This window comes from Oryx dammah, unplaced genomic scaffold (genome assembly GCF_014754425.2).
Source record: "Oryx dammah isolate SB20612 unplaced genomic scaffold, SCBI_Odam_1.1 HiC_scaffold_28, whole genome shotgun sequence".
Taxonomy (NCBI): Eukaryota; Metazoa; Chordata; class Mammalia; order Artiodactyla; family Bovidae; genus Oryx; species Oryx dammah.
In genome coordinates this window covers 32,645,208-32,930,187 of record NW_024070212.1, presented here as the reverse complement: position 1 = coordinate 32,930,187, position 284,980 = coordinate 32,645,208, and the positions used below count along the sequence as shown (strand labels likewise).

The 284,980-nt window shown below is 45.8% G+C and overlaps 9 protein-coding genes, 1 long non-coding RNA gene and 1 other non-coding gene across 22 annotated transcripts in view; 6 read left to right on the top strand and 5 right to left on the bottom strand.

Moving 5' to 3' along the window:
• The window catches only part of TMEM167B (transmembrane protein 167B), a 5,798-nt gene extending 3,776 nt beyond the window's left edge, over window positions 1–2,022 (top strand). The window contains exon 3 of the mRNA XM_040232180.1: window positions 1–2,022. This exon is cut by the window's left edge and continues 479 nt beyond it. The gene's annotated coding sequence lies outside the window, so the exon portion shown is untranslated.
• A 5,068-nt stretch (window positions 2,023–7,090) lies between these two features.
• Window positions 7,091–7,502, top strand: LOC120857149. The gene has a single exon (XR_005719616.1).
• Window positions 7,503–9,333: 1,831 nt separating this feature from the next.
• On the bottom strand, window positions 9,334–13,616 carry CUNH1orf194 (chromosome unknown C1orf194 homolog). Of its 2 annotated transcripts, XM_040232176.1 has the most exons (6): window positions 13,422–13,597; window positions 13,094–13,250; window positions 10,960–11,076; window positions 10,341–10,456; window positions 9,882–10,009; window positions 9,334–9,482 (listed from the first exon to the last, which is right to left on the bottom strand). In XM_040232176.1, exons 2-6 carry the CDS (start codon window positions 13,181–13,183, stop codon window positions 9,412–9,414), a joined length of 522 nt encoding a protein of 173 aa, XP_040088110.1. In that variant the 5' UTR covers window positions 13,184–13,250; window positions 13,422–13,597; the 3' UTR covers window positions 9,334–9,411. The 2 variants fall into 2 exon arrangements, with proteins under 2 accessions (XP_040088110.1, XP_040088109.1); XM_040232175.1 differs by lacking the exon at window positions 13,094–13,250 and having other exon boundaries at window positions 13,422–13,616.
• Window positions 13,617–14,593: 977 nt separating this feature from the next.
• Window positions 14,594–91,965, top strand: ELAPOR1 (endosome-lysosome associated apoptosis and autophagy regulator 1). The gene is made up of 22 exons (XM_040232152.1): window positions 14,594–14,823; window positions 48,116–48,236; window positions 50,746–50,938; window positions 56,237–56,384; window positions 56,845–56,925; window positions 57,537–57,642; window positions 57,774–57,923; window positions 64,951–65,039; window positions 68,845–69,022; window positions 69,718–69,846; window positions 70,520–70,610; window positions 73,297–73,402; window positions 73,659–73,796; window positions 75,448–75,711; window positions 78,777–78,950; window positions 81,218–81,398; window positions 81,704–81,800; window positions 82,484–82,585; window positions 86,517–86,643; window positions 86,721–86,899; window positions 87,824–87,989; window positions 89,107–91,965. The coding sequence occupies exons 1-22, from the start codon at window positions 14,671–14,673 to the stop codon at window positions 89,173–89,175; spliced, it is 3,042 nt and encodes a 1,013-aa protein (XP_040088086.1). The 5' UTR covers window positions 14,594–14,670; the 3' UTR covers window positions 89,176–91,965.
• A 7,202-nt stretch (window positions 91,966–99,167) lies between these two features.
• On the top strand, window positions 99,168–119,704 carry SARS1 (seryl-tRNA synthetase 1). The gene is made up of 11 exons (XM_040232151.1): window positions 99,168–99,435; window positions 107,781–107,851; window positions 110,848–110,928; window positions 111,999–112,157; window positions 113,362–113,505; window positions 114,227–114,382; window positions 117,009–117,230; window positions 117,810–117,939; window positions 118,208–118,365; window positions 118,862–118,991; window positions 119,291–119,704. Exons 1-11 carry the CDS (start codon window positions 99,300–99,302, stop codon window positions 119,446–119,448), a joined length of 1,545 nt encoding a protein of 514 aa, XP_040088085.1. The 5' UTR covers window positions 99,168–99,299; the 3' UTR covers window positions 119,449–119,704.
• Window positions 119,705–133,636: 13,932 nt separating this feature from the next.
• Window positions 133,637–158,566, top strand: CELSR2 (cadherin EGF LAG seven-pass G-type receptor 2). Its single transcript, XM_040232150.1, has 34 exons — window positions 133,637–136,937; window positions 141,702–142,349; window positions 144,257–144,479; window positions 144,903–145,018; window positions 145,193–145,281; window positions 145,681–145,838; window positions 146,185–146,348; window positions 146,501–146,626; window positions 146,995–147,161; window positions 147,428–147,715; window positions 147,801–147,975; window positions 148,220–148,361; window positions 148,521–148,641; window positions 149,062–149,245; window positions 149,422–149,523; window positions 150,218–150,312; window positions 150,546–150,755; window positions 151,218–151,401; window positions 151,495–151,623; window positions 151,710–151,890; window positions 152,273–152,440; window positions 152,519–152,645; window positions 152,772–152,972; window positions 153,289–153,463; window positions 153,786–153,898; window positions 154,050–154,129; window positions 154,217–154,343; window positions 154,454–154,576; window positions 155,167–155,294; window positions 155,538–155,626; window positions 155,740–155,934; window positions 156,069–156,239; window positions 156,361–156,595; window positions 156,891–158,566. Exons 1-34 carry the CDS (start codon window positions 133,637–133,639, stop codon window positions 156,916–156,918), a joined length of 8,763 nt encoding a protein of 2,920 aa, XP_040088084.1. The 3' UTR covers window positions 156,919–158,566.
• Window positions 158,567–160,872: 2,306 nt separating this feature from the next.
• Window positions 160,873–164,458, bottom strand: PSRC1 (proline and serine rich coiled-coil 1). 6 transcript variants are annotated; one of them, XM_040232149.1, is made up of 8 exons: window positions 164,371–164,458; window positions 163,926–163,983; window positions 163,792–163,849; window positions 162,922–163,363; window positions 162,426–162,569; window positions 162,109–162,227; window positions 161,698–161,791; window positions 160,873–161,480 (listed from the first exon to the last, which is right to left on the bottom strand). In XM_040232149.1, the coding sequence occupies exons 2-8, from the start codon at window positions 163,942–163,944 to the stop codon at window positions 161,445–161,447; spliced, it is 912 nt and encodes a 303-aa protein (XP_040088083.1). In that variant the 5' UTR covers window positions 163,945–163,983; window positions 164,371–164,458; the 3' UTR covers window positions 160,873–161,444. The 6 variants fall into 6 exon arrangements, with proteins under 6 accessions (XP_040088083.1, XP_040088078.1, XP_040088080.1 ...); XM_040232144.1 differs by having other exon boundaries at window positions 162,109–162,357; window positions 162,455–162,569; XM_040232146.1 differs by having other exon boundaries at window positions 162,109–162,357; window positions 162,455–162,569; window positions 163,926–163,978; window positions 164,371–164,415.
• LOC120856743 lies at window positions 163,998–166,595 on the top strand. The gene is made up of 3 exons (XR_005719470.1): window positions 163,998–164,078; window positions 166,255–166,292; window positions 166,432–166,595. It is a non-coding gene; the product is annotated as an uncharacterized LOC120856743 (long non-coding RNA).
• A 1,688-nt stretch (window positions 166,596–168,283) lies between these two features.
• MYBPHL (myosin binding protein H like) lies at window positions 168,284–182,903 on the bottom strand. Of its 3 annotated transcripts, none has more exons than XM_040232142.1 (9): window positions 182,756–182,903; window positions 174,435–174,523; window positions 173,452–173,647; window positions 173,110–173,249; window positions 172,810–172,969; window positions 172,582–172,718; window positions 171,954–172,125; window positions 170,900–170,945; window positions 168,284–168,377 (listed from the first exon to the last, which is right to left on the bottom strand). In XM_040232142.1, exons 1-8 carry the CDS (start codon window positions 182,898–182,900, stop codon window positions 170,935–170,937), a joined length of 1,050 nt encoding a protein of 349 aa, XP_040088076.1. In that variant the 5' UTR covers window positions 182,901–182,903; the 3' UTR covers window positions 168,284–168,377; window positions 170,900–170,934. The 3 variants fall into 3 exon arrangements, with proteins under 3 accessions (XP_040088076.1, XP_040088074.1, XP_040088075.1); XM_040232140.1 differs by lacking the exon at window positions 182,756–182,903 and adding an exon at window positions 175,567–175,706; XM_040232141.1 differs by lacking the exons at window positions 168,284–168,377; window positions 170,900–170,945; window positions 171,954–172,125; window positions 182,756–182,903 and adding exons at window positions 172,307–172,410; window positions 175,567–175,706.
• Window positions 182,904–189,385: 6,482 nt separating this feature from the next.
• Window positions 189,386–253,675, bottom strand: SORT1 (sortilin 1). 4 transcript variants are annotated; one of them, XM_040232136.1, is made up of 21 exons: window positions 253,328–253,675; window positions 232,272–232,331; window positions 230,904–230,977; window positions 220,799–220,901; window positions 220,101–220,265; window positions 217,009–217,082; window positions 213,867–213,916; window positions 212,873–213,003; window positions 208,444–208,588; window positions 207,239–207,394; window positions 205,562–205,668; window positions 201,990–202,092; window positions 201,483–201,651; window positions 200,714–200,904; window positions 197,603–197,792; window positions 193,441–193,557; window positions 192,762–192,870; window positions 191,868–191,966; window positions 191,223–191,329; window positions 190,845–190,968; window positions 189,386–190,619 (listed from the first exon to the last, which is right to left on the bottom strand). In XM_040232136.1, the coding sequence occupies exons 1-21, from the start codon at window positions 253,634–253,636 to the stop codon at window positions 190,605–190,607; spliced, it is 2,598 nt and encodes an 865-aa protein (XP_040088070.1). In that variant the 5' UTR covers window positions 253,637–253,675; the 3' UTR covers window positions 189,386–190,604. The 4 variants fall into 4 exon arrangements, with proteins under 4 accessions (XP_040088070.1, XP_040088071.1, XP_040088072.1 ...); XM_040232137.1 differs by having other exon boundaries at window positions 212,873–213,000; XM_040232138.1 differs by lacking the exon at window positions 191,868–191,966.
• Window positions 253,676–257,338: 3,663 nt separating this feature from the next.
• Window positions 257,339–278,163, bottom strand: PSMA5 (proteasome 20S subunit alpha 5). The gene is made up of 9 exons (XM_040232135.1): window positions 277,993–278,163; window positions 273,547–273,613; window positions 269,363–269,489; window positions 266,810–266,877; window positions 265,775–265,882; window positions 265,575–265,633; window positions 264,883–264,985; window positions 263,772–263,858; window positions 257,339–257,581 (listed from the first exon to the last, which is right to left on the bottom strand). Exons 1-9 carry the CDS (start codon window positions 278,019–278,021, stop codon window positions 257,504–257,506), a joined length of 726 nt encoding a protein of 241 aa, XP_040088069.1. The 5' UTR covers window positions 278,022–278,163; the 3' UTR covers window positions 257,339–257,503.
• Window positions 278,164–284,980: the final 6,817 nt, after the last annotated feature.

Below are 284,980 nucleotides of genomic sequence, written 5' to 3'. Positions count from 1 at the left end.
TGGTAAGAGAGATAATTTTTAAGACTTGACTTTTATTTTTACTGTTTTATTTGGATGTGATAAATTGTAGGAGGGCTGGGAGGGTGGGGTTGGGAGGCTGAGTGGGAAATAGTAGTTAAACAATGCCAAGACATTTTTTGGCTTTGGAAATTTATCTTTCATATACCCACCTGGGAACTTAGGAGAGAGGCAAGATCCTCACTGCGAAAAGAAATGGTGAAAATAGCTCTGCTGTGTGCTGGTAGCTCAGGAGTTTTGCCAAAACAATCTGGGCATAGGTAAGATTTGGAAATTATCTGTCTGTGGTGAGACCTGAAAGGAGTGATTTAGACAAGAAACAATGTTCCATTCAGCAATATTCCCAAAAGGAAACTTCACCCCTTCAAATGGTATATGGAAACTGTTGCTATTTTCCTAAAACTTTTAAAATTTTTTCTAAATGACTGAGTGCTAAATACTGTTGCTCAGTTTTAAATGCCACCACCAAGGGAAAGAGAAACTATTGAAGAAATAATTATTTAATATATTTGCAGTTGGGGTAGAATAAATAAATACATCTAGTATATTAATTCATATACTAGTAAAGTCATCTAGAATTTATTGTGATGTTAGATGGAAGTTTTTTCATGTTACCCAAGATACAAACTTATTTTTTGTTTAAATCTGGGTTATTATGGCAGTTTTCAATTACTTGTGTTTTTTGGCTCATTTAAAATTTTGTTCATGTTGCAGTACTCTTTAGCTGTCTCTTAGAAATTATAAGAACATTAGAAATTTTAATGAGAAATTGATGGCACTCATGCATGTTTGTACAGTTCACACAATCCATGAATAAAATGAGAGTGTCTTCTAAAGTAAAGGAAAAGCCAGGTTTCCAATTGAGATTGACGGATGAACTTTTCCATGGAGTATGGGAACTCCTGAGCAAATAGTTTTAGATGATCTTACATTTGAAGGGAAGACTTCTCCATTCCCTCCTTCTTATATCTACAAAAGGATTAACTGTTGCGTTTATGAAGCCTAGAATTTCTCTTAAAAAAAAATTGGTCTAAAATTAAATTATTGTAAAGAGCAAGCATAGACATAGGTCTACCAGTTGAATTGCTCATTAAAGTAAAACTTGACTATGGACAAGTTGGCTGTGGTTGATCCCTTTGTGGTAGTAAATTGTCTTTTGTCTTATTCCAAAAGAACAAACGCTGCTAGGAAGTTTAGATTCTGAAACACTCAGTTTAGTGCTTTGAGAGTTCCTAGAAGTATTGAAAGTCATCAAGTAAACACTACATGTCAAATCATCTCAGTGTTGTGGCTGTTATCTCCAGAATTGGTCTACAGGGTAAATTTCAATGATTCCTATATTTTCATTGTCATTTCTGAGACTTTTTCACACGAGAAAAGAAAGCTAGTGGAACAGAAAGAAGAGTTACACCTTGTGGGTGTCAGTTTGGAACCTGTTGGCCAATAGGAATGTCACTCCCTGGAAATACAGGTTCAGCATGTTTTGCACTTGTTATTTTGTAGCTTTAATGACTTTTGTTTTCCTAATAGGGCTAATAACTTAGAGCTTCTTCATATTTTAAACTAGTTCCATTTCACAGTTCACATCAAATTTTACAGCTTCCTGGGTGGGTCATCTTGACCTAAACTCTTGAATTGTTATATTTTGAGATGTTTTCATACCAGAATATACCAAAAAGTACACGGAGTGAAGGTAATTTACAGCAAGAAACAAATACACAGCTTGTTTCATTTCTTTATATAAGCAGATAAGCAGAAACTTGTTTTATTCATTACTTTGATTGATGTATCATAAATTTTTGACTGAAAATTGTAGGAAGTTGTTCCTCTAAGAGAGTCTTCTAGGGGTGGAAGAATGGGGATAGCAGTATTGCCTCAGATTCAAACGGGCATCACCATAAATGTTGTATGCCAGGGTGGAATGAAGTCAGCTTTTTATAGTTGAAATAAAATTTTTTATTCATCATTGTCTGCAGAGTCCTTGAAAATAAAATTTTTCCCTACCGTTTTTGTCCATTTTTGTCACATGCATACTGAATTGTTGAACTTTGTTTAATACTCTCCTGGGTTCTGCCCATAGTATACCTTGTTAGTTTGCATTAGTGAATACTATCAGTCCTGTTAACCCCATGTGATGGTCACTGAATGTATGGTGTAGGTATGATATAGTTCAGAATCAGTGAAGGTATAGCTTTCTCCTTTGAGGACATGTGTGTGTACGTGCATATATATTTACATGTGTTCATATATACATATGTGTGTATATTTGTATACACATATATATGTGTATATAAATATACATGTGTGTATATAAATATAAGATGATACAACCTCAGGATCCCTGAGGTTATACACACATATGTGTGTATAATAATATAATATATATAATAATATATACACATGTGTGTATATTTGCTCAGTCATGTCCAACTTTGTGACTCCATGGACTATAGCCTGCCAGCCTCCTCTGTCCGTGGAATTTTCCAGGCAAGATTACTGGAGCAGGTTGCCATTTCCTACTCCAGGGGATCTTTCCATCTCAGGGATTGAACCTGAGTCTCTTGCTTTGAATTGGCAGGCAGATTCTTTACTACTGTGCCACCTGGGAAGCCTATAAATATATATATACACATGTGTGTATATATATACTATATATATGTTTATACCAGCTATATATTACATATATATATATATATAAGCAAATATAGTAATACATTTTGAGTGATATTAAGTAATGTAGATAACATTTCCCAATATATTTTACCTACTACCACTATTAAAATACAAGTGTCAACTGCCATTACCAGTCATTAAATTTCTTCTGTGAAATTAGGTTTTCAGGTTACCCAGCCACATACCTAGAAATTTTGGGGGCTTCTGACACATACAGTGGATACTTTTCCCCTATTTGTTTATTCCAAGTGCATGATGGGACTGTCACAAATGATAACTTCACAAAATTCTGATTTGTCTTCCCCCTTCACATACATGTCACTGAAAAAGGAGAAAGAAGTAACTGAGATATTATACTCTGATGTGAAAGGAACTAATTGTAATTTACATAATCATTCCTTTTTTTCATTGATGCTAGAGGATGAAAGATTTTAGTGGGTATGAAAGTAAGAAAAAGCAAGTGAAGGGTAGCAGAGGGCTTTGTGTGGACAGGGATATGCCTTCCTTCCTTTACTCATTAGATATTCTAACCACTTATTCCTTGAACTTAAGTCATCTATTCTCACCCTTTTAGTAAAATGATGTGTGCCTTCTCCCTTGGGAGGAGATCCTGGGAAAGCTGGTGTTGGAATGATCAGAACTCATTCACCTAGAAGGATCCTGAGGTCATATCATCTTATATCCAGAACTTGGATCAAAGAAAAACTATAGATATGGTTATAAATATGTCACACAAAGATTCAAAGGCAATTATAATTCAGCATTCTGGCAATTTGTCCTGCCTTAGCAGGGCTCAAAGGAGAAAAGGAAAGATATACCCATTTGAATGCAGAGTTCCAAAGGATAGCAAGGAGAGAGAAGAAAGCCTTCCTCAGCGATCAATGCAAAGAAATAGAGGAAAACAACAGAATGGGAAAGAACAGAGATCTCTTCAAGAAAATTAGAGATGCCAAGGGAACACTTCATGCAAAAATAGGCTCGATAAAGGACAGAAATGGTATGGACCTAACAGAAGCAGAAGATATTAAGAAGAGGTGGCAAGAATACACAGAAGAACTGTACAAAAAAGAGCTTCATGACCCAGATAATCACAATGGTGTGATCACTCACCTAGAGCCAGACATCCTGGAATGTGAAGTCAAGTGGGCCTTAGGAAGCATCACTATGAACAAAGCTAGTGGAGGTGATGGAATTCCAGTGGAGCTATCTCAAATCATGGAAGATGATGCTGTGAAAGTGCTGCACTCAATATGCCAGCAAATTTGGAAAACTCAGCAGTGGCCACAGGACTGGAAAAGGTCAGTTTTCATTCCAATCCCCCAAAAAGGCAAAGTCAAAGAATGCTCAAACTACCACACTATTGCACTCATCTCATATGCTATTAAAATAATGCTCGAAATTCTCCAAGCCAGGCTTCAGCAATATGTGAACCATGAACTTCCAGGTGTTCAAGCTGGTTTTAGAAAAGGCAGAGGAACCAGAGATCAAATTGCCAACATCCGCTGGATCATGGAAAAAGCAAGAGAGTGCCAGAAAAACATCTATTTCTGCTTTCTTGACTATGCCAAAGCCTTTGACTGTGTGGATCACAATAAACTGTGGAAAATTCTGAAAGAGATGGGAATACCAGACCACCTGACCTGCCTCTTGAGAAACCTGTATGCAGGTCAGGAAGCAACAGTTAGAACTGGACATGGAACAACAGACTGGTTCCAAATAGGAAAAGGAGTACATCAAGGCTGTATATTGTCATCCTGCTTATTTAACTTTTATGCAGAGTACATCATGAGAAACGCTGGACTGGAAGAAGCACAAGCTGGAATCAAGATTGCCGGATAAATATCACTAACCTCAGATATGCAGATGACCACCCTTATGGCAGAAAGTGAAGTGGAACTAAAAAGCCTCTTGATGAAAGTGAAAGAGGAGAGTGAAAAAGTTGGCTTAAAGCGCAACATTCAGAAAATGAAGATCATGGCATCTGGTCCCATCACTTCATGGGAAATAGATGAGGAAACAGTGGCTAACTTTGTTTTTGGGGGCTCCAAAATCACTGCAGATGGTGATTGCAGCCATGAAATTAGAAGATGCTTACTCCTTGGAAGGAAAGTTACGACCAGCCTAGATAGCATATTCAAAAGCAGAGACATTACTTTGCCAACAAAGGTCCATCTAGTCAAGGCTATGGTTTTTCCAGTAGTCATGTATGGATGTGAGAGTTGGACTGAGAAGAAAGCTGAGTGCCGAAGAATTGATGCTTTTGAACTGTGGTGTTGGAGAAGACTCTTGAGAGTCCCCTGGACTGCAAGGAGATCCAACCAGTCCACTCTAAAGGAGATCATTCCTGGGTGTACTTTGGAAGGACTGATGCTAAAGCTGAAACTCCAGTACTTTGGCCACCCCATGCAAAGAGTTGACTCATTGGAAAAGACTCTGATGCTGGGAGGGATTGGGGGCAAGAGGAGAAGAGGACAACAGAGGATGAGATGGCTGGATGGCATCACTGACTCAATGGACATGAGTGTGGGTGAACTCCGGGAGTTGGTGATGGACAGGGAGGCCTGGCATGCTGCAATTCATGGGGTCACAAAGAGTAGGACACAACTGAGTGAACTGAAGGGAACATTTCATGCAAAGATGGGCACAATAAAGGACAGAGATGGTATGGACCTAACAACAGGAGAAGATATTAAGAAGAGGTGGCAAGAATACACAGAACTACACAAAAAAGATTATCACGATGGTGTGATCACTCAATCTAGAGCCAGACATCCTGGAATGCAAAGTCAAATGGGCCTTAGGAAGCATCAGTATGAACAAAGCTAGTGGAGGTGATGGAATTCAGTTGAGCTATTTGAAATCCTAAAAGATGATTCTGTGAAGGTGCTGCACTCAATATGCCAGCAAATTTGGAAAACTCGGCAATGGCCACAGGACTGGAAAAGGACAGTTTTCATTCCAATCCCAAAGAAAGGCAATGCCAAAGAATGTTCAAACTACCTTACAATTGCACTCATCTCATATGCTAGCAAAGTAATGCTCAAAATTCTCCAAGCCAGGCTTCAGCAATATGTGAACCATGAACTTCCAGATATTCAAGCTGAATTTTAGAAAAAGCAGAGGAATCAGAGATCAAATTGCCAACATCTGTTGGATCATGGAAAAAGCAAGAGAGTTCCAGAAAAACATCTATTTCTGCTTTATTGACTATGCCAAAGCCTTTGACTGTGTGGATCACAACAAACTGTGAAAATTTCTGAAAGAGATCCGCACACCTTACTGCCTCCTGAGAAATCTGTAGGCAGGTCAAGAAGCAACAGTTAGAACTGGTCATGGAAGAACAGACTGGTTCCAAATCGGGGAAGGAGTACTGTTAAGGCTGTATATTGTCACAGTGCTTATTTAACTTATATGCAGAGTACATCATGAGAAATGCTGGACTAGATGAAGCACAACCTGGAATCAAGATTGCCGGGAGAAATACCAATAACCTCGGACATGCAGATGACACCACCTTTATGGCAGAAAGTGAAGAGAAACTAAAAAGCCTCTTGATGAAAGTGAAAGAGGAGAGTGAAAAAGTTGGCTTAAAACTCAACATTCAGAAAACGAAGATCATTGCATCTAGATCCATCACTTCATGGGAAATAGATGGGGAAACAGTGGAAACAGTGGTGGACTATTTTGGAGGGGCTCCAAAATCACTGTCGATGGTGATTGCAGCCATGAAATTAAAAGATGCTTGCTTCTTGGAAGAAAAATTATGACCAACCTAGACAGCATATTAAAAAGCAGGGGAAAAAAATAAAAAGAGACATTACTTTGCCAACAAAGGTCTGTCTAGTCAAAGCTATGGCTTTTCCAGTCATGTATGGATGTGAGAGTTGGACTATAAAGAAAGCTGAGCGCCAAAGAATTGATGCTTTTGAACTATGGCTCTCGAGAGTCCCTTGGACAGCAAGGAGATCCAACCAATCAATCCTAAAGGAAATCAATCCCGAATATTCATTGGAAGGACTGATGCTGAAGCTGAAACTCCAATATTTTGGCCACCTGACCCGAAGAACTGACTCATTTGAAAAAAACCCTGATGCTGAGAAAGATTGAAGACTAGAGGAGAAGGGGACAACAGAGGACGAGATAGTTGTATGGCTTCACCGACTCAATGGACATGAGTTTGAGTAAGCTCCGGGAGTTGGTGATGGACAGGGAAGTCTGGCGTACTGCAATGGGGTCGGACACGACTGAGCGACTGAACTGAACTGAACCAGGGCCCTTGGTTCCCCTCCGAACCACATGAGGGCAGCAAAGTGCACACTCGGAGAGGGCCGGTGCTTAGTGGTTTCTCCCAGAAGGCTCAGGGGCCGGGGGCTATAAAAGAGGGTGCGAACTTCCGCTCCTTCACCGGAGGGAGAGCGGGCTGGAAGTGAGCTTGCTGTGAATTGCTATGTGGTGGTGTGTGTGTGGGGAGGGGGGGGGGTGCGCGTGTAGGCCGAGTGTGTGAGTGGATGCGTGAATGTGTGAGTGCCTGCGCCCGCCCCTGTACCCCTCCCCCGGCCTACACGTTGATCTTATTTGATCGGGTTGGGACTCCAGCCCCGCCGGGCCGACCCGAAATGAAAAGCTTCCCTCCTGCGAAGCCCTTCCTCGGGGCGCTGTGCAGCGAGGCCCCTTGGGCGGTGGCAACGCCGTGGCCCCGGAGGTTCCGGAGCCGGTCCTGTGGGGCCCGGCGCTCAGAAGTGATGAATTGATCAGATAGACGAGGCCGGGCTTGTCCCGCGCCATTGATTATCGAGGCGATTCTGATCTGAGCCCGGCCCCAGGGCATGCGAGCCCGTGGCGTTGGGGATAACGTGTAAACAGTTGACAGCGGGCTGGGGTCTTTGGCGGGCCTTCGAACTAGCCGTCGCCCCGCCCACAGGCGCCGAAGCTGAAAGGGGACAGAGACCTTGTTCTCTGCTGCAGTTTTACTTTTCTAGGTGCCTTTTTTTTTTTTTCCTTATTTCTTTAAGCCCGCCTTGTCATCATGACTCGCGTGTGATACCAACACTGGTGCCTTCGGTCTAAAGACACTATACAGCGCCTGCCCGTGAAGGCATGTAGATGTATACGCATGTCTGAAAGTGAAGTGAAGTCGCTCAGTGGTGTCCGACTCTTTGCTATCCCATGGAATGTAGTCTACCAGCTTCTCTGTTCATGGGATTTTCCAGGCAAGAGTACTGGAATGGGTTGCCATTTCCTTCTCCAGGGGATATTCCTGACCCAGGGATCGAACCCAGATCTCCTGCATTGCAGGCAGACGCCTTACCTTCTGAGCCTGTGTATATAAGGGCTTCCCAGGTGGCTCAGTGGTAAAGAATTCGTCTGCAGTGCAGGAGCCTCTGATTCAATCCCTGGGTTGGGAAGATCCCCTGGAGAAGGAAATGGCAACCCACCCCAGTATTTTTCCCTGAAGAATCCCATGGACAGAGGTGACTGGGCTACAGTACATGGGGTAGGAAAGAGTAGGACATAATTTATTGAGTAAACAACAATATGTGTGTATATATCCATAAGAGAACTTGGAAAGCTTGTAAGAATTCAGATTCCAGGGACCCACACCAGATTTACTGAATTATAATTATCAGAGAGGTCTAGAAATCAGGATTATTTAAAGCCTCCATGCATGGATTACAGTAATAAATTTTTTGATGTTCAATATCAACTCGCATGAGGTGATTATCCAGAGTCACCCCTCTCTGCTACTTTCAGCCCTTCTAAATAATGAGAACTGAAAATATTGCCACTTAGCAGTAAACACTATGAATAAATTGGAGTATCTCTGTAGAAGAGGGACTGTTAGTTTGGTGGAATTTAAGGACCCTGCATTTGAGTACCAAATGGAAGCCTTTCATGTCTGATTTATTCAACAGTGCATATGCTGTCCAAGTTTAGAAATGGGAACTTAATTGTACAATATTCTAAAGGGTCTGTCATTTCTTGCTCATTCTGACAGCAGGTTCCTGTGAGTGGCTTGTAATTTTAGAAACCACATTAATGCATTAGTTTTTAGGTACATTCAGACCCTAGGATCAGATTGTTAAGCTCTGTTTCTAAGAATCAGGGGCTATAAATCTAGGCAACGAAAAAAGAATTGACTCCCAGGCAAGGAGACAGCAAAGTTAAGAGAATGAACAATGGAAAGGAAGAAGGACCAGGGAGACTGAGCTCTCATGGAGAAGGAAAGCCCAGAAAATGACTAAATCCAGAAGGTCTGAAATCTGTTGAGTGTGACCTCTGCATAAATATTAATGCTACAAAGAGCTACTAAAGTTAGTGTCTCTAACTTCATTGAGAGAATGGACAATGCCCATTCTTGTCTCCCTAACAATTAGCTCAGCATGTGACACATGAAACGTTTTCAAGAAAGGTTGAATGGCTATATATCTGTATCGGTGGAATGACTCCAGTTTACAAAATGTGAATACCTGTCTCCTGCCAAAAGCAGTGCTACTCTGTCCTAAATCCTTATCTTTTCAACAGGATGACTCCGAATTGCAAATATTGCCCAATAGGATTAGTTTCTAGAAATTGAGAAACTTCCATATTTTAAGAGTAGTCAAGTGGCAACTTGTTTGTCCGCGGGTAACAGATACTCCAGGCTTCAACTTACACAAATCTATTTAATGGAGGTGGTCGGCGGGATGTTCCACAATGATTAGTCCAGGGGCCTGTCAACACTTAGGTGGAGAAGAAGCCACCATCATTCTTTCGGGAGTACCCTCCATTGGTGGCTGCAGTGTGAGGGGACACTGTGGAGAAAAGAAGGAGGAATGGGCTGTGAATTTAAGATCTGTTGCCTCTTCTGGGAATTTGTCACCCATACTTTCATGGGGACCGTGGAGAAGGTTCTAACAGCTGGGGAAGCACAGAAGACTGATGGGAGATAGCTATAGGTCTTTTCCCAGGTTTCTGTCCTTTGCTGAAAATTCTTGTCCATTAGACCTAAGGCTAAGGCAGAGGCTCTGAAACTGAATTCATTTCCTGGCCCTATAGTCAGCATGTCCCCTGGATTAGTCTGATATGTGCCAGACTCAGTTATCCCTCATGTTCCCTAAGAGCCAGCCACCTCAGCTCCCTGACTCCTGTGTCCATTGAGAAAAACTTGCACCACGCATCTGCCTCCCATTCCTCAGTCTTCTAACCCTTACCTATGGATCCCTGTATGCTGTGAATAGACTCCTTCTTAGGGTTGATCCAGTGTCGGATGTTAGCTCTGGAAGTGATGGGGGATGGTTGGGGAGGGGACAAAAATTCTCCAGGGAATTGGGTCTTGATTCTGGAAGATGATGTGGGAAGAACAGGGGAGAATGAAATCAATCAAGAGAAGAAGGTAAGGAGGGAAGGAGTTGCATGCAACCTCAAAAATATAGCAATCAAAGGCCCTTTCTAGCCTCTCGAATTAACCAAATGTTGTATTATACAGATAAGCATAATTTTGGAAGATCTTCATTTTAGAAAAAAGAAACCCACAGAAACTGTATTACAGAAGTAAAAAAATGCAAACATCTATACAAATAGGAACGTATCGATTATTTCCCAGGTGACAGTTTACCTTACTTAATTGGATGGCATTGTTCTTAGGGAGAGGCTCTGCCTCCACCACTTACCCGTGGGTATCCTGGATGGTCTCCTGGTGTGTGAGTATCTCACTCTTGTTCTTGAATGTCCCTGTGTGGTGGTTGTACAAGGCCGCTAAGCGGAAATCCAGGTCATCCTTCGGTATCTACAGAGGAAGCCAACCTCCTCAGGGTTAACTTGCCACTGTGCACCCATTCTAGTTGGGTTCTATTGGGTTCTACTCTTCTCCCAAAGCACAGTGAACCCTTTTGGGGCCTGAGACCCACCAGCTCTTTACACACCAAATTACTGTACATGCTGATTTCTTAAATCTTGTCCATACAGAATTGTCTTGTGCTTAAGTCTAAGGAGTGGGAAGCTCTCCTGGAGACATGGGAACCTCTTGAGCTTAATGGGCCTTACCTCATTCATGGTTATAATGAGAAGTCTAGTGAGAGAATGATTTGCTCCAAATAATTAACTGCAGCAAAACTCAAGCCTTTTGCCTTCTCAGAGGCCTGATAAGTTGGTATTTGGTTTTAGATTTGATAGGATCTTGGATTGGGGGCAAGATAAAGCTGCTAAAGCAGTCAGGGACAGACTGCCTTTCAAAAAGAATAGTCAGTCCTAAGTGGATATAATGAGAAATATTATTTCAATGCTAGGTACCTCTGAATAAAAAAAACAAACATCCCGTTTCATGGAGGTAATTGTGGGAGTTGAGCTGAGTCGACACCAGGGCTCCTGTTGCTGAGCAAGGTGAGTTGGATTCTTATATGGCAGTTTCTGCAAAAGAAACCACACCCACACCCGGTTACCAAAGGCCTTGCTGATGTGGTAGCATCAGTGACATCCATCCCCTCCTGCCATTCCATTTTAATTGAATCGAGACATCTAAACGAGAAGGATGATGTGGGGCAAGCCTCCCAGCCTTTTGACCCCCCTAAGTTTTCTCTTAGAACTGACAGAAATGGGCTGGGAAGACAGAGAATGGGGTGAAGTGGGACATGAAGTGAAGGGAGGGGAGCAGACAGGCAAGAGGAGCTCAGGTTCAGAAGTCCTGAGTTTGAAGAAGAGGTAAGATATTCTAACACAATATGCAGTTGTTGGCGTAACAGCTGAAGCCTCCCCAAAAGAATCTGACTAAAAAGGAAGAGGTGGTTCATGAGGACTGCACAATATTATAATGGGGTTGGCTGGGGGCAGTCAGAGACAAGAGAATCGGGAGAGGAGAATCAGGAGAGAACAGTGTCTAGACAGGTGAGAAAAAATTTTCGGTAAGCAAGGAAGGGTCATTGTTTCTGTGGGAATGTCAAAAAATTCACTGAATGTTCGGTTCTCTCACTAAAACCCCACAAGTATGAATATGAAAAGCACATAGCTGATTTCATTACATGTAAAATGCCATGTTGCTCACCACTGTGTCCCCAGTACCCAGCACAGTGACCTAAAACATGGTGTTCTAAAATGAGATGCTAATTGAATCAATGACTGAATTCCAGTGAGTACAACTACAACCTAGTAGAACTCTGATTCATCCTATCTGATGTTGGAACCTTCTTCATCCCCAGTATATGACACAGTGCTGTGTGACTCAGCTCAATCAGGCATTAATTGAATGGTATGGACCAGGCACTATGTTATCACCAAGAAAGATGAAAAGGAGATGGGAATATTACATATGATGCAAGCACAGGTAGCTCTTCCAGTCCTCCAAGGCTGCATAAGCCTCATCATCTCTATAAGCAGAAGGGTGAGATGGTCTTTCACTGAGAAAATCAGGCCTGTCAAGCATGAGCTGCCATCTTCACTATCCATTTTCCTTTCATTTCAGAGAAAGGGAAGTCCCTTTTATTCAAGAATAACTCTTCCTTCCTGAACCCAGCCCTTCCTGGTACTGTAGGGACCTGTGCTATCCTGGCATCTCCTGTACCCAGCTTCCCATCCTTTCGTCACTGTCTGGCTACCTCCTTAAAAGTCAACACATACTACTCTCCACTTTCTCTCCCACCCCCTTGCCGTCCCCTTTCCATTCCAATACAGTCTGACCTCTGCCTCAAGCATCCACTGAAACTACTCTTGCTAATGACCTTTGTGGTTAGGTCAAATGGATCATTTCCAGACCTGATCTTATCTGACCTCGGTGGTTTCTGGCGCCATAACTCTGATTCTACGAAATGTTCTCTCCATCCTGCATGGGTCTAGCTCCTCCTGGTTTTTCTTCTGCATCTGGCTATCATTTCTCAGCTTCCTTCTCAGCTCTGTTTTCTCTCTCTGCCCCTAAGTGGGATTCTCCAGGGGTTTCATTTCTGCCTTTCTGACTCTCACATTCACTGGATGAGCTCATTCCCTCCTATGGCTTCAAGTACCACTATATGAATACTGTGGCTTCCACACATCGTCAACCCACACCCCTAACCGTGTTGTCTACTCTTCCTCTCCACAGAAGTGTCCCACAGGCACCAAAAACCAACAGCAACATCATTGATCTCAACGTCATTCTCCCCAAACCTGCTTTTCCCGGACACCTCATTCAGTAAATGGTATCAGCTAAGCCCTCAGAAACCTAGGAGCCCTCCTAGACTGCCCACTCTCTTGGGCCCATATCCAGCCAGCCACAAAGACCCATCGGTCCTGCCCTTTGCGTCCTACCGCCATCCCCTGCATCACTGCTTCAGGGTCCATTACTCCTCCTGGACCATCATGAAGCACGCATATATACACAAACACATTCCAACATGAATCAAAGACAGATGTATAAAGCATGACCTGGTGTTTGATACCTCTTTCCCACTCTATATACCTCACGTCTCTTCATAGACGAGTTTCCCAAATAGGGCAAAGCGTTGCTTGGTGGAATCTGGGCCCGTGCAAGCCCCGCCATACCAACCATTGCTTAGGTCCGCAAGTGCCCCTTGTTCCTCTGGACTAGAGCGCCACTTCCCTCTGCTCAAAAGCACCTGTGAAAGGTGGGGAGACCTAAATATGGGATCATGGAGGTAGGCAGAAAACAGACCTCTCCCGTACCTGACTCAGTGTCCTCACCAGGGTTAAGTTACCACTTCTTCCGGTCAGGCCGACAGAAGAGTGAGGTCGACCTTACTGGGTACCTGCGTAAGAAACCTCAGTACCTTGGAAGCCCGCGACTTTCCCAAGTAGGAATCATCTTTATCCAACGCAGGGTTCTGGAAAGGGTCTCGGGTGAGAGGCATGATAAAACCCCGAGCGAGGCGCTTTTAAGAGGGATGAGAGACCCGCGCAGCCGCACACAACCTAGCATGCGGAGGAGCCCGGGTCCCAATTGTTTGGAACGCCCAATTTCAGTTGCCAGGCAACTGCTCGGCCTTCTGTGACTAAGGCGAATTCCCTCCGAGAAGGGCGCCACCTGGCGGTCTAACGCGGGAGGCCCCCTCGGGAAGAAGCTACTGGGAACACAGAGGGGAAAGAGCCGCCGAGTGTACTCGGGAGCCCTGGATTTGCACTCCTGAGCCGTCGGTGAAAAACGCTAGCTTCCCATCTTAGATCTTCTGCAAAAGACTTCAGTTTAGGAAAGAATTCGTAAAAGATAGCCAGCCCTGAAATGTCCTTCTTGGAATCTTACGAAAGGATTTCTCAGAGCGATGACAGAAGAGTCCAGGTGTGTTTGGAAAATTGCCCAGCTAAGGCCAAACTCTCCTTGCTTAAACTCGGCTTGACTATGTGAGTCCCAGGGTTTGGCATAGGACTGGTTGTAAATTCACAAATGGGTTTGGTGTGGTGGAAATAAGACCTCCAGAAGCAGCTGTTACAGTAGGTAACACCTACCCGGGCCAGTCTTCCAGGCTATAATCCCGGGAGGAGAGACATCATCGCGGTCATTTTTCTATTGCTTTTAACAAGATGCTTAATAAGTATACGTAGAACGCCACGTCTGCAAAATTAGTGATGCTCGTAGGTAGCCGATGGCCCGAAATAATGAATTTGGTGGTGATGGCTTGGAGGTTGTTTCCACCGCGTTCTTTGCACGAGCCTTGTGCGCGCCTGCTGGGCCGGTTGCGGACCCTGGGCGCGTGCATTTTTGCGCCGCGCACGCTAGCGGCGGCGGCTGCCATGGCGACCGGCAGGTGAGCGGCAGAGGAGCTCGTGGTCCCTGCCCCACCCGCGCGAAGGGAAAGAGGAGGCGGTTGCCAAGGCGACGTGGGTAGGAGGAGGATAAGAGAAAGGAGGGAGGAGGAAGGATGGGCGGCCTTGGCGTAGCCGCAGGGAGGTGACTGAAGCGAGCCCAGCCCCTTACATCCTGCCCCCCCTGTGAATCTCCCTCCCCTTTTTTTCCGCCTTCTGCCAGCAGTAGCTGCAGCCGCAGCACCTGAGCCGCTGCTGCCGCTCGCTCGGAACAACACTATGGCTGAGCCTGGCCACAGCCTCCATCCCTCTGCCAGAGGCAGGGGAAGAACTGAGCCGCGCACACTCCGGCTTCTGCGGCTGCTGCTCTGGGTTGGGACCGCCTTCCAGGTGACTCAGGGAGCGGGACCGGAGCTTCACTCCTGCAAAGAGGTACTGTCCTCCCCGACCCGACCCCACTTAGGTAAAAAAAATCTTGGATCCTGGCGGAGATCTTGGGGACTTAGACACAGACAGTTTCAGAGGGCACGGAGTTTAGGTTCTTTGGGGATAGGGGGAAGAAGGAAGAGGAGCAGACTGGCGTCATGGAGGGGCCACCCCGTTGGAGGACTCACAGAATAGATCACCCTCACAGCTTGGACTGCTGAGCTCGGGAAAGGTCCCAGCTCCAAGGAGCTCAGGAGGGACTCGAGTCCCTGGGCTCGGAACGAGGGAAGAAGACAGGAGTTGTTTCCCAGCTGAAATGAAATTACCTTAAAAGTGGTTGAAAACAAAAGATTATGTACAGAGGGGCAAAATAGAAAGTGGGAAAGGGGACAAGTGGGGTAAGAAAGGAGTTTGGAAGGCTAGAGGAAAGTAATGGATGGAAGTGGGCATACTTGTGATCGTATCATGGCTTCAGGGAAGGCCGGTAAAGGTGGGAGGTCTGCGAGAGGGACCCTTGGACAGTCAACATCTGGTTGCCTTGTGGGCTGCTCAGTCTGGATCCTGTTTGTAGCTTGCCTCCCCCAGTATGCTTTCTTCAGTGTGCCTGGCAGAGCATGACCCACCTTTGGTCAGACTGTTGAGTTCCTTAATATCTTGCTTCCTGCCAATCTCTGCTTTCCTTCTCTGGACTTTTGCTAACATATGTCGCAAGTCTTTTTCAAGTGTTTCTAAAATGTTGCCAACATAATTCAGAGAATAAGTAGTGAATGTCTCCCAACCAAAAATGCCTTTGAACATTCTTTTGGAGGGATACAAAAAGGTATGGAGGGGTAATGAAACTCAGTAGTTTCTATAGTATTGAAATAACAGTAATTTGTTGTGTTTTGAGTAACTTTTTTTAACCATATGGCAGAGGCAGCAACAACATATTTACAAGAACTACATGAAGGGCATGGGGGGAGGCAAAATAAAAATTACTTTTAACTATGAAATGTGAAAAACTTCATTATACATTAAGAGTCTAGCCCTGTTTAATTAATTTGAGGTGTCATACTTGGCTAAGATTTTGAAAGGTTGAAATATTTATAAGTTGTCAGTATTAACTACTGATTAGCAACAACAACCCCTTTCCATATGGAAATGTATTATTATGAAGGTATTCTAACCATTTAGCTTCCAGCATAGCTCAGTGGTAAAGAATCTGCCTGCCAAGCAGGAGACACAGGTTCAATCCCTGGGTCAGGGAGATCCCCTGGAGAAAGAAATAGCAACCCACTCCAGTATTCTTGCCTGGGAAAGCCTATGGACAGAGGAGTCTGGTGGGCTACAGTCCATGGGGTTGCAAAGAGCTGGACACAACTTAGTGACTAAACAACAACATTCTAACCATTAGACTATCTCCAACACAACAGATCATGAAGAAATGAGAGGGTGGGAAAAGAGATTTTTTTGTGTGAATAAATATACTTGACTTTACTCATGAATGCGAATGAGTGATTGAGTGACTCCAGTCACTCCAAAACTTACCAATGGAAATTTTGGTAACTTGTGTCAGTCCTGGCAATGTCCTGCCCTGGATCATCCATATTTTCACTCAGCCACTTCATGACCTGTTTTAAAGATGGCTGGGAACAGGATGATTTTGTCAGTGAATGTGGCTTACTGGCCTTGGTGATCTGTGGTCTAACCAATCAAGATAACCAGTTCCACCGACAAAGTCACTTGCCTAAGAATCCAACATTGGAGTCCCCTGAGAGGAAGGTAAGAATCTTACAGTTCAACTACCACTTCTTGTTGAGATCTTTGGAAAATATGAGACATTTAGGAAATTAAACACATTGTATCATCTTGCTTCCTAGGGAAGGGAAGAATACAGATATTTGAGAGCTATAACTTGTGTACAAATTTTGCCTTTAGTCCTTTAAAATGATTGACATTTGCCTAAGCAAAAGGCCTTGCCGAGAGCATAAATTGAGGGCAGTGGAAAGCTATGGAGCTCAACATACTCAACAGGCAGGTTCCAGTTCCTGCCTGTTACTTACTACCCAGTTTTTAGATCTGTAGAATGGGTATTTCAGTAACGCCCAACTCAAAAAAGATTGCTTTGAGGACTGAAAGAGAAAATACAGTTAAAACACAAATTCGAGTTACCTAACCCCCTTTCCCATTCAGCTTCTTTACCTAATGGCCGGAGTGAAAGTGGCTTATGAGTCCTGTTCATTGGCCACAGGCGTCAGCAAGTCTTGTTTACACTCTTCTTGAGCAAACAGTGGCTGCTGAACACCCTCAACTCCAAAACCATAAGGAAGAGAATAAACCCATTATTATAATATTCTTTGTTTGACAGTATGAACTGACCCAACAAGTTTTGGGGGCTTCCAATCCTAAATGGTGAAAAACCAATTCAGGGTAAACTAACTCTTCCCTGTTCTTAATCTTCGTGTGAATTTATTGTGAGTCAAGTACTCTTACCAGCCAAGGCCAAGTCTAATGACAACAATGCTGTTTCTGAAATTCGAGGCATCCATCTGGACTGAATCAGGGAACAAAGAGGTTGAGGGTAAAGCCTCAACTGAGGCAGTAGAGAGCTGGGAGTTCTAGATTGCTATACATATGCTGGGGCTTGGCGTTCCTTTCACAATTTTAAAATAATCAGGGTCACCAGTGGAACTAAACATCCTGGGTGCTGTTTGTCCTCATGAATCATTTTTCAGCCCTGTGCTAGCCTGGGCTCAGTGCTGAGAGCCAAAAGAGCATTTCCTATAGCACAGTGAATCTAAATCAAATGAGAGAGGAGGAGAAAGCTGCCTTTCCCAGATCGGTCTTGTCCTGAGGCTTCAGTGCTAATTGCCCCCAAAGGGATTTCCCATTCTGTGTTGAGGAGCCCATAGGGCTTCGGAATCTGGCAGACACAGATTGAAACAAACTTTGGTAAATGGATGGTGATGAGTCTGCCACTTAGTGAGGATGCTACTTCAAGCAAGTTAATTAACTTCTGACAGCTTCAGATTCCTGATCTCTAAAATCAAGATGGTAGCAGGTGTCTCACAAGGCTGTTGTGAGAATTAAATAGGACAACACATATAAAATGCCTAGTGTATACCCTTGACGTGTCATAGGTACTTCAGAAATATTGATTGGCAGGAAAGGTAAGCCCACAAGTAATGACATATAAATGATGACATGGGGTCAACATGTGGTAAGCAATGCGGGAGTGGCAATCTAGAGTTTTACGGGAAAAGAAAAAAAACATATTTGAACAGTTGGCACTTGACCTGCTTCTGGAATAATCAGTAGAATTTCAGCGGGCAGAGATGGAGAGAGAGAGGGAGAGAGTGCTTTTTAGATAGAAGGGTCGGAGAAAAGATCCTGAGAATTGCAAGTAAACCACGTGGCTGAAAGGTGGAGTAGGTACGGGGTACAATAGAAATCAAAGCTGGAAAATGAGAAACTAAGTGAAGAATTGATTTCTAGCAGAGATAGTGGATTAGCTTGAGTATAAAGCAAATAAGGTTGGGGCTTCCCTGGTGGTGCAGTGGTTAAGACTTCACCTTCCATTGCAGGGGTGTGGATTTGATCTCTGATCAGGGAGCTAAGATCCCACTTGCCTTGTGGCTAAAAAGCCAAAACATAAAACAGAAGCACTATTGTAACAAGTTCAATAAAGACTTTTTAAAATGGTCCATAAATCTTAAAAAAATAAATTAAATAAAGTAAGGTTGAGGTAAGCCAAAAAGTGAGAGCAGAGAGATATGAGCAAGGAGACTAATTCAAAAACTCTTGCAAAGGTCAAGGAGGAGCTAACAAAGGAACTGAACTAGGATGGTGGCAATGGGATAAATAGAAAGACATAGATGTTCATTGTAGTACTATTTACAATAGTCAAGACATGGAAGCATCTAAAAGTCCATCAGCAGAGGAATGGATAAAGAAGATGTATATATGTACAATGGAATATTACTCACCCATCAAAAAGAATGGAATAATACCATTTTCAGCAACTTGAATGGACCTAGAGATTGTCATGCTGAGTGGAGTAAGTTAGAGATGCAGAAACATCCTATGAGATCCCTTATATGCAGAATCTAAAAAGATATGATACAAATGAACTTACTTACAAAACAGAAATAGATTCATAGACTTAGAGAACAGATGTATGGTTGAGGGAGAGGAAGGACAGGGAGAAGGGACAGCTAGGGAATTTGAGATCAACATGTACACACTGCTATATTTAAAATGGATAACCAACAAGGACCTATTGTAAAGCACAGGGAACTCTGCTCAGTTATGTGGCAGCCTGGATGGGAGGGGAGTTTGGGGAAGAATGGATACATGTATATGAATGGCTGAATCCCTTCATTATCCACATGAAACTCTCACAACATTGTTAATCGGCTATACCCCAATACAAAATAAAAAGTTTAAAATAATAATTAAAAAAAAGAAAGATAGATATGAAGAACATGCTGAAGGTAAATGTTAGAGAATTTGGCAACTGATCAAAGGAGTTGAGTGGGTTGGTGGGAGGATTAGGCAAGATAATGCTTAAAGTGCTTTACAAAATGCATAGCATAGAGTAAGTGCTTAGTAAATGTTGTGCTTCTGAAACCGTTCGGCATTTTTTCAGGGGCTCTAAAGAACTTCCATACCACAATTTGTGTCTCAGTGCAGAAAATAATTCAATGAGAGGCAAAGTGATAGATAAGAAGTGATTTATTAGAATAGGATGCTCGTGAAGCTTACAAGCAGGTAGGCAAGAGATGCCATACCCCAGGAACTTACTGGGCTACAGTTTTATAATCAAAGGAAAAGTGGGGAGGGGGAGAAGAACTTCTTTGCCTTTCTTGAGTAGATGTCATGCTTCCATCACCAGCTCTTCCTCCAGATTGACCAGGGGAGTTTTCTTGTCCCTCGTGGTCAAGCTAGGTCCACAGGTTACTGTTTTCCATGTGTGCAGAGAGCATGTCCTCGGGACCGTGAAGTTAGTGAGCTCCCTGGGCAGATGTGGCTCTCATGCTGCCATCGTCTTATTGTTTCCAGCACGCCGCCTGCTTCTATTGCATGGTTTTGTTACTAAGCCTGCCTGGTTTTGTGGTTAATCTCTTGAGTAATCATTAACTAACAGGGGTCTCCCATGTTTTCTCCACTGACAATCCCCTAGTGGGATTAACTGTATAATCACCTATTTTATCCCTTTACTCTGTCCCTATGGCTTGTTACTGTTTTATGATCTGCTTTTAAAAAAGATAATGGGAACATTATTCTAAATCATTAGATGGTCTTGAATGGCATCATTTTAATGAGGAATTGGGTGAACTACCTACCTTGGCTAATCCCTATTGTCAACACTTTCACTTTTACAAGTTAAAGTAATATATGCTCGTAACAATAATACCAATTCACACTTATTGAGTGTTGTAAGTGACCGACATTCATTAACTCACTGAGTCTCTATGAGATAGGTCATACTAACACTCTACCCCTTCCCCCTCCCCCACACCACTATTTATCTCCTCTTTCCTGCTTTATTTTTCTCCAGAGCACTCTTTACTATCTCTCATATATTTTACTTATATCTGTACGTGTGCATATACATGTGTACATGCCTGCTCAGTCATGTCTGACTCTTTGCAACCCTGTGGGCTGTAGCCCACCAGGCTCCTTTGTCCATGGAATTCTCCAAGCAGGAAAGCTGGAGTGGGTTGCCATTTCCTCCTCCAATGGATCTTACTGACCCAGGGGTAGAACCTGCATCTCTTGCATCTCCTGCATTGGCAAGAGGATTCTTTACTGCTGCGCCACCTGGGAAGCTGTGCACATGCATACATATATGTATTTTAATTGTCCATTTCTTTTGACAAGATGTGAAGTCTATGAGGGCTGATATTCTTGTATGTCTTGTTTATTTTATTCTTGGTATTATTTGGGGTTTATTTTTGGTTGTATGCAGGCTTTCTCTAGTTGTGCAGAGTAGAGGTTCCCCTTCACTGTGGTGAGTGGGCTTCACATTGCGGTGGGTTCTCTTGTTGTGGAGCTCGGGCTCTGGTGCACTGGCCCCAGTAGTTCTGGCACAAGGGGCTTAGGTGTGGTGCAGGGGCTTAGGTGTGGTGCAGGGGCTTTAGTTGCCTGCAGCACGTGGGATCTTCCCAGACCAGGGATCAAACCCGTGACCCCTGCACTGACAGGTGAGTTCTTAACCACTAGACTACTAGGGAAGTTCCTCCTGTATATTTTATTCACTTCTATATTTCCAGTGCCTGCCATGTAGTAAATACTCAAAAAGTTTCCTGAATGAATCCCCATTTTACAGATGATGAAACTAAGGCACAGAGAGGGTAGCCTGCCCAAGGTGACTTGGCTGCTGTCATAAAAGAGCAGGAATTCGGCAGCTGAGCTCTTAATCACCATTGCTATTCCCTGCCTGTCCTAGCTAACAATCCAAATTGTGCTGTGGCTATAAGCTAAGAAGTCCAAGCTTCCCCTCCCACCTGCAAATCCCCAAAGGCTCACCTCTGTCAACACTTGCTTAAATATATTCTTCTCAAAATGTTTTTCGCCTATTCAAGCACATCTGGCTTCTCTTTTGCCCTTTCTGTACAAATCAGATCAAAATATTTGTCTTATTCTTTATTTTACTGTTTTCATCACTATAGTTCTACTGTGATTCATTGTATGTGTGTATCATGATTTATTGAAACAGAAACTTGGTGAATAGGTTGATTCCAGCTGCGTCTGTGGCAAGAGTGCTGCGGTGAACATCCTCCTGATGCACACTTGTTTGAGTCTGTTGGTAGATAAATTCTTAAAAGTAGAAACCATAGTTCAAATAGTCCAAGTGTTTTAACACTTCGATTGATGGGTGTCAAGTTGGCAGCATGGATTTTCTAAGAGTATGAGGCTCCTCCATCTGCAGCTGATGGAGGAGGAGGGAGGCTTTGGCTGTGAGGAGGGCAGTCAGAGTTCATTCTCACCCGGAAATCACAGACACCTGGAGGGCCCTGCTGGAGAGCCTGTCGGCCTTACCAAGCTGGCAGCTGGTCCTGGGCAGCACAGCTGGGCCTGATGCTAATTTTACCAAATCTCCTGAAAATAAGTTGATCCAACTCATAGCTTTTTCTCAGTCTGTATTGTACCTGCAGTAAGTGATAAAAGTTGTGCCATTTGTCACATTTCTTCTTAAGCTTTCCTTCTATGTGACAGCAGATAAAGCACAGAACAGATAATTATACTTAGCGCTTGACAGCCACTGAAAGAAAATATATTTTTCATACTTCCTAGGCTCTCCACTGTTCAAATTCCTTTATCACCTATTTTTCTTCTTCAATTTGCCATGTACCATTAAAGGCACTTTTTAAAAGACCCATAGAACTATGCAGCAGGAAAAATAAATGAATAAATTGCATTTCATAGGCCTGATTAACTGATTGTGATTATCTGATTCTTACTGATGATACAAAATAAAATACAAAAAAATGATCAGACTTTAATATAGTAAGCCTACATGCTAACTGGAGCATCCCTCTTCTTACCCTGTGTTGAACAATAAAGGAAAGCTGTTTCGGAGTTCAAAAGAAAACTGAAATTGGCTAATTTTATGCTTGAAATTGATTCCCTCACCCTCCAGCTCCAATCATCTGACAATAAGAGTGGCTAGTTAGCCGCTAAGAGAAAAGATAAAGGGAGAGTGAGTTGTATCTGTTCATCTGACTTTGTTCAAATTCTCGTAAGGATGGCTCTGGCTCAGGACAGGCATTGTTTAGCCGCTGTCGTGTCCGACTCTTTGTGACCCCATGGACTGTAGCCCACCAGTCTCCTCTGTCCTGGGATTTTCCAGGCAAGCATACTGGAGTAGGTTACCATTTATTTTCTCCAGGGGATCTTCTCAACCCAGGGATCAAACGTCTCCAGCATTGCAGGCAGATTCTTTACCACCAAGCCACCAGGGAAGCCCTTGGCTCAGGATAGCACTTGGGAAAAGTCAGCATGTTAAGCCCTGTGCTACCCACAGACTAGATGCTCAGTGCATTTATTTATTTTTAATTGAAGGATAATCGCCTTACAATATTGTGCTGGTTTCTGTCATACATCAACATGTATCATCTATAGCTATACATGTGTCCCCTCCCTCTTGAACCTTCCTCCCACCTTCCACCGCATACTCCTTACATTTTCAGTTAATGGATCAACTTATTTTCCTTGTAAAGAAATTTTAAAAGATTAGGGCCAGAGCCTCATTTACAAATATTAATTCAGCTGTGTAAATCATCTGTAAAAAGGAGGAGCTCTGCCCAAACAGAAAATAAATAACAGGTTAGCAGAACAGAAGAAGAAAACCAAGAACTGTGGGAGGAAAAGTCATATTTTAAAAAGAACATATAGGGTTTTAGACCTGGATTATCTAAAAGATTATTCCTGATTCTTGTATTCACCAGCTCATTTTTCCCATGTAGAGACATATTTATGTATGATTATCTCTTTAATACAGAAATTGCTTATACATTCTCATGTTGGTGAGATGAGTAACTGAAGGACAGGGACATGAATGAGCATGAGCAGATAAAGGAGACACCCTTCAGTTCAGTTCATTTGCTCAGTCGTGTCTGACTCTTTGCGACCCCATGAATCTCAGCACACCAGGCCTCCCTGTCTATCACCAACTCCCGGAGTTCACTCAAACTCACGTCCATTGAGTCAGTGATGCCATCCAGCCATCTCATCCTCTGTTGTCCCCTTCTCCTCCTGCCCCCAATCCCTCCCAGCATCTGAATCTTTTCCAATGAGGCAACTCTTCACATGAGGTGGCCAAAGTACTTGAGTTTCAGCTTTAGCATCAGTCCTTCCAAAGAACGTCCAGTACTGATCTCCTTTAGAATGGACAGATTGGATCTCCTTGCAGTCCAAGGGACTCTCAAGAGTCTTCTCCAACACCACAGTTCAAAAGCATCAATTCTTCAGTGTTCAGCTTTCTTCACAGTCCAACTCTCACATCCACACATGACCATTCAGTATCACGGTAATCCAAGCCTATGCCCCAACTAGTAACGCTGAAGAAGCTGAAGTTGAACGGTTCTATGAAGACCTACAAGACCTTTTAGAACTAACACCCAAAAAAGATGTCTGTTTCATTATACAGGACTGGAATGCAAAAGTAGGAAGTCAAGAAACACCTGGAGTAACAGGCAGATTTGGCCTTGGAGTATGGAATGAAGCAGGGCAAAGGCTAATAGAGTTTTGCCAAGAGAACGCACTGGTCATAGCAAACACCCTCTTCCAACAACACAAGAGAAGACTCTACACATGGACATCACCAGATGGTCAACACCGAAATCAGACTGATTATAGTCTTTGCAGCCAAAGATGGAGAAGCTCTATACAGTCAGCAAAAACAAGACTGGGAGCTGACTGTGGCTTAGATCATGAACTCCTTATTACCAAATTCAGACTTAAATTGAGGAAACTAGGGAAAACCACTAGACCATTCAGGTATGACCTAAATCAAATCCCTTATGATTATACAGTGGAAGTGAAAAATAGATTTAAGGGACTAGATCTGATAGACAGAGTGCCTGATTAACTATGGACGGAGGTTCGTGACATTGTACAGGAGACAGGGATCAAGACCATGCCCAAGAAAAAGAAATGCAAAAAAGCAAAATGGCTGTCTGAGGAGGCCTTACAAATAGCTGTGAAAAGAAGAGAAGCAAAAAGCAAAGGAGAAAAGGAAAGATATAAGGATCTGAATGCAGAGTTCCAAAGAATAGCAAGGAGAGATAAGAAAGCCTTCTTCAGCAATCAATGCAAAGAAATAGAGGAAAACAACAGAATGGGAAAGACTAGAGATCTCTTCAAGAAAATTAGAGATTTCAAGGGAACATTTCATGCAAAGCTGGGCTCGATAAAGGACAGAAATGGTATGGACCTAACAGAAGCACAAGATATTAAGAAGAGGTGGCAAGAATACACAGAAGAACTGTACAAAAAAGAGCTTCATGACCCAGATAATCACGATGGTGTGATCACTCACCTAGAGCCAGACATCCTGGAATGTGAAGTCAAGTGGGCCTTAGGAAGCATCACTATGAACAAAGCTAGTGGAGGGGATGGAATGCCAGTGGAGCTATTTCAAATCCTGAAAGATGATGCTGTGAAAGTGCTGCACTCAATATGCCAGAAAATTTGGAAAACTCAGCAGTGGCCACAGGACTGGAAAAGGTCAGTTTTCATTCCAATCCCAAAGAAAGGCAAAGCCAAAGAATGCTCCAACTACTGCACAATTGCACTCATCTCACATGCTAGTAAAGTAAGGCTCAAAATTCTCCAAGCCAGGCTTCAGCAATATGTGAACCATGAACTTCCAGGTGTTCAAGCTGGTTTTAGAAAAGGCAGAGGAACCAGAGATCAAATTGCCAACATCTGTTGGATCATGGAAAAAGCAAGAGAGTTCCAGAAAAACATCTCTTTCTCCTTTATTGACTATGCCAAAGCCTTTGACTGTGTGGATCACAATAAACGGTGGAAAATTCTGAAAGAAATGGGAATACCAGACCACCTGACCTGCCTCTTGAGAAACCTATATGCGGGTCAGGAAGCAACAGTTAGAACTGGACATGGAACAACAGACTGGTTCCAAATAGGAAAAGGAGTACGTCAAGGCTGTATATTGTCATCTTGCTTATTTAACTTTTATGCAGAGTACATCATGAGAAACACTGGGCTGGAAGAAGCACAAGCTGGAATCAAGACTGCCGGGATAAATATCACTAACCTCAAATATGCAGATGACACCACCCTTATGTCAGAAAGTGAAGTGGAACTAAAAAGCCTCTTGATGAAAGTGAAAGAGGAGTTCGTTGTCATGCTTTCCACACCAAACACTTATTCTTTTCTCTTGTATTTAAAATTTCAATCCACTGAAATCTAAAATAATGTGTTCATCAAATTTATTGGATATAATGGACTAAAAAAGAGATGTAGACGTATTATATGATATGAGGCTCACGTTGACACACATACAACCTTTAAAGTAACAAGCGATTACATATAGATATCTAGTGCATGATGGAGGGAGGCCACATAAGAAGGAACAGTGGGCAGAGCACAGGTTCATAGCCCAGGTGAAATTTTCATGGCTATGGGACTCATTCATTAAAGAAGCTAATCGTATTTAACATGAAGGATTGTTGTGAAAATGAGAAAAGAAGATTTGAACATTAACTAGCTGTGTTAATTTGCTAGGGCTGCAGTAACAAAGTACCACATGCTGAATGTTTTATTTTAAAAAACATATTTATTTATTTGACTGTTCCAGGTCTTAGTTGCATGCAGTATCTAGTTCCCTGACCAGGGATCAAACCTGGACCCCCTGCATTGGGAGCATGGAGTCTTAACCACCTGGGAAGTCTCACGCTGGGTGCTTTAAACCAGCTGAAATTTATTTCCTCACAATTCTGGAGGTTTGAAGTCTGAAATCAGAGAGTCAGCTGCACCATGCTCTCTTGGACAGCTCTAGGGCACAGTTTTGCCTTGCCCCTTCCCAGCTCGTGGTGGTTTCCAGAAATCCTTGGCGGGCCATGACTTTGCAGCTGCATCCCACCAGTCTTTGCCTGAATCATCATATGACCTTCTCCCTGTGTGACTCGCTCTGTTTTCACAAGGCCTTCTTATAAGGACATCAGTCATTGAATTGACAGAGAAGGCACTGGCGACCCACTCTAGTACTCTTGCCTGGAAAATCCCATGGACAGAGCAGCCTGGTAGGCTGCAGTCATAAGGCGGATGCTGGCTGCCCTGTCATAAGGCACTCAAGCAGCCCTATGGAGGGATCCATGTGCAAGGAACTGACTCCTGCCAATAGGCACTTGAGTGACTCATCTTGGAAGCTTATCTTTAAGTTCCAAACTAGCTTCCAAACTTCCAAACTTATCTTTAAGTTCCAAACAAGTCATATACCATCCCTTTTGCCATCTTCTGTTTATTAGAAGCAAGTCACCGAGTCCAGCCTGTACCCAGGGGAGGAGAATTAAGCTCTGCCTTCCTCTTGAAGGGAGAAACATCAGAGAATATGTGGACATATTTTAAAACTGCCACATCACAGTATATCATGAAATCATTCATTCCATTAGCTGTTCCTAAGTTTAATGTTCCAAAATCTACATGTTATTATTATTATTACTTATTAATACAGTAATCATTTTGAGCACTCCCAATGTGTCAGGCAGTGTGCTTGCAGCTAGGAATGTGGAATGAAGTGGCCGGTGCTTGCCCTCATGGAGTTTACAGTTTAGTGGGAAAGAGAGAATATGTCCGTAAATAGGATGCACATATATAAGAGATAGAACTGAATATAAACAAAGAGCTTTGTGTTTGCACTATCAGAAGGAAATAGAAGAAATCAGAAAAGGCTTTAAGGGAATACTGGTGGCATCTGAGGGACCATCTCAAAGCTTAGCCCACGCCCACCCTCCCAGTGATCTTTGGCAGATCATGGGGAAGAACACCTGAGGCCAGGAGATGGGAACGTGCAGGGCTTGTATGGGGGGACTTCAGGTTATCTAGGGTGGCTTTCGTGGGAGGAAGAGGAAAGGGAATAGGAAGGCAGATTGAGGCCAGTCTTGAAGGCTTTTATAGGTTAGATTGTGTTAAGGAAAAAGATTGAACTTGATTCTGAACACACTGGAGAAATCTTTGGAGCAGCGTGGTAATATGCTTAGATATATGTTTTGGAAAACAGAAAAGAAAAACTGAACCAGAGAAAAGAGTTGTATGTATGTATGAACTCATTCATTCAGTGCATTCAGCCCTTCAACAAATTTTATCACAGATTCACTATGTGGCAGGTATTGTTTATATATATATAGGCTTCCCTGATGGCTCAGCAGGTGAAGAACTCACCTGCAGTGCAGGAGACATAGGGTACTTGGGTTCAATCCTTGGGTCAGGAAGATCCCCTGGAGAAGGAAATGGCAACCTACTCAGTATTCTTGCCTGGAGAATACTCTGGACAGAGGAGCCTGGTGGGCTACAGTCCGTGGGGTCGCAAGGAATCAGACATGACTGAGCATATGGTGCAACACAAAGCATGGATATATGAAATAGAAATCACTTACATTATACATATTTATAAATATATGAAATCATCACAGAGATAAAATTACAGGTGGTACAAAGGAAAGGTACGTGTTGCAATGACAGCACGTATTAGGGGGTTTGACTTGAGCAGGAAGAGAGAAAGAATGAGAATCTTAGCTTTTAAGCCAGAATAATTTCTTTTGGTCTTAAATTGAAATAGCAGGGAACTTGATGTTTAATTACTATCTATTAACCATTAGAGAAGTTGGCATAGCTCAGAGTGGAAGAAAAAATGAGAGAGTTTGTTTATCAGTAGGTCTAAAAATAAAGAAGTTGGAAGATTTGTCCTATTTCCTCCTGTGACTGCTAAAAATGCAGAAGGATCATCTGAGGTCTTCCTGAAAATGAGAGAGTATGCCTTAATTTCTTCCACCAAATTTCACTCTTGGACTCGGGCCATTTCTGCTTTGGCAAAGCAAGAGGTGGTGACGTGGACTTGTTCCGAGTGGTGGTGCCCCAGGCTGGCCCAGGGGAGCCTTTGGAAATGACTGTGTAACAGAGCCTCTGGCTTGTCAGATGCCTGGCCCTGGTGTGGGGGCACCGTGGGAGGGGCCAGAGGAATGCCCCTCAATCTTAGTAGCACGTCAAGGAGCATTTCATTTTCTACCTTGTAGCAGAAGCCACCCAAGAAAGTGAACTTAGGCAAAAGGCTTGAAGTTGAGCCTTCTGCTTTAGATCCTGTCCTTTCTTCCAGCTCCCCTCCCCCCGGCCCCACCTCCCATTTTCATGGTGGATAGAATTACATTTTCCCAAAGGAGAACAGAACTGGTGAGGCAGGAGCGCTGTTCCCTCCTCTTGCTTTAGCCGCAAAGCCCCCAAACCTTCTCCAAGCACAGCCCAGTGCCAGAACCCTGGTGTGATCTTTACACAGGCCTTCACCTCACAGGGCCCCGGACCTTTCCCCTCCCATTGCCATCTGGCTGCCACCTTCTTCTGCCATCAAGCCCCTCAAGAAGAAAAATGCCATTCTTTGAGAACGAGGTCATTCTTGCAAAGCGTTCCTGAGTCCCGACCCTCTGCCCAGTGAACACCTGGCTTTTATGACCCTCTCCTGTTAGTTTACTGATAAGAAATGGATGTCTGCTCAGCCAGAAACCGCACCTGCTGCTCTGGTCTCTTCTTTCATGACTGTGCGGATGAATTCTACAAAGCTGAGTTGATTCCACCTTCATCATTACTTCATTCAAACTTGGAAGTCCTTTGGCAGCTTTCAAAGCATCTTACCAGCTTTATGCTCGAGAAGATGTCAGGGCTCTTTTCTGGGTGGGAGAGCTGAAATGAACTTGAGAGTTCTCCTGGTGTTTTCATCTGAACTTCTCCCAGGGTGTCTCATTATTTCCAGCAGAGGAAAGAAATTGGAAGAAAGAGTTCAGATTTGAATACTTACCTCTGGGCATTCTTCTCTCTCTCCTCCTTCCTTTCTAAAAATAGTGGCATAAAGTAATTTTTCAGCATCAAAAAATAACAATGGTTGGAATTGAAGGCCAGGTTTCTGGAAATCCTGGAACTGCATCGGTGACTCAAAAAAAAAAAAAAAAAAAAAAAGACCAAGTCAATCTCTAAGTCCACACCCACTCTTGACTTCTCTAAGCCATTTCCTGGTTTAGTGCAGAGGCTGCCAAACTGCAATGGGTCACCTGGAGGGCTTGCTAAAACACAGGTTGCTGGCCCCATCCATGAGGTTGTGATTCTGTGATAAGGCCTAAGAATTAGCATTTCTAGCAAGTTCCCTTGTGGCTCAGCTAGTAAAGAATCCGCCTGCAGTGCAGGAGACCTGGGTTCAATCCCTGGGTTGGGAAGATCCCCTGGAGAAGGGAATGTCTACCCATTCCAGTATTCTGGCCTGGAGAATTCCATGGACTATATAGGCCATGGGATCACAAGGAGTCAGACACAACTGAGCGACTTTCAAAAAAAAAAGTTCCCAGGTGCTGCTGGGGCTGCCAATCCTACAAACATACTTTAAGAACTATTGGCTTAAGTTTAATGGAAGTGACAAGGGCTTCAAAGAAAGGCTGGCTTGGGCTTGAGTCTAAACCTTCAGCTTCCTTATCAGCTGTGTGACTTTGGGGGATGTACGTGAGTATCTAAGGCTCTTCATCCTTAAAATGGAAGCAGTAACATCTACCCCACAGAGTACACTGACTCAACAAGTATTTGTTTACGACTGCTGCAGCACCAGATTCTAAGCTGCACAGTGGGGACATGACTTCAGATGGGACAGTCTTTGATGTCAAGGAATTTTGGGTGATTGTGAAGATTAAAGAGAGAAATTCACAAAGTCTGAGGACCATGAAAGAAGCATAGTAAGCATTAATTTTATATCCCTCGCAAGGGGCAACATAATTCTGCTTTTACTTTTTTTTGTCCAAAAACGGAAATTTCTCAAATTTCATAACATGGAACCTAGAGCTGTGAGTTTTTCCTTGTCTAGATGGAAAATCTGAAGTGTGGGCACTGTTGTGAGTTGACTGGTGTCCTCCAAAAATCCACATGTACCTCAGAGCCCCTCCTGAGTACTCTGAAAGTGAAAAGTGAAAGTATTAGTTGCTCAGTTGTGCTGAGCTCTTTGCAACCCCCGGACTCTTTGCGGCCCCATGGGCTGTAGCGTGCTAGGTTCCTCTGTCCATGGCAAGAATACTGGAGTGGGTTGCCATTTCCTCCTCCAGGGAATCTTTCCAACCCAGGGATCGAACCCAGCTCTCCTTCATTGCAGGCAGATTCTTTACCATCTGAGCCACCAGGGAAGCCTTATCACCTCACAATATGACTTATTTGAAAATAGGGTCTTTGCAGATGTAAAGCACAGATGAGGTCATTTAGGTTGGGCCCTAATCCAATATGACTGATGTCCTTATGAAAAGAGGAAATTTGGACTCAGACGCACACACGGAGAATACCGTATGAAGACTGGGGTTATGCTGCCAGGAACCGAAGAACTCTGACGACTGCTGGCGGGAGAGGCTCAGAACAGGGTCTCCCTCACAGCTTGGAAGGAATCAACCCTGCTGACACCTTGATTTCCGGCTTCTAGCCTCTAGAGCTGTGAGAGAATGGATTTCTGTGGTTTCAGCCACACCACTAGGGGTGCCTTGTTACAGCAGCCCTGGCAGACCGACACAGGTCCTGTGAAGGACAAACGGCGTCATTCATGGGTGCAGTGAGAAAAGATGAGGAGGACGTTTACTTTTTATCCCACACATCTTTACTTGAATTCTTATTTTTTTTAAAGTGTTTATTGATGGGCTGCACCGGATCTGAGTTTCAGCATACTGGATCTTCTTTGGCACACAGGATCTTTGTTGCCACGCACAGGTTTTCTCTGGCTGTGGCACGTGGGCTTAGCTGTCCTGAGGCATGTGGGAGTCTTAGTTCCCCGACAAGGCAGTGAACTTGAGTCCCCTGCGTTGGAAGTCGGGTTATTAACCACTGGACCACCAGAGAAGCTCCTCGTTTGAATTTTTAAATGCACATGCTAATAATGAAAAGATTTTAAACTAAATTAAATAAAATAATGATTTTCATATAGATATAATTATTGCTAAATAATTTGAAGAGTACATACCTCTGCCTCTAGATCTTTTGAATCTCTGTTAACCAACTGCTCTAACCATCTCTCAGGTCAATCAGAGATGTCCCCACCAGCTTGGAGTTTGGATTAGCAGACTTTGCTTCAATTTACAACAATATGACATTTTCCAAAATACCTGTGGAGTGTCTGTTGCAGGCAAAACATGGTTATTTAGGGATTGTCGCACAGAAATGAGTCAGAGAATTTACCTTCCAATTGGGACTGGAGAACTGAGAAGTAACAACAGAACAAGGCAACTGACGATCATTGCCCCATTAGGGGTATGAAGAGTGGAGGTCTCACCTCTTAGAGGGATGGAGATCGTCTCCTGAAGTCCTGGGAAAGGGTGCTTCCTGGACTGGAGGGATGGGTGGGGTGAAGAAGGTGAGGCAGGGCATTCTGTGGGATCAGAGGAGACAGTACAAGGCTCTCTTCTGACCCTTTCACTTGGGGATCAATTATAAACCCAGGCCACTCTGAAGGAGTAAGTGACAATGGCAGGGTGATACATTAAAAAAATTTTTTAATTTATTTTTCTGAACAGGTAATACAGCCACATAGTAAGCAATTCAAAAGCTCTTAAGGACACCCAAGAAAGATCTGCATTCTCTTCCTTCACATGTGAACAGACTTTTATGATTTCTCAGTTATTTCTAGAATGAAGATTAAGTTAACAGAGGCCTGGGGTGACTTGATTCCAGCTTAATGTGACAGGGACTGAAGTCTGTGGGGGCAGAAACTTGGTCAACTGCTGGCAGTCTTTTCTAAAACCACCTGCCCAAGGGCTTCCCTTGTGGTCCAGTGCTTAATTTTAAGACTTCACCAGCCTCTCTGGTTCTCAGCACTCACAGTGCCCATAGCTGCTAAGACCCTTGGGTGAGACACACCAAACACGTCAAACATAATAAGAGAAACTGCTTCTGTCACCCTCCCTCCACCTGCGGGCTGAGACTTCCTGATTTCCTAATTTTACCTCTAAAGAACATTTTCCCATGGGTCAGAGTCACCTGAGAAACACAATGACAGCGTCAGCCCCTGCCCAGGTGGGAAAATGTGGCCTCAGCCTCCCCTGCCAAGTCCTCCCTACATCTCCATTCTAAGAATCCTGTCAAAAACCAAAACAACAACAAAAAACCCAACGTTTCTCAAAGGGAGGCGTTAACATAAAAACAAACCAACAAAAAACTGGATTTAATTTTTTGAGCAGGTAATTCATCCACATGGTAGTCCACTCAAAAAGTTAGAAAGGGATACAGAATAAAGAGTAAATGTCCCTTGGCCCGCTGACTCCCACCACCTAGTTCTCCTGCCAGGAAGTGATCCCTGCTCCCTTCAGACTTGCTGCTGAAGTTAATTTGCACTCCTGGGGTAGCCTGTAGCACCGGGGCACACAGAGGACACAATGGCAAACCTGAGTCTAAGAGAATAAAATCAGAAGCAGGAGAAGGCTCATGGCACATGCTGGTCACAAAATTAGAGTATCACATGCAAGTTATGATGGGGTTCCTTTCATTTTAATTATTCAGATTGGGACTGAATGCCAGATATTATAAACCAGATTATAGACATGGATTGGAGGTAAAAAGAAAGCTAGGAAGCACTGAAGAAAGCACTTCTTTTTTAGATTCTTAAAGCATGTTATTTCTCAGCTGTCGCTTTCTCCCTGATACTATATGTCTGTATATATTTATAGTATTCTTACTTTGTTGTACGTATTTTATACTCTAGTTCCTTAGCAGACTATCATGTGAATAGCATTCCCTGGGATTGTGCAGTGCACAACTCACTCAGCTGGATGCAGCAGTCCCTGTAAATGCCAGGACTGCCTTGATGATTTTTGTATCCCTTCACCATATTCTTAGTGAATATTTTTAATTGAATTACTTTCAGGTAAGGAAGGCTCCATCTCAAGTGTTATGGAAGTATAAGGAGAGAGATGGTTGGAGAAGTAAGCAGGGGCCTGGAAGTGAAAGCCCTTGTAAACTTGGCAAAGAATCTGGTGCCAACTCTGAGGGCAACACTGGGGCAATGATTCAATCTGATTTGCATTTCAGGTGGGTCACTCTGGCTGTAGTCTAGACGGTGGCTTGAAGAAGGGGAGGGAGCCAAGCCTGGGAGAGCAATGAGGAGGCTCCTTTAGGCAAGAAGTTCACTTCCCTGAGCAGCAGTGTGGGTGGAGACAGGGAGACTGATTCAAGAGATATTTTGGAAGCAGAAAATAGATAGGGTGTCAGTGATTATACACAGGACCTGAGAGAAAAGGTGTCAAGGACATGGTTCCTGGCTTGAAGAGATGCTGAATGTAACAGCGTCAATATCAGAGCAAAAGGATCGTGCCAAGACGGGTATTTTATTTTTTAAAGAAATATTTGTTCAAATATTTTAAAGAAATAAGCAAAACTAAATATTTAAGCAGTTCAAGTATACTTTCTATAACACATCAGGTAAAATGTCTATTTATAAAAATATAAACATTACTTATCTATCTAATATAAATTGCTAGCTAGATAAAATGAATGAAGAGAAAGTGTTATTCAAAAAAATCCTGAAGAGTCCAGAGATAAACCTATGCACCTAGAGTCACCTAATCTGTGGCAAAGGAGGCAAGAATATACAATGGATAAAAGACAATCTCTTCAATAGGTAGTGCTGGGAAAACTGGACAACTACATGCAAAAGAATCAAATTAGGACATTTTCTAACATCATACACAAAAATAAACTCAAAATAGATTAGAGATCTAAATGTAAGACTGGACATTCTGAAACTCTTAGAGGAAAACATAGGCAGAACACTCTCTGACATAAATCGCAGCAAGATCTTTTTTGACCCAACTCCTAGAGTATTAAAAATAACCAAAATAAACAAATGGGAGCTAATTAAGCTAAAAAGGTTTTGCACAGCAAAGGAAACCATAAACAAGATGAAAAGACAACATATAGAATGGGAGAAAATATTTGCAAATGAAGTTACCAACCTAGGATTAATCTTCAAAATATACAACAGTTTATGCAGCTCAATATAAAAAAAAACAACCCAATCAATATCAAACAACCCAATCAAAAAAATGGCATTTCTAAATAGACATTTTTCCAAAGAAGATATACAGATGGCCAACAAGCACATGAAGAGATGCCCAGCATCACTAATCATTAGAGAAATGCAAATATAACAGCAATGAGATGTCACCCCATACCGGTCAGAATGGCCATCATCAAAAAATCTACAAACAATGAATGCTGGAGAGGGTGTGGAAAAAAAGAGAACCCTCCTACATTGTTGGTGGGAATGTAAATTGGTACAGTGACTATGGAGAACAGTATAGTTCTTAAAAAACAGTATGGTTCCTTAAAAAACTAAAAATAGAGCTTCCTAATGATCCAGCAATCCCACTCCTTGGCATATATCTGGAGAAAATCATAATTTGAAAAGATACATGCACCCCAATGTTCATTGCAGCAGTTTACAATAGCCAGAACATGGAATCAACCTAAATGCCCATTGACAGAAGTTTGGATAAAGATGTGGTACATAAATATACTATGAAATATTACACAGTGATAAAAACAAACAAAATAATGCAATTTGCAGCAACATGGATGGACCTAGAGTTTGTCACACTGAACGAAGCAAGTCAGCCAGAGAAAGACAAGCATCATATGCTATTGCTTATACGTGGGACCTGAGGTACAAATGGACATATTTACAAAAAGACATAGAGTCACAGATGTAGAAAACAAATTTATGGTTACCAAGGGGAAAGGGGAGAGGGATAAATTGGGAGATTGGGATTGATATATACACACTACCATATATAAAATAGATAATAAGCAACTGGACATGGAACAACAGACTGGTTCCAAATAAGAAAAGGAGTATGTCAAGGCTGTATATTGTCACCCTGCTTATTTAACTTATATGCAGAGTACATCATGAGAAACGCTGGACTGGGAGAAACACAAGCTGGAATCAAGATTGCCGGGAGAAATACCAATAACCTCAGATATGCAGATGACACCACCCTTATGGCAGAAAGTGAAGAGGAGCTAAAAAGCCTCTTGATGAAAGTGAAAGAGGAGAGTGAAAAAGTTGGCTTAAAGCTCAACATTCAGAAAATGAAGATCATGGCATCTGGTCCCATCACTTCATGGGAAATAGATGGGGAAACAGTAGAAACAGTGTCAGACTTTTTGGGGGGCTCCAAAATCACTGCAGATGGTGACTGCTGCCATGAAATTAAAAGACGCTTACTCCTTGGAAGAAAAGTTATGACCAACCTAGATAGTATATTCAAAAGCAGAGACATTACTTTGCCGACTAAGGTCCGTCTAGTCAAGGCTATGGTTTTTCCTGTGGTCATGTATGGATGTGAGAGTTGGACTGTGAAGAAGGCTGAGCGCCGAAGAATTGATACGTTTGAACTGTGGTGTTGGAGAAGACTCTTGAGAGTCCCTTGGACTGCAAGGAGATCCAACCAGTGCATTCTGAAGATCAACCCTGGGATTTCTTTGGAAGGAATGATGCTAAAGCTGAAGCCCCAGTACTTTGGCCACCTCATGCGAAGAGCTGACTCACTGGAAAAGACTCTGATGCTGGGAGAGATTGGGGGCAGGAGGAGAAGGGGACGACAGAGGATGAGATGGCTGGATGGCATCATGGACTCGATGGACATGAGTCTGAGTGAACTCTGGGAGATGGTGATGGACAGGGAGGCCTGGCGTGCTGCGATTCATGGGGTGGCAAAGAGTCGGACACAACTGAGCGACTGAACTGAACTGAAGCACTCTATAGCACAGGGAATTCTACTCAGTACTCTGTAATGATCTACACGGGAAAAGAATCTAAAAAAGAGTAGATGTATATAACTGATTCACTTGCTGTACAGAAGAAACATAACTGTAAATCAACCATACTCCAATAAAAATTAATTTAAAAAACAACAACAACAAAATGCTGAAGATCAGTATTGCCACCACGAAGCAGATGATAGTATAATTCAGTTAGATACAGAACAGCAGTGGGGAGAGCGTCTGAGAACTGTTTTTAAAAGTTGGATCTCTATGACCCAGCAATCCCACTGCTGGGCATACACACCGAGGAAACCAGAATTGAAAGAGACACGTGTACCTCAGTGTTCATCGCAGCACTGTTTATAATAGCCAGGACATGGAAGCAACCTAGATGTCCATCAGCAGATGAATGGATAAGAAAGCTGTGGTACATATACACAATGGAGTATTACTCAGTCATTAAAAAAATACATGTGAATCAGTTCTAATGAGGTGGATGAAACTGGAGCCTGTTATCCAGAGTGAAGTAAGCCAGAAAGAAAAACACCAATACAGTATACTAACACATATATACGGAATTTAGAAAGATGGTAACGATAACCCTGTATGCAAGACAGCAAAAGAAACACAGATGTATAGAACAGTCTTTTGGACTCTGAGGGAGAGGGCGAGGGTGGGATGATTTGGGAGAATGGCATTGAAACATGTATAATATCATATATGAAACGAGTCGCCAGTCCAGGTTCGATGCATGATATTGGATGCTTGGGGCTGGTGCACTGAGACTACCCAGAGGGATGGTACGGGGAGGGAGGAAGGAGGGGGGTTCAGGATGGGGAACACGTGTATACGTGTGGCGGATTCATGTTGATGTATGGCAAAACCAATACAATATTGTAAAGTAACTAACCTTCAATTAAAATAAATAAATTTATATTTTAAAAATTTTAAATAAATAAATAAATAAAAATAAAAAATAAAAATAACAGCTGGGAAAAAAAAAAACTTGGATCTCGCCAGTTCAGTTTCAGTGCATGAGACAGGGTGCTCAGGGCTGGTGCACTGGGATGACCCAGAGGGATGGGATGGGGTGGGAGGTAGGAGCGGGGTTCAGGATGGGGAACACATGTACACCCATGGCTGATTCAGGTCAATGTATGGCAAAAACCACTATAATATTGTAAAGTAATTAGCCTCCAATTAAAATAAATTAATTAATTAAAAAAATAAAAGTTGGATCTGATGTCCCTGAGGAATCCTACATAAGCAGTTACAAATAAGGATTGGGAGCTCAAGCGTAAGAGCTGAGCTCTAGATAAAGACTTGGAGTCATCAGTCCATGAAGGCAACTGAAACTACATAAATAGCTTTATGTAAGAGAGTTGAACTGAACCTTAGAAAAGGCTAGGATTTTAATTGAAGTAGAGGATGTGTAGGGTGAGGGGTGGATTTACAAACTGAAGATAAGAGCAAGTCAGAGAAAGCTATGGAGTTTGGAATAAGTGGATGCTGTTAGTGGTGTGCTGGTAAATATTTAACAACTGACTCTCTAGGGAGGGGAAGGGCAGTCCTACTTTTTAGTGTTTGCTGACTACAGTGGTATGAATACTCTCATCATAGACAGTTTCAAGTTACCAGTGTCATTGGGCATGGAGTTGGGAAGAGTGGAGTTGGGAAGAGATGAGCCTAGTCAGTTCTTGTGAGCTCAGATGAACTCTAGCACACAGCTGGATGTGGTCCAGATGGAAACAGGATTGTCAGGCGGTAGTGGAGGGTCCACCTAAAAGAGAAAGAGAGCCACTGATGTGGCCATGAAGCTTCTGGTGTGGCCACAGTGCCACTGCTGTGGCTATGAACCTTCGTACACCTCTGCTGCTGCTGCTGCTAAGTCGCTTCAGGCGTGTCCGACTCTGTGTGACCCCATAGACGGCAGCCCACCAGGCTCCCCCGTCCCTGGGGTTCTCCAGGCAAGAACACTGGAGTGGGTTGCCATTTCCTTCTCCAATGCATGAAAGTGAAAAATGAAAGGGAAGTTGCTCAGTCGTGTCCGACTCCCAGCGACCCCATGGACTGCAGCCTACCAGGCTCCTCCGCCCTTGGGATTTTCCAGGCAAGAGTACTGGAGTGGGGTGCCATTGCCTTCTCCATCATACACTTCTAGGGGGACTATTAAATGATGCAACCACTGTGGAAGACAGTTTGGTAATTCATCAAAAAGTTAGGCATGAAAAAAAAAAAAAAAAGTTAGGCATGGAGTTACCATTTGACCCAGCAACTCCACTGCTAAGTATGTTCCCAAGTGATTGAAAACATATGTTCACACAAAAACTTATTCATGAATATTCCTAACAGCATTGTTGTTGTTAAGTTGCCCAGTTGTGTCCAGTTCTTTTGCAGCCTCATGGATTGGGATTTTCTAGACAGGAATGCTGGAGTGGGTTACCATCTACTTTTGCCAGGATATCTTCCTGACCCAGGGATCGAACTCACATCTGCCCACATCTCCTGCATTGCAGGCAGATTCTTTATCACCTAGCCACCAAAAGTAGAAACAATACAAATATTCATCAACTGATGAATGGATAAATAAAATGTGGCATATCCATATAATGGAACATTATTGAACATATTAAGTACTGATACATCCTACAACATGGATGAATCTTGGAAACATTATGCTAAGTAGAAGAAGCCAGATAGAAAAGGCCACATATTGTATGATTCCATTTGTAGGAAATGTCCAGAATAGGTAAATCCAGAAAGATAGAAAGTAGATTTGTGGTTACCAGGGCCTGGGGATAAGGAAGATGATGACTAATGGCTAATGCATAAGAGTTTGAAAAACAGTGTACTAGGAGATTGTGCTGTTGCTCACATATATTTCTTCCACTGGAGTTACAGAAGCCTTGTCTGTTGGCCTTGTTCTCTAGGCTAGAGGTCTGTCCTCCAGGTTCAAGCTCTCCATCATAACCAGCTAGCACATCCAAACACCAAGCTGTCCTTGGAGAGTTTTGCATAGCCCAGGACCTAGCTGACCTGATTTTTTCATGTGTGATTAAAAGCTCAGGTGAAAACATTTAATGGAACATTTTGACCTCATTAAAAACCAAGAAAGGCACATCTTTGAAAATACAATCTCATAAAGCCCTACTTTGTAGACGGATGTGTGAACCAAACTCTCACTTACCGAAAGGGATTAGAATTTATAAAGGGACATTTTGTTTCCTGGCTACAAAGTCATTTCAATCCTAGGGATATTCACCAGCCATATGAAAAGCCTACTGCAGCTGATGGACTGGCCACAGTTACTAAGTGTCATAAATGTCAACGGCCAGCCTTTCTCTTGGAGATTAGCTTCGGGGCAGTTTCTGGGGAGAAAAAGTGGAAAAAGGACAGATGTTGTTTCATATGTACGAGTAGACTGGGATCAGAGAAGAGGGTGAGTCAGGGCAGGTGGTAAACATCAGCAGAACAGAGGAGAATCTAACTGCTGCTGTCACATAGCTGTTAGGCTAGAAATGTGACCTGACTCCTTTCTCCCTGTCCTGTTGCCAGAAAGAGCAGAGAAGGGCCTGGGTGCCCCTTCCATATGCCCCCTCCAAGCTAGGTCATAGCAATAGCTGGCTGCTGCTTCTTTTTTAACCAGTTTACAAAACGTGTTCCTGAACCTGATCTCCTGGTTGTCTTGACAGTTTGATGTTACTCAGTTTAGGGGGATTCTGTTAGTCATCTAAGCAGAGTGTTGGCATCCCCTTTCTATTTTGGGAGGGACCTGTGGTATGTGGAGACTTAATAACTAGTCATAATTGTTTAGTGTGGGGTGGCAAGAAGAGAGTCTAGATCTTTTGACTGTGATCTTGAGTGCCTGCATAGCTCCACAGCTGCTCTCAAGGCATGCTTTTTGCCCTCAATTCAATCGCTCAACAAATACTTATTGGTAGCTACTATGCATCAGGAACTCTTCTGGGCTCTTGGGCTACATCAGTGAACAAAAACAGAGATCCTGGTTCTTCCGGAGCTTACATCTGATCTGGAGTGAGGGCAGGGGCAGAAATGACAATGAACATAATGAATAACTATAAGTTATAACGTGTCTTTGAAGGTGATATGTACTATGGAAAGCACAAGTCATTCAGGCTTTGAGGATCAGTGGGACTGAATTACAATTGTGACCAGGGAGGTTGAGGCAGTAGGGGTAGTACCGGGGGCTTGTGGGGACTAAAAGGAAGATGAGTGTAAAGTGCTCAGCCCAGAGCCTGGTGCGTGGGTGCTCATACCTGTGGCAGCTGTTAGCATCATACCAGTCCTGTCTCCCAAGAGCTCCAGACCAAGGCTGTGCCCAAAGTGGACAAGCAGCTTAGTAACAGACAGGTTAGATGGTGAAGTCAGGGGCCTGTCTGGCCCAGAGCATGGTGTCACAAAGTGCCCCAGCTGGGTGTAGAGACCCCGTGTATGCTTTCTGTGATGTGTCCATGGCTAAACCAGCAAGGCAGGTCGTATTGGAGAGATCAAGCACCATCTCTGCTGTTTTTGATCAAAATGGACTCTATAAATCCAGAGTTGAATAGAAAGTGCTGAAAGAAGGGGCAGCGTAAGGCCAGGGCTACCCCATACTCCTGGGAGTCCCGGGGCTCCTGGCATTATGTTGCTAGGCAACAGCACATGGATTGAGGACAGTGGGCAGGGGTCTGCCTGCTTGGGGTCTGTCAGCTGGTGCCTGCTCAGGGAGAGAGAGGGTATTGCTTGTAGGTAAGAGGAAACCACTGACTTATTACTTAGGAATAAGTTTAACAAAATAGTTGCAAGATCAATAAATGGAAAACTATAAAATACTGCTGAGAAAAATTAAAGAAATGAATAGATATACTGTGTTCATGGTCTGGAAAACTCAATATTGTTAAGATATCAAACCTCCCAAATTTTACCTATAGGTTCAATGCAATTCTGCTCAAAATTCTAGCAGAATTTCTTTTAATAAAAATTGATAGTCTAACTTAAAAAACTTAACTGAGAAGAATAAACATGTAAAAGAGATTTTAAATAAAACTTTGTTCTCTTAAAGTGAGGAATCCTCACTTACTTCTGAAGGGGCTGGCTCTCTACACCCCTAGATTCTGGAGCAGAATTTGAAAGTCCATGGGTTAAGGTATTTAAAAAGTGAACAGCTTGTTTTGGGAGTAAAATATCAAGCCATTTAAAAGCTATGAATGCATTATTACAGATTTTAATGATTTTTCCTGTGTGTGCAAGGATGAATAACAGACTCCTTAGAGGATCTGATGAAAACTATGTCCAGAAAAATGCATATATCTAAAATTCTGGATCTGGTTGTATAGGGAAAATGGTCTAGGATCCTAGATTAAGGAACCTCCCCCATCTTGTATGAGATGTACTTATATGATTTGCTTCCTGATGAGATAATTTTTTAAGTCTCCATAGAAGAGTGAGTTGAAAGGAGAAAAGGATTTAGCGGAGAATCAGAATCTTTAGAGTAGAGCCCAGGAATCTTTTTTTGTTTGTTTTTATTTTTTTAGGAATCTGTATTTTTAACATAATCTTCAGGTGGTTGTGATGATTGGACAGATTTAGCCACCAGAGGTTGAGGGCTGGGTATGTCTAGACCTTTAGGCTCAGATGATAAAGAATCTGCCTGAGATGTGGGAGACCCATCGATCTTTGGGTTGGGAAGATCCCCTGGAGAAGGAAATGGCAACCCACTCCAAAGTGGATCCATGGACAGAGGAGCCTGGTGGGATACAGTACAGTCCATGTGGTCGAAAAGAGTCAGCCATGACTGAGCGACTAACACTTTCACTTTTTTTTTAGGATCCAGGGCTTTCTTGGTGGTTCAGAAGGTAAAGAATTTGCTTGCAATGCAGGAGACCCAGGGAGACCCAAATTCAATCCCCTGGAGAAGGGAACGGCTACCCACTCCAGTATTCTTGCCTGAAGAATCCCATGGACGGAGGCTACAGTCCATGGGGTCTCAAAGAGTCAGACACAACTGAGCGACTATCACTTTCACATTTTAGGACCCAGGAGACACTGCTACTGAGCCAGCAGTCTTAAGAGGGTGGGAAGGAGGGAGAAAAAGGAGCAAAGAGGGAGTCTCTCCAGTCTGACAGAGAACAATCGAAAAGGTCCTACAAGGTCAAGGTCGCTGAGTCCCTGTGTTAGCAGACCTTCCACCCAGAACCTGAATGAGAGCACTCCAGAGCAGAAAGAACAAACAGTTCTGGAAGCCATTCAGCTGGGGCTGGGCCACAGAGAAAGTCTCTCTGGGGGCACTGAGGTTCAATTCTGACATTTCACCATGATCTCCTTGTGCTGTGCTAAGCAGAGCTCACTCCTCCCTTCCAGGGAAGGGCTGGTCTCTCCTTGGCAGTCAAGATTGTTTAATGGGATCTGCTCCTGTCCGCATCACATGCTTTCTCAGCAAAAAGGCATTTGCACTGTACCAACAAATACCTATTAACCCCACCGTACCAGCTCAGGTGTTTGCCTGGGGCACCCAGCCCCCATCTTGACGTTCTCCCCCAAAGTATCTGCCTTTCAGGGATGCTGAGAAGAGAAGGGGCTGAACCTGCAGCTGGCAGAAGAATGGGCGGGGCCTCTTCCAGACCCCAAGGCCCTAGTCAGAATCCAGGTTTACTTAAGAACCTGTTTCTTGACTCAGGCCCTGTCCCCCAGCCAAGACAAACCCAAGTCATGTTGATCCCCTGCTTCCTTGGTGGCTGTGACTTTGTGTAGCACTGGCTCAGTGACCTTAAGACTCAGGATCTGAGACTCCGCTTGGCTCTGGCTGTCCTGTCTCTGGGCAGTGAGGGGGTTGGGGAGTAAGGCAGGGGCAATGGCCAAGTGGTTACCTTTCTGGCCAGCAGTCTCTGGGCAGTGATTCTTAGCTTGTCATTATTTTACTCAAGTGGATCCATTTATCCAAACTGAACAAGATTTGTGCACTTCAATGTATATAATTTTTCCCTAAAAATAAATAAACCTAGAAAAACTAACAACTTTCAGTGGGGAAGAGTGGGTGAAAGTAAATAAGCAGGAATGGCAGAAACTGTAAGTATAGAAGCTGGGTGAAAGGTACCTGGGGGTCATCATATTCTGTCTTTTTAAAATATACATTTGAATTTTATTATAATAAGAAGTGAAGAAATTAAAAAAGACTTAGAAATCTCCCTCCCTGGTCAAGAACCTCAAAGAAACTCATACTCTTTACCCTAGTAATTCCACTTCTGGGAATCTCTCCAAAGGAAATAATCAAAGATACACATAAAGCTTCATTGTAGTGCTATCTAAAGTAAGGAAAAATTGGACAAAACTCAATGACCCACAACAGGAGAATGGTTAGAGCAACTGTGGTGCAACCTTAAAGACACAGGAGAATGCTCGTGACCTAAAATGTAAAAAAAAAAAAAAAGTCAGAAGAAGAAACTACATATCATGGGATCTTCATTTTGTTTTAAAAATGCATATGCATGGACTTCCCTGGTGTCTCAGTGGATAAGAATCCGCCTGTCAATGCAGGGCATACAGGTTCAGTCCTTGTTCTGGGAAGATTCCATACGCTGCAGAGCAACTAACCTGTGTGCAGCAACTGCTGAAGCCCATAGGTCCTCAAGCCCTTGTGCCACAGCAAGAGAAACCCTCGTGCCGCAATTAGGAGCAGTTCCTGCTCGCCACAACTGGAGAAAGCCTGTGCAAAGCAACAAAGACTCAGCACAGCCCAAAGCAGACAAATCAGTAAATGCATATGTTGTATGATTTCAGCTATGGTGGTTTAATTGCTAAGTCATGCCCAACTCTTGGGACCGCATGGACTGTAGCCTACCAGGCTGTCAGTCCATGGGATTCTCCAGGCAAGAATACTGGAGTGGGTTGCCATTTCCTTCTCCAGGGGATCTTCCTGACCCAGGGATCGAACCCGTGTCTGTTACATCTACCCGCACTGGCGGGTTCTTTACCACGGGCTCCACCTGGGAAGCCCCAATAAATGCATGTGCATATATTAAAAAAGATCTGTAAAGAAATGTAATAAAATATTAGAAGTATTGATCTCTGCTTGGTAGGCTTATGGAAGATTTTAATTTTCTTTTTAATTCTAGCCTGTATTTTCATAGTTTCTACAATTAACATTTCTTACTTTGATAATTACTTTAAAAACTGAGACGTGCCATTTTGAAGGAAGAGGAGGAAAGATGGAAAGAAAAACAGATTTTCATACATATAGCAACTGTGAAATAATAAGGTATTGGAACTGGAAGGAATCTTAGAAGTTTGAAATCACCTAAGTCCAACTTCCTCATTTTACAAATGAGAAGACTGAGGCCCAGAGCATCGAATGTCCAGCTAAGCCATTTGTTCTTAGTCTCTCTGACTGCTTGTTTTAGCAGCTCACTGAGCTCTCATGGCCCCAGGACCTTAACAGCCTGGGCTGTACCCCCGATGTTAACCCCTGGAGGCCTGTTTGGGGAGCAGTCTTTGGATTCTCCAGTTAGTCTGGGCCAGCTGTTGCCAGTGTCCTCAGCCAGTCCGGATGGAGAAATTCCCTGTCAGAAAGAAGGCCAGTGAAACACTAGACCTCACTACCCCCTAATCACCTAGAGCTTGTTCCTCAGACACTTATAGCGGGCCATCTCTGTCTTTTCAGCTCTGCTTTGGCAAAGGTTACTTCTAGGCAGCTAGGTCATATGTTCCTCCTGTGTCCCATTTAAAATTGTGACTTGGGGACATGTCATGTCATTGTGCCTGGGGAGAGCAAGGAATTATATGCTGGATGTACGAATGAGATCTATTTGAGTGTCTCCTGGGAACTCCCTGGTGGTCCAGAGGTTAAGACTCAGTGCTTCCACTGCAGGGAGCGTGGATTTGCTCCCTGGTCGAGGAACTAAGATCCCACATGCTGTGCAGTGCTGCCAAATATAAAATAAAATTTTTAAATTTTTAATGATTTTTTTCTAAAAAGCCAAATTAAAAAAAGAAAGATTAAAGTCTATGTTTTAAAAAACATATGCATGTGTCTCCTTTGTGAATCTGCATATTATGTAGACCATATGCTCTCCAAGTCAGGTCACTAGGTAAACTGAAGTTGTGCTGGGGAATTGATTTGTTCATAAAACTCTGAATATAATTGAGGAGTCCTGGCAATTATACCTCCGTCTAAGCCGACGTCTTGGATGGTGAGATCAACTGTAGCTCAGATCTGAAACAGCTGCAGCAGAGCCACCTGCGTTGGATGGTGTGAATATCCCCAAGGGACATGAAGTAAATTAGCACATATTGAAGGGAAATTTTCTAAGGCCCAGAACCACCATTTTCCTAGCAAACCTCCCACCCGAGTGGGACACAAGGGACACCAAATGAAAGACGACGCAGAGGCAGACGTGGCTCTCGAGTCTCCAACAGGCCAAATGCAGTCAGAGCGACTGAAATGATCTGCTCGAACAGATTCGATGTTTTAACACTAATTATCAGGCCTCAGAAGAGAGCCTGGCTGCTGGCAGACAACCAATACTGTCTTATTTAATTTTTAGATTTGGCTGTTAAATTTGGCCCAGCGCGAGACTGTGTTTGATAGGACCCCAAGAGTGAAGGATTCCTGGTAGGAAGGCCTGGATTCTAGCTCTGTGTGACCTTGGACAAGCCATTTCACCCCATGGGGAGTGTTTTGTCATCTGTGCAATGGAGGAAACACCCCCTGCTCGGCTTGCCTTCTGGGGAGTTTGAAGATCAAATGAAATGGTGTAAAAGCACGATGCAAATGACAGGCATAATTACGTTCACAGGCAGAACATCGAATCTCTTCTGCCTGGTTCACTCAATTCTATGTAATTTACATACTGTGGATCTTACCCCTCTTCTTGCAGCAAAATCCTTTGGAGAATATCATTTTTAGACCCGAAATTGAAAATGTGTAGTTTCCTTATTCATCCTCAGAGTCCTCTGGGATAAAGAAAAGAGTGGAATTAAAAGAAAAAAGAGACTCAGAATGATGGTAGCCCAAGGGCAAAAAGAATTCCCACCCAGGTGTTCTTTCTTTCCTAGAGGACACAGACATCTAATCTAAAGCCAAAGCTTCTCATCCTAAATTAGACTGGCAATTCCCCCAGCTCCTCCTCCTCCTTTACATCTTCTCCCTCTGGATAAAAATGCCCGGTTTACACTTTGCTGTCCTGAGCCATGCTGGGCACATCCTCTAGTACCTCTAAGTGCTGGGCAGACAATAGATATTTGGTAAATATTTATAATAGAAGACAATAGAAATGGAGCTCTAGAATTTTTCTCTCATTATCCTAAGTTTCTTAAAGTACAGATCAAATGCAATGTTTACCACATATCCACAAGTCTGAAGGAATATAGCTTGTAAGGCACACCAGTTTTTATGTACCCAAAAGAAAGGAAAACCCCAACAATTAAAACATGACACAGTTCTTTCTTATTGTGTTGGGTATAAGCCACAACTTGATATCATAGGTGTTAAAATGTGAAAGAAATATGCATCTCAGAAGAGATAAAATGCAGTCTATTTACCCCTTCCAAAAACTACAGATTTCTCTTTTTGATTCTGATGAATTCTTAGGTTGGCTCACTTCAGACTGTCTCAGTTTTAGCCCCAGCTCCACTCCCTACATTGCATTTATGTGCAATCATCCTTCCATATGGGTAGAAGGGGGACATTGATTCTATTTTTCTTATGGATACAACAATACAAAGTACTTTAGGGCTTGAATATAGTTTTTGGTTAAGTGAGGATTGTGAAATGCTTGTCAAAGCCAAAATCACATTAATTCTGTGGCCTGTTGTTTGTGACAAGATTTAAAAGAGTAAGAAATGTTTTGAGTATTTGCCACAGCTATTGTGCTTTCTTTTTCCCAAGTAGTGCTTTCTGTGATTTTTGTTGCGGTGCTTCTTGTTTTATTTAATATGTTTGATTTGGCTGTTTTGTTGTTGTTATTCAGTTTATTCTTAGATCAGGTGAACTATGAGTTTTCACTGCACAGAGAAATTAGGTGTGAATACAGTCCATGGGGTCGCGAAGAGTCAGACATGACTGAGCGACTTCACTTTCACTTTTCACTTTCATGCATTGGAGAAGGAAATGGCAACTCACTCCAGTGTTCTTGCCTGGAGAATCCCAGGGACGGGGGAGCCTGGTGGGCTGCCGTCTATGGTGTCGCACAGAGTCGGACACGACTGAAGCGACTTAGCAGCAGCAGCAGCAGGCTGATGTGATGAGAACCCATCATCTACCTGGGCTAAATATGATGTTTTCATAAAATTCGAGGCAGAAATTCATAGTGTTTTCAGGGCAGAAGAGAGCATGAAGAATGTAGGGAAATCAGGGGAAATAGAAATACAGCTTTTGTAACAATCCTTTGTAATTTTTCATGGGCCAGTCCCTGTTTGTAAATTCTGCAGCTTGGGACAAGGAAAAATCCACCTATTTCTAGCCTGTTCCTTAGTCACCTTCTCACATTGCTCTGGCCTAACAGGACATTATTTATACACAGCAGCAGAGAGACATGGAAAAGCGGGGCTCGGGGGGCGCAGTTCTAGGGACTAGACCATGGCCGGTGGAGAGGAAGGATCCAAATGGCCATATAGGTCCTGTCTGTTCTTGATAAGGATCATTTCAGCTCCACAATGCCTTGCCCCTCTCTGTTGCAATCCCCTCCCCTGGGGCCCAGGGCCCATTACAGTGATGGTGAGTGTCAGTAGCCTTTGTGCTGGGCAGGAAGCAGGTGGGAAGCTGTTAATGTCTGACAGATGCTAACGCATACTTTGCCCCTTCTCTCCCCTGCAGTCTGAGTACCACTATGAATACACGGCGTGTGACAGCACAGGTTCCAGGTGGAGGGTCGCCGTGCCGCACACCCCAGGCCTGTGTACCAGCCTCCCCGACCCCGTCAAGGGCACCGAGTGCTGTAAGCAGTCCTGCCTCTCAGCTTTGGCCTCTGCCCCAAGCCTCCTACCATCCGAGTTAGGCCCTTCCTGACAGTGCGGCTGCCGTGAGGAATCAGATCTCCCCACCCCTGCCTCTCCATCCACCAAATCCCGAGATTTGGTGCAGGAGTGCTATTTCATGGATGGGAATCTCAATTTATTTTTCTTTTCAAATTTAAATCCCATCACAGTATAAAGTAAAAATCATGCTGGCTGTGTGTCACGTAGATATTTTTCTCTGTTTGCATACATTTTCTTTTCTGGTCTGTACATTTCTCTCCAGTCTACACTCTCCAGCCACAGTCACTCATTAGGAAAGATTGTGATTTGCAGTTGTTCTTGAAAAGGAAGCCAGAGAAGATAAATTTCTGCAGAGACAGATCTTTAAAATGCACTGGGCATCACTTCAGGGAACAAGAATGTTCCCTGATTGGGGAGCTGACCATGCAACCGGAAAGGCAGTGACTTGCCTGCAGCTCCCATTCCCTCCTCTAGGACTCTGTAGCTACAACTTTCCCATCACTAGCAGCTATTTCCCCTGTGCTGTTCCTTTTAGAAAAGGCAAAAACAAAATATTTTTTATTTTTAACAATAAAGAATCAAGAAATCTTTGACTAGAATCAAGGAATCTTTGAAGATTTGGAAAGGAGATTGAGGGCATTTAAAATCTAAAATATGCTTAGCCTAGTGCCTGGTTCAGTGGGTAAGCGAATAAATACTTGTTAAATCAGTGAATGGATATTGCTAAGATCTGAGTAGAACAGAGGTGTGACTAACAGAAACAAATGAGCCATCTTCAGTAAACTTGGCCAGTGTTCTTAATATGTGCACCTGCGATGTGAATCGCAAAGATAAATAAGGCACAGCCTCTGCCTTCAGAAGCGTACAGTCTGCTGGGAGGAGCAGACAGCCATTTATCCATTCATTTTTTCAGCAAACCTTAGTGGAGGTCCTGCTGTGGCTGTGCCGGTTGCTGAGCCACCATGCCTGGAGGAGCTCAGAGCCTGGTAGGAGGCACACATCAATATGATGTGTTATATGAGGTGAAAAGAATGGGCCTTATGGATGCTTAGGGATCAGAAACAGCTGGGAGAACCACTCAAGCAAAAGCTTGGAGGTGGGAGAACATCAGACACATTCAGAGAAGAGCATGTGGCCTGAGGTGGAGACAACACAGGGAGGGGATGGATGGGAGTCAGGGGGAGAAGGGTCTGGGGTGCGAGATTAAGCCGGTTAGGGTTAGGTTGGGGGAAAATTGTAAAAGACTTTGAATGCCAGGTTGAGAGCTTAAGTCTATAACCAGAAGTTGGTGGGTGGTGCCTGATTATCTTTTAAATAACAGAAATAATAGTATGGGCTTCTCTGGTGGTTCAGTGGTTAGGAATCCACCTGCCAATGCTGGGGTCATGGGTTCAGTCCCTGGACTGGGAAGATCCCACATGCTGCAAGGCAACTAAGCCTGTACACCCCAAGTACTGAGCCCTTGCACTTCAACTACTGAAGTCTGCTTGCCTGGACCCCATGCTCTGCAACAAGAGAAGCCACTGTAATGAGAATCCATGCACCACAACCAGAAGAGATGCCCCGGCTCGTGGCCGCCCAGTGCAGCCAAACATAAATAAATTTAAAAAAGAAATAAGTATGTATCAGTATTTTAGAAAGATACTTCAGACCACAGAATGAGCAAAAACAAGAAATAGGCAGTTAGGAGGACATTGCAATGGTTGAGCTCACCTAACAGATCACAATAATCCCAACTAGCATGGTGGCAGTGGGACCAGAAAGGAGAAGACAGAGGCCAGAGACAACAGGAAATCCAAGGCCGAAAGGCCAGGCACCCTTCAGAGGGGTCAGAACGAGAGACCCTGGTACCCTCTTTTACTGGAGAGCTCTCAAAATGGCAGAGGGTACCCCTCAGGAAATGGGAATAACGGCCCACAGTCCTGCAACAAGGTCCTACATCTTTTCTGTTGTTGTTAATAACGGCTTTGGGAATTCCTTGGCAGTCCAGTGGTTAGGACTCCATGCCTTCATTGCCAGGCCCCAGGTTCAATCCCTGGTGGAGAAACTAAGATCCCACAAGCCATATAGCACAGCCAGTAGATAAATCAATGATGATTCACCCCCATAAGTTCTAAAATTCAGTGGTTTTTAAAGTATTCACAGAATTACATAATTATCACCACTGTCTAATCTCAGAATATTTTTATCACCCCAGAAAGAAACTTCATATCCATTAGCCATCTCTCCCCCTGCCCCTCCCCCAAGTCTCTGGTGCCCCAGATCTACTTTCTGTCTCCGTGGGTTTGCCTGTTCTGGACAGTCTATACACGTGGGGTCATAGAAGATGCACCATGGCTCTAAGTCTTAGTGCGTGAGACCCTTCGGTCTCCATCCTCTGCCCCTCCCTCTAGGATGCCCGCACCCGCGCACTTCTCCTAGGTGGCGACAGCCTCCCCACCTGCCCTTGTCCCTGCTGTTGTGTTCCAGCCTTCTCTTGCAAAGCCGGGGAGTTTCTGGACATGAAGGACCAGTCGTGTAAGCCGTGTGCTGAGGGCCGCTACTCCCTTGGCACGGGCATCCGGTTCGATGAGTGGGATGAGCTGCCCCATGGCTTTGCCAGCCTGTCAACCAACATGGAGATCGAGGACAGCACCTTGGAGTCCACCGAAAACTGTACTTCGTGAGTTGCCCCCCTCCCCCTGCCCCTCCCCCTTAGCCCCTCACCTCCCTTACCTCCCTGCTCCCCATGCTGGGGAAGGGGCTGCAGAGAGCACTCCACAGCCTCCTCTCCTTCTCCTTGGGGTGAGGGCTGGAGCAGGACTGGACTGCTGGATGTGATGCCCACCTCAGCCCTGCCTTACTGCCCTAAGCTTACCAGCGACTGATAAGCATTTGTGACAGGTGAAAACCACCAGGAAACAGACATTGATAAGATGGACAAGGGTCATATGGCCCAGTCTGTTTAGGACAAAATTCAATTCTACCATGGAATTTTGGATCAGCCAAAACACTTCCTTAATTTGATTGCAACACTATGTGCAAAGCCTCAAGTATCTTCCTGGCTTTGGTGTCAACTTCTAAATCTGGTCTCCTAATCCTGAGTTTATGAGTTTGGGGGGATAAAGTAGGATCAGAGCTTTGGTCAGTCATGGCTGAGATGTTCCAAACCCCTTGAGACCCTGGTGACCAGAGAATTCTCCAACTCAGAAGAGGATCTTTTCAGTAATTGAAAAACTCAACCCAAGGTTCTTACAGAATGTGTGAGCTGCCCTTATCCTTATTCTTTACATATTTAATTCTAAGGATAAGAATTAAATGATGTACCTTGGTTCAGGCACTATTCTAGATGCTTTGCATACATTATTTTTTCTAATCCTTACGCGAACACTTGTGAGGGTGAAACAGGTTTTGTTGTTCCCATTACACAGATTTGGAACTGGAGGCTCAGAGAAGTTAAATGACTTGTCCTTTGTTATCCAGCTTACAACTGGGGAGACTAGAATTCATCCTCAGTCCCAAGGTTTCCCCTGCCCCATGCTGCTGCTTTCAAATAACATTTAGTGTGTTCAAGACAATACTTAGGTCTTAGAGAGGAAAAGTGGGGGGTGGGTGTTGCATGGATGTAAAAGACAATCGTCTGCTACTCTTTGTTAAATATTGACAAAGAATATAGGAGAAAAGTACATGAAAGTTTCTCTTATACCCAAACAATCAAAAGGATAAAAAAAATTAATTGTATTACACCTGAATTTTTAAAGGTTAGAGCAATGTCTCCCATTCCTATACTTAAATACCCTAGAAACACCATTGTCTGAGCCAGGCAGCAGGTCTTTTAACAGTCCAATGTCTATGTTATTTTAGAGTTCAGTATTACGAGTCAGAGAGCTTCCCCAATGGCTCAATGGTAAAGAATAAGTCTACAGTGCAGGAGACACAAGAAGACACGTTGTTCAGTCTCTTGGTCGGGAAAATCCCCTGGAGGAGGAGTTGGCAACCTACTCCAGTATTCTTGCCTGGAAAGTCCCATGGACAGAGGAGCCTGGTGGGCTATAGTCCATAGCATCACAGAGTCAGACCCGACTGAAGTGACTTAGCACGTATGCATGCAAGGTGGAAATGAGATGATACTTGGAAAGATTTGGAGCAATTCCTGGCATTAGAAATCAATCAAGACAGATTGTTATTATTAAACATGAAATGATCTTCACTAGGAACAGCTCTGACAAAAGTCAGAATTGTAATGCATTTTGCAAATGTAACCCATTTATGGCATCCTTTTAATTATTCATCCACCTTCAGGAGTTATTTATAGCTGATGCCATGGAGCACATCAGCTTTAAGTGCTGTCTCTTCTAACAAGGAGAAATCAATACCGTTAGGTTAGCTGGGTATCTTGAATGAGCTCAGCTGAGGCATTTTGGATATGTTTTCACTTGAAATAACACTAACTGTTGAAGAGCTGAAAGTACCATATTATTCTGACAAACACAGGGGGAAAACAGTGAACTAATCTGAGGTTCCCTTGTCATTGTTCAGTCACTCAGTCATGTCCGACTCTTTGCGACCCCATGGACTGCAGCCTGCCAGGCTTCCCCTGTCCTTCACCATCTCCTGGAGCTTGCTCAGACTCATGCCCATTGAGTCAGTGAAGAGGACTGGGAACCTTAACTGGTCATTATTAGTCATTGGCGACCAGGCCTGGTCTCAGGCAGAGTGGTGAAACAGCACAATTGTCTTTGATCACCGTCTCTTACATTCATCTGTGTAATGCCCTGAGTCCCTCTCTCGTGGCTTGGTGCTGATGACACAGAAGTGAGCAAATTAAGTTTGGTCTCTGCCCTCACAGCATCAACAAGCCAGGCAGGAAGATAAGCAATTCAAGAAGAATTAAAGTGTGATCAGAAGAGATGAGATAAGATGTTCAACCTCATTAACAATCAAGGAAATAAGATTTAACGCCCAGGGAGACACCATGTTCTATCATATCATACTAGCAACAATGTAAAATCTGACCATTCTAAACGTGGGGAGGTTGCAGGAGTTTTCTGTAGGGGGGTGTAGTTGATAACAGCTACTCTGGGGCATAACATTGCTGTAGCTAGTAAAGTTGGAGGTTCACAAACCCTGTGACCCAGTGGTTCTACCCCCGACCTTCCCCTCCACCAGGCTTTCTACTCAGACACCTGTAGGAGGAGACCAGCCAGAATGTTCCTAAAAGAGTATGCACAAAGCAAAAACTTGGAAACAACCTAAATGCCCATCAACAAGTAGCACATAAATAAATGTGGGTGAACCATAGAAAGCAATCTTATATACTAGTGAAACTGAAGGAAGAGCTTTTATTCATGTGTGAATATTGATGAATCCCATGATCACTATACATGTTGAAGAAAGAAAAGCAAGTTTCAAAAAAAAAAAAAGAAAAGCAAGTTTCAGAATCCATGAGTATGATACCATTTACACAAGTTTAAAAATATGAAAAGCAATATCATACCGTATATTGTCGAGAGATACATACATGATTAGTAAAGGGCAGAGAACTACATGGGGCTATTAAGCACCAAATTCCAGAAAGTGGTTACTTTGCATTGGAAAAAGCTTGTGTGACATAGATGGGGTTGACACTACCTAGGGGAACATGAAGGCTTCTGCTGTGTTGCATTTATTTCTTTTTTAAAATACTTGTTTGTTTATTTGGCTGCATTGGGTCTTAGATGTGGCACACAGAATCTTCACTGGGTCATGTGGGATCTTTCATTTGCCCCACCGACTCTCTAGTTGTGGCGCATGGGCTCCAGAGCTCATGGGCTCAGTAGTTGTGGAGTATGGGCTTAGTTGCTCTGCAGCATGTGGGATCTTAGTTCCCTGACCAGGGGTCCAACCCACATCACCTGCATTGGGAGGTGAATTCTTAACCACTGGACCACCAGAGAAATCCCTGTGTTGCATCTCTAAAGCAAGGTGGCAGGTCTTGGATATTTCACATATTTAAATAAAATACAATAGGATTTTACTCCTTGGAAGGAAAGTTATGACCAACCTAGACAGCATATTAAAAAGCAGAGACATTACTTTGTCAACAAAGGTCCGTCTAGTCAAGGCTATGGTTTTTCCAGTGGTCATGTATGGATATAAGAGTTGGACTGTGAAGAAAGCTGAGCGCTGAAGAATTGATGCTTTTGAACTGTGGTGCTGGAGAAGACTCTTGAGAGTCCCTTGGACTGCAAGGAGATCCAACCAGTCCATCCTAAAGGAGATCAGTCCTGGGTGTTCATTGGAAGGACTGATGTTGAAGCTGAAACTCCAATACTTTGGCCACCTGATGCGAAGAGTTGACTCATTGGAAAAGACCCTGATGCTGGGAAAGATTGAAGACAGGAAGAGAAGAGGACAACAGAAGATGAGATGGCTGGATGGCATCACCGACTCAATGGACATGGGTTTGGGTGGACTCCGGGAGTTGGTGATGGACAGGGAGGCCTGGCATGCTGTGGTTCATGGGGTGGCAAAGAGTCAGACACGACTGAGCAACTGAACTGAACTGAACTGTGATCGTGAGAGGGAAGCAGTAAGAGCTGAGTGCACACGTAGCACAGGCAGGTCAAGGAAGAATCCTCAGATTAGGTGACATTTATTCTGAGACATGAGCAGGAATTCAATAGGTGGAAGGAGGAAGTTCGTTGAAGGAGAGAACAGTGCATGGGAAGACCCAGAGGTGAGAGAAAATTTCACAGAACAATTGAAAGAAATTCTGTAGGGTGAGTATAGCGAGTGGGAGATAGTTTATAAACTATCCTGAGGGCAACAGGGAGCCACAGACTGAGTGCGACCGGGGGCAACACAGCCACAGTGTCAGGCAGGGGAGCGATATGGGCTGATTTTCATTCTGGACGCTCCCTCCAGCCACATTGTGGAGAAGGGATTGGAGGAGGCAAGACGATGCTGGGAGGTGGGTTGGGATTGATTCATAGCTGAAGGGTATATGGGGAGGAAAACGAAGAGCCCTTGGGTAGGGTAGACAGAATAGAGATGCTTAGAAAATAAAAACAACATGCCTTCTCCCTTCCCATAAAACCAGTTCCTGCTGCTGCTGCTACTGCTAAGTCGCCTCAGTCGTGTCCGACTCTGTGCGACCCCACAGACGGCAGCCCACCAGGCTCCCCCGTCCCTGGGATTCTCCAGGCAAGAACACTGGCGTGGGTTGCCATTTCCTTCTCCAATGCATGAAAGTGAAAAGTGAAAGGGAAGTCGCTCAGTCGTGCCCGACCCTCAGCGACCCCATGGACTGCAGCCCACCAGGCTCCTCCGTCCATGGGGTTTTCCAGGCAAGAGTACTGGAGTGGGGTGCCATCGCCTTCTCCTAGTAGCATCTAAAAGTGGACATTAAAAACAAACAAACAACCCAAACAAACAAAAAACAGATGGATTAGACTGGATAGATTTCTGAGTTCTACAAAACAGCTTTATCTACTTTCTTTGACAGCTTTGAATTAGGCAGACCTGGGTTTGAATCTCAGCCCTGTCACTTGCTGGCTGTGTTATATTGGGCAAGACACTCAACAAGCCTCAGATTTATATCCATTAAATGGGGACAAAATTGCACTTCCTCTTACTCATAAAAAGAAATCATGAACACAAAATATGTAGTTCATTATCTGGGAGATAATAAGCAACCAATAAATGTTATCTACCCCCCCACCCCCCACTCCTCACCTGAACAATATTGCCTGCCGTCTATCTTCTGGGTAGTTCTGTATAATGCAGGAGTGCACCTACCTGACTTCCTCTTGGCTGTACCTCCAGGCTCCTTGACCTAGAGGTCATTCTTCACTGAGCATTTTCAGGTGTATGTAAGCTTCTGCTTATGAATCACCAGTCTGAAATTCTGCAGAGACCTAGCAGGACATGAGATCTGAGATCGCGCAAGCCCTGGTGGGCTGGCCTCCTGACTGTGACCTTGGCTCCTATTTCCTCACAGGTCCAAGTGGGTTCCACTGGGAGACTATATCGCCTCCAACACAGACGAGTGCACGGCCACGCTGATGTATGCCGTCAACCTGAAGCAGTCTGGCACTGTTAACTTTGAATACTACTACCCAGACTCCAGCATCATCTTCGAGTTTTTTGTAAGCCCCTGACTGGGGGGCAGGGAGGCGGGGGGAGGTGGGAAGGTGGGAGGTAAAGACCCAGATGCATTTACAGAAATCACACACAGTCCTGCTTGGGAAATTTTCACAGTCATTTTTCCCTCTGGAGAGAACTGTGGTCAAATGAGCTGAAGCTTCAAGAGTTAAAGAAAAGATGGAAGTCAGAGGACCCTGGTGTGGAACAGTACAGTCTGGGAGAGTCCTAGGTGCTTTCCCGTGTTCCGACATGAAAATAGCTCTGAGTTCTGCAAAATTTCTTTAGTGTCAATGTACTGACAGCCTGTGTGTGTAACTAGCTCCTGCCCTACTTCAAGGCTCATGAGTTCTGAGCTGTCTTTCTCCCATAAGAGGGGCCCTGTGGAAGGCTGGTGCTTTGTGGGGTAAGACACTTGTTTCCTTAGAAAGCTAAGACTCTGATCTCAAATTCCTGCTGCCTCAGGTTCAGAATGACCAGTGCCAGCCCAATGCAGATGACTCTAGGTGGATGAAAACCACAGAGAAAGGATGGGAATTTCACAGTGTGAGTATCAGAGCAGCCTTCTCCCTAGAGACCCCCAGGGACCAAGGGCCTCTCCCTAGAGACCCCAGAAAAAGGACCAAGGACAAAGGCCTCTTCCTCCCAGTCTGGGCCTCCACCCTTCTCTCCTTGGAGGGCAGGAGCCTGACAACATAAGGATGCTGTAGCTTCTCTCCTCGTGAGTTGGCATAATATGGGTGTGAACTGACTTGCTCCTCTGGCTTGACCCCAAGGACCAGAGCTCTGCAGGTTTAAAGGGCCCAGTTTCCTGGGGCTGGGCATGGATAAACAGAACCAGAGAAGAAAAAGGAGGGAGATTCCGCCTTGCTGTTGTCAGTATCTTGAGGTCCCTTCATTGGTCTCACCGCAGAAATGCTCATGATATATGTGATTGAGGGAGACAAGGGAGAGGACATTGAGAGAGTTGGAGGCTTCAAAGGAGAGAGGAACTGAGCCAAGAGGGCAGAAGGGCAATGCTGAGGAGGCAGAGGGAGAGGAGCAGAACAGGAGTTGCCATGCAGGCTGCGACAGGAGGGGTCCCCCCAGGAGGCTGATGCAATGGACCAGCAGCATCTGTCTCTGTGAGTGAACTCTTTCCTGTTTGTGGTTTTTAGGTCGAGCTAAATCGAGGCAACAACGTCCTCTACTGGAGAACCACAGCCTTCTCAGTGTGGTCCAAAGTCTCCAAGCCCGTGCTGGTGAGAAACATTGCCATAACAGGTATGGACTGTAGACAGTGGGGGTGGGTCTGGGGTCTGATGCTGACTTCTGCAGGGAGGGTGGGGTTAGTCTCCACGGCCCTCAGTCTCCAGGCTCAGTCCTTGCCTTTCTGTGTTGTTCTTCCTCCCCAGGGGTGGCCTACACTTCAGAATGCTTCCCCTGCAAACCTGGCACGTACGCAGACCAGCAGGGCTCCTCTTCCTGCAAACTATGCCCAGCCAACTTTTATTCCAATAAGGGAGAAACTTCCTGCCACCAGTGTGACCCTGACAAATATTCAGGTGAGGGCAGGAAGAGTTTGGTGTTTCGGGAGCGTTGGGGGGTTGGAGTGGGGGGAGGTACCAACATATATACAGAGGTGAACAGGAAGTGGAGCCATCCTTTCGGCCAAGCTGAAGATGATTCTTCTAGAGCCCTTGCTTTCTGGGCCCTGGAAGAGCCTGGCTAATCTACCAATCACTCTTGAAATGAAATCATTCAATAAGTATTTATCAAGCTACTACTATCTGCCAGGCCTTATTCTGGGTGTTTGGAATACATCAGTAAACAAATTAGACAAGGATCCCTATCTTCATGCCCTTCCCTGGTAGCTCAGTTAGTAAAGTATCTGCTTGCAATGCAGGAGACCTGGGTTCGATTCCTGGGTCAGGAAGAGCCTCTGGAGAAGGGAATGGCAGCCCACTCCAGTATTCTTGCGGAGAATTACATGGACAAGGAGCCTGGCAGGCTGTAGTCTATGGGGTTGCAAAGAGTCGGACACAAATGAGCGACTAACATTTTCACTTTCTGTCTTCATAGAATTTACATCCTGGAATGTAAATGGAATAAGTAATAACTATAATAACTAAATAATAAATATGTAATAAAGTATATTGTATATTAGACAGCAAAAAGTGCTGGGTACCACAGGAAAAAGAAAAAGCAGCTCAGAATTAGAGGAATTAGCTAGGGAAAGGGGTTGCAATTGTTTTTTGTTTTTTAATATAAAACCTTAAATAAGATTATAAATATTATATACAGTAGATAAAGAGGTATAAATTTATGTTTTTAAATTTATAACAATTATTATCAGTTAATTTAGAAGAGCCATGAGGTTGTATTGATGTGTAAAACATTTTGATAGCAAGAAGCTATAATCTTTTATCCACTGAACTCAAAGCATCCATTGAATTTAAAGCAGCCCTTGTCAAAAAATCCAGGGTTCCTTGGAACATAGTTTGAAAACCACTCCTCTTAAGGAAGATAAGATGACAGCGAATAGCAGCCTATTTCTGCAGTCCCTGGATAACTTCCTGAAGCAGCCCAACTTGAGAAATGGAACCTGGCTACTTGAGAGGATCTTGGGAGCAGCAGGGATCTGGTATAAGATGGGCAGTGTCCCCAGAGGGCCCTGTGCTCAGACAATAGCCCAGGGACCAATCTCCAAGGCAGGTTCTGAAATAAACAGATAGGGAGAGAGAAAGAGTCCTCTCCCTTCCCCTGCAAATGCTCATAACTATTCCAGTTTTCCTTTTTCACACAGAACTAAATACAAATCCAGGCTCCCCTGATGGCTCAGTGGTAAAGAACCTGTCTGCCAAGGCAGGAGATGGAGGTTTGATCCCTGGCTTGGGCAGACCCCCTGGAGAAGGAAATGGCAACCCACTCCAGTCTTCTTGCCTGGAGAATCCCATGCACAGAGGAGCCTGGTGGGCTATTGTCCATGGGGTGGCAAAAGAGTCAGACACATCTTAGGAACTAAACAATATACATAAACTGAGCTCAAGGCCCTCTCGTAAGCAGACCTCCCCTCATCTTTACACAGACACACCCGCCCTTCACACATGCATTACAGTACATGTTTGCTCAGCCAAGACCAGCCAATGACCTTGTGAACTGCTTATTTCTACACCAATCCTAAAACAAAAGTCCTATTTATCTACTCAGATCTTGCCCAATGAGTGTAGGTTTCAGCAACAACAGAGATATTTAGCTCTTAGGGGAAGTTTTTATCTTTAAGTCTAAATTCCTGTTTTTTCACTTGAATTTCTTATTTCTCTTCCCTGATCTGACAATAGCAGCCTTTGTTAGTCATTTTTTCCAGCTCCCTTTCCAGCCCCACTGTGGTACAGGATTTGAAGGGCAAGGTGGTTCTAGAAAAAATGCCTATGGGTGTTTCGATCAATGCTATGTAAATGGATGTGTATCCACAGAGCTGTTATGAAAGTATTACTTTGGGAGTTTATATTCATGCCATCTAGTCTTCTTTTGCCATTGATTTCCTTTGACTGAAAAGTGAGTTTTTACTATGAAGAATATGTCCAACTCAGGGGTACAAAGAGCATTGAATTTCTTGGGGACTTGATTCTTCCAGAATACAGAGTCAGTGGGCGATTTCAAAAATGTGAGTATGATGAGAGCCTATGGTGGAATGTGCATGAAGGGGGTGACAGGAGGCCCCGTGACCAGCTCATCTTTCATTTGTAAATATGTTCCGAGTGCTCAGCAGGCTGAGTGCCAGGGCTTGGGCTGGGGTTAGAGCTGGAACCTGCCCTCCAGCTTATGTCAAAAGTGGAAACGTGGTTTATTCCTCAGTACAGGAGGTGCTGAAATAGGAGTGTTGAGTGTCACGTGTGGTGGAAGCAAAAGAGGGGAGAAGTCAGTCCTCTCTGGGGAGGGAGGAAAGGTGCGTTAGGTGTGGCCTTGAAAGATAACTGTTTTGAAAGATGAGTTGGTGATTTGATGGAGGCAGGATGTTCTGGAAGGAGCCATGGCCAGAAGGCTCAGGGATCCAGGAGTAACTCAGTATCACTGGAGCTTACGGGAGAGAATTAGCATCGAAGGCTAATAGGTAGGCAGGGAACAGGTTATGGATGAACCCTGCTGTACCACTGCCACAGAACTGGGATTTGATCCTATCGGCAGTGAACTTAAAACTGGAGAATGACATAATCTGGCTTGTACTTTTGAAGTCCACTCTGGTTGCCATTTGGAAAAGGTATGAGGAAAGGAAGAGCTGGAGACAGAGACCACAATAAGATTTCTTTCAGCAAATATGGCGCCATTGGCCACATCCAGGAGCTAGAGTGAGGAGGAGTGGATGGGGGTGGAGATGTCAAGGTCAAAGCCATGATGAAAAGTGTCTTTGTTACTGATAACTTAAATTTCATAACTAGGGTTAATTCCTTTGTGTTATGTTCAATACTAGGGACTCATTTCCTAGTAGAATAGCCTAGTGTTTCAGAGCATGGGCTCTAAGAACGAAATCATTACAGGCCAAATCCCTGCTCTACCACTTACTAGCTGTGCCACCTTGGGCAAGTCACTTGCCTGAGCCTCAGTTTTCTCACCTCTAGAATGGGAATGATAATAATTGTATCTGCCTCATAGTGTCATTGTGTGGATTGATGAAAGCAAAGAATTTAGAACACTGTCTGGCATGTAGTAAGAACTAGTTTTATTTATTCATTTGCATTAAGGCCTGTCCCAGCAGTCTTCTACTGTGACAACACTCTGGGTATAGGTAACAATAATAAGTCACTGGTACAGCGCTTTACAGTTTACAAAACTATCTCATTTATTACTCATAGCACAGTGCAGGAATGACTTCCTCATTTACAAATGAATAAACAGAAGCTCAGAAAGTTTCCCTAGTGGCTCAGTGGTAAAGAAAAGAAAAGAAAGTGAAAGTGAAGTCGTGTCCGACTCTTTGTGACCCCATGGGCTGTAGCCTACCAGGCTCCTCTGTCCATGGGATTTTCCAGGCAATAGTCCTGGAGTGGATTGCCATTTCCTTCTCCAGGGGATCTTCCCAACCCAGGGATCGAACCCTGGTCTGCTGCACTGTAGACAGATGCTTTACCGTCTGAGCCACCAGGGAAGTCCAGTGGTAAAGAAACTGCCTGCCAATTCAGGAAACTCAGGTTTGATCCCTGGGTCAGAAGATCCCCTGGAGAAGGAAATGGCAACCTATTCCACTATTCTTGCCTAGAAAATCCCATGGACAGAGGAGCCTGGCAGGCTACAGTACATGGGGTCGCAAAGAGTCAAACATGACTTAGCAACTAAACAACAATAGAGAGGTTAGGGATTTGCCCAGAGTCTGTGCTGGAGTCAGAGCTGAGTTTTGTGTTCATTAGGTACTTAAACGGTCAGGGGAAATGTTTTCTTTGGATAAAAAGGATCAGAATGAGAAGGTTATACTTCTGGAGGAGGGAAGATGACTCAAAAAGAGCAGGTGGAGCCCCCCAAAATAAACTTTATCTTCATACAGTTTTGCCCAGGGCCAATCCTACGGGAACCCACTCCAGTGTTCTTGCCTGGAGAATCCCAGGGACGGGGGGAGCCTGGTGGGCTGCCATCTATGGGGTCGCGCAGAGTCGGACACGACTGAAGTGACTTAGCAGTAGCAATCCTACAGGAATCACTTTTCATTTTCTCACCAAACATCTAGGCCAGTCTTCCAAACTTGACCAGTCCCCAGTTTTAACACCTTGATGAAACCTGAGCTAGGAAAGTGAGGTCTGGCTCAGCATTTGGGTTAATCATTTATTAAAACCAGTCTAGCAGTTGTCAGTGTGTAAACAGCTGGACCATTTTTGCTGAAACCTGAAGCTGGGGTATCAGTTTGAATAAATATTTGACAAGCAGAGAAAGGTGCTTATGTGGAACACACTTTCTAACATGTAACTTGCAATTTGCTAAATCTAATATGCAAGGTCCTGGGAACTGATTTGTTTTCAGCACCTCCCCCCAAATTTCTCCTGGCCGGGTCTGTCAAAACCAGGAGTCCCTGGATCCCCTTATGTTGAAATAGGCCCTTGCTTATTAACCGAGTAAATGAGCTCAGAAGACCCCAGCTGCTTCTCAGTCAGTAGCTTCCTCTCACCCAGGATAACAAGATGGGGACAGAAGAGGCCCCAGTGCAGACCAATGACATGGTAATAGGAGCTTCTCAGATCCAGCAACTCATTTGTTGCCTTGGGAAGAAAGGGCCAGTTGAGAAATAAGCCTTAACTGGAAAAAAGGGAAACTTTAATCCTTATTAAAAGTCCCATGATGGTTACCAAATAAAAAGATTTCTTATAAATCCAGGTGATAATAGTTACGAGCATTTAGCAAGTTCCTACTTACAATGTGTCAGGCATGTGCTGATTCCAGCAAGACAGATGTTACTCTTCTTGCTGTACAGGTTGAGAGCACAAAGGTTCAGAGAGGTTAAGTAACTTGCCAGAAGTGACAGCTACTAAGTGATTACGCAGGATCCAAATCCAGATCTGTCTGACTTAAAAATCTCATTCCATTCTACTAAAATCCTCGTCAAGCAATATACAGAGGGAAGGTGTCACCGTCGTCACCTGCTTACCTGCAGGCGACACAGCAGTCATACCAGGGACAGTAGCAGTCGGAGCAGTATTGTCCCGGCACTCTATAAAGCAGTGGTTTTCACTCTGGAGAAAGTGAACTCCCTGGAAATTTTTTAAAAATTGTATGAATTAGAGGATGCGGAGAAAAGGGAACCTTCTTACACTGTTGGTAGGAATGCAAACTAGTACAGCCACTAGGGAGAACAGTGTCGAGATTCCTTGAAAAACTGGAAATAGAGCTGCCATACAGCCCAGCAATCCCACTGCTGGGCAAACACACCGAGGAAACCAGAATTGAAAGAGACACGTGTACCCCAATGTTCATCGCAGCACTGTTTGTAATAGCCAGGACACGGAAGCAACCTAGATGTCCATCAGCAGATGAATGGATAAGAAAGCTGTGGTACATATACACAATGGAGTATTACTCAGCTGTTAAAAAGAATGCATTTGAATCAGTTCTAATGAGGTGGATGAAACTGGAGCCTATTATACAGAGTGAAGTAAGTCAGAAAGAAAAACATCAATACAGTATACTAACACATATATATGGAATTTAGAAAGGTGGTAACAGTGACCCTGTATGTGAGACAGCAAAAGAGACACAGATGTAAAGAACAGACTTTGGGGCTCTGTGGGAAAAGGTGAGGGTGGGATGATTTGAGAGAATAGTATTGAAACACGTATATTATCATATGTGAAATGGATCGTCAGTCCAGGTTTGATGCGTGAGACAGGGTGCTCAGGGCCGGTGCACTGGGATGACCCTGAGGGATGGGTTGGGGAGGGAGGAGGGAGGGGGGTTCAGGATGGGGAACACATGTACACCCATGGCTGATTCATGTGAATGTATGGCACAAACCACTACAATATTGTAAAGTAATTAGCCTCCAATTAAAATTAATTAATTTTAAAAATTATATGAATTAGGTATATTTTTCAGGATACAGGAAAGCAGTTCTTTTTTTTTTCAAACTCTGAAAAGTATTTGTAATTCAAAAAAAGGTAAAATCCATTGATTTAAAGAGGGATTCAGGGACTTCTCTGGTGGTTGAGTGTCTAAGACTCTGTGCTCAAAATGCAGGGGGCCCAGGTTCGATCCCTGGTCAGGGAACTAGATCCCACATGCTGCAACTAATGATCCTGCATGCCACAGCTAAGACCTGGCACAACCAAATAAATAATATTTTAAAATAAAGTTTACCATCACCATTTAAAAAATAAAGAGGGATTCAATGAAACAGTTGTTTCTATCCAGGGGTTCATAGGGTTAAAGCAAAACCAACCTAGATATAAGAACACACAGAAAGTAAAGTAAATAAAATGATAGTTCATAACATTTTTCATTAAATCTAGGTCAAGGCTTAAAGAGAGCACTATAAATACTGTGGGTGGAGACAGCGGAAAGAGTGGGATTAAACCATCACTTTATTTGTGTAGGATGGTTGAATGGAGAAGAGGAAATGCAGCAGTGGGAGGCCTTCATTCTAGGCACATATTAAGAGAAAATTCAGAGACACTGTCCTAAGCTTTCCTATGTTTTGCTTCAACACTTTAGGAGTAGAAAAACCACCCACACAGTCAGGGTTCTGGGGTACCTGGAAGATGACAGGTTCCAGGGAACTGGGCTGGTGGTAAGAAATCTGCAGATGCTCCTTCTGGCCACCTTCCTCCTTAATGGTCCTCTGGCCAGCCCGCCTCCCCTGCCCTGCTCCACAGTGCAGGCCCAGTGGTTTCTCATCAGCATCAGGGAGGGCAGCAAAGCGGATATCTGAACAGGTCTTCAGGGACTGGAAATGAAGCCACTCAGGCAAAGGGAAGGTGTGTGTGCAGCACTGTCTACTTTCTGCAAGATCTGTGCTGTGCTTCACCCCAGGGTCTGGGGTGTTATAGCATCGTGTGCAAGTGGTCAAGAGCTCTGCTTTCTTCACTTCAAATATTTGTCCTTGCTTCTGCCATTTAGAGAAAGGATCCTCCACCTGCAAAGCACGGCCAGCCTGCACAGATAAAGATTACTTCTACACTCACACGCCCTGTGATGCCAATGGAGAGGTGGGTAGCACGGTCTTGGGACCCCTTTGCCTGCCCCTTGTGCTTTGCCAGATTTGCAGCTCTACAGTCAGTGAAGCTGTCACCTGAGAAAACCCCCAAGACCTCTGCAGTGACCCTGGGGCCAGTGGGGAGACAAAATGAGATGACCTCACTCATTTTCTGATCAGAGACTGTTTTTGCTATATTTGTTCCACTGCTCACTCACATATGTTCTGCTTTTAAAAAATGCTTTCATTTTGCCTGGTTTCTTCCATTTGCTTCATTCCCTGGGCAATGACTGCCTGTCCATACATACTTATTTCTTCTTTCTCGTCAGACTTGTCCCCTCGGCACTGCTCTTGTACGCTGGTATAGGGGGTGATTCCTGTTTCCTGGCTCACCGGAGAACCGCCTGATTTATTCTGTCTCTGCCCGTTTCCTCTCCCCTGCAGGCTTTCTGCCTCAGAAAGACTTTCCTTTGTACTCTGCTCCACCAGTGAGTCAGCGGGCATTTTTGAGTATCAGCTGTTGCCCTGTACTCCAGTCAGGGAACCCGAGATGAATAAGATGGGCTTCTGCCCTGAGGAGGAGAGGAGAAAGATGGTGGGGAGGAGAAAGCTGATGGGGAAAAGAAAGATGGTGGAGAGGAGAAAGATGGGCCTGACTGTATGCAGGGCACTGGGGGAACCCGGAAGAGGAGTGACCAGGTTGGAGGGTGGGGCCAAGGCAGGTCTTTCAGAGGAGGTCATTAGTTCCTGGGTACAGCCAGGTCCTGTGCTGGGCACTAGGTAGGCAGCAGTTCACAGAGCCAAGGAAACATCCACTCTCATGGCACTTACTTTCTGTCGGGGAGCGAGTGAAGGGAGAAACAACAGATAAACCAGAAACAGATCAAGAATCCCTCTTTTTTGGATTACCTTCCCATTTAGGTCATCACAGAGCACTGAGTGGAGTTCCTTGAGCTATACAGTATGTTCTCATTAGTGATCTATTGTATACATGGTATCAATAGTATGCATATATAAATCCCACACTTTCAATTCTTCCCCCCTTCTCTTTCCCCCTTGGTATGCATACACTTGCTCTCTGCTTCTCTATATCTCGGTCTCTATTTCTGCTTAGAGAGGGTAAGGATGACCTCTCTTAGCAGAGACCTGAGTCAGGTGGAGAAGAGCCAGAGTGCTCCCCAGGCAGGGAATGCAGCAGGTGTGGAGGAGGCAGGCAAGTGCCTGGAAACTTTGAGGAAGTGAGCAGGGATGGCTCAAGGGCACAAGTGGTGGGGTCTGCCTTAGATCAGCAATTCTGGATGAACTGTCCTGTCTGTATCCCTGAACTAGAACCTCCCAAGAAGACAGGAGTAGGGAATTCTGCGTCATTAAGCACTAAGCATGTGGTTGGCTATTAGGGTGCGTACATGTTTGCTGGCTGGACAGCTGGCTGAATTCTCTTTCTGCTAATTAAGTGTGGGATGAAGTCTGGTCCTTAACGGCGATTGTTCTTATAGTTATCTCTTACCGCCTGTGTACTGGCTGGCCCCATTCTCATTTTTTGAGCAAAATCCCCTTCCCCAGCAGCCAAGCAAAATGATTAATCCTATCAGGTGTACCTTAGCCCCAGTTCTGAAGTGTCTGGTGTTCTTCATGACCTTGTAAGGAATTACTGTCATTTTCTTGGTCTCAGTTGACCCACTAATTAAGAGGACAATCTGCTCCTCTTCTCCCTCCAGGATATGTGGTTGATTGTGGCTGTCTTTGCTTCTTCTGCCCCATTCTTTCCCCTCCTGGTACAGGCAAGGGACTTCTAGATCCATAGTGTGCTCTGATGCTTGCAAGCCTGGGTGTCTGCCATTCCCTGATCACCTTGGGGGCCTATAGATGAGTGGGACCAGAGCCGGTGCTCACACCTTGCAGCCCAGCCACAGCACAGCTCAGGGAGGAACGCTGCAGTAGACATGGTCACCAGGAGTGTCTTATGGGAGTGTCAGCCCTCAGGCCCGCGCTGGTTCTGCTCAGTCCGGAATTCCACTTTGTTTCTTAAGCTGTATTTTAAAATCAAAGGACTCCTGCGATCGCCTTTACGGCCTTTGCTGTGCCTCAGTGGTTTCTCAGGGACTGGGATCGCTGATCCACTGGGGCTGCTGAGTGTGCTGCTCCAGGAGGTGGCCCAAATCATCCAGCTCCCCAGACCCTTCTCTATATAAGACTCAAGGAGATGAGCTGGGTGAAATAAACTTAGGTCACTAGTCTGGATCTCCGGTCACTGACTGCTCTTTGCACAGAGAAAGGCTGAGCTGAGCAGGGGCACAAGGACAGCCCAGGGCTCGTCTTCAATGAAGGCAACATGAGGCCCTTTCAAGACATTGTCAAGACCTAATCCTGAGTAAAATGGACTGATGCCTTGTTCACCCAACTTCTTACATATATGGTATTATACATAACGCATTTGCATCATCACCTCGGTGCAATCCTTTTGTCTCTTGCCCAAGGACTACACAGGAAGCCTGACATTGCCCAACCTCACCCCTGACTCACCAGGGGCCTGCTGCAGTTCATCTGCTCTTCTCTAGCTAATGCCTCCATCGAAAGACTAGGGATGGTCCTAGTAAGTGACAGATACAGTGCTTCTCTTGTTCACTGACTTGGAGGCTGATCAGTTCTCTTGCCTTTTTCCCTCAGGTTTTTTGAGATATAATTGACACATATCATTGTGGAAATTTAAGGTGTACCAGTTGATTTGATACACTTAAGTACTGCAAGATGATAACCTACATAGAACTAGCTAACTACCATCAGGGCACATAATTACTGTTTCTTTTTTGTGGTGAGAATGTTTAATGTCTACTCTCTTAATAGCTCTCAAGTATATAATACAGGATTATTAACTCTAATCACCATGCTAACTCTAATCACCTGTACCTTAGATCCCCAGAATTTTTTGATCTTATAACTGGAAGTTTGTACTCTTTAACCAGCCTCATTGCTCTTGCCTTTATGTCCCAGAGAACACAGGGTTCATACCCCCTTGGGGGATTGTTACTATGGTGCCCTTGCTAGGGTACTTCCCCACTGGCTCAAGCGGTAAAGAATCTGCCTCAATGCAGATTCTTGACTTGGGTTCAATCCCTGGGTCAGGAAAATCCCCTCGAGAAGGAAATGGCAACCCACTGCAGTACTCTTGCCTGGCAAATCCCATGGACAGAGGAGCCTGGTGGGCTACAGGCCATGGTGTCACAAAGAGCTGGACATGACTGAGCATGCACGCAGTGCAGTGCAATGCCCTTGCTAGACGGTGAGCTAGCTCCCTGAGGGCACAGGCCACATCCTTCATCTCTGAGTCACATGTTTTATTAGACTTTCTATAGATGTCTACTGAATAAGTGAAAAAGCAAAGAAAGTACTTCGAAGACAAATTGGGACACCTGAGCCGTCCTCTATTCCCCCGGGGGTTACCTAAGCCACTTCTACTCCATGCCTTTTTGTGTTCTGGGATTTTCACCAGCTGCTTTTCCTGTGACATTTTAGTATTAATAATGAGATTCTACACTGGAATTAGGGCTTTCTCTGGAGGAAACTGGTCTCCTCTTCCCATCCAACACACAGGCCTATCTATCCCTCTTCATCCCAGTCCATTTGTTCAGCAGATATTCACCGAGCATGACCATGTGCCAGGCACTAAGCAATGTGCCTGGGATACACTGGTGACCCAAACCAAGTTCCCCACCCTGCTGGAGCTTTCATTAGTGCCCAGAATCCCCCCATCCTCAAGGCAACTTCCTAAAGATGTGCTAATGCCACACAGCAGGCTGAGACGGGCTCTGTTTCTGCAGACACAGCTCATGTACAAATGGGCCCAGCCAAAAATCTGCGGCGAGGATCTGGAGGGCGCAGTGAAGCTGCCTGCCTCTGGCATGAAGACCAGCTGCCCACCCTGCAACCCAGGCTTCTTCAAGACCAACAGTAGCACCTGCGAGCCCTGTCCTTATGGCTCTTACTCCAATGGCTCCGGTAACCCCTCTCCCATCCCACTCCCTGCCTCACTCCATTCCCATGCCACACATATGGGTGGGCCACATGGGCACTCAGCATGTCAGCTGAACTCACACCATGTCCTTCCGAGGGAGGCAGTAAGGGCCAGGCCACCTCTGAGGACCACATTCAGAAGAGAGGTCAGCACAGGCCCTGCCTGTGGGCCCACTTGAGAACTGCCTGTCTCCCCCCTCATTCCAACTGCGAATGTGACTCAGGCCTGAAGGGGCACACTCCTCACAGCAGAGGCTTCCAGCATGTGGCAGGGATGATAGCCAGAAAGTTTGGGGAGCTGGGATGGCCACCTTGACACAATCAGAATTTGCGGGAGAGGAGCTGGGGGGATCTGGATACCTATTAATGTGAAGGCATTTGCTGATGACAATGTGGCAAATAATATGAACTATCTGTATGAGACTTGGAGATACACTTAAGCTTTGAAATTAATAACTTGATGGGCAAGTACTGGGATATGGAATGAAGGGTCAGCCTTTACACCCCAAGTTGGCTAAACACATTGTCAGAATGGTTTTGAGTCAGCTTGCTGTTAACTGTGCTCAGCAACACCTCTGTGGGGCTGCCCACCACTGTTGCCACTTGTCTGGGCAACCACAGCTCCAGTCAGGGTGGCAGCAGCCTTCCTGCTGAATGCATGGATCTTGTGGCTCCCCCAGATTGTAGCCACTGCCCAGCAGGGACCGAACCTGCCGTGGGATTTGAATACAAATGGTGGAACACGCTGCCCACGAACATGGAGACGACCGTCCTCAGCGGGATCAACTTTGAGTACAAGGGCATGACAGGTAACTACCTCCCCCCACCATGAGCTCTCGGCTAGCTGCCCTGCCAAAGGCGTTCTTCCTAGCTCACAGTTCTTCATAACAGTGGTGTCTAGAGAAAAATGAGCTGATCGTGCTCACACTCCTTTGAATGCTCCACTCTCCATGAACAAAGAACATATATTCTGCAAACTTTAGCTTTAGAGACAGAACTAGAAACAATACACACGCTGCAGAGGTCTTGCTCTGAGAGTTTCAGAGTTTTTGACCAAAGTAGCCTGAGAAGTCGGAGAAGGCAATGGCACCCCCCTCCAGTACTCTTGCCTGGAAAATCCCATGGACGGTGGAGCCTGGTGGGCTGCGGTCCATGGGGTCACTAAGAGTCGCGCATGACTGAGCGACTTCACTTTTGCTTTTCACTTTCCTGCATTGGACAAGGAAATGGCAACCCACTCCAGTGTTCTTGCCTGGAGAATCCCAGAGACAGAGGAGCCTAGTGGGCTGCCGTCTATGGGGTCGCACAGAGTCGGACTCGACTGAAGCGACTTAGCAGCAGCAGCAGCAGCCTGATAAGTAACATAGTTTGTGTTGGGTGATGGTTCTGGATGCCTCAAAGGATGGTGTTATTTTTCTTCCAGAGTGTCATCTGGGTGCACATTTGCCCTGGACACTAACTCATATCCTTCTCCTTTTCCAGGCTGGGAGGTGGCCAGTGATCATATTTATTCAGCTGTTGGAGCTTCAGACAATGACTTCATGATTCTCACCCTGGTTGTGCCAGGATTCAGGTGAGGAGCACAAACTTAAGGGGAAACCACACCACCCTTGGCCACATCCAAGTCCCACATAGCTTGGAGTGTTGTAGATGAGAGGGCTTCTGGTGTGCAGAAGTGTCAGTCCAGAACAGAAAACGGAACAAGACTTCCTGGGGGTCCAGTGGTTAAGACTCTGCATTTCCAATGCAGGGGATACAGGTTCAATTCCCTGTTTAGGGAACTAAGATCCCACATGCTGTGAGGTCCAGCCAAAATTAATAAACAAATAAAAAGAAACAGTCTAAAGAACAAGAAAAGAACAGAGGAGACCACAGTAATGGTCTGATCAAGTTAACCTGAATGCTGACACGTTCTTAGTTGTTGCTGCCCACACTGATTACCTACTGCTCTCCCATACCTTCTAGCTTTTCCTACCATTTGGCCACATTCTACTCAAATTCTTCTTCCTCAAAGCATCAAATAAGATTTTAAAACCTGTAAAAAAAAAAATAGGGCCAGAAATGCCCATAGATAGTTCATCTTTCAGTGGGACAAGAAGATTGGTTTTATTGATTGATTGGTTTGGCTGCACTGGGTCTTAGTTGCGGCACGTGGGATCCCTCATTCTGGCGCACAGACTCTCTGGCTGAGGCGCCTGGGCTCCAGTCACAGCAGCGTGTGGGCTCAGTGGCTCCACAACACGTGGGATCTTAGTTCCCAAAGACCTAACTGTGTCCCCTGTATTGCAAGGTGGATTCTTAACCCCTGGACCACCAGTGAAGTCCCTGGGAGGGATTGCTTTTATTGTTATCAGTCAGTCAGTTCAGTCACTCAGTCGTGTCCGACTCTTTGTGACCCCATGAATCGCAGCACGCCAGGCCTCCCTGTCCATCACCAACTCCCGGAGTTCACTCAAACTCACATCCATCGAGTCAGTGATGCCATCCAGCCATCTGATCCTCGGTCGTCCCCTTCTCCTCCTGCCCCAAATCCATCCCAGCATCAGAACCTTTTCCAATGAGTCAACTCTTCGCATGAGGTGGCCAAAGTACTGGAGTTTCAGCTTTAGCATCATTCCTTTGAAAGAAATCCCAGGGCTGATCTCCTTCAGAATGGACTGGTTGGATCTCCTTGCAGTCCAAGGGACTCTCAAGAGTCTTCTCCAACACCACAGGTCAAAAGCATCAATTCTTCCGCACTCAGCTTTCTTCACAGTCCAACTCTCACATCCGTACATGACCACTGGAAAAACCATAGCCTTTATCCCCATCTCCCAAGAACACTTAGGATAATAAGCAATTTGTTTGCCATGAAAAAAGCCACTACAGGCAGAGTGGTACAGTATAAGGAAAACTGGACTAAAAGACAGGGCACTTGAATTTTGCCACTTACTGGCTTGGTGAACTTGGGAAGGCCACTGTGCCCCTTTAGGCTTTGGGCTCCTTGTCTGTAAAACAAAGGGATTGACAGTCTGTGATTCTGGCCTAACTCCAGCCCATCAGTTCACACCACTGAGAGGCCAGTAGCTGGGAACTAGAGGTCCTCAGAAGTCAATCACATGCCCAAAGCCAAAAAGAAAGCTACAAATGGGTTTTCAAAGCCCAAGTGAACTCTTCTGCCTGTATGTGCTTTAAAGATGAGGGGGAACCACTGAATCAGCATCCCTATCGCCAATCTGGCTTCTCCATTCCCTCCTTCAAGCTCCCTCCTATCCTGGGCACAGTGCTCAGCCACAGTACTTGCTCGAAAGGTAATAGGTTCCCTTCCCTTCCTTTACATTTCTCAGAGCTGAACAGCTATATCTTATGTTTCTGAGGGAAGCAAACTTTAGATTTTTGGGAGATAACACTCACCAAAATACTTTCCAATTTGCAAATATGATTATAGCAGTAAAGCACTTTCTAACCCCACTCGCCCCACCCTGCCATCCCCACCTATCAGACCTGGCTCTCTCTTTCCCCAAAGAAGGACCAGGCTGAGAACTTTGCTTAAAAAGCTATGAATCGAAGTACCTGCTCATTTGACCAGGGCAAAACCCCCACAGTTCAGGTGGGGATGGGGAGGGGGTTTGAACTGCTGAGTGAGTGTAGACAATTGATGTCTTATGCTAGTGGTCCTTCTTCAACCCTAACATGCACATGGATCACGTGGGGGTCACATTAAGCTGCAGATTCTAATTCAGTGGGTCTGGAGCCCACACTCTGCTAGGGAGGCTATTCAGCATTTTAGAAAGTACTTCCACATCTGTTATGCCTTTGGATCACACCACAGTGATGGGCTTCCCAATGGCGCTAGTGGTAAAGAACCCACCTGCCAACGCAGGAAATGCGAGACCTTCAATCCCTGGGTTGGGAAGATCCCCTGAAGGAGGGCATGGCAACCCACTCCAGTATCTTGCCTAGAGAATCCCATGGACAGAGGAGCCTGGCAGGCTACAGTCCATAGTGTCACAAAGAGTCGAACATGACTGAAGCGACTTGGCACGCATAACGATGGGAGGTAAATAAGAAAGATATTATCACCTTTTTACAGATAAGAAAGATAACAGTTTGGCTAGATCAAGGTCAGACAGCTAGGATGATAGAATTGGATTTAGTTCATGTTCTTTCCAACATACTCAGAACTTAGTCTTGTCCCCCAGCAGACCCTTTGCTGCCATCTGCTCTCTTCACTAAGCACTGTCTGGCCCCTGGAACCGACTTTTGATTTCTGCCCACAGACCTCCACAGTCAGTGATGGCAGACACAGAGAACAAAGAGGTGGCCAGGATCACGTTTGTCTTTGAGACCATCTGTTCTGTGAACTGCGAGCTCTACTTCATGGTGGTATGTTTTCCTTCCTTCGTCTGCTTTGGGGCTTCCAGGAAGCATGGCCCCTCTGCCCTGTTGGTGCATCAACATAACTGACACCCCTGCTTACAGTGGTTTTGCAGACAAGGAGCCCAACTATTTGTCAGCGACTGCACCATTTAATATGGGTCTAGTCCACTGTGATGGCCCCCAGGATGGCAGCGGTATGGGCACCCTCTCCCCACAGTTACCCAGCCATCATGCCTTCTTCATTTGTCTGTCTTGGGTTCAGGGTGTGAATTCTAGGACCAACAGTCCCGTGGAGACATGGAAAGGTTCTAAAGGCAAACAGTCCTATACCTACATCATCGAGGAGAATGCTACCATGAGCTTCACCTGGGCCTTCCAGAGGACAACTTTCCATGAGACAGTAAGCTCCTCCCCTTCCTCAGTGCTCAGCGCCCAGAGAGACCTCCTAACCTGGAACAATTCCTACCTTAGCTTAAGCATGCGGTCGAGTTTCAGAATCCAGTGATTAGAAGACTTGTAAGGAGTCAAGCAGAGGACTGCCTATGCCAGCCCCTGAGGAGCATCCAGCCTTGTCCAAATGACCCTGGAAACTCCTAAAACCACCTGTCCCTCCTCAGGAGACCTGTCCTGAGGATAGGATATATGTGGTACCTGACCTGGTGTACCCTGTTCAGTCCTGTTCTTGCTTTAATAATAATAACTCTGGTTTTATCTTAACTCAAAGTAATGTAAGTTCACTGGAAGAAAACTTAGAAATAAGCAAAAAAAAAAAGCAACAAGAAGAAAACCACCCATAATCCTACTACCCAGAGATAACCTAGTTAGCATATGGAGTATCTTCTATACAGTCTTTATTTCACTATAAATACTTTTTTTCTTTTATAAGGGGAAAAAAAATCTGCTTTTTTAAAAAAATATAAATACCTACTACATATTTCCCCATGGTACTGAATATTCTTATACATCATCTAAATTGTTCAGTCCTTACTTTAAAATGGCAAAAAATGCACATTAAAAGATACTGTTCAGTTCAGTTCAGTTCAGTTCAGTCACTCAGTCGTGTCCAACTCTTTGCAACCCCATGAATCGCAGCACGCCAGGCCTCCCTGTCCATCACCAACTCCCAGAGTTCACTCAAACTCACGTCCATCAAGTCAGTGATGCCATCCAGCCATCTCATCCTCTGTCGTCCCCTTCTCTTCCTGCCCCCAATCCCTCCCAGCATCAAAGTCTTTTCCAATGAGTCAACTCTTCTCATGAGGTGGCCAAAGTACTGGAGTTTCAGCTTCAGCATCATTCCTTCCAAAGAAATCCCAGGACTGATCTCCTTCAGAATGGACTGGTTGGATCTCCTTGCAGTCCAAGGGACTCTCAACAGTCTTTTCCAACACCACAGTTCAAAAGCATCAATTCTCCGGGGCTCAGCCTTCTTCACAGTCCAACTCTCACATCCATACATGACTACTGGAAAAACCATAGCCTTGACTAGACAGACCTTAGTCAGCAAAGTAATGTCTCTGCTTTTGAATATGCTATCTAGGTTGGTCATAACTTTTCTTCCAAGGAGTAAGCGTCTTTTAATTTCATGGCTGCAGTCACCATCTGCAGTGATTTTGGAGCCCCCCAAAATAAACTCTGACACTGTTTCCACTGTTTCCCCATCTACTTCCCATGAAGTGATGGGACCGGATGCCATGATCTTCGTTTTCTGAATGTTGAGCTTTAAGCCAACTTTTTCACTCTCCTCTTTCACTTTCATCAAGAGGCTTTTTAGTTCCTCTTGACTTTCTGCCATAAGGGTGGTGTCATCTGCATATCTGAGGTGATTGATATTTCTCCCAGCAATCTTGATTCCAGCTTGTGTTTCTTCCAGTCCAGCGTTTCTCATGATGTTAGGTGAGTAAAAAGAACAGGGTGCTTCTAAAGATTTTTCTCAAGTATCACAGGATAAAAAAGATTAAGTCATAGTCTGTTATTTCCAGAGCACTCAATTGCTCCTTCTCAGGCCAAGGCAGGCCAAGCTCACTCTCCTCTTGTGTCTTTGTTTCCAGGGAAGAAAGTATACCAGTGATGTCGCCAAGATCTACTCCATCAACGTCACCAATGTCATGGACGGGGTGGCTTCCTACTGCCGTCCGTGTGCCCTGGAAGCCTCTGATATAGGCTCCTCCTGCACCTCTTGTCCTGCTGGCTACTATATTGATCGGGATTCAGGAACCTGCCACTCCTGTCCTCCTAACACGATCCTGAAAGCCCACCAGCCTTATGGCGCCCAGGCCTGCATGCCCTGTGGTCCAGGGACCAGAAGCAACAAGGTGCCAGTAGCTGGCTACGCAGCCTAACTTTGCGTCTCTGAATGGGCCAGCGCAGATGGTGCCAGGTCCTGGGTGGCGTTCTTAAGGGGCTGGTATCCAAACTCCCCCTAGCACACTCCCAGGTTAGAGTCCTAGAGGAACCCATCCAGTTTGTGACCACACGTGGAGAGTTCTCAGCTTGTACTGGATGGGTTTCAGGGTCTGGGTCTCAGTCACTGACAAGTCTCATCTTCAGGTGATGGGTAATGGAAATGTGTGGCCCTCTGGTGCAGAGGGTTACTTAGCATCTGTGCAGAGACCGAAAGGGAAGCTGTCTTGGGACTTGTGGCTCAAATTCAGCCTACTTCATTCCAGCTTGTTATTGAGGGAATTTGCTCCCCCCTTCTTGGAATGGTAACCCACCTTTGCTGGAACATGTAGTTAACTGTCATTGCTGCCTCCTCTCCCAGGGCTTTCTTCTAAAGTGAAACAGCAGTGCTGTTGTCCCATGCATTTTCTGAATCTGAGAAAGTGAATCCTATGACCAGAAGTTCTTAGTTATACATTAATGCTTTTCAATGAGCTTGTATTTTACTGATCACAACCCTGTGGCTACACATTTGTAAGACACTACGCAGTCTGCAGACATTGCTCAGTTTAGCTGTGCAGTAAGTGCAGCAGTTCTGCAGATCTCTGGCAATCTTACTGGGACACCCTGGACTCTTGCCACAAACTTCCTCCCCACAGCCTCTTCTGCTGTAAAGGGAGGGATTGACCTTACAATGACCAAGAAAGGGGTTTATGTTTCAGTTTCCTATAAAGAGACTTGGAAAAAGGAATCTGGAGGTCAGTGAATTTTAAGTGGGGGAGGGTGGACAGACTTGTAGTTTCTCTTCTGCTATCCTGGGCACCCTTCTTCCACTTCAGTTCAGTTCAGTTCAGTTACTCAGTCATATCCGACTCTTTGCTACCCCAGGGACTGCAGCACTCTGGGCCTCCCTGTCCATCACCAACTCCTGGAAAGTGAAGTCGCTCAGTTGTGTCTGACTCTTTGCGACCCCATGGACTGCAGCCTACCAGGCTCCTCTGTCCATGGGATTTTCCAGGCAATAGTACTGGAGTGGATTGCCATTTCCTTCTCCAGGGGATCTTCCCAACCCAGGAATCGAACCCAGGTCTCCCGCATTGCAGGCAGATGCTTTACTGTCTGAGCCACCAGGGAAGGAGTTCACCAACTCTTGGAGTTTATTCAAGCTCATGTCCATTGATTCAGCAATGCCATCCAACCACCTCATCCTCTCTCGTCCCCTTCTCCTCCCATCTTCAATCTTTCCCAGCATCAAGGTCTTTTCAAATGAGTTAGCTCTTTGCATCAGGTGGCCAAAGTATTGGAGTTTCAGCTTCAACATCAGTCCTTCCAATGAATATTCAGGACTGATTTCCTTTAAGATGGACTGGTTGGATCTCCTTGCAGTCCAAGGGACTCTCAAGAGTCTTCTCCAACACCAGAGTTCAGAAGCATTAATTCTTCGGTGTTCAGCTTTCTTTATAGTCCAACTGTCACATCCATACATGACTACTGGAAAAACCATAGCCTTGACTAGACAGACCTTTGTTGGCAAAGTACTGTCTCTGCTTTTTAATATGCTGTCTAGGTTGGTCATAACTTTTCTCCCAAGGAGTAAGTGTCTTTTAATTTCATGGCTGCAGTCACTGACTGCAGTGATTTTGGAAACCAAAAAATTAAAGTCTGACACTGTTTCCACTGTTTCTCCATCTATTTGCCATGCAGTGATAGGACTGGATGCCATGATCTTTGTTTTCTGAATGTTGAGCTTTAAGCCAACTTTTTCACTCTCCTCTTTCACTTTCATCAAGAGGCTCTTTAGTTCCTTTTGACTTTCTGCCATAAGGGTGGTGTCATCTGCATATCTGAGGTTAGTGATATTTCTCCCAGCAATCTTGATTCCAGCTTGTGCTTCATCCAGTCCAGCGTTTCTCATGATGTACTCTGCATGTAAGTTAAATAAGCAGGGTGACAATATACAGCCTTGACATACTCTTTTTCTTATTTGGAACCCGTCTATTGTTCCATGTCCAGTTCTTTTTTTTTTTTTTCTGTTTTGTGCTGGGACTTGCCTGGTGGTCCAGTGGTTCCATGTCCAGTTCTAACTGTTGCTTCCTGAACTGCATACAGATTTCTCAAGAGGCAGGTCAGGTGGTCTGGTATTCCCATCTCTTTCAGAATTTTCCACAGTTTATTGTGATCCACATAGTCAAAGGCTTTGGCATAGTCAATAAAACAGAAATGGATGTTTTTCTGAAATTTTCTTGCTTTTTTGATGATCCAGCAGATGTTGGCAATTTGATCTCTGGTTTCTCTGCCTTTTCTAAATCCAGTTTGAATATCTGGAAGTTCACAGTTCACGTATTGCTGAAGCCTGGCTTGGAGAATTTTGAGCATTACTTTGCTAGTGTGTGAAATGAGTGCAATTGTGCAGTAGTTTGAGCATTCTTTGGCTTTGCCTTTCTTTGGGATTGGAATGAAAACTGACCTTTTCCAGTCCTGTGGCCACTGCTCAGTTTTCTAAATTTGCTGGCATATTGAGTGCAGCACTTTCACAGCATCATCTTTTAGGATTTGAAATAGCTCCACTGGAATGCCATCACCTCCACTAGCTTTGTTCGTAGTGATGCTTTCTAAGGCCCACTTGACTTCACATCCCAGGATCTCTGGCTCTAGGTGAGTGTCTAGTGCTGTTTTCTGCTTGAACGTAAGCAGGGCTATCTTGTTTCTTGAGGGAGTTTTATAATCTAGGTATAGGAACAAGGTACAGAATCTGATCCAACTACCTACGGGAAAATGAGAGGTTTATACATCATATATGTACTAATACTGGAATGGCAAGATGTACACAGCCTCCCTAGCTCCTGTTTCACATCTTTTAATGCCCACCCCTAATCCACACTTCCTCTTCTCTCACCCTGCCTGGGCTGGACCAGGCTGGGGTGACTGATGCCACTCTCCACGGGCCCCCTTGAGGCCCTGCCTGTGAAGCCAGCCTGATGGACCCCTCTCCCCTCAGATCCACTCCCTGTGCTACAATGACTGTACCTTCTCAGTCAGCACTTCGACCAGGACCTTTGAGTACAACTTCTTGGCTTTGGAAAAAACCATCTCTCTGGCTGGAGGGCCAAGCTTCACTTCCAAAGGACTGAAATACTTCCACCACTTTACCCTCAGTCTCTGCGGAAATCAGGTAAGCTGTATAGGTGCTGACAGCGTGAGAACAGAAAGGGGGGCGCCAGCGAATCAGAGGCCAGAGGACATAGGAGGTTCAGATAGCAGTGGATGGGGCAGATTCAGAGATTTTCAAATGGTTATTCTTCCTGAGGACTTTCTCCTCTAAAATCAGATCATTTAGGAAAATGAACGTGTTTGAAATCAGATGAGGGGAATTAAAAAATAAATTAAATAAAATAACGTGTGGGGAATTCCCTGGTGGTCCAGTGGGTAAGACTTGGTGTGTTTCCTGCTGGGGCCTGGGTTTGGTCCCTGGTCAGGCAACTAAGATCCCACAAGCCGCACAGCACAGCCAAAATAAGTTAATTACTTAAATAAAGTAGAATAAGGTGTACATTAACTCCTCCCTGACCTTATTCCCTTATATAAAATGATATATAAAATATATATAACATGATATATAAAATATATATAAAATGACCTTTATTCCATTATATAAAATGATTATATAAAAAATATACTCATACATCAACTATACTTCAATTTAAAAAAAACTATGCAGGAGAAAGATTTTTTTCCTTAAAAAAGTAGTCTTCAGAAATCATGACACCTGTCTTTTGTTTTCTAGAAGCTGGATAAAATAAACTACTCATAATTTCATCTACATGTATCTTTGCTGACACTACATGTTACCATTAATTAGCATTTCAGGATGCTGCAAATATTCTGGATACAAATCTAAAAGGTGGTAAAATATTTGTAAAGGGTAATCACACCACCACTGCACTTGACTAAATTACTAACAAGCCATGTTCAGAGGTTGGAAAGTTAGTTTCGAATGTTGCAAAATAAATAGCATCTTGAACATTTAATCTGTGATTCTATGTAGAGGTAAGGCCTTTACACCACACAGCTTCTACCCATCTTCTGCAGCATGCAAAATAGCTGGTTTGTGTTTATAGAGAGAACATGCCAAGAAATAAACTATCTGTGAAAGATTAGAGACAAATGTCTCTTTCCTGTTTTTAAAAAGTCTTTGAAGAAGTTAAAAGAAAGCCTCTGAAGTGACAGTTAGTGATAACTTGGGAACTGGAGACTAATTAAAGCAAGCCCCATGTAGCAAAAGTTTAGTTTGGTGAGTTGGGAGAGAAAAGATGGAAATTTGGAGAGTATGTGAGTTTTATTTCTTTGCTTATTCTTATATAATGTAAAGATACCTTTCTGTTCTCATGTTCCTTTTCTGTTTCTTACAATCTTGAAAAGGAAGTAAGACACCAGATTTAGCAACTTGGGTCTATTTCTAATTAAATTTATCATTTTGAAAATCCTGCATTATAAATGCTTAGTCTGCTTCAACTTAAAATATTGAACAAGTGACCTTATATTAGCAAACAAATTATAATTCATTTTCTATAAAGGATTTTGAAGGAAAAATATCTCAATATTTCTTCTATTACAAACACTCGAAGAAGGAGTCCAGTTCCCACTGTTTTCCTGAGTTCTACTCTATAGAGTTTGCGTTGTTACAGACTGGAGGAGAAGCAGTCTTTCTTCTGCTGATAAATATTTTTAAATAGACTAGGTTCCAATTGGTCCTAAGATGTTCTACCTCAAGGCAGGAAGAGGGCTGGTTATGGGGTTTGTTTTAACCCCCAGGACACTCTGGAAAGTCCTCCCAAAATAAGAAAAGAAAGTGTTAGCCACTCAGTCTTGTCTGACTCTTTGTGACCCCAATGGACTGTAGCCCACCAGGCTCCTCTGTCCATGGAATTTTCCAGGCAACAATGCTGGAGTGGGTTCCCGTTTCCACTCCCAAGATAAGTATGGTAGAATCACAGCCCCATGGAAGACACAGAGAGTGAATGGGAAGCAGGCCAGATGCCTAAATCAATTTCATGAGATCAGTTACACATTTCAGGATCTGCCTAGAAATCTGACTAGGATAAGGAAGGCCCTTAACTAGTAGGCTGCTAGATTAGATCTGCCAATCAGTTTGCCACCATCCCAACACTGCTCATAAGGGGCTCCAGGTGATTCCAAGGAAATAAAAGACTGGGGATCTCTGGGCCAGAGTTCCAGAAACGAGGACACCGAGGCCTTATTCTTAGCTTTTTTTATCTTTTAAAATCTGTCTTGTAATTAGCACGGGGATGAATCATTGCACTGCAGCGTGCTCTCAGAAGGCTACAGTTTTAAATGTGGAGAAACTGTTCCCTGTTCCCTTTGGGGATTTCTTCTGTGATCACACATTCCCTCCCACTTCCTCCCGCACCCCCTGCCCAGGGTAAGAAGATGTCCGTGTGCACTGACAACGTCACCGACCTCCGGATCCCCGAGGGTGAGTCCGGTTTCTCCAAACCCATCACAGCCTACGTGTGCCAGGCCGTCATCATTCCCCCAGAGGTGACAGGCTACAAGGCCGGGGTGTCCTCGCAGCCTGTCAGCCTCGCAGACCGGCTTATCGGTGAGTACCTCCGTCTTTCTCACCTGTTTGAGTGTGTGTCTGTGTGAAGAGTGAGTGAGGTTCCCAGACTCTAAGCTAAAAGGCCCCAGGTGAGGGGCCCAACCTCCTGACCTCTGTTTCCTACTCCATCCGGGGGTCCCAAGGGCCCCTGGGGCCACTGATAAACCTTTGGTTTGCCCTCTCCTGAGCCACTCAGGGATGTGATGAGATGAAGGAAGTGGGATGTGAACAGGTATTGGAAGAACTAAAGTGGTTGCCAGCTAAGTGCTACTAGTGAGAACTAATTAGGAGCTCTAATTTGGCAGGGGTGACAACAGATATGACTCTGGATGGCATCACCTCCCCAGCTGAACTTTTCCACCCGGAGTCCCTGGGAATACCGGACGTGATCTTCTTTTATAGGTGAAAATGAGAGGCCAGGCTAACGCAAGTGAAACCCAGGGCTTCTCCGCAATCTCTGTGCCGTCCCTCCCTCTTTAGACACCTACTGCTTATCAAGCCAGAACAAGGTCTAGCAGACCCGCCCAGCAGAGAGCTCTAAAGGCTGAGTGTTCCCCAGCCCAGCTACTTGGGTATTACTGGGGCAGGTGTGCCCCTGGTGGCAGTGAGGAATATTGGATGACCTGGGGTGGACAACCCCTCCCACCTAAGGAGATTCCAATCTTAATGCATCTGCTAGCCTTTCCTAGCGCTTCCCCAGTGGCTCAGTGGCAAATAGTCCACCTTCAATGCAGGAGACACAGAAGACAACAGGTTTGATCCCCGGGTTGGGAAGATGCCCTGGAGGAGGGCATGGCAACCCACTCCAGTCTTCTTGCCTGGGAAATCCCATGGACAGAGGAGCCTGGTGGGCAATAGTCCATGAGGTCGCTAAAGAGTCAGACATGACTGAGCAACTGAGCACAGCACAGCCTTTCCTAGACCAGTGCATTTCCCCTTGACCAGATCTACCTGACCCCCCATCCTCTCCTATGTGTCACACCAGACCCCCAGCCAGGTATCTGTTCCATGCTGACTTCACTTAGCAGCTTTCCAAAGGCACCAATGAGTGACTCCCTCCCCCATGGGGGCTCTTTGCTCTGCAGGTCCAATGATGTGACCCAGTCTTGCAGCTCTGGGAGATCAACCACCATCCGAGTCAGATGCAGTCCACTCAAGCCTGCTCCTGGAAGTCTGTCACTGCCAAGGTAAAAGGATGTGATACAACCTTCCTTCCTTGGCATCATTCCATCCCAAGAACCAAACAGAGATTACTGAAGACGAGCAAAAGAGAAAATCGTCTGAGCTCCATTAATGGGCTCTTGGGGACACAGTCATGGTTCCAAACCCTAGATGTTTAGATGTCAAGGATGGAGCAGAAGAGTAGAAGCTATCCTCACTCTCTAGAGTGGTGGGCAGCTGTGTAGCAGAGTGACTAACGGCTAGGGCTGAGGGCCAGATTCAATTCCCCTCCTATAATTGCCAGCTCTGTTATGGATATAGTTCTTATCTTCTCTAGGCCTCTTCTTTATTTGCAAAATGAGGATGATAATAAATTCCTTCAGGGGGTTGTTATGAGGATTAAATGAGATCATGAGACTGGAGATAATGAGATAATGTGCTTAGTTGCTCAGTCACTCTTCGTGACCCCATGGACTGTAGCCCACCAGGCTCTTCTGTCCATGGAGACTCTCCAGGCAAGAATACTTGAGTGGGTTGGCATACCCTCCTCCAAAGGATCTTCCCACCCCAGGGATGGACCCTGGCAGGGTCTCCCACACTGCAGGTGGGTGCTTTACCATCTGAGCCACCAGGGAAGCTCAATGAGATAATCAGTTCAGTTCAGTTCAGTCACTCAGTCGTGTCCGACTCTTTGCGACCCCATGAATTGCAGCATGCCAGGCCTCCCTGTCCATCACCAGCTCCCAGAGTTCACTCAAACTCATGTCCATCGAGTCGGTGATGCCATCCAGCCATCTCATCCTCTGTCGTCCCCTTCTCCTCCTGCCCCCAATCCCTCCCAGCATCAGAGTCTTTTCCAATGAGTCAGCTCTTTGCATGAGGTGGCCAAAGTATTGGAGTTTCAGCCTCAGCATCAGTCCTTCCAATGAACACCCAGGACTGATCTCCTTTAGAATGGACTGGTTGGATCTTCTTGCAGTCCAAGGGACTCTAAGAGTCTTCTCCAACACCACAGTTCAAAAGCATCAGTTCTTCACCACTCAGCTTTCTTCACAGTCCAACTCTCACATCCATACATCCATACCACTGGAAAAACCATAGCCTTGACTAGACAGACCTTTGTTGGCAAAGTAATGTCTCTGCTTTTGAATATGCTATCTAGGTTGGTCATAACTTTCCTTCCAAGGAGTAAGCATCTTTTAATTTCATGGCTGCAATCACCATCTGCAGTGATTTTGGAGCCCCAAAAAATAAAGTCTGACACTGTTTCCACTGTTTCCCCTCCATTTCCCATGAAGTGATAGGACCAGATGCCATGATCTTCGTTTTCTGAATGTTGAGCTTTAAGCCAACTTTTTCACTCTCCTCTTTCACTTTCATCAAGAGGCTCTTTAGTTCCTCTTGACTTTCTGCCATAAGGGTGGTGTCATCTGCATATCTGAGGTTAGTGATATTTCTCCCAGCAATCTTGATTCCAGCTTGTGCTTCATCCAGTCCAGCGTTTCTCATGATGTACTCTGCATGTAAGTTAAATAAGCAGGGTGACAATATACAGCCTTGACATACTCTTTTTCTTATTTGGAACCCGTCTATTGTTCCATGTCCAGTTCTAACTGTTGCTTCCTGAACTGCATACAGATTTCTCAAGAGGCAGGTCAGGTGGTCTGGTATTCCCAACTCTTTCAGAATTTTCCACAGTTTATTGTGATCCACACAGTCAAAGGCTTTGGCATAGTCAATAAAGGAGAAAGAGATGTTTTTCTGGAACTCTCTTGCTTTTTCCATGATCCAACAGATGTTGGCAATTTGATCTCTGGTTCCTCTGCCTTTTCTAAAACCACCTTGAACATCTGAAAGTTCATGGTTCATGTATTGCTGAAGCCTGGCTTGGAGAATTTTGAGCCTTACTTTACTAGTGTGTGAGATGAGTGCAATTGTGCGGTAGTTTGCTCATTCTTTGGCATTGCCTTTCTTTGGGATTGGAATGAAAACTGACCTTTTCCAGTCCTGTGGCCACTGCTGAGTTTTCCAAATTTGCTGCCATATTGAGTGTAGCACTTTCACAGCATCGTCTTTCAGGATTTGAAATAGCTCTACTGGAATTCCATCCCCTCCACTAGCTTTGTTCATAGTGATGCTTTCTAAGGCCCACTTGACTTCACATCCCAGGATGTCTGGCTCTAGGTGAGTGATCACACCATCGTGATTATCTGGGTCATAAAGCTCTTTTTTGTACAGTTCTTCTGTGTATTCTTGCCACCTCTTCTTAATATCTTCTGCTTCTATTAGGTCCAGACCATTTCTGTCCTTTATTGAGCCCAGCTTTGCATGAAATGTTCCCTTGGAATCTCTAATTTTCTTGAAGAGATCTCTAGTCTTTCCCATTCTGTTGTTTTCCTCTATTTCTTAGCATGGATTGCTGAGGAAGGCTTTCTTATCTCTCCTTGCTATTCTTTGGAACTCTGCATTCAGATGCTTATATTTTTCCTTTTCTCCTTTGCTTTTCACTTCTCTTCTTTTCACAGCTACTTGTAAGGCCTCCCCAGACAGCCATTTTGCTTTTTTGCATTTCTTTTCCATGGGGATGGTCTTGATCCCTGTCTCCTGTACAATGTCACAAACCTCCATCCATGTTTATCAGACACCCTATCTATCAGATCTAGTCCCTTAAATCTATTTCTCACTTCCACTGTTTAATCATAAGGAATTTGATTTAGGTCATACCTGAATGGTCTAGTGGTTTTCCCTACTTTCTTCAATGAGTTAAGAGATCCTTCTTATTATCAAATTAGTAAAGTTTAGGGAATCCTAAGACTCTACAGCTGAAAGACCCAATTTTGAATTTAATAGCCAAGGGCACTAAATCAAGGACTCTTGAACTAATTTGATTACAGGAAGCCCAGGCTTCCCTGGTGGCTCAGGGGTAAAGAATCTGCCTGCCAATGAAGGAGATGAGGGTTCGATTCTCCAGGAAGATCCCCTGGAGAAGGAAATGGCAACACACTGCAGTACTCTTGCCTGGGATACCCCATGGAGAGAGGAGACTAGTGGGCCACAGTCCATGGGGTTGTGATAGAATCAGACATGACTTATCAACTAAACAACAACAACAACCTTTCCCCCTGCCTTCCTCTTTTCACTTAACACTAACACCTTGAGGGTACCCATGTCTTAAGGAAGATGGTTTGGAAAATGCTGCTGCTAGGCAATGCTGCTCAGGGAGATGGGGAGCCAAGGGGCACACTGTGACCCAGCAGTGGTGTTAAAATATATGGTCACTACTCTTGTTGCAAACATTACAGTAAAGTACACTGCAGGCAGCAGTGACCTGAAGTTCATTCCCAAACACTGGCCCCTCACACCCATCCCTCCACAGGAAGCTCTACACATGCTGTATTTAAAATGGGTAAACAACAAGGTCCTACTGCACAGCACAGGGAACTCTGCTCAATGTTATGTGGCAGCCTGGATGGAGTTTGGAGGAGAATGGATACATGTACGTGTATGGCTGAGTCCCTTCACTGCTCACCGGAAACTCTCACAACATTGTTTGTTAATCAGCTATACCCCAGTAGAAAATAAAAACTTTAAAATGAAAGAAAAAAGTGACTTTTGCAAAATGTCCCATGTCCATGGGGAGAACAGGAGCTTCTGAGGGGTTAGCTGGGCAGCTGTGCTAGAGCTCAGACAGCTTACATGAGTTCTCATCTGATGTCGGGAGAAACATATGGGCAGAGGGTGGGGGCCCCAATGAAGGCTGGAAAGGCCTCTTATCATCAGGGAAATCAGAGAGCAAAACGAAGGCGAAGAATTAGTTGGAAGGGTCACGATGGAACTGACAGTTTGACAAGGAGACGGATCAGGCAATTTATGAAATGAAAGGACTCCAGCCAGATCTTCCTGTTGTTAGACTGTTGGTCCAGCACGCGCGCTCAAGTCTCCTTTCTGCTCTGTTAGCAAGTGCTCCGATGGGACCTGTGATGGCTGTAACTTCCACTTCCTGTGGGAGAGCGTGGCCGCTTGCCCCCTGTGCTCAACTGCCGACTACCATGCTATTGTCAGCAGCTGCGTGGCTGGCATCCAGGTAGGCGTCTCTGCTTGGGGACTTCCCAGGAGACAGGCGAGTGTGATATCTGAGTTCCTTGTTTTTCCCCCCAACAGAAGACTACTTACGTGTGGCGAGAACCAAAGCTGTGCTCCGGTGGCATCTCCCTGCCTGAGCAGAGAGTCACCATCTGCAAAACAATAGACTTCTGGCTGAAAGTGGGCATCTCTGCAGGCACCTGCACCGCCATCCTGCTCACTGTCTTGACCTGTTACTTTTGGAAAAAGAATCAAAAGTACGTGCTGGGTTTGGGGATGGCCAGGGCTGGATTGTTGAGCTGGGAGGAGAGTATCTGAGAGTATAAATTCACAGGGCTGCTCTTTGGTCCCTGGTGGCTCAGAGGTTAAAGCGTCTGCCTGCAATGTGGGAGACCCGGGTTCGATCCCTGGGTCGGGAAGATCCCCTGGAGAAGGAAATGGCAACCCACTCCAGTATTCTTGCCTGGAGAATCCCATGGACGGAGGAGCCTAGTAGGTTACAGTCCACGGGGTCGCAAAGAGTCGGACACGAATGAGCGACTTCACCTCACCTTACAGTCCCTGTGACTCTGGCCAGAGGCTTGTTGAGCCACTCATCCAGTATATGCCTTGGTTATGCTGACTCCTAGGGGCTTCCCCAGTGGTTCAGCAGTAAAGAATCTGCCTGCTATGCAGGAGACATGGGTTCAATTCCTCCAGGAAGATCCCCTGGAGGAGGGCATGGCAACCCACTCCAGTATTCTTGCCTGGAGAATCCCATGGACAAGGGAGCCTGGCGGTCTACAGTCCATGGGGTCACAAAGAGTCAGACACAACTGAAGTGACTCAGCGCACACGTATGCATCTTAACTCCTAAACAGGGATGGTAGCACATGGCAGTCTATGAAAAGCTGTTAGATCTCAAAAGAAATGCAAAGAAAATTCTTAATTTGCTATTATTAATGATAAAAATGGTTTTACAGTTTCATGGTTTCTGTTCAGCTTTGAAATCACAGAAACACCTAGACTTAAGGGAAAAGATCCCTGACTTGGGAATCAGATTCCCTAGCCAAATCCCCAGCCTAACACCATTTTGCTGTTTCAGTTCCATCACCCATGGCAAGGAAATATCTCCTTTTAGCCCAACCTTTCTCTTTTTCCTTAGTTTGGTGTTTTGTCTTCCCCATTCCCTTGTTTCATAGGCTAGAGTACAAGTACTCCAAGCTGGTGATGAATGCTACCCTCAAGGACTGTGACCTGCCAGCCGCTGACAGCTGTGCCATCATGGAAGGCGAGGACGTGGAGGATGACCTCATCTTTACCAGCAAAAAGTCACTCTTTGGGAAGATCAAATCATTTACCTCCAAGGTAGGGAGGGTGGCCAGTGCACTGAGGTCATCCTGGAGGCCAGGAGAAGACATCAGTCATAGGACACTGAGACCCCCGACTGTTTAGGGACCACTGTTCTGCTCCCTACCCTCCATACTCTTCTATCCTCCTGCCTTGAGAATCCTGGCTTATGTCTTCTGTATTTTCACACAAATACTTTTTCCCCTGAGGCCCAGGACTGCTCTGCACAAGGCTTCTTCTCTGCCAACATGCACTCCAGTGGATGGGCTGTTTGGGCCTTTTAACTTCCAGGAGTACTGAACCACCCATGTGGTTCAGAATCACCCTCCATCCCAAAAAAACAAAACAAAACAATAAACCAAAAACCTTTTTGTATTTTGGAGGGAGGGGAAGGGATGACCTCTAGGATCAACTTCTGGTAGAAGTGAGGCTCTCCTTTGGCCAGTGGAGGGTCCTGTCCCCTGGGTGTCAGGCCCCTGTCCTTTGGGGGCTGAGTCACAGCTTCATCTAAGTTGTTCACTCTTGAACAGTTCTGAACTGGGAGAGCTGACTCTGTATGGGTGGGTGAATGAGTCTGAAGCTCATAAACATAAAACAGACCACACTGTCGCTGGGCCTGGGGCAAGCAGAGAGCATTTGAGTGATTCCTCCAGGGTCCATCGCCCTCTGCAGCCCCACTCTGCCAGCACCCACAGTTCACTGCTGCCCTGACCAATTTATCTAACCTGGGTGGAAAGGGTGACAACAGAAAAGAAAAGGAAGGTGGGTGTTTACTTGGCCGAATCTCACTCCCTTTGTGCTGACCTTCCAGGGTAACTCCCTTGGCCTCCTTAGACCTTGAATGCTTTTTGTTTAACCAATGGGAGAATAGTTTACCCTGGGACACTTAGGTCTTTCTGGAACTTCTAGAATTCAACAAAGATGCAAAACAAGGTATTTAAAGATATTTCTCATCCTCTGACTGACTGAAGGGAGCAAGAAGAATAGAGGCTATCTTATGTTCCTGTTTCCACGAAGCCACTGAAAGCAGGAATTTCAGGAGGGTTCTTTCTGTCACCTCTTTTCCATTTCTCTCCTTTGTTCCCCAAACTTGCCCATGTGCAGCAGCCAGCTCCTGTCACCATCTCTCTTTCAGAGGACTCCTGATGGGTTTGACTCGGTGCCACTGAAGACATCCTCAGGAGGCCCAGACATGGACCTGTGAGGGACACTGCCCTGCCTCACCTGCCTCCTCACCTGGGCACGTCACCTTGCAAGCCTGTGGCAATGTGGGTGCCACCTTCCTGCAGCACCCACTGCTGGAAATCTCTTCATCGTGGCCTTATCAGAAGAAGTTTGAATTCCAGATCTTTGTTTTCTTTTTATAGAGTATCCAAACCTTCCTTTCTGCTTGCCTCAAACCTGCCAAATATACCCACACTTTGTTTATATATTACTCCCTCGCTTGCATCTTGTTTCCCAAAATGGACCAGCCGCCAGAGCCATAGCTTCATCTCCTCATATTTCTTATTGCTCTGGGACAAAAGTATTCCTCTCTTTTTAAGTATAGAAATGACTCCCCCTGTCCTCTTATTTCAGGGCAGAAGCAGCCAGGAGTTTCTCCTGATCATTGCCCTCAGCTCATGATCTCTTTGGGAGAGAGGCTGGGTGAGGAGGGTATTGGCATCCCCTGATGGACCATCTATCTTCCTGGTTGCCTGGATTCATCTCTCCTGGATAACTGGCTCCAACTGGTATAATGGACAGGCTGGGGGCCAGATGAGTAAGCCCTGGGTAAGAAAAGGCTTTATAAGCACAAAGAGGCAATAAAGGAAGGTTTTATTTTGTTTTTTAAACTGGGTACTTCATTCCCTTTTCTTGAGTAAGCTCTAACTATTCTCACTGGAACCAAAGGAAAAAGTTTGTCGAGAAAATACCCAAAGCCCTGATGGATCTCTTCTACCCCTAGCATCGCCTTTTTGTTTTTCATATTTTAAACCTCCCACCGTCTCCCTATGACACTAAAGGGAACCAGGTAAGCCCCAACCTCAGATGTTCTAGCTTTATTCTCTATTTGCTTTTACCCAAAAATGACAAAACATTGCCAGTGGGGAAAATTCCTCATCCTTGAGCACCCCATACCTAAAGGCTTGGACCATATTAGGGAACACGCATATTATATTTTGGAAGAACACAAGCAGGTCAAGGTTTTAATGGGGCCACACTGGAAAACCAGCCCACAACGGGCTGGACCTGGGGCGGCCATGGTGCCTGCTTCTAAGCTTAGTTCATCTGCTCGGCCACAGAACAAACAACCTGTAGGCTGGCCAAGAAGGCATGGACTTCTAGCCCATGCCCCAGCAGTAAGTAAATCCGGATCAGTTTTCAAGGAGGAAACGCTGGGGGAGTTAGACAAGGTGTTCGCCAAACTGGGAACCCTCGCACTTTCAAGCCCCTGTCTTTCCTGCTTGTGTTCTCCTTTGCTTTGTGTGCTAAAAAATGAAAATGACTTCTGGCCCCACCTTCTGCTAGCATCATTCTTACAGGTAAGTAAAGTGAATGGCCTCTTTGCCCCTTTTCTCGACTTTCACAACAAGTGTTAAGAGATGAACTTTAACTAGAATGGTAAAACAAGAGCAAGAGTTTCAGTTCTCTCTTTCTTTCGACCAATGGCAATTCTCCTCCCCTCACTATTTGGCCAGAATGACGTCCTGGTTCAAGGGCCCAGTTGCCCATGGTTTGTGCCTGTCTCCTTTCTCAAATGGCCGTTTGGTGACCAGCTGGTAGGTCAAGCTTGGAGATGACACTTGTAAATGGTTTGTCTGCTGCACAATGATCCGCCCCTGCTGCCCTGGCAATGGTCTCTTATAGAAGGGTCTGTGAGAACTGGAACCCTGCTGTGACTTCTGGCCAGAAACAGCATCACTGAAGGCAGGCAGTCCCTTTGATTCAATAAATCTAGAAGCTTTTCTCTGGTATCTAATTTCTTCCTCCTCCTGTGGGACTCAGGCTCTCAGAACCTGTGGCCATGGTGGAATTTCTCTCAATGGAGGCAGATAGTCAGCTCCTGAGTGCCAGCCTGAAGTTTTCCATAGTCTCAACAATGCCCCGGGCATCTGCTTTTCCACCAAATAACTTTATTTTGTGACAAAGGCCACAGAAGGTACACAGACTGTGCTAGAATCAATCAGAAAAAAATACCTACCCTGTTGATGTTTTTATTCTGAAATCTTGAAACCAAGTGATCCTAGAGCAACCTCAAACTCCACTGACTTAATCATAATACTTCAAAAATCTCCTCTCTATATCCCTTAGTGTACTGATTTCTGCAAATATTCCCTGCATCCTGCCAGGAACTCCTGAGATATGCTATAATGGTCATCTGTTGCTCCCCTAGCAACTTAGAAATGATAAATATTTTTTAATAGCTCTATTGCGGCATAATTCAAATTCCATGCAATTCACTCATTTAAAACATACAATGCAACAGATTTTAGTATACTCACAGAATTGTATACCTATTACCATAGTCAAATTTAGAACACACACATGTTATTATACACAGGAAAAATCTTTAGTAAACTAAGACTATAGTGTTTTGCACAAGCTTTTAGGGGAGGGAGAGTGAGCTCAGGAGGTAAAATATTAAATTCCATTTAGTTACCTAGAGTCCAAGAATACACATGTAACTCTTATCATGTAGATGTCACTTGTATTTGGCTGAGAGTACAAATGAAGAGTGGTGTATTAAAGGACCAGGGGATTTCTTATGCCAACAAAACTTTTTTTTTTTTTGGTCTCACTCTACGTTGAAGACAAGACAGACTATATTTATACAACAGAGACTTTGTAATGGATTTTTCAACTTTGTGAAACCAAATTTTTATCTCATCAAGACTGATCAGATCTCCTTTTTACTCTGTATTCCAAAAGTTTGTAGTTTGTTAGAGGATGGGTATCGTGTGTCACACTTTTTTTGTGAAATAAAAATATACCTTTCAGTTGTTTTTCTTAAACAGGTTTGATGGCTGGATGAGTGAGTGAGAAATGGTAAATGCCCTTAAAACTTAAGCTGAGGAGGAGGACTCTGGAACCCCAGAGTGACAGAGAAGAAAGCACACTTGGGAGCAAGAGGGACCTCTGCTACAGCATCTCACCACCTGCTGAGGAATCAGCCATCCATCAAAGCCTCAGTTTCCACAACAATAAAACACACCTGAGGATGCCTTACCTCCCAAGACTGGGTGAGGATCGAAAAGAGAGCACATGGAACGCTGAGCGTGTCAGTTCCTTTCCCCTCCAGTTCGGTTTTCTCTTGGGTGGCACTGAGGCCAGCCACATAGCAATGTGCCTACAAAGACAGGTGAAATTAGCTTATTTGGGTATGATATTGATTATCATGGACTAGATGTGGATAAAATCCTAGAGGACATCAAGGACCCACCGTTTCCCAGTGCAGCTGGATTTTCCTGCTTCCGTGCTTTCCTTTACTTCAGTTGAGGGCACATAGTCCCTAGAAAGAATTCCCTCAGTTGGTTGGTTGTGACCCACATTTGTTTTGACTGGGTGGTACCTGGGTATTGTTGTTATTGTTTAGTCACTAAGTCATGCCTGACTCTTTGTGACCCCATGGGCTGTATATAGCCCTACAGGCTCCTCCCTCCATGGGATTTTCCAGGCAAGAATACTGGAGTGGGTTGCCATGTCCTACTGCAGGGGGTCTTCCTGACCCAGGGATCAAACCCTTGTCCTCCGGCATTGCTGCTCCTGCTGCTGCTAAGCCGCTTCAGTCGTGTCCGACTCTGTGCGACCCCATAGATGGCAGCCCACCAGGCTCCCCTGTCCCTGGGATTCTCCAGGCAAGAACACTGGAGTGGGCTGCCATTTCCTTCTCCAATGCATGAAAGTGAAAAGTGAGAGTGAAGTCACTCAGTCGTGACCCCATGGACTATAGCCCACCAGGCTCCTCCGTCCATGGGATTTTCCAGGCAAGAGTACTGGAGTGGGGTGCCATTGTCTTCTCCGTCTGGCATTGCAGGTGGATTCTTTACCACTGAGCTACCAGGGAAACCTGGGTTATACAGGTGGCTAGCTAGTTAATTAAATTTTGCTACACCATGCAGCCTGTGGGATCTTAGTTCCCCAATCAGGGATCAGACCCAGGCCCTTGGCAGTGAGAGTAAGGAAGTCTTAATCACTGGACTGCCAGGGAATTCCCTAAATATTTAAATATTTTAAATGTTACCCCTGCTTATGGGATAATATCTAAACTCTTAAATTGTATTCATTTTTGGCTGCCCTGGGTCTTCACTGCTGCACGCAGGCCTTCTCTAGTTGCAGGGAGCAGGGACTACTCTCCAGCTGGCGTACTCAGGCTTCTTCCTGCAGTGGCTGCTCTTGTTGCAGAGCACAGGGTCTAGGGTGCATGGGCTCAGCCGTCGTGGCTCACAGCCTTACTTGCTCTGCGGCATGTGGACTCTTCCTGGATTGAACCCATGTCCACTACATTGGCGGGGAAATTCTTAACCACTGAATCACAAGGGAAGTCCAAAATCTAAACTAAGAAGGAAAACAGGAAAGGAAACTCGCATAAATTAGACATCTCTACGTATCAAGCCTGAACTAAGTTCTTTCATAACATTGCCCACCTGGTTCTCAGAACAGGCCTAGAGGCAGGTATTAGCCCCATTATAATAGGTGAGGAACATTTTAGTAATATGGTATACATGGTCCCTAACTGTACACACTTATACTCTGGGTGTGCTTGTGCTAAGTCCCTTAAGTCGTGTCTGACTCTCTGTGACCCTATGGACTATAGCCTGCCAGGCTCCTCTATCCATGGGATTCTCTCGGCAAGGATATTGGAGTGGGTTGCCATGCCCTGCTCCAGGGGATCTTCCCAACCCAGAGATACAACCTGTAGTCTCACATCTCCTGCACTGGCAGGCGGGTTCTTTACCACTAGCGCCACCTATTCTACACCATACACTCTAACCACATTGAAATTTTCACTGTTCCTCAGTTACAAGCTCTGTCATACCTCCCGGCCTTGACATATGCCTCTCTAACCACACTGCATTTTTCACTGTTCCTCAGTCATAAGCTCTGGCCTACTTCCTTGCCTTGACATATGCCTCTGCTTTTGCTTTCCTTTTCACCTGATAGACCCCCGTCCAGTTTTCAGAGTCACTGCACCGTGAAACCCTCCGAGTCACCTACTAGGGATGCAGCAGTGAATAAATAATGACCCGGGAGCGCTGCAGCTCACTGACATGAACTCAGCTGTATACTGTGCTGGGTCCCAGGGTGTCAGATAAGCAGGAACATGACCCAGCTTGAAACTGGGACTGCAGGAGTGGAAGAGGTGAATGTGGGAAGTGAAACACATTGTCCGGTAACCAGGCAAGAAGATACTAAGGACTTGGCCTAATACTTAAAGAAGACATTTAATTAAGAACCACAGAGCCTCAATGGGTATTGGAGAAACAGAGAAATTGAGGCTTTCTCAATTTGATACGGGGGCTTCCCAGGTGGTGCAGTGATAAAGAATCTGCCTGCAAATGAAAGAGACACAAGAGACCTGGGTTTAATCCCTGGGTTGGGAAGATCCCCTGGAGGAGGAAATGGCAACCGTCTCCAGTATTGTTGCCTGGAAAATCCCATGATAGAGGAGCCCGGCAGGCTACAGTCCATGGGGTCGCAAGGAGTCAGACATGACTGAGCGACTGAGCACAGGGATGATAGAGGGTGACAGGAGAATTGACACCTCGCTCCAATTTGAAGAGAGGGACGGGCAGGATCAAAGTTCCCCATGTCCAGGCAGCCCTCCCTGACCATTTTTAAATGGTTCCTCCTTGTTGCCCAAGTATAGCAACAGCAACTTCCTGTTCAGTTCAGTGGAAAATTCTGAAAGAGTGCAATACCAGACCACGTGACCTGCTTCTTGATAAATCTGTATGCAGGTCAGGGAGCAACAGTTAGAACTAGACATTGAACAACAGACTGGTTCTAAATAGGAAAAGGAGTTCATCAAGGCTGTATCTTGTCACTCTGCTTATTTAACTTCTATGCAGAGTACATCATGAGAAACGCTGGGCTGGAAGAAGCACAGGCTGGAATCGAGACTGCCAGGAGAAATATCAGTAACTTCCTGTTACTGTGTGTCTAACAGGAGGCAGTGGGCAGTAGAACTGGAGGTGGTGCTGTCAGTTCCTGCTGAAACAATATGATCACGGTTTCTGGACAATGAGAGCCTAGAAGGTGCGGAACCAATCTGAGGGGAGAGGTGAGAGTAGCAGAGAAGGATCCAGGAGGAAAGAGGAATTAGCCAGTTTGGAGAACAGGAGCTGGAATTGAGAGTTCAAGGCAGAAGGAACTTGTACAAAAGTTCAAGGCCAGGAAGGGGAGCCACAAAGAGCTCAGGATACAGAGCTTAAGGGGGAAATGCCAAGAGAGAAAGAGGGACCATACTGGAGAAGTTGGTAGGGGGCAGATCACGAAAGGCTTCGCAAGCTCTGTTTGAACATCTCCTGAGGCCAACAGGTAGGCACTGAAGTCTTCCTTCCAGCAGAGGAGTGAGAGGACAGGCCTTGCTTATCAAATCCTGAGCTCTAGTTCAAACCCAAAAGAGCAACAGAAGAGCAACGAGCTGCTAAGGCAAGGCCCAGGAGAGCCCTGCCACATTAGCCAGCTCCGAACCGGTGAAAACCATGGATGGCATCTCTGCCTGGGTGCCCACCCTCTTTTCCAGCTCCCTCCCTGCAGGTACTTGTTCTCCCTGGGCTGCCCACAAGCTGCCCAGGACCCCCATGGTACTGCCTCACCTCGGATTCTGTTTCCTGAACTTGTAACAAGCTTCTAGCCCCTCACTCTACTCCCTACAACTCATTCACTCAACAGGGATTTAGTAAGTACCCACCAGTGTAAGATGTGGGGCTTCCCAGGTGGTGCTAGTTGTAAAGAATCCATCTGCCAGTGCAGGAAACTGGATCCCTGGGTTGGGAAGATCCCCTGGAGGAGGGCATGGCAACCAATTCCAGTATTCTTGCCTGAAGAATCCCCATGAACAGAGGAGCCTGGTGGGCTATAGTCCATGGGATCACAAAGAGTCAGACACGACTGAAGCGACTGAGCATTTGAGTGTAAGGTGCTGGGCTAGGTCCTGTGGAGATAAAGAAGCATATATCCAATGGTTTCTGCCATGTAAGATGGTGTCACTTTTTTTTTTTTTTTAGCCAGATTCCTCAAGGCCCTGTTTGCTGCTAAGGAATGCTAACAAAGGGACAAGCCCAAACATTGGACTATCTTAGATACTTATCAGGCTTCTCTAGTAGCTCAGGTGGTAAAGCATCTGCCTGCAATGCATGACACCCAGGTTCGATACCTGGGTCCGGAAGATCTCCTGGAGAAGGAAATGGCAACCCACTCCAGTATTCTTGCCTGGAGAATTCCATGGACAGAGGAGCCTGGCAGGCTATAGTCCATGGGGTTGCAAAGAGTTGGACACGACTGCAAGATATTTACCACACAAGCAAGATACTTACCAGTAATCAGGCTTTGGTTCCATTACTTAACTTCCCTGGGCCTCAGTTTCTTCATACAAAAAGTAAAGGAGTTGGGCTAACTATTTTCCAGAAGGGGTTCCTTGAACTCTGGAGTCCTCAGATGCAGCACCCAAGAACTATTCTCAGTATTAAAGTCTAATAGAAATCAGTCCATTTGAAAGCGGTATGGCTTCACACCATCAGTCTGTAACAAAAGTATTTATGTTGATCTGTGTTAGCTTCTGACAGGAACTATTCAGTGTAATAACATAGGTATTTCCTGCTGCTAAGAAAATCCTAATTGGCAGGCATACACGGCTGATTATCAAGGGAAAAGGAATCATTTTTTAAAAAATCATGTTAGACAAAAATACTTGCAAACATGGGGGAGAAGGGGATGAAAAGATTACAACTAGGCTAGTAAATCAGTGAAAGTGAAAGTGAAGTCGCTCTGTCGTGTCCGATTCTTTGCAACCCTATGGACTGTAGCCCACCAAGCACCTCTGTTCACGGGATTCTCCAGGCAAGAATACTGGAGTAGGGTGTCATTTCCTTCTCCAGGGGATCTTCCTGACCCAGGGATCGAACCCGCATCTCCTGCATTGCAGGAAGATGCTTTACCCTCTGAGCCACCAGGGAAGCCTGTAAATAAAGTCACCTCCAGCTCTAAAAATCCTGTGATTCGAAGCTGATAAATGAAATATCCTATTACTTTATTACACTTACCAGGTAGGGTGAGCATTTTAAAGGGAGTGTCTGTAAGGATTTGGAAATAGACATACTGTTCCTCATCCTTCCACTTTAGATGTCTGTAATCTAAAGATAAAACTAAAGGTGAAAATTCCTAAGGAAATTCGGAGAGATCAGAATTTTAAGGCCAGCCTTCCCATTACATTGACGACCTCCTTAAAGTGTTAGCTCAGTGACTTTCACCCCCTCAGCCTGGGCCCCTGAAGCCTCAGGAACACCCATCACTGTTTTGAAGCTTAGCAAACAATACACTTTGGCACTGCCTTCACTGACAGGAAAGCAGTCAGCTCCCATCAAAGACTTGCCCTCAGAAGATTTCAGGGAGCCCAACCCTTTGAGGACAGTCTTCTTGCACACTTTCTTCAGTGACTGTACCTCCCAACACTTCCTTTACCCTGGTCTTAAATCTAACATCCTGGGGCCAAACCCAGACAAAGGCGTTTCTCTAAGTCTCCCCCTGAGTCGCTACTAGTCAGCTCCACCACTGGTATTAGCCATGTCCCACTCCTCAGAGTTGGCTGGGCAGAGCTTTGCTGGGGAGTAGAACAGCAACGCCATACCCTCCTGACAGATGCACAAGCAAATGGCCTAAGACCAAGGTCTTAGCACAGTTAGCTTTGGGGCACTGAGGGTGGGGCTCTCAACTCTTGGTAAAGTGGGAAGGATGTGGGAAAGTATGTGAGTTCATGCTAAGTCTTCAGGCATGTCTGACTCTTTGAGAGCCTATGGACCATAGCCTGCAAGGCTCCTCTGCCCATGGGATTCTCCAGGCAAGTGGGTTGCCATACCCTCCTCCAGGGGATTGTCCAGACCCAGGGGTGGAACCAGCATCTCTCACATCTCCTGCATTGGCAGGTGGGTTCTTTACCACTAGCGCCACCTGGGAAGCCCAGGTCAGAGTATGCCCATTCCCAAATCCTTCAAACAAAGCTCTTGTTATCAGGGAAATTTTTGGATAACTTTGGCTCCAATCATCAACCAGAATACTTCACTGTAAAGGCCTGAATGTTATAAAAGTAAAATATGATGAACTCTGTGTTCTAGAAATTTTCACATAGATGCAAGACATGACTTCAATATCTTAAACTGCCTTCAAATCTCCTATTTTCCCCTTGGAAAAGTCTCTTCAAGTGTCTCTCTGAAACACTTCAATCCCACTCCTCCTACCCCAAGATCTGAAGGGTTGCAAAAGAGACAGTTTGGTGTACTCAATAATCAGATTAAGAAAGGTATCCTAACTCATGTAGGAGAGGAGGAATTTTGAATTGAAGTAATTTGGGGATTAAAACGTTTTGCCACTCTCTTGACTCAAAATGGAGAAAAGAGTAGAGGTTCAGAGACAGGGTCCAGTCTTAGGACTTGTAAGTCTTAGAAGCTTGTAAGGTGGAAACTGTAATCTACTGGAGGCCCCAGCTTCCAAGCCAGTGATTATACTGACAGGCCTTGTCTTAGATATGCCCTTTAATACGAGGAGGAAACAGGCACTCATTTCTCTTCCATTGGACAATGAGAACCCCTAAAGAAGCAGGCAGGGCTGGAAAGAATGTACTGCTGCTGCTGCTAGGTCGCTTCAGTCGTGTCCGACTCTGTGCGACCCCCTAGGCAGCCGCCCACCAGGCTCCCCAGTCCCTGGGATTCTCCAGGCAAGAAAACTGGAGTGGGTTGCCATTTCCTTCTCCAATGCATGAAAGTGAAAGTGAAATCGCTCAGTCCTGTCCGACTCTTAGCGACCCCATGGACTGCAGCCTACCAGGCTCCTCTGTAAGGGATCTTCCAGGCAAGAGTACTGGAGTGGGGTGCCATTGAAAGAACGCACAGGAGCAGGGAAAACCCGCTCAAGAGCCGGACTTACACACACCCCAGGAAGCCCACGCCCCAACAACCGCGGACCCGCTTCCGCTACAGCCGCTTCCGGTCCAGAGGTGGGGCGTCCCCACGCTTCCGCCGCGCCTACGCAGGAAGGGCGGATAAGTGCGCGGGTGCAGTGCGGCGGTCACAGGCTGACTGCTGTGGGACGAACCTCACTTCCCTTAGTGTTGACCCGGGAGAAGAAACGATGGTGCTGGATCTGGATTTGTTTCGGGTGGATAAAGGGGGGGACCCAGCGCTCATCCGAGAGTCGCAAGAGAAGCGCTTCAAGGACCCGGCACTGGTGGACCAGCTGGTGAGGGCAGACAGCGAGTGGCGACGATGTAAGTACCGGCACGTGCGGAGTATCCCCGGACCCTATCCCCAGCTTCATCGCTCGGATCTCCTGAACTTCCACCCTTCGTTAAGACTCTCTCCCAGGTTGCGATGGCTCCGAAGCGCTCTCTGTCCCTCTCAAAACGCATCCGGCACCTTAAAGTCGGATTATCCCTCCTTCCCCCTCCGCCGGGCTGTGCCACCTCCCTTCTCGGTGGGCTGAGTGCCGATCGCTACTTCTGAGTCTAGGAAAGAAAGGAGCGTGGCGCAGGCGCGTCAAGAGCTGTCAAGTCTTCCGGCTGCAGGGGTAGCCAGAGGAAAGCCCGGGTGGGAGGTTTGGAGAGTTCTCCTTTCCGAACACGTGTCTTTGGTCGCCTTCTGTCTTTTTCTCATCTTCAGCGAGGTCATAGTGATCTTTTTCTCTCTCGACAGAATCAAAGGTTTCAACCTGAGTCATATCTACAGCGCAGTAGGTTCACTCCGTCCATATTGAAAGCATTTTGGGACTGAGGAGGCCGCTCCTGGCTAAAAACAGTGATCCGGAGCCTTGGGGAACTGAGCCTCCCCCTGAACTGTGGGCAAACCTTTAAGAACCGAGAATAATCTTCCTTGGTAGATCAGACATGGGCATAGGGATGTGGTGAAGCAAGGAAACGCTTTTAATTATTGAGGCTGTTTAGTTGTGATTTGTGGAAGTTTTCCGGGAACCTGGAACTGGACCGGGCATCCTTCATGATGCTAAAGAAAACCGTAGAACCCTCTGCCTATCAATCTGCCTAGACTAGGCTGAGTAGTCACCAGTTGGCCGGATACTGTCAAACACGTGATTTACTCTGTCTGATGCAATAGGTCTGCAAACAGCTAGAGAGCCCAGTTTGTGACAGCTCACTGCATAGGCGGTCGCTGTCCAAAAATATGTTGGATTTCTGTTAGGAGAGTTGATTTTCCTACATTTTAGTGTCACCCGTGTAGGAAAGGAGTTGAAGGAAGAGTTGGTAATATAAGGGTATTGGGTACCAGGAGAATATTAGTTTAACTCAGGTATTCTACTGATTCTGGTGGTTTGTTTGACTGTGAAATCCCACCACCTGAATCCATATGTGAAGTTTTGAGTTGCAATTGAATTAATGGGAGGGGGAAAAAACTAGTTTGGACACTATTTACTGAGTCAGATGTCAGAAGTATCAGATTTTATATCAGTCTAGCCATTGTAGCTCAGACTGTAAAGAATCTGCCTGCAATACAGGACACCCAAGTTGGATCCCTGGAGAAGGGAATGGCAACCCACTCCAGTATTCTTGCCTGGAGAATCCCATGGACAGAGAACCCTGGCAGGCTACAGTCCATAGGGTCGCAAAGAGTTGGACATGACTGAACTACTAACACTACCACTAGCCATTGTCCAGTTGGGAATGACTTCAAATGTGTTACCTAATCTCTTGGGTGTAATGTACAGGTCTGTTGAAGTTCTGTCTTGTACCTGAGGAGTGGGTATGTGGTGAGGGGATGGATTCTTCAGGGACAAGGTTGTGTTTTGATCATCTGTGTGTCAGTACCCAGGATGTACGTAGACATATGTGTGTGCTAAGTCGCTTCTGCTGTGTCTGACCCTTTGGGACCCCATGAACTGTAGCCCACCAGGCTCCTCTGTCTGTGGGATTCTCCAGGCAAGAGTACTGGAGTGAGTTGCCGTGCCCTTCTCCGGAGGATCTTCCTGACCCAGGGATCCATCTGGGCTCTCTTATGTCTCCGGCATTGGCAGGCAGGTTCTTTACCACTAGTGTCACCTGGGAAGCCCCTGCATATACATATAAGATATACATATACACATGTTAACCTATAATCCCAGTACCCCTCACTGTACCTGGTCCTTAGTAAGGACTTGACAAAGGTTTGTTGAAGTCTGTGTTTGGGGCACTTATCCATATGAAAAGTAGTTCATGTAGTTTATTTTCTACATATCTATTGATTTGATTCTTTTCTATTTGACATCCCTAGAAATATCAATAACCTCAGATATGCAGATGACACCACCCTTAAAGCAGAAAGTGAAGAGGAGCTGAAAAGCCTCTTGATGAAAGTGAAAGAGGAGAGTGAAAAAGTTGGCTTAAAGCTCAACATTCAGAAAACTAAGATCATGGCATCTGGTCCCATCACTTCTTGGGAAATAGATGGGGAAACTGTGGAAACAGTGTCAGACTTTATTTTGGGGGGCTCCAAAATCACTGCAGATGGTGATTGCAGCCATGAAATTAAAAGATGCTTACTCCTTGGAAGGAAAGTTGTGATCAACCTAGATAGCATATTCAAAAGCAGAGACATTACTTTGCCAACAAAAGTCCATCTAGTCAAGGCTATGGTTTTTCCAGTAGTCATGTATGGATGTGAGAGTTGGACGGTGAAGAAAGCTGAGCACTGAAAAATTGATGCTTTTGAACTGTGGTGTTGGAGAAGACTCTTGAGAGTCCCTTGGACTGCAAGGAGATCCAACCAGTCCATTCTAAAGGAGGTCAGTCCTGGGTGTTCTTTGGAAAGAATGATGCTAAAGCTGAAACTCCAGTACTTTGGCCACCTCATGCAAAGAGTTGACTCATTGGAAAAGACTCTGATGCTGGGAGGGATTGAGGGCAGGAGAAAAATGAGACGACAGAGGATGAACAGGCTGTATGGCATCACTGACTTAATGGACTTGGGTTTGGGTGAACTCCGGGAGTTGGTGATGGACAGGGAGGCCTGGCGTGCTGCAATTCATGGGTTCACAAAGAGTCGGACACAACTGAGCAACTGAACTGAACTGAACTGAACCAATAGTCTCTATAGCTAAGGGGAGTTAATGATTTTTCTCATTTCTGGCTGCTTGAGGTGGACATTGAGGGATCTTGTTTCAAGATTCTTTTAGATCTGAACCTCTGATCAGAAATTAGGGTTCTATCATTAACTGCAACAAGGAGTTGCAACCCAGAGCCACATTAAGAACTCAGATCATGTTCCCTGACTGAGGACACAGCAAACTTCATAAGGCCCTCCATTATGACTATACCTTATGTCTGCCTGTAGACCTCTGAGGTCGAGGGCTCTGTGTAGAACATAAAGCTGCTATGACTTGGAGTCAGAGCACCATATTGGAGTTTACTACATCTCTTCTAACTTCAAGGATTTGAACTGTGATTTCTGCTTTTATTTCAGAGTAATATAATGAGGACACATTTGAGCATATATAATAGGCATTTGTCTCGACTACTTCCAAAGTCACTAAATTTCCATGTATCTTGAAATTATCTGTCATTAACTGCAGGAATTATCAGTTGAAGTTGTTATTTCTTCTCAACCCTGTTGCACTGCCTTAAACCAGGCCCTTACCACTGGAATAGCTTTCTGTCTCCCTTTCACCCTAGTCTCAGTTTGTTCAGGCCCGCACCTGGGACATGTGACCCATATACGATATTTCTGTTGTGGCGTTTATGTTATTTTTTATATACAGCCCTTTAAAACTGGGAATGGAATTGCTAGGTTGTAGGGTAGGCACTCTACAATCTTGCCCTTGATATTGGCAGTCCTTTTAATTTTAGCCATTCTGGTGGATATATAATGGTATTTTGTGGTTTTAATTTACCTTTTCTTGATAACTAAAAATATTGAGAACCTTTTCATATAGTAAATGTTAGCATTTGGACAGCCTGTTTTGGGAGGTATCTGTTCAAGCCAGTGGACTAGTTTTTCTTTGAGTGTCTTTATTGTGTTCAGTTCAGTTCAGTTCAGTCGCTCAGTCGTGTCCAACTCTTTGCGACCCCATGAATCGCAGCACACCAGGCCTCCCTGTCCATCACCATCTCCCGGAGTTCACTCAGACTCATGTCCGTCGAGTCCGTGATGCCATCCAGCCATCTCATCCTCTGTCATCCCCTTCTCCTCCTGCCCTCAATCCCTCCCAGCATCAGAGTCTTTTCCAATGAGTCAACTCTTCGTATGAGGTGGCCAAAGTACTGGAGTTTCAGCTTTAACATCATTTTTTTTTTTACTTTATTTATTTTTTTTATCATTTTTTACTTTATTGTGTAGGAATTCTTTATACAAGATCTTGTAGATTAGATTCAATGCAGATATTGTCTCCCAATCTATGACTTGTCTTTTCACTTTCTTTTAATGACTAGAAATTCTTGATTTTAATAATGTCTAATTTATTGATTTTTTTCTTTTATAATTTGTGCTGCTTATGCTCTATTTAGGAAATCTTTCCATATCCCAAAGTACTGAAAAGATTCTCCTTTTTTTTTCTTCTCTAGAAGTTTTATCAGTTTCCATTTCACATTTAGGTAGATTTATCTCATTGATTTTAGTATATAATGTGAGATAGGGGTCAAAGCTCATTTTTTTATGTGGAAATCTAATTGCTCATGATAAAATGCAGCCAGGTAGGAAAAGAAGGGCACGTCCTTAATCTGATAGTAAATATTTATCAAAAATCCATAACTAACATTATTCTTAATTATGAAGTATTGAATACTTTACTTCTGAGGTTGGGAACAAGATGAGGATGTCTGTTGTCCTCACTTTTCATCAACATCATGTTAGAGGTTCTGAACAGTATGAAATACGGCAAGAAAAAGAAAGAAAAGATTGGAACAGAAGTAAAACTGCCATCTGTCCTTATTTGCGGATGACTTGTTTGTATATGCAAAACTTGAACTACTAATATTAAATAAATTTAGCGAGATCACTGTATACAATATATAGAATGAATAATGCTGTTTATATATACAAGGAACAATTAAAAAGCATCTGATACCTACAAGTATATTTAATTAATGACATTCAAGATCCCTACACTGAAAACTACAGAACATTTCTAGGAGAGATTAAAGATAATGCAGGAACATGCTATATTCATTGATTGAAACATTCTGTATTGTTACTGTTTTTTAATTGTCATATTTTTCTTTTATTTCCCAGCGTCTCGTACAGTGTTTTCTTTTGTATTCCCAACACTTAGCACAGGGCCTTGCCAATAAGTGGGATTAAATCATTAAAAAAAAATTATAAGTAGATATAGATTTACAGAAAGTTACAAAAATAGCTGAAGAAATCCTTCACCGTTTGCTGCATTGTTAACATCTAATGTAACTGATACAATATCAAAACCAAGAACTTGACATTGCTACCATCCATAGACCTTATTCAGATTTCACCAGTTCTACATGTATTTGTTTGTGTGTGCCTGTAGTTCTGTGTGAATTTATTGTATGTGTAGATCTGCATAACCACTGACACACTCAAGATACACAACTGTTCCATCATCACAGAGATCCCTTTTGTTAGCATCCCTCTGTATCCCATTCCCTTCCCCTGCCCTGTCTAACCCCTGACAACCCTTAATCTGTTCTCCATCTCTGTAATCAATGTGAATAAGTGGATGAGAAAGTAGTTATATAGTTTGTACTGAAGTTAAGTTTAAATTTAGGTAAAGTTTGGCACAACTTTAAAAGAATAGCCATGTCTAGGTGCTGTCTCATCTCTTTGTTGTTCAGTCACTCAAGTCATGTCCAACTCTTTGCAACCCCATGGACTGCAGCACACCAGGCTTCCCTGTCCTTCACCATCTCCCGGAGCTTGCTCAAATTCATGTCCGTTGAATCAGAGATGCCATTCAACCATTGCATCCTCTGTCGTCCCCTTCTCCTCTTGCCTTCAGTCTTTCCCGTCATCAAGGTCTTTTCTAATGAGTTGGCTCTTCACATCAGGTGGCCAAAGTATTGGAGCTTCAATTTCAGCATCAGTCCTTCTAATGAATATTCAGAATTGATTTCCTTTAGGATTGACTGGTGTGATCTTCTTGTAGTCCAAGGCACTCTAAAGAGTCTTCTCCAGCACAGTTCAGAAGCATCAATTCTTCAGCGTTCAACCTTGTTTATGGTCCAACTTTCACATCCATACATGACTGCTGAAAAAAACATAGCTTTGACTATACGGACCTTTGTCAGCAAAGTAGTGTCTCTGCTTGTTAATATACTGTCTAGGTTGATTATAGCTTTTCTTCCAAGGGGCAGGCGTCTTTTAACTTCATGGCTGCAGTCACCATCTGAGGTGATTTTGAAGCCCAAGAAAATAGTCTGTCACTGTTTCCACTGTTTCCCCATCTATTTGCCATGAAGTGGTGGGACCAGATGCCATGAGCTTTGTTTTTTGAATGTTGAGCTTTAAGCCAGCTTTTTCATTCTCTTTCACTTTCATCAAGAGGCTCTTTAGTTCCTCTTCGCCTTCTGCCATAAGGGTGGTGTCATCTGCCTATCTGAGGTTATTGATATTTCTCCTGGCAATCTTGATTCCAGCTTGTGCTTCATCCAGCCCGGCATTTCACTTGATGTACTCTGCATATAAGTTAAATAAGCAGGGTGACAATATACAGCCTTGATGTACTTCTTTCCCAATTTGGAACCAGTCCATTGTCCCATGTCTAACTGGCTTCTTGACCTGCACACAGGTTCCTCAGGAGGCAGGTAAGGTGGTCTGGTATTCCCATCTCTTTAAGAATTTTCCAGTTTGTTGTGATCCACAGAGTCAAAGGTTTTGGCATAGTCAATAAAGCAGAAGTAGATGTTTTTCTGGAACTCTCTTGCTTTTTTGATAATCCAACGGTTGTTGGTAATTTGATCTCTAGTTCCTCTGCCTTTTCTAGATCCAGCTTGACCATCTGGGAGCTGTCGGTTCACATACTGTTGCAGCCTGGCTTGGAGAATTTTGAGCATTACTTTGTTAGCATGTGAGATGAGTGCAATTGTGCGGTAGTTTGAATGTTCTTTGGCATTGCTCTTCTTTGGGATTGGAATGAAAACTGATCTTTTCCAGTCCTGTGGCCACTGCTAAGTTTTCCAAATTTGCTGGCATATTGAATGCAGCACTTTAGCAGCAGCATCTTTTAGGATTTGAAATAGCTCAGCTGGAATTCCATCACCATCACTTTGTTCATAGTGATATATACTACGTTATACTACGTAGTGATGTATACTACTAAGGCCCACTTGTCTTTGCACTTCAACATGTCTGGCTCTAGGTGAGTGATCACACCATCATGATTATCTGGGTCATGAAGATCTTTTCTGTATAGTCTTCTGTGTATTCGTGCCACCTCTTCTTAATATCTCCTGCTTCTGTTAGGTCCATACCTTTTCTGTCCTTTATTGAGTCCATCTTTGCAAGAAATGTTCCCTTGATATCTCTAGTTTTCTTGAAGAGATCTCTAGTCTTTCCCATTCTATTGTTTTCCTCTATTTCTTTGCATTGTTCACTTAGGAAGGCTTTCTTATTGATATTGTTGGAACTCTGCATTCAGATAGATATATCCTTCCTTTTCTCCTTTCCCTTTCACTTCTCTTCTCATCTCAGCTCTGTGTAAGGCCTTCTCAATCAGCCAGTTTGCCTTTTTTGCATTTCTTTTTCTAGGGGATGATCTTGATCACTTCCTCCTAAACAATGTCACAAACCTCTGTCCATAGTTCTTCAGACATTCTATCAGATCTAATTCCTTGAATCTATTTGTCACTTTCTCTGTATAATCGTAAAGTGTTTGATTTAGGTCATACCTGAATGGTCTAGTGGTTTTCCGTACTGTCTTCAATTTAAGTCTGAATTTGGCAACAAGGAGTTCATGATCTCATCTCTGGCCATCATTTTACCTGTCCAAAGCTAAAGGACATATTGTTGCTAAAACTTAGATTTAGGAGGTCCAACTTCTGCTAATCAGAGTTAGACTGATGAATTGCAATACCATGATGTTAATTTGGGCCAGAGTACCTATGCAGGCTGATTAATGCACAAAAGAAAACAAAATGTAAGAAACTGCATTCTTCTCAAGGCTGCCAGATGAGCATTGCATCAAAGCAAAGGAAGTTAACCATTTTTGGCATAGAGATGTAGCATCCAAGTTCTTGGGAATAGAAACTTGACTGCCTTTTTTCTAGATCCTGTTGCATACCACATAGTTTTCCTTAAATGAATTTAAGATGATTGAACAGGTTACAGTTACATAAGTAATTTCCAGTTTTCTCAGATTTGTTACTTTATTTACAGTGGTATCATCCAAGTTATGATACTTTTTAATTTTAGTCCCAGAATGGCCTTTTCATTGTCACCAAATGCTGGGGAATCCTATTGTAATCACCAATATAAGCTGTCTATATTTGGGGCTCTAAAGCTCTGAGATTTCACAGCTTCATAAGGCACATCATTTAGTTCTGCCTGCAGTTTGACCTTGGGCTGAGATCAGTCCAAAGGAACCATGATTAGGAGTGAGGTGCATTAATTATGTGCCTGTCTTTAGTTCACATATGTCTTTAGTCTTGGGTTCTTTATTCTTCAGGCAGATTTCGGGCGGACAACTTGAACAAGCTGAAGAACCTATGCAGCAAGACAATTGGAGAGAAAATGAAGGTAAGAGAACTCAGTAAGGAACTGGAGAAGAGGCATTTTCAAGAATCAGTGACTCCATCTTCTGTCTGCAAGTATGTTTTAGTCCGTTCTGGCTGCTGTAACAGAGTTCCACAGACTGGATGGCTTATAAACAACAGAAATTTATTTCTTACAGTTCTGGGGGCTGGAAATGCAAGATTAAGGCACCAGCAGATTGGCAAGGGCTCACTTCCGGGTTCATTGACAGTCTTCTTGCCGTGTCCTCATGGCGGAAGGAGCAATGGAGCTGTCTGGAGTGTCTTTCATAAAGGCACTGATCCCATGACCTAATCACCTCTGAAGGACCCCACTTCCAAATACCGTCACATTAGGTATTGGGTTTCAACATGTGAATTTTGGAGGATACAGATATTCAGTCTTGTAAAACAAGATTCTTGCCACACAAGTCATTCATTGTCTCTTCTGTTCTTAATAATGTGAATTCCGCCAGTAATCCCTTCCAGTTATTTCTTGAGCTCAACCTACACTGCCAGAAAGGTTTTCCTGTGGTAGATTTCAGAGTTAGCCCAGTGTCGTCATACTCTAAAAAGAACACACTGATATTGAGTCTAAATCCTAGACTTTGGTTTATGTGACTTCAGGCACGTTAACTTCTGAGCCTCAGTGTTCTTGTCTGTGAAATGGCAATTCTAACACTAACCTTTAGAAAACAGTTGTGAGAACTAAAACTTTTTAATACAGAAAACCTGGCACAGTGCCTAGACCATGGTAGTTATTTAGCAATTGAGAGTAGCAGTGGTTGGCAACTAGTTACTGGCCTTCATCCAAGAAGACATTCTTCCTGTCCTGAAGAATGTTAAATTTCAGCTCAACTTTGTTTTGGCAACCAGATCAGTTCATGTTTTTAATCTTTCTTCAAAAATGCCCTGTTAGCTCTTTAATCATTTTTCAAAAAACATGTTAAATGTAAGCCACAATCTTTCTTGGTTTTAAGTTGTAAACCTCTAAAATAAACCAAAAAATTGTGAAATTTAGGAACCTGAACCAAGAAAGATCATAACAAAAAGATTCCCTTGGAATCCAACACCTTATCCTTCATGATATTCTGCAGCCTTCTCTTTAACACTGTTTTGTTATACTTTCAGCATGTGACAGGCTGTAGAAATTGACATGGATGATAATGGTACAGTTTTCTTCCTGTGGTGAAACCCTTGACACTAAATCAGTTGCATGTCAGGGACACCATTACTAATGTTAATTTTCATATATACTTCTGCCTGAATGTTTTTGGGGGCATATATACAAATAGTGCCAACCAAGTATTTTTCTTAGCAAGAAGATGGGAGTATTTTCATTTGCATTAACATTCTTAGATCCCTAGCTGCTGGTCCTACAAGGAGTGTTCTCTCTCGCTGTCCTTTGAAACAATACTAGCGGTGCTTTAATTTGTATAGCACCTGAAAGCAGTCAGAATCCTTTCACATACATCTCATTTTGGTTTTGATCTTTGCTGTAAACCAGGAGTATAGGTAGTACATTTGTTAGCCCTATTGAAAGGGTAGGAAATGCCTAAAATAGGTATTTCCTAAATAGGCTTAGGAAATATAGGAGCTTGTCTAAAATCATGCCATAAGTTAGCTGCAGAGCCAGAACTTGAATTTGCTCCCCTGATTATCAGAGAGCAAGAGAGCCTCAGCTATCTTAGCTACCAAACGGAACATCTTGAATATCTTGAGGTTTAGGCCATTTTTTGTTTATTACCTTGGTAGTCTATGCTTGTTGTTATCAAGACTCATATTCTGACTGTCAGACTTTTCCAAATTTAAAGATGATTTTTCTTGAATCACTGAAGGGTGTGAGTTGGGTTTTGATAGAATCCTGACTTCTCACTTTGGTGTATGGAATGTCTAATGAAAGTGAAAAGTAAAAACTGCTCAGTTCAGTTCAGTCGCTCAGTCGTGTCTGACTCTTTGCGACCCCGTGGACCCCATGGACACCACGCTTCCCTGTCCATCACCAACTCCCAGAGCCTACTCAAACCATAGCCCATCAGGCTCCTCTGTCCATGTAATTCTCCAGGCAAGAATGGGTTGCCATTCCCTTCTCCAGAGGATATTTCTGACCCAGGAGTCAAACCTGGGTCTCCTGTATTCTTTACTGTCTGAGCCACCACAGAACCCTAAATCTTTAGAAAAACATGATTTCTGTATATTATTTTATTTTTACTTACAAAGCAGACACTAATTCTTCTCAACTTATTTTTACATGTGTTTTCCTGAGGTCTTACATGTCTTGTTATAATGGGCTTTGATAATATTCTTTATCTCCGTTTAATTTAGGAAGAATTTGACTCTTCAAATGATCTTCTCCTTAGCTCTGGGTAAAGTTTAAAAATGATGATTTGATAGAATATTGTGAGGAAGGGTGAAGAGAGAAATCAGAAGGGAAAAATATCTAGTCATGGGTACACCCTTGCCATTTTGCTACAGCACATTGATTACTCTAAACTTAGTTTTGAATTCTGTGGCTTTTTTCCTCAAAAATTGTGTTTCTTTGGCTTCCTGATACTTCATCATCCCATCCATTTTTATCCTGAGCCTCAGGCCTAAGAGCTGGGTTTGTTCTCAGCAGGTAGACGGGGATTCACAAATTGATACAGAGGCATCTGCCCACCGTTGGCTCCTGACCAGCACTGAGCATTTTCACATGATCCTGGGACCATAACATTCTGTGTCTACATCAGACATTTTCTTCTTGAGTTCCTGGTACTGTCAACACTCTGACTCCGATAGGTTAATCCATCTGTCCAGGATCAGAAAGCTAGGAAGTGGTGGCATGAGGACTTGAAATCTTGACTTCTTACTTCTAATTTACTGATGTTTCTCCCATCTGTTGCCTCTTTTAGAGACTCTAGGTTATGTAGAATTCTGTGATTAGTTTATATGATGCATGAGTGTGGTGTGCACTTATAAAACTATGTCAGAAATGTTCTAATTAATTTTTTTCCTTTTCCATAGAAAAAAGAGCCAGTGGAAGATGATGAGTCCATTCCAGAAGATGTATTAAATCTTGATGATCTCACTGCAGACACTTTAACTGTAAGTTATTGTCCTTTCCTGGACTGGGATTGTATTCTTTTATCTTAACTTTGTTCCTGGATGAGCAAGTCCTGACACTATGCTTCATCCAGCATTGCTGCATTTTTTAATTTCTGCAGCTGGGATGTAGCCTCATCTACCTTGTTAATCTTGATACTTGAGTATTAGAGATGAGACAGGTGGAGTGGAAAAGTCAAGATTAGGAAGACAAAAAAAAAGAGTAGGAAGAGAAGAAAACAGGAGCTGAGTTATGTTTGATTTATATAACTCCGTTGCCACAGAGTCAGGAATTTTTCCATTTATTATAATTTAGTAAATATTCAATACACTGGGCCTAAAGCAGTAATTTTCAAGGTTTTAGTCACTGAACACAAAACCTGCAACGCAGAAGCGTGACAAGAGCATAAACACACACAAAAAAGTTGCTGTGCTTAAAGGGCTTACTTGGGGGTGGTATTCCCGACCTGCCCTACCTGCTAAGGGTCTCCCCAAGAAATCAGAGGACACTTTGAAACCCCTGCAGTAAGGAATACAAAATAAGGTTAAGAGAAGTTCTCTTTCTTCTAATAAATTTGCACTTTTTCTAGAGAGCAATTAAATGTGTAGTATGTTGGTTTAATCAGGACACTGAGAGGTGCCCTCAGAAAATGCATGGCTGCTTCTTGTTGTGTGGCAGAAACTAACAATGATATAAAGCAGTCATCCTCCAATTAAAAATAATAAAATTTAAAGAAAGAAAAAGGAAAGTACAAGTTAAGAGAAGGAGCTCTTAAAGAGTTATGGTATTAACACTCCTGAGATACATGGGAATAAGAGGAGTGGCTGGAATTTATCCATCTCTGCCTTAGGCACCCTGAAAGAAAATGCCAGTGGATTTGCCAGGCAAGACTATATATATATCCCTGTGTGAAATGACCCTCAGTTCTTTGAAAGCCTCCAGTGTCAGTTTTGAAAATGCTATCACAAGAGTTGTCACCAGAGCGCAGCAGGGTTGAGGCAACAGAATTTGTTCCCCACCCGGTCCTTGACTTACTGTGGCCTGGGGCGGGCGTGGCCTTGTTCACCTACAGAACCTGAAAGTCTCACAGATCAAAAAAGTCCGCCTCCTCATCGACGAAGCCATCCTGAAGTGTGATGCCGAGCGGATAAAACTGGAAGCTGAGCGGTTTGAGAACCTTCGGGAGATCGGGAACCTCCTGCACCCGTCGGTGCCCATCAGCAATGACGAGGTAGGTGTCAGCGCCACAGCTAGCGGCTGCCTTGTGTTGCCCCTCTCCGCTGGGAAAGGGGGCGGGGTGGGAGGGGGACGGTGAAAGCTGGCACTCTCGGTCTAAGAAAAGCAGGCTCTTTGTGTGTTTGCCCTGCCCACCAATTGAGAACTGTGAAAGAGTCAGATCCCTGCCTGATTGGGAAATGGCAGAGACAGCAGGTAGGTGGAGACTCCTGGCACAGAAACCTCTCCTAAATGAGGCTGCTGCCCCATCCACTGCGTGTTGCCCCTGGTAGCAGCTCGCCTTGTGGGAGGGATCTGCAGAATCAACCTCACCCCTCACCCACACCCTGCTGGGAAGCCGCAGGTTGAAGGGAAATCTGCATGATAAAAGTTTCCTGCTGAGTGGGAGCTTCCCCAGCACAAAGCGGCTCAGAGCCCAGCCTTTGTTCCCTGACACCCCAGCCGTGGCAGGGCCCATCTGTGCCTCTCTCATTCATTCCCTGGAGAACTGAACATTAAACTCATTGAGGGCTGGGGTGGCAGACTCAGGAGGTCAGAGCCCCGAGCCCGCCCTCATGTGGCCCCAGGACCAAGGAGAGCCTGGAAAAAAAGAACTCTGCATTCTCCTCTGTACCCCAGGCAATGAGGATTGTCCAGGAGAGGGTTTTCCCTATAGAGGATTTTCCAGGGAAATCCCATGGACGGAGGAGCCTGGTAGGCTACAGTCCATGGGGCCGCTAAGAGTCGGACACGACTGAGCAACTTCACTTTCACTTTTCACTCTCATGCTTTGGAGAAGGAACTGGCAACCCACTCCAGTGTTCTTGCCTGGAGAATCCCAGGGACAGAGGAGCCTGGTGGGCTTCCATCTATGGGGTCGCACAGAGTCGGACATGACTGAAGCAACTTAGCAGCAGCAGCAGTCATTTGAAAGGATTAAAAAAAGAGAGGGAATACTACAGATCTTTTGGAAAATCATGATTTCAGTTCCATGGCTAGAATTGCTTCTAGGAATTTATAAATTATTATTTTTCTGTTGAAGGCAAATTTTGTACCGAATTCCCTTCTCTAGTCCCTGTACACAAGGGCCAAAACCTAGTGTTTGAGTTAAGCGGAGACATCACAGAGCCCTGGGTTGTTCTTGGAAATTAAGGTTTGGAAAAATGGAGGCTTATAGACTTAAGAACTCATGCATCTCTCTCCTGCTCTTACTTCCTTAGGATGCCGACAACAAAGTAGAGAGGATTTGGGGTGATTGTACGGTCAGGAAGAAGTACTCTCACGTGGACCTGGTGGTGATGGTAGATGGCTTTGAAGGCGAAAAGGGGGCCGTGGTGGCTGGGAGTCGAGGGTACTTCCTGAAGGTAAGAGTGCGAGGTTGGTTATAACCAGTGAGGTTGGTTATAAAGAAAGAACTGCAAAAAAGAAGTGCAGAAAACATAACCCACTTAAAGAGGCCAAACATCTGCCTTTCTATCACAAACTTACTGGCAATTAGATGCAGTTCTCTTTCTAAAGCAGGAGAGTGCTTATCGGGATTCCCTGGAACAAAAGCCACTAAGTGATCCTCCACAATGAATATATGTTTTGTTGACTGAATTAGAACAGTCTCTGCCTTTAAGGAGCTCAGTGTAATTGGACAGTCAGACAAGTAGCATAAGTGCTGTGGTGTGAGAAGCCCAGGGTGCGGTGGGAATGGATGGGCAGAGGCAGCAAACCCAGATCAGCTGGGACAGAGGGAGGAAAGCCTTCCAAAAAGCACATGGTAAAGTCATTTCGAAAATACTGTCCTTATAGGTTTATTGTGCATTTACAAATAAGTCCAGTGTTTTAAGACTTCGCACAAGGAAACTCCCCCATGTACCTTGGGTGCATAATCCTTTTCCTTTGCTTTGTATCTTAGAGGGAATGCTTTTCAGATGACAAGCTGAGCTCTGGCGTTAAGAAAGAGTCTAGAGTCAGTTGTTGGGTCTGCAGTCTTTGCGGCCTCCCATGTGCCCCCAGCTGCCTCTGGGTGTAAACACCAGCAGATGAGCACGATGGTGGCGGCCCCCAGTCACAGATGCTCTCTCTCTGCTCCCTCAGGGGGCCCTGGTATTCCTGGAACAAGCACTCATCCAGTTGGCCCTTCGGACCTTGGAAAGTCGGGGCTACACTCCCATTTATACCCCCTTCTTCATGAGGAAGGAAGTCATGCAGGAAGTGGCACAGCTCAGCCAGTTTGATGAAGAACTTTATAAGGTGAGTAGCCTGTGGCAGTGTAGCAGAATCTCCTTAAGGTAAGAAGTTTCATTTCGAAGACACAGCACTGCTCTCCAGCAAGACTTCCTTGGAGGACGGAAATGTTATATACAGCGGCTGTTGAGCACTTTGGTGGCTAGTGCAACTGAGGAAGTAAAATTTTAATCTTAATGTAAATGACCACGTGTGACTCGTGGCTACCATTTGGACAGTCCAGATGTAAGGCCTATTTTTTCTTTTCCTACATGGTTTATGTGATGCACTGAAATTGATCTTTAGCACCGTGAGCTTAGAAAAGAAGCTCGTAGATTATTATTAAGTTTGGACAGAGGGAAATTGCCAAAGTGGCTGATCTTCCCACTCCTGACCCCAGACAGGAAGCTTCCACAGAGGAGATATACTTTCCTTTGGATGGATGTAGCTTCCAGTTTATGGCACTTTCTCAACCATGAGGCATCTCAGGGTGAACCAGAGGATTTGAGTTGAGATACAGAAGGTCATTCTGAATCAGTCAGCTTTAACATCCACCATCGCTCCCGTCTGTGCCAGAATTTCTGGTGTCTCTACTAACAGCTGCCCGTCACAGCTGAGTTCACTGCTCACTTGTCCCTCTCCTTCAACACCGTTCCATCAGGGGTGGAGGGTTGGGAGAGGGACTGTGTTCCTATTGGCTATTTCCTTCTTAAATCCGTGTAGGAAGTAGTTAGACAAGTGCTCCTGGCCTCATCTGATTTATCTATTTAGAGAGAGAAGTTTACTATCCAGAACCTTCTTCCCACTAGGTCCTGTTGGTGAGTTCAGAGTTATGTTTTATTTCAAGATGCTGTGGGAAACAAAATGCTCTCTCCAAACATTAATACAACCTTGGGACCCTCCTATTCTTCCTTTTAATGAGAGGAACATGTGTATTATCAGATGGGACCTCTTTTTATCTTTTCTCTCTTTTTTTTCCTCCCATCTCAACCCCCAAGATTGGATAAGTGATCACTGACAGAACTTTAGAAGTAGACGCCCTGCAGGTAACACCAGGGAGAAGCTTATATGAAGGATTATGAGAAACACTACGTAGCAGGTGCTCCCTGCGTCCCCTGCATTCTCTGTCTCTTATCCGGATGCTTCTTGGATCCATAGGCAGGGAGAATCACAGATCTCCATATGGAGGAATTTGGGCTGGCACTTCTTAGCTCATAACCTCAGTTCATTAATTCTCTAGAGCAGTCCTGTCCAACAGAACACTCTGTAGTAGTAGAAATGTTCTCCGTGTCTGTCCTATCCAGTGTGGCAGCCACCAGCCACAAGTGGCTGTTGAACACTTGAAATGGGGTTCATGCAAACCCAGGAATTAATTTTTAATTTAAATAGCCATATGTGGCTACTGGCTGTACCATATTAGACCACAAGCTGTATTGTTTTTATGTTGCCTACGAATAGCCTCACATGGGGCTAAGTTCCCACTGTTAGTTAGCAAGGTAGTTTCCCAGATTTCCAAACGCTGGCCCAGGAGAAGTTGGCTCTCCTTTTTAAAAAAATTTTAATTAAATACCGCATGACAAAATTTGTAAGCAGTGGTGGGAAATCATCTTCTTTCCCATTACCTAATGCAGTTGTCACTTTTAATATTCTTTCGGTGCCTTTTTTCATACATATATTATTTTCTCATACTTCTAATCACACTGTATAGATTGTCTTTTTACTTCACATTGTTTCAGAAGCATTTTTCAGTGTAACTGCATGGTCTTCATAGCCATCACTTCTTAATGGTTACATAATATTACGTGGCATGGATATAGGCTACCAGACTCTTCCCCTGTTGAATATTTAGGGAGCTTCTGGGCTTCCCTGGTGGCTCAGTGGTAAAGAACCCTCCTGCCAACACAGGGGACAAGGGTTCAATGCTTGGGTTGGAAAGATCCCCTGGAGTAGGAAATGCATATTTATGGGGCTTCCTTTTTTCTGCTATCAGTAAGTTACAGTAAACTCTGTTCTGTATAGCTTTTTTTTCTCTTTTGCATTACTTTCTTCCGCTAAGTACCAAAGTGATTCTTCAAGGATTATAACCCTAGATTAACCCACAAGTATCACGAGAGCAGAGACTATCTACTTTGGCCCAGCACTGGCAAAAAGAATTTGGCTTTTACTAAATGCCTCACAAACATTTGTCAAGTGGACTAATTCATGTTGCTACCAGCTCAGGTTTTATTGGATACCTGCCATCATTGGCCATTATACATCATTTGTAAGTGTTTCATTTATTAGGTGAAGTAAAAACAGTATCACAGGGAATTCCCTGGCAGTCCATTGATTAGGGCTGCCTGCTTCCACTGCAGGGGGGCATGGGTATGATCCCTGGTTGGGGACATGAGATTTCACATGTCACATGTTACACCCAAGAGAAAAAACATAGTGTCAGAATATTTTATCTTTTGCATTACTTGATCTCTAGTAGGGACTACACTTTGGACTGACCCATTCACTCCCTTATCTTTTTAGCATCTCCTGCTCACTCTCGGGCAGGGATTGAGGAAAATTCATCCTCCCATCACACAGATCTTCTCTGTGGCTTCTTGCCGGAGCTGAGGTTCTCCTCCCTGAGTCTTAACTAGTAAACATTACCCTCCTCCCACAGGTGATTGGCAAAGGCAGTGAAAGGTCTGATGATAACTCCTTTGAGGAGAAATATCTGATCGCTACCTCTGAACAACCCATTGCTGCTCTCCACCGGGACGAGTGGCTTCGGCCAGAGGACTTGCCAATCAAGTATGCCGGCCTGTCCACCTGCTTTCGCCAGGAGGTGGGCTCCCATGGCCGTGACACCCGTGGCATCTTTAGAGTCCATCAGTTTGAGAAGGTGAGTAGACAGGTCCGGGCGAGGAGTGCGACTCTTCTATCTCTCCAGGGTGGTTAGTGGAGAGACAGAATCTGTGCCGTTCAGCCCCGTCCCAGCTCCAGTCTTTTCTCTCGTCACCCCCATCTGTGTTTGTAGGGAAGAGGCTGAGAACCACATAGTGGAGAGGCTGGAGGACAGACTCAGAAAGCAGGCAGCCTGAGTCCAAAGGCACACTCCACCACCTGCTGCTGTATAACCTTGAACTAGCTGCTTAAACTCTGTGCTGTATCCTCCTCTGTAAAAGGAGGACAATAGTAGTTCCTGCCTCATTAGGCTACTGTGAAGACAAAACCAGTTATCACATGGCAAGTACTTAGCACAGTACCCGGCACATCTGTGGGGCACTGTTGATACCAGCAGTCGTTCTTGCTGCAGCCCCAGCCAGCCCAGTGCACCCCATATCGCTCACCAGGGGCCCCAGCCCTGCCTGACTCCCAGTGGAGTAGGAATAGGTCTTTGTTGCAAGGATAGCTCCCACCTCAGCATTCGGTTTATTCACCCCACCCCGTCGTCCCCGTCTCCTCGGGTCTGTCCTTGCAGATAGAGCAGTTTGTCTACTCCTCGCCACACGACAACAAGTCCTGGGAGATGTTTGAGGAGATGATCACCACGGCGGAGGAGTTCTACCAGTCTCTGGGGATCCCTTACCACATCGTGAATATCGTCTCAGGTATCCGCCTCCCTCTCCTGCATCCCACAGACACCACCCGGGCCAGTGGGGCTGCCCTACAAAGAAATAGCCCGCAATCCAGTTAATTGCCCACGTTAATTAAAATATCACACTCTTCTCCCTTGGGAGCTTTTGGTGATAAGAATATCTGGGCATGATTTTTCTTCTGGGGATAGGATGTGAATTAAAGAATTCTTCGGGCTTGCTAAAGGTTAGCCTTCTGAAATAGCATCCCTCCTTCATGAATTCTAGGGGTTTTTCCTTGCAGGTTCTTTGAATCATGCTGCCAGTAAGAAGCTTGACCTGGAGGCCTGGTTTCCGGGCTCGGGGGCCTTCCGTGAGTTAGTCTCCTGTTCTAACTGCACAGACTATCAGGCTCGCCGGCTTCGAATCCGATACGGGCAGACCAAGAAGATGATGGACAAGGTTAGATGGTCCCTGAGGAGGCAGGCGGCGGGGCCTTTTAGCACAGAGTGGAGCCACCTTATTTTGGCCTTTGGGGGACGTCATGTCCCAGCGTCATGGGGAAACCTGAGCTGCTCACTCTAGGCCAAAGAGGGAATCTGAAAATGACTTTCACTGAATCAGGACTGAGTCCTTCTAGATGGAAACCTGAACCTAGCTCTGCTCTACAAAATAATTCTAGTGTTTTCTCCTCTTGGTTTTGTTCTCTGTAACTCTAGATAAAGAGATATCCCCATTTGTCCACACAGAACAAGGTGGAGGCAAGGTCTTCCTTCTCGTGCAAGAAGGTCTGGGTTGTAGGCTTATCTTTCCAAACCAGTTTGCAGGCCCTCATCTTTTCCAGATCGGGCTTGAAAGGGGTTGAAAGAAGGAGGCCGTTGGGTAGTCTGTCCCTTCCCTCAGAGGGCCAGCAAGGGCTTGAGTATAACTGCTCCGTCTGGGGACCATCTCCTCGCAGGTGGAGTTTGTCCACATGCTCAATGCCACCATGTGCGCCACAACCCGCACCATCTGTGCCATCCTGGAGAACTACCAGACAGAGAAGGGCATCCTCGTGCCTGAGAAATTGAAGGAATTCATGCCGCCAGGTGAGGCTCCTTGCCTTCCTCCTCTTGTGCATCTTCCCACTCCGCACCACGTTTTCCTGTTGGTTCATGGGCCCCCAAACTCTGCCTTGTCCTCTGGTGCCAGGCACTGCAAGGGGCACGGTTGAAAGTAGCCAGTACAGGTATGTTAGTCTGTTTAAATGCAGCTAAAATTCAGGCTGCGAAAGGAAAGGAACAGAGGAAAGCGGTGCCCACCGTTGTCTCGTGGAACTTTGCCCAGAGGTCCCTGGGCTTTGACCCTTGAGGAGCGGCAGGTTATCTGGTCGATGCTTCCCTTTCAGATCTCCAAGAACTGATCCCCTTTGTGAAGGCTGCGCCCATCGACCAAGAGCCCTCCAAGAAGCAGAAGAGGCAGCATGAGGGCAGCAAGAAGAAAGGGGCAGAGAGAGATGTTGCCCTGGAGAGCCAGCTGCAGAACATGGAGGTCACCGACGCCTGAACATTCCTTTGTCCCCTCTACCAGGCTTCCGCTGCCTTCCTCCGCAATCTCAGAGCCTGCCCACAAGCAGGCCCGCATGCCTCGCCCACCCCGTCTGACTGCATTACTCAAAGGGGAACCATCTGCCATACACAGTGCGACTTTCTCTTTTCTCATTTGGGCATAGGGTTCATCACCAGTGACTGATGAAACCAAGTAATAAAGCATCTCTGAGGGAGGCCAGGACTCTTCCTCAGTCTTCTGCCCGGGGCTTGAACCCTGTCTCTGGCAGTTCTCCCTGGAACCATATTCATCCCTGCTTGTCCTGCTATGTATAAGGTTGTCTATGTAGCAAAGAGAGCCTTTGAGGAGGTAGGGGAAGGCAGGAATAGCTTTCGTAAAGGCTCAAGGGGAAAATGAAAGCTTTGAGTCTTAGACACACAGGCTTGCAGGGCAAGGGCAGGATCCTCCTTTGTAAATGCACTCCTGCTTTGTTAAAGCAGTTAGGTAGGACCAGCTTAGAGACCTGAGTTGATATAAAAAGCTGCATAGCACATCTGTTCCCTGGGAAGGGCTTCACAGAGAGGGAGGGAGGCGGCGAGACATCACAATGGATGAGACTATATTTAATCTCAAAAAAGCCCTTAGATTCAAGACACACAGAACAGGGAGGGCCTTATTCACAGCTGCATCTCTCCAGTCATCCCCAAATGGGAGACTAACTGCCTGGCAGCTTGTTGCTACAGCTCTAGAGAATGGATAGAGCACAGGATGGGGCTAGGGGGAATGACGTCTTCCTTTCTCTGGAGCTTCCACCATTGGCCTGATGGCCAGTTCACCCTCTCCCTTGGGGAGGATGCTATTTAGGCTCTTAATTTACCTGCTGCCTTTCATTGCAATCTGCAAACACTTCACTTTAATAACACCTTCTGTTAGTTTACTGCTTCTCCCCAGGAGCCTCAAATACCTCCTGTAGGTGATCTCTTTTATCTCTGTGGCAGTCCCAGACAGGAGGGCGGGGACATGATTATATCTTTCCTATCACAGGGAACACAGTACAAAACACAGCCTCCTGGAAGCCAGGAGTTCTGACTCCTCAGCAGGGCTTGATGCTTGCTGTGTTTCTTCGGCAGGATGAGAACAGGACTCTGGCCTGCCACGTGGGAGCTTTATTTCATTTTCCCTAGTCCCTAAGCAGCAACTTCCCTGGGCCTGCTGGAGCTTGCTTAGCACCCAGGAAAGAGGCCATGTGCTTGCTTTTCCACTGGGGGCTTGGGCTGATCCTGTGGATCTTGCTGCTGGGAAACCCCATCAAGCCTGGGGCACCTGAAAGGGTAACTGCACGGGCCCTCTTGCCACAGGCAGGCTCACAGCCTGCCTCTACTCTAACCAGTGCCCCCACTTGGACGAAGCCAGGGCAAGAGAACAAAAGAGCAAGCCAGTCCCATGTACTTGGAAGGACGAGGTATTCACGTTCCTGTAGCCTCAACTATTTGATTTGAAGAAAGGCAGTTTACACAGTGAGCAGAAGGCCGGTTTTGGTCACCACCACACACCGCTCTTGCGTGTTTGAAAAGCTCATTGTACTTTGGGGTTAGAGGCTCCAGTGGCCCTGAACACCCCCGCCTGGCCTTAGAGGTCACTGTAGCTTCCTCCTCTTCTCCCCACTCCCACCTTCCTGGCTGCTGGTGCCAGAAACCTTCCACCAGGAGGCACCACTTCTCTCTGTGACCCTGAAAGCACTGGGAGGGCCGAAGCTGGGGCTCTGAGCCCCTGGGCACCCAGGCCCAGCTCCTGCATCACACCCCCTGGCCCTTAGCCGACCTACTTCCTTACCTGACTAGTTTTTTGGACTTGGTTGCCCGTGGGGCCTAGACCCCCTGCCCAGCCTTCCCTACCTGCCCTGCGGCTGAGCAGTGTGTGGGCTGTTCTGGGAGCCTGCCTAGTGAGTGGAGGTCTGGAAAACAGATGCTGTGTGGACCAACTGCTCTGTTAGCTGAAAGTGTAAACCCTCTTCTTCCTGAAGCCGCGGGACAGAAAAGTAGTCATTGTGAAGGAAAGGACGATCCCGTGGCTGAGGTCCCTCCCCAAGGGGTTGAGAACACACAAGCAGGAGACATACATAAGCACACATACCCATGTGCTGCCCTGTGGCAGGTGCAGTAAGGAGCAAGGGTTACAGAAAGAATGGGACACAGCCCTTGCTCTCAAGGAACTCCCAGTCCTTGGGAAAGGTGTGGCTTACCTTCTTCCAGCAAGCTGAAGACCAAGCTCTTTCCCTCCCCGGAGCAGTGGGATGGGGCTGATGTAAGTCTTGTTTAGGACAGGCCAGCCAGCCTGCAAGCTGAGGGCTGGGAGTGGGCCCAGATAACCTCGACTCCACCCTGACTGTTGCCTCTGCAACCCACGGCTGATGCCCTCATCCCTGGCACCTTGACCTGCCCCATCTCCAACCTAAGCTATCCAGGTTACCTCAGCAAACCGCCACAGGCATAGGGGAGTGAGTCAGAGCTCTCGGTCTCTCATCAACCCTTGGTTCCCACACCCAGGGACCACGATGCAGGTTGGGTGCTTCAGTTGAAAGAGGAGCCACCAGGCCTCTCTAGCAAGAGAAAGACAGCTAGAAGCCAGACCTCCAGAGGGAAAATTTCATCTAAAGAGTTAGGCAATTGTGAGGCCAACAGACCAGGCTGCTTGCCCTGAACTCAGTCTGCTGGGAAAGTCACTTTATCGGCCAAACAGGGTCAGTGAAGAAACCGCTCCTGCGAACTGACACTTTCCTTGTGACGGGTCCTGCTTTTCCTTTCCTGAAGCGGTTCATTTTACCCAGGGTCTTGAGAACGGCCCTCCCTGCCACCTCCCCATACCTCCCACTGGGGGCCTGGGGCGGCCCTGGCTGCACTCCCAGGGTGAGTCTGGCAGAGCTGGGACAGGCCCCAGAGAAATGTACTGCAAGTCAGAGCCTGTGCCAGGATGAGGGGGCCTGCCCACTCCCCCAGTCACCTCCCAGCAAGGGGTTCCCCCAAAGCTCCTCCCAGATATGCACAAAAGGGGCCGCTACCCTGGGTCTCCAGTGGGGGCCGTCCTAGTGGTGCCGAGACGGCCGCCTCTGACGTTGCCCTTTTAAGAGCTCACACACCCCCCCACCAACGGGGCGGGGGTGCGGCAGGCAGGTTCCTGTTGCAGAACCCCAGCAAGTGCGACTCCCCATCTGCGGAAAGGAGACGGAAAGCCAACCGTGCCAGTTCTCAATCTCTAAGTCCCCGGACCTGCGGGCAGAGGTAGGGGGTCCCAGCGACCTCTGATTCTGAGAAAACCCCGTTTTTTTCTAGAGGGGAAGTTCCTCATTTGCGCTGCTCTCATTGGTTGGCTGGTGAGCCCTGCATTTTGGAGAGCGATAGGGCCCCTCCACAACAGAACCACGTCCCTCCCCTGCGCAAACCTGCTGTTAGAAATGGTCTGGAAAATTATTTTCATTGAGGTGTAGGTTACTGATAAGGTGGTGTGACCCTTCTGGGAGACTTCTTTTGTTTTTTTAACCCTAAAAAAGGGAAGAATTGAGCTCCCATTTAGAATATCTTCTTTTCCTTCCATCTTGTCTTAGAGAGGGAAAAAAAGAATTTTTTCCTGCTCCTCCAAAACCAGTGATTGTGTACTTATGCCCCGGATTTGGCCCCTGTTCAGAATGCCTGAGCCCCTCTTCTACAGCCAGCTCTCTCTTCAACCTGCCTCTCCTGAGCCTCCCCTTCCCACCCATTCCCCTCAACCACCAACCTGCTCACACTTCCCATCCAGGCTTTGCTATCGAATTATGATCCCAGTCGGCTCCTTTCCCTCAAAGAAAAATAAGCCCTGGACACTTGTAGGATCTGTGACCTCATCAACCTCCTAGTACCCACCTCCTCAAAAGGAAGGTGGAATGTTCCATACAGTGGGAACAGCATAAAGGAGTAGGAGGAAGGCCTGAATAGTTGGAGTAGAGGGTGAGGAGGGTTGGGTTGGGGCTAGACAAGTGGTCTGGATAAGGAGACAAGGCTGCCCCCAAAGGCTGGGTCCATGAGGCTCTTGCCTCTCACCTGCATGCTCTCTCTGTGTGTGCTCTCCTGCTGTACATCCCAAATCTGTGATCTCTCATCACACATCTCTGGCTCTGACCCACCTACCCCTAATACACAGTGAGCATCTCCACCACGACCCAAACTGTTAAGTCTAACCCTCTATCCGATCCTCTGCCTCCACCCTCCTCTGGATAGTCAGGCACCCAAAACACATACCTGGAAGTCTCGCCCTGGACCACTCCCTCCTCTTCTCCAGCAGCCAAATTCTCACAGTCCCACTCTCTTCATCACCCAGATCTGGCTGCTTGGCAGCCTGCTCCTCAGCTGCACTGCAGACTCCCCTCCTCCTGGACTGTTAAAGCCACCTCCTGCCGGTCTGCTTGACCCCAGCCCCTCTTTCAGATACAGCCTTCCCACTGTGACAGATGGTGCAGACACTCCTGCTCCCACTCCACCCCCAACCCCGCCCAACACTTCAGATGTCTCCCTCCACCTATGAAATAAAGGCCAGACTTCTCAGCCAGATCCAGATTCCTCAAACTGTGGCCACAGTTCAGAATAGCAGGCTCCTCTGCCCACTCCAGTACTCCTGCCTGGAAAATCCCATGGATGGAGGAGGCTGGTGAGCTGCCGTCTGTGGGGTCGCACAGAATCAGACACGACTGAAACAACTTAGCAGCAGCAGCAGCTGCTCTTCTTGTCTCTTGCTCTGGCCCCAGGGAACTTCTCACCTTTCCCAGGACTGACATGCATTACACCCTCCTTATCTGCTCTTGCTGTTCCCACTGCACCATGCCTTTCCTCTGGCCTGTCCCTGGAACTCTTCCTTCTCCTTCAGTTCAGTTCAGTTCAATCACTCAGTCGTGTCCAACTCTTTGTGACCCCATGAATCGCAGCACGCCAGGCCTCCCTGTCCATCACCAACTCCTGGAGTCCACCCAAACTCATGTTCATTGAGTTGGTGATGCCATCCAGCCATCTCATCCTCTGTTGTCCCCTTCTCCTCCTGTCTTCAATATTTCCCAGCATCAGGGTCTTTTCCAATGAGTCAGTTCTTCGCATCAGGTGGCCACAGTACTGGAGTTTCAGCTTCAACATCAGTCCTTTCAAGGAACACCCAGGACTGATCTCCTTTAGGATGGACTGGTTGGATCTCCTTGCAGTCCAAGGGACTCTCAAGAGTCTTCTCCTACACCACAGTTCAAAAGCATCAATTCTTCGGCACTCAGCTTTCTTTATAGTCCAACTCATATCCATACATGACCACTGAAAAAACCATAGCCTTGAATACACAGACTTTTGTTGGCAAAGTAATGTTTCTGCTTTTTAATATGCTATCTAGGTTGGTCATAACTTTCCTTCCAAGGAGCAAGCATCTTTTAATTTCATGGCTGCAGTCACCATCTGCAGTGATTTTGGAGCCCAGAAAAATAGTCAGCCACTGTTTCTACTGTTTCCCCATCTATTTGCCATGAAGTGATGGGACCAGATGCCATGATCTTAAGTTTTCTGAATGTTGAGCTTTAAGCCAACTTTTTCACTCTCCTCTTTCACTTTCATCAAGAGGCTCTTTAGTTCTTCACTTTCTGCCATAAGGGTGGTGTCATCTGCATATCTGAGGTTATTGATATTTCTCCTGGCAATCTTGATTCCAGCTTGTGCTTCCTCCAGCCCAGCGTTTCTCATGATGTACTCTGCCTATAAGTTAAATAAGTAGGGTGACAATATACAGCCTTGACACACTCCTTTTCCTATTTGGAACCAGTCTGTTGTCCCTTGTCCTTCCCCTTCAAGGTGGTTCAAGCGCTGCCTTCTCTACAAAGCCTTCCCTAACTTCTTGCACCCTCACGCAGATATTAATGAATAGGGCACTTGTCTCTATTTGGTCCATCTGTGTACTTCTCAGACTTAGCCCAGTGCCTGGAGCATGGCTAGGGCTGGAGAGGGCCCTCTCTTCAGCCTACTCCAATTTATTAATAACTAAGTGATTGCAGATGTTGCTTTGGGACTTGCTGGGCACAGCTCAGCCCCAGGCTCCATCTCTTCCCTTCTGTGCTCAGGAGCTAAACGTGATCTCAACTGGATCTTAGATGGACTATACATCTGTATGGAATCTGCAAACAGCACCAGCACTGTTGGCTGAAGCTATCATGGGTTAAGGCATCCAGTGCCATTTTGGAGTCCCCAAGAAAATCTATCTAACTTGTCTGGGATATCAGGCTTGCAGCTCCTTACTGCAGCTAGCATTGGGAATACATTTTTGTGATTAACGTGAATGGGTTCAGGGCTATGCGAAAGGAAACCTAGAGACTCAACTGGCTTCCCAGATGATGGCTCCAGGAATGACACCTGGTCACCCCTCTGTTCCATTCATCAGTTCCTCCATCCACCCATCCATTCACTCATTTGACTAATATTTACTGAATGCCTGCTACATATCAGCAGACATGCTAGATCCTAATTAGGTGTTTAAGGCAAACATGTTCTCCTTGCTCCTGGAGCTCACAGCTAGTAGGTAAGACAGATGTTAACCAAGTAAATTAATAAATAAATACGTACTTGTACTACAAATTTCAATACATGCCATAAAGGAGGGGACATTCAATACCACCATATTCAATAGCTAGAAGGAAGCCAGGGTACCCAGAACAGAGTGAAGGGGAAGGAATAAGAAGAGCCTGGGGTATTCCATCCCAAGCTTTGTGGACCCCTATGAAGTTGGGTTTTATTCAAGGCACAACCAAAAGGTCGTGCCAGGTGGTGTTTAGGAAGGGAGCAACACGCTCAGATTCAGACTTTGCAGTATTACTCTGAGAAGGACACCACGAGGAGTCCTTTCATCAAAACAGTCCAGAAAGTGGCACACTCAACAAGAAAACTAGCCTGAACTTTTCAAACAGTCAATACCACAAAAAAAAGAAGGAAGGAAGGAAGCTAGCGAGGAAGGATAGAAGGAAGGAAACTAAAGCAATGTATGGCCAAACGTAATGCATAAACTTCTGGTTTAAAAGCACAGCCATCAAAGATCTGTGAGGGAATCTGAATTGGACTGGACACGAGATGACACAGGAATCATCCTGTTCCTGGGCGTGGCAGCAGTCCCAGTCCCACAGGGCTTTCTGACTCAGGCACTGGAGGGTGGGAGTCCATGATGTTTGCACCTCACTTTCACTTCGTTCTCCAAACACTGAGAGAAAGCACAGTGTTGATGATCACTGAAACTGAGTGGAGAGTGTCTAGGGGTATGTTGTACCATTTCAGCCATTTTTCTGAATGCTAGACATTTGCCAAGACAAAAAATTGGGGGAGATGTTTTTCAATCTAAAAAAAAAATTGTATTAATTAAAAAATTTTAAAGATTACTTAGGCGACTGAGTGGTGACTGGTTTGGAGGGGAAACAACCTCAGGAAGATTCCATACAACCTGAGCCGAGCGCCCCCTGAGTGCCAGGCATGCAGTGGGGATGCTCAGAAATAGCCCACCCTGGGGGGCACAGTTCTTGAGGCGCTAGCCTATTGTGTTCCCTCTTTGCCTGGCAAAGAAATAAAGCCACTCTTTGCTTCTCCTCTTAAAAAAAAAATAAAGAGCCCACCCTCAAGGCACACATCCTCTAGTTTTGAAGAAAAGTACAGGGCAGCCAGCTGGGCACACGGGCAAGTGTGGACAGGAGAACACACAGATCCCAGCCCGCTGGAGGCTGCCGGCCCATGGTCCCTGAGCAGCAGCGTCTGGAGCTCCCTGAGGCCAGGGTCTCCCCTCCCCATTTCTGTGCACTTTGCAGAGCAACAGCCAGGGCTTCTCCCCACCTCTCTCCTGTCAGAGCAACTGTCCTGCCCACCCACTGCTGCCATCAGCAGCCTCCCTCCCACCCCTCCTCCCAAGCAGGCCATTGCGCCCAGATTTGAGCCCACGAGTTCACCAGGTTCTTCCCAGTCTGGCCCTGTCTGCCCTATTATGCTGGGCCACAACACCCACCCCAATCTTATTAAACTTTTTGGCCATGCAGTGTGGCTAGCAGGTGGGATCATTGAACCCAGCCTAGTAGTGAAAGCACAGAATCCTAACCACAAGACCACCAGGCAGTTCCCACACCCACCCCAGTCTTGGCTTCAGCCAAGGTGACCCTCACATTTCATTCATTCATGGCTTATACTGCTCAATCTGGAGCCATATTGCCTGGGTTCCAGTCCCAGGTCTGCCCAGGTCTAGCTGGGTCACCTCAGAGAAGACCCTTAACCTGTAGGTTAAAGGAGGTTGCTGATGAATTTCTCTGGCCAGGAATGCAATTACTGATTCTTTAAGAGGCAACCAAGTCCTACCTCCTCCAAGAGGCCGTCTGAGATTTCTTCAACCCTCCCTGCTCTCTCTTCTGAATTCCTTTAGCCTTTTCTGTCTCATCTGCTCCTGGACCACTTCACTCATGCTACTGGACCACTTCACCGATGCTACCTTGTTCAGTTGAGAACCACATCCTATGGACGTGTGTATTTTCCAGGCTCTCCCCACAGGTTAATTTCCCTCCTGAGGGCTGGCCTAGATGAGCAGTAATTTCCCTTTGAACTAACTCCAAGATCTTGCTGCACCTTAGATTTCTCCCATGTGGGAGGGAGATCTAAAGGTTCCTTAAGCTGGAAAGATCTATGAAATAGGCAGGCCTTCCCTTAGGGGTCAAGGAGGACACCACCAGGACAAGCCCTAGTTTGAGACTCCATAATGCTTAGACAAGGCCTCCCAGGTGGCTCAGTGGTAAAGTACCTGCTTGCCAATGCAGGAGACATGGGTTCGATCCCTGGGTCAGGATGATCTCCTGGAGAAGGAAATGGCTAACCCACTCCAGTATTCTTTCCTGGAGAATCCCATGGACAGAAGAGCCTGGTGGGCTGCAGTCCATGGGATCGCACAACCACAAGGCTGCGCAGAAGACACTGAAGTTTCCTTCCTGCTTTGGGGAGGAGGAAGCTGCTGAGGGCATAAGAGCAGGTTGGGGGGACAGCTCTGTCCTGTGTCGCTGGGAGCAGGGTGGGGAGACTATTGGCCAAACTTGCCTGGAGATGAAGGAAGGGGTTCCTCACATCCCCAACCGGTCTGTCCTTGGGCAGAAAGGCTGTTCGCAATGAAGGGGGCTTCCTAAGCCCATGTTGCCTCAGCTCTAGGCTCCAGAATCAAGTTCCTCAGCCAAGGCTGCCACGCTCTCCCATCCGGCAAGCTTATTTTAGTACAAAGGGAGAGAGATGAATGGAGGGCTGCAGTTTCTCCATGTGTTGGCTTGGGCCTTCAGCAGAAATGAGTCTCATTACCCAACCCCAATTCAGGGGATAATTAACAGATGGTATAATTTCCGAGCATTCTCCGCGCCACATGGCTATTAGGTGAAGAGCAAGATGCCCACGCAGCCCCTAGATCCTCCCAAACCACAGAGTCAAAGGGAGCCTGGAGAGGCGGAGCCCCGCAGAGGCCACTTAAGCCACCTTTTCTCTCTGGAGCCTTCCTTGGACTTGTTCATCTTCTGTCAGAGAAGAGGGCACTTCCCTGAGCTGGGGGTTCCCCTGCCACTTCCCTCTCCTCCTCCCATCCACCACCATGGCCAGGAGTGTAGGCTCACCCTATTGCCTCTTGCTGTCACCAAAGCTCATCGCCTTTCCTTTTCCCCAGGGAGAAAGAAGAAAGCTGATTTCTCGCTCTTGGCCTTACCCTGTGGTCACACGGAGGCTCCTTGGGCCTAGAGGCCCTGAGAGGCGATACACAGGTCTCCTGCCGTGATGCACTGAGTGACTGATGCGGGCAGAGTGCCTTGTCGGAAAAGAGCGAGCGCCTGACCCAGTGCTTTCCAGCTGGGTTCCTCCAGACCCTCAAGCTCCACAGGCGGCCTAGTGGGGATGGGCAAGATCCTGACTCCTACTTCAACCCCACAGCACATATTTTTTTTCAGATTTCTATTTTCGAAATTTATTCTTAGTTGGAGGATAATTGCTTTACAACGTTGTGTTGCTGTACAACCATGTGAATCAGCTATAAGTGTGCACACATCCCCTCCATCGTGACCCTCCTTCCCAGCCCTGCCATCCCACCCTCTAGGTCATCACAGAGCGTGAAGCTGAGCTCTGCGCTATGCATCTGTTTCCTGCTAGCTATCCATTTTACACATGGGTATATGTGATAGATGTCTATGCTGCTTCCTCCGGCTTCAGCACCCCCCTTTTCTTACTGTGTCCAGAAGTCTGTTCTCTATGTCTGAGTCTCTATTCTGGCCCTGGAAAAAGGTTCATCAGTACCATCTTTCTAGAGTCCTTTTATATGTGTTAATATACGGTATTTGTTTTTCTCTTTCTGACTTACTTCACTCTGTATAACAGGCTCTAGGTTCATCTACTTCACTAGAACTGACTCAAATGTGTTCCTTTTTATGGCTGAGTAATATTCCATTTTATATGTGTACCACAACTTCTTTATCCGTTCATCTGTCATCTAGGTTGCTTTCATGTCCTAGCTATTGTAAATAGTAGCAGGACTACTTTTATCTTGCTTATCATCTGGGCTTCTACTTTATATTTCAGTGAAAAAGGGATTCTACTGTTAAATAAAAATTTGAAGTTATTGAGCTTATTCTATCCCATCATTTTACAAAAGGGAATTGGCACAAGCATTTGACCAAAGTCACACAGCTAGACGGTGGTGGGCTGGACCTCCTCCCCAGGCCAGCCTTCATACCACTGGCCCCAGCCCCTTGCTGCTCACACAGTTGGCCCTGGGCCTCTGGATGGGGTATGAGAGAGGGAAGTCCCTTTGGATCACCCTCCACCTCCCAGTGCCTGGCCCTACTTCAAGGTCCGGCTTCCATGCCTGGCCAGGAGTCCTGGAATCTCCCACGCCCCTTCAAGTGGCAGGTCCAGTCTAAAGCCTGCGAGTGGAGAGGTTCCAGAGCCCTGTGCCCTGGGCAGGATTGATTGCTATCACAAAGCTGAGAGTGGAAGGAGGGGAGTGGCAGCTGGATGTGGATGGGGAAGTGGAGAGGGGGCAAGAGGTCATCTCTCTGGACAAGAGGCCCTATGGGGCAGTGAAAACCACTGGTCTAGGACCCAGGAAGCTTGAATTAAAACTTGGTCCCACCCGTCTCCAGCCTTCTGACCCTGTACAAGTGTCACCCTCTGAGAGGCTCAGAACCTGCTAATATTAGCATGTTTATACCCACTGGCTTTTGCTCTGACATTTTCAGCCTACCTCCCCCTGACAAGCCTGGGTGGCATCCAGGTGGAGGTTGGGGTCATTCTGCAGTGCATTCTGCAGCTGGACTCCAAGGGGCAGCCTGATTAGATCACAACTTTGCTGAGGGGCAAGAAGAGATAAGAAAGCCTTCCTCAGCAATCAATGCAAAGAAATAGAGGAAAACAACAGAATGGGAAAGACTAGAGATCTCTTTAAGAAAATTAGAGATTCCAAGGGAACATTTCATGCAAAGAAATTTCTGTCCTCGATAAAGGACAGAAATGGTATGGACCTAACAGAAGCAGAAGATATTAAGAAGAGGTGACAAGAATACACAGAAGAACTGTACAAAAAAGATCTTCATGACCCAGATAGTCATGATGGTGTGATCACTCACCTAGAGCCAGACATCCTGGAATGTAAAGTGAAGTGGGCCTTAGAAAGCATCACTACGAACAAAGCTAGTGGAGGTGATGGAATTCCAGTGGAGCTATTTCAAATCCTAAAAGATGATGCTGTGAAAGTGCTGCACTCAGTATGGCAGCAAATTTGGAAAACTCAGCAGTGGCCACAGGACTGGAAAAGGTCAGTTTTCATTCCAATCCCAAAGAAAGGCAAAGCCAAAGAATGCTCAAACTACTGCACAATTGCACTCATCTCACACGCTAGTAAAGTAATGCTCAAAATTCTCCAAGCCAGGCTTCAGCCATACATGAACCATGAACTTCCAGATGTTCAAGGTGGTTTTAGAAAAGGCAGAGGAACCAGAGATCAAATTGCCAATATCCGCTGGATCATGGGAAAAGCAAGAGAGTTCCAGAAAAACATCTCTTTCTCCTTTATTGACTATGCCAAAGCCTTTGACTGTGTGGATCACAATAAACTGTGGAAAACTCTGAAAGAAATGGGACTACCAGACCACCTGACCTGCCTCTTGAGAAACCTGTATGCAGGTTGGAACAACAGACTGTTTCCAAACTGGAAAAGGAGTACGTCAAGGCTGTATATTGTCACCTGCTTATTTAACTTATATGCAGAGTACATCATGAGAAACGCTGGGCTGGAAGAAGCACAAGCTGGAATCAAGATTGCCGGGAGAAATATCAATAACTTCAGATATGCAGATGACACCACCCTTATGGCAGAAAGTGAAGAGGAACTAAAAAGCCTCTTGATGAAAGTGAAAGAGGAGAGTGAAAAAGTTGGATTAAAGTTCAACATTCAGAAAACGAAGATCATGGCACCTGGTCCCATCACTTCATGGGAAATAGATGGGGAAACAGTGGAAACAGTGTCAGACTTTATTTTTTTGGGCTCCAAAATCACTGCAGATGGTGACTGTAGCCATAAAATTAAAAGACGCTTACTCCTTGGAAGGAAAGTCATGACCAACCTAGACAGCATATTGCAAAGCAGAGACATTACTTTGTCAACAAAGGTCTGTCCAGTCAAGGCTATGGTTTTTCCAGTGATCATGTATGGATGCGAGAGTTGGACTGTGAAGAAGGCTGAGCACCAAAGAATTGATGCTTTTGAACTGTGGTGTTGGAGAAGACTCTTGAGAGTCCCTTGGACTGCAAGGAGATCCAACCAGTCCATTCTGAAGGAGATCAGCCCTGGGATTTCTTTGGAAGGAATGATGCTAAAGCTGAAACTCCAATACTTTGGCCACCTCATGGGAAGAGTTGACTCACTGGAAAAGACTCTGATGCTGGGAGGGATTGGGGGCAGAAGGAGAAGGGGACGACAGAGGATGAGATGGCTGGATGGCATCACGGACTCGATGGACATGGGTCTGAGTGAACTCTGGGAGTTGGTGATGGGCAGGGAGGCCTGGCTTGCTGCAATTCATGGGGTCGCAAAGAGTTGGACACGACTGAGCGACTGAACTGAACTGAACGGGGGTGGGGGCTCAGGATGGTCACTGTGTGTTCCTGAGGAAGTGGAGTGTCTCTCTGGCACAAGGGGGAAGATTTATACTATTGAGCAGGCCCATTTTAGTTCAGTCTGACCCAGACCAGTGGAGGGGAAGCAACAAGCACTCTTATCAGCATCCAGCCTTTTGGAGGGAGGTGCGTCAGGGTGGGCACTTGTCCTCTGAAAGTCCTTCAAAAGGTTTTGAAAACCTCTAAACATACTTAGGATTTGCCACCATTATTATCATTTGCTGTCTGGCTTCTGATTATTAATTCCTTTGTAGACTGTCGTAGGAATCTGGCCCAGGGGCAGGCCTGGCGTGGTACTGGGATGGGGGAATAAGGTCAGTAATGCGCGAATTCTGTATCACTGGTGCGGAGGAGGGCGCTAGGTGGGGCCCACCTCCTTCGGTGCGGCTGGCGTCGCCACTTTAAGGCAGTGGCGGCGCGAGCAGGTCTATGGTAATGAGGCGCCGCCGCCGCCGCGGCCGCTCTGCAGAGCTCGCCCGCCCGCCAGGGAAGCGAGGGAGCGTGGGGCTGGGCTCGGGGCCGCGGCGATAGCAGCAGCGGCGGCGGGGACGCGGGGCACGAGCGGCCGGCGGGGGGCCGTCGGAGGCTCCCGGGGCCGGGCCGGGGTCCGGGTGCTCAGCTCCGGGAGAGCAGGTGGGCTATCCCGCGGGGGCGAGGGGCACTCAGAGGATCTCGGAGCGGCAGGGCCAAGGGCGCGCGGGCCCCGCGGGCGCCGCGGGCGCAGGTGGCGAGAGCCGGGTGTGCTAGTGGAAGCGCGGCGCCAGCCCGTGGTGGTCTGGGTGACCCGGCGTGGGCCCGACTTAGGGATCGGTGGGAGCCGGGGCGCGTGGGAGCGAGCAGCGCCGGGCTCCGGTGAGGCATCAAGGAGCAGGCCCCGCGGGGCGCAAAAGTAGCCCCCGGGGACTGGTGCCCCAGCCCGGGCATGAGGCGCGGCGGGGTCCGCAAGAGCGGGAGGAGGAGCCGCGGCCGCCGTTGACCCGGCCGGCCGGGAAGGGGGCGAGATGCGGAGCCCGGCGGCCCGTGCCCCACTTCCAACACCGCTGCCGCCGCTGCTGCTGCTGCTGCTGCTGCCGCCACTACTGGGAGATCAAGTGGGGCCCTGTCGCTCCCTGGGGCCCGGCGGACGCGGCTCCTCGGGGGCCTGCTCTCCCGTGGGCTGGCTCTGTCCAGCTTCATCCTCGAACCTCTGGCTCTACACCAGCCGCTGCAGGGATGCGGGGACGGAACTGACTGGCCACCTGGTGCCTCACCATGATGGTCTGAGGGTCTGGTGTCCAGAATCCGGGGCCCACATCCCCCTGCCACCAGCGCCGGAAGGCTGCCCCTGGAGCTGTCGTCTTCTGGGCATAGGAGGCCACCTTTCCCCGCAGGGCAAGCTCACCCTGCCCCATGAGCACCTGTGCTTAAAAGCCCCACGGCTGAGATGCCAGTCCTGTAAGCTGGTGCAGACCCCAGGTTTCAGGGCAGGGGACAGCTTAGCAGAAGAGTCCATGGGTGGACGTCGGAAGAGGAACGTGAATACCGCCCCCCAGTTTCAGCCCCCCAGCTACCAGGCCACAGTGCCCGAGAACCAGCCAGCAGGTACTCCTGTGGCATCTCTGCGGGCCATCGACCCAGATGAGGGCGAGGCAGGTCGACTGGAGTACACTATGGATGCCCTCTTCGATAGCCGCTCCAACCACTTCTTCTCTCTGGATCCGATCACTGGTGCAGTCACCACAGCTGAGGAGCTGGATCGTGAGACCAAGAGCACGCACGTCTTCAGGGTCACGGCGCAGGACCACGGCATGCCCCGACGCAGTGCCCTGGCCACGCTCACCATCTTGGTGACTGACACCAATGATCACGACCCTGTGTTTGAGCAGCAGGAGTACAAGGAGAGCCTCAGGGAAAACCTGGAAGTCGGCTATGAGGTGCTTACCGTCAGAGCCACAGATGGTGACGCCCCTCCCAATGCCAATATTCTATACCGCCTGCTGGAAGGGTCTGGGGGCAGCCCCTCTGAAGTCTTTGAGATTGACCCTCGCTCTGGTGTCATCCGAACCCGAGGCCCCGTGGATCGGGAAGAGGTGGAATCCTACCAGTTGACGGTGGAAGCGAGTGACCAGGGTCGGGACCCCGGTCCACGGACTGCCACAGCTGCCATTTTCCTGTCGGTGGAGGATGATAATGACAATGCCCCCCAGTTTAGTGAGAAGCGCTACGTGGTCCAGGTGCGGGAGGATGTGGCCCCAGGAGCCCCGGTCCTCCGGGTCACAGCCTCAGATAGAGACAAGGGCAGCAATGCTCTGGTGCACTACAGCATCATGAGTGGCAACGCTCGGGGACAGTTTTACTTAGATGCCCAGACTGGGGCTCTGGACGTGGTGAGCCCTCTTGACTATGAGACGACCAAGGAATACACCCTACGGGTTCGGGCACAGGACGGTGGCCGGCCCCCTCTCTCCAACGTCTCCGGCTTGGTGACAGTGCAGGTCTTGGATATCAATGACAATGCTCCCATCTTCGTCAGCACCCCCTTCCAGGCTACTGTTCTGGAGAGTGTCCCCTTAGGCTACCTGGTCCTCCATGTCCAGGCCATTGATGCTGATGCGGGTGACAATGCCCGCCTAGAATACCGCCTTGCAGGCGTTGGACACGACTTTCCCTTCACCATCAACAATGGCACAGGCTGGATCTCTGTGGCAGCTGAGCTGGACCGGGAAGAGGTTGATTTCTACAGCTTTGGAGTAGAAGCCCGCGACCATGGCACCCCAGCGCTCACTGCCTCGGCCAGTGTCAGCGTGACCATCCTGGATGTCAATGACAACAACCCAACCTTCACCCAACCCGAGTACACGGTGCGGCTCAACGAGGATGCAGCTGTGGGCACCAGCGTGGTGACGGTGTCGGCCGTGGACCGAGATGCCCACAGTGTCATCACCTACCAGATCACCAGTGGCAATACCCGAAACCGCTTCTCCATCACCAGCCAGAGCGGTGGGGGGCTGGTGTCCCTCGCCCTGCCATTGGACTACAAACTTGAGCGGCAGTATGTGCTGGCTGTTACTGCCTCCGATGGCACGAGGCAGGACACAGCACAAGTTGTCGTGAACGTCACTGATGCCAATACCCACCGCCCTGTCTTTCAGAGCTCCCACTACACGGTGAATATTAATGAGGACCGGCCAGCAGGCACCACAGTGGTGCTCATCAGTGCCACAGATGAGGACACGGGTGAGAATGCCCGCATCACCTACTTTATGGAGGACAGCATCCCCCAGTTCCGCATCGATGCAGACACAGGGGCCGTCACCACCCAGGCTGAGCTGGACTATGAGGACCAGGTGTCCTACACCCTGGCCATCACTGCCCGGGACAATGGCATTCCCCAGAAGTCCGACACCACCTACCTGGAGATCCTGGTGAATGATGTGAATGACAACGCCCCTCAGTTTCTGCGGGACTCCTACCAGGGCAGTGTCTACGAGGACGTGCCCCCCTTCACCAGCGTTCTGCAGATCTCAGCCACTGATCGTGACTCTGGCCTTAACGGCAGGGTCTTCTACACCTTCCAAGGGGGCGATGATGGAGACGGGGACTTTATCGTAGAGTCCACATCAGGCATTGTGCGAACACTGCGGAGGCTGGATCGTGAGAATGTGGCCCAGTACGTCTTGCGGGCATACGCAGTGGACAAGGGCATGCCTCCAGCCCGCACACCCATGGACGTGACAGTCACAGTGTTGGATGTAAATGATAACCCACCTGTTTTTGAGCAGGATGAGTTTGATGTGTTTGTGGAAGAGAACAGTCCCATTGGGCTGGCGGTGGCCCGGGTCACAGCCACTGACCCTGATGAAGGCACCAATGCTCAGATCATGTACCAGATCGTGGAGGGCAACATCCCTGAGGTCTTCCAACTGGACATCTTCTCCGGAGAGTTGACTGCTCTGGTGGACTTGGATTATGAGGACCGGCCTGAATATGTCCTGGTCATCCAGGCCACATCAGCTCCGCTGGTGAGCCGAGCTACAGTGCACGTCCGCCTGCTTGACCGCAACGACAACCCACCAGTGCTGGGCAACTTCGAGATCCTTTTCAACAACTATGTCACCAACCGATCAAGCAGCTTCCCAGGGGGTGCCATTGGCCGGGTGCCTGCCCACGACCCTGACATCTCAGACAGCCTGACTTACAGCTTCGAGCGGGGGAATGAACTCAGCCTGGTCCTCCTCAACGCGTCCACGGGCGAGCTGAAGCTGAGTCGGGCACTGGACAACAACCGACCTCTGGAGGCTGTCATGAGCGTGCTGGTGTCGGGTAAGGAAGGGCCCAGGCAACACTGGGATGGAGTTGGCCCTTGGGGGAGGGCCTGGGCGGCCTTCTGAGGACGAACTGCTGACCCATCTCTCTACCTGGGACTGGCCTAGCGTTTGAGGGGTGCAAAGCAGCTGGGGACAGAGCCCGAGGAATCCTGCCAGCTGTGTGGGCCCTGCCTGCCACCCCAGGCTGGGCCGGGCTGCTTCAGTCAGCTGCCCTCTGCTTACCAGCCTGTGACGTGGTGGGGAAATGTCGTGAGGCTGTCTTCTCTGTGGCTGCTGAGAATTGTGGAAAAAGGCTCTGGGGTCTAAGAGAGCTGGGGCGGGATGGAGGGGACTGTGGCCCAGAGCAGCGAGCCACCCCTTCACACCCGCCAGCCGCCCGCCCGCCGGCACGTCCCTGTGATCTCACACAGCCTCGGACAGAGCTGAGGCTGTCGGGGCACAGAGTTGCCCCCACGGGGTCAGGACCCTGCGGTTGGGCCCCTTCTGGCTCCCAGCTGAGCCACAGACCGGCTGAGGGGGACTTTGTCTAGGACATTCTTTTCCCTCCAGGCAGAAAGAGCCTGGCCTGGCTTCCCCGTTCAGAGCTCCCACAGGAAGTGAGGCCGGAGCTCATTGTCTCTGTCCAAACAGACCCCACTGTCAGAGGTGGTGGTTCAGGGTCCGGCTTGGGGGAGGGGCCGCAGTGGAGCCGGGGGCAGGCCATGGCACTCCTGGGCCCCCTGCCTCCCCGCGGCTGTTCTTAGATGCCAGGCCTTGCCACGGCCCGTGAGAGCCTGGGCTCAGGGGATGGGCTGTGGGGACCATGATGAGCCAGGGCGCTAGTGGCCTCTGAGGGCAGAGCCCCCAGATCCAGTGGCAAGAGAACAGAATCCTGGGGCGTGGGAGCCTGGCCGGGACCCAGGCCGGGCATTCCAGCTGCTTGGCCAAGCGCTCAGCCTGCAGACTCCCGGACAGAAGGGCTGGGGGAGGAGAGTCGGGGGATTGGGGGGAGGGTGGGCAGCATTCTGTCTCTTCTGTCGGGAGCAGGGAGTGGACAACAGCGGCAGCAAGGAGCTGAGCCCCTTCCCTGAGCCTGGGAACAGCTGCGACCCTTGTGAGCACTAACTGTTAGCTGGGGATGGGTGGGTCAGGGCACCCTCACTTAGACACATCAGAGAGGGGAGAAAGAGCTGCCTGGCGAGCCTCACTTCCACCCCAAGGAGTCCGGGGCAGGAGAGGAGTGAGACCTGCAAGACACAGAGCGTGGCTTCAGCCCCCTCCTCATTCATAGTCCTTTGGGGACAGACAACCCCCCTCCCCAATCCTCAGGTGGCCATTGGAGCCAGGGCACGTGAGCTTTTAGAGGTCATGGACAGGCTCCGTGCCTCTGGAAGCTTCAGTTCCTCTCTAGGGGGAGGTGGTGGGGGCTGGAGCTCTGCTATCTCGTGTCCTTCTCTGTGCTGGGAAGCAGTGGGGAGGGCCGGAGGGGAAGGGCCTCTCCCTCCTGCCTCCCCCAGTCCACCCTAGGTGACCGAGGGATATGGGCAGAGGAGGCCCCACCCAGCCTTCACGCTCCTACCTATGCAGAGCCCCAGACTTCGGCTCCCCTAGAATAGATGGGGAGGCCTCGGCTGGCCCTCCAGCCCAGCCCCACCCTTTCCCCTCGGCCCTGACCCTTGGAGGCAGTCACCACGGCAACCCCAAAGTCCTGGGCAGCTGGGGCGAGGGGGATCAGCTCCTGCTGCCCTTTGTTTCCCTCTCTTGCTCTTTGTCTCTTCTTTCTTTCCCGCGTCTGCCCTTGGGGCCCTTTCTGCACTGTCTCCTCTGTGGTCCTCTCCCCATCTCCTGTGTGACTCTCCTCCTTCCCCACTTTCTCCACTGCTGGCTCTTTTCCTGGGCCTTTGTCTTCCCCTGTTTGGTCTCTGTGTTTTTGCCTCTCCGATTTCCCCCTCTCTTGTTCCCTGGGACTTCAGCTGCCTTAGCATGGGCCGGGTGGCTCTCCTGAGGCCCAAATTCTCCTAACTCTGCCTCTTCCGAACTCTGCTTGGACACACAGGAGTGCCCGTTCATGGCCCACAGCTCCCACTAGCGCATCTGCCAGGGGAAGGGAGGCTTGGCATCTAATTCTGCCCCAGTCTGGGACTTGGCACTTTTCTAGGTGTGGCAGGCGAGGTTCTTGTCACAGAGGGTGTTTCCTGGGGTCAGGGCCCATCCCCACCCTCTTCTGCCCAGGAGGATGGCTCAGGCTATGCACCCCCCACCCCGGTTCCCACTGTTGCCTTTGCACCTGAAGGGTGACCCAGGTCAAGGCAGGAGAAAGGAACAAAGAGGAAGGAGAGAGCGGTCCATTGACTGCTGGGATGGGGACAATAGCAGAAGGGGCAGGTGGCCACAGATGGTGGGCCAGATGGGAAGCAGCAGACACACTGGGTGAGGGGTGCAGGCGGGGCCTGGGCCGGCAGGGGGGCAACACAGGGAGGGGTGCGCGTTCCCAGGGCTGACGGTGGAGAGGTTTCTCTTGCCTGCCCTGCCCCTCCCTGGTCAGTTAGGAGGACTCTGTGGACTCTGGGCTCCTTCCTGCCCAGAGGGACTCTCACACCAAGGAATCACTGGGCACCAGGTACACAAGGGCCCTGGGCTGGCTCCAGAACTAAGTGCAGGGGGCTCTGAAAGAGGCTCTGAAAGTAGAGCCTGAGGTCATAAATCTGGGCAGGCTCCCTGGAAAAGGTGAGTTTAGGGCGGGCTAGGAAACTAGGAGGAGTGTGGGCTGGTGGGTGGATAGTCCAGGTAGGAAGGAACAGCTTGTTCAGCAGCAGTCAAGAAAACGAGGAGCAGAGGTGAGTGATGACAACAGGCTTGCTGGTGAGAGCAGGCGGGCCTCACATTCTCAAGCAGTGCGGCTGGAGGGCAGGTGGGCAGGGGGCTGAGGACACGGCTCAGATGTATGTCTGGCTTCAGCCTTCCTAGCTGCTGGCGCAGTCAGCCACCTCAGGGTTATGATATAGAAGCAGAGAATCTATTCCCAGATCCCTTTCCTACACCCAGGAGTGTGTGCGTGCGTGCTTAGTTGCTAATCATGTCCAAATCTTTTCGACACTGTGGACTGTAGACTGCCAGGCTCATCTGTCCATGGGATTCTCCAGGCAAGAATCCTGGAGTGGGTTCACATGCTCTTCTCCAGAGGATCTTCCCAACCCAGGGATCAAACCCTCATTTTGTGCATTACAGGTGGATTCTTCACCAACTGAGCCACCGTGGAAGCCCTCTCCTACCTCTGTCCCACCCGAGAAACACTAACTCCTGCCTCATTCCTGCTAGGATGTCCTTTTAAATAACTACTTGGGCCTCCCTGCTGTGTTTTAAAGACCATTTCTTCATTATGGAGATCAAATAGATTCTCATGACCATCTGACTGAACACTTACTATGCGTAGAACATTGTAGTAAATTATAAGAATATCGCTTATAGCCCAACCAAGCCGTCCCCCTCACCGCTTGGCCTCCAGCTTTCACTGTGAGCTGGATACAATCCATTGCCATGTGTTTGTGCATTCAGGTGTGCCCGGTATTTCTGGGCTTAGTGTGTGTGGGTGGGGTGAGACACCAGAGTGTTAGTACTTAGCTGTTTATAAGTGAGTGTGTGGCCCGGAGGGTGTGGCACTGGATTTAATGCCATGAGCCAAGTGGGTGATGAGTAGCTGGAGGTCTAGGCCGGAAGGAGACGTCAGCTCAGTGGGGCTCTGTCTGGGGCTCAGGGTGGAGAGCTACCCAGGCCTTTCTATCTCTGGCCCCCAGAACCCCACAACATCAGGGCAGTGGGTGGTGCTGCCACTGGTAAGGTGGCTCAGCTAGATTTCCTGGGGTAGGGCCCCCCAGGCTACCCTCAGCAACTCAGAGAGTTGGGCGGGAAGAATGCTTTGTGTGGGGCGTTGCCATGGGGATAGCGGGCCTGCGCCCAAGCAGCCACAGGGCTCAGTGGGAGGGGGACTGGGTGGCCCACTGACCCAGTTCATCCTCCATTCTCTACTGCAATGGGGGAGGGGGAACAGAGCCAGGGTCAGGTTTGTAGAGGTGTTGAGATATAGAGGCTGAGGGGGCAGGAGGATTATATCTGTGGGTCTCTCATGGTGCTCTGGGCCCTCTAGGGAGGTAAGAAAAAGGCAAAGTAAGATTCTCGTGCAGGGAAGCACCTGGTCTGGTATTGATATAAGGGAGCAGACCCGTCGTGGCTTGGGGCAGTGAAAGATGCACAAACATTAAAAGATGTGTCCATGCTTTCCAACGGGCTTCCCTGGTGGCTCAGACCACCAAGAATCCACCTGCAATGCAGTAGTCCTGGGTTCGATCCCTGGGTGGGGAAGATCCTCTGGAGAAGAGAAGGGCAACCCACTCCAGTATTCTTGCCTAGGAAATCCCACGGACAGGGGAGCCTGGTGGGCTACAGTCTATGGAGTTGCAAAGAGTTGACAGGACCCACATGCTTTGCAGCAGAGGGTTTCTGGAAAGTATGCAAACAGAACTTCTGGAAATCAATCCCCCTGAGTGCTGCTGGGGGCTGAGCCCTCCTGGAGTGACTCTCTCTCAGGTGAGGCACACATTGTCCTAAGGGCTCCTTTATGCCAGTTAGAAAAGAGCCTTTCTTGGCAACTGGGCAGTGCAGGAGTGTGCGAGCAGGGTTCCAGCCCACACTCATGCCGTCCTCTGGGTGCTCGTACCCGGAGCCAGGTTTATGGCTTGGGACCCCTGCCTTCCTGGGTGCTGACCATCTGGCCTCCCCACAGATGGCGTGCACAGCGTGACCGCTCAGTGCTCCCTGCGCGTCACCATCATCACCGACGAGATGCTCACTCACAGCATCACGCTGCGACTGGAAGACATGTCGCCCGAGCGCTTCCTGTCGCCCCTACTGGGTCTTTTCATCCAGGCTGTGGCCGCCACGCTGGCCACACCCCCAGACCACGTGGTGATCTTCAACGTGCAGCGGGACACCGATGCCCCCGGCAGCCACATCCTCAACGTGAGCCTGTCGGTGGGCCAGCCGCCGGGGCCCGGGGGCGGGCCACCCTTCCTGCCCTCCGAGGATCTGCAGGAACGCCTGTATCTCAACCGCAGCCTGCTCACGGCCATCTCGGCACAGCGCGTGCTGCCCTTCGACGACAATATCTGCCTGCGTGAGCCCTGCGAGAACTACATGCGCTGCGTGTCTGTGCTCCGCTTTGACTCCTCCGCGCCCTTCATCGCCTCCTCCTCCGTGCTCTTCCGGCCCATCCACCCGGTGGGGGGACTGCGCTGCCGCTGCCCGCCTGGCTTCACCGGCGACTACTGCGAGACCGAGGTGGACCTCTGCTACTCACGGCCCTGCGGCCCCCACGGACGCTGCCGCAGCCGCGAGGGCGGCTACACCTGCCTCTGCCGCGACGGCTACACCGGTGAGCCCTCGCGGAGGGAGAAGGCTTGAGGGCGGTCCTGGGGGTGGTGAAGCCTGCGGCGCCAGCACAGTCAAGGGAAGAACCGGGTAACCTCTTTCTCCTGAGGGAATGTACAGGGTGCAGTGGCCATTCACAAGTGCCACTTGCTCTTTCACAATCACCTGTTGAGGAAGGAAGAGGGGACCCTTGTTTCTCTGTCCCCAGCCCGCCCCCACCCCCAGATGGTGTAACTGAGGTCAGGGCTGGCACTGGGGCCAGTCGGCTTGCATTTGTATCCCAGCTTTGACAAGAACGACTGGGTGACCTTGGGCAAGTTACTTAACCGCTCTGTGGGGTAGAATTTTTAAATGGGTGATGAATCTACTCCCATGACAAGGTGGTTGTGAGGATTAATTAAATTTAATACGGGTAAGAGAGCTGGCCTGTGGGAAGTGCTGGCTGTGATTTAGGGAAATACTGAGTGAGATCAGGTGCCTTGCCCCAGGTCTCACCTGGATTAGAGGTGAGGCTGGGCCTAGTACATGCACTCTCCGAACTGATGAGTGAGTTGCCTTTCAGAGACGCAGCGGGTGCTTTTCTCCCCAGGTGTTGAGGGGAGGCACAGAAGAGCTGGGGAGACTGGTGGGGTTCAGGTGTGGGGATGGGGACTTTCAGATCATCTGCGTGACCTGGAGTTCACCCTTGCTCAGGTGTGTAAAGCAGGGCCTGACCAAGAGGCCTCTTGGCCTTACCTCCAGGGGTCTTTACACATCCTGTCCCCAGACTCTCCCTGGGATCTCGCTGCCTCTGCTTCATGCTCCGGATCCCTCCCTGCAGCCTCCTGCTTTCCCTCAGGAGATCCCCTGCTCTCCATGCCTTTCCTTCCCAGGGGCCGTAGGCCTTGCTCCCTCTCCCCCAGAGCCATGCCCATGCGCTTCGCCAGCCGTGGTAGGCCAGCCTTGCTGCCTCCCCTGCTGCATCTTCCTGCCCAGAACTTGCCAGACTTGACTCCTCTCAGCTGCTGCTGTGGGTAGGGGGGAGCAGAGGGGTGGGCTTGGGGGAGGGGAGGGAAGTCTTTGTCCAAGAGGATGGGGTAGGGGGGTGCTTAGAGTAGGCGAACAACAGTTTCCATGGAAACTAGAGCCAGTCACTAGGCACTGGAGCTGAGAACCTATCTCTAGAATCTGGGAATGGGGAGGGAGAGAAAAGGGTGGATTTTGCCATCTGATGTTGGAATTTTCAGCTCCTCCGTTTCAGCTCCCAGGGCTCAGTTCCCTACTGTCTCAGCATCTCTCAAGTGCACAGAGGTCCTCAGTGTGAACACGAGGGCTCGGGGTGGGAGTCCCTTGGCTCGTTTCTGGAGAGTCCTCAGCTTCCCACCCACACCATCCCATAACTCCGACAAATCCAAGTGAAAGCCTGGTCTCATCCCCAGGGAGGGAAGCTGATCTTGGTGCCTGTGAGGGACAAAAGTGCCAGTGTGGGGTGGGGGTTGGCACTACCCCTTGTGCTGTCCTGCAGGCCCTCTCCTCCACAGGCATGCCCCTTGATGGGGCCAGAACACCCCCATACTTGCTGGGTAACCCTCACACCAAAGGCCACTAGGACTCAGACCTTGTGATCAGGGACCTCACAGGCCTGTGCTCTTAAGGCCCCAAACAGTGGCATGGAAGGGACTGGGAGCCTCTGGGAACTTGCAGGACAGTGATATATGGGACTGTGGTGAGGATGCCCAGTGCGCCAAGCAGGGCATCAGAGGAGCCAGGGTTTCACAGAGCTCAGAGGGATGAGCACGTGAGAGGAGGTGGGGATGCCGGAGGGATTCGGAGTGTCAGAGGAGTCACGGGAGACCACAGAGGGATCACTGGGCGCGAAGGAGTCCCAGTTTCCCAGGCACCTGGTGCTCACCTGCCTGACTGCTTGTCTAGGTGAGCACTGCGAAGTGAGTGCCCGCTCGGGCCGCTGCACCCCAGGCGTCTGCAAGAACGGGGGCACCTGTGTCAACCTGCTGGTGGGCGGCTTCAAGTGCGACTGCCCATCCGGAGACTTCGAGAAGCCCTTCTGCCAGGTGACCACGCGCAGCTTCCCTGCCCGCTCCTTCATCACCTTCCGGGGCCTGCGCCAGCGCTTCCACTTCACCCTGGCCCTCTCGTGAGTGCCTGGGCACTTGGAATAGGGGCCAGAGACAGCCTGGGGGGCCTCCTATTCTGTGGACGAGGTGGGAAGTCAGGCGGTGATGCTATGTGGCGGGGCGGAGGAGGGGGAGGGAGTTGTTGGCAGAGCCAAGCCTGTACTTTGAGTTGCCCTGTACCCTTGGCTGGCAGGCCCCTCACCCACCAGGGCCACCTACACTCCTCCCAACCCACTCTCAAGGGTGGGAGCCAGGATGCCAGGGTCGTGCCTCCAGTCCTGGTTTGTGCTCATCTTCCACGCTCTAGCCATGTGGCCCACAGCCTCCGCCCAGGAGTCAGCCCTCAGGAGATTTCTGAGTAGGACCAGGGTTGGTTAGGTGGCTGGGGTGCTGGCATCCAGGTGGGTGCCCCATTCCCTGCCCCCTCCCCTACTCCCACTCAGGTTTGCCACCAAGGAGCGTGACGGGCTGCTGCTGTACAACGGGCGCTTCAATGAGAAGCATGACTTCGTGGCCCTCGAGGTGATCCAGGAGCAGGTCCAGCTCACCTTCTCTGCAGGTGATCCCCTGGCCCCGCGGCCTCGCCCATCTTCCGGAGTCCCTGTGCCTCTCTGCCCTTGACCCCGAGTCGCACACTCTCCCAGCCAAACCTGGGCGCAGCCCAACCACGAGTGCCCTGTCCCCATTCCCAGCCCGCAGCTGGTGTCTCAGCTCACCTGGGTCCTTTCCTCAGGGGAGTCGACCACCACCGTGTCCCCCTTTGTGCCCGGAGGAGTCAGCGACGGCCAATGGCACACGGTGCAGCTGAAGTACTACAATAAGGTGGGTGTGGGAGGGGTCATGGGGGGGGGAAGGCCCTGTCCTGGGCTCAGACGCTCTCCCAGACCTGGGTGGCACTGCCTTGCTGGGGGCTGGTCGTGGTATGTCTGGCTGAACGGGGAGGAAGGGAGGGGTGGAACTTACTGCCTCGCTGGGCATTCCCATCCTGCTAGGAGGTACAGACACTTCCTATTCCGCTAGGTACAAACACAAGTGGACACTGAGGAAGGTAAATGGTCATGTGAGCACACATCTGGGTGCATGTGTACATGTGTATACCACACGTGTATGCGTGTGCAGCAGTACACAAAGGGAGTGTGTATGTGCTGGGGTTTTCCTGCCTGCTGGGCCATGAGTGGCCCTGGCCCACTCTTCTCCCTCTCTGCCCTTCCCTGTCCACAGCCACTCTTGGGTCAGACGGGGCTCCCGCAGGGCCCATCCGAGCAGAAGGTGGCTGTGGTGACCGTGGATGGCTGTGACACAGGGGTAGCCCTGCGCTTTGGAGCTCTGCTGGGCAACTACTCCTGCGCTGCCCAGGGCACTCAGGGTGGCAGCAAGAAGTAAGGAGGGGAGAGGGCTGGGGGTGCAGCGAGGTGTGGGGCCACACAGGGAGGGAGGGTTGTGAGGGGGGACTTTGGGGGCCCTGAAATGGGAACCAATTCCTTTCCCTCATCTGGCTTCCCTTTGCCCCTGCTCAGCCTTCTGCAGGGGGGCTGGGTGGGGGCAGAGCCGGCAAGTCTGGGGGATTCTAGCTAGCCTCGGGCAGCAGCCTGATAGAGCAGCTCCAGGGTGGGGCTCCCCTTCCCCTGGCTGCTCAGCAGGGCCCCTAGGAGAAGGAAGGGCTGGGAGCACCCCACTCCCGCTCACGTCTTGGCCGTTTCCCCGCCCCCTGCCCCCACCTGCCAGGTCTCTGGACCTGACTGGGCCCCTGCTGCTGGGCGGGGTGCCTGACCTGCCCGAGAGCTTCCCCGTCCGCACCCGGCAGTTCGTGGGCTGCATGAGGGACCTGCAGGTGGACAGCCGCCACGTCGACATGGCCGACTTCATTGCGAACAACGGCACCGTGCCTGGTACGGGAGGCGGGGCAGGCTGAATGCAGAGAGGTGGGATGGGCCTGGTGTGGGGGCCCCTGGGGGTGGGGGGGTGCTCAGAGGCCCCTCTAGCCACTGCCACAGGTCTTCTGTCGGGAGCCTCTGCCTGAGCACCCTTCTCTCCACTCTAGGGTGCCCCGCCAAGAAGAACGTGTGTGACAGCAACACTTGCCACAACGGGGGCACCTGTGTGAACCAGTGGGACGCGTTCAGCTGCGAGTGCCCTCTGGGCTTCGGGGGCAAGAGCTGTGCCCAGGGTAGCTATGGGGGCAGCTGTCAGAGGTTGGGGCCTGGGAGCTGTCAGCAGTGCTCGGAACCCCAGCAGGGTTGGGCCAGGCCCTGGGCAGGGCCCAGCTGAGCTTGGCTGTGGGTGGAAAAGCGTGTCTGGGCAGCGCCCTGAGAGGGTTAGCACCGGAGACAAAGGGCCCAGTCAGAGGCAGGCCTGGGCACAGAGTGGGGTGGACCCAGAGCAGGTAGATGCTCTGGAGGGCGGGGCAGCTGGGGAGCCTGGGCACTAGGAGGGGCAGTACCCTGCCTCCCACGGTGCTACCCCCGCTGAACATCATACCCCCTGGGGTACTCGGCCACTCCGCCCCTCAGAGTCTGCCTCTATCTGCCTGCCCAGAGATGGCCAACCCGCAGCGCTTCCTGGGCAGCAGCCTGCTGGCCTGGCATGGCCTCTCACTGCCCATCTCTCAGCCCTGGCACCTCAGCCTCATGTTCCGCACACGCCAGGCCGACGGCGTCCTGCTCCAGGCTGTCACCAGGGGGCGCAGCACCATCACTCTGCAGGTGATGCAGGGAAGGGTGGGGCCGGCGGGCCCTGGCACGGGTTATTGGTCAGATCTGGCTGGGCGAGGTCTTTCCCAGGCGAGAAAAGGCAGCTGGGTTCCTTTGGTGGATCACTGCTGCCATCTCTTGGGCCCACAGAAAATAATGCCTTTTCCTCCCTGGCCTCAGCTGGGCAGCAGGATGGGTTTGGTGGTCCAGGAAGGACAGTGGGCTGGAAGATGAGCTGATCAAGGCAGTCTGCTGACCCTCTTTTCTTCTGGTGCCAGCTTCGGGAGGGCCGCGTGGTGCTGAGCGTGGAGGGCACGGGGCTCCAGGCCTCGTCTCTCCAGCTGGAGCCAGGCCGGGCCAATGATGGTGACTGGCACCATGCACAGCTGGCGTTGGGAGCCAGTGGAGGCCCTGGCCACGCCATCCTGTCCTTCGACTATGGGCAGCAGCTGGCAGAGGGCAACCTGGGCCCCCGGCTGCACGGGCTACACCTGAGCAACATTACCGTCGGGGGTGTTCCAGGGCCGGCCAGTGGTGTGGCCCGAGGCTTCCGGGGCTGTTTGCAGGTAAGCCTCCTGCTCTGCTTTCTCACCACCAATACTGAGAAGCCCATTCCACAAAGGGCCAACACCACTATCCTCTCCCTCCCAGGGCGTTCGGGTCAGTGAGACGCCTGAGGGCGTCAGCAGTCTGGATCCCAGCCGTGGGGAGAGCATCAACGTGGAGCCAGGCTGCAGCCTGCCAGACCCCTGTGACTCGAACCCATGTCCTGCCAACAGCTACTGCAGTGACGACTGGGACAGCTATTCCTGCAGCTGTGATCCAGGTAGGCCAGGGGTCCAGGGAAATGGGACAGGTCAGCAGGTGTGGAGCGGGGGCGGGGCTCATTCTGGCTTTGCCATGTGACCTTGGGCTAGTCACCTCACCCCTCTGAGCCTCTCATCCTGCACTGCAGAGCCACAGCCAACTGGTATAGCTGCTCAGAATAGGAGGTGAATGAAGGCAGGTTGGAAGAAAATGCCAGGGGAAGGTGGGGACTGAGCCTCTCTTGTCCTTCTGGTTGGTCCCAGGTTACTATGGTGACAACTGCACTAATGTGTGTGACCTGAACCCATGCGAGCATCAGTCCATGTGTACCCGAAAGCCCAGTGCTCCCCATGGCTATACCTGCGAGTGTCCCCCCAGTTACCTTGGGCCATACTGTGAGACCAGGTAATGTGGATCCGTGCAGGCAGCTGGGGCCACTGCCGATGTCCACTGTGTCCCTCAGAGCCCTGGGCGCCTGGCTGGGCCACGGCTGGGGTAGGAAGGGCCACACATGGCTACAGGGTGGCTGAAGGAGCTCATTCCTCCCTGGTCCCTTCTCTGCAGGATTGACCAACCTTGTCCCCGAGGCTGGTGGGGACACCCCACATGCGGCCCGTGCAACTGCGATGTCAGCAAAGGCTTCGATCCAGACTGCAACAAGACGAGTGGCGAGTGCCACTGCAAGGTGACTGCCCTGACCCCAGCCTGCACGGCGACTGCCTCGGCTGCTGTTCTGCACTTCCTGGGCCCTTGTGGGGGTGGGCGGTGGAAGAAGCCTCCCCACAGAGTGCTGAGGGCTACGTGCCTTTGATCCACTGGGGCAGGCCAGTGGTTATTTGTCCTTGTGTGTCTTGGGGTGTGGAGGGGACCAGGACTTAATCAGTGAGCTTCGGGCCAGCTGTACTGGTTGTTTGCACCCCATTCTAATTGATTGGTATCTCACTGGTGGGTTAAACTCCAAATCATGACCAGTTAATAAATACTTTGAATGTACCATTCTTGGGGGTCAGGGAACCTCTCTCCAGAGGGGCCAAAGTGAGAGGATCCGTGAGCACCCAGGGAAGAGAGCTTGAGCCAGCAACCCTGTGTCCCTTCTCCCTCTCAGGAGAACCACTACCGGCCCCCTGGCAGCCCCACCTGCCTCCTGTGTGACTGCTACCCCACGGGCTCTCTGTCCCGAGTCTGTGACCCTGAGGAGGGCCAGTGTCCATGCAAGCCAGGCGTCATTGGGCGCCAGTGTGATCGCTGTGACAACCCTTTTGCTGAGGTTACCACCAACGGCTGTGAAGGTAGGGCTCTCGAGATGGGTGGGTGGCCCTCCCCGCTGTGTGCCAGGCCCCAGTGTCCCAGGGAGGCCAGGACCCGGGACGGCTTGCAGACCTGAGGCTGCCTTGGGAGGGCTGGGGAGCCTGGCCATCACTGTAGGGGGACAACTGCTCCTGAGTAATGGTGCACTTCCTTGCAGTGAATTACGACAGCTGCCCGAGGGCCATCGAGGCTGGGATCTGGTGGCCCCGTACCCGCTTTGGGCTGCCTGCCGCTGCCCCCTGTCCCAAAGGCTCCTTCGGTAGGTGCTGGAGGCCCGGAACATGAAACAGAGAACTTGGCCTTTATCAGTAGGGTAGGGTGGGGAGCCCCTGGCTGCAGGTCCTGCGACCCCCAACTTCTGGCCTCCAGGTCTGGGGGATTCCATGTCCCATGCTTCTTGGCTCAATGCTCCCCTGCTTCCATGTTTGCCTAGATGAAAGGTGTCTACATTTTGGACTCGTAACAAAAGTGCTGAAAACCTGCAGCATGCCTGGCACAGGACTGGGTACTAGAGGTTCAGAGATGAGTCACACAGGTTGCTATCCTCAACTCACCACCTCGTACTGGAGTTATGCCACTAGAGAGACGGCCTGGGGAGCAGGGCACATGGGGTGCTGTCCCAGGGGAGCTGCAGGATGCAGGCTGGCTCTGGCCCTTGGATTGACCATGAGCAGAGATCAGAAACAGAGTGTGTGGCAGAAAGTTCAAGGTGGTGGCTGGAGTAGGGCAGCCGAGTCCGGGGGCTCAGGGAGGCCACATGCCCCGCACTCCTGTAGCACTTCTGTGGGTTGATCTCGCGGAGGTTTTGGCTCTGGTGTTCCACACACACTGAGGTACCGGACAGCAGGGCCCTTGTCTGCTGGTCTCCTGTCTCTGGTCCACGGGGGCTGGCCCCTGGCAGAACTCAGCGAGGTCTCTCCCTGAGGCCTGCCCTCCTGGCTGCCTTCCCCCAGGGACTGCTGTGCGCCACTGTGACGAGCACAGAGGGTGGCTTCCCCCAAACCTCTTCAACTGCACATCGGTCACCTTCTCAGAGCTGAAGGGATTTGTAAGTGAACCGTCTCCTCTCCATCTCCTTGCCCCTCACCCTGTCTTCACCCAGGATGACTGGCCCGCCTCCCCAATTTTGAGAAAGGGGACTCTGACAACTTCAGCTCCTGCCTCCGGGGGCCCCTGCCCAGAGGCTGCCTCTCCCCTTCCTTCTCTGGAGTTCCAGTTCTGCCCTCTGGGAACATTGCTGTCCCCTTCCTGTGCTGACCCCCCTGCCTGTCTTGGTCCCAGGCTGAGCGGCTGCAGAGAAATGAGTCAGGCTTGGACTCTGGGCGCTCCCAGCGGCTGGCCCTGCTCCTGCGCAATGCTACCCAACACACGGCTGGCTACTTTGGCAGTGATGTCAAGGTGGCCTACCAGCTGGCCACGCGGCTGCTGGCCCACGAGAGTGCCCAGCGAGGCTTTGGGCTGTCCGCCACACAGGACGTGCACTTCACCGAGGTGGGGCTCAGAGTGGGCAGGGAAGGTGGGGTGGGAGGAGGTCATGGTGAGTGAGCTGGCTCCTGGTGACCTTGAGGCAGAGTCGGGGGCACTCCTCTCTCTGCTTTTAGGGAGCTCCCAGCCGGCATGAGGCCTCCATGAGACCCCCTGAGGCATGGCCCAGCCCATGGGTCATTTAGAGCACCTCTTCCCGACCCTTCTCAAAGCAGGGTACCCACAGAGAATAATGTTAGTACGAGGACCCAGTCTGACCAGGCTCGCCAGAGGAGGGCCCCTCCCCACTGGCCCAGGACAGGGAGGAACCCGCATCAAATAATCTGTGTGGGCATAGGCACAGGCCCTGGGAAGCTGTTAGAGACAGAGGAGGAAGGATTAGTGGGCAGGGCATGGTTGCGGGGGCAGGGCTGGTCTAGGATGGGCTGGTGGGGATGAGGAGTGAGGCTGTGAACGTGCCCACCCTAGAATTTGCTGCGCGTGGGCAGCGCCCTCCTGGATGCGGCCAACAAGCGGCACTGGGAGCTGATCCAGCAGACGGAGGGCGGCACCGCCTGGCTGCTGCAGCACTATGAGGCCTATGCCAGCGCTCTGGCCCAGAACATGCGGCACACCTACCTGAGCCCCTTCACCATCGTCACGCCCAACATTGGTGAGGCTGCCGGCAGGCCCGAGAGGGTGTGTGCAGGGCCGTGCCAGGGGCCTGCCCTCCTCACCTAGGGTCTGACCTGTGCCCTCTCCCTAGTCATCTCTGTCGTTCGCTTGGACAAGGGGAACTTCGCTGGGGCCAAGCTGCCCCGCTATGAGGCACTGCGGGGGGAGCGGCCCCCAGACCTGGAGACAACGGTCATCCTGCCTGAGTCTGTCTTCAGAGGTCAGTGGGGGCCGAGGGGTGGGTCAGGGGGCCAGGCTGGGGTGTCTGTGAAGGACCCAGCTGAGTAGACAATGTCCCGATCCCAGAAACACCCACTGTGGTCAGACCCGCGGGCCCCGGAGAGCCCCAGGAGCCAGAGGAGCTGGCTCGGCGGCAGCGGCGGCACCCGGAGCTGAGCCAGGGTGAGGCGGTGGCCAGCGTCATCATCTACCGCACCCTGGCCGGGCTGCTGCCCCATAACTACGACCCAGACAAGCGCAGCCTGAGGTGAGCGGCCAGGGAGACAAGTGGGTGGGGGTGCCAGTCAGTGGGTGAGCCACAGAGAGGGACCAGGGGTGGCAGCATCTCAGAGTGATAAGAAGGGTCCTCCAGTCACGCAGGGCTTCCCAGGTGGCGCTAGTGGTAAAGAACCCACCTGCTGATGCAGGAGACATAAGAGATGTGGGTTCCATCCCTGGGTTGAGAAGGTCCCCTGGAGGAGGGCATGGCAACCCACTCCGGTAGTCTTGCCTGGAGAATCCCATGGACAGAGGAGCCTGGCGGGCTACAGTCCATAGCGTTGTACAGAGTCGGGCATGACTAAAGCGACTTAGTATGTGTGCATGCCGCTCACGCGAATACTGTGGTGACTGTGTGCCTGCCTGGCCAGAGTTCCCAAACGCCCCATCATCAACACGCCCGTGGTGAGCATCAGTGTCCATGACGACGAGGAGCTCCTGCCCCGTGCTTTGGACAAGCCCGTCACGGTGCAGTTCCGGCTGCTGGAGACTGAGGAGCGCACCAAACCCATCTGTGTCTTCTGGAACCACTCGATCCTGTGAGCCTGCACTGCCCTGTGCCCCAGGCCCCATTGCACCCCACCCTCCTGTCTCCTGACCCTGCCTCCCTCACACAGGGTCAGTGGCACTGGTGGCTGGTCAGCCCGAGGCTGTGAAGTCGTCTTCCGCAACGAGAGCCACGTCAGCTGCCAGTGCAACCACATGACGAGCTTCGCCGTGCTCATGGACGTGTCTCGGCGCGAGGTTGGGCCCGCAGGGCTGGGGGTGGGCAGCCGCAGGGCTCGGGGTGGGAGCCCAGGGCTCTGGACTGGGTGCTTAGACCCTGCCCTTCCTAATCTCCCTGTTTCTCTGCCACTCACCCCCCTGCAGAATGGGGAGATCCTGCCACTGAAGACGCTGACATATGTGGCCCTCGGGGTCACCCTGGCCGCCCTCCTGCTCACTTTCCTCTTCCTTGCTGCCCTGCGTGCCCTGCGCTCCAACCAGCACGGCATCCGGCGGAACCTGACAGCCGCCTTGGGCCTGGCTCAGCTGGTCTTCCTCCTGGGAATCAACCAGGCTGACCTCCCTGTAAGATGTTCCTCCTCACCAGAAACCCCCAATGTCCCCCGCTCTCATGGTCCCATGTCAGTCCTCCCCAGCGTTCCCCTCAATCCCTGCTTCTGCAGCCATGAGGGGTAAAGAGCTAGCCTGGGGCCCGGCGCATGGCTTCTGCCGCTCCAGCTCCCCCTGGTTCCCCAGCGCACCCTAGAGGTACCTTCCTGTGGCCCAGACTCCCCCCTGGAGCAGCGTCCAGCACCCAGGCCCTCCTCTCCAGTCTGGTGAGAGCAGAGCCCACAACCTGGGTGTGGCCTGGGCACTGACCGGGCGCGGCCTGGGCCCTCAGTTTGCCTGCACAGTCATTGCCATCCTGCTGCACTTCCTGTACCTCTGCGCCTTCTCCTGGGCTCTGCTGGAGGCCTTGCACCTGTACCGCGCACTCACCGAGGTGCGCGATGTCAACGCCGGCCCCATGCGATTCTACTACATGCTGGGCTGGGGCGTGCCCGCCTTCATCACAGGTACCCCCCGCCCCCAGCCCGGGTCTTGAGGTCTACATCCCTAGGGTCTCAGTGTACCTTTATGCCACCTTCTCCCACGTACATCCCAGGCCCGGAGGCCCAACATCCCTATGCCCCGGGCCAAGTTCTCCACAAGCGTCCCTCTCATTTAACTTGGTCCCTGGGAGCCCCACCCAGGGAGAGGGTCCTCTAGGCTGGAGAGGATGGCATGGACAGAGGGTGGACAGAACCCTTCCTCCCCTGCACCTGGCCTTTGGAGACCGCTTGACTGATTCCCAAGTCCCTTGACCACCCCTCCCCGCCGCTGTCACTGCCCTCCCAGGTCTAGCTGTGGGCCTGGACCCGGAGGGCTATGGGAACCCCGACTTCTGCTGGCTCTCCATCTACGACACACTCATATGGAGTTTCACCGGCCCCGTGGCCTTTGCGGTCTCGGTAAGTGCTAGAGAGTGCCTGGGGGTGGGGCAGAGCAGGCTAAGCATGACCTCATGCTCCCCTTGAGGAATGGTGGAGGTGTCCCTGGGGGTGGGACGGAAGCCGTCTGTGTCCTGACGATCCCCCCTCACACCCACTTCTCCGCTGCCAGATGAGTGTCTTCCTGTACATCCTGGCAGCCCGGGCTTCCTGTGCTGCCCAGCGGCAGGGCTTTGAGAAGAAAGGCCCTGTGTGAGTATGGGCTGGGGGTGCCTGGGTAGTGGGCGGGCACCAGCGTGGGAGGCCTTGCAGCCAGACTCACAGCGCCCCCGTCCCCAGCTCGGGGCTGCGGCCCTCCTTCGCCGTCCTGCTGCTGCTGAGCGCCACATGGCTGCTGGCACTGCTGTCTGTCAACAGCGACACCCTCCTCTTCCACTACCTCTTCGCTGCTTCCAATTGTGTCCAGGTACCGGCCCAGCCCCTGCCCCATGGGAGGCCGCTGGAGTTCTGTGTGGCGGGGAGTGTGACTAGGAGGTACGTTAATCAGCACTTACAGCTGCTGCTTCCTGCTGTCAGGGACCCTTCATCTTCCTCTCCTACGTGGTGCTTAGCAAGGAGGTCCGGAAAGCACTCAAGTTTGCCTGCAGCCGCAAGCCCAGCCCTGACCCTGCTCTGACCACCAAGTCCACCCTGACCTCGGTGAGGGAGCCAGGGGTCCAGCAGGGGGAGGGGTCATGGGGAGTATGAGACAGGGGAGAGGCAGGAGGCCCAAGGAGACCATTCTCTGTGCTTTTTGTCCCACTTTTTCTCCATCCTTACATCCTTTCCTGAAAGGAAGAAGGGGTGGTGAGATGGTATGTGTGGCCTGGGAAGAAGGGGCATGGTTGGGGGTGGGGGAGGGAGATGCTGAGTTGAGAGAGATGGGAGTGGAGCATGGGAGAATGTGGCCAAGACAGGTTATCAGTCATAAACGCCCCACACCTGAGAGTCCCTTGTGTGTCTTGGTAAATCTCTGTCTCCCAGGATGCTGTCAGGAGAGCCATCTTTTGCTAACAACCCCTATTAGACAGCCAAGTCCAGGGTATTTGGGATACATAGAACTAGCACAGCTACAGCAGAGCTATAACTGCTACCAGGCCCTGAAATGGGGGGCAGCAGGGATGTAGTGCCTCTCTCTCCAGTCCTTGGTACATGGTGGGGAGAATTTAGGGCAAGCTCCCTTAGCCCTTCCACTTCCCAGCCTGGGGCCACCCTGTCCCACTCAACGTACTGACCTGTTTCCCACTTAGTCCTACAACTGCCCCAGCCCCTACGGGGATGGAAGGCTGTACCAGCCCTATGGAGACTCAGCCGGCTCCCTGCACAGTGCCAGCCGCTCGGGCAAGAGTCAGCCCAGCTACATCCCCTTCTTGCTGAGGTGAGGCCTGGCGAGGTGGGGTGGGGGGTGGCGGGCTGGGGAGCGAGGAAGGGCACCAGGCCTGCTAGACCCAGGCCAGGTGGCTAGGAGTTGGGTAGCACACACCGTGGCTGACACGGTGGCAGCTTGAACCTAGAAGTGGTGAGGGACATGGGACAGGAACGGGAAAACCCAGGACAGACAAGAGAATGAGACACTGGTGAGGAGCCAGGCAGATGCCACCAGTGTGTCTTGTCTTCTTAGGGAGGAGTCCACGCTGAACCCTGGCCAAGGGCCCCCTGGCCTGGGGGACCCTGGTGGCCTGTTCCTGGAAGGTCAAAACCAGCAGCATGGTGAGGACGGAATCTCCTGATGGCCAGTGGCGGGTGGAGACCCAGCCACCCAGCTTTTACTGAGGGTGGGTGGTGGCGGATGGGCTGTCTGTGATCTCTCCCCCACTTGCTAGATCCAGACACAGACTCCGACAGTGACCTGTCCCTGGAGGATGACCAGAGCGGCTCCTATGCATCTACCCACTCATCAGACAGCGAGGAGGAGGAAGAGGAAGAGGAGAGGGAGGCAGCCTTCCCTGGAGAACCGGGCTGGGACAGCCTGCTGGGGCCTGGGGCCGAGAGACTGCCCCTGCACAGTACCCCTAAGGGTGGGCCAGTGCAGGGCTGTGGCCTCTGGGGGCAGTGGGAGGGCAGAGGGGCTGGGATTTCTGGGAGGTGAGACTAGGGTGGTGATTCTCCTGACTGCCTTCTCTGGGCCTTATCTACTTCCTCTGTCCACCAGATGGGGGCCTAGGGCCCGGGAAGGTCCCCTGGCCAGGAGACTTTGGGACCACAGCAAAGGAAGGCTGTGGCAACGGGGCCTCTGAGGAGCGGCCACGAGAGAATGGAGATGCCCTGACTTGGGAGAGCTCCCTGGGCCCCCTTCCAGGCCCTTCTGCCCAGCCTCACAAAGGTGGGTGGGGTATGCGCAGCTGCATGCTCCCCATCAGCAGCCCCCCACCTCACACCAGCCTGTGGCCAGCGGGCATGCTCCTTCCACCTGCCCTTCATGGACCCCACCCTCTGGCCCACAGGTATCCTCAAGAAGAAGTGTCTGCCCACCATCAGTGAGAAGAGCAGTCTCCTCCGGCTACCCCCCGAGCAAGGCACCATGTCTTCCCGGGGCTCCTCAGCCAGTGAGGGCAGCCGGGGTGGGCCCCCTCCCCGCCCTCCCCCCCGGCAGAGCCTCCAGGAGCAGCTGAATGGGGTCATGCCCATTGCCATGAGCATCAAGGCGGGCACAGTGGATGAGGACTCGTCAGGCTCCGAGTGAGTGTGGCTGGGTGGGCGGATCAGGGTGCAGCCCGCCGAGGCCCTGCCTGCAGACCTCCCCCAGGCCACCCTGGTTGGCAGCAGACTGTGGTCCGGGGCCCTCCAGGCCACATGCCCGCAGACATGGTGCCCCACAGGGTCGGCCCAGCCCGGCATCGGGTATAGTGGGGGAGGGCAGGGAGCTGGGGTTGCTTTTCTGCTTCCTTCTTTGGGGAAAGCTTCTCCCTGTCTCCTCTGCTCTGACTAACCCTCTGTCTGCCTTGTCTGTCACTTTGCTTTCCTGCCTCTCCAGATTTCTCTTCTTTAACTTCCTGCATTAACCCTGGGCCGTGGTTCCTACACCCTGAGGCTCCCTTACCTTCCCCAGCTGCACTCATGCCCCCACTCCTGTCTTGTGCTTTATCCTGCCCCTGCTCCCCCGCCTGCCTGCCTGCAGCAGCGACGAAACGTCCATCTGAGGAGCCTGGGCCTTGCCGGGAGGGGCACCCACCCCACCCCAGGCCATCTAGTGCCAACTCCCTTCCCCATCATCCCCCTCACTGCACTTTGGACCCCTGGGGCCAACATCTCCAAGACAAAGTTTTTCAGAAAAGAGGAAAAAAAAGATTTAAAAAAGGATCTCCACTCTTCATGACTTCAGGGATTAATTTTTTTTATACGCTGGAAACTGACTCCCCTCTCCCTCCCCTAAGAGGCTAGGACCCCCCAGGATGCTCTCCCAGCCTCTCCTCAGTTTCCCATCTGCCGTGCCTCTGGGAGGAGAGGGACTCTGGGGGGCCTGCCCCTCGTCTGCCGTCACCAAAAGGAAAGGACGAAGCCACATGCACCCAGGGTGTCGTGCCCCGTGGGCTGCACCGGGTGGGCCTCAGCGCGGCAAGGGCGGCAGGACGGAGGGCGCTCCTCACCCTGCCTGTGCTGCCACCTCCAGGAGCTGCAGAAAGCCCTGTCCGGAGAGGGGGCAGAAGGACTCGGAGCCCCCGGACCCCCAAATGCTGCATGAACACATTCTGAGGGGAACCCGCGCCCCTGGGCGGCGGCCGGGCCACCCCTGCCCCTCTCCTTTTCCTGGACTCTGGCCGCGTGCTGCAGCCCGGGTGTTTGCTCAGTTCGCTGACCCAAAAGTGCTTCATTTCCCTGCCTGCCCCGTGCTGGGGAAGGCCAGTCACGTGTTAAGTTGCGCTTCTTTGCTATTGTGTGGGTGGGACAGGGAGGAGGAAGACTGACGGGAGTTGGGTCGCCCCTGTCCACTCTCCCTCCTCCGGGACCAGACAAATCCCACTGACCTGCTGTGGCCTCTGAGACATGTTCTATTTTTATCTCCTTCTTAGAATTGGCTCTCTTCTTCAAAAGACCAAGTCCTGTTCCTTTTTCTCCCCCTCACCACCCAGCTCCCTGTGAAGAGAGAGTTAATATATATTTTTAATTTATTTGCTTGTTTTGTTGGGATGGGTCCAGTCCCAGGGGGTCTGACATGGCCATCACAGGTTGGGTGTGTACCCAGCAGTCCTGGCAAGGGGCCCTAAGGCCCTCGCCCTTGCTCCAGGCTGTCATCTCCCCACCTCTCCTCTTCCTCCTTGGTTTTGCCAGCTGCTATTCATTGGAGTCACCATTTACACTAAACATGCATTCCAGACTTGTCACCAACTTTCCTCTGGAGCAGGTGGCTAGAAAAAGAGGCTCTGAATAGAGGAAATATTTCTATTTCTCATTTGTAAGGCTGGTCTCTGGTTTTTCTGCCATGGATTCTACCCCTGGCCTCTCCCCTCGGCAATTCCTGCAAAAGGTTAAAAACTTAACTGGTTTTTACTACTGATGACTTGACTTAAAAAAATACAAAGATGCTGGATGCTAACTTGATACTAACCATCTGATTGTACAGTTTGATTGTTACTGTAAATATGGTAGCATTTTGTGTTTTGTTTTTTCATTTCGCCATACTACTGAATAAACTAGTTCCGTGCGGGCTGAGCACCGTCACTGTGTCCTTCCGTGTGTGGCCCTGTCCTTCCAGAAGGGATAGGCCTGGTCTCTGGAAAACAAGAGCAGGCAGGGCCCTGGGAGGGCCCAGGTCAGAGGACTCAGATATCCTCTACCAACACTTGTAGCAGCGGGCTGCCCCCGAGTAGCCTCATCAGTACTGAGCCCATGTCCTGGCATTTCCAAGGAAGATGCAACCAGTAGCAGGGCAAGTATGGTCTTCACCAGGACAGGAGGGACTTGTATGTTTGGAGAGGCTGCACAGAGCAGGCAGGATTCCAGCTGAGTCCTGTTCTGGGAGCAGAATTCAGGAGGTAGGGAGGGCTGAGTTAAGAGGCTGGTGGGAATTGAAAGGTGCTCAGTGACTAGGTACCTCCTGACTTCACTCCTCTGGGCCGTCTTGTGTTTCTCCGCATCGGAAATAGAGCAACTATTCATACTCTAGCCAGCTGTATACTCTGCCACATCACTCGTGTTCCCAAGTTTTGTGTTTCTTCGATCTCTTCAACAAACTAGATAGGGAGTTCACATGGGGGCCACAGAGGGGAGCTGTTTAGAACACAAACACTGGAACCAGAACTGAGTGACTTAATCTCTCTCAGCCTTAGTTTCCCTGCCTGCAAAATGAGGATAATGGCTTCTGCCTAAGTGAGCTTTTATGAGAATTAAATGAATTAACACATGTAAGTGCTTTGAACAGTTCACAGTGCATAGTAAGAGGCCAACAAACCTTGGCTTCCCTCCTTGGTGCTACCGGGTTGGGGTGGAGGTAGAGTGCAGAAAGAAAAAACAAAGCCTGACCAAAAGGGAAGGAAGTAAGCAGGTAGCAAAGGAGAAGGGCAGCTGCTGGGGGGCATGGGGGGGCTCCTCCCCAGCTGACGCTGCCTCCTTAACACTGCAATGTTGCTTAAGCAGATTTGCAGTGGGATTGGAAGAGCCGTCGACCTTTAACCAAACCCCAGACTGACCTAAAGGGCGAAAGGAACGTGTCTTGTCCTCTTTGGCCACCAGGTGGCAACAACACATGGGTCTACTGCTTATTTTGCCTCTGAGGATCCGCAGGACCCGGCCTACACCCAGGCCACACAGACATGCCATCTGCTGGCCACACCTAAGTGTGTGCCTGGACTTGCTTCTGTCAGACACCAGTGCAGGACGCAGTTGGGATGCACACCTGATGTTTTCTTGCCTCTGCCAAATTTCTCCAGAGCTGAATACTCAGTGTCTATCTCCACACCCTGTCCCTGAACTCAATGTTCAGAAAGCCCAGAGGCTGCAGGAGTTGCTGCAAGAGGCTCAGGAAGGGTGACGTGTAGACAGCTATTATGGTGATACAGGTGAATGAACCTGTCGATCAGCTGTAAGAAGGAAGAAGCCATGGTGGGGGGCGGGCGGTGGCTGGCCCTGGAAACAAGGGGAAGGGCCTGTTAGTGCCTCAGAAGGGGGCCTACGGATGTGTAAACCTGGGGCAGGGCACCAGCTGGAACGCACTCCCTTTCTCCAGCTGCCTGCAGGCTTCCTTAAGTCAGAGCCTGGCCTCCAAGGAGGAAAGTCCTCTCAAAGCGCACAAGGAATTGATTTGGTTCCGGTTCCAAGAATCAAGGGCTGTGAGAAAAGGGAGACCCGTAGTTTAATCTGTTAAAACTTTTTGTCATTCATTTAACAAACACCCCCATCTTGCACTCAATCATTTTTTCAATAAATGAATGAAATCCTCCACCTCGCGTCCACTCACGACGCGAGGCCCAACACAAGTTTATAAACCCTGGTGCCAGCCGTCTAGTAGGGGAAAGAAAAGAACACCAACGATTCCAAAGATGTGAGGCACAACATGATGAGGTGATCAGTATCTTCTACCTGAGACAACCAGCAAACCTGAACACCAGAGTACCCACCCACGGGCACCCTCATCCTTGGAGTACAGCGACAAGATGCTCAACTCCTAGGCAGCTCTATTCTCTTACCAGGAAAAGACACCCACATTTAGGATATAAATAATTTACCAAGACCCTGGTTTGATAGCCTCACATACTGTGAATTAAACTATACTTAAGTTGATCTGGACCCACTAATAACGTAAGAAGCCTGGAAATGCCTGGGAAGAGGCAGCCTGTTCCCAGTGAATGTCAGCAAGGGGGCTACTCATTGCCTGATGAGCTGGAATCTCAAGGCCCTTGGGCCTATTCAGCCCCCAGCCTGGGAAACCCATCCCGGCTCCCTCATTGAAAGTACATAGGAGTTTACTCCAAATCTGTTAGAAACTGGAGGAGTATTTACTTCCACATGTACACAGAATATAAAAATATATGCATTTTATTTTAGAAAAAAATGCAGACCGATGGAGTAAGCTTATTATAAACTGGCCCATTAGGAGTCACAGAATCCACAGGAAACAAGTTCTGGAGACCAGATGCCTGCCTCTGCCTCTCCAAACAGGCCTGAGTCCAGGAGAGGATGTGATTCTGGAGGCCTGCTCCTCGGAGAGCAGGGAGGTTGGCCACAGAGGCCATTCACATGTAAATATCCAGTGAACCGAAGCCCAGAAGAAAATCAAACTTTGGACCAGGATGCAAGAGTGGGGGTGAATGAGGACAAACACTCTCCAGCATTTCTTATTTTCTCTGTGCGAACTTCACCACTGGGGGGCAAACTCTTTTCCCTATCTAGTTTCAACTCAAGAGTTTTGATTCCCCTCCAGCTCAACCCTAATCCACTCCATCTCCCACAGTCTCTAGTCCTGAAGCACCAGCTGGGGTGGCAGCTCTTTCTTCTATCCCTGGGCCAGATCTGCTAGAAGCAGGCCTGCCTCCAAGGAGAAGGCTTGGGAAACCAAACAGAGGTGAGTCCAGGCAGTGGCTGTAGTGGTTTGCTACTGAATTCTTGCTTGCGGTCCTGATCTCTTTACCTGAGGAGACAGGAGGAACTGCTTTAAATTGCCCTTCTTTCACAAGCCCATCTGTCACCAGCTGAATTCCAAGTTCCTCAGGGTAGGAAGCAATGGGACTCCGTGCCCCTCGAGGCTCCCTCCTCCTGCCCATCTTGCCTCAAGGGATTTGAGGCTGATGGGCAAAACAGCTCGGAAGCCCAGATGATAAGGAAGAGACAGCATCTCAGTGTCTTACCTGGTAGGTCCTGGGACAGCAACTTTCCTGGGAGGCTGCAGATTGCTGCGACCAGCACCAGAGATGGGAAGATTTGGTCGTTGAGAAACAGGAACTTGATGGGAGTCAACAAAAGACATGAGTTAGCAGAGAGTTCAACTGACCTTCTCAAAAAGAAATAGTGTAGTCAAGGCAGAGTGAGTCTGGGATAGTGCCTTTCTTCCCCAAGGTAAAAACATAAGGTATTCAAAAACCAAGGCTTGAACGCTTTGCTCAAGCCCACATCCTCTCCTTAACTCAGTCTCCCCATCTCCAGATATAGCTATAATGAGGGTGGAAGAGTCGCTGTGACCAACTGGGAGAGTGCGTGCATGCTGGGCAAAGGCAAATATTATTCCTCCTGATTTCTTATTCTTGTCTGTTCTTCCTTACCTCTGTGCCCTGCCGCACTTGGTCTTGGAAGTCCTTTCCGAGCTGACAGGGAATCTGAAGGAGGGGCGCCTTTGCTGGATGGGACACTCCGGCTGGCGAGTGGCATCCTGTTGCCAGGCCTGGGAACGGCCGAGGGAACAGGCAGTCGACTGGAAGGTTTAGCAGCTGCTCCCTGGGGCCGAGACAGGCGCTGAGAGTTGCCCGCAGGAGGCTGTTGGGCCAGGACTGGTCTGACAGGGGTAGGTGGACCTGGTGAGAGGGGTGGAGGAATTTCAGGGTTTGTACCACATCCTTCCCACTCCCTACACCCCACCCACCCACAGCTTCACTCCCCAGGTCTTCTCACTTGCTGTCGCTCTCCCACTGGGCCCGGCTTTTCCCCGGACGGGAGGAGTTGATCGGGCAAGAGGGGAAGACGCTGGGCTTTTGGAGGCAGGGAACAGATTGCATGTGGGCGACTCCTGAAACACACAGAGGGAGAAAAAGGACTAAAGTGGAAAAAGAATCTGTTCTGCTGGCTGACTCAGGGACAGAGGTGGAGAGAGTTTCGTAGATCCCAGGAAGAAGAGCAGAAGTTAGCTGCCAACAACAGCAGCGTCACCACCAACGCCATTTATTGAGAGCTTATTACAGACATTACAGGGCTTATACACAGATGCTGTGGTACGTGCCTTGCTTATGGCACCTCGTTTAATTCCAACAATTCTACAAGGTAGAATTTGACTATCTTCATCTTACCAACAAGGAAAATGCCTGTATTGGGTCATGCACAGTGTCGGAGGCACACATCTAAGCCAAACCCTCTCAACTCACCCTCTTCACGCTGGAAGGCTTCTTTCCAGATGTTGCTCGAAGAGCCCTGACGGACCCCTTCCTATCGCTGCTCCGGAGTCGGGGTGTCAGGCTGCTTGGAGACGGGGTGCTCCGAACCAAAGAGCTCACGGTGGGCAGCAGGTCTCGGACAGGACTGTCCTTGAGCACAAAGGTCTCCCGCCGAGGGCTGGGCTTCACCCTTCGAGGCCCTGAGCCCTCACCTGTGTTCTCCCGCTCCTGCAGGGCACACTGCTCCAGCTGAGCTGCCAGCCGGTTGGCTTCATGGAGGATTTCTTCCAGCTTCTCTGGACTGAGGGGGCCTAAGCTGAGCCTCAGACCCTGGGGGGTGGGGGCCACTGCATTTGGGTCACTTCGATGGGAGAGGCCTCGTCGGAGGGGTTTCTCCGGAGTCACCGACACTGCTACATCTTCTTCCTCTCGACTGAGACAGAAAACAAAGCAGGCATCACGCCCACAGGAGAAGACTGCAAGGGGGGCTGGGCAAAACCCCCACAGCAGAGCCAAGGACACAAACGCAAAGCCTGAAGCCCATACTGGCCGTGAGATCTAAGTGATGAAACATCTGGTTCTACGAGGCCTTCCATGCTTACCCACACTGGAAATTACGCCGGGGTGAAGATGCCACAAATCCACTTACCCTTCTTCTTTAACACCCTGAACTCTCATTCCAGCTTATCACTCCCCCATCCACAGCACTGTCACAGGGCCCTAGTCACCCAGCCACCCAGAAGCCCCAGTGCACCCAACCTTGCTAAATTACCAATCCAGACCTGAGGCCAGTAATTCAGCAGTAAGGGGTCAGAAACAATCATTGCGAGAAAAAAGTAAACAGGATCAAGAGTCTACTACCTGTCCGATGGTGACAGCCCCCCAAAGTCCAAGGTCTCGTCTGCTATAAACTTTACGTCTGTAGGGGAGGAAAGAAGGAATGCCAGCTTTGGGTCCCCAACATGGTCCCATTCTTCCCTCCAGCGTTTCCTTACCTTCTTCTAAATCTTCCATGTTCCAGAAAGCAGGAAAGAGTCAGCTTAGACACCTGAGCTGGAGAGAAAACACCTTTCCTCACGTCTCCATCCTGCCCAAGGCCTCCCAGCTAGACTCCGGGCGCAAGCCAAGGGTTGGGAATAATCGTGAAGGTAAAGCAAGCGTCCCCGCAGTAGGACTTGCCCCTGTAAACTTCCTCGGCTACCACTCGGGCATGTACGGGCAGACTGTCCCGCACTCCCATCTCCCTCCACACATTGGCCCCCGCCCCTCTGCAACCCAACCTCCTCTCGCTGGAGCGGTCTCTGCTCCCCATCTTCCTTCCCGCCACCATCCTCCGGATTCTTCCTCTCCCCAAGCCACCTTTCTACTCTCCGCAGCACCGCATCCACACCACTTCTACAGGCCACCCTCAGTTTTCAGCTTCCGAGCCGCCTCACCTACCGTGGAAGGTGCTTTCCTTCCACAACCTAGTCCCGGGAATCAGCTCCGAGGGGGCGGGGCTCCTTTCGAATCTCTCTGGTCCCACCCACTCCCCCCACACGCGCTCAATGATTGGTGGAGGCCAGCATCCCCACGCCCTCCTAAGGCGGGGCGGCGGAGGGGCAGTCGGCCGGAAGTCTGCAGGTGGGGCAGAGAGGAAAGCTGTTCTGTGAAAGACTCCATCCGGAGGGCCAAGGCGGGGAGGCCGCGAGCGCGCGCTCGGGCCCGGGAAATTTTCCTTGGATTCCCTCCAGCAGTCTGGACCTCGCGGCGGCGCGCGAGGGAACTGCCCAATGAGCGAGGGCCTCGTGCCCTGCACTCTGTTCTCCGCCCCCTCCTTCTCCATCCGCTCAGAGCTGAGCTTTTAAGCAGTGAAATTAATGCTCTGCTTGGGGAAATTCGTTTTCTTAGGCTCACTCCGTTCGGAAGCGCCATGTGAGAGCCCGATCCCTCAGTTGACATTTTTCCAAATTTACAGAAGCAACTAAACATTTATATTTTAAATATATTGAGGTTCTCTAAGAAGTGCATCTCCACGGGCTTTTTGGGCAAAAACATTCGGATCCTGAGTCATTCACGGTGTGAAGAAAACAATGAAATTTTCAGACAGGGAGATTTCGGTTCAGATTCAACCGTGGCTCCCCTGTTGATAAGAATATTGAGTACATTTGACCTCTCTGAGCTTATATCTGCCATCTCGCTTATCTAAGAGGATTGTGATCGTCAAAGTACATGGTTGCTGCTGCTGCTAAGTCGCTTCTATCGTGTCCGACTCTGTGCGACCCCACAGACGGCAGCCCATCAGGCTCTCCCGTCCCTGGGATTCTCCAGGCAAGAACACTGGAGTAGGTTGCCATTTCCTTCTCCAACGCATGAAAGGAAATGTGAAAGTCAAGTCGCTTTCAGTACTTGGTTGCTGCTACTGCTAAGTCACTTCAGTCGTGTCCGACTCTGTGCGACGCCATAGACGGCAGCCCACTGGGCTCCCCCGTCCCTGGAATTCTCCAGGCAAGAACACTGGAGTGGGTTGCCGTTTCCTTCTCCAATGCATGAAAGTGAAAAGTGAAAGTGAAGTCGCTCAGTTGTGTCCAACTCTTAGCGACCCCATGGACTGCAGCCTACGAGGCTCCTCTGTCCATGGGATTTGCCAGGCAAGAGTACTGGAGTGGGCTGCCATTGCGAGAATAATTATGAATATCGAGATTTATACCGTGTGCCTTAAGAGCTTTTGAGGGTAATATTTGTAACTGGCTTCCTCTAAATTAAAAGCTGTGTTGTAAAAAGTTTAAGCCTACTTGTTAGGGATTTTCTTTGTTGCTTCCAAGGGTTGCTTGTGAATAGACTGGGCCATCTGTTAATAGAGCTTCTCAGAAATATTAAAAATTTTTGAAATTAAAAGTCCCCAAAAAATGGTTAAAGAGTTCTCCCATTAACAAAGAGCCTGGAAGTCCAGTCTCCAGAGTTTATGACCACTATTTTGGCTACTTTTTGTTTACTTCTCAGTTTTTAGCTGTAAAGTTCAGGTGGTGAGATTTGCAAAAGTGAGATGTTATTGTAATAAATGCCACAGGAAGGAAGGAGCCTTGGAGTTTAGTAGTGTGATAAAGGGAAAGGATGCAGAGACCCAGAACTTGCAAGTTTATGTGAGGAAGAGCTGAGACAAGAGGACTGCCTCTTTTGCCTTGGGTTCCTGGTGAAGGTGGAATTTTAGTTGCTTGCAGGGTTCAGACTCTTTGGAGGTAAGAAAACCAAAGCCAGTAGCTTCCTTCTCTCCAGGCAGGTTGTGGCAAAGTGGAGATCAGAGGGAAAGAAGCTGTTAATTAACTGCCTTTCTTCTTTCCCTAGGAGCAGCCTGAGTAAGGAAATTCTTCACCCACCTTCAGGTAAGTGAAGGAAGCAGTTTTAGAAAGTTGGGAGTTAATTCCTCCTAAAGAAACTCATCTCCAATTTTCTATCACCAAATAATGATTTTGAAAGCTGTTCTAGAGAAATAAGCAATGTATCTACTTTCTTTTCCATCAGAATGACAACGAAAGCAGAAAATGTAGATTCCAGGCACAAGAATTCTTCACTCAGCATAAAGGCCTCTAATCTGGGAAATATGTGACCCTCTCAGATCAGCCCCAAAACGATATGTATGAATAGGTATTAAAGATTTTGGATAAATAATGAAGAGATCAATTAATGAAGAAATCATACTCCCTCCCAGGCACATGGTAAGCCTTAGTTCAGAAGTGACTTTGAGCATAGTGTTGAGTGCATAAATGAAAAATTTAGGATTCCAGTGCAGTTCTCCTTGGATGCAGGCAAGCCTCTTGGTCATTGTGTACATGACTGGTTGGCTTTGGACTCTGGCCCCTGCTCCTTAACGGTCCTCCCAAATTCTCAGCAAGTGCATTAGACCCTACATATGATTAGTGTGACTGTTTTCTCAGTTGTCCCAAGGATGCTAGATAACTAGTGACATTCTGGATGCATAGGAAGAAGTTAATTTATCACATGCAAGGAATGCCTTGGGACATTGGAACTTAATTCTCATAGAACTGCAGTTGAGAAAGGCTGGAATAGATACTTGGTCTCAACTGAAAATAAGCGTTTAGTCTGAACAGAAAAGCTCTTCATACTTAGCCGAAATAGATCCCTTCCTTTCTCAAAACTTTGCCTTATATTTACTGTCTTCTAGGAAAGTTTTCTTTCTTAAACCCGTGATTCCAACCCAGACCCAAACAGTGGGGGTCCCTGGGTGAAAGAGATGAGAAGAAATATGGAAAGCTTGAAGTCAAACAGACCTGGTTCAAATCCTAGAGCTTCTACTTTCCAGCTGCATAACTTAGAGCAATTTATAAGCTTCAACTCACTCATCTGTAAAATGATTAAAAGAGATAAAGCCTTCAGAGCTTCATGCATAGAAGGCTGTTTTAATCATGTATTAATGTGTATATTTAGTGGTTTTAAACAGCAGCAACTATTCTTCTGCTCATGTATTACTGGACTGTTCAAGGACAGCCTGTCTTTACACAAGGAGTAGATTGGGTTTGTCTACAGCTGCCGGCTCCAAGGTGGCCCCACATGTCTAGGGCGCTGGTGCTGTCTGTCAGCTGGAATTCTTGGTTGTCCCTCATGGGCCTCCCATAATTCATCAATCTATGATGAGATTCTTTAATTGGGAACATGACAATTCTTTAATTGTGCACATGACTGGCTGGGAAGCCAGTCAGTTATGTACATAATGACTTCCAAAAGCAAAACCAGAAACTAGTAGACCTCTCAACTGGCATAGCATCACCTCCACTATGTTCTTTTGGTCAAAACAGGTCACCTGGTAAGCCAGATTCAAGTGGGAAAGAAACAGACTCCAATTCTGGATGGGAAGAGCACCATGCCCATACCAGGATGGGAGGAATTATTGCATCACAGAATGCCTTTAGTATGTTATTTGTTATAGAAATGAAAACATGTAAGCAAGAGCACATCACCTTTATTCTTTCTCTAGGGCTTATTGAGACTCTGCTCCACTTTCTTCACTGTCTCCCAGCCCTCAGGTTTTAGAGCGCTGTCTTTAAGTAGCTATGCATGTACTTGTATCCTGTTGTCTGTTTCTCTATGATAGAATTGCATCCAGTTTTCCAGCTTATACTGGAAAGTGCAGAGAGGAAGAGGGCAGGTCATCTTTAACATCCCTTTGAGCACCTGATACTGTATAGCATTGTCATGACTGTCTAGAGAAAAAGACAGTGTCAGGGGTCTCTGTGGAAGAGAACATGGCTATAGGAAGAGAAAGAGGAGGCTTGGGGGTCCAGAGAGTCCATAAGTCTGGCTAAAGGATTGCAATTTTCTCAGCGGTTTTCTATATAGAAAGCCTCAAACAGATGGACACTTTTGCACTGAGGATCCACACTTTTATTTAGATTAGTCCAAGCAGACACTGTGCTGGAGCTTCTTAAGAACACAGTCTCGCCACAGGCTTCCTGGAGGCACAGAAAAGAGAGGGTATGTTGTGGCCATAACAGCCAACAGCCAGAGTGCATCAAGGCTGCTGAGGCAACCCGTTCACATTCTCTGTGTCCTGTGCTCTGAATTCTCCATTTACCCTGCTTCGTTGCTGCCACTGAGTGGGAGAGATGGGAAAGGGCAACTAACAGTAACAAGGATAACACCAACACAATGTCATTAACCTCAACCTTAACGCAGAGAGGGAACTGAGGGATGGCAAGAGAACTGACTCTGCAAGCCAACTGGCAGAGAGAGCTCTCCTGAGAAGTTTGCATTTTAATGCATCCCTCAGGGTTTTCATTTGCAATAGAGCAGTGAGAGGCTTAAATAAATGGCTTCTGGGATGGAATTCACTCTTGGGTTTCATCAGCCAGGAGCTGCAAGTCAGAGGAGACGTTGGGAACCAGTTCTCTTTAATTTTCTCATGAGCTTCCTTTCCACCCCACTCATCAGCTTGTACACAACATTTCTACTGTGAATGATGTAGAGTCTTGAAGGAGCTGTCAAGTTCTACACGACAATCTAAGTTGCTCTTTGTCAATAATGTGCTGCTTGGGACCGCATAACCCACATGTTCAATTATTATTGACATATAAGGATAACAGTGGTTTTCTTCTCTTGGAAGGGAAGGAATCCCAAAGCTTCAAAGTAAAAAGCAAGCAAACTAATATTTTTTTCATCATGCTTAACATACTGTGGTAGAAACATTGACAGAAACATCTTCTTCTGTCTTTTTCTACCGTATGGTGGCCGTGACCTCCACCATCCTCCACTCCTGACTGTTTCCTTGATGCCTTTCCTTACAGCACCTGTTCACTCCTTCCCCACAGACCCCCCACCTCCACCCCACCCTTACAATTAGGTAGATGCTATCACTCTTCTTCAGAAGACCATTAAGTTTAATTCCTAACATCAGCTTGAGGATTAAAGATAGATGGAGACTGAGACAAAAGTAGACCTCATCTATGGTAAATTTCCTCCACATGGATGATAGTATTTATTCACTTACAAAAAAAGTGGTTAAAAGAAAAGAATTGTGTACATAGTTGCAGCTGCTCCACCATCTCTCTCAAATGCTAGCACTGCCTCTAGCTCAAAGAGCTCCAGCCAAGGAGAAGGGGGAATAATTAAGGAGGTCTCTTTACCGTGGCTCAAGGCTGCCTTCAAATCCATGGCTGGTAAAGCAACTGGCTACAAAAGCTGCGCCCTCTACTGGAGGGGTAAAGAAACCTCATCGTTAACAGGACTGGTACTATTGGCACTCCGTGAAATTAGACGTCATTACTCCAGTACTCTTGCCTGGAAAATACCATGGGCGGAGGAGCCTGGTAGACTGCAGTCCATGGGGTCGCTAAGAGTCGGACACGACTGAGCGACTTCACTTTCAGTTTTCACTTTCATGCATTGGAGGAGGAAATGGCAACCTCCTCCAGTATTCTTGCCTGGAGAATCCCAGGGACGGGGGAGCCTGATGGGCTGCCGTCTATGGGGTCGCACAGAGTCAGACACAACTGAAGCGACTTAGCAGCAGCAGAAGTCATTAGATGAGGAAACTTCCCTTTCTGAGTCTGGTACAGAAAATTGCCCAGGACCTCAAAACAGATCTGAGCCTCTAGAGTGCAGCTATTGGTGCTTCACAGAAGGCAAACCAGGCCTCTCTTGTCGGCCTTTTTGAAAATATCAACCTTTGTGTTATTCATGCCAAACATGTAACAATTATACAAAAGACATACAGCTAGCACCACAAACGTGGAGAACCTGCTTAATAATGCACTATGATGGATACATTTCATTCTTTAAAAAAAAATTCTTCCTGCTATTGGTAGTTCTGAACATTATTTTTTTCTATTGAGTCAAAAGGTACCTAAATATATGTTTGCAAGTGGAAAAATGGGGGACAGAAATCAGGTACTGGTAGTTTCTCCATTTTCATTTCTGTGTGAATTTTTAACATAAATGTGGGACCATAAAACATGAATGCAAGTCAAAATGTCTCAGTAAACAAGATTCAGCAGTTCAACTTTATAACAATAATAAATAAACCTGTCATAGTGGAACTATATGTAACTTTGTTCTGTATTTTTCAAGTGTCCTGTAAATGTGTTATCATACTTCCATAATTCAAAAAATAAAAGTGAAAGAGAATAAATAAATAAACCAGTTAAATTTTTCTGGACAATGCCAGCATTTGGATTTTTTAAAACAAGAAAATTTCTTATTGACTCCAACTAAATGGTGTTTATAGCATTTTAATTATATAGTAGATTCCATCCATTCAGTATACTTTTCTGAGTTGTCCTACATGCAAGTACATGTTTTTTTGTTGTCTGTCTTCTGGCTATGTTTGCTATTAAAATACACTAAACTATTTTTTAAAAAGTGGTTGCCAGTAAGTGTGTGGTTGAAAGGTCAGGAATACATATCTGTCCCAGATTCAACAACACTAACCATAAACAAAAAATACTCCACTCAGACCCCCCTGTCCCTCTTTCCTTACCTTCCTCAGAGTTACCCATTTCCGCTTAGGGTACCTCAATTAGGAGCTGCAAGAATTCAGACATTTCTCATTGTTAACATCTCAGAAATCTCTGGGAAACCTTTGAGAACATCAAGAAGGGATATACACCTGAAAAGGTGTGGGAGAAGTCTATGGGGCTAATTAGGAATCTATGCAGAGGGAAGAACAGGACATGTAATGGCCCGTTCAGCCCTGATTCACGCTGCATGCACTTAGAAAGGGCCCACTGTGTGTCATAAACTGGGCTAAATACTGGGGGACAAAGGCAAAGAAGATAGTCTCTTCCCTCAAAGTGCTCATAGATCAGTAAACAGATCATTATAAACAATATTCTAAATGCAATGATGGGGACTTCCTAGCAGTCCAATGGTTAAGCCTCCACACTTCCAATGCAGGCTGCTTGGTTTTGATCCCTGGTCAGGCAACTGGATCCCACATGCCACAACTAAAGATCCTGCTGGCACAGCCAAATAAATAAAAATAAATTTAAAAATAAATGTAATGATGGCGATCTGAGCAAGGTGACAGAATGGATAAATAAGTGAATGCTTGAAAAGAGGTAGAGAGACTATGCAGGATTTCTGTTTCACAACTGGAGATGAAAGTCCTTTGGTTTGTCTAAATGCCCAACAAAGAGCTGCAGCTCTCTGGGATTGAGTCAGAAGATTGTACAGTTTAATGAAAACAATCTGGGTGAGGTCCAGGAGACTTGGCCTCTTTCCGCCACAGTGCCAACTCCTCAACTAACCAACACTGGAAATCCAGGGTAAACTGCTCAGTCACCTCCCTGTGCTTCAGGCCTCTCCTTTGCAAAGCGGAAATAGTGATTCTTCCTAAATTACAGAATCATGATGGAGAGAAATGAAAGAGTGGATAATAAAGACGGCTCCTCAGCTACATCCTGAGGACAACATGATGAGAAGGCCTGAAGGGGAAGCCACCCAAGCCCTTCTCCTTCTAGGCTTGTGTCTCTGCCGTCAGATTTTCCACCTAAGGAGAGAGGAGTTACCTAAGGTGACAGGTGTGCCCTTACCTTTCACATCCACCCGACAGTCCACGGACGCCTCCCCCAGGGGGTTAACTGCCTTGCAGGTGTAGATGCCTCCATCAAAGGGGCCAGGCTTGCGGATTCCCAGGTGAGTAAGGGCTTTGTACTTGGGGTTGCCCTGGATATCCGTCTTGTTCTTCAGCCAGATGATCTTTGGCTGGAAGATAAAGGTGAAGGGGGAGAGTAAGAAGAAACCAACACAACTCCATTGCCCCTGCCAGAGAGACAGCTTGGAACCTCGTGCCCAGTTCCTAGCAGATCATTAAATGACCAGAGAAGGCAATGGCACCCCACTCCAGCACTCTTGCCTGGGAAAATCCCATGGACAGAGGAGCCTGGTGGGCTGCAGTCCATGGGGTTGCACAGAGTCGGACATGACTGAAGCGACTTAGCAGCAGCAGCAGCAACATTAAGTGACATCTTCATGTATGAGGAACAAACACTAAAAGGCAAACCGGAAACATTATCCCCATCGGCCTGTCTTGAACCCCAGTGCCCTGAGTGTTCCTACCTAACGTGCTATGAAGGTGACAGGAATAAATGTTTTGGTTAGAATGTTCCTCAACAGGCAGAAAATAACACAGCCCAGCCATGCACAGACCTCCCTGCTCACCTTGGGGAAGGCACGGACACAGCAGAAGAGCTGGGTGTCGTAGCCAATGACCGCAGTGCAGTCCGCCAGGGGCTGGGTAAACTTCGGGGCTTCAGAGAAATCTCGCTGGGCAAAGCCCTTGGTCTTGTAAACAGTAGCTGAGGGGACCAACAAATGTCTGAGGGCCCCATCCCTCGCCAACTCTTTCTCCTTAACTCCTCGCAGCTTTGAGTCCTGGTGGTGCTTTACCTGCTTTCTGGATGTGGGCCAGGTCAGCAGTGACGGGGGTGTTCTCACTGAGCCTGCACTGGTTCTCAGCAAAGACTCGAAATGCGTAGGAGTTGCCGACGATGAGGTTGGGGACCGTGCAGCTGGCACGGCGACAGCGCTCCAGCACAGTGAACCACAGCTGCAGGTGCCTCACAACACGCCGGGAGTGAGACCCCTGTTCAGGGAATTCACCGATCCCCAGCCAACCGCATGGAGTCACCAGAGCCCTATTCCAGGATGTTCGTGTTCCTCCCTCCCTCTCTCCCAGCCAGGCCTCACCCCAGATTTGGTGTCAGCCTTCTGCACCGTGTATCCCAGGAGGGCCGCATTGCCCATGTCTTGGGGAGGAGTCCACTCCAGGGTAGCGCTGGAGGCCCAGACATCCACCAACCTGATGCTCTGAGGAGGGCCCAGCCTCTCTGAAAGGGCCAAGCATGACTGTGGGCGTGACACGCCTCTCATGCCATGACATCACTCCAGGAGGGGCTTCTGCTATGCCAGCCCTCCCCCCACCTTCCACTGCGCCCCACCGTCCCGCTTCCCCAGCTCTCTGTGCGGACACCCATTCAGGCTAGAGCGTGAGCCCCGAGGACCACCCAGACTCCCGTTGCCCCACAGCACCAATCACCAGGATGTCAATGGTGGCGGAGGCCTCCAGCCCGCCCAGCTGCACAGCGAGCTGGCAGCGACCCGAGTCAGCACGCTGGGCCTCTCTGATGAAGAGGATAGAGTCCCGCTCCCCATTCCGCACACTCACACGACTGGTGTCCAAGGCAGAGCCATCACGCGTCCAGATGGCTTGAGGTTTGGGTTTGCCCTGAGAAATAGGGAGATGACTGTGAGTGACCCCGAGAGTCCCCTCGCCCCTCCCAGCTGCAGTAAGGGTCAGATCCACCAGGTCCACATGGTGACTTGACTCACAGCTGCAAATTCTTTGAGTGAGAGTTTGATGAACTGTCCCAGGGGACTTGCATCTCTTGGCAACAGTCTCAGGATCATGGGAAAGGGCCTTGCCTCTCCCACCCTCTGGGAGTCTAGGTCATGGACTCTCAAGGCAGCTGGGACTAACAGTAGCTGCCCAGACTCTTGTCCGTGGATGTGTGCTTAGTCACTCAGTCGTGTCTGACTCTTTGTGACCCCACAGACTGCAGCCTGCCAGACTCCTCTGCCCACGAAATTTTCCAGGCAAGAACACTAGAGTGGATTGCCATTCTCTCTTCCAGGGAATCTTCCTGATGCAGAGATCGAACCCACGTCTCCTGCGTCTCCTGCATGGTCAGGTGGGTTCTTTACCACTGAGCCACCTGGGATGCCCGCCAGACTCCTGAGAGCCCCACAAGCTGAGAGCTCTCAGATCTCTGCTGACTGAAGGGTGTGGATTAGCCTCGCAGCATCCCCTAGGCATGCCTGGCCTGACCTGACCTGATCCCAACCCTCCTGAGGATTGCCGATGAAAGGGCCACCTCAAACTCTGGGGAACATGCACCCTCCATTCAAGGCTAGGATAGCTGCCCCACCACTGGCAGAACTCTTGGTTTTTGTTTCCAAACCAAAACCCTGGCCTGGCTCTAGTCATGGGCTCAACGTGGGCTGGGTATGATCGCCTGGAATGGGATTAGAAGGTTCACTGTATCTCCAACCTTCCTGATGTAGGTCTGCCTCAGGGCCCGAGGTAGCCAGATCTTGGGGTGCTCTGAATGATGGAAAGAGAGAGAAGAGGGGGGAGATGAGCTTCCTGTAGGGGGAAGAGGAGAGTTTAGAGGATGTGGATGCTACATCGAGTTGTGTTCCATAGGCAGGTGTCCCAGGCAACACTCAGCTAACTCAGCCCTCCCTCAGGGAATGAGAAGACGGCACCCGTTGTCTCACAGAGATTTAGGGACAAGCAACCAGCTGAAGGATCTGAGAGAGAGTGTGTGTTAAAGTATAGGCAGAAAGAGCACTGAAGGGTGAGCCTGACTCCTACCTCTTTTCATCTGTAACTCTCCACCACCGACTTTTCGTCAACTGAGATATTTTGTTTGTGCAGGGACCAGTCTAGCCTGAGTGGTTTGTCTTTCCACTCCTTTTCTACATTTGTCCTCAACAACACTCCCTTTATCAAGGCCAATTTCAGTGTCAATCCTGGCCCCCAAGTATCAGCCCCACTTCCCAGTTTGGGGCCAGACCCAGAGGAGGAAGCTTTACTTTCCGCAGGTAGTCAACACTCTGAACCCACCAGGACAGCACTGACGTCACTGCGGGGAGACCTGGCTCCTGGGTCCCTTCCTCTGCGAGGCCACCCTGATCAGGGGCCTGTGTAGTGTCTTCCAGTCTGTGGAAGATCACTTTGTACAATCAGAATCTGGGAAAGATTAGGTCCACTGCTCACACTACCCCCTTGATCTTCCAGGCTGTTCCAGTGAAAGAGAGATTAAATTATGTTTATTGGCTTCCAGGAGGAAGACAGGAGATGCTCAGGAGTAAGGTTGGAGGTTGGGTTCCCTTGGGGTCCTGGCTGAAATCTACTCTGTTTTCCAGGCTTCTGGAGCTCCCCTTTCTCCAGCAGATAGCAGCTTGATAGCAGATTCCAGTCTTTATGATAATATACATGTCCCTGTAAATACATTCCTTAACATTCACCCCAATACATGTATATTTACTTACAATAGAACTGTTTAAAATGTACATTACATAATGCAGAATTGGAATGGTGGAGTTGAAAATAAAACAAAGGTTCTACAAAGCTCTTCCTACCCCTCAGTTTGTAGGTCTTGCTTAGAGACCAGGAACTGCACTCCCACACGCCACCCCCATCACCACACGAGGTTCCTTGGGCTTTGTAGATGATAGACAGAAACGTTCGGGGCACGCTGTCCATTTTATTTGTCTAGTTTCCTTTTTCACCGAGCGGCTTACGTTTCAACCTGGCTTGTGCCGTCTTAGGCTGCGCCTCAACCCTCTGCACCAAACCGCACAGGGACTGAGTGGTCCGGCGAGGTTGGGGGCGGGGCCGTGCTCTGAGTGCTGGCCCGCCCACGTGGCTCAGGGCCTGAAGCCTCAGCCAGGACCGGGCCGCTGAATGACCCGCTCCGCTCGGCTGCCCTCTGTTCGACTTTGGCGGTTTGGGTGGAGGAGGGGCATGAAGAACAGAAGAAGTGTTGTGTGACGTGTTCCTCTCCTGTGGCCATCTTGGCAAGCGACCAAGGAGTTGAGAACAGGCGGATACGACTCTAGGGTTTTCTGAAAAAAGAGGGTGGCAGTTGAAAAGGAGGCTCGAAACCTCATCTTGCTGGCCTTGCTTCCCCACTGCTGGGTGGGGAGTGTACCCTTCACGCTTGCTGGGCAGAGGGCTAGGGAGAAGCCAGCTCTGATGTCCCTTGCACAGCTTGTAGAATCTGAGTTAGGAGGGACCTTGGGACTTTCCTGGTTAAGCGGTTAAGACGTCACCTTCCAAAGCAGAGGGTGTGGGTTCGATCCCTGGTCAGGGAGCTAAGATCTCACATGCCTTGGGGCCCAAAACCCAAAACATAAAAAAGAAAACAAAAACCTAACCCAGAAGCAATATTGCAATCAATTCAATAAAGACTTTTTAAAATGGTCCACATGAGAAAAAAAAGAAAAGAAATGGGATTCCTTGACAAGAGGATGGATTAAGAGGGGACAAACTTAAGTGACAAGAATGTTCCAGGTCTGAGGACGAGCAGGTGAAGATTCTGCTCTCGGCAGTCTCCCAGCTCCAGTGGGAGCGAGGGCAGAGGATGGACTTTAGGCTAAAGCTGCTGACAAAGTGCAGGAGGTGGCGGAGGAGCGTGTGGCAGCTCCAGGTGTCTGCGCTGCATCAAGCCCTTCCCCAGTGCACCCCAGGATTTGGTTTGCCCAGCAAAAGAGAGCAATCTGACCCTTGCTAAGAATGTTCATAGCAGGGCTCATCTGGGGCCTCTCTTTCACACATCCACAGTCAGGCGAGGTGTTAATTGTACTGACCTTGGAGAAACCTGGCTTTTCCTGCTACCCAGGGTCTTTCTCCCCCTCAGATGCCAGGAGGGATGTGCACCAAAGACTACCGCCCTGAAGCACAACCTTGGTTTCCTGAGACCAGTTCTGAGACAGTGGCAGTTTGGTTTTCTCCCTTCACGAGTCTTAGAAAAAGGCATTTTGAAAAGTGCTATGAGAGCCCTTGGCTTCTGAGCTGTGTTGCTCTCGGCACTGAATTTTTCTCAGACAGAATACTGTCTTACAAATTAGTGGAGAAAGGGGACTTCCCTGGTGGTCCAGTGGTTAAGAATCTGCCTTGCAGTGCAGGGGACATGGGTTTGATCCCTGGTTGGGGAAGATCACACGTGCCACAGAACAATTGAGCCCAAGAGCCGCAACTAAAGGGTCTGTGTGCTGCAACAAAAGATCCCTCGTGCCACAGCTAAAACCTGATACAGCCAAATTAATTAATTAATTAGAAAAAAAAAACAAATTAGTGGAGAAGGAAGCTACTTAAAGTCCAGAGATCTTGACTCCTCTTGAATAGAAAATCCCTTCTGACTTCCCTGGTGATCCAGTGGTTAGGACTCCGTGCTTCTAATGCAGTGAGCATGAGTTTGATCCCTGGTCAGGGAACTAGGGTCCCACATGCCATGCAGTTCAGCCAAAAAAACAAAAAAGAAAGAAAAGAGAAAAAAGATAATCCCTCCTAATTCTATCGAATTTCATCCTGCTGAGGTTTCCTTCTCTGTTCATGGGAATTAACTGTCAATATCCTCACTTAATTTGGTTTCACATGGCTAAAGACTTTCCTTCAGTGATTCCCTAAGGACTGTGCAGTTCAGAATGATGGTGTTAATTATGGTCTGGAGAGTGAGGGAACAAGATGGATACATTGAAAGAGTGAAGTGTACATGAGCGTGAGTGTGTGTGAGTGCAAGACTGTGAGGGTATGTGTGTGCACAGGCCTGTGTGAGTAAATGGTTACTGAAAGAGCAAATCCACAAGGCAAGCTACGGCTTCCAGTAACCCCAAAGATTTCCATGGATCCAAAAAGTACCAGCATTTCTTAGAGAAACATTAGTTGATCCACAGGATATAACATGCATCTTACCCTTCTCCGAGGAGAAGACTCTGTCACCCTCTTCTCGTGCTGATGATGGTAACACTGACTCAGTGTCACTCTCTCCAACACAGCTGAAGTCAAGATTCTTGGACAAGTCAACACCCAGCCTTCCAGTTCCTGCAGGGCCGCCTCACAGCCTTGCCTGCCACTCCTCCAAAGATTTCATCCTCCCCTGCTTCAGCCCTTGGTTCCTTTAGTCATTGTCTAGGCCAAAAGAATAGAGTCTAGCCACTCTAGAATCTGAATTTCAAGCAGCCCACTCTCTCAGCACCACCTATCTATCCCGTCAACTCTCTCCCTCTAGTGCCTCACCAGCAGCAACCCTTCAGCCCACCAAGACCTCTGATGCATTATCCTCCCACCCCTGCGCTCTCCATCACCCCTCTCAATGTTACCATTTTCTTTCTCACCCAGCTTAGACTCCACGGTTGTCATCAGATTCACTCCTTGCATACCCACTCAAATCCTTTCCACGTCCTAATAACACCCAGCCCCAGTTAACTACCACGCCCTTGATGCCTGCATCTGTACAGCCCAACGTGGCTGGGGAAAATATTACAAAACCGTACTGACTTTAAATTGATGGCCAGGACTTCCCTGGTGGCCCAGTGGTTAAGAATCTACCCACCAAAACAGGGGACAATGGCTCGATCCCTGATCCAGGAAGATTCCATATACTTCAGGGCAACTAAGGCCACAAGCAGCAACTACCGAGCCCACCTGCCCCAACTACTGAGGCCCGCATGCCTAGAGCCATGCTCCCCAACAAGAGAAGCCGCCTCAATGAGAAGCCCTCACAACACAATTAGAGAAAGCCCATGTGTAGCAACAAAGACACACTGCAGCCATTAAAAAAAAAAAAAAAAAAAAAGGCAATTTAAATGGATGGCCACCACCTCTAAATAGACACTGGCATTTCTGCCAGACTTCCCTAATTCCTTCAATCTCCTATTCTCCCGGGTGACTGTTGCACATCCTCCTCTTCTAAAACTTCCATACCTTATCCCAAATCTTCATTGTAATTGATGATCTTGCTAGTGTCTGAGGCTTGCCTATAGCCTATCTGGGAGCTAGTGAAGGACAGGGAAGTCTGGTGTGCTGCAGTCCATGGGGTCGCAGAGGACTGGACATGACTTAGCGACTGAACAACAACAACGCAGCCTATTCTTAGCAGCCAGAAAAGTTTTAAACCCTACACCTAAAACCCTGCACTGGCTGCCCCTCTGTCTCATAGTTGAACCGGTATTCACAATGGTCCTGCTACCTGTGGACTCCAAACCTGACATTCTCTCCCTCACTCAGCTTCTGCCACTGCAGCCCCAGTCCATAAGGCGCAGTCCTGCCTCAGGGCATTTGCACTTACTGTTCTCTCACCTTGGAAAACCTTCTCGATTATCTGTAGGCATTGCTCTCTTGTCTCCTTTAAGTTGCTGCTTAAATCACTTTATTAACAAGGCTTTCACTGAATATCCTGTTTACAAACCACAAGTAGACTTTCCTCCTGGCTCAGTGTATAAGAATCTGCCTGACAATGCAGGGGACACGAGCTCGATCCCAGGTCCAGAAAGATCCCACATGCCCCAAAGCAACTAAGCCTGTGTGCCACAACTACTGAGCCAGGACTCTAGAGCCCTCAGGCTGCAGCTACTGAGGCCCGTGTGCCCCAGAGCCCATGTTCTGCAACAAGAGAAGGCAGTGTAATGAGAAGCCTGAGCTCTGCAATGAAGAGTAGCCCCCACTCACGTAACTAGAGAAAGCCCAAGGACAGCAATTAAGACTCACCACAGCCAAAAAATAAATAGATCTTAAAAAAGTAATGGAAAAAAAAGACAAACTTATTAAAAACAAAAACAGCAAGCACTCTTCCCATACCAGCATTTTCTATCTTCTTTGTCTTATTTTTCAGCACAGCAGTTTATCACTATTTATACATTTTATTTGCTTATTTATTTATTATCTGTCCCTTACATAGAATGTAATCTCTACAAGGAAATTATTTTTGCCTATTTTGTGCATTTTTGTAACAGTGCCTGGCACATAATAGATACAAAATAAATATTTGTCGAAGGAAGAAAGAGGATAGGAAGGGAGAGTGGGAGGGAGGGTGGTTGCTTCAAGACTAGGCATGCAGCTTCCCAAGTGTGAAGACACAGAACGGTCCAGACTGAAAGAGGGCCCAGGGTCAGCAGGAAGCAATCGAGCCGAGATCGACAGATCGGTCCTTCCCCCGGGGCTCAGGGTCCCGTCTTCTCCGTGTCAGGATGCAGCCTGTCCCATGGCCTCATTATTATTATTTAAAATTTTTATTTATTTATTTATTTTTGGCTGTGCTGGGTCTTTGTTGTTGCAGTGACTTGCCTCTAGTTGCAGAGAGCAGGGACTACTCTGTAGTTGACAGTGCTTGGCCTTCTCATTGCGGTGGCTTCTCTTGTTCCTGGGCACAGGCTTTAGGGCACCCGGGCTCATGAGCTCAGTAGTTGTAGCCCCCCGGGGTTTTGGAGCACAGGCTCAATAGCTATGGGGCATGGGCTTAGCTGCTCCAGGGCATGGGGGATCTTCCCCGACCTGGGATCAGATGGTGCCTCCTGCACTGGCAGGCAGGCAGATTCTTTGCCTCTGAGCCACCAGGGAAGCACGCCTCTCACTATCATGAACGCTCTCCTCTGGCCCCTACCCAGTGTGGCCTTCAGGACACAGTGCCTCCGTGTGTGCTGAATGTGACAAAGGACGCTTTCCCAGCGCCAGCCTCCTACTTCCACTTACTTACTTAGACATGGAGAGCACTTTCTTGACTACACGCTTAGTGTTGGCCAGTTGCAGTTTATTTTGATGTTGCAAATATTTTGACACCTGTTCTATTTCACGTGTGCTCACATGCTCACTGCTGTGCCTCTCTAGGTCCCATAGAACTCTCCATGAGAAAGAGGAGGCATTAAGAGGAAGGAGAAGTCCTTGGCGCTCATAGGGCACTTGGGGCCATCTAGGCCAGCACCATGGCACCCCTTAAAGACCTTCTTCAGTAATTCTGTGAACTCCCTGAGCTTTGTTGAGTATTTTTCTTGAAGCAAGAGCCCATAGCTTTCATTAGGTTTTCCTAGGGATCCATATCCAGCAAAGGGTTCAGAATTCTGATTTAATTCTACTTCTCAATTGACAGGTGAGAGATGGAAGCCCAAAGGGGTGGATTGACTTGCTTAGAGTCACAGGACAGAGCTAGCATTTGAACTCTTTTTCCAAACGGGTAACAGATGCAAACACTTTGCACAGTGTCACCAGGAGGCTTTACTGTCAGGGGCCTCTGGGATGCCAGTGGGTGAGACCACACACAAGAATGTGGTCCTTCAGGCCTCACTTATGGGCTGGGGCTGTCAGGAGCTGACAGCCCACAGCATCCACCCTGTGGCCGGACGGGTAAGTATGGGGGGATGAGCACCCTCTCCCAGGGCTTTGTAAGACCAGTGGTCAAGGAGTCACAAGTCCTGGCTCTCGCCCTCCCTCACCCTGGCTTATTCCCTGGGTCTTTTGGGGGACGAAACTGGCTTTCTGCCTCAAGACCATTCCAACCTAACATGTTCCCAATAACTTCTGCTCTCTTCATCTGTTTTTCAGTGGGGGTAAACTAGTTGGCTCTGGGCCATTGACATTCAAACAGCTTCTGAAGACCCATTGTCTTCCATCTGATGATAGTGGCTGTGGACTTTCCCACCGCAACCCTGTTTGCAGGTAGAACTCAGCCTTTACTCCTGACTCGGAAATAATACATTATCTATTCACATGTTCATTTGGCCTCTTCAAAAGCATGTTGTATTATCTCAACAATCCTTTCAACTACCTTAGCAGGTAGATACTAATAAATCACCATTTTATAGAGAGTAATTGAAGCCCTGAAGTCCATTGACTTCACCAAGGTCACGGAGCTGCTGGAGGCGGCCCTGGGAACTGAGTCTAGACCCTGTCTTTCCTTCTTCTCCCTATCCTGGCATTCCACGCTGTCTCATTTGTGGTCTTTGCGTCCTCTGCACTTAGGGCTTCAAGGGGCCACAAGTGGGGACTTTGTACAGGGAACATTTTTCAGTGTTTCTTTGCAGGAGAGGGTGGAAACCAGTCTCCCTTGGTTGGCTGAGCCAGGCGCAATGGGAGCCACTCCAGTGAAGTCTCTTAGCTACAGAGGCCAGTTGTGGGACCAGGGCCAGGTGTGGGGTGGGCAGCAGGGCTGCAGGGAATTTCAGGGCTGGTCGAAGCACCCACCATCTCTTAGATCAAAAACACCTATTTGATGAGAGGCTCACAGAGATCACAGAAAAGGAGCCTTAGAATGCTTCTCTAGAAGGCCTCTGCTTCCGTGGCCCTCGGGTTAGGAGAGGCTAGAATTTCCCGTGGGAGCCGGTGGGAGTATGGGGGTAGGTCTCGGACTCCTGGCCCTGTTGAGGGCCAGACAGAATGTCACATTTGTTCAGCACTCAGCCTCCCCGTGGCTCCAAGCTTTTCGTTTCCCTCTTCTCCGGGTCCAGATGGATACAATCTCACCCTTCATTCCCTCCTTGACTGACGTTAGTAATATATCAGGTCCTCCTAGTCCCTGTGACCGACACGTTTTAAAGGTAAAAATATAAACCTATCAGTATTAGTTACTGTAGCGTATCACAAACACCATTCACTGGCTTCTCAGGTAAAAAGCAAGAATCCAGCAGAGGCAGTTGAGCAGCAAGAGTCCATCAAAGAGGGGGTGGGGGTTCCAGTGGATGCTCCTCCATCCTAAGTCCTCATCCCATGAAAGCATTTAGCTCTGCAAAACCCACAAACACCACCCATTGCCCGGCCTAACCCCTCCCCACTTGTCACCTGCTATGGGGGGCAGGAGCTGGGGAAGGGGGCTGCCGGCCCCCCGCTGGGGTGAAGTCTGAGGTCTGTCAGCATCTGCTGGGGTGGCTCCTTTCACCTTCAGTGTGGGGCCCAAGGCTGCCTCCTGAGCTGTGGCTGCCTCCATGTTGGGCCACCCGGAGGCTGAACTCCAGGGGAAGATTTTCACTGTTGATGGTGAGGGAGGGGCTGAGCACCTGCTCTCCAGCCTGGCCTCCCCAGGGTCATGTAACTGGGCTGTCCTGTTCCCACCCACTGACTCCCATGAGGGATGAAGCGGGGGCTAGAGGAAGAGGGGGAGCAGATCACAGCCCCGAATAGCTGCAGGAGGAGGGCCCAGTGGCCCTGTTATCTTGGGAGAGAGATGACACCTCTCACACAGCACCAGGGAGGGAGAGGAGCGCTTGAGCTTCAAACAGCCCCTCCCTGCTCAGACCGTTCACATGAGGACTCTGGTTTCTGCGGGGAGGACTGGGTGACATCTCAGCTCCTGATCTCCATCCAGCTCATCCAAGGGTGTCTGGGTCCACAGGAAGGGGCCCCATCCTCTCCTTTCCACCCCACCCACCTGCCCCATGGAAGTAGAAGGCAAAATCTGCACCCTGGAGCCAGACCCCCAACTCCTGGAGCCAGACCCCCAACTCACTTTGGCTCCATCACCAATTGGCTGTGCCTTGTAACAACAGTCTCTCTTAGGTCTGTTTCCTCATCTGTGAAATGGAGATAACAGTCTTAGGGCTGTTGTGAGCATTCAAAGAGGTAATCTGTGTAAAGTGCTTAGTGGTGTGTAGCCAACTAAGTGCTCGATAAATGTAAGCTATTTTTAGGTTGGGCCAGCACTTAGCCCTTTCAAAGCTCCCTTGCCTATGACATAAAAGTGCAAGTAAACGAGAAGCAGCAGTTGTGAGAGGCGAGTCAGGGGCCTGGGGTCAGAGGACTTGAGTGTGACCCTGGCTCTGCTACTTATTCCTCTCCTAGGCGGCCCCGGGAAAATCATGGACTCTGAACCTTAGGTCCCTCGTCTATGAAATAAGGCATGAAGATGCCAAGATCGTGCTGAGGATAAAATGGTAAAAGCGTATGAAAGTGGCCAGAGCACAGTAGGTGTTAGTTACATACTAAAGGTCCTGTGTGATTTCTAGTCTCACTAGACCATCACTTACACCTTCCATGCAGTACAGCCGATAGATCAGATTTCCTATTCTACTCTCCCTTTCTCATTTCCAGAAGCTGGCATCTCCTCTGTGAATATATATATTTTATGTGTGTGTGTGTATATATATATATATATATATATTTTTTTTTTTTTTTTAAGTAGACTTTAAAAGAGCAGTTTTAGGTTCATAGCAAAGCTGAGTAGAAAGTAGCAAGTTTCCACATCCCCCCTTTCCCCTCTTTAAAGGAAACCAATGAGCATGGTTGAAAGAATGAGCTCTTTACTCATTTTTCCCCTTTGGCCCTCAAACTGGGGGCAGCCAATAGGATCCTGGGAGTCTGTGTTACTACCTCGGGTCATGGGACAGAACCCCAGAACTCATCTTTGCAACTTGTACTGGGACTGAAGGCAGGACAACTTGTAGACCCACTTGGGATCCAGGAAACTGTTTTATCAGGAGCTAGGATGGCTGAGCGACTTCTTTCACTTTTCACTTTCCGGCATTGGAGAAGGAAATGGCAACCCACTGCAGTGTTCTTGCCTGGAGAATCCCAGGGATGGGGGAGCCTGGTGGGCTGCCGTCTATGGGATCGCATAGAGTTGGACACAACTGAAGCAACTTAGCAGCAGCAGCAGGATGGCTGAAGGGAGAAGGCAATGGCAACCCACTCCAGTACTCTTGCCTGGAAAATCCCATGGATGGAGGAGCCTGGTGGGCTGCAATCCATGAGGTCGCTAAGAGTCGGACACAACTGAGCGACTTCACTTTCACTTTTCCCTTTCATGCATTGGAGAAGGAAATGGCAACCCACTCCACTGTTCTTACCTGGAGAATCCCAGGGATGGGAGAGCCGGGTGGGCTGCCATCTCTGGGGTCGCACAGAGTCGGACACGGCTGAAGCGACTTGGCAGCAGCAGCAGCAGGCTGGGTGAAGAGGGTGACTATGGAGCTTGACCTCTGGGGTTGGTGGTGAGAGACTGTGCTACATCAGGAATCTCAGGTGTAAAGGCCTTTCTGACTCATTTCTCTTATCTGAACCAGCCAGAGCCCTTACAGGTCCAGACAGTATACCAGGGTACTCCAAACACCCCTCTTATCCCCATGCTTTGATGAAGAGATTGGTTAAGGCTTTTGGTATTAGCTCCTTGTTGCAATTGAAGGTATGAAAGAATCAAATAGGAAAGGCTAACTCCTAGGGTCTTATCCACTGGAAAAGCTAATTTAGTAGGTCTGGGTGGGCTATGCATTTAAAAAAGCAACTTACTGATTCTGTCGCAGGAAGTCTGAGAACACTATGTTAGAATTCTTGAAAATAAACCACCCTGGATAACCTCCCCAGGGGGAGGACTCTTCCAGCAGACATGGGGTCCTCAGGAGCAAGGTCTCTGCCTGGTCATCTTCAGACAATGGCCCCAGAGTAAACACTACATGGAAAGACCCCCCCACCCCCCACCCCCATCCAGGACAGCAGGCTAAGCAGTCGTCTGACTTGGCTAAAGGCTAAATGTGGGTGGGCAGTAACCTCCACCGAAAGAAATATTTTGGAGTCAAGATGCAACTCTTTGAAGGTCCTTAATGAAATGGGTTAGGAAGGACTATGAATAAGAGTAGCAGGAGAAATGTGAGAGGGGCAAGTGGGCAAGAGCTGAAGGTAAACTCCTCAGTGTTGTTGTCTGTCGAACTTTCTAAAGGATCATGTAATTCAAGAGAGTAATGACATGCGGCTGCGTCCAGAAGGAAGAATGCAGCAATCAAAGTTGAGAAGCTGTACCAGGGTGGGTCAGCTATACTTCTGGGGAGGAAGAAAAAGAAATCTGGTCTTACAAACACCCATGGTGGGGGCTAGATCTTTGAGAGCATGAAGAAGAAAAAAGTGAGTAGTTTTTCCCATAAATTACCTAATACCCTTCATGTAGGACTTACAGACGCATAGTCCTGGCTCATTAATCGATGTTCTCTGATTGCTGGGGTTCGATTTTTGAAGCTAGGAAAGTGAAGAAACTTTAACATTAACAAATTGTAGCTTAGTCATTTTAATAGGTCAGGTAATAAAGTCCAGTCTGTTTTATTTCTAACCCAAATATTGCAAATATACAGAAAATTACCAGTACAAAGTTAAACACATCCAGATTTATTTACACAGTGCTAAAGAAATTTGAGTTTTATTTCCATTTTGTGGAATTTTATTCTGGGGTCTGGCTTTGTTGTGCAACTGACATAGGTCATTGAAACTTGATTATTCCACCTCACATGCAATTTTCTGTCCCAAGGGAACAGAAAACTTGGGTTTTTAGTGCACATGCAGTAATGATCTTAATACTGCTTTAGATTTGAGTAGGAAGGCTATGTGACAGCTTGGGGAGGAGGCAGAGAAGGTACAGAACCAGGAGGGACCACATGCTCAGACAGGGAACAGGAAACAAGAGAGGGATGGATACCAGGCACACATGGGGACCCTGAGCATATCTGTGCACGAGGATGAGGAGGGTACCATCAAAACCCTACCCTCCTCCCTAGATGTCCAAACACAGGAGGTGGGCAGAATCATCAGGAACGCTCAAGTCACGTGACCACAAACTGAGGGCATGCAGAGGATGAGAACTGCATTAAGGATTTGGGCATATCATTAACATGTACACTATACAGTTTATACATGTATATATGTACACACACACACATATATATAGAAAGGTACAGATTAGTTTATGTTATTCTATATAAACAAGGATGCTTAAGAATGTACCGGTGTGAAAAAAAATGCACACAGTAAGTTGTTGAAGACAATTTCTAATTAGAGTTCTGATTCTTATTTGTTATAATGCAAAGTAGCCAAGAAATCAACATATTCCTGCTATTTCAATCATCCTCCATGAGGGTGAGGCCTCAGCCCTCCTGGGGCAGGATGGTGTCCCTGGTGCAACCTGAGCTGGGCAAACTGGTGGCAGATGGAACAGTCTGGCCTCCCTATCACTATCATGTGGAAATTTTAAACTTTGGTTTTTGTTTGAAGGACATGTAAGTCCATGTTTATCTATCTGCTTGAGGGAAGGTAGTAGCAAAGTTGAAAAGCAGAAGCTCTTCCTATTTTAGCAGTTGCAAGTATCCAGGTTAATGTGGGACAAGGGGGTGGTACCAACAGTGAGCTCCAAGCCACTGCATACAGAAGCAGGGCTCTTTAAAGCTCTCCTAAGAGGAAAGAAGAAACTCTCTACTGGAATCATTTGCTTAGAAAACAAAAACTGCCTGCCACGTGGGGTGGATGTGGATGGCCCTGCACTCCTCTATCCTTGTCCCATGGTGAAGGCCACGGGAGAACCAGCTGTGGTTGACAGAGCCAGTGGTGGCCAGCACATTACTGATCTGTAGCGGATGAAAGGCCAGCTTCGGCATGCAGAGGCCCAGAGGTAAACCTAAGAATGAGACAGACACCCTGGAAAGCCTATTCAGAGGCAGATGACAAATTCTAAAGCTTTAGTTACAGCTAATCTATTAAATCTCCTGAGCCCAGCCTAGAACTGCCACAGTCCTCCAAACACTTTCACTCTTCTAAGTGGCGTTCCCATTCGATGATCAGCTTAGGCGTATGCATCCCTGGTCTCAGGTCTCACTGAAAACCAAGAGCCCTCTTATGTCCAGGACACCTGTCCACAGAGCATGAAAGATGGTGAGTTCACCACCTGGATTTCAGAGCTCAGATCACTCTGGACAGTCTGCTATGTCCAACCTACCTTACAACGACGCTAACTTCTATTACTGAAACAATCCCTTTTGCTATTAAGCCTGACACTACACTTTATTTTCAGAGATAATGCTCCAACCTGACATCAGTAGGACAAATCAGAAATCTTTTTTTCTTAGGAGCTATCATGGATCTATTAGGCTGTTCATCTTGGGCCGGGGACATACCCTTGTGAGATGAGGAAGGCTGGCCAGCCAGGCTTGCTAGCAGTCCTCAAACCGACTAAGCTCTCCAGCCAGTCATGGGGTGGGGGACAAGGGAAACGGAGAGGGGTAACTCATCAGTGGAGACTCCATTCCCACGCTCTTGAACCACCGTGACCTTCAATGAGGTAAGGGGCGGTTTCTAAACACATACTCAAGATTACTGTTACTTTTGCTTTCAGCCATGAAAAGTTTCCTGTTTACTAAGGTGGCAAAAGAGCTCTCCATGCTGCTCTGAAAGAAAGGCCACTGACCTGTGCCCTGAAGAACTGCAAGACGTTTGTAAGAAAGCAGCCTGCTCCCACCTGGCAGCAAGAGCATCCATCAAAGTGCATGGGATCCAAAGACAATCATCGTCACCACTCATGACTCACAGGGACCTGGACACCTTTACTCCAATTTTGTACCTCAGCTCCATCTCTAATGGGGATTACAAACCCTGTGTTGTTTTTATTTTAATCTCACAAGAATGCTGTGAGGTTCAAATGACATAATGCAAGTGAAAAAGTGCCATGGAAACTACCAAGTTCTACAGGAACCCCAGGTATCACTGTCCCGAGTCTTACATGGTTAGAGAAGAATATTAACTCTCTTACACGTGAAACTAATCAGAGAATTAGTCGGCACATCTACTTCGGTGGGTGTATGTGGGGAGAAGAGTGTATGGTCTAAGTAGGTCTTCTCTGGGCGTCAAATTCACATGGGGCAGGAGGTGAGGGTGTAAGTAAAAGTAAGTAAAATCACTCAGTCGTATCCGACTCTTTGTGACCCCGTGGACTGCAGCCCACCAGGCTCCTCAGCCCATGGGATTCTCCAGGCAAGAATACTGGAGTGGGTTGCCCTTTCCTTCTCCAGGGGATCTTCCTGACCCAGGGATCGAACCCAGGTCTCCCGCATTAGAGGCAGACGCTTTAACCTCTGAGCCGCGAGGGTGAATGGGATGAAAGCTGACTTTTCAGTCATTTGTGAGCTGGTGTATCTTTGGAATTACTTTCAATTTAAAAACCTTACAAAAGGAATGAGATTTTCCTAAAAAACTAGTGCTCTCTGGCTCTAACAAATATGAACTCTCTTCACAAAAACTGCCTTAACTTTATAGTTCCCTGATTTACGTTAATCTTACTGCAGTTTCAGTTTCCCTAAAATTCTCCATCCACTCCCTCCCCTGCTCTCCCTACTGCTGTTAATCCATTCTGGTGAGAAGACAATTCAGCCATCTGCTCACACATTCTGACAAAAGTTCACTTGGCGCATTTACTCTTTCCTGGCTTTCTAGCCATAAAATGAACTAGCAGCAAAATGGCAGTTACCAAAGAATGTCCCCAATCATAACTGTTGGGAGAAACTGTGACCAGCACAGTAGGTGTGCGAAGACGGAAAACGGACTACTATGTTCGAGTACAGCAAACAGGCAAGCTGTACTAAAACTAATGATGACAGCTTTCCATCACTGTCTGGCCACCCAAAAATCCACCTTGCTACATTTTCTAATTTATGTCATTAAAAAAAAATGTTAAAGGGAACATTTTATTAAATTTAAAATATGAACTTAATGTATCACACAAAACATCAATCTGCACTAGCAGTGTGTTTTTCAGTTGGTTTGGCTCCAAGTTTCAAGCCAACAGATTACTTGGCAAAGCTGGGGAAGTGGAGGGGTAAGGAGGAGAACTTGGTAACAAAACTGAATTTTTTTTTTTTAAAGCCTAAATCTGAAAACATGTCTAGTCATGGCTCCATGTAGGGCAGCAACCTAAGAGGAAGCGAATAAGCAGCCACTCTAATGATTCACGGATGAGTCGTCCTCAGAGGCTGTGCTGTGCATGCCACCAGCCGCTCCAGTGAAGAGGTTGCTCAGCCTGGGTACCCAGCTTTGAGCCCCATCCTTGAGCAAGTCCACTGGCACACACATAAGGCATGGCTTGAAAGATCTTGGAAGAAACAAGAATTTCTCCTTTAATAGGTGCTAAATCTAGTCAATTCTCTGCTGTTCCCTTCTTCCTGCCCCAAGTTAAAAATATTGCCCTTTAAGTTTTCCTGATTTAGTGTCTTGGAAGCACATGTAAGTTAGTTGCCAAAGGGCAATTAACAAGGGTATTGCCTAATTAAACAGGGGAAAAGAAAAATCACTGTGGCCTATGGCTCCTGAAAGAAATAACAAAAAGCAGTGATCTGTGTGAGGAGCTGGTGTGCACTATTCTTGGAGCGGGGCTGGCCCCAGAGGGAGAGAGGCTGCCCAGGCTGTGCCAGTCATCGCAGCCTCTTTGCTCATCTCTGCAGCTGCTTCATGGTGCTGGCACTGTCCAGGGACGGCACAGCCCAGGGATGGCACCGAGGGCTTCATGAGAGTTGATGACAAAGCTGGCCAGTGCCCTGGGGTAGGCGCCACACAAAACATGTGACTGTGGGGTTAGTGAAAAGTTCCCTTCAATTCCATTTCATTTCCCTTAAAAACCAAAACCAAAAAGGGCCCATACCTTGCAAAAACACAGAACTCATAAAGTTAAAGAATTAAAAATTCCCCCTCTCTTCTCCGAGCCAATTGGCAAGAGTGTTTCAGGTCCCCACCTCCCTATTTCTTTAGTGTAGGTCCTTTTGGCTTTGATGGAAGCAGCAGAAACAGAGCTGGGTCCTTCGCAACGGGAAATTTATTTCCCTAAGTCGGAGCCACAGGGAGTGTAGGAGGTACTGCGGATCCATCATTCGTACTCAGTCCCAGCTCTTTTGAGGAGCTATTCCAGAAGGTCCTGAAAAAAAAAGACATGGGCCATATTATTTACAAACCAAAAAAAATCCCTAATCCTTATTTTGAAAGCCATTACGTAGCTTCTGGGTTGGCCAAGTCTTAGTCATTAAGTTGCTGCTTCCAGCTTATACCCTCCGTTGCTTCAAACATACCTTGGTTATAAGTAAAAAAAGAATCGCTCTTTTTAAAAACTTCTGCACCACCCCTCAAGAAGAAACAGTCTCACCTCATCTGAGTCATCATGATAACCGCTTTTGTGAGTGTGGGAGGCCGTGTCCAAAGTATCCACACCATCCACACCATTAGCCTCTGCGTGCTGCTGGAGCACCGAGTATCGATGCACCAGGAACCTGGGGGTGGAAACTGCTGTCAACCCTCACGTGGTGAGGAGGAATGCATTTCTTATAGGGCTGTGGACTTTCGAAGTTTTACACACTCATGGAATGAGTCACACATACAGGAAGCACAGCCTATAGTATATGAAAAATGGAAGGAAAGATTTGAGTCTGATATTTCAGTAACGTCACTTCAACTAGTCAGTTTTCGCCAGCAGCAGGCTCTGCCCTTGGCTGACTTGTGGGTTTGACTGACTCCAGTTCCTTACCTTCCACCACAGACGTATTTCTTCACAATGAGCACTCCTGCTATGACTGTGACCAGCATCAATCCCACAGTGGCCAGGATAATTGGAACAGAATTTGACTTGGAATTCTTGATAAATTAAAACACAAACACACAATCAATTTTGGGCGTGCATATCCCAGGACTGAATTCAAACAGGCTGCTCAATTTCTCATTTCTCTGTTCAACGATCTGTAGTCTCTAGGTACCTAATGATGAAATGTTCCCAAACCCCTCAAGATGACCATCTCGGTGCTACCAGGAGAATACCATAGCTGGCAGAGGGTAATCGAAACCTGAGCTGCCTTGAAGCTGTCAGAATAGTGCAAACTCAGGGGCTTCAATGTCAAAGTTACACTGGAAGCTATGGTAATTACCTAGATCAAATATGATTGTGGCTGTTCCCCGTGACCACTGATTCTAAGTCTTGGCACTTCTAAGGGTGAAGCAGAGAGGGCGACCGTGACAGTAAGTGGGTGAATGAGTCTAGCAGAGGGCCATCACCTGGGGAGGAGCTGTGCCAGTGCTATGTCAGGCAGGCCCTCCCATGACACCAAGATTCGTTTTTTAAGTTTTCGTATGTTGCTATAAATACGCTTTGTCGTATCGTTGTTTGAGTGTGACCTACCTGCTTCTGGGTGGGAGATAGGGAGTGTGTGTTTTCAGTGTATCCCAGAGGAGGCGGAGCTGGATTCTGGGACAAGCTGTGTCCCTGTGGGCGGGAGTCCTGTGCAATCACACACACAAACACTCTGAGGACAGCCGCCAGGAGTGCAGGGCGGTGATGCAGAGAAGCAGGAGCTTGCCCCCAACAAGTATACACACCCACACATTCTTCTCCCCCTGCCTTCTGCTACCCCCTGTCAGGCCCTCAGTCCTGAGATTAGACAGGAGGGACTGCAGACTGCCCATCTCTCAATTTCCAGATTAGGAACCTGGGGTCCACAGTCTTCTGTTCCCAGTCACACCGCTGGGCCAGTGCTTCTTTATCTAGAGGGTTCCTCTTACCAGATCCCCATATCCTGGCCAGACAGTTCAGTGCTACAGATCTGGAATCAGCCCCCAAATCTGCTTCTAAATCAAAACCAGCCACTTATTACCGCGGTGCAGGTTTTCCTTATGAACATACCTGACATACTCGGCACAGAGATCCCCACTAATTAGGGTCCCATGCCCTTCCCTTCCACACGTGCAAAACCCCAGCCCTTGATGGCAGGACTTGTTGAGTCTTTTTTCTAAGTGACTCTGAGCCTCAGAATTTTTCTCAACCCTAAGCTTCTAAGACTTGGATAAATACTGAGCATCATTTTCCCTCCCCCAAAAAAGTTTTCAGTAGATGAGCTTATTGTTGGCTTAAGTGACCATCTTTCCATCTTAACAGTTTCCTGTGCAACGGGAAGCCTGACATAAGTGGTCTGGCCACTTGTATTAGGTGATAAAGTTCTCGACACACTGTAACTCTGACATTCCTGGCAGAACTCGAAACCCCACTTGTATCTACACTAGATCTACTTTAACACACCTGCTTTTCTGGACTCAAAAAGTTGCTTGTGCATTTCTTTTTCAAGTCTTTCACTTCTCGAACTGGATTCACGCCACCCTGGCATTTGTCTCCTGGGATTTTCCGGTACCTGAGGGGCAGGGAAAAGGTGTTGACAGAATACAAGGATGCACTTCTGGATTCTTGCTCACTTCCTGAAAATAAGATTTGAAAAGCTGCAGAAAAACTTATGGTCCTTACACCGTCTTTCAGGGCTTGGGGGAGATCCACAGGGGTGTTGGGGGGATATTCTGTGTAGTTTCGGTCCTTGGACAGACCACACATCCCTTGCCATGCTGCATGACATGCCGACTTTCTGCCCTATCAGACTGCCGGGGAAAGCCCGTCAGTATGCAGTATAGATACAGGGGAGGGGAGAGTTATCAGGGGAGTAGGCAGTCAGGCTCCTCTAGAATGGCATTCTCTGCTATGGTGACTATTTACTTTTAAATTAATCAAAATTACTTCAGTTCCTCACTCTAGTGTCAAACAGCCACAGAGGGCTAGGGGCCACAGCAGGTTACAGAGCATTTACCCCATCACAGAAAGCTCTACCGGACAGTGATTTTCTAGAGTCTCTCAAGTACTCGGAAGTGCGTGGAGGGAACTTTCTCCCTGCAAGGGGAAACGCGGCCCGAGGCGGGAGGAGCAGCCGCCTCACCCGCTTGTCGTCAGGTGCTCTTCTCTTCCATACAAACACAACTCGAGCTCGTGGCCCTTCAGTTCTGGCTGTTCCACACATTTGGAGTCATTTTCTGGACGGAAGTAGCCAAAATCACTGTAAGAATCAGCAAAGAACGTATCTTTCGAAGTTGCTGAAAGGAGGCAAATAGCAGTGAAGGCTTTATGTGGGGCAGAGGATGGTTAATATTCCAGGCGTGGGTTGCCAGAAAGCAGCTAAGGAAGTCTGTGACATATAAAGAGGTCTCTTTAGGAACACAAGCACACAGACAGGGCTTAATTGGCAGGGGGTGCGGGGGTGGGGTGGGGGGATGGCTTATGGATTGGGCCTGGTGGACTGAGGACTCAGTAGCTAGGAGTTCCACATAGACAGCTCACGCTCAGGGAAGGGAAAGCGTGCAGTCTATAGGGGGTGGGGATACACGCAACTCAGACACAGAGAAACAGTGCGTCAGCCACAGACCTAAACGCACGGACACTTAGCAGTTCTTTCATCTCCAAATAACTCATTATGTCATACCCACGAGAGTGTATATCAAACCTTTCCTGCCTTCCCCACATCGGTGTCCCTCTCAGCTTCTTAGATGGTGCCTGATGCCAGTGTGAATGCCCATCCCTGCCCTCCATCCCATCCCATCTCTCCACAGTGCCCCCGACCTGTTCTCCTTTCTCTGCTTTCCCCAAAGGACGGACATGCAGGGCCTTGGCACCTCGTGCCCCTAGGTGGGGGCTTGCTGCATGGACAGCGTGGAGGAACCACCAGTCCCCTCACCCGGCCGCTTCTCCTCAGCCTGCACCTGTCCTCTCCCTTCACCACCCTCTCTCCCTTATTGGCCAACTTTCTCTTCTACTTGTTCTGTTTCACTCATTTACTTTTTATTCTCTGCATCTTGGCTTGAACCCCCCGCTGCAGCCTTGAAAACGAATGTCTGTGCCCCCGCAGGCCCACCAGTCACCCAGCCTTGGGGGCTTCTCTGTCTTGTTCACTTTGGCCCCCTGGCCCACCGCTGTGCCACACCCGCTGCAGCCCTGAGAGCTGCGCTCATCTGTCTCTCTGGCCACCGTTGGCTCTGCTGTCTTCCTAACACGCAGGTGCAGAGGTTTTCCAAGATTCTATCATTCATTCTCTTACTCTGTATCTGCTCTCCCTTTGTGAGCCTAACTACTGGCTGCAACTAAAACTTCTAGGTTTGGACTTCCCTGGTGGTCCAGTGGAGAGGAACCCACCTGCCAACGCAGGGGACATGGGTTTGATCCCTGTCTGGGAAGAGTCCACATGTCTTGGAGCAACTAAGCCTGGGAGCCACAACTACTGAGCCTGTGCTCCGCAACAACAGAAGCCACCTCAGTGAGAAGCCCGCAGACTGTAATGGAGAGTAGCCCCTGCTCGTCACAACTAGAGAAAGCCTGTGCACAGCAACAAAGACCCAGCTCAGGCAAAAATACAAATAAATAAAATAAAATTTTTTTTAAATTAATAAAACTTCCAGGTTCTACCTCTCTTGAGCTCTAATCCTACATTTCCAAATACTTGCTGAACACTGCCACATAAATCTGTTGACAGAACCTCAAAGAAACAAAATGTTCAAAATGTATCATGTTTCCTCCTTTGTGCTGGCCTCTCCTGTCATTTCTTTACGTTTGTCCAGGGCACTATCTTCCTGAGCACCCCCATCTGGACGCCTTCATTTCTTTCCTGTGACAGCCACGGCTTCCCCTCACAGCCTATCTTCCGGCATACTCTTTCTTTTTTGAAATTTATTTATTTATTTTGGGCTGCCCCGGATCTTTGTTGCTGCAGGTGGGCTTTGTCTAGTCACGGCAAACAGGGGCTCCCGTCTGTTGTAACGTGCGGCTCCTCACTGTGGCGGCTTCTCTCGCGGAGCACAGGCTCTAGGCGCCAAGGGCTTCAGCGGCGGCAGCATGTGGGCTCGGCAGTTGTGGTGCACAGGCTTAGCTGCTCTGGGGCATGAGGGATCTTCCCAGACCAGGGATTGAACCCATGCCTCCTGCACTGGTAGGTGGATTCTTCTCCACTGAGCCATCAGGGAAGCCCCGGCACAGCCTTCCTGATCGTGCTGTCGGGGGCCTACGCTCACATCAGTCCACTGGTTTTAATGATCTGCTTCTTTCCAGATGTACAGACCAAATCTTACAGCTCATCGGGGCTCAGCTCAGATGCCACCGCCTCTACAAAGCCTCTCTGATCCAACTCCTTTTAGGTCTGGATGGAAGAATCTCTCCCTTCTCTAGATCCATAAGGTACTTACCACTTTCTCTTTTCAAACATAATCATGTGACTCTTACCAGAAGAGTCTATAATAAAATTTCTGTTATCACTTTTGCACTGCCCTGTGCATAACAAATATTCAAGGAATATTTGGTAAATATATAGATGCTGCTTGGACTTCAAGGTTTTCTGACAAATACTGAAGGGAGAGGGTAGGAAGAACAAGAGAAGACATCTTGCCTCCAACAGCAAGGAGAAATTTCTGGCAAAAAATTTGTGTGTTCAATCCAAAATTCCAGGGACCACACCCTCCCCACTCACAAAGTATACATTCCTCAGGCACGTGGGGTGTGTGTTCAGGCTCTGGGGTAGAACTAACTGCTGGGTTCACATCCCAGCTCTGTCACGTGACAGCAAGTTAGTCATGACCCCCTGTACCTTTGTTTCTCCCTTTGTGAAACGTAAATAACCACAGCACCTATCTCAAGCGGCTGGTGAAGAGAAGTGTAAGTTGCTTAGAACAGTGCCTGGCACAGAGGCAATGTTTAAAAACGTCAGCTGCTATCATTATGACTATGTGATTATCAAATACAGTATGTGCTCAGGGAGTCTAGATTTTAATGGTGGAACCTAATCTGTACATAAGAATTAAAATATAGTGAGTGCTGTAAAAATATAGTAAGTGCAGTGGGAGCCTAGATGAGGAAAAACCGGGGAAGGCTTTAGGAGGCAACATCTGAGCTAAAGTATTAAAGGCCAAGGAGGAATTCACCAGGCTTGGGGGGTCAAGCAGCAAATGTGGAAAGACCCTCCAGGCAGGAGCAGCAGCATACACAGGGGCATGGAGCTCTGAAGCCGCAGAGCAAGTTTAGAAAACAGAAGTAGTTCGGGTGACCGAGAGTCAGCCTGTGTGCCATTAAGGGTGAGAGAGCCCTTCAGAGTCTGACAGTATCCACAAACTCCAGCCCTATTATAACATCCAAGTGACCTGAGTGCCATTTTCCCTTGTAGAAATAGAGAGGGGAGGACCCCTGGCCATTCCACATACAGATGTGAACAACACAGGAGGAAACACACTGGGTCAGACTGGGCTTTGTTCAGTCCCATACTCCTGTCACCTATAGTTCGGGAGAATACACTGTAGGAGCACGGGACTGCTATCTTCCTGTCTTCTTTTCCAAATCCACTTCTACCTCCCTGACAGCATCTTCTGCAGCTAACACGTTCTGTAAGATTAGTACCTGTGATGTGAAGCAGTTCCTCTTATCTGCCCTAAGCTAGGCTACCAAGGGACTCCCTTGCCCCTGTACAATCAACTAACCCTGTGCCAGCCACGAAACTAATCCCTAAGCCTGGATGGTTCTGAATTCTAGGGGTCCACCATGATGGCTCCTGAGCCTTGATGGGACATAGAGACCAAACATTCTGATGTCATCTCCTCTCTCAGGACAGAGCCACAGTCTCTCTGCCTTCAGTCCTGCAGATAACCCCAAAGCTAGCCCTACCTGCTGAACCCAGGCAATCAGGCTGTTTGCTAAAGCCCAGTTTCCTCTATGCTCTCAGCTCCTGCCCTCTTTGCTTGGTGCTTCTGTCCTATCGCCTTCTCCCTCTACCTTCTTACTCTCATCCTCATTCTACACTCCTCTCCTCCCTCACATGGGTAAGTTAGGATTTCGGGGGTTGTTGCTGGTTCTGCACAATGATTAATGGTCTGATACAATAATGTTATTTGTCCAATTACTAACAATTCTGCTTCCCTTCCTCTGTGCCTCAATTTCCTTGAGGAAAGAAGCAGCAACAGTTTTCCACTCTTGAGGAAAAAAGGGAAAAAAAGGACTGAAATAATTTTCAACTGTCTTTTGCCTCCTCCAGCACAGGAAGTGGCTGACAGGGATCTGAGGGGTGCGGATACCAGAGGAAGTCCTCCAGGGAGCAGGGACAGACGGACGGCTGCTTGGTCACAACATAGTTTCGACCATTCTGACAGACAGATGACTTGCGTAGCCGGAGGTACTGTTCTTTATAGCCTAAAATGCAGCCATCTCCATAATCTCCAGGGTCTGTAGAGTGAGCCAGCCAGATGGTATAGTCCTTCTCTTCACCTAAAAGAAAGACAGGCTCTTCAGGAAACTACTGAATCCACCCATGTGAGACAGCTGCCAGGCAACAGAAAGAAAGGAGAGGAAAAGTACAGATGTCTGACTTAACCTATTGTTTCGCTTTGGAACTGCAAAAGAAAGTTGCATTAGTGGGAGCCTACTAGCGATTGGCCTTTCCTCCAGCCAAGGGAGGAGTCTTTGCCATTCACAGCCCATTTGAGTTTTAGGAAAAACCTTGAGCAGCAGGAAGGTGGATGGAGAACCTCTAAAGTTACTTCCAGACTGAGAGGCTGCTGTCTTTAAGTCTTGTACACTTGTGCTCTCGGTCAGGAGCTGTCAAGAGGTAAGCAACCAGATGTTTGCCTTTAGGGCAAGACGCCAATTAACCAAAAGCAAGGGTTTAGTTGTACTATGGGTGAGTATGCTTTGAAAGGAAGGGGAAACATTCTCTTTCTAGTATTTGTGCTGATGAAGCAAGCACAAACATTCTCTAGTCTTTTAACTCTTGTTGACTGGCTTTCAAATGAAGACGGCTGATGACAGTCACCCTGGCTCAGTGTGTCATATCATCCACTCCTAGAAAAATGACTCAAAGGCTGTGGCCTAAAGACTGTGGATTAGGCTTTTATCCTTTGGGATATGAAGACTAGCACCCAGCCTGTTAAAGAGCAGTGCTTAACCAATCTTTTAACAATGTTAACCTTCAGGGATAACTGTAGAAGCTGCCTGCATCTGCAGAGGGGAAAACTCATAAGCCAGCTCTTTTACAGTCTATTTAACGAATTTAGATTATAATGACTCTCTGGTTTTAAATCATTGAAACATCTTGTAGAAAAGGTCCAAACCAAGTGCTTCTACTTCCTGCAGGAGTCACTAAATTAACATGCTAAGGAAATAGGCCCCTAACACAGTCTAAAAAAGTCAGGACCAAAATTTAACCTTGAAACTTTGTATCTTCTTTCATATTATGCCAAGCAATCATGGGTCACAGGTGGTCACTTTTTGTCCAGTTTTTCTTTTATCCCTCTTATTTTCAATACAGTGTCAGCATCTTTAGTACTGGGGGTCTGGGTTTGCTTGTGATTCTTAAGGAATACCACAAAATGAATATTTTAACTCCTTCTCTGAAGCCATTTTCTGGGTCTTTAACATGTCTTCCAGTTTGAAGTCACAGCATTCAGAAATGGTCAGTGTGGGCTTCTTGCCTGCTCAGGATTCAGTCTAGAGTCTCAGTTGTGACTGACCTTCAAGCCAAACTCTTTGCATGAAAACGTCCTTACTTCAACATTTTAATAAATGACATAATCAATTAGATGTAACACATTTTCCTCTAAAGTTTCCTCTTTATAGTTCTGCTGTAACCAGCAGTGAAAAACCCTTAAGTCTTATGAAATAATTTTAGACAAACATAAACATGCACTATCCTTACAAGCAGAAAAAAACTTTCAGAAAATGCTACAGAGATCTAAAGTGCAAAACTAAACTCTTCTAGATATCCACATGAGGCTGGTGTGAATTGAGATTTACAGTAAGGGTGAGTGTAAAATATGCATCAGATTTTGAGGACTCAGAAGAAAAAGAATATAACAGATGGCCAAAAAGCACATGAAAAGATGCTCAACATCATTATCAGAGAATCAAAACTACAATGAGGTATCACTTCACACCAGTCAGAATGGCCATCATCAAAAAAATCTACAAACAATAAATACTGCAGAGGGTGTTGAGAAAAGAAAACCCTCCTACACTGTTGGTGGGAGTGTAAATTGGTGTAGCCACTATGGAGAATGGAATGGAGGTTCCTTAAAAGACTACAAATAGAACTACATGTGATTCTGCAATTTCATTCCTGGGCATATAACCAGAGAAAACCATAATCTAAAAGGATACATGTACCCCTATGCTCACAGGGGCATACTGCAGTTCATACTGCAGCACTGTTTATAATAGCCAAGACATAAAAATAAAAGCATCAACAGAGGAATGGATAGATGCTGTGGTACGTATGTACTGTGCTGTACACAGCGTATGTGTATGATATGGCACATCACACATAAATAAAAGATGCAGTACATATAAACTATGAAGTATTACTCAGCCATAAAAAAGAATGAAATAATGCCATTTGCAGTGACATGGATGGGCCTAGAGATTGTCATACTGAGTGAAATAAGTTAGACAAAGGTAAACATCTTATGATATCACTTATATGTGGAATCTAAAAAAAAGATACAATGAACTTATTTACAAATAGAAATATCCACAGATATAGAAAAGAAACTTATGGTTACAGGGAGAAACTGGGGAGAGTGATGAATTGGGAGACTGGGATTGACATATATATACACTACCTATATATAAAATAGGTAACTAATAAGGACCTACTGTAGCACACAGGGAACTCTACTTATTACTCAGTTTACATAGGAAAAGAGTCTAAAATCGAGTGGGTATCCGTATATGTATAACTGATTCACTATGTTGTATAGTGAAACTAATACAACATTATAAATCAACTATACTCCAATATTTTTTAAAAAATCTTTAAAAAAAGAGTGTAAAGTATTTCACTAATAATTATAAAATATTGTTTTACATGTTAAAATGATAATATTTTAGACATACTGAAATAACTATATTATTAAAATGAATTTTGCCTCTTACTTGTATAATGTAGCTAGCGGACAGAATAATTTAAATTATATACGTTGCTCTCATGATATTTCTCTTGGACAGTGCTAATCCAAACAGGGAAGTGCTTTTCTGGTACCATTTCACTGCCTGCTCACCCACGTGGAACATCCTTCAATCCTCTTTCATATACATGATTTTCTTATTCCAGTTAGAAGAAACTGAACTGGATGGGTTATTTAGGAAAATGGGTTTACAAGTTTCTGATAGAAAAGGTCAAAGAAGACACTCACAGTTCCTTTCAAGGATATCTTTAAAGTCGATGGTATAGGAGACCCACTGGCGAGCCAGGAAAGATTCTGTGAAGCCCCAGATGCTGATGTTCATGGACCTAGCTCCGGGTTCTGAAGCCAGGCCCGTAAAGTAGATAGGCTCCCTGGTAAATGTGTAGGTTTGCCAGCACTGACCCTCGTCTGTGGAGAACCTGAAACCACAGTTAGAGGAAGATCGTGACAAAGGATCAACGTTTACCGGAATATCAGGAAACCACTCCAGCTGTTTTCATCCCAAATCAGAGAACTCTCATATTTAGGTGACGGCTTACTGACTGACAATTATATTAATTTCTAATGCCTGCAGTTAACAAGGAAACGGGATTCACTCAAATAGTATGGAAGAAAATGCATTTATAAAAATTCTTCCAAGGGAAAGAAAGAATAGTGACCCATATAAGAATGGGCTTCTGAATCAATAAACAGAAATTATACAATAAGAACTTGTACTTAAGGACTCATTTCCCATCCAGAGTGCTTCAATGCATCCATAATATTCTTGTGGGAAGAGAGAAGAACATTTTTTTTTTTAAGTGATAAAACATGTTAGCTAGCAGAGTCAGAGGAAAAACACAAAGCCATTTAATTTGAGTTGCTCTGAATGCAACCCCTTCAAGCACCTCCCCTGCAGCTCTGAAGAATCAGGGTCCGGAACTTCCCCACAAACTGAAAAACATCCCGGGGTAGCCCTCTGGGCAGACAGTGTGGGTGGAGCTGAGCTCATGCATACTTAATCACATTGATCGGATGGCTGCTGTGCTCAATGGCTATGATGATGCCTCCAGAATCCAGGATGGTGTAATAGTGGGGTCCTTCCAGCATCTTCATCCAGGAGTAACCCCCGTCATCTGAGATGTACACATCTGGGACCATCACGGAGATGGCATCCCCCACGCTACCTACAACACAGCCCACCATCTCATCAGCACACATCAGCAGTGAAACAGAGAGGATTCACTGTCACAAGAAGAATTCTGAATGAGTTTATTCAGATTATTTCCCATCAGGCCTCTTGGAAGAAAAAAAAAAGGCCACGACAGTTTGGTAGAGGAAGAGGTCATGCTGCTGCTCTCTGATGGGAGTCCGTGAAAAACCCACAGTATCGTTATCTTGCAAGAAATTCTGCAAAGGGTGGTAAAAGCCACGGATAGTGGTTTTCTTACAGGGGTCAATGCTATGACTGAGCTTCAGTGTGCTCAACTAGTTCTTCCCACAGAGGTGAGGGAGGGCTGCTTACCATGGGCAATGACTATGCCAACAGCATTAGGCTCTGACAGTGGGGCCATTGGAACGTTGAGTTTCTGAGAGATGCTATAGGAAGCATGGATATGAAGGCTGCACTGTGGAAAGAAAGCAAAGCTTAGATTAAAACCAAAGGTGCAAATTTTTTTATTCATCTCACAGAGTCTTCTAATAATAAGGCTTTTAAACTTATTAACCCAGACTTCAGTGGGATACTCTTCTTTTTAAAATTGTGGTTAAAATAACATACCATACAATTTACATTTTAAAGGGTGCAGTTCAGTAGCGTTAAGGACATTCACACTGTTGTGCAGCCATCACCATAATTCATCTCTGAGACTTCCACATCTTGCAAAACTGAAACTTCTGTGTCCCTTAAACCATAACTGCCTATTCCCCCTTTCCCAGACCCTGGCATTCCCAGACCCTGACACCACTCTACTTTCTTTCTCTATAAATGTGATTATTAAATTATTATTAAATGCATTATGCATTTAAGAAGCAAGAATATCCCACTGAGCCTATAATTCAATAATAAAAAACCAAATAACCCACATTAAAAATGGGCAAAGGACTTGAAAAGACATTTCTCTAAAGAAAATGAGAGGCTTCCCAACTTGATGACTGCCTGCCGTATTTCAGATACTGAACAAGATGTGGTGGTGATTTGAAATAAGACCCAGTCCTGTCTTTAAGAAACACTTCTTAGAAATTAGTTGAGTTATAAAGCAGGATGGCAATCCTTTAAAGGATGCTTTAAAAGAGGTTCGGGAGACTTCCCCAGTGGTCCAGTGGTTAAGACCCTACCTTCCAAAGCAGGGAGTAAGGGTTTGATCCCTGGTCAGGGAACTAAGGTATGGGAACTAAGGTCCCACATGCCACAGGGTATTGCCAAAAAAATTACAAAAAAATAAACAAGTAAACAAAGAGATTCAAATTGGTTAAAATGTTAATTTTATGCCATGTGCAATTTTATTGCAGTAAAAAAAGCTTCATGTAAACTACTGATGAAATGAAGAGCAATGATTAGTTCTAACTAACCAGTCCATCCTAAAAGAGATCAGTCCTGAGTGTTCATGGAAGGACTGATGTTGAAACTGAAACTCCAATACTTTGGCCACCTGATGAGAAGAGCTGGCTCATTTGAAAAGACCCTGATGCTGGGAAAGATTGAGGGCAGGAGGAGAAGGGGACGACAGAGGATGAGATGATTGGATGGAATCACCAACTCAATGGACATGAGTTTGGGTAAACTCTGGGAGTTGGTGATGGACAGGGAGGCCTGGGGTGCTGCAGTCCATGAGGTCATAAAGAGTTGGACACGACTGAGCAACTGAACTGAACTGAAGGACGGTCAGGATTTCCACTAACCCTCATGAACTGGGGGGAGGGGAGACAGGGAGGACCTCCCCAGGAATGACACGGGCTGGAGGCGCAGGCAGGGTGTTATAACAGCAGCCGAGTTATACCGGAGGGTGTGCCAGTGACAACGAAATGAAATGGGCAACAACAATGCAAAGGCAGGAGAGAGCCTGCCAGGGGAGGAGAGGGCCTTCATTCGCCAGATCATGGGCAGAAGAGTGCCAGGGAGAGAGAGGCACAGCAGCGTGAGGGTGGCAAGGAAAGGGAGGAGGCCACTGCACCTGTGCCTGTGCCTGAGGCGGGAAGGGCAGCAGCAGGGCAAGGCGAGGGTGGAGGGGCGGGAAGGGCAGCAGGAGGGGAGAGGCTCCACAATAGTCATGCAGAAACAGAAGGGAGAGAGTGTGGTGGGAATGGTGGGCGTACATTTATTTCCCACTGGTTGAGTCTCTTAAAACAGAAAGCCCAGTCAGGACAGCAGAGTACATACCAGCTGTAGGTAGGTACTCAGAAGAGAGCCTGGAATTACCAATGCTGTCACTTTTAAAGGAAACTCCCAGGGTTCTGCTAAGCTCCTCTCAAATTCTCTAAAAGAGTCAGACACAAAGCTTGCTTTTTTTCTTTCCTGTCAAGACCTGTCACTCATGGAACCTGGCTCTCCTGCAGCAATGCCTTTGAATCTCTAGTTTGTGGCCTTTCCTCAGAGGGCTCAGCTCTTGAATCCACATGTTAGACCAGGTCACCACCTACATCCACAGGCCATGTGGAGCCCTGGTGGATGGGAAGAGAGGCCAAGTTCTCCTCCATTTGCTTCTGGCCAATACAACTTTGCACTGCTCATGAATGGCTGGTCAATGGCTTTCTGTAGAGTTGCTGAAGTCTCATAGCTGCCATCCTGACTCCTAACTAATCACTGGCCCATCTGACCACTCTGTGTTCATTCAGCAATTTAGTATAACACAAACTGGTAGCACAAATTGCAGGTCAAGAGGCAACAGTTAGAACTGGACATGGAACAACAGACTGGTTCCAAATCAGGAAAGGAGCATGTCAAAACTGTATATTGTCACCCTGCTTATTTAACTTAAATGCAGAGTACTTCATGCAAAATGCTGGGCTGGATGAAACACAAGCTGAAATCCAGATTGCTGGGAGAACTATCAATAACCTCAGATATGCAGATGATACCACCTTTACGGCAGAAAGGGAAGAAGAACTAAAGAGCCTCCTGATGAAGGTGAAAGAAGAGAGTGAAAAAGCTGGCTTAAAACTCAACATTCAGAAAACTAAGATCATGGCATCCGGTCCCATCACTTCATGGCAAATAGATGGGGAAACAATGGAAACGGTGAGAGACTTTATTTTGGGGGGCTCCAAAATCACTGCAGATGGTGACTGCAACCATAAAGACGCTTGCTCCTTGGAAGAAAAGCTATGACCAACCTGGACAGCATATTAAAAAGCAGAGACATTATTTTGCCAACAAAGGTCCGTCTAGTCAAAGCTATGGTTTTTCCAGTAGTCATGTATGGATGTGATTATGGATGTGAGAGTTGGATTGTAAAGAAAGCTGAGTGCCAAAGAACTGGTGCTTCTGAACTGTGGTGTTGGAGAAGACTCTTGAGAGTCCCTTGGACTGCAAGGAGATCCAACCAGTTAATCCTAAAGGAAATCAGTCCTGAATATTCATTGGAAGGACTGATGCTGAAGCTCAAACTCTAATAATTTAGCCACCTGATGCAAAGAACTGACTCACTGGAAAAGACCCTGATGCTGGGAAAGATTGAAGGCAAGAGGAGAAGGGGACGACAAAGGTTGAAATGGTTGGATGGCATCACCAACTTGATAGACATGAGTTTGAGTAAGCTCTGGGAGTTGTTGATGGACAGGGAAGCCCGGTATGCTGCAGTCCACGGGGTCACAAAGAGTTGGACATGACTAAACAACTGAACTAAACTGACTGAAATTGTTAGCCTTCAGTTTTGGTTTTCTTTAAAGACAAATAAAGCGTAATTTTTTAGTCTTTCTTCACAGTTCAAATTTCTTACATCCTAGTTAATTTCAACCTCTCATTTCCCAATCTTCCACTGTTAGCTGTGGACTCTCAGCAGGTACAAAACTTCATAATTCAAAAGCCTGGCACCAATAAGAGGAGAACAGAATGGCTGCTTTGCTCCAAATACATATGACAGCAGGAGTAAAACAAACCTCATTCTTATTTTTTGCAGTAGCATCGCATTCACTGTTCTCAGGCTTCCTCAGGTGCTTCCACCTTCCTCCTTGGTCAAAAGTGATCATAGTCTGGATAGAATTATCTGAATAGGAAAAGGATGACATTAATCTTGATATATTGATTAGGAAGCACCCTAATCAATTCAGTTTATCATTGTATAACTCTCTAACAGAGATTATGTAATACCAATAGAAGCCTGGAGTCCCACAAGATGTTGACATCCAGTGAAATGGGTCAATACTGGTGAGTATGATACGTGAAAGAGGCTTCCCACCTGAACAGGGATTCTACTGATTCCAGAAATCATCTAGACTGATACTCTTGAAAAAAGATACCATTTATCTCCTTATCAACACAATTCTATTCTTCCTTGCTTGCTTGCCCTGGAGGAAAATCTACAATGGGAAGGCACTCTAATCTGGACTAAGGCCATGATACCAGGCTTATTTTAGGAAATCTCAGGATTTGAATGTATCTGCAAGTCTCAATGAATAATTCCTAGCCTTTGTCTCTTTACCACGCCATATCCTATTTCTCTGACACATTTTTTTTCTTATGTGTCTTCCCTTGATACATAAACTGTTGCACATTTAAATTGAAAGAAATGCTTTGTTTTTTTAAGGAAAAATTTAAAAAGAAAGCTAATAAAGTAAATTTCATTTACCCAATATATGTTTTATTGCCTATCCACTATATAAAAATTGCTGTAAGGCTTTGGGAATATATCTGTGAACAAATTAGAAAAAAAAAAAACAACTCTGTGGAATATATATTCTAGTAGGGTGAGACAGACAAACACTAGACACTGTAAATAGGTAAATTACATAGCGTGTTAGAAAATGCATGCTTTGGAAAAATCTTGTACAGATAACTGGGAAAGAGGGAGTGCATGTGTAGCAGGGGGGCAGACTGACATTTAAAACAGGATAGTCAGGGCAGGTCTCATCAAAAAGTAACATGACCAGTGGCTGGGAGGAGGAAAGTGTTGGCCATGCAGACATCTGGGGAAAGAGGTCACTGCAAACCTCTCAGCCAAGAGTGTGTGAACCTGATGTGTTTAAGGACTGGCAGAGGACTGGAGTGACGGCAAGAGTAAGCAAAGGAGCAAGGAGCTGGAAGTGATGTCTGGGATGAACTAGGGGCCAGAATCACTTAGATCCTGTAGACAACTGCAAGGTGTTTACAAAATTAAAACAAACATCCCTTACCTCCTACCAAAAAAGTAAATACATAAATAAATAAAACCTTAAAAACCTTTGTACTTCAGAGTAATATGTTTATTTGTTCAACTGGGCTCTGCAGAGCCACTGAAGAGAATACAGGAAAAATCTGGGCTAGCTATTGCTCCATCCTTGACAATCAGAAAAGCAGTAAGTGGTTCAAACTCGTTCCCACAGGCCTGAACTTCCCAATACATAAGACTTTTTTCATAAACTAAATAACCTCAAATCTTTCTTTATGCCTGCTGTTGCTTTCTTAGTTCTTAGTTCTTTCTGCTGTTCTTAGTTCTAATCACCGTAACTTACTTAAAATAGAGAGCCAGAATTCACACAGACAGGCTTGCTGGCCAGGCAAGCACCACTGCTGAGGGGACAGGACCATCGTTTTCCCCCAGCGCCTCCACTCTGAACACATTCAGCTGAGGGACCCACCTTCTGAGAGCACACTTGTCATGTAGACCCCACGAAGGGAGGTCACATTGGTGAAGTCTGTCTCGCCACCCGTAGTGGTGTAGAGATGTCGGTCCAAGGATTTGGAATAGACAATGCCTCGATCGTCCGAGGTAAATATGGTACCAAATCCAGTGTCTGGAATAGGCAAACAAACAAACAAAACCCCACCAAGTCTTGGGAGGGAACAGAGAGAAAAACAACAGTCTAATCATACACAGGACACACACACACGCACACATCAGCCACCTGTCCCTCTTCACGATGCAGACGCAGACCTGGGAGTTAATCAGGGATTCACAGTTAAGAGCTTCGTGGCCATCTTTAATTCCCGTACCCAGCTTAGTGCCTGAATATAGCAGATGATGAATCTGTTTAATAAATTACTCAGACGTTACAGAAAAGCTCTTATATTTTGGTATAATCAGTTATATTTTGGTAGCAGAGACATTGGATTCAGCTTCATATCTTACACATCTTTAAATCTTTTTACTCTAAATGGATGCTTCTCAAACTCTCTGTGATGATCAATTTTAATGTTTTAATTATGTCACAAACGGATGCTTTTGTAAATATAATGAAAAATGTATCACTAGAAAAATGAAATACAAAAGAAAGAAAAAAATACAATCTTCAAATTTTTTTATTATTAGAGTCAACAGATACAAAATTTCTTTGTCACAGAGCTGTAAGAGTTTCTAAATGCTTGCTGCTGCTTTCTGCACTTATTTGTTAATAAAAAATTTGCAAATCAGTACTAGTTCTCTGACCATTCGTTGAGCAGCACTGCTCCAGAACACCTGGATGTAACTACAAACCACATTAGAGGGTCAAAGAAAGCGGCCTTTTTAACAGAGGCTACATATCATTTCTAAAACAAGTAGGCCACTAATAAATTCCCAGCGGTGAAAAGAAAAATCAAAGAACCGCCTGCCAATGCAGGAGACATAAGAGATGTGGGTTGGATCCCTGGTCGGGAAGATTCCCTGGAGGAGGGCATGGCAACCCATTCCAGCATTCTTGCCTGGAGAATCCCATGAACAGAGGAGCCTGGCAGGCTATAGTCCACAGGGTTGAAAAGAGTCAAAAATGATTCAGCATGCACACTAAGAAGGAAAGCTACTAAAACAGGGTTTGGAGTTTAAGTCTCTATGCAGTCAAGGGTAAACCATTTGCAAAGCTCTTACCTCCAGGTTCATCTACATGCATGAACACCATGTCGTCATTAGCTGCTAGAATAGAGTAGAACTGTTCTTGCCCCACAGATGGGAGTTGGGCCATGCTCCATGTGTCTCCCTGATCTGTTGACACATGAATCCTTCTTGTTGTATCCTGGAACAAATGCCGATACTTATCTTTTAAATATTCCACCAAGATGCCATATGCAGTGACATTAATAGGCACATTATTATTTAATAATTATACTCATTACATCTTTCCTCACTAGGTACATCTATTATAAATGAAAGGTCCTAGTACCAATTATCCAAGCTTTTTCTAACCTCTTGCAAAGATCCAGGCACTGGAACAATCCATTCTATTGTAAGTAAGGTTATGCTGGTCTTCTCTTTGGCTTCTTCATTCTTGTGTGGCCCTCTAAGATACCAATATTATCCTCCTAAGGCTACGGTTTTTCCTGTGGTCATGTATGGATGTGAGAGTTGGACTGTGAAGAAGGCTGAGGGCCGAGGAATCGATGCTTTTGAACTGTGGTGTTGGAGAAGACTCTTGAGAGTCCTTTGGATTGCAAGGAGATCTAACCAATCCATTCTGAAGGAGATCAGCCCTGGGATTTCTTTGGAAGGAATGATGCTAAAGCTGAAACTCCAGTACTTTGGGCACCTGATGTGAAGAGTTGACTCATTGGAAAAGACTCTGATGCTGGGAGGGATTGGGGGCAGGAGGAGAAGGGGACGACAGAGGATGAGATGGCTGGTTGGCATCACTGACTCGATGGACATGAGTTTGAGTGAACTCTGGGAGTTGGTGATGGACAGGGAGGCCTGGCGTGCTGCGATTCATGGGGTCGCAAAGAGTTGGACTGAGTGACTGAACTGAAATGAACCTCTGACATGCCATTTTCCTTCAACAGAGATAAGGGTTTGTTGGGACCATTATGAGCTTGGCTCTGCAGCCATTTGCATATGTTTGCTCAGATAGTTCTTAAAATGATGGCTCCTGCATAGAAGTTTGGTTCCTTTCAGATAGCTCTGGCATCATCGAAAGAATTAGATAATGTGTCTGGAAAATGGAGATGAAACCCAGGTTTGGAAGATCATGAAGTAAATCAAAATGTGACACGTCTCCTCTTTAAGAAAGGCTCTCAGAACAGCCATGATGGAGGGAACAGGCCAGGCTGGAGAGAGGGCAAGGAGAGTCAGAAATTAACATAAGGAAGATGATCAGGGAATATTTAGCTGTTAAAAGGGGTCTCCCTCATGGCTCAACGGTAAAGAATCTGCTTGTAGTGCAGGAGACTCAGGTTTGATTCCTGGGTCAGGAAGATCCCCTGGAGAAAGGAATGGCAACCCACTCCAGTATTCTTGCCTGGAGAATCCTATGGACAGAGGAGCCTGAAGGCAACAGCCCACAGGGTCGTAAAGAGTTGGACACGACTGAAGCAACTTAGCACACATCCACAGGTTGAGGCAATTAACATGTACTATGTGATAAATAGTTTAAAATAGCTTCTAGATACAGTTCAGCCAGGGCACGAGAATTAGTCTTTTTAAAGTTCCACAAGCTGGAATCAAGATTGCCGGGAGAAATATCAATAACCTCAGATATGCAGATGATACCACCCTTATGGCAGAAAGTGAAGAGGAGCTAAAAAGACTCTTGATGAAAGTGAAAGAGGAGAGTGAAAAAGTTGGCTTAAAGCTCAACATTCAGAAAACGAAGATCATGGCATCTGGTCCCATCACTTCATGGGTAATAGATGGGGAAACAGTGGAAACAGTGTCAGACTTTATTTGGGGGGGCTCCAAAATCACTGCAGATGGTGACTGCAGCCATGAAATTAGAAGACGCTTACTCCTTGGAAGAAAAGTTATGACCAACCTAGATAGCATATTCAAAAGCAGAGACATTATTTTGCCGACTAAGGTCCGTCTAGTCAAGGCTATGGTTTTTCCTGTGGTCATGTATGGATGTGTGAGAGTTGGACTGTGAAGAAGGCTGAGTGCCGAAGAATCGATGCTTTTGAACTGTGGTGTTGGAGAAGACTCTTGAGAGTCCCTTGGACTGCAAGGGGATCCAACCAGTCCATTCTGAAGGAGACCAACCCTGGGATTTCTTTGGAAGGAATGATGCTGAAGCTGAAACTCCAGTACTTTGGCCACCTCATGAGAAGAGTTGACTCACTGGAAAAAACTCTGATGCTGGGAGGGATTGGGGGCAGGAGGAGAAGGGGACAACCGAGGATGAGATGGCTAGATGGCATCACGGACTCAATGGACGTGAGTCTGAGTAAACTCCGGGAGATGGTGATGAACAGGGAGGCCTGGCGTCCTGCGATTCGTGGGGTCGCAAAGAGTCAGACACGACTGAGCGACTGAACTGAACTGAACTGAAAGTTCAGTGATGAGTCCATTTAACTTACTTTTCTAACTCACATCTTAGATGTTTACTTTGAATCTTATACTCGCTGTTATAGGTAAAAACTGGAGTTCAAAAGCACATAGTAAAATTTTAATTTTGTGGACACCAGCAGTGTACAGGCAGCTATCTCTGGAATTACACAGTCTGGTTTCCACCAGCGTTCCACCTAGACAAGTTACTCAATTTCCTAAACTGAGATAACAGTATGAACTATAGGGCTCTTGGGAGGATTATTACAAAACTGCTGAAGGGTGTGATGTGTAGTTACCTTGTGTACTTTTCTTATCTCTAATTCTCTCTGAACCCACTCCAATCAGTCTCTTAACCACAGTACTCCAAAGAAACTGCTTTCATCAAGGTCACCAACAACCTATACTTTGCCAACTCCGGTGGATAATTCTCAGAACACATCTAACTCCACATCTCAGCTGAATTTACTGCAGCTGACCATTTCCTCCTCATTGAAACCTTTTCTTCACTTGGCTTTCAAGATATCACCATGTGCAGTGACATTAACAGGCACATTATTATTAATAATTACACATCTCATTATCCATTTCCGCACTGGGTACAACTGTTATGAAAGGCCCTATTCTCCCCCCTCCCCAGCCCCTCCCCCTTAGTCGTCTCTGCTGGCTTGTTCAGTCTCTTCCCACCATTCCGTGAGGGGACCAGGCCACCCGGTGCTCAGCCCTCCCACCTCTTCTCGACCTACTCATTCCCCTACAAGATACCATCTAGTCACACAGCTAGATGAGACCATCCATATAATTCTACTATATAATTTTGGGAGATTCATATACCCAAATGCTTACCTGACATTTTCACCTAGATATCTTATACGCATCTCATATCCAAAACTGAATTCTTGATTTTCTTCCCACAGACTTACTTCTCCTGCAGTCCTTTCCATATCAGTAAATGGCACCACCATTCATGCAGTTGCTCAGGCCAAAGACTCTAAAATTATCCTCAATTCATCTTATTCTCTCACAATCTGCATCTAATCTACCAGCAGACACTACTGGTGATGCATTTAAAAACACATCCGTGATCTTACTACGTCTCCCCTCATCCACAACCTACTGTCTCTCTCACTGCTGCTGCTGCTGCTTCCATTCCTGACCCTTAGGTGACACTATGCACACCTATTCCATCAAAACAAACAGCCAGTTAAACCATTCCCCTGCCTGCACCCCTTGCACAGCTTCCCAACGCATGAAGAATGGAAGCAAGGTCTTCCTCACAACCTACAGAGCCCCTGTGTGATCTGGCCACTGGCTGCCCATCTTGGGACCACCCTTTCCCGTGCTGCAGCCATGCTGCCCTTCTCACTTTTCTTCAGCATTCCAAGCATGCTCCAGCCTGAGGCTCTTTGCGCTCACTGTTTCCTCAGCCTAGATATCCACGCAGCTACGCTCTCACTTCGGCTCTCACTTCGGTCGGGTCTCAGAGAGCCCTTCCAAACCACCCTATCTGGAACAGCGCTGCTCCAGTTCCTGCCACTTTTTATGTATTTACTCTGTTTCAGGTTTCTTCATAGTTTTAATCATTACCTGATATTATATCATATTTGTTAGTTTAGTATCTATCTCCCTACTTGAATAGAAACTCTGAGAGCAAGACATTTATCTGTTTTGTTCACTGCTATATTCCCAGAACCCAGAACAGTACCTAGTAGACAGTAGGTACTCAAAAAATGTTACACGTTTCCATTATTTTCATTGGATAATGAGCAAGGAGATTGCTTTTTTCAGAATCCATGTGTGAGAAAAGCCCAAACACTGGGTCGATATATCCTAAACCGACACCAGAATTCAGCTGGTGACACAGGCCATAGTGAAGAGAAGTCCAGAAGAATCAATCAGCCCCGATAAAAAGAAGCACTTCCAAACCTATCAGTGACACTGAGTACGACAAAAGGCAAGAAACTCTATCAGTGCGTGCACTGAAGCGATCTGTTTGAGGCACAGAGACAGAAATATCAGAACCCAGAGAAAAGAGGCAAACACCCACCTTATCAGCCATCACAGAGGCGAAAAGGAAACGTCCCCCAAGGCCAAATGAGTAGATTTTCACACCAATGGTTTTGAAGCTTTTCCCCAAGTCTGAAGTTCTCCGTAATTCCAGTGCCCCAAGGTCAGCTTCTTAAACAAGACAAAATGTTAATTAAAATTTCACTTACTGGTGAGCCTCTAGTTCAAAACAATTGTTTTAGAACTACTCAGTTTTATAGCAACAGAATTTTCAATGCTATGCATGTTTATCAGATAACAATATAAAATGATATAGGAATTGACACAGGAAATTCATACTTTGGTTTTACCTTTATACATGTGAAGTTTTATATTGGATAGGAAGAGAGAATTAATTTCAGTACAGTGTTGCATTAAAACACCACAGCATCCTGCTTTACTTTCATGACACAGTTTGAAATTATCTTATTGTATTTTAAGTTGTATCATTTGAGTTTTGATTTTATGGCTGATCATCCAACATGTCTACATGAATTTAAGCTCCATGAGAGCAGGCCCTGGGTGTTTTGTTCTCACCATCCTGAGAAGAGTATTAACATACCACTGCAGGTGTTCGGATGAATGAATAATGAAATGAATCTGCTGAACGAATAAATGGAAGATTATGCTTTCAGCTTTGTGCCACTGACTGGAAAGCCAGTGGCTTCCACCAACACAAACACAGCCCATGCTCTTTGGCAGAAATCACTATGTATTTCATTTTGTTATTGGTTATAGCCTAATATTTACTTTATGTACATTGCTAAAATAAAGTATACTGTCTCTGTGTATAGCCTGCATTTTTTATTTGATCAAGGCACAGCATAGTACTTGGTTGGTTGTGCTTACAAGATTTTAAAAATCACTAACAGCTAGTTATCTTTAGCCATTAAAATTATGAGAGAATGGAAGGATCTTTGATGCTCCTACCTATTACAGAATACTCTACCATGAATGGACACCAGGACACTCTTCTGGGACTAAAATATACTTACTGCAGGAGCCATTCACGTAGGTGGTAAAGAAGATGATGTTTTCTGATCCCCTACAATGAGGCAAAGACAGGGAAAAGACACGGATCAAGACTGCTAGCAGGCTGTGTTACCCTTAGCCACTCAGCTCCAGGCAGGTCTAATAAGCGTCACCCAGGGGTACTAGCCCAAACAGCCTTCTCGGATGCTGCACACAGGATTCTTCCACAGCATCACATCTAGGGCGCCCCCAGTCTGCTCCCAGGCATTCTCCACACTCCACTACTTCTTTATGTGAACTGTTCCAGCCAGGCAAACTGGTCTCCTTACACTCTCCAAGCCTGCCTCCTGCATTGGTTCAGACTGTTTCCTTTTTAAAATGTTTTTCTCTTACGTGACTAAATCTTACCCTCACAATATTTAGGCTCCAGGTTAAAATCTTCTCTTCCATGAAGTCTCCTGTCACTCTAACTTGAAGACTTCTTTGCTGCAAACTTTTAGAGCAGTGGTTCTCAACCAGGGCCAATTTTGCTCCCCAGGGGACATTCTTGGCTGTCACCAGTGGGGCAGGGGAGATGTTACAACTCTTATGTGGGGAGAGACCAAGGATGCTGCTAAATATCCTGCACAGGCTTGTCCCCCACAACGAAGAACTATCCAGTCCAAACGCCATTAGTGCTTGGGTTGAGGAATGCTGCTCGAGAGCCCGTGCAGCTCTGTGTCAGCCACCTGGCCATTCCTTTGTCTCCTGTTTGGCTATTTTAATTGCATACTGTGCGCCTTGCCTCTCCTACTACACCACTGAGTTCTTCACAGCAGGTACTAAGTTTTGTTGTTTCCCCTTAGAACCTAGTTCAGTGCTTTGCATGAACTAAATAATTTAGTTCTTTCATCTGAAATAGACAACTAGGTCAGAAGTTGAATTATTTAAACTCTAACTTGGAAAGGGAGTTCCAAGGAACTAGATTCAGACCTTGATAGGAATTACAGATTAGCACCAGCAAAAGGTGCTGGGTATCAGATATAGAGAATAATCTAGGGGTTTCCACGGGGAGAGGAAGTGGGGGAGAGGCGAGAAAGGGGTGGGAGATTAAGAGGTGGAGACTACTATGTATAAAATAAATAAGCTACAAGGATACATTGTACAGTGCAGAGAACAAAGCCAATGTTTTATAACTATAAATGGAATATAACCTATAAAATTTTTGAATCACTATGTTATACACCTAAAATGATTATAATATTATAAATCAACTGTACCTCAATAAAACAAAAAAGGTGCTGGGTCTGAGCATGTTCTTTCAGAGCTTTAGACTGTAAATTTCTAGAAACCAAAGATCTAAAAGGTGAGTAAACAGTTAGCAGCAGCCCAAACCTTATATTTAGACACCATTCAATGAAGCAAGTTAACAAAAGTAAAAATTCTTGTATAAGATACAAAACAAAACACCATTTTAAAATAACTTATTAGTTTTAAAGATGAGTTTTCTGTTGTTTCCTTTAGCTTTACTGAGGTATAACTGACAAAACTGTAAGACATCTAAAATGTACATTGTGGTGATCTGATATATGGATGTAAAGGTGAGCTTTAATGATTAAAATTATTATAGTCTTATCTGAACACACACTACATATTTTAGGTCTATCAGGACCAAAAAATTTGTTAACTTTGTTACTTTAAAAATTCCTTCCTGATAAGATCATATAAGGTATAAACACAAGTAATTAAAATACATAAAACGAAAGCAGACACGCGATGTGTACCACAGTAGTGCTATAAAAACCTCATTTAACTAGCATTTCCTAAGAAAGGATGCTTGCTTAAGCATCATTTTTTAAATGTTTTGGTTAATTTCAATGGACATATTTGGCAATGTCTATATCACACATTTTCCTACCTCCCTAAGCAGAGAACAATAAATACCAAACTCTTCCTTGGGATTATGGATCACTGTCATGAACACCAAATGTATGAAACTGTGATGCAGTGTTCCCAGTAGAAGTTACTGAGGCTTCTGTGTTCTCCTGAAAGTGAAAGTGAAGTCGCTCAGTCGTGTCTGACTCTTTGTGACCCCAAGGACTGTAGCCTACCAGGCTCCTCCGTCCATGGGATTCTCCAGGCAAGAATACTGGAGTGGGTTGCCATTTCCTTCTCCAGGGGATCTTCCCAGACCAGGGATCGAACCGGGGTCTCCCGCATTGTAAGCAGACGCTTTACCGTCTGAGCTCCTGACATAGCACTAAATCCCTCCATCCTGTCTGCTTCTCTGTCTTGTTCTCTGTCTCTGCATGTTCTTAGAGCTCTTCCTGCCTCTGTGCGGCTCCAGGCAGCAGACTCTCAGGCTGGTCTGTGCTTGCTGTTTACACTCACATACCCCACTTCTGGCAGCAACCTGCTATCAACTGGGAAACTAGATCAATGAACTTGCTAAAATTAGTCAAAGAGAAAGAAGAAAGAGGCTCTAAACAAGAATCTGAGCCTAATCAGGGTTTGGAGGTATGACGGCTCTTAATTCTTGCTCAACCATCCCCCAAACTCCCCAAATAAATCTCCTTTCATAGAAGGAACAAGCTAAATCCCAGAAAAGTCAAGCCACTGACTAGCAGCTGATCCAGGTTAGAACAAAGGTGACCTGACTCCCGACTAAGAGCCTCCTCCACTGTATCCTCTATAAGCAGATGGGGTGCACAATCAAGAGAAGTGAATGCGTTGTGGTGCATGGATAGCGTGACTCTGGCAGCCAGGAAGCTTTCTGAGCTTTCTTCCTGATTCCTCACTACATGCCACCTAACTGGCATGGATCTCTAGATGAGGGAGCATACATGTGCATGCAGAGAAGCCTGGAAGTCCCCCAATCAAAGCTGTATTTTATGCTATTGCAATTGATGTCACCGTTTACACAGAATAAACCTTTTGCAGGCAGTACCTACTTGGTGACGTGCCTTGTTTTATATTTTAACATTTAGTGAGACAAGTCTTCTTTCCCAGCAGAATTAGAAGTTCCCCCAGGTCAAGGTCTATGCTGCACCCCTCTCTCACATCCCTTATGGCACCCTGAAGAGCACCTGGCACACATTAAGTGCTCAACACTGATTCATGTGACTTCTGGCGGCATCGTCAGGGAAAGTTTAGGGCTCTGCACAGATGGACTCTTCTGTTACTCACCATTTGGCCAAACAGACTGCTTTGTGGATTTCTTCCCATTTTCCCCCAAAATTCTTGGACACCCACAGTCCATTCTGAAAGATTATAAATGACTTATCAAAATTCCAGCTTTATCATGTGCAGCTGCTTGTATGACCTTTTAATAATTCATATCCAATCATTCAGGGCAGTAAAAACACACACTGAAATTCCAGCCAAGCTGCCTGAGCTCACACACACACACATGGGGCCTTATGGGGCCCCCTCTAGGGTCTTGGAACAAGTTCAGAATGACAAATGCTTGTGAAGTGCCTACTATGTGCCAGGTATACCAGACGCTGCGTTGGGGATACAAAGATGAATAAGACATACTCCCTGCTCTCAAGGAGCTTACAGTTTAACAAGGGTACACAAAGAAAGTTCAATACACATGGTAAGTGTTATGGAAACATGGTCTCTGGGGTAACAGCAGGGGAAGGAGAGACAAAGCATTAGAGCTGATTTGTGAAACAGAGTCTTAAATGATGAGCAGTGTAACCAAAAGAAGGCAAATGGGAGATGAGATGTCAATGCACAAAGAGATTAGTACAAGCAGAGACAGAGAGGTGGTGAAACATCTCAGTGTGTGCAGGGAGCTGAAGCCTGCAGACACAGATGGAGCAACATTTCAAGGTGAAGAGAGGAGCCAGTGCTGGGGAGGGGTGGCAGCTCGTGCAAAGCCCTCCTTCTGTGCCAGGCTGAGGAATCTGGTCCTTATTTTATATCAGATACTGGAAGTAGGGGAATGACATGACCAGTTTTACTTTTTTTAAGAGGAATACTTGGATGACAGTGGGAATGATGGATTTCAGAGGGTTCAAACTATTAATAGAAGCAGGGAAAGCAGTGACTAATTGCTGCATTAAGAGTTAGTGAGGCCTGAAGCCACAGCTGTGAGGAAAAGGCTCAGAAATAATATAGACTCTAGATTCAGTAGAACTGGACACTCTCCTGTAGGGCAGGATGGAGTGCGTGCGTGTGTGTGTGAAAGTTGAACAATCCGGGATTCTTGGTGAGGGGAAAGCAGTGTTGTGGAATCTTTAGCCAGCACAAGGATGAAGGGAAGAACAATATGGCTGAGAAAGGTTAAGTTTGAAGGACCTGTGGGACATCTAGCTAGAGATACCCAGCAGACAGCAAGAAAGGCATCTGCAGCCCCAGGAAGAAGCCAGGAGCAGAGGTAGGCATTTGAGAATCTGACACATCACAGTGGTAGCAAAATGGTAAAGAGTGGGAGAGTAAAATGAGCATTTACTCAAAGCAACATAAGCAATAGGGATTTAAGGGGAGGTTGAAAGGAGTTTAAAAAAGAGACTAAGAAGCAATGGTTAGAAGGTGGGAAAGAACGAACCAAAGGGACTGCCACAGAAGCCAAGCAAGTAGAATTCCCAAAAGGAGGTCAATACTTTCAAGTGCAGCAGAGACTTCATAAGATAAAAATAGACAATTTCAGTGACATTGGCAATAGGAGTCTAGTGAGCCCAGACCCCCTGGAGGTGGGGCTGAAATGTCCTGGGGCAGCTCAAATGAAATGGTGATGATTTAGGTAGAAATAACTTCAGTGGTCCTCCACTCTCACCCATCATTCTTCTTTAACTCTTCCTCCTCTAGTAACATTCACCTCCCAGCATTTCTAATTAACCTAATCCTACTTAGAAATAGGGAAGGGTCTGATATCACCTATTTACACTTTAGTACAAGTTGGTCCATCTCTCCACCCTGATTATTTGTACTTCAAACTCACCCTTAATGGGAAGAAATTTCAGGTCTAAAGACAGAGATTGTGCTTGCCTCTCCCCAGGATAGCTGTGTTAATAAACTTAAGGTACTTGGTAAGGGTGATGGGGTTTTCACAGGCAGATAAATGGTTCTGTCCATTCCAACAGGGGTCTCTTTGTTCCCTTGAAGGGCCTTCAGCTGAAGCTGCTGCTGCTGCTCAGTCATGTCCGACTCAAGCTGCTGAAGGCCAATTCCCAGGAATTGTTGCTTTCAGATGTGATGCCTATATGGTAGGCTAGTTTTCCTCCTCTGGCTGAGTTTAACTCTGACCTTCCTTGAGCCTCTCAGCCTGACCTCAGCTGAAAGTTCTACCCCCAGAAGGCCCAGAACCCTAGACCTCTCTTCTAAGTGTCCTTCTCATCCTCCCTATGCCATCCTGTTGCTCAGCCCAATTTGTCTATACTTGATAATCCTATTTCTATTCCCAGAATGGTCATCACAGCAATGGCTCTCAGACTTTAGTGTGCAGGCTCATCTGGCGAGCTTGTTAAAAACACTAGCCACCTCAGTGACACACTATATCCAGATCAGGGCCAAGCAATCTGCATCTTAAACCAGCTCCCAGGGATTTCTATCTGATCCTGCAGGTCAGCAGACCACACTCTCAGCAATAAGATGAGAGAGAGCCATATAAACACAGAATGTAATTATGACTACTATCATAGTCTGGCAACTCAGCCACTCTGGGCCCTTAACATCTATGATAAAACAGACTGGTCCTCCAGGAATGGTAACGTTGAACTGCTCCTCAGGAAACTTTCAGAACAAAGGTGGGAGGGCCACCCGTGGTTTCTGGGAAGAGTACAGGAATGGGGTAGGGGGTGCAGGGAATTGGGACTCTGGATATTTAACACATGGGCATCAAAGACAAACATCAACAGGTTTTTATACTAAGGACTGAACAAGAAAAAATTATAAAGGTGTAGTTTGGCCATAGGAAAGAAACAATAACAATCTTAAAAGTTTAACAATTTATGTCTGTCTCTTGCAGATCACGAATGATTAAACTGTTTCCTAGTTCATTATTCTAACAGTAAGTATCTGTTCACTTAAAAAAAAATTGTAATGATAACTAGACACACACCTATCTGGTAGAGACAGCATATGAAAATTGTGTCCTTTACCGTATAGGAAAACACACACACACAAAAACCAAAAACCCACACTTCATACCATAAGAAGTCACTAGAAGACAGTCCAACATAAAAAGCATCACCTACACGGTCCTCTTAAGACAGTGTATTTTGAGACTATAAAAACACAAAAGGCAAGACAAGTTCTTCAACTAGACTTACTTCAGTGCTGAGAGCTAAAAGATAATCAGAATTTTGCGGGCTATACATCATCTGAGTCAGAGGATGAAAAGGGAGATTGGTCTGGACAAAGTTCTTTGCAAAATCTGATGATCTGAAGATTCTTCCTCCATGACTTCCTCCAGATACCTCTGCTGTTAAAATCACCTGGTCAGGGAGAAGGAAGTTCAGAACCAGGGTATAATACTATAAAAGTACACGAAGTTCCTCCACCATTTTCACCAGACATTTGTTCAAAAATTTTAGTTCCAAAAATAAGAAGAGTTATAAAAACAGATTAGCTGATACACTGTCTTCCTGAAGTATTAGTCTTACGAAAAAAATACTGTCCTGAGCCAGTGCACTGTATCTATGAAGATAAGCTTGATCAGTCTGAGATTAGCCAGTTTTCCCAAAGACTAGAATGTTGTCTTTAGATGTATACCTTGTAACGCTAAACAACCACCACATAATTATGAAGAGTTTTGGTGCATCTTAGACAATGTCCAAAAAAAGAACTTGTATGCAAAATGCCATTCTTTTGTAATGAGTATTAAATTGTCTCATTTTATTATATTGTAAATATTGTAATAGTAAACTAAATATATTGCTGTGTATCACTAGACCATTCAAATATCAACATCTGACAGCCCTGCCTATGGTATTATGCACAGTTTTGTACACGTATGAAATAGTCTCACCTTCCCAGAGTTCTCAGGACCAATAGCCATGCCAAATTCAGTCCGAATGAATGTGTTATTGATGAGATTTGTGATATCCTTAAAGTTCTTTCCATAGTCCTCACTGAGAGGGGAAAAAAAGGACAAATTTAGAATGCAGAGGTCATGGGCACTGATGGGTTTGTACCTAGCTTCCCTCACCCTCCTGATTCTACCCCTACCCGCAGTGGTGGGCCTAATTAGTGGAAGGAAGTTCCAATCCCTCATGGGTGACAGGGTCAGGAATGAGGAAAGGACCCAGACTGAGCCAGTAAGGAAAAACTGGGAGAACTGGGGTCTATTAGGAAACACACTAGACAACCACTTAATGAAACGGTCTGTCCTCCTTAAGGATCAGTGGTTCTTAACCAAGGTATTTTTGCCCCATGCCCTCACCCCACCAAGCAAACATTTGGTAAAGTCTGGAGACATTGTTCATTATCACAACTCAGGGTTGGGTGCTACTGGCATTGTACTGGCATCGTAGGAGGTAGAAGCCAGGGGTGCTGCTAAACATTCTACAATACATGGGACAGTCTCCCAGAAAAGAGAGGGCCACAAGCATCTGGCATCAAATGGTGCATCTGGCCCCAAATGTCGATGGCATCAACGTTGAGAAACTCCCATATTGTAGCATGTGAATACAAAACAAAACAAAACAAAAAATGCTACAGGCATTCTGATACAGTGAGAGCCCAACTTGAAGTAGAAGCCAACATAAGTGGCCAGCACTGCTGAAATAGTTCTGGGAGTCCAGAGAGGTGGCCTGTGACCCTGCAGTGAATCGACCCATCCTTCCTCTGTATTTAGTTATGAGCCATGAATTCCCTTATTTTTTTTTTAATATTTTTTGATGTGGATCATTTTTAAAGTCATTATTGAATTTGTTACAATATGCTTCTGTTTTTTATTTTGGTTTTTCAGTCCTGAGGCATGTCGGATCTTAGTTCCCCTGCTGCTGCTGCTAAGTCGCTTCAGTCGTGTCCAACTCTGTGCAACCCCATAGATGGCAGCCCACCAGGCTCCCCCATCCCTGGGATTTTCCAGGCAAAAACACTGGAGTGGGTTGCCATTTCCTTCTCCAATGCATGAAAGTGAAAAGTGAAAGTCAAGTCGCTCAGCCGTGTCTGACCCTCAGTGACCCCATGGACTGCAGCCTTCCAGGCTCCCCCGTCCATGGGATCTTCCAGGCAAGAGTACTGGAGTGGGGTGCCATAAACCACACCCCCAGCATTGGAAGGTGAAATCTAAACCACTGGACCGCCAGGAAAGTCCCAATTCCCTTATTACTTAAGCTATTATATTAAAAGTTTGAGTTGGGCTCTCTGCTAAATGTAGTCAAAGGCCTTCTAACTAATTTATCAGTGCATTGTATTGTACTCATGATAAAGCCTGTAAGTTAAGTAGCAGGATCTTGAGTACCTCCTCCCCTAAAGTTACCATCCTTAGGCACAAATCTCTTAATGCATGCAGCACACAGCTAAAGAAGACAGATAAACTTAATCTCAACTCCGAGGTTGTTTAAAGCTTTTCCCAAAAGTTCATTTCAACAATATCTTTGAGAAGTATTAAAGTCAATTTTTAGATTTCAGAGCGTAAGAGAAAAAAAAGTCAGGAGTATTTAATACTATGCACAGCTCTAACATGATATATAATGCTAGATCTTAATATTAATTAAATTTCAGTATCCGTAAGTGATGACCACAGTGCACTGCAAGTCAGTTGCCCATGATAAATGCAATGTACAGTGGTCTTCACTGATAGAACATATGACTTAAGAGGCAGTACAGTTTTGCTATCAGCCTCAACAGAAAAAGAATTGCAGAACCACAGACCATGAGAGAGGCAAGGAACTGAAGAGAACATCTTGTCCAACTCCCTTATTTCACAGAGGAGGAGGTTCAAGGGGAAGCAATTCATCAAAAGTCAACCAGTCAATTAAGGGCAAAGCTGAAACTACAATCTAATTCTCTTAACGCTCAGCCCCAAACTTGAGACAACTTTTAATTATGTGTAAGGAATTCTTCCTTTGCAACCAGTGGTCCTGCTCTTTCTTGCCAGGGCTTGCGGCCTGTCAGGAAAGGTCCACTCAGAGGAAACTGGAGAGAGATGGGAGGGAAGTATCTCTGAGTGAAGGTACAGGTCCCTTCACTATGCTAAAGCAAACTACATGGGACTTTTAAGTTGCCTTTCCATCTCTTAGAACACACACAGAGAAAACTATATAAAATAGGGATTAGAAACTACCCAACAGATTCCTGTTACCCTTCCTTTGACTTCTGAGTACAAGAAAAGTTCTTATCTTCTCGACAGCAGGCCAAGAGATATGCATATTCAAGTCCTAGTTCTACAGTGCATACATCATCAACAGCTCAGACCATGTCCTAAACGGTTTGCAGCAGCTTGATTATCACCAGTTCACAAATCACCCCTCCTTCATGACATCCCAGGGAACCTCCACAAACCTGCTGGCAAGTGCGCTTGCTTTTCAAGAACTTGGCACACAAACACATCCCTGCCCTTCAGAAAAAGAAAGCAACACGAGGGAAACAAAAAATCATCTGCTACAACACTCTGGCACTTTAGCCAGATAAACAAATGGAGCATGATAGACCAGTGTCAACCTGCTGGGATTTAAGTAGTGTTTTGTCAAGGCCATGTTGGGGCCAGGAATATATTTTAATATGGCACTTTGCTTTAAAGTGGCTTTATCTTTTATCAGCATATATATTGGCATACATCATATATCATGGAGAGGAAATCAATGAAATGTATTGAAAAATAAATAACTTTTCAAATTCCATATGATAATTAAGAGTTATGAACAGGAAACATTAACAAAGCCCTGTGAAACCATCTGCTTTAGAAGTAAGTCTTTTTGATAACAATTCTATACATCAAACCTAACAAAGCTCTTTCTGGTTAGCAAAAATAAATGATCACTTTTGCTATATCTGTGGTGTAAACATGTATAAGAATATGTACATTTGTAACTGTGGTGTTGGAGAAGATGCTTGAGAGTCCCTTGGACTGCAAGGAGATCCAACCAGTCCATTCTGACGGAGATCAGCCCTGGGTGTTCTTTGGAAGGAATGATGCTAAAGCTGAAACTCCAGTACTTTGGCTACCTCATGGCAAGAGTTGACTCACTGGAAAAGACTCTGATGCTGGGAGGGATTGGGGGCAGGAGGAAAAGGGGATGACAGGGGATAAGATGGCTGGATGGCATCACCGACTGGATGAAAATGAGTTTGAGTGAACTCCGGGAGTTGGTGATGGACAAGGAGGCCTGGCGTGCTGCGATTCATGGGGTCACAAAGAGTTGGACACGACAGAGGGACTGAACTGAACAACAAAAAATAGTACTGGAGTACAAACGTTTTTGGGATAGAGCCTAATACCACCAAAGAACATGAAAAATCTAGACATTATTTAAATAAATGGAAAAAAAGTAATCATCACATGGAGTTCTGATAAGACAGAGCATTAAAATTCCTCCTAAGATGAAGGACTCAGGAGGGTATTTTTCCAGAAGACTAACATGTTGACCGATACTCAACCCAAATGCCAATAACCAAGAATCACACCTCCATTTTTTACCACTTTTCATTTATAATACAGAGGAAATGTGACAATGGGCATTTGACCTGCAGACATTCACTGAAAAGTAACAATAAAAGAATCCCACAATAAATATCTCAGAAAATCTTACAGTTTACTTTTTTCAACAATCAAGCATAAATATCCTTGCTTGGTTGACTTTCAGGCCTACCCACTTCTTTACTCCTTTAATTCATTTTTGCCATGATTAAGTCACTATAAATTATTACATAAAAGCAAAAAGGAAGACAACAAACTCCAAAAGAGTTAGTTTTGTAGTTTTCACTAATTGAGAAAGCTTATACAGTTAATCTTCATTATTTACAGATTCCATATTTATAAATTTGCCTACTCAGATTTGTAACCCCAAATCAATACTCATGGCACTTTCCTAGTCACTGGCAGATATGCATAGGGCAGCAAAAATTGTTGGGGCTCCTGTTCCCTTCTGAAGTCCAACAAGCGGCTGGCCTGCTTTCTTGTTTCAGCTCTTATTCTGTGCATGAGTATCTTCCTCACAGTCTGTTTACTGCTCTGCATTTTGCATTTTTGTGCCTTCTGTTAGTGCTTGCTATTTAAATAGTCCCCAAGCATAGTTATGAAGTGCTGCTTAGTGTTTCTGGAGAAAATATGTGAGTTAGATAAGCTTCTTTCTGCAACAGTTGGTTGTGAGCTCAATGAATCAATAATACACATAAGGTAGCTTTAAACAGAAACACACATAAAACAAGGTTAAACAAGATCAACTGATGAAAATGAATACTGTGGCCTGAAGTTTGCAGGAACCTAATTCTGTATTTCCCCTAGAAGCAATGGCTCAGTATTCACTAATTCAGTAATTCACAGAGACTGGAGAACATAACTACTGTGAATGAGAACTAACTGGATTGAGATTTCCAGTTAAAAGATCAATAAGGAGAATGTAGCTTATTAAAATGTTCCAAAAGACTTACAGACCTGAAACCACTGTTGGGTGAGCTGGGCAGAATCTGAATCTACATTAAACTGAATTCCCAATACTTCAGTCTCTTTGTTTTAACCCCAACTCTCTGATGCTACCTTATGTGTTTTAATTTGTCATTGTGTTTTATACTTATTTGAAAAGGATGCATGTTTTCTACAGAAATTTTGAAAATACAAGTAGGAAAATAAAGAGGGTGAAATATTATAAATAAAATCACACAACTTTTTATCAGAAGCAATGTGAGTATGTATCTGAGGTCCTTATTTTGCTCTGATTGATAATAAGACAATTCTAAGAACAGGATTTTCATTCCCATGAAAATCATGGGAATATTTAAGTGACAAAACCCACCTAGCTTCATGGTTTTTATATGCCCTAAGTTTGTAAAAATGAAGGTGCAATAAAATGCCATTATCATACATTTCAATAAACTTTAAGAAACAAAAAGTAGAAAGATATATTCTGCAGACAGAATTTATGCTAACCTTGTAATTAGAATATCCAGTCATTGCTAATAATCTACTACGGTGAAAACTGAGCCAAGCATATCATTAAAAAGGTTGTCATAACGAGATGCCTTGGAGAACCTGGTTTACTGAACTCTGCTTTAATATCTGCTGCATATCTTTATTGTTTATTTATTTATTGACCATGTGGGTTCTTAGTACCCTGACCAGGGATCAAACTTGCATTTCCTGTGGTGGAAGCATGGAGTCTTAACCACTAAAATGTCAGAGAAGTTTCTGTTCCATATTTTTAAGTTATCCTTTTTATTAAACCTCAGGTAACTTCCTGAAAAACTTACATTGACTACAGTATAAACTTTAATGTGAAATCTCTTAGAGATTCCCTTACCAATTTCCAAAATTTGAACAACTTTCAATAGGAAATAGAAATCACAAGTAAAATAGTCTAGCAGTTTTCTGTTAACTTGGTATAGAATTTTGCTGTACATAATGTGCTTCACTAAGTTAATCTTACAATGAAAGGTTAGACTCAAAGGGCCATAAAACAAAAAGGCACACAACAACTGTTGCTGAAAATCAAATTATCATCTTAACTATAGCTAGTTATTTCCTTTTTAATTTCATATTTGCAAGTGAGAGGTAAATGAACTTTATAATCTGTTATATGAATTAATACTCTTGAAGAGGGAATCAAAATTTATACTATTCAAATATGATTCCCTTTAACTGAAGATATTAGTATGTTATTCAATTCTATCCAATCATTAATGCCCAGGGACTTTATTTCCCAAATCTTTTTTTTAATATAAATTTATTTATTTTAATTGGAGGTTACTTTACAACATTGTACTGGTTTTGCCATACATCAACATGAATCCATCACAGGTATACACATGTTCCCCATCCTGAACCCCCCTCTCTCCTCCCTCCCCATAACAATCCTCTTTCTGAAGTGTGCTCCCTCTAACTCGGCACAGGTAACAGAGACAGCTAACTTCCTTCTCCTCATGCATACCTTCATATGGTACTGCTTATGGCAGGTGGCATCTGATTAGCTGCCTCCTATTTGAATCCCAAATAAACCTTTGACCACATAAGACTTGAGAGAGAAAGACAATCCAATAAATAATACAATCATCAAAGCTGCAAAAAACAGAAGAGTCTTCAGAGCAGATTCAACAGGCTTTTATTTGATTTCTCAGTTGCGCAAGCTCAGCATATTCAGGACTCATTTTGCTCAAATTGCTCCCTCCTTTTCCCATTTCTGAAGCAACACGGGACTCTTGGCTGTGTGTCCAACAACATGAGTCACTTTAGACTAGGCCAGGCCAGCCTAGCTAGAGAGGCAACAAGACATATTTACAGTGTCCACCCAAATTTTGGAAGAGTTTTCACTTCACAGCAGGGAGGAAGTAATTAATATTCAAAATGACCTTGTAAAACCAAACAAACCCAACAAACAAACCTGGTGTGCAAAATGAAGAAAAAGAACCTTACTAACATACTATACCAGAAACAACTTGCTTTACTCTCTAGTAAAGTATATATTAGTGGTTTCTCACAAGACTAGGCAAATACAGGATGGAAAAAGGCTGAGTCAGAGGGTGGTAGGTATTTAAGCAGTAACATAGTGATACTGTTTTGTTTGGGGTTGTCTCAAAGTAAGCACAACGCTGAAAATCAGCAAAAGGACAGGAAAAGCAGTCGTGGAAGCACTTCACTCCCCGTAGGTGTGACTCTGGTCTGTCAGGTCCAGTTCTAGCCACCTGACTGAAGAGCACTTCAGAGGCTAACACGCGAATTGAGAAGGCAAGCAAAAAAGCGGCTGAAGCAACAGGTTTCGAACATGATTCGACCAAGAGAAGGAGTTTAGTAAAGGATTCAAAACATGCAGAGATCAGAGAGGAGGTTTTCATCTGCTACCATAATATAAACTGGAAATAGGCATCTTCTTAAGAGAAACCCAAGTAAGACGGTAGGTGTTGCAAGAGGGCACCAGAGGGCAGACACACTGAAACCATACTCACAGAAAACTAGTCAATCTGATCACACGGACCACAGCCTTGTCTAACTCAATGAAACTAAGCCATGCCGTGTGGGGTCATGGTGGAGAGGTCTGACAGAATGTGGTCCACTAGAGAAGGGAATGGCAAACCACTAGTATTCTTGCCTTGAGAACCCCATGAACAGTATGAAAAGGCGAAATGATAGGATACTGAAAGAGGGACTCCCCAAGTGGGTAGGTGCCCAACATGCTACTGGAGATCGGTGGAGAAATAACTCCAGAAAGAATGAAGGGATGGAGCCAAAGCAAAAACAATACCCAGTTGTGGATGTGACTGGTGATAGAAGCAAGATCCAATGGAAATCAGTCTTGGGTGTTCATTGGAAGGACTGATGCTGAAGCTGAAACTCCAATACTTTGGCCATCTCGTGCGAAGAGTTGACTCATTGGAAAAGACTCTGATGCTGGGAGGGATTGGAGGCAGGAGGAGAAGGGGACGACTGAGGATGAGATGGCTGGATGGCATCACCAACTCGACGGACATGAGTCTGAGTAAACTCCGGGAGTTGGTGATGGACAGGGAGGCCTGCCGTGCTGCAATTCATGGGGTCGCAAAGAGTCGGACACAACTGAGTGACTGAACTGAACTGATGACATACATGTGTGATATTTATCACAGTAGCATTAACAGTAGTGAAAAAACTACAACTTAGGTGTCCAAGAGAATAATGACTAAGTAAATTCTTTTGATCTAACAAAAATGATAAGAATTTGACAAATATTATGGTAGGAGCAGTGACCAATCAGAATGGTTATAGTTCATAACATCAGGTGTTGGTAACACCTGCATGTTGGCTGGGGTAGGGGTGTACTTGTAGAAGCTATGGAGGCATCTGGGGGCAGGCAGGAAATCACCTTTTATCAACTGGTATGGAAGGGTTTCAACTCATTTAAAAAACTACTAATAGTACCACAGTGCCAGCACATGCTGGTTACATGCCACATCTGGCCATTGGCCAGGCAGCAGCTAACAGTACCAAGTTCTTATTCCATGATAGGTGCTGCAAAGCACAGCTCTCAATGGCTCTAAGGTGGCTGTTATTATCATCTTTCTTTTACAGATGACAAAAAGACTCAGGGAGGTTAAATGACTTACCCAAGTTCATTCTGCTCACATATAATGCTGAGATTCAACCCCAGGCCTATATGCCAAGAGGTAACTTTACACTGTACCATGTTGCTTCCTAAGGCTATAGAGTTATATGGTATAACATTAAAGGAGAAAAGTCAAGATAATAAACTGTAAATAAGATTACCTGACTTAAAGGTGATTTTTTTTTCATTTAAAATTTCCAATGTTTTATAATATGATTGCATTGCTTTTTAATGGAAGGTAAATAGGTAAGAAAAAGTGTATCACAAAGACTTTTACAACCGCAAAGTTTCTTAAAAAATGGAGAGAGTTTACTAAGGTTACAAAAATTTTAATGCATTTTTTTCCTTCCCAAACAGGATACTTTTCATCTACCTGAAATGGTTCAACTAGTTTTCTAACTTAATAAACAAAATCACCTATAAGTTACAGTCCCTTCTAGAATTAGGATTCTGTAATACCTTGTCAATCCTTATCAAACAAATAAAAATACTATTAGCCTGAGAATTATTAAAGGAGGCAAGGCATTCATTCATTCAGTTAATATGTACTGCCTGTCTGTTATGTGTCAGTCATTTAGCTAGTTGCTGGAGAACCCCAAGTTAGTCAAGAACCTGCCTTCATGCAGTGTACAACTATTTCAAGATGGCAATTCTTTCTTGACCTATTTTTAAATTAAAGTCTCTGTGTTGAAGGGCAGAAAGCACTGGCTCCAGACTCAGGAGCGGCAGTCAAGGGTCACCTATTGGGAAAGGGAGGCTGGACTGATATATATCAGAGTTTCAACATGGGTTCATTCCCACCTTGGCCAACATCAACAATCAAGCAAAGAACCCTGAGAAAGTATGGTAGCTTCTGGGAGATCCTTTGGCCCAGGGGGTAATTTCTATATTATCTGCTGAAATGTCAAATTTCTTTAGGTCTCTAGGCAGAAAATGGGATAGACACACATGATTGAGAAGACAATCAGCAACTTCTGGGAGTTAGCTGGCTTTGAATCTTACAGGTAAGGAAAAGAATCCTACCCTTTAACCAAGGTGGACCTTTGAAAAGACAACTCTCAAACTTTGTGAATGTCACAGTACAGAATATAGTCCCAAAATATATATTACCATCATCATTACCAGGCACTTTGGTAGGTATGACCTGAGAACCTCCTTCAGACCTAAAAACAATCTGTTTGGGGCTCATAAGGTTAGATGAAAAATATTATCTAATATTTTAGATATTAGATATCTAACTTCCCTGTCAGTCTAGTGGTTAGGACTCCACACTCTCACTGCCAGGGCTTGGGTTCAATATCTTATCAGGAAACTAAGATCCCTCAAGCCACATGGTGGGGCCAAAAAAAAAAATCACTTGGAAGGTACAGTAAGGGTTGTTACTTCAGGAGTATACAACCATTTTGTCCTGATAATAAATAGAAAGATGGCTAAACTCTATGCTGCTGCTGCTGCTGCTAAGTCGCGTCAGTCGTGTCCGACTCTGTGCAACCCCAGAGACGGCAGCCGACCAGGCTCCCCCGTCCCTGGGATTCTCCAGGCAAGACCACTGGAGTGGGCTGCCATTTCTACTCTATGCTACCTCCCCACAAATAAATATCCATTTAAATTAACATACACACACGCCTATAGACTCTTCATCTTCTTTTACTGTTCTGCCACTCAGTCAGGTCAACCTTATTTCCTTGGAACTAGATTCCTTTTCATGCTGCTTTAGGTTGCTAACTAGATAGATATTAAAAAATGTGCTGAGGGCGACAATCTGGTGAAAAGTTAAGACGGCCAGAAGATCTTTAAAATCAACTGTTAGATCCCATCATGCCTAGAAAAGCAGAGCACTTACAGTCACAATATGTTACTCAATCAAATTCCCCAATCATATGCTAGGCATCTCACCTTCGATATAGCTTGGACTGTCCAAAAGTCATAATTACCAGTGGTACATGGAAGGTGGTTAAGACTAGAATGATCTGAAGAGACAAAAGCAGGTGGTCAATAAGAAACATAATCCAATTACATGTTTGCAATATCTGAATATCAGAAATATTGCCAATAATTCTGCTTCACAGTAGCCTATATTGTAATACATCTGAAATCCAAGAAGGACCAAGTGATTACGGCTTACAATGATTCAAATTCTCAGCTTATTTTGTTGAGATGGTCCCACTGCCTACACCTGATGCAGTGTGAAACAGAGCTAATCAACTCCAGATAACAGTAAAGGAAGAATTTAACTACTTTGTATCCACATTATTCTAAGATATTCTCAGTCAAGAATCATCTCTCTCTCTGCTTACAAGGCTAGAATAGAGTGAGTGCATGCTATGTCACATCTGTCCTTTTCTTCTTCTCCCTGCTACTAGTTCTCCATGAAATCAATTTTTTAAATAAGTATTTTTCTAGAGAAATATACATGAAGATATGATTGTGATAAATTGGAATAAGAGGCTAGGGTGTCTCATATAGCCATATAACAAGAAATCTTGGAGATACCAACTATCTTAGATAAAGTGATAAATCATGGGAAATAGTGAACAACTCAAATTTTAGAAGCAAATGAGACAGGCCTAAAGAAATTCTACCAGCAATTTAAAAATTAATAACTTGCTCTTTAGTACAAAAATTGTATTTCTTTCGGCTTCTGATATAGCCTCACGTGCCTCACTGCTCTGATACATACGTTACCGGAATACTGGAGGGCATGAGCTGTGGTCCCTGCCCTTGCTCAGGCAGGATAATAACTGACTGTCTCATTTCCCCAATGCTGGCAGTACCTACCTCCTTTGTGGTTGGGGAAAGGCCAACAGATGGAGCTGAACAGCGATAAGCCCATGGCTGCCACAGTCCTTTAACACTAACTATGGGAAAGGATACAGGAACAATACAGTTCGGAGGAAAAATGCCAACATGTGTAATGTGCCATTTTCTGCTTCCACATAGAAGTTTTCCCAAGAATTGTAAGGCTGCCTTTTCACACAGCACTCTCCTCTTTTCTTCTTCTTGCTCATCTTGATATCAAGTAGCCACCAAAGACTAAAAAGGTGTCTAGCTTTCTATTATGGAAGAAGGTGGTCACAAGATGTTCCTAGTTTTAAAAGCAAAACCAAACCAACCACAGCCTTCTGGAAGTCTGTCCTACAAACGCATTTCCTACAGCTGAAGTTGGAGACAATTTCAGAAGGTAAAACATTTAGCACTTAAACTCCCCCAAATCTACACCATCTTCTTGCTAGGCTGAATCAACAACGTCAGAACATTACTTACCCCAGTGCTGTCTCCAACCCAGGACAAGGATACTGAGCCACTGAGATCATCGAATACATGCTATAAGGGGGAAAAAAAACCTCATTTAGAAATGACATCTCCTCTTCAATCTTTGACTTCTTTAAATAACACAGACCACTATTACTTTCAAAGTAATTACCTTTACAATTAAAAGGGGATATGGATTTCTGGAGCAAAATTTGGAAGAGATAGCATTTAATTACTTCACCTGAATCACAAATAACTTGGAAATTTTAATTCTCTCTCACATAAAGTAAGCCAAGCAGATGAGTTCTCTTCACTGTACCAGATGGGGAGATGGGATAATCTATTTGCTTTCTCCAACAGAACTAAATATAAAGATACAGAAAGTATTCTTAGGATATTTTAAAACAAGAGATCACAGCCCACAATGACAGATATAATTGTAAACCAATCAGCATAATTTAAATTTTTCTAAGGAGCCTTCACAGTACAGCCAAATATCTAATAGCTGGATTCCTTTTGTTTCTAGGCTAATACACCCAAATGACAAGGGAAAGAAGCAAGAGTAAATGCCCTTGTTTCACCTTTTTATTTAATAATAATAACTACAACAGTAATAACATTAATAATAATAGAACCACCTTAATAAAGTTGTGGTGAAAGTGAGGAGACAAAAAAGGGAAAGCTGGTATATTGTATCCAAAATATGGTAATCATATTAAAATTCATTATAATAATTATTGTAGGTCCTTTTGAGTTTTGGTTTTCCAATACTTTCTTCTCTATTTATAAAATAATATATATCCATTATAGAAAAAAGTAGACGATAATGTTGTTGTTTAGTCGCTAAGCCCTGTTTGACTCTTTTGTGACCCCATGGACTGGAGCCTGTCAGGCTCCTCTGTCCATGGATTCTCCAGGCAAGAATACGGGAATGGGTTGCCATTTCCTTCTCCAGGGGATCTTCCCAAGCCAGGGATCGAACCCATGTCTCCTGCTTGGCAGGTGGATTCTTTACCATTGAGCCACCTGGGAAGCCCAGACAATAACAGAGAGACACAATAAAGAAAATATAAATCTTATCATACAGAGATACTCAAAGTTAACATTATGTGTATAATCTAGTCTCTATCACTTTTTTAACCAATAAAGAAATACCAAAAAGGCAACACTGGCACTTAGTAAAACTTCTTACTACATATATTAATATTAGAAATGTATACAGTAAGAAGTGAAGATCCTTCCTCTTCCCCACCACAACCTCACCACACCCCACCACCCAGAGGAGTTAGTAGTTTGTTGATGACTATGCTTTTCTTTTCTGAAGACTTAAAAATATTACAAAGATTTTTAAAATCTTAAATATGCCTTGCCTTTCCAAATATGAGCAGTTCCTTAGGAGCTGAGCATATAATTTTTATAGTCGCAGTATGCCCTGTGCCTACCATGATACTTTGCATGCTCAATAAGCATTTGTTGAATTATACATCCTTCCCAAACCACAAAGTTGATTCAAAATACAGCATGTCTATAAATGGTGGGATTCCAGCTGCATGGTTACTCAGGCCACCAATCCCAACAGAGACGTCTGAAGAAACAGAACTCACACATTAACTGTTTGGCTTATCTTCTAATTTTCTTCTGTGGTCCTACTAGATGGGTCGCTAAATTCACCTATGCTATTTTCCCCTGTACTGTAAGTAGCTTCGAGGTCGACAGAATCTCTTGTACAATCTCTGTAAATAGCACACTCAGTGCCACACAGACGGCTTGCTCAGTAAACGCTAGTTAACTCTCAAATGCTCAGAGCTTCTCACAGCCACTGCAGGACAGAAAGGCTATTCATACATGTAAGCTGGCCAAGCATCTGAGAAAAAGTAGGTCTGCTGCTAGAGACATCTGGACCCAGAAGCTTAAAAACGGACACAGCAGCACGTCTTCTAAGATACCACACAGAGCAAGACAGCATGTTCTCTTGAGTGAGGATACAGTGTCTGAAATTACATCAATGAGCTCCTTGAGCAGAAACAGGGATATCCAGAGTTTCCACAAATACCAGACAGACTGCACGGGCTAACAGTTATCTAAACAAAGGGTATCTTTCCAAGACAGGCTCTGGGTACAAAAGCTGATTAGGATAAAAGAAAAATCCCATCACTGGAGCTCTTGCTAGCTTGATCAAGCTTTCACTTTTCAGGCAATGTTCTCCACACCTGACCAGTCAGCAGACACACTGGCATTACTCATATCTTCTATTGCTCAGCCACAGAAAGAGGAGGACTATTAGATGACACTAGCAACCCTCAACTTAACCCAAACAAATCCAAGTGTAGTTGACCTCATTCACCATCCAGAGATCCTTTGGGAAAATGGAAGTGAAATTCATTAACTGTAATAGTGGCCTTCTGCTACCCTTAGTCTTCCCTTCCCAGCAACCAACTACATTTTACTTTTGAAAATGCATAAATTCACTGAGAAAACTCATTCACCTAGAGAAAATGCAATTAGTTTTTTATATTTCAGTCTTTACCACTCTTACAGTGCTGTAAATAAAAGAAAAAAATGAAATTAGATCTGACAATAGGTCAAAGCTCAGATAGAAAGAAAAGGTCATATGGAAAGGAAACAAATCCAGGAGAATTGGGGAACCAAGACCACAGATTCAATCCTACCCCTTTGATAGGAAGATTACAGATGTCCAGGAAAAGTGTGGACAATCTGGTCATGATTAGGAGGCAGAATTTACAAAGGTCAGCAAAAGGCCATTAATTCTACTGCTTATTTGTGATGTTTACAAAATGTACATGTCTTCTACACTGTGGTAGCATCTTAGACATTTCAAAACATATATTACTTCTAATTATAGCAACAAGACTCATGCCTGCCTCCCTCATTAGATCTGAAGCCCATCTGGTGCAGGGACCAAGCCTATTCATTTTAGCAACTAATACACAGCACAGTGTGCTCAGCTGCTAAGTCGTGTCTGACTGTTTGCTACCCCATGGACTATAGCCTACAGACTCCTCTGTTCATGGGATTTTCCAGGCAAGAATACTGGAATGGGTTGCCATTTCCTCCTCCAGGGAATCTTCCTGATCCAGGGATTGAACCCACGTCTTCTGCATTAGCAGGCAGATTCTTCACTGCCAGCACAGTGGTAAAGAATCCATCTGCTAATGCAGGAGACACAGGAGACGTGAGTTCGACCCCTGAGTTGGGAAGATCCCCTGGAAGAGAGCATGGCAACCCACTCCAGTATTCCTGCCTGGAGAATTCCATGGACAGAGGAGTCTGGCCTGCTAGAAAGAGTTGGACAGAATGGAGCAACTGAGCGCGGCACAAACAGCACAGCACATGGAAGACAATGAAGATTAAATTCATTTCTTAAAAGAACTCAGAGCTCTGAAGGGAGGATAATGGAGTCAAAAGATAAGGCCAGATCCACTTAACTTCCTCAAGACAGAAATGAGTATGCAATGTCAAGGTTCTATTCTGAGAGGACTTCTCTTTCCAGCCAAGATGGAGTAACATGGGTCAGATTTACCTTCCACCTGAAACAACTAAAAATCAAATCAAAACCCACCCAGAATACATAAAACAGTAATCTTCAAGACACTGGGCTTTCGGCAATGAAGGACAAGGACCCCTGAAAGAGAAGCAGCAAATGACGGCCCACGTCTGCCCTAGTGTACTGACCTGAAATAGTTTTCAGGCCGTGGTTCAGGGGAGGGGAGACAGGCAGAGTCCAGAGGTCTTTCTCCCTTGAAGAGACGAGCTGACAGTCTGGGGAGGCCAAAGAGGCCGGAGTTCATAGTGAAGTGTGTGACAGAGGAGAGAGCTGTACAGAATGACAACAGTGGAGATCTGCAGGCGAGGGCTCCCTAAGCACCCTGCCAAGTTTTCATCTGAGTACTAAGCATCACACGAATGGCAGGAATCTGCCAGAGGCCAGGGCAAAAGCTGAAGGAAACAATATCAGGGCCTTACTCAGGGCCAGAAACAATTCCTGTTTCCAACAACCATACAGAAAACCTCATATTTCACAAGGAACTGGACAGAATGCTCAGAAAAGTTTCACCTTGGTAATGAAGGAAAAATAACCCTAAACACTATTCTAGTCTTGCCTAAAAAACTTAAAAACAAGACCGAGAAGGATCAAACTATTGTCAAGTAACCTAACCATGACCCTGAACAAAGTTCAAGGATATTTATAGGAATATTAAAATATATAGCACTCAAGCAGGTAAAATTCACCATGTCCAACAGTCAACAACAATAGAAATATCCAGACATGCAAAGAAGAAAACAGGACCTATAATGAGGAGAAAAATCAACCAAATTGACCCAGAAATAACACAAATAATAACATTAAGGACATTAAAAGTTATAATAATACTCCAGATGTTCACTCAAGAAGTTAGAGAATAGACTGAGCAAAGATGAGCATTAAAGATATGGAAGAGTATTTAAAAAAACTCAAATTGCACTTCTAGAGATGAGAATTATACATCCTAGATGAAAATTACAATGAAAAGGATTAACAGGAAACAGACATTGCGGAAGAGAAGATTAATAAATGGGAAGCCATACCTAGTGGATCCAAAGAGAAACACAGCAAAAAAAAAAAAAAAAAAAAAAAAAAGAAAGAAAAAGGCCAAAAATATAAATATTAACAGAGAATCACTGAGCTAAAGAACTTCAAGCAACTATACATAAATGAATTAACACACACACATATACATAATTGAAGTCTAGAAGATGTAGAGGGTGGGAATAGAAAAAAATTGAAGAAATTATAACCAAAGTTTCCCCAAATTTAATGAAAAATACAAACCCAGAGATCCAAGAACTTCACAAACCCCAAGCTTAAGAAACACAGTGGAAACTATATCAGGGCAAATCATGTTCAAATTGTTTAAAACTGGTGATAGATAAAACTCTTACAAGTGTCCAGAAGAAAAAATGATATTACATACCGAGGAATAAAGAATCATAGAAGATCTCTCTTCAGAAACAATGCAAATCAGTGTATCAAAATCTTTAAAGAACTAGGGAAAAACTGTAAAGACAGAAATCTATACCCAGTGAGAATACCTTTTAGAAGGTCAGGTTATAAAGAAGGGTTCTGTTCTGAACTTTTCCAATGCTCCTCAGCATTATATGGCAGGATTTTTTTCTTAAGTTTATTTTATTGAAGTATAGTTGATTTATAATGTTGAGTTTAATTTCTGCTGTACATCAAAGTGACTCAGTTAAACATGTATACATTCTTTTTCATAATGGTTTATCCACAGGATATTGAATACAGTTCCCTGTGCTATACAAAGTAGAATCTTGTTGTTTATCCATTCTTCTACAATAGTTTGCATTTGCTAATCTCAAACTCCCAATCTCCCTCCCCTGCGGTCCCTTGGCAACCACATGTCAGTTTTCCTTATCTGTGAGTGTGTTTCTGGTTTGTAGATATATTCATTTGTGTCCCATTTTAGATTTCACATGTAACTGATATCACGGTATTTGTCTTTCTCTTTCTACCTTCTCTTAGTACGATACTCTCTAGATCCATCCATGTTGTTGCAAATGACATTATTTCATTCTTTTTAATGGTGAGTAATATTCCACTAGGGCCTCCTAGGTGGCACAGTGGTAAAGCATCTGCCTGCCAGTGCAGGAGACACAGGTTCAATCCCTGGGTCAGGAAGAGCCTTGGAAGAGGAAATGGCAACACACTCCAGTACTCTTGCCTGGAATATCTCATGGACAGAGCAGTCTGGCAGGCTACAGTCCATGGGGTTGCAAAGAGCCAGACACAGCTGAGTGGCTAAGCACACACATATACACAGTATTCCATTGCACACAGACGTTTTCTTTATCCATACATCTGCTGATGGGCGTTTAGGCTGTTTCCATGTCTTGGCTATTGTAAAGAGTGCTGCTTATGAACACAAGGGTGCATGAATCGTTTCAAATCAGAGTTCTGTCTGGTATATGCCCAGGAGTGGGAATGCTGGATCATATGACGGTTCCATTTTTAGTTCTCTGAGGAACCTCCATACTGTTTTCATAGTGGCTTCACCCCATATTGTGGGTGTTTCTTTTTGACAGCCACAAGAGAGAGACTACACCAGTGCAAAAGATCTGAAAGACAGCTGAAACCCCATTTTTCCATGTAAAACAAACCATTCTAGTTCCTAGTTATCAGAGCTTGAATGATCTCTTCTTAGGTTTTACTTTCAACAGTGCTTATGGATGCTGCTTGTACTGTAAATTGTACAGTACTCTCAAAGTACTGTTGCTTGTACTCTCAAATTATGCTGGGACTTCTTAGATGGTAAATAGTATGATCTAGTATTACCCATCAGGCCTAGCACAAGATCTTACAAGATATTAAGAATTCCATGAATAACTCCATAAAAGTCTATTCACAAACCCTTGCTACCAAAATTGACCTGTGTGTAACCCCCGCACCCTCTAATGTGGTTTCCACCATTTCGGTAAATAATGGCTAAATAGGGTTTCTTCCCATGCCCTTACTGCAGCCAAAACATTATTAAACACTAGTGTGTATTCTTGAGTGTTCACATGGACAATAGTGATCTTATTCCTCTCCTTCCACTGTAGTTCCCATCAACTCCATATAGTCAAAAATTGGTGAAGTTCCCCCAAACACATCAAAGAGTTTAGAGACAATGGCCAGGAGTAGACTATACAGAAGAGAAACTCAAATATTTGACTATGAAGAAATAAAAGTCTGTCCACTGAGATTTAAACAGGGCTTACGGAGGTGGGAACAGATATAAATAATAGTGGATATGGCAGAGGGGGTTGTGCAGGCAGAACAAACACGAAGATACAGGCAAGTATTTTGAAAAAATTCAAAGGGTAACACTGATAAAACATATTAATTTCACCAACTAGTAAAGTTCTGAGTATACAGTATATCAAGTACTTGTTAAATAAGAACTTCAGGATAAACACAGTTATGATAGGAATGGAAGGATAATGAAAACAGAGAAAATGAAATGTGTGTGAAAAGAAAATCACTTCTTGAAATACCCAAAGGAAACTGACATGAGGCCACAGGATCACTTACTCACACAAGGAAGGTTTCCAACGGTATATACAGCAGAACATAATCAACTAGAAAGTTATGGTTCAACTGCTCTAATCAAGGCAAAGTAAGATGAATAAGAGAAATAAGAGCAGAGGACAAAGTTCTGTGGATAGAAAGAACCACAAGGCAGAACAAGCCCTTCAGGAACAGAAAACCCCAAACCTCCGACACAGATTTCCAAGGAACATCCTACAATATGAAAATAATAAATATCCAAAAACATTTAGGAGTTGAGGAGTCCAGCCAACAGCAGGTAGAGAATCTGCCTCAAGGATTGTTACAAAAAAAGATGTTATGTATTAGCTGTATACATGACAACTGAAATGGAAAAGGTGGCAGAGTTGAGGCCTGTTTTATTTCTGACAAACAATAGTTGTGTTGCCCCAGCGTAGTATGCCTAAGAGGTAGATTATTTAGCAGAAAGACAACACGATCTGGCCACTACATATTGCTAAACAGCCAGCCAAATGTAGGCTCTAGAAGCAAGTCAGAATTAAGGGAAACCACGTAAACATGCTGTTCGTGTGATTAGTGATCCAAAACCAGCATCCAGAGGGACCACAGAGTAAATATAGTAGTTCAGATTACATAATCATACCCTATCACAGAAAGCTCAGAAACCAAGAAATTTAAGACTAGTTATGTAAAATGTCAGCTTGATCCAATCAGGAGCAGATGAGCGTGAAACTTGGCCATATCCAGTGAGAGATCTGTTAACCCCATAGCACAGTTACTGGCACAGGAATAGACAAGACCCATCAATAGAACAAATCAAAGGTCAAGACTAGACAAAGTTTCTTTTAATGTATGATAAAGCAGGCATTTCAAATCATTGGTAAAAGAGAGTTGGTAAAGCTAGCTACTTGGAAAAAATAAAAAGCTGGATTCCTAACTTCCTTCCTACCACTCCCCCACTCCAAACTAAATTCCACATAAACCAAAGATTGAAACACAAAAAGTTAAGCCACAAAAACCCTAGAAGTATGAGTGAATATTTTTACAAACTTAGAATGAGAAGGCCATTTCAAAAATGATGCAAAAGCCAGAACCCTTAATATCTCAATTACTTTGACTATATAAAAAATTAATAGCAAAATATTGGACATAAAGTTGAAACAAAATTGGAAAAACTATCTGCAACACAACAAAGGGTTAATATACAAAGTGTTCAGGTCAATAAGAAAAAGACAAAGGCCTCAACAGAAAATAGGTAAAAGACACAAACACGCAATTCACAAACGGACACAGAAATGACCAATAACCTTTGAAAGTTATTCAATCTCACTAGTAATCAAAGAAAAAGAATGCGATAACATTTTCCCCCTTTTGGAAAAGCTTGACAATAGGCATCCAGGGAGAGGTGGAGACCAGAGGGCCTGTGTACACTGTGGGTGGTAGTGGAGCACACACACTGCTGTTAACTTTTCTGGAGAGCTATTTGGAGATGTGAACCAACTGAAAATGTCCCAACCACATGACTCAAGCAATCCCACTCAGGACTTTATCATCAGGGGCTAATTACACATCTTCACAGGGGATGTCACACACCTGCACGTTCACTACAGCCTGCAGGCCGTCTACTGTGTCCAACGCCTTACACACATTATCATTTAATCCACGTAGCAACCCCATATTACTTTATCTGTATATTCTAGATGAAGAACTGACGCTTTGTTAAGTAACTTATCTCAGGCAATAAAACAATATACCAGGTGTCACTGAAAATGTTCAGGTATTTACTGACTTTGAAAGGTTCAAAACATGTTGAGTAAAAAGCAGATTTACAGAATAGGTAAAACTGTGTGTTTATGGTTAAAAACAAATTCTTCTAAATATTAACAGAAAGCACCTTTTATTGGTAGAATTTATGGTGACGTTTCTTCCTTATAGTTTTTGCCAAGTGACTGGATTACTCTCCACCTCATCATCTGTTGAGACGACTGCGATGTTCAGTGTCCCAGGTGGCCTAATAGCCATATACTGACCCCAGCAGGGGAGCTCTGGGGGGAAGGGAGTCACTGATGGGCATTTACAACCAAGCTGGCTTCCAGGGACTCATTATGTTAGAAAATAGGTGACAGCCTTCTGAAATACATTCGCCCTCACATTGGATAATGCAAGACTCATCCAGACGTTTAATGCCCACCATTTAAAAGCCTGAGGTTCACACACTTAAGAGACCATGAATGAACACAAATGTCCATTTCCACACTCATCTGGCTCATCCCTAGTTCCATCTTGGTCTTCCCTGTTGGCTCAGTGGTAAAGAATCCACCTGCAATGCAAGAGATCTGGGTTCAATCCCTGGGTTGGGGAGATCCCCTGGAGGAGGGCATGGCAACCCATTCCAGTATTCTTGCCTGGAGAATCCCCATGGACAGAGGAGCCTGGCGGACTACAGTCCATGGGATCGCAAAGAGTCGGACAAGACTGAGTGACTAAAATTTAAAAAACATTTTTTTTTCCAGTTTCATCTGGAAAAAAAGAAAGGCCACAAAACACAACATTCTTCACAGAAATAACTCTGTCTTCACATCTAATTAAACTAGAAGTCTAATTAAATTACTGTTGCTATGGCTAGGAGAACTCACAGTTGGTCCCAAGAGTCACTGTAGCTTGGAAAAAAAAATATTGGTAATGAGAAATCTCTATCTTTAGTTATATACCGATTGAAAGTAAAATACTGAAAGAACTCACACCAACACAACTGAGCCTGGGTCAGGTTCACATGGGGAATCCGGTTTAAAAGCCACTTGCAGATGACCCGACTGTCTGGCCATCAGGAACAGCCTCTCCGGCAAATAAACAGGGAGTGAATGATGTCACCCTTCACACACATGCCTTCTTTCCACAAAAAACCTGCTTGCCTACCATGTGCCAGGCCCTCTTTCGGGCACTGGGGACACAGCAGTGATAACACACAGACTGTGCTCGTGAAGTTTGTACTCTGTGAACACACTTAACAGGAGTCTAAAAATGAAGACTGAACATGCAAGATATTCAACCTACAGAAGACAACCTGTCACTGAAAATAAAACTGCAAAGAGTGTTAAAACCTGGTCTAGTAACTAGCTGGTTGGGAAAGTAGGCACAAATCATTTTCTCTCTTGGGAATCTATTATAATTCCTCAGGAGTAAAACTGTATTATGCTCCTTCGCTCACTGGAATAAGGAGAGTCAAATGAAGTAACAAGGCACTGGTGACTCCATAAAGGCTGAGAGTTGAAGGTTCAGGCTTCCAAACCCAACCAGGAAACACAGGGATAGACAGGACATAGTGATGTGTAAGAGAGGTCTGGGACAAACCCCGGGCAAAGCTCCTGCGGGCAGGAAGAAAACCTTAACAGAATACAGTTCTATTAAACAAGGCACTGCTAGGATCACACAACATGAGCCAAAAATAAGATCACAAATGTTCCAGTTCTTCTGGAGACTATCCTTAGAAATAAAAGGGCTAAACATAAAACAGCATACAAGCTTGCAAACCTATTCAATTATTCAGTTTCCTGTGAGGCCGGATGATACAGAGAAAGCACTGACTTAATACCTGGTCAACTGGAATTTTATTTCTGGCTCTGCCAATACCTCTGTGAATCTGAGCAGTGCAACCTAACTTCACCACCAAGGTGACGAAGCTGGAACAACAACATTTCTAATTCTTGTAAGCGTTAATGTTCTATGACTCATCGATAATTTCACAACTCAAGTTTGCTTTTCCACTGTTCTGTTTTCATTTGGGGAAAAAAAAAATCAGCTCCTTGTTCCACAATAGTCTAGTGTCAACAAGAAAAGGCAACAATAATCCCGTATCTAGAAAACTCAACAACCTGGGCACTCACTGAAAGAAAGCAAGGGAGAGAGATCTCTGACGCCACTGTCCATACAATAAAAACCTATGGACTTGGCCACTAAGAGAAGCCTGCAGACCATCACACTAAATCAGCTTGCTAAACCTGTTAGGCTGTCTAAAATTAGTAATCTGTTTTCTTAGTTTACAGAAGCATCTTACAGAAGTAAAATTAAGCTAAGTAAAAATTTTTAGTTTATACGAGTTAAATTTGGGGGACAGTGTTTCTAGAGACAGGAACAGCAGTGAGAAGGAACAGGATCTTGAAAGGGAACTATCATTTTTATAGGAAAAAAAGAGTAAACTTCAACAAGGCAGACCATTTCACTAAGCTTATAACTCTGGGCCATTTGAAATGGGTGAAAATAGCCCTGCAAATCTCAATAGACCTTGAGGGCATTAATGCCACACCACGGTAAAATAATGTGAGTCGTGGTACAGCATAATTTAATCTCCTCAATGATCCAAGATCCTACTGTTGACTAAGGAGGCAGAGGAGTATTTTAGAAAGATATCCATGAAAAAACAAACAACAAAAACTTTGGCACTTAAAGGGTAGGCATAGTTATTGAAAAATTCATTTTCATGGGATAATTCATTTCTATTCATGCCTAATAAATCAGTTAAATTTCAAAACTCTTAGGATTTAATTACTACATCTTAGTCTGATTCCAAAGAAAAGAAAGTGATGAAAGGGTCTGCACCAGCTGCCAGCTAGCTGAACCATAGAAGCTCATGGCTCCCGACAGGGTGTGGAGGCCAGCCCCTGACTCTCTCTGCGACGATCACATGGGCCTTCCTCCAGACTTTTGGAGGCATTATGCTCGTTTTAGCCCCACATCTGTGAACATGTTGTTCTCTCTGCCTGGGACATTCCTACAGGAAAAATTCTATTCATCTTTAAGCACCAGCTTAAATAATTTCTCAGGAGCTCTATCAGTTGCTATTTTCCTTCTTGGTACTTACTGTATTTATAACTACATATTTGTTTAATGTCTATTTTGTCTACTGGTCCATAAAGGCAGGGATCTTGTCTGTTGTGTTCTGTATCAGTTCCCAAGACCCAGTACAAGGCCTAACATGTGGTAGGTGCTCAATAAAAAGCGGTTGAATTAAAGAATAATAATAATATTGACCTTTATTGAGCACTCATAATCTATAAAGCATCACTGCTACTTTATAGATGAAGGAAGATCAGAGAGGCTAAGTAATTTGCCCAAAGTTACATACCTGACAAGTGGCAAAGCAAGAATGCAAGTGTCTGTCTGATTCCAGACTAAGCATTTGCTGACTACTCTTTCTCTAGCACTGTGTGAGGCAAAGGGTTACGGGGTCTGCTTGTACTGTCTTTAAGAAGTCTATAATCTGGAGAATACCAGTGGGATAAATGAAAGTAAATACAAAATTGAATGCTATAGTAAAGTGCTCGGTTACAAAGCGCTGTTAAGTGCCATAGGAGAGAACAGAAAACACCAAGCAGAGCTAGAAAGGCAGAGAGGAGGAATGCCATGAGAACAAAGACAAGAAGCAACAGAGCACTCGGCAAGCTAAAGCGACTGGTGAGAAGGCAACTTCAACTAGAGCAGAGAGTTAATGTAGGCCAGGAAGTGGTGCACCGCTACTTTAAAGAGATATGCACATAATAAAAAATCATTCAATAATATTTCTCTTCTCCTTCATTAAGCTTTAGGTTTTTAAAAACATTTATTTTTGCTGTGTGGGTCTTCGTTGCTGTATGGGCTTTCTCTAGTGGCAAGCGGGGACTACTCTGGTTGTGGTGCATGGCTTTTCAATGTGGTGGCTTCTCCTATTGCAGAGCACAACCTCCAGGGCATGGGGGCTTCACTAACTGTGACACCTGGGCTCAGCAGTGGTGGCTCCCAGGCTCTAGAGGACAGGTTCAATAGTTGAGGCACACGGACTTAGCTGCTCTGAGGCATGTGGGATCTTTCTGGACCAGAGATTGAACCCATGTTTCCTGCATGGGCAGGCAGGCAGATTTTTCACCACTGAGCCACCAGGGAAGCCCCAAGCTTTAGGTTTATTATGCAGTTTTACACCTATGGCTGATTCATGCTGGTGTATGGCAGAAGCCAAGACAACACTGTAAAGCAATTATCCTCCAATTAAAAATAAATAAAATTTAAAAAACAGACACTTTGGATAGACAGTCTCTCCGTCATTAGACCCAGTTTTTTTAAAACTCCAAGTCCAAGAACATAAGTAGAACGTACTCCTTAGTCCAGATTTGCTTCTTGTGAGTAACCATACTCATTCTCTTGGAATATTTCAGCTATGAAAAAAATTTTAAGTGCATACACAAATATCTGAGCATCTAACTAGTAATCCATTAGAAGCTGTGTGAAGATAATCATCATAAAATACCTCTAATAAAGGATGAATACACACCAAATCCTAATTAATCTTCACAAGACTCTTAAGAGGTAGGTATTTAATCTTCACAAGGACCTTAAGGAGGTAGGTATTAGTATATCCATTTTATAGATGAAAAAACTAAGGTTCATTAAGATTCATCTGTCCCTGGTCACCACTAAACTTTGAATCCAGGTCTAACCTGAGGTCACATTCCTTCCTAATCACCTCCTAAAAGGATTTAAATTAATATTACTTTTAGTATCACTCATATTAACAAGTTAAATTTTGCTGTAATCATGAAGGTTAAAAAAAAAAAGAACACATATGCTTCTTACACTTCTGCCAATCTTGACTCACTCTCATTCTTGCCACCCCCGCCCAAGGCTGTCACTCAACCCTGCCAAGAGATGAAACCAAATACATTTTTGCAGCATCTGTCTTCTTTTATGCACATGTTCCTCGGGAGCTGGTATTTACCAGCATCATTTGGCTGACAATTGGGCTCTATGGACACAGAAACAGATCAACAGGCTTACTAAGAAATGACATAAATCCTACATATATGGTAGGATTCAAGGTTTCCAAAATGTTTTCTCTTCAAAGTCTTATGATAATATTCCTATTTTACGTGATGGGGACTTGAGGCTTAGAAAGGCTAATTGAGCTCTGTTGAGGGAACTATGACCTTAAGGAGCAGAGAGGAATTCACAACTACATGACTTACAGCTAGGGTCTATAATTTTGCCTTACCTCTAAAGCAAATGAATTGACTTAAAATATCTCTATGCAACCTTCCAAATGCAGCGCCACAGGACATATATGTTCTACACCCAGCTCTTGGCCTGTAAGCCAGTTATTTAGCCTTGTTGGTAAGAGAGCCGACCAGCTAATCAGCCTAACAATCTATGATTCAAACTGTTAAGCACATTATCAGCAAGAGTTCAATTTTATCCTTGTTGACAAATGTTCAGAAAAATCTGTTCAGAGGCTTCACTGTCTTCTAGCTCCTGAACATCTCATCCCTGGGCTAACTTCCCCCTTCAATAAGGTCCAGGAGTCCCGGAGTGTTCCTTGAAACCTTGAGCACTTCAAGGACAAAAGATGATCTGCCTTGCCCTCTGTCCTGCTCTGGGCTGGACATACTCTTCTAAGACCACAGTGAATGGTCGACCTCTGAAAGGATAACTCTTTTTCGCTCTCCATTTCCACCTCTGGTTTATCTAGCTCAAGCCTCCCGTCAACCACTAACTGTTAAAACACTTTCCCCAGTAAGTACCATTAGCAGACTCCCTCCCCATACTTCCTGTCTCTTTCCTTTCCCCTACAAAGAGCTATCTTTTTAACTAGGCTTTTCTGGAAACCTTATTCATACTCATCAACAACTTCTTCCCAGAAGAAAGTCTCTGCTGATCATCCCTTGAGCATATCGTGGACTTCCCCATCTCCAAGCCTTTACAGATCTCCCTAAGAATTCCCTCCACACCTTGATTCTCTCTTCATCCATGAAGCCTTTCCAGATTACTGCATTGCAGTCATCATGCCTTCTTCTAAAATTCTTTCAGACTCTCAGCAAACCATCACCGAACAGCTAAATCCTTAAGATGACAACAATACAGATTTTTTTAATGTTTAACTTTTCTTTTGCACAGGCCAGAACTCCAGAAGTGTTTAAGTGAAGGATACCTACACGATACTTTACTTTTAACAAACATTTTGATAAAACTTCTCATTTGACTCTCCAAATAACCCTGAAGCTGACTCTCTAGTAAAATGAACAAACAACAACAAAACTATAAAGGTCAGAGAAGTCAAGTGATTATCTAAAATCATACAATACAGCTATGAAACAGCAGAGTCAGGATTCAAATCCAGTATTGTGTGCTTAGTCAGTTAGTCATGTCTGACTGTTTGTGACCCCATGGATTATAGCCTTCCAGGCTCCTCTGTCCATGGGGATTCATTCTCCTGGCAAAAATACTGGAGTGGGTTGCCATGCCCTCCTCCAGGGGATCTTCCCGACTCAGGGACTGAACCCAGGTCTCCCACATTGCAGGCAGATTCTTTACTGTCTGAGCCACGAGGGAAGTCTGGGTATTAAGATTTCTTTTTTGAATTTTGTATATAACATGTTTATGATGGGAATCCCTTCAACAAAGAGCAGGTACCAGATAAACATTTGATCTGAATTATCTGAGAAGTACTAAAGTCAGTTAAAAATTTCCTTCCCAGTTCAATTTCTCTTGGTACTTCAGGGTGATCTTACTGTTGAACTAGATTTGCAAATAGGTTCAACTACAACATTAGAACTTAGTTTTTTAGAACATTCAGGTAAAAAGAACAAAACTCTTAACAAAAGCAAACATGAGAAATACATAAGCCCTAGAAGGAAAAAAACATACATTTTCTTCTAATGAAGAAGAAATCTAAATCTAAATCAAGACAATTAATCACACATTAAGTTTCTAACTAGCACAGGGCTGAGTATATTTATGGGAGGCTGACCATCTATTTTCAAACAGACAAGCAGCCATGACAAAAAGAAAAAAAAAAAAAGCCTCATTTTTGGCAGAGTATTATAGGGAAGGAAAAGGAAAACAAATTTACTATTAGGTATCTATTTGGTTTTCTTTTGGACTATCCAAGCTAGTAGCTTTGATTAACATTAGATTTTTTCCAATCAACAAGGAACAATAAAGTATTTTTGCCCAATTAAGAGTTAAATTTCTCATGAATATATGAACAAAAATACGCCCCTTATCTTTAAGAATACTCCTACTTCACTGAAGCAAGCTCTGGAAGTAGTAACAAATTACCCCAGATGTGAAATCCAGGCCATGTTCAAGTTCAACTGGGAAGCAGAACAGCCACAATTTGCTTCTAAACTTGGAATCAACCAATAAACATTTGTGATCACAACCTCTAGCCTCCTCTTCTTCTATATGAATCACAGAATTTATTAGACATTTTCAATCTAGTCTAAAACTTCTCATGTGAGAAGTTGAGGGCCAGATATTGAAATGCAAAACAGAAAATAAATTACATTCATAGAAAACTTTCTCAGCAAAACACCAGGGGCTCTGCATGGAAACTTCTGTCTTTGCTATGGTTTCCTGAGACTGGGGTTGAGAACAGAGAAAAATAGCTCCAATCTTAAAAAAAAAAAGAAAGAAAAAACAACCAAAACACCCCCATATGTCCAGCATTCACCTAACAGCCTCTACAAGTATGAAGAGTCTATCATGAAGATTCATCCAACCCAGCTAGCTCAAAGCCACATACTATTAACACAGCCTTGACTGTAGTCACCATTACAGTGTCAAGGAGAAAAAAAAAACACCAAAAAGACCTGCCTAGAACAGACTGAAATTGACCAATTTGTCCCTCAAGCCCCATTTCTCCTCGGAACCACCTACACTCAGATCAGTGAGGCCACAAAGACAGTGGGAAGAACAAGTTTTTCACTAACCGTTTAAAAAGAAGTATAAGATACAATAGAAATACTGGTTAGAAAAAAGATGAAGAGATAATTTAAAAAAAAATTTTTTTAAGAAATTTACAAATGCAGTATCTGTTTTATAATATTTTTTGAGCCACTGACACACAGCCTTTTGCTAAAAAAGCTGTATTTTTAGTTACATGTCAAATCTGATATCTGGTCTACCTTAACTTCTGGTCTAACTTAGCTTCTAATTGTATAAAACATCTGTACTTCATTTCTCCAGTCTCAAGGCACAGTCCATTTTCTGAGACGAGAGAACTTTAAGGAGTAGGAACGGAGGAGGAAAAGCAAATGTGACTCTCCTGATCTGACCATTACAACTCAGCATTAAGCACTGCCCTTTCTTTGAGGATCACAAGAGAGTAACAGGCCAACTAGGGCAAAGTCGTGGGGCACGGTCTCTGTAGTCACTCACTGAGAACCCAACATTTACTGGCAAGAGTTGATTTGAAATCAGCAGAGTGCAAAAGAGGCTGTTAACTGCTTCTGTGAACCTAACACAAAATATCAGATCAAAACAGCAGGATGAGGAGCCTATTATTATCACCATTACAAAAAGAAAATTGCCAATAGAAACTGACCAGTGTTTTTAATTTTCTAATTAAAAATCACTATGAGCAGAGCCAAATATTTGAGTCAGCAGAGAACTTACCTAATTGTTACCCTGTATCCCCTTTGAGCCATTTATTCTATGTGGCTAGCTCTCTACCCTCACCTTAACCAAACCTCAGATGATAACTAACTCCTCCCCAGATAAGTATACTTCATCAACTTGGCTGATACTGCTAACTGAAAGCCCTGACACAGAAGTCATTTGAACATCTCCTAGGGGTTACAGGTCTGATGGATACACTGTACGGATGCAGAGTCCTCAACAGGATTTTGCTCATTCTGCTCAATCAGGACCAGGAAGGAAAGCCTAGAGAATTCCTATTCCTTGACCTCAAAACGAACGGATGAAACACGGCTCAAGAGAAGATTAACTAGGGGGTGAAGGTGGCGGTGCTGGGGGAGGCAGTATAAAGAGACGCTGGGTACTGCAATAAAAGAGGCAATGAGAAAGTTTCAGGGCAGTTAAAGGCACTGACCTTCAGATTTCTGGGTGTGACAAAGATCCGCAACAGGCTACGAGCAGTCGCTCCGTAAAGCCTCCAACAGGCACATTCAGTCCTGTCAGCCTGGACTCAGTCCTGCCAGCACCAGCAAACAAACAGACACATTCTTCTCAGAACTGACACCCCATACAACAGGGCCTCACTACAGGGCCTGTTTTATTTAAGAAACCAGACGCTTTGATGTTGGGGTAGAAGTGGTGAAGTTACATGTGAAGAAACAGTTAATGACAGGAACAGAAGGACAGAAATGAACCACAGTTCCTGGCTTTATTAATCCTAAGTGTTAAAAGTTTTAAAGAAATTGTTAAATGGTCTGAACTCAGGAATGAGAAGTAAGGAAATTATGTCAGCCACCGCCATAACTCTGGCCAAAGCATTTCATCCGTTTCTTTAAGACAGTTTCAGGCCTAACCTCAAAGGGGTGCTTATAGAAGGAATGTTTTGAAGCAATCCAACTTAGCAACCAACATTAATAAAATATTCTAGGCTTGCTCAACTTCTCTCTTGCACAAAGGTTATACATGTCATGAACACTCTAAGCATTTAAAGCAAAGAATCAGTTAACAGTGGGTCATGAAAAGAGTTTGGGGTTAAAGGCAAAAGGAAGGTTATTTATTGAGTCTAAGAAGAAAAGCATTTATAAATACACACACACACTTAGTTGCTGGATTTCATGACTGAAGAAACCAAGTCTATAGAGGTCATTACAGTACAAGGTCTTCGAATATAAAAGCACTCTCATGCTTTGGTTCTACTTTGCTTTCTAAAGATTAAACCCCAGCATAGTCTCACAAAGCCAAACAGGCCACAGGAACATGTCTAGGAGATATGCTAAAAGCTTTGAGGCCTTTTGTTCTCCAGTTTGAATTATCTCTTCTTTGTATCTTGGCACCTCCAATATCTAACACATCTTGGACAGTGGAAGATATTTACCTACATTGATTATATGAAGGAGGCTTGACATGAACAGAAGAACCAGAAGAAGAGAACCAGGAACTTTTGATTCTTCTTAGGAACTGAACCCTGTTATCTTAAGGAAAAACTACCCTAAATGGCACTTTTCCAGTTGTACAAAGTATACAATATTTCTAATAGAAAGTTAGAAACTTGTTCAGTCATGCTGATACATTTATTTCACACTGTCTCTAAACGGTCTCACAACACTAGATCTCTTCAACAAAGTTCAGGGTGATTCATTATGACTTTTAAAAATATAGAATTGCAAAGCAGAAGAGACCACTACATAACAATTCTTGGTTAAGGTGGGTGCACCGCTAAGAACTGCTTTATTCAACTGTTTATAAGGTAATTATTATTAACAGTGGCTCCACCTACATATACATGCTATAAAAAAGATGGATCTCTGAAGAAACTGTAGACGATTAAGAAATGCACAAATAGTTCTCTTAAAGAAGGTCACTGAAAGAAGACTTAAAAAGGAAATTTTCTTAAAACATCATTGGAAAGAGTAACTAAATAAAATGAAAGAAAGGGGGAATAAAATATATATATATATACCTCAAAGAATGAGATTTCAGATCTGCTCTTTTTTTTTTTTTTTTTTCAGATCTGCTCTTGATAGATCTGGCCTAAGCACCTCCTGAGCCAGTTTTTTTTCAACCTCTTGCTTTAGAAACCAATATATTACAAATGACATATCAATTCAAACCAACCAGGGAAGACTCTGACGAAAGGAATAAATCCAGGAGCAGCAGCAGGTCCTAAAGGTAGGTCAATCAGCAAGAGAAGAATCCAAATATGGAGTAAGAATGCTGTGTCTGGAGTAAGAATGTTGTGTCTGGCTGGCTCAAGGAAGGAAGTGGTCCCGTTATAAATTAGGCATTGGTGTTGTAAAGCCCTTCTCTACTCCCGACTGTGAGATGGAAGTCTATAACATTTTTCTTTTCCTTGTCAAACAGGAAGACCTCCCGGTTCTCATTCTACCCTATGTGCATCCAACCTGTCCCACAGATCAGCATTAGCTTGGCCACCTTTTTACAGCTGTTGTTTGGATTGCATTTAGCTAGAGTTTTCCCTGACTGCTTGTGCTTTGGCTGCAATTGCCCTGGGTCCCCAGAACAAAGAATTCTGCACAGATAACTAGTCCAGGCAGAGGAAGAAAGATCAAGGGGAGACTGAAGCTGGCCTGGTACAGAATGTGGTTCTACAAAGACAAGTGCAGTCAGCCACTCACCTCTGTCCCCCAACTGCAACTCTCTCCGAAAGAGGAAAAGATACCACGGAGAAAATGCACTGAACTGAAAAGACACTATGTAACAAATAAATCGTTAGTTCTAGAAAAAACACGAGGAAGATGCCCAGGTTATACTACAGCAAGTAGCCAGGACACTGACTACTGTCAATCCAGTAGTGTGCAAAGGTTGAGCTGCTTATCCCCAAAGACAGAACTGCCACAATTTCTGAAGTTTTCGCCTAAGACCTGGCTCAAAGGAGAATCTCTGCAGTGTTTCTTCACAGTATCGAGACATCCTGGTTAGAGTCCAATACCAAGACAGAAGACCAAACTGCAGGCGTAAGACAGATCACACACTGTCATCCCACAGACAACCTTGTTCCTTTAGCTATTAAAACACACATAGGAACCTAATTACTGCTTTGGTACTTCTGAACACCAGCGACTGACCCTGGAAGTACTGACCCCACGAAGACACACCTTTGCTTCTGCGCAGCCCCAACTTCTCCAACCACTTAAGAGGTAATTAACTCCTGCAGCTTTCTCGTGGGGGATAGCGTTACTCGATCCTAATTATTCATACAGACGGAAAACAACAAAGCTCGACAAATTCTGACAACTTGAAAAAAAAAAGAATGCTGTGAAAGTCTAAGCCGGCCTTCCCTGTGACGAAACACAGCCGCTTCCGGGGCCGCGACAACCGAGGGTCGCTCCCTCGGCCCGACTCGGCCCTCCTGCCGCCGCAGTTTCGGGGCCGCGGCCCGGTGAGTGCGGGCGCCGCGCGGCCGGGGTCTCTTCCTCGGGGACGCGAGGCGCGCGGACAGAGAAAGAGCGGCCGGTTGCGCGGGCCTGGCGGGCGGGCCTCTGGGGGTACGAGGGTCGGTACCTCGCGGTCCGGGAGGCGGCCGGACCTGGCGCCCGCTCACCTGGTGTGTGTTGTTAGCCAGCCTGCTAACGAAGTCCTGGACCCCGCCGCAGTCTTCGTCCTCGCCGGGCGCGCTGCGGCGCCAACGGCCGCCGCGGGGAGCCGGGCCCCCGGGCGCGGCCGCGCGCAGCCCCCAGCTTACCCCGACGGGGCCGGACCAGCGCGACAGCGGCGCAGCAGGCGGCGGCGGCGCGTCCAGCCGGTCCTGGCCGAGGGTCGCCGGCGGCAGCAGCTGGAAGAGGAACAGGAGAAGGCCGAGGCCGTGGGGCCAGCGCGAGAGGTTGACCGCAGCTCCCCCGGGCCGCTCCATCGCCGCCGAATGCCTACGCCGCGGACACCTGCAGCCGGGCGCTCCCGCCCACCCCCGCAGGCGCCGCGCCACACCCCCGAGCCCGAGCCCGGCGCTCCTTGGATACGCTGAGCCGGGCCTCTCCGCCCCCATAGGCTGGCCGCTTGTCTTTCTTCCCCGGCCCACTGCTCATTGGCTCGCGTCGCCTCCGGCTTCGGGGGTCCTGGATTCGGATGCCAAGATGTGGGACTGATTGGCTGGAACGTGGCAGAGACGGTTGAGGTCATCCCCCCCTCGCCCCGCGTCTCCAAGGCCGGGCTTCCAGAGTTAAGAGGAGCTTCCTTCCTTCACAAGAATCCCCCCCGCTCCGTGGCGCTCCGACCCCCCACTACTCTCTCTGGCACCCTCAAGTTGGGGCTGGTCTGGTCCCCTCTTCTCCCCCAGAGACACTCCTAAAATTCCTTTGGGTTGCGGCAGCGCCTGGAAAATTTTCTCAGGGAATCTCTGAGCTCGCTTATCTGGAAAAGGGGGCTCCTTCATGAACCGGTGCTTCTGGTTTTTAACCCCCGCACTTTGGAGCGCCCATTGTCTACTGCAGCAGCCGCCTTGCTGACAAAGTGAATGCGAACTGTGTGGGCTGAGTCTTGTGAGGCACATAGACATCAGGACATCCGTGACTCACGCAAGCCTGGTGAAATCTCTTCTCACTCACCTTCCTTTTAGGCAGGGAGTTAGGCCAAAACAGGAATTGCTTATTGGTTTTCCTGGAGTTAGAAAGTAGCTTAGACGTTAGGGGCAGGTAAAAGGGCGCAATGCAGGTAAAAGGGTGCAATATAATTGCCCAGTGCCTACTTATTGCATAAATGCACATTTATCTTTATCAAAGTACTTTAACCCTGCAGTGAGTGCACGGCACAAGTTTGATTTTCAATATACGATATCCCCTAATTTAGCATCCTGCCTCCAATAAATAAAACAAAATCCCTAAGCTGTTGCCTTTATCGCACAAACTGCAAACATAACTTTATTCTGAAACATGCAGTGCAGGTAAAACCAGTTCCGGATTTTCTCCTTACTGACTCCATCCCTTCAGAATGCCAGAAGTTGTTCTGTAAAATAGGGAACAAATAGACACAAAATATACAAAACATTACACCCAAATAAAGTCACTAAAAATTACTTTTAACAATTACTGCAGGTAAACCCAAATGATAATATATTTACTGTAGAGCAAAATGAATGGTGCAGTGCCCCCAACCCAAGTGTCACATTAAAATCCTCTAGTCATGTTAATTTGCAAACAAAAATTTACTGTTTTAATGTTTACAAATTTACATTTTGCCGGAACAATCATAGTAAGGTGTGACAAGTGAAAACATAATTTTGAAAGGTAAAATCACTGGAATAGACTTCCAAGTTCTCAACTACTGAGCTGACAAGATAAAGCTCCATGAAAACTGGTGAACAATTTGTTCTTTTCCATTAACTACCATGTGTCAGATTTTTAAAATACAGATTATTTTTTAATCTCTGCCAACTAGGGAGTAGATCACAAGGCAGTCAGTTCCAGTAGCATGTGATTAGCTGGAGAGAGAAGACAGGCTATACAGGAATATTTCTTTGTTTGGGCCAATACATGAATGGTCTATTGTCTTTCTGTCTGAAAAGAAAAAAGCCAACTCAACAGTGCCATCTCCTGGAGAAATCACTAAATACCCCACTAGCTAACATTATATCATTGCAGTTACTTAATATATTGCTTTCAGTTTTCATTATACGCTTACAGAATATGTTGCCTTCTTCAAACTGTACTAGCTGCTGGGGACATGGTACCTGGCATATGGCACTCAGTGTTTGAGTGAATGAATTATTTCAGTATTTCACTTTCGTCTAATGACACAGGCACTAAATACAAAAGTTGCACTGTCAGATCTCCTTTGTTAAATACCACAGCTAAGATCTTACTTGCAAGACTAAAATATGTAAATTTATCCTATTACTAAAACCATACTATTCTCCAAGATAAATCCTAAAGCAGAAGGATGAATTGAAAGCAGGTACACATCACACAACCATTGTTTTTGTTAATAAGATTATGTCTCTTCTATTTAAACAGACACAAAAAAACCTTAAAGGAAATTTTAAAATTCTGCAGAAAACTGCAGTCGATCTCTTCCAATAATTCTGTAATTGAGATTACAGAGGGAATGAATTTTGTTTCACCTGTACAGTGTAAGCTGAAGCTGAGAGCTACTTTATTCCTTAGTATTTTTTTCTTCCCTACATAATATACATGATTCCAAGACACAACTTCACCTCTCCCTAAAGCATGTTTAGTCCATTGCTGCATTAATCTACACCGAGTTAAAATAGGTATTTATTGTCTAGTTCTCCCTACTAGAAGCTTTACTGGAGCTCAGACCATACCTACACCACAGCTCTATCTCCAATGCCTAAAACCTTACTCTATTTTTAGTACTCAAATTTGCTAAATCTGAATAAATATTAGTTGAGATGATTTTTCAATGGTATTTCCTGTTAGGATTTAAGAAGTGAATGTGAGAGAAACTAATCTCATGATTATGCTATATTTAATATATCACCAGAACTGTCTCCAGAACACTGGTGACAATATACCTCTAGTTCCCTATTTTCTTTACGTGTGTATGTCTCAAGCGAAGCTTTTTTCTCAAATGTTTCCCATCACTGCAGTTTCCAAATGTATGTAAGGACACGTTTTTTGCTGAAAAAAGGTATGAATTTAATATGAATTCAGCGTATTCAAATAATCAGAATTTTAAGTCAATAGAGAAAAATTTCCCAGAAATATTAATGAAAATAATACATAATCAATTATACATTATTCACATGTGGATTAGTCATGTTGTGGATAGTATATTCTCAAATCTCACTGAGGTTTCCCTCTTACTCAGTAGGTATCTAGGCTTCTCATACCTGGCACTTTAAAAATTAAGAGCTGATGATTTAAAACCAGAAAAATCTGTGTTCAAGTCCCAAGAGCTTAATGTTTTGTGTCTATGGTCACACATCCTTAGATTCTTCACCTGTTAAGTATGATGTTATAAGTAAAGATACCTACTTCACATGGCCATTTTTTAGGCTCCAACAGATTGATTCTTTAAATAATCTCAACCAGTCATATAATGGCAGCTCTAATGGGGAAAATTCATAGTATATTTCAAAGTCTAATGTAAACTTCTGAATTTAATCCACTTTTGATTGCCAGTGAAACCAAGATCATGAATTCATTTCTTTTATAGTGATTGACTTCATAAAAAAAAAATCTCATTCCAAATTATCTATTAAGGCACAAGAACTAGTACAACATTGTAGCTGGCTTATTCTAAGCCACTAGTATTTTGGGGAGGACCTCAAAACATGTTCTTTTTGATGGTCAGTTAGTAGCATCTTCTTCATATAAGGAAAAGAGCAAAAATACCCATTTACTCAAGAAAAACTACAGAACTGAAATGGGTTTACAGTAGTATTAATATCTATTATACATGAGAAGGAGTTGGACCAGCTGGAAGTTCATCTGTCAACACCAAGGAATTGATAATAAGTTGATTCTGTTGTAGAGAGCCACTAAAACAATTTTAGAATATTCTGGTAGGATAGGGCTGTTAATACCACCATCCTTTTTGCCCCTAATATAAGCATTTTATACACAAGACTGCATTAGAAGAGAATAGTCTATTAACAAATATTTTAAATTTTTCTTTATTTCAGAACTGCCTTTATGTACAGACATCATAAAAAAATGCACATACACTGGAGATTTCCCAAGGAACTGGAGCTGGAAATAAAAGTTAAGGGTAACTAGAAGAACTAAAATTGTCCCCAATAAATTCTACGGATCACACTTCCTTAAATGTCCTTGATAACCTCTTCAAGTTCTTCCTTTGTGAACATGTGGAAATTCTGGCCAGGCTGCACTGTGGCTAGCTGCAAAGAAAACAGAGAAGGGTTAATAAACTGGGCTCGATTACCTGCTTTAGTCCTCGCATGGTCAGGAGCTGTTGGTGATGCAGCTGTTCATTAGGAACTAAGGGATCTGCTGTCCCAGGGATAGCCTTTCCAGCAGCAGGTCCCTAAAATAGCTCTCTGACTCCAAAATAAAAACTCTTATTGACCAAATTTTCTATTTTGAGGTTAACCAACCACATAATAGTTAACCGAATGCCTGGTGTCATTGCCACTTCCTGAGATTACTTCAACAAGGATCACAAAAGCAGCAGTAAATTGGGGTCAGAACGTTTTTCTGTTGAAGATGACTTTAGACAGGTTAGATTCTGAAATAGACAAGCATAGTCACACACTTGCAAGCTGAGCTTGTGCGTGACCCTGGGATACCTGGACACCCTGTGCCTCAATTTATATTAGGATAATGGAGATAATAATAAGAATAGCACCCAGCTCATACGATTGCTGCTGTTGTTCAGTTGCCAAGTCCTGTCTATGTGTCAATCCATGTAAAATGCTTAGAATAGTGCTTAAAACATTATAATAAGCACCACTTAACTATTATTGTTGGGTACTATTTTCTATAAAATTGTCTATATGCTAACTTAGTAAGAAAAAGGTTTGTTTTGTTTTTGAAAAGGACTGGCCATGAAAAGATCCCATTAACACTGATGGTAGGAAATCAGCTGTGACTCAAGGTATTTGTAAAATCCAGCAGTCAAGATTACAGCATATTTAAGCAATATAAGACTAGGGGCAGGAGATGGTTAGTTTCAAATTTAACCAAATCCCCAGGTTTCCCATCATCGCTACTGACAACACAGTCCCATGTTCTAGGGCAATACCAAGGAATAGGGGCAACTTCATTTTTGCCTTCAGCTTTTGTGTTTGAGATGTCATTTCCTTATATTTTATTTTTTAACTTTAAAATTAAACATAGTAGGGCATTTTTTGAGTAATATTCAATACTAGTATTTAGTAATAATTTCAAAACTGCCAAAATCAGCCCATCCAGTTCCATGATATGAACATGAAACTCTGCCTCAACTACAGGTAAAATTTAGAAAAAGACTACGACTGCACATCTCAAAACACCTGAAGATCTAGTCTAGGGACAAACTAAAAAAACCCTGCAGTCTCCACTAGATTCTCCTAAAAGATCTATCCAAGTACCTGAAATGTCAGAAGAGTCCCAAACACACTTGTAAAATACATGTCAAATAATTTATTGATGTCCATATAGACCATAAGTTCTATTTCAAGGAAATGAAAATATATAAACACTTCCCTTACGGACATGAGGACAGGGAGATACAAAGTCAATAAACCAGACGAAGAGTGAGGGGCTAGAGTTTTTTGTCAAGTCACCGATGGCGCACAAGCTAGTCCTCCTAAACCATTACAAGGGCTAAAAACCAGAAACTGGGTAATCCTGAATTAGAATAGTCACGTAAAACCAGGCTGCAAATCAATACTAATAGGACTTAAACCAAATACTGCTTTCGGAAAGGTACTCATCACTAGATGAGTAAAAATAACCCCTTGCACTTACATAATGATACATTTATTTACATAATGAATATGAAAGCTACTTTTCTATTCATCTCACTTTCAAAAAACCTCTGTGAGGTAGATAAGAGTTATTTTCTTTTAGTGATGTGATCAATAATTAACTGCTAAGCACCGGTGTACAAGTTATGGTTGTACAAGGCACTACAGATCCAAAGATAAAGTCTGTCACTAAGGGTTATAGAGGCCAAATGCTTTTAATGTCAGATAAGGGTTGTAACAGAGCCTGGCACACAGAGAAAGGGACAAAGGAGTAATCTAGAGAGTACAGGAAGGCTTCAAGGACAGCAATCTGAAGTAGCAGAGGGCAGGCTGAATATGCAAATACATAAAAGCATGAAACAAGATGTTGTATTTGCAAAACTGAAAGTAATTCTGAATGGCTAGAGCAGAGGTTGCATATGAGATGCGACAAAATGGAGAGATACTAGGAGTGAGAGCTCACAGAGACACAGTATATTAAAGTGGTTAAAAGTATACATCCCCAAATAAGGCCCCCAAAATGACAAGTTTAAGAAGTGTCAAAAATTTGAGGTGTCTGCTTCAGAAAAAGTCATATAGTAAGTCTTAAAAATGACCATGAAATCTGATAAGAGGAGTATGTTAGCAAGGGACAGTCTCGAAAATAATCAATGGCAGTGATTGAGGAATAAATGAGAGGTGAGGCAATTCAAACCTTGACCCCACCATTTACCAATGCTATTACTCTGGGCAAGGTCCTACCTTCTCAAAGACTCAGTTTCTTCCTCTGTAAAATGGAAATAGGAACACCTATCCCATAGGGCTACTGTGAGGATTTAAAGATAATTGCATGTAAAATTGTTTTTTTTTTCTTTGCTTGTGCATGCGTGCTCAGTCATGTCTGACTCTGCAATCCCATGGGCTGTAGCCCACCAGGCTCCTCTGTCCATGGGATTGTCGCAGCATGATAACGGAGTGGGTATCCATTTCCTCCTCCAGAGGGTCTCCCTGAGCCCAGCATGCAGATTCTCTGCCACCGAGCCACCAGGGAAGCCCTGGTACCAGCACACTTGCTACTGAAGCTTCCGATGTGCACTCAGTTGCATCCGATTCTCTGTGACCCCATGGACTGCAGCCTGCCAGGCTCCTCTATCCATGGAAACTTCCAGGCAAGCATACTGGAGTGGGTTGCCATTCCCTTCTCCAGGGGATCTTCCTGACCCAGGGATTGAACCTGGGTCTCTTGCATCTCCTGCATATAAGATTAGCAATTTTTAATTGCATGTAATGATAATTTCAGGTAAAATTAACCTAACAGGTTAAACATATGCCTTAAGAGGTGTGAATTATTGTGACAGGAAAAGAAGTTTGGAATTTATCTTGCAGACAATAAGAGTCACAATAAGACTTTTTTAGCAGCTGGCTGCCCATATGTGTGTGCTGTGCTCAGTCATGTCCAGCTCTTTTGTGACCCTATGGACTGTTAGCCCTCAGGCTCCATGAGATTTTTCAGGCAAGAACACTGGATTGAGTTGCCATTCTCTCCTCCAGGGTATCTTCCCAACCAAGCAATCGAACCAGTGTCTTCCGCATCTCCCACGTTGGCAGATGGATTCTTTACCACTAAGCCACCTGGGAAGCCCCCTAGAAAATACTTTTTTAAAGTGGAGAACAATCGAGGTTAGCTACGCAATTCAGAAAATCCACTTCGGTAACAGAATGAAGTAGCAGGGGAAATGGAATGAAAATGAGGAGGGCAAGACTAGAAGCAGGAAGACTAGTTAGGAAATCTCTGAGAATATACAAGGCAGCAGAAAAATGAGAGACTGAACAAGAGAAGGCCCTGGGAGAAGGGATGAAGAAGAGGCACTGATATGAGAGTTATTTAAGGAGGCAAAGGCACAGATCAGTGAAGACAAAGGGAGGCCAATGTCTTCAAGGTTTCGGCTGTGAATGACAGGTACACTAAAGGTGTCCAGGATTAGAAATATGAGAAGAGGAAATGGTTTTCAGGAAAAACGACAGGTTTTAGAAGTGTTGAAAATCTGAGGTGTCTGCTTCAGAAAAAGTCATATAGTAAGTCTTAAAAATGACCATGAAATCTGATAAGAGGAGTATGTTAGCAAGGGACAGTCTCGAAAATAACAGAAACCAATGGGAGTGATTGAGGAATAAATGAGAGGTAAGGCAGTGAGAACAATGAATACAGATGCATCGTCTAGCAATTAAAGGTTAAAAAAGACAATTAATAGCAATAAAATGTAACAGGCTCTTGAATCTCAAAATTATGAAGCTAAGTGAAAGCAGTGAGACACAAAAAGAATACACACTGTAGATCCACTTATAAGAAATTCTAGAAGATGCACAACAAACCTATAGTGACAAAAAGCAGATCAGTAACTAAAAAGGGGCATAAGGGAACTTTTGGGGATGACAGAGATGTTCTGTATCTTGATTGTGGTGGTAGACACAAGGGTAATTCATTTGTCAAAATTCACTGAACTGTAAACTTAAAATAGGTCCCCATTATAGCATGTACATTATAAACCTCAACAAAGTTGATCTTTCAAAAAGGATACTAAGTAGAGAGAGAGGCTGACAAATGTAAGTTTAATTTTTTAATTTTTCTAAAGAAAGATTCATTGGAAAAGACCCTGATGCTGGGAAAGATTGAGGGTAGGAGGAGAAGGGGTAACAGAGGATAAGATGGTTGGATAGCATCATCATCTCAATGAACATGAGTTTGAGCAAACTCTGGAGATAGTGATTTACAGGGAAGCCTGGCGTGCTGCAGTCCACGAAGAGTTAGACATGGCTTAATGACTCAGCAAGTTATAAACATAATTGAGAAACGGAGGACAAATACCTGTTCTAATAGGTTTGGTTGAAAATTGGTGATGGGAAGAGAAAGACAAAGGAATAACCAAGATAACGTTTTCAAGGGGATGTCAATCCAAATTTAAGCTGGGAGAACTTTTATAAATTATTATTAACTGCATTATGCCTTTCAGAATCAAGAATATCCCACTGAGCCTATAACTCAACAATAAAAAAACAAATAACCCACATTAAAAATGGGCAAAGGACTTGAACATTTCTGTAGAGAAAATAAGGGGCTTCCCAGGTGGCTCAGTGGTAAAGAATCCAAGCAAGCCAAATGCCCCCCAACCCCCACATCCCAACTCTTCTCAGATCATCCAACCTTTAGGCCAGCCCCTTGTCCTGGCATCGTTTTGCCCCTTTCCCTGCAGCCACAGAACCTGGCTCTACTGGTGACAGACTGATAACAATACTCTCAATTTTTCTGCCTATAACCCATCAATCCTCCTTCAGAGGTTTAATTCAAATATACATTTTCTCAGTCCACGAAGAGTACAGCTGAAAAGTATCCTGGTTAAGTGCTGACTAGTTTAATTACTGATTTGTGATTCCAGCCTCAGTTGGCCTTTAAGTTTTTCTGAATTAAAACATACGTACACACCATGCCTCCAAGGGTAACCACTATCCTGACTTTTTACAACAATTTGTGATTCCAGCCTTAGCTAGTATTTTAATGTGATTCAGCAATCCTTTTACTCATCCCTGTCTTCTCTCTTCCCTATTGAAAACACTTTTCCAAATATTTCCCGTTCTTCTTAATTTCACCGTTGCATTCACCCACCCTCAGAAGATGATCTAACAATCACCAGGGAAATATAATCCCTCTTTCCCAATTCATTTCCGAACTTACCTTTCCTTATCATTACTTCCTTTCTCCCTGTCTACTCTTAGGATGCTAAATTAGGGCTTTCCGAATCTAGTCCATGCCTCTCCAGTGTCATCTCTTATCATCTCCCCATCTTACACACATCTCACTTTCCAACAATAAGACAGAATCCTCAAGGTTCCCTGTGATGCCCAATGATGTTCTACATGTGCTACTTCCTCTTCCAGAATACCATTCTCTTCTCCCTTTTCCAAACATCACTTCTTCCAGTAGCCTTTCCTAATATCCCAGTGTAAGTTATATGTTCCTGTGTCAATCCATTCTTATTGCTATTACCGAAGTATCAACCCAAGCTGCAATTATCTGTATGTCCTCTATACCACACAGTATACTATTAACACTTAAATTGGAACTGGACTTTCTGTGTCTGTATCCTTGGCATCTACTGAAACATAGTACCTGGCATGTAATGGGTATTTATATAATGCTGAATCAATTCTACTTTCCAAAATGAACTCCTTCACTTGTACCATGTCTTCTCTCTTGAGAAATTTCCCATCACTAACTTCTGCTTTAAATTCTTTTAACATTTTTTCTATTCTCTTGCTTCTTTTCAGACTATAAAAGTATTTTCTAGTCTTTCCGTATCCTTAAAAAGACAAAAATCCTTTTCTTTAATGCTGCCTGCTGCTGCTGACATTAATGTCTTCTTGAGAAGGCAGCATATTCTTGTTTGGTCCACTCCATCGCTCCCTTTTCTTCTTTAACTCATCAAACTTTGGCTTCTGCCATTACTACTTTACTAGAATTGCTTACTCAATGGAAACCAATAATTTCTTAAGAACTGAGCATATAAAAATGTGACTGTCTTGACCTATTTAATCTTTAGCAGAGAGCTATGATATCTGAATAAAAATCAGTAAAACAGAAAAGTACCTCTATGTTAGTTGCATTCAGCTTCTCCTCCATTACTTGTTTGAGGATTATGAGTGAAGACTTGATGGCTTCTTTCAGTGTCATAGACTTGAAACAAAGAGGGTAAGAAGAGTAGCCATTAATCGTATATAACTCCTCTTTCCTACACAGATCCCCCTTGTAACCCCCTATCTTTCTGAAAAAATGATTCAGCAAATATTAATAAGTCAAACATCTTGTAAGTACAGTACATTACCTGTAAAATTCAAGTAAGTGGTATATTTGCCACTTACTTGTAGAGTATTTATTCAGAGGGAAAAAAAGTCTTATTTTGAACCAGAATAAAGTCCTCAACTTTAATACAGTAAGTGATCTTTGAAGGAGAAAGAGTTAAACTTCTCCAGTCCTTGTCTTTTAATTTAAAAGCAAGAAAATAATGGTGATATCCTATGAATAATTCCCAAATGATCTAGAAGGTAGCCCAATGGTTTAGAAAACCTGCTCTTTTCTTACCTCACTTTATACTTAATTTCCTGCACATGTAAAAGCAATGCTATGAAGGGTTGTTATAAGCAGACATCCCTGTATGAACCACCTGAATGACAAGTATAGCAGTCTTCAGCCACTACAATGAGTCACCCTCAAAACCAAATCTTCCATCCCACAAAGGTAAAAAGCCCACTTGCTTGAGGAGCCAGACTAGTCAATATAAAATGCTAAGTAAAGCTATGAAGATAAAGGACAAGCAAACTGTGGTATTATCTATACCATGGTGTATCACTCATCAATAAAAAGAAACTATTGAAATGTTCAAGAACATGAACATATCTCAAAAACAGTATGTTGAACAAAACGCAGACAAAAAATACAAAGTGTATGGCTGTATTTATAAAAAGGCCAGACAAAACTAATCTACAAATGTGGCTGAAAGGGAGGGAGAGACTGACTGGAAAGGAGGCAAGCATTTTGGGATGGTATGATGAAAATGTTCTATATTTTAAGTGGTGATTACCAGTGTATATCCAATCATCAAAATTCATAGAACTGAACTCTTAGGCCTGTACATTTTATTGTATGTAAATTCTACCCTGATTTTCAAAATAATAATAAAGGCATGGGAATGCTTAATTACCTTGTGGTAAACTTCTTGCAAGGAGCTCTGGGCACCCTCTGAAGCAGAGCCAATTGCTCGAGCATCACACTGTACAAAGGTTCCAGATGGGTCCATGTGAAACCTGCAAAACCACCAGAAAGAAGAGGAATAAAATGCTTAAGAAATGGTGATATTTTCCATTACGAACGTCTCTCTAAAAAATATAAATGCTTGGCCCTGCAGCCAGGAAATACCAAGGCATACATCCAAAAGACATCCCATGGCTGGAGAAATCAGATCTTTAAAAAAGTGTTTAAGAAAACAAAAAATAATTTCCTCTGGGATTTAGAGAATTACATATAAATATACTCTATACATACAGTATATATAAATATGACACTTATGTATGACTATCCAAATACCATATGAGGATAAGGATCAAATAAATATTCGAAAGCAAGGCTCTAAAACATATTTTGACTATAGTAACAAAGTTACTTCTCCTTTCTTTCCAGAAGTAGCACTGGTTCCAATAGGGGTGCTCTTCATAAAATCCCCAAATTTGTCTTTGTATAAGTAGACCAGAATCACTCAACTTTATAGAATTAGAAGCCCTTCATTTTTACAACTCTATAATAATATTTCTCAGTTGATAAACAACCAATCCCATCCCAAATTATAAAAAGTCTCCCGAAAAGGAATCAGGAGGAAAATGGCAAAACGATACTTACAGCTGGGGTCCTTTTTCATCAACTCCTCCAAATAACAGGGCTACTCCAAAGGGACGGGACTAGAACCACAAATCAGAAGATATTAAGGTGAACAGCAGAGAAGTAAGAGGGCAAGAAGAGCAGGGAAAGACATGCTCGAGGACAGACATCCTATGTCCCACAGGACAGCAAGACAGCTTGGTGGCAATCACCACACTCACCATGGCACCTGGGTCTGCGTCTTCTTCTCCAAACTGGAGCGCCAGATTCGACACAGCCTGAGTCACACTCTCCACAGTCATGGTCTCATTGTAGGTGAACCAATGGTTCTAAAAGAAGAGCAATGCATGGTTTACCTTTCACAAGATGGGCGTTAAAAGTAGCCTACCATCTAACTACACACATCCCTTTGAACTGTGGTTAAAAACTGAAGGCTCAAGCTCGGGTGTGTTTTCCTTAACACTAAACTCAAATGTTTGGGACTGCATGAGAGGAAGAGGAATAGCTCTGGAAATAAAGTTATACCAAAAGGACTCTGGGCAATGATGGCTAGAGGATCGCTCCCTTGAAAAACAGCTAACCTCTCAAAGAACCAAATTTAGTCTCTTTACAAAGTGAAAGTTAATAGCTGAGTGCCACTTTCCCTCAAAGATTCTATTTTATTATTCTGCTGGAGTTTAAACTGAATGACTTATTCTTACATAAGTACTGACAGCAAACTTGCAAATAAGCACAAGGAATTTTTACCAATCAGGTTTTTTTTTTTTTTTTTTTCCTGACCAGTCTACTCGGCAGGTAGCAAGAGCTCAGTTAAAAAAAAAAAATCAGTATTCCTAAGCAGCATTTACCACTTGGTACATATCATTACTCACCACAGGAGAGCTGTCACTGCAAGCCCAGCAGCAAAGGGCAGGTGGGGCAAAACTCCTTTAGCTACCTCTACCTCCTGCTATGGTGCTCCCCCAGAAAGTCAATCAGGGAACAGAAGGCAGTGCAATGCCTACTTTACATAAGGCAAATCAAGAAAAAGCAAGAGACTGTCAGCACTATTTACCAGGGCTTCCTTAGAGCCACAATGGTTGGATGGCTAGACTCCAGGCCTCAGAAAGTTACAACCAGCGGTTCTGCTCAAAATCACTCCAAGAGCGACATCAGATATTAACACAGATAACTGCAGTACAGCCCAGGCAGTTGTATCATCACTAAACAAGGAACCCAAGCATCATGGTGAAAAGGAGAGTTGATGCTGATTTTACCTGTGTCTCCACTCTGGCTTTATCAATTAAAGTCTTAGCATCAGCAATTAGCCCACTCATGGCACAACCTGCAATGTAAAAGCAACAGTGACCCAGTAAGCCAAATCCTTGTAAAACTCTTTCACCCACTCAGGAAATAACTGAAATTTTGGAGTGAAACCATGGCAGCCAACCAGCAATCCCATAAGCACTATACCCACAAGATTAAATGAGCAAGTATCTGCACTGAACACAAGTATAATTATATCACCAACAAAAACCATCCACAGTGACACAGAAGTGCAGCTATTAAGAGAGGAGACAGAGAAGGACAGGTAATCAAACATGAATTGTCATATTTACATACTCAAACATTCCTTTAGCACTCTTTGTAGCCCATGCAAGCACTAATACTCCAACAGGAAAAATAAGGGGAAAAAAAATTTAAAATAACTATCTCACTATGAGCTACAGTGGAACACCCTAAAGTAAAATAAAAAATCTCACATCCTGGCCAAACACCAACTAGTTATAGTAGAGATGTCCCAGGAAGCCAAGATTATGGCTATTACTTAACATGTCATGACTCAAATCCAAATTTCGAGCCTAGGTCTCACTCCCACAGTTCAGACCTATAAAGCCAAATGACTCCCTTAATATATCTGCATGGAGAGACCACAGATTCAACTCATTTCCCTTCTTGACTCCATCTTCTTCCCTGGCCCTCATAACCAATCAAAAATCCCAAATTCTATCGATCACTGTCTGATTAGCCGGTCTGGTATTAATCCTTACCTCACCGATGTCCAGCCACTTCCTTGGCTAAAGCCCTCCTCATCTCTGTATTTAGATTCTGACCTGGTCTCCCTGCCTTCAGTTTCAGTCCCGTTCACTCTACCTTCAACACTACTGTCAGAATGTTTTTTCTAAAATCCTAATCTGATCATATCATCTCAATGCATACAATCTTTGATGTCAATGCAAAAGGATCAAGTTTAAGCTCTTTTGTATGGTAAAAAGGACTTTTACTCTTTGATCCTAGACTCATTTCTTACCAGGTTATACCTCCCATTCATCCCAAATTGCCAGTGCCAGGGTATTTTATATTTTACACCATCACAGGTTTGCTCTTTTCTATACCCTCTTATCACAAAGCTCTCCCCTGCTACACCCAGACACTTACTCGCTTGGTAAACACCTCCTTATCCTTCAGAATTCAGCTCTGCTCAAGTATCACCTTTATGGAATTATGTTCTGAAAGCCTCACTACCACAGGCCCCAGGAAAAACTAAGTATTTCCCCAGTTATACTCCTATTGAGCATATGCCACAGTCTTTCTTAATATCTGCTGCTGCTGCTGCTAAGTCGCTTCAGTCTTGTCCGACTCTGTGCCACCCCAGAGACGGCAGCCCACCAGGCTCCCCTGTCCCTGGGATTCTCCAGGCAAGAACACTGGAGTGGGTTGCCATTTCCTTCTCCAATGCATGAAAGTGAAAAGTGAAAGTCAAGACGCTCAGTCATGTCCAAATCTTAGCAACCCCATGGACTGCAGCCTACCAGGCTCCTCCGTCCATGGAATTTTCCAGGTAAGAGTACTAGAGTGGGGTGCCATTGCTTTCTACATCACTTAATTGCATTGACTTATTTACATATTTATCTCTGTGATTAAACTGCATGCTCCTAGAACACAAAGGACTATGTCTATTTCTCTTTTCTGTGTCCCGGGTGTTTAGCACAAAGTCTGGCACACAGTAGATTGTCAGTTTGTTGAATGAAGTGACCCTGACCTACCTCCAAAAGGTAGATGAGATGGCTTGAGATAGACTCAATGTTCTAATCCTTAAAGACTAAATCTCAGTTTCTGTATCTATGAAAGAGATAGTGTCAAGCTTCCTTTGTTACCATGGCATTTGGTTCTGATGTCTTCAAGCAATTAATTATTTTATCAATGTTTCCTTAATTAGATGGATAGGTTAAGAAAATGTGGGCAGTCAACTAAAATGCCATGCTATAAAGAAGTAGAACTACTCCTTATGTTACAGTGATGCCAGAAGCTACAGGAGGGGAATTTATCAGAGACCTAAAAGGGGAGGAAGGGAAGGCAGGGGGAGATAGAATACAATGATAAATCTGAAAACAGAGGAAGAGTAGCGATCTGAGTCAAAGTCTATTATCGTTATACTCTCTGCACCTTAGTCACTCTGAAGATCTTTAAGAATTTCTCTTTTCTCAGTGGACACCCCTAGCTTCCCACACGATAATTCTGCTCCAGGTGGCCTCCTAATGTTATACATCCATGAAGACCCAGCCATCATAGGGAACTCGCCTATGATTCAACTTTTACATACTTCAATAACCATCACATTTGCCAAGTCTAAATTTGAGGGAGAAAGGAACTTCTGGGAGTAGGTGAATCCTACAACTGCTTCCTACTACCAATATTATGCATAATGGCCTGGAAAGCAACAGCTAACAAGGGAATAAGATGTTCACCTAATGAACCTCCCTTGGAACATCAAGGAAGACTGATGAACTCAGCAAGATCCTACGGAACAATCTTCCCCTACTTCTTACCTATGTGAGCATCAATCTCTACAATTTTCTCAATGCTGCTGGGCTCCATGAGTGGAGAGGTAATTCTCTTCTCCACAGCTAGGCATACACCCTCTGATGTCTGGATCCCGATGGCTGTGGAACCAAGCTAAAGAAAAACAGGTTATGTTATCATGGAGAAGTCAAAGAATAGTCTCACCTACTCACCAGAAATCTCTCTGTATATCTTCACAGGATTGAAGCTTCAATCAGCCATATCTAGTACACAGAGAGAACAGGAGTCCCCTAATAAATAATGTACTATTCCTGTCAGTGACAAGACCATTGATTTACAGAATTCTGTGCTTGTAAAGGGGAAGTTTTATTATAAGGTACTCAAAATGTCTGGAAAACAATCAACTCTAGTGCCAAGTTTTTGGAGACGAGCAGGTCTAAAGTCCTAAACGTAGTGGATGAGAAATAATACAACTGTAATGTTGCTTTCGGACTTGGTATCTTTTCACCTCTGCTACCTTGAATTATCCCAAAAGGTGATATCCCTCATATGTATGTGACCTCCAGAAAAAAAATTTTACTTAAAAAATTTTTTTAAAAAAGGAAAGAAAGAAAAAGAAACACCACCAACAACATAAAAATCTCTCTCAAGGTCACTAGCAGTCTACAATATAGCTTGACTTCACCCCTCCAGCTGCACAACACCATCCTAGTCACCCACCCTTCATCTCACATCTGCAAAATGGGGGTAATAATATCTATCCATCAAGAAGGGTAAACACACTAATACATAAAATACTTAAAATGGCAACTTGCACATAATAAACGAGCAACAGATGTTAGCTGTTTTATGTGCCAAGATGACTTCAACAGCCTCCTACTTAGTCTCCCCATCTTTAATCTCTCTCCCAATGCATTGTTCATGGATAGCCTAACTGATACAATAATATGCTATTTTCATTATACTTCTTCTGTGAAGAACCAACGTCTCCCTATACTGCCTACACATAAAATCCAAGCAAGCTTCCAGAGTTCTCAAAACCTAATCATACTTGTCTCTTCCAACTTTATTAAGCATTATCCTCTAACCAGATCCCCCTGTTGCAGCCAAATCCATTTTCTCATGCCATGTCACCCCCTGCATCTGCACCTCTGCCATGCTGTCACCCCTGGAATATACTCTTCCCTTTTCCAATCCAAATCCCACCCCATCATTCATAACGTCTCCCAGGACTATATGTGCTCACTTCTCTAAATAATCATTTTTTTCACTTAGTTCTACAAAGCAATGACTGTCAGTGTGAGCATCAGATTCCTGGAGTCTGTTATCGCAAAGTATTTGAACGAATTTCATGAATCATTGTGCACAATATGCTTTCAACATATACGCAGACTGAATGTCCATAGCTCATACATATCTGTATTATTTTTCAAATGTACAAAGTTATGACCTTATTTTTGGTTGTTGTTGAGTCACTAAGTTGTGTCTGACTTTTTGTGACCCCATGGATGCATGCCAGGCTCCATGGGGCTGTCCAGGCAAGAATACTGGAGTGGGTTGCCATTACATTATTTAGAAGTGTTACTAAATAAATGTATATACCTGCTTTTCATTGTATATTTTATTAATTCACAGTACATGTATAACTGCAGGAAATGAACTGCCAAAGAATTTTATGTAACAAATGAATGCTCTTACTTTTGAGTAAAGGTGTAAACTGAATATGTACATTAGCTCCACTCCTTCTCCAAGCCTGAGGATAGGAGATTAAAGGGCTTAAGCATGGGTAGGATAAATATATTAGGACAAAGAGAGAGGCAAAGCCACAGAAACAACAAAATTTTCAAGAAAGAAGGTGGGGAAGTGATAATTTACTTAGCAGACACAAGAAACCCAAATCCTCAGCTAAGTAAAAAAAGTACAAAAGCAACCTGATTTATATCACAGGACCACCCCACTACTGGTGCTCAAAAAGGGAATGATGGCAAAAGGACCTCTGGGAATACAAGTGGAACAGCTAAAAATTACAAGATTAGTTCAGTGTGTCAGAAACAGATTTCTAGATCCCTTACTCCACACTGTAAAGCTAGAGTATACCCCCTACTCCCACTCTTGCAGACGACTCTGGAAAGCATAAAATGAGGGTGTGTCTGTGTGTCTACATTGAAGGACACCAAGCACATTCAAAGGTAGGAGTACTACTGTCAAAACAAGGGGATTAAGTAAAAATTGACAAGCTTAATGTTACAAATCCCAGCCTTCTTCCCCTATACTGCTCTCGGAAGTGAGTAGCCAAAAATACCCTTCAGGCATGATATGAGAAAAGGCAGTTTTCTCTACAGCAGGAGTTTTCAAATTTTCTGATCCAAATCTACATTAAGAAATACATTCTACATCAGGGACCAAAATGTACAAATAGATACAAAGAAACAAATATAATAGAAACAAAGTTTCATGAAAATAAGAAAAGAAATCACCAACACTATGGGCAAGGCATCCTGAAATCCATTGCTCCATTCCACTTAAAAAGAGAGATGCTCCTACTACCTGCTAAATTGACCCAATGCCCACTAATTCAAGATCTGCAGTTCAAAAAAATGTATCTAAAGAATCTAGCTAGTTTAAGGGTAAAAAAAAAAAAATCTAAAGAAAAAAAAATTTTTTAATCCTTGAAGAATTAAAGGATTCTTAATTCTTTAATAAAGCAGACATGAGAAATCCAAATCCTAAGCTAAGCAAACAAAGTCCAGAAGCAACCTGATTTATATCATATCATTTTAAGGATAAAATGATAAAACAATGCAAGAGGGATTTAAAGGAAGATGACAACAGAAGATCCTAAATGTACAGCCATGCCACAGGCCCAGAGAATCAGTCAGGCTGGACCAGGTCAGAGGCTCAAAGATTTCTTAAGAATCTTTTAACGGGATACTTAATGTGTTTGGGTGTTTTGAAAGGATATACATAACTTGGAGAACTTGGGGATTGAATTATTGATATTTACATACCAAATCAGGCAAATTTTTAAAGAAGAATTATTAACTCTCAGGAAAACAATATTGTGAGGAAACAGAAAAACAGCTCAGGTAGCTGGTCCATCATTTTCTGCCCATTATCTATTACAATGCTTCCACCTTCACTTCTACACCTTCAACTAAGAATCTGCTTTGCCCTTTTCCAGACTGTCATACAACCATTTCCCCCAATATACACTTTTTAGAAAAGGTAATTTAGAGGGAAACACAACAGTTCTCTTCAAATATGTGGGCAATTGTCTTACGGAAGAGGTTTAAACATCCTGTATAGTTCAAGGGAAAAACTAGGGCCAACTGAAGAAAATTTCATGAAGCTAGACTCGATTCAATACAGGATAAATTTCTAAACCATTATGACCTATTTTCAAACAGAATGAGCTATCAGTGAGAAAATATTCTGTCACTAGAACTACAAAAACAGAACCTGTTTGGGGATGGAAAGGTGACTGAAACAGTGAAGAGCTGGACTAGATCAGTAATTCTCAACCCTTGCTAGACACTAGAATCAGCAAGGGAGTCCTTAAAATACAGATGCCTGGACCTCATTCTCCTCGACCTAACTTAGATTTAAATCAGAATTCAGACTATCCACTCCACAATCCAACAAAGAGAAGATCCCACATAACTAAATTTCAGTATACAGTTTACTTTCTAACTAATTTTTTGAAAACTGGTTTGAACTATTCAATTTTGTTGTTAGATTACAGAACACATCTCTTATTCAGTCCCCAAAATATCTAGTACAAATTGACAAATTTAACAAGAATACAGGCGATCAGTTAAATAATTTGTTCAAGGTGACAAAATATCTCGCAGGTGCTAACTCAGGAATTCTATACCCCTCTCTTTATAGTTAAGAACATTACAAACACAAACATGTCCTTCCAACCCTAAGAAAAAGCTACTTACATAACTGTGAAGCAGTAATTTGTTTAAAAAGCTTTCAAATAGTTGGGACTCAATCTGTTATAAAAAAAGTTTAATTGTGCCCAACACTGTAAATCAACTATACTTCAATTAAAATATTTTTATAGTTAACTGTGATTGATTAAAGGGAGATAAAGAACATTTTCTAAAGAAATTATTTAAATACATTTACTCCAAATGCTCTGCCAGCAAAGCATTAAACATGAAATTTCAAAAACTATCCCACTTGATACTACTTGATACTATACCTTGATAGCCTCAATGGCATATTCAACTTGAAATAATCTTCCTTCAGGAGAAAAAGTATTCACACCCCTATAATTTAAAGAAAAAAAAAGGTATTAAAATGTTCAGAGAAAAGAAAAAAAAACACACACACAAAAAAACCACATAGAGACATTAAACTCAAGTTCCCTGACATCTAGCTCAGATGTGCATATTGTCATTATTCTCTTTTAACCCCAACAATCTTCTATTTTTGGGGTACATTAACAGTTTTTCAAGAGAATGGAACCTATATACAGAACACTTCTGTCCCACTCCCAGAGTATCTTCAAACTGACCAAATAAGAGTAGGCAACTTTCTGCCTCAAGCCTGAATCAATTTGGAATCCCTTTGGTAAATTCATGCCCCCAAACTATCAGGTAATTCTTAAGAAAGTGCATTTATCCTTATCCTCTTTCCATTATGTGCATTTGACATTTCTTTTTAGTAGAAATCAGCCACAGGGACATTTCTCTGTTTATTCGTATGAATTAGTATTGTTATTGGAACAACAGACAGATCTGTGTGGTTCCTAAAACCTAACCTGATTAATTCACTCAGTATATTATCTAATTATATGCCAGAATGCTCTTCTCCCTTAAACAATTCCCAACCTTTCCTTGCTCCAGTCTGTTAGAAATTCCTTCGGTGAAGAGGCAGCATAGTATTAGCTATACAAGCTTTCAGCACGTGATGGACACTAAGAATATTTGAACAAATAAAAGCAAATAGTTGTGTTCCTTGGTTTATGGAATCTGGTATCAAAAACTTTCTTCCCTTAAAAGAAATGTGTGTGTGTGTGTAACTCCCAAACATAAAACAGATAACAAAGGCTGATGTTTACTGCATGTCTACTATATGCCTAGCACTGTTATAATCCTAGAAATGACAGCACACTTAATCCTCAATCTCATGAAGTAAACTAAAGCAGATACTATTTTAGAGAAGAGGAAATTGAGACACAAAGAGGTTGAGTAATTTGCCCAAAGTCACTCAGCATATATGAATCAGAGCTGGAATGAGAATTTAGGCAATCCGACTACAGAAACGAAGCTTCTAACTATCAGGACTCAAAGGAGAATCTCACCATTCCAGCCTCTCATTTTCCCCAGAGGTGCTTTCCTTAAGGTCATTTAAAAGGAAATTTATGACTCTAAAGAACAGTTTTTTAAAAATCACTGAGAGGGAAGTCAGGGCAGAAGATCTGGGATTAAATTCTAGTTGTGTCACCTACTAACTTTCCTACTCTCAAATGCAAAAAAACCCCCACCTATCCTGCTTCTGTCACAATACAATTGGTATTGAATGGCACAGATTATGAAAGTGAAAGTTTAGTCGCTCAGTCGTGTCCGACTCTTTGCGACCCCCTGGACTGTAGCCTACCAGGCTCCTCCGTCCACAGGATTTTCCAGGCAAGTGTACTGGAGTGGGGTGCCATTTCCTTCTCCAGAGGATCTTCCTGACCCAGGGATCGAATCTGGATCTCCCACATGGTAGGCAGACACTTTACGGTCTGAGCCACCAAATTACTCTGTGAATATAAATACAGTATTTTCACTCTAATTCAGGAACTTCATCCTGGTGAAGTATTCCCATATCTTCTCTAATATGGGCTCTGCTCTTGGCCCTCTTTTCAAACTTTCCCTGGGTTATTTCATCTATACTAAGCACTAACTACTTCCAAATCTCTATTGCCAGTTTGACCTCTTTCCTCATTAATCTGAATGTCTTCTGAGTGTTTCCACATGGATATCCCATTAATACCAAACACTTAACACTTTCCAATCTGATATGTCTTAAATACAGTCATCCTTTCGAAATCGGCTCCACCTGCTGCCATTCCTACTTCATTGTTTACTTTGAAACACCTCCCTGCTCCCAGTTTCCCAAGCGAGAAAGTTCTGAATGACCTGACTCAGTGCTTCCCTTCTCCCGTATTAGTGCCCAGTCTCTTCAGTCGTACTGGACTCTGCAACCCCACCAACTGGAGTCCAGCAGGCTCCTCTCTGTCTGTGGGATTTTCCAGGCAAGAATACTGGAGTGGGTTGCCATTTCCTCCTCCAGGGGATCTTCCCGACCAAAGGATGAACCTCCAGCTCCTGCATGGGCAGGCAGATTCTTTACCGCTGAGCCACCCGGGAAGCCCTTTCCCATATTAACCATATACCAAGTCATATTAATTTAAATCAGTTCCTCCCCCACAGTAACTCAACTCTCCCTTCCATTCTCAATGCCCTCATTACTTTTCACCTAACTATAACAGCCATCTAACTGGTATTGACTCTTTCCTCTAATTCAGTCAATTAATTTCTATAAATACAATTATGACTATGTAACTTAAAATGACAATTAATGGCACAAAATAAGACCCAAACCCCTCAACTTCAAATTAAAAGCCACCCAATACCTAGCACCAGTGTTTTTCTCTGAACTCCCCCTATTCCCATATGTGCATCATATGTGCCAGAAGCCTAGAATTTTCCCAAACATGAACTGTGCTTTCTCATGGCCCCTCCTCTGTTCATCTTATATTCTCTTCCTCAAAACTACTGACTCTTACTGTGCATATTTATTAAATTCTTACTCCTGAACTCAGTTTAAATATCAACTCCTTCTAAAGTTTTCCATAATCCCCTTATAATATCAAATGCAACCTCTGTCATTAAAACTCCCATAGTGTTGATTTCAGGTTCTCTAATGACATGAACACATTTCTGACTTATACTGTAGTTACTTTTGTAAACAGTGGTGTTTTGTGTTTTTTTGGCAATACCTCATAGCTTACAGGATCTGTTCCCCAACCAGGGATCCAACCTGCACCCTCAGCAGTGAAAGCCCAGAATTCTAACCACTGGACCACCAGAGAATTTTCCTGTTAAGTAGTTTTTAAAGGACAGTCTCCCATATGAGAACAAGGATCTTGATTTTTGTTCACTGCTGTATGATCAGCAACTAAAAACAGTGCCTTGTACACAGTAAGCATTTAAGTATATTAGCTAAGCAGACTATATTTTAGGCATTCTTACGAAGATACAATGAAGGAGGAAATGGCAACCCACTCCAGTATCCTTGTCTGGAGAATCCCCTGGACAGAAGAGCCTGGTGGGCTACAGTCCATGCGGTTGCAGAGTCAGACACGAGTAAAGCGACTCAGCACAAACGAAGGAAGACACAAAAATGAGTAACACAAAGCAGTTAATAAAGCTGTTAAGTAAATGATCACAAAAACCTTAACAAAGGTTTTCTGATAAGGACAATTTCCATCATACACACCCTTACTCAAAACTGTATCACACAAAGACGATTCTCTTCAATGTTTTAGAAAATACCGACCAACAAAGTCATTTTATAGGACAGTAGAAAAAAGTCAGTTTTAAAGCCTCACATACATCTTCTGAGTCAGTAAAAAGTTTTTTTTAGAAGTAGCAGTTCTAAGTGATAAAACTTTCAACAAGATCAACATATACTTGAGAAGAAATGCAGCTTCTCAAAGCCATCTAATAAAGAGAAAACATCTGCCTTTCCTGGCCTCAAAATTTTTAAGCAGCTTAATAGCTATGTGAATCATACCTGATCAAAACAGAAACTGAAAGTTAAAACGTCTACAGCATAAGTAGATACAACTTAATATTAACATTCCCAAGCTCTGAAAGTTTTTTTCTTTTAAATAGATACAACAATCTCACAGCTTTGATTTCAAAAACAGGTTTGGTTTTTGACACACTTAAAGCAACTTCCCTTAAACTTTTTAAAAAGTCAAAAAGGCTATTTGAATCAGCATGATGACAAAACTCTTGAGAATCACTTTAAATTCCAGTTCCCACAAAATCTGACTCCAGACACTGTGTCTTAGCAAAGCTGAGACTTCCTTCGCTCCTCTGCAGAAACTAAACATCCCAGGACGCCCTACTACAACTCAGTCAAAAGAATAGCAGCTTTATTCCCACAACTAAGAAACGGAAAACGAGGCTGTCCTCCTAGAAAGAAAAGGGAACTGAAATCATCAAACCCATTAAGTGATCCCTAATTGCTTTTTCTTCCAGGTAGCGCGTTTACATCTTTTAAAAGGCAGTCACACTCAGCACAAAAAGAAGGGGAGAGAGGGTGACTCCTGGCCTTCCCCGGGTTAAAGGTCAGAGTTCCGGCCCCCATCAGCCTTCTTTTCCAAAGCACAAAGCGGAGCTTCACGCTTCCGCACCGACTTGGGACCCAGCAGTGACTCAGCGGTAGGACAACTGAGGCCGATGGGCGCAAATCTAGCCTTGGAGAACACAGCGGACGCCTGGGGAAGGGAGGAAACCCCCTGGCTGGGCCAGAATTCGGGTTCGTGGGGTGCCCCGATGACACGGCAGAACCCAGGCCCAGACCGGGCCCCGAGTCCGCCCACCCGTTACCTGACCCCCTCCCCCTCCCCCCCAGCCATACAGACCTGTCGTACTCAGACCGGGTGAGAAACATGGTAAGGGCAGGAGAAAGCGGCAGTGGCTACTCCGGGATTCTTAGAGCCAACACGAGTCCACCTGCAACCAACTCACCCACACCGCCACACTGCCAGGGCCACTCTCCCAGCTGCGCGTGCGCCTCGCCACCCCTTCAGCCCGCCCTCCCGTACCTGTCTCTTATTGGTTGATCGGAGTTCCCGCCGAGGTGATTGGGCCAACGAGCTAACCCGCCGGGCCTCCGGTGGCCCAGGGTGGGCGGGACAAAGGTCGTTCTTCCGTTTTAAATCGCTAGTGGTTGCCAGGGGCGCTCGGAACTGAAGTCGTGTGGTCAGAGTTCACTTTTTTAGAGTTGTTGTGAACCTGTCCCAAGATTGTCGACTGGGTAACTTTATGGCGAGCCAGACTGTCTGAACCCTGGTTTGGTGGGTTCCTATCAGAGAGCGTTTGTCCCAGGCTCTCCTCGCTTTCCACCCGCCCGGCTGTTAGCTGTATTCCCCGCTCTTCCGGCTCTGGCGCAGACTTCCCTCCAGGTGCTGTGACTGCCTCCAGGACTGAACTTGGGAAATACTTGCGTCTGCACCGGAGCTGTGAGCGAGTCCATTAACTTCAGCTCACCCCTCCCATGGCTCGTTAGTTGAGAAAAGTTGGTGAGTTTTAGTTGGTAGGAAGGTCTTGAAGTTTCCCCATGGCCAGGGTAATTTCACAGTACGTCTCCTACATAGGAAATTTCAAAGTTGAAAGTTGCAAACTTTCAAAGGTGGGAAGTGCCTTCGCCTGTCCAGTTACCTAAGTTAGTTCACATGTCTGGCATGCATTGTCGCATGTGCGCGTCCTTTACAAGTGGTTTTGCTTTTGTGTACTTTACCGTATATAGAGTACAGTAGTATAGTATCTTTATTTCAAGGCCAAGATATCCTGAAGTGAGCTAAAGCAGTGGTGATGTAGCTGGTACTACTGTACTTTTCAAGGTACTGAACCATAAGATTGAAAGTGTTTATTTTTTTGTTTGTTTGTTTTTTATATATTAGTGTGAAAAGTATTTATAAACCTATTACAGTACAGTACTATATAGCCGATTGTGTTAGTTGGGTGCTTAGGCTAACTTTGTTGGACTTACTAACACGCTCTTGGAAGGGAACTTATTCATGTGTAGGGGACTTCCATTCTTACCCCCCAGCTTTCAACCTAGTGACCCAGAGCTCTGGATCTAGGATTCAAATTGTTCACTGCTTTTTCTATTATCCATGAATTAACTGGCAGCAATGTCTTGTTTGTCTTTCTAACATCTTCCCTAAGTGTAGGAGAGCACACTCACAGCTTCATAGAAAGACTGTAAATGATATGTTCAAGAAAGATAGCCAGTTAGGAAGTCATTTAGTGGGTGGTGTATGACTGAAAGAGAAACGCCAGGGTTCCATTTTTGGTTAATAATATACCACTGGTCAAGGCCTCAACCTCTCCAGGCCTGTTTCTCTCAAGTTCCTGACTTGGCCTCAGATTAGGTTTGTAAATGATCAAGGCAGTTCAGTGTTAAGGGAAATATAGAAACAAGCCTTCTGAGTATTGATATCTGTTTTCCCCATCCTTTTATGTCCTTCCCTCATGAGTTCAACTGGAATTTTGTTTTGTGGCCTCTAGCCAATAAGAAGTTTGACACTGATAAAACTGAGGATAAATTCCAAGAGCAATCCTCAGACATCTTTTAGATTCATCCCTCAGGTTTCTGGTCAGCTTAATATGGCCTTTCTATTACAAAAGCCATAGTTAAGTTCATTATGCTTTCTCTTAAGTTCTTTTGAAATTAATGTATAGTAACTATTTATACATACCTACATAAATATTACCTATGTACCTAAATAGGTGGTTGTTTTTCAGTCACTAAGTCCTGTCTGACTCTTGTGACGCCATGGACTACAGCTGCAGCCCACTAACCTCTGCCCATGGGATTTCCCAGGCAGGAATACTGCAATGGATTGCCGTTTCCTCCTCCAGGGGATCTTCCAGACCCAGGGATCAAACTACATTGCAGGCAGGTTCTTTACCGCTGAGCCACCAGGGAAGCTCACTTCAAGCATAATAATATATCCTGAACATACAGGGATGCAGGGTGCTCTGCAGCCCTTATTAATATCAGATATTATGGTGAATGTCTCAAAAAATTATTTGAATGTAGAATTCTCAGGGTAAATGTGCTTGTGCCCTATATATCATAAGTGAAAGGAAGCTGCAGGTAGCTCTGATTGTGGATAAGAGGGGAAATCTTGTTTTCTCCCAAGAAAGTAGACCATTAGGGCATAAAGATCCAGCACCTACTGTAGTTTATTGCCCGTAATCAATCCCGTTCAATAAATGTTTCACTGAAAGTTGAACTGGATATCCCTCTGAAAAAAAATAATAAGGAAGCCATAGAAGACGGAAAGGAAAGGAATGAAGTAAACAGAGAATGAGCTGGACTCAAAAAATAGAAAGACATATAAACACCTTGGAGAGCTAGGCACATGGGTCCTGGAGCAAAATAAAGTGTGGCAGAACAGCCAGAGTGGACTGGAAACACTACGCAAAGAAACCAGTAAGAACTGGTCCCTAAATGGAATTCTTTATGTGCCCGTAGTTGTCTAATTTATAAATGACTGCACATGGCTGCTGATGTGCTTCATTGCTGTAACGTTTGGGACTCCTCTGATGTGCAGTTTTGACTGGAGGACCCATCAGCCTAACTTAGAGTTTCTTCAACTTGTGCTGCAGTCTGAGACCTGCCTACTCAATCCTTTCTTTTTTCTCTGCATAGATGTCAGGCATGTGACTTCACAGTCACAGTTTGCAGACTCTCCCACCTTCCCTTCTCCTTTCCCTTTTATCTTTGACAGATAGCTCCCCTAATAAATATCTTGCATGTTGTTATGGGTTGAATTGTGATTTCCCCAAGATCCATATGTTGAAGGATCCATACGTTGAAGCCCTAAACACACAGTACCTCAGAATGTGACTGTATTTGGAGATGAGTCTTTGAAAGACACAAGTTAGAATGAACCTGTTAAGGTGAACCCTCACCCAGTTTGGCTGATTGCTTAAAAGCAGAGGAAATTTGGACATGTAAGGAGACACTCGGGGTATGTGTGCAGAGGAAGGGCCATGCTGCAAAAGTGGCCATCTGCAAGCCAAGGATGGAGGCCCCAAAGAAACCAAACCTGTTGACATCTTGGTCTTGGACCTCTAGCCTCCAAAAGAGTGAGAAATAGATTTCTATTGTTTAAGCCACCCAACCCTAGCTAATGTACATGTCAAATCACACTTTGACAACTGCCTCTTAGAGGGCCCAAACTAGCACAGGTGGTACCAGGAGAAGTCCAAGAAAACATATAAAGTTGAGAAAGTGTGACTGGCACACTCACTACCTTGTAAACAAAGATGATGCTTTCCTGAGTAGTGTAGGGGCATAGGTAGTTACTAACACAGTTGGTGATCTAGTTGCTAAAGTTTTAATCATTAGTAACCTGGCTTCCTTGGTAACTCAGACAGTAAAGAATCTGCCTGCAATGTGGGAGACCAGAATTTGATCCCTGGGTTGGGAAGATCCCCTGAAGGAGGACATGGCAACCCACTCCAGTATTCTTGTCTGGAGAATCCTCATGGACAGAGGAGCTTGGTGAGCTACAGTCCATGGGGTCTCAAAGAGTTGGACATGACCGAGCGACTAAGAACAACCTGGGAACACATCCCAGTGGAGGAGAAAGGCCTTGCAGGTACAAATTCAGGCATGTGAAATGCATGGTGGTTGGGGGAGAAACATGCCTGTAAGGGCAGTGGAGTTTACTTGTTACTGCAGTTGTAGTGACACTCTGGAAAGGAATAAGGAGAAAGCAAGAGTTCTCCCCTGGTTAATGGTTAAGAGTGAGAGACAGTGGGCCTCTTTAGTAGCTTTCAAAGAGGCTTTTATCTCCTATAGTGGAAGAGCTGACAGTTAAGCCACTGACTCAGGACATCAAAGAGGCAACAGGTCAGGGCCCTGGTTGAGAAAACCTGAAACGAGATAGTGCATCTGAGTGGATGTCTGTAAGGATGTTAGTTCTGCAAGCCCCGCATGAACTCTCAAAATTTGCAGAGGTGGTTTACCTCTTCTTATTACTCCCTTCACGCTGAAAGACACTGCAGAGCCACTGCCCCACAAGGCAACATAGAAGTCCCTACCTCCTTTACTGGCTGCCAGGGCAGTAGTATTAGTCGCTCAGTCGTGTCCAACTTTTTGCGACCCCATGGACTGTGGCCCGCCAGGTTCCTCTGTCCATGAGATTCTCTAGGCAAAAATACTGGAGTGGGTTGCCATTTCCTTCTCCAGTAACTAGAGTTAAATCCTAGCGAAGCCCAGCTGAGAACATACTTGGCCTGATACAGAAGGAAAGAGATTATATACAAAGAGCTGTAAGAATTAGCTAGCATATACAGACAGAAGCCAGGAGAGTATCCTGCAGTTGAATTTTGAGGCTGCTTGATCAAAGGGGCTGGAATATAAGACTATAATCAGGAATTCATTGAATTAGGAGCACTTTCTGGAGGCACAGGATTTAACACCGTAGCAAAAACCCTTGGGGATGAAACAAACTGCAGGGGGGATTTTAGGAACCTAGAGAAAGTGATGGCCAATGCTGAGTAAAGTAGAAATGTCTCAGTTGCCCTGGCATGTGGTAGAAGAATGAAAAAAAGACAGGGAAGTGGGCATGCAGGAATAGGTGTGAGGCCAGAGGACCCATCAGAGGATTATGTTCCACAGAAAGGCCCAGGAAACACATCATTCACTAAGGCTGTCAGAAATCCTCTGGTGAGGGGCAAGAGCATCACCAAGAAGTTCTCTGCAGTCTGGGCTGACATAGGAACAGTCTGGGGTTGGAACGGAGCTGGGATTGATTAATAACTATGGGAATGATATCCCCCTTCCCCCAAGTAATATAGGCCAGATGGTGGCACTTAGTCACCAGGAGGCCACAAATATTAAAAAGATTAGCAACATCTGACAAGATTGTCAGCCAAGGGCCTCGACCCACAGGGAATTATGGAGACAGATATAGAGCCTAGCATCTCTAGAGGTAAAGTTAACATCTACAACCAAAAATAGGCCACGATGGAAAAAATAGAAGACTGAAGATGGTCCCCCTCACCCCCAACCCTAGCCAAAAAGTCATTTTCCCTTGTTCAGTGTCTGGATTTGGGCCACTTTTCATATCTGAAATCCATTGACTAAGAGATGGCAGATCCTGCAGCACTTCAGCAAGTTATACATGTAATAATTCTCCAGTCTTTCCCCAAAGAGACCTGTGGCCATTTACTATAGTGACTGCACAATGTGGAAGAGGGATAACCAGAAAATTGACTCAAAAAATGGATATCAGTACCCTGAGACCCAAGCATTGTCATGGCCCCCTGTTAGACTGGAAGCTAATGAGGGCCTTGTGGTAAATGAGGTCCTTGCTAAAGTCAGTAGCAGTGGGTCCATGGTGTCTGTTGGCCCACCCAATGATCATTTCTTCAGTTCCTGTGTATGTAATTGGAATTGATCTATTTGACAGGTGCAAAAGCAATTACAGTTTTGGACCCTGAATCTTAAATCTTTGTAACTAGGCTCAAACGTCTTTATTAATCAAAACAGGAACCATTACAGTCAACACATTTTTGCCAACAAGAAATAAATTTATTTATCCCTATCATGTAAAAATCCATGCTTCAGGATTAGGCAAACTCTTGGAAAGCATTTTCTGCATCCTGCTGCTTGTGGGAGCATTTTCCCTACAAAAAGTTGTCAGGATGCTTGAAGAAGTGGTAGTTGGTTGGCAAGAGGTCAGGTGAATATGGTGGATGAGGCAAAACTTTGTAGCCCAATTCATCCAACTTTTGAAGCATTGGTTATGCGATGTGTGGTCGGGCATTGTCATGGAGAAGAACTGGGCCCTTTCTGTTGACCAGCGCTGGCTGCAAGCGGTGCAGTTTTCAGTGCATCTCATCAATTGGCTGAGCATGCTTCCCAGGTGTAATGGTTTCACTGGGATTCAGAAAGCTGTAGTGGGTCAGACCATCAAACAGTGACCCTGACCCTTTATTTTTTTGGTACAAGTTTGGCTTTGGAAAGTGCTTTGGAGCTTCTCAGTCCAACCACTAAGCTGATCATCACCAGTTGTCACGTAAAATCCACTTTTCATTGTATGTTACAGTCTGATTGAGAAATGGTTCATTGTTGTTGCACAGAATAAGAGAAGATGACACTTCAAAATGACAGTTCTTTTTGATTTGCAGTCAGCTTATAAGGCACCCACTTATTGAACTTTTTCACTTTTCCAATTTGCTTCAAATGCCTAATGACCATAGAATGGTCAGTGTAGAGCTCTTGGGCAACTTCCCATATAGTTGTAAGAGGATCAGCTTTGATGGTTCAATTGGTCATTGTCAACTTTAGATGGCAGGCCACCGCACTCCTCATATTCAAGGCTCCTGTCTCCTTTGCAAAACTTCTTGAACCACCACTGCACTGTATATTAGCACTTCTTAGGAGAAATGTATTGTTGACCTTGCAAGTTGTGCTGCTTTATGACCCATTTTGAACTTGAATAAGAAAATCGCTTGAATTTGCTTTTTTTGTCTAACATGATTTCCATAGTTTAAAATATATATAAAATACATAACAAGTAATAATTCATTAGCAAAAAACATAGAGCAAGAAATGTGCATTAAAATGATGAATAATATAACCATATTTAAGAATATATTCCGATATCAAATGGCAAATTTCAACAGTGCAAAACCACAGTTACTTTGGCACCAACCTTGTAATTTGTTGCTGCTGTTGTTGTTTAGTCTCTAAGTCGTGTCCAACTTTTTCATGAACCCATGGACTGTAGTCTGCCAGGCTCCTCTGTCCATGGACTTCTCCAAGAATACTGGAGTAGGTTATCATTTCTTCCTCCAGGGGATCTTCCTGACCCAGGGATC

What these genes read in the sequence shown, in the direction of transcription:
- CUNH1orf194 (XM_040232176.1), bottom strand. Translation starts at nt 13,183, where the DNA reads ATGGTTGGTATGGCGGGGCTTGCACGGGCCCAGATTCCACCAAGCAAC. An exon ending in TTTGTTTTTTTTATTCAGAG is followed by an intron (nt 10,457 to 10,959) that starts GTACCTAGCATT and finishes CTTCCTCTGTAG; the next exon opens with ATACCGAAGGATGACCTGGA. An exon ending in CAGCATACAGGGATCCATAG is followed by an intron (nt 9,483 to 9,881) that starts GTAAGGGTTAGA and finishes TTTTCTCCACAG; the next exon opens with TGTCCCCTCACACTGCAGCC.
- ELAPOR1 (XM_040232152.1), top strand. Translation starts at nt 14,671, where the DNA reads ATGGCTGAGCCTGGCCACAGCCTCCATCCCTCTGCCAGAGGCAGGGGA. An exon ending in AAGGATGGGAATTTCACAGT is followed by an intron (nt 56,926 to 57,536) that starts GTGAGTATCAGA and finishes TGTGGTTTTTAG; the next exon opens with GTCGAGCTAAATCGAGGCAA. An exon ending in GCGAGCTCTACTTCATGGTG is followed by an intron (nt 73,403 to 73,658) that starts GTATGTTTTCCT and finishes TCTTGGGTTCAG; the next exon opens with GGTGTGAATTCTAGGACCAA.
- SARS1 (XM_040232151.1), top strand. Translation starts at nt 99,300, where the DNA reads ATGGTGCTGGATCTGGATTTGTTTCGGGTGGATAAAGGGGGGGACCCA. An exon ending in TGCCCATCAGCAATGACGAG is followed by an intron (nt 112,158 to 113,361) that starts GTAGGTGTCAGC and finishes TTACTTCCTTAG; the next exon opens with GATGCCGACAACAAAGTAGA. An exon ending in GAAGGAATTCATGCCGCCAG is followed by an intron (nt 118,992 to 119,290) that starts GTGAGGCTCCTT and finishes CTTCCCTTTCAG; the next exon opens with ATCTCCAAGAACTGATCCCC.
- CELSR2 (XM_040232150.1), top strand. Translation starts at nt 133,637, where the DNA reads ATGCGGAGCCCGGCGGCCCGTGCCCCACTTCCAACACCGCTGCCGCCG. An exon ending in GGGCCATACTGTGAGACCAG is followed by an intron (nt 148,362 to 148,520) that starts GTAATGTGGATC and finishes CCTTCTCTGCAG; the next exon opens with GATTGACCAACCTTGTCCCC. An exon ending in AGGACGTGCACTTCACCGAG is followed by an intron (nt 150,756 to 151,217) that starts GTGGGGCTCAGA and finishes TGCCCACCCTAG; the next exon opens with AATTTGCTGCGCGTGGGCAG.
- PSRC1 (XM_040232144.1), bottom strand. An exon ending in AGCCTTCCAGCGTGAAGAGG is followed by an intron (nt 162,570 to 162,921) that starts GTGAGTTGAGAG and finishes TGTGTGTTTCAG; the next exon opens with GAGTCGCCCACATGCAATCT. An exon ending in CAGTGGGAGAGCGACAGCAA is followed by an intron (nt 162,358 to 162,454) that starts GTGAGAAGACCT and finishes CCCTCTCACCAG; the next exon opens with GTCCACCTACCCCTGTCAGA.
- MYBPHL (XM_040232142.1), bottom strand. Translation starts at nt 182,900, where the DNA reads ATGGAGGCAGCCACAGCTCAGGAGGCAGCCTTGGGCCCCACACTGAAG. An exon ending in AGGCTGACACCAAATCTGGG is followed by an intron (nt 172,970 to 173,109) that starts GTGAGGCCTGGC and finishes AGGCACCTGCAG; the next exon opens with CTGTGGTTCACTGTGCTGGA. An exon ending in GTGTCCGTGCCTTCCCCAAG is followed by an intron (nt 172,126 to 172,581) that starts GTGAGCAGGGAG and finishes TTTATCTTCCAG; the next exon opens with CCAAAGATCATCTGGCTGAA.
- SORT1 (XM_040232136.1), bottom strand. Translation starts at nt 253,636, where the DNA reads ATGGAGCGGCCCGGGGGAGCTGCGGTCAACCTCTCGCGCTGGCCCCAC. An exon ending in CTACGTGAATGGCTCCTGCA is followed by an intron (nt 213,004 to 213,866) that starts GTAAGTATATTT and finishes GTCTTGTTTAAG; the next exon opens with AAGCTGACCTTGGGGCACTG. An exon ending in TCCCTGGAGGACTTCCTCTG is followed by an intron (nt 193,558 to 197,602) that starts GTATCCGCACCC and finishes TGATTCTTACAG; the next exon opens with TGATTTTGGCTACTTCCGTC.
- PSMA5 (XM_040232135.1), bottom strand. Translation starts at nt 278,021, where the DNA reads ATGTTTCTCACCCGGTCTGAGTACGACAG. An exon ending in ATGCCATTGAGGCTATCAAG is followed by an intron (nt 269,490 to 273,546) that starts GTATAGTATCAA and finishes GTTTTTCTTTAG; the next exon opens with CTTGGTTCCACAGCCATCGG. An exon ending in AGAGATTGATGCTCACATAG is followed by an intron (nt 266,878 to 269,362) that starts GTAAGAAGTAGG and finishes TTTACATTGCAG; the next exon opens with GTTGTGCCATGAGTGGGCTA.